Source organism: Conger conger, chromosome 5 (genome assembly GCF_963514075.1).
Source record: "Conger conger chromosome 5, fConCon1.1, whole genome shotgun sequence".
Classification (NCBI taxonomy): Eukaryota; Metazoa; Chordata; class Actinopteri; order Anguilliformes; family Congridae; genus Conger; species Conger conger.
Genome location: NC_083764.1, coordinates 55,575,689 through 55,836,118, shown reverse-complemented (window position 1 = coordinate 55,836,118; position 260,430 = coordinate 55,575,689). Strand labels below are relative to the sequence as shown.

The 260,430-nt window shown below is 42.8% G+C and overlaps 2 protein-coding genes across 2 annotated transcripts; both read right to left on the bottom strand.

Moving 5' to 3' along the window:
- Positions 1-3,393: 3,393 nt before the first annotated feature.
- On the bottom strand, positions 3,394-10,590 carry LOC133129071 (uncharacterized protein KIAA0040). The gene is made up of 2 exons (XM_061242895.1): positions 10,358-10,590; positions 3,394-6,531 (listed from the first exon to the last, which is right to left on the bottom strand). The coding sequence occupies exon 2, from the start codon at positions 5,962-5,964 to the stop codon at positions 5,638-5,640; it is 327 nt and encodes a 108-aa protein (XP_061098879.1). The 5' UTR covers positions 5,965-6,531; positions 10,358-10,590; the 3' UTR covers positions 3,394-5,637.
- A 27,515-nt stretch (positions 10,591-38,105) lies between these two features.
- Positions 38,106-223,311, bottom strand: tnr (tenascin R (restrictin, janusin)). The gene is made up of 25 exons (XM_061242726.1): positions 223,267-223,311; positions 222,721-222,778; positions 170,836-170,878; positions 113,802-113,860; positions 100,936-101,487; positions 98,090-98,566; positions 89,137-89,400; positions 85,507-85,622; positions 82,034-82,184; positions 77,535-77,804; positions 76,483-76,668; positions 74,718-74,807; positions 73,026-73,289; positions 70,463-70,729; positions 64,225-64,344; positions 63,029-63,172; positions 57,647-57,766; positions 56,325-56,468; positions 52,811-52,941; positions 50,702-50,834; positions 49,431-49,582; positions 48,556-48,652; positions 43,915-44,076; positions 42,591-42,754; positions 38,106-38,417 (listed from the first exon to the last, which is right to left on the bottom strand). Exons 1-25 carry the CDS (start codon positions 223,309-223,311, stop codon positions 38,298-38,300), a joined length of 4,329 nt encoding a protein of 1,442 aa, XP_061098710.1. The 3' UTR covers positions 38,106-38,297.
- Between the last annotated feature and the right edge of the window lie 37,119 nt (positions 223,312-260,430).

Genomic DNA, 260,430 nt, shown 5'->3' with positions numbered 1-260,430 from the left:
CCAGCTTATACCCAGCTAGACCAACTTCATGACCAACTTGGCCTTGCTGGTTGACCAGCTCATACCCAACTAAACCAGCTTATGACCAGCTCAATTCTCAGGCTGGTCAAGTTAACATAGCTGGATTTTACAGCAGGGTGGTGAAACCTGTCCTCGTGAGAACCCTTTGCTGTTAGAAAAGGCTCTGTCAATAGTTCTATGGAGACCTCTCTGGTAAAAGCATCATGGAGAACCTTCGAGCCTTTCATACAGGGTTCTACAGTACATAGCATCAAAAAGGTTCTCCTACAGGGAAGAAATACTCTTTAAGATTGTGTTCATACCCACTCTTTTCTCTACATTGGATTACAGGCATTTAGCAGGCACTGCATCCTGCAACTGTTTGACTCTCAGAACTTTCTCATGTTTAATTAGTATCTATTTAAACAGCTGGATATGCTAACGAAGAAACTCAGGCTATGAGCTTTGCTCAAATATACAATAGCAGTGTCCTACCTGAGAATCGAACCTGAAACCTTTCGGTTACAAGCCCTGGTCCATGACAGAGTACAGACACTTCCATTGTGGATTTGGGGATCCAGTCAGAACGCGTGGGCATTTTGTCTGTAAGTAAGACTTTGTGGAAACATTTTTGAGTGTTTAAAAAGGACCACAGTGTATATACTACAACATGTTATGCCAAATTTCGCACAGGAGACTATCCAATCATGAATTCTTGTCAGCAACAGAATATCGCTCTCCCATGCACGGGGAGATTTCAATATGTTCAGCGCAATAACATTTTGTGTATATGGGGCTGAAGAGACTTACTTGGGTATCAGAGGCACTGTACAGATAAGAGCAAAGGGTTTTTAGTTGAGTACGGTTCATCGTGACTATTGTACAGGATGTGTAAATATGTAAAAATACACAGATCATTGTAGGCATGATCATTTATTTCATAGTTTGCCTCTGTAGGCAATGTTTCTGTCACAATTCTTAGTCCACCAAAATGTTTGGAAGTTTGGTAGTTATTTATAGACCACTATGCTGTAATAGAACAGCACCATCATGTTGTCATGGTGTACATCATGCATTTCAGGGGTATTTGATAGAAAAGCATATTCATATCCAATACAAGGTATCAAAATCTATTTCATTATCATCCTTGATACAGGAATGAGTCAGTGTACCTCCAGAAATATGTTCTAGTTTTATTGTAAATTAACAGCTGCCTGGTTGATACTGATGTGGATCTGGTATCTCGACACCTTCAGTAGATATTTTCTACGATCTTTCATAGGATGGATATTCTTATGTAGATAAAGCCGTGGAAAATAAAAAGCGAAATATGTCTCAGTTTTTTGGCACCGAATGTATACTACGGTAAACAACTAATTAAGTTCAGAGAAGTACATCAAATGTAATGGACTGTTTTGAAAGAAATTCAATAAAATTGCGCTTTTATCAGTCCATTAACCTAAATGTGCCCCCAAAACCTCACTGCTTGAAGATTTACAGAAGATAAATTCTCCTCAATATAATTATTTGTCAATTAAAGGCATGATTAGACAAATATTTAGAGTTCATAACATTACAGTCAGTGTGCACATAACAGGATCAAGAGTAGTTCTGTGCCTTTGTCTTGTGACCATCTTATAATGGTGGTAAACAGATGCCCCTGCGAAACTTGGCCCAGCCTGTGCCAAGTCTTGTGAGTTTTGGGGCTCGGTTTAAAAAAAAAAAAATTTTTACTTCTGTTTTTCTAAAAGATTTGTGACTGAATTGAGAAAATAATTATGCAGCGCTAGGAGATCATAACAAACTCCATACAGAAAGCCCTTGGGTGCATCCCTGTACTCAAAATAATTATCCTCCTTACCTTCACTGGTCTCCTCCTCTAATTCAGAAGTTTGGCGGATGTTGACGAGTAGAGGAAAGGAGGATGTATTTTTGAGTTATAGATTGCACCCCTGATTTCTTCAGAACAGAGTGACGAAAACACTGCTTGCATGAAGCAACAACGTGTGGTTGGGAGAGTGTGGTGCACTAGCTGTGGTTTGCCTAAAGTTTGCTGCATTCTGTGTTAAGTTCTCCCTGTGGCATTGCAAAGGAAGTCATTTAGCAACAGCCTACATAATGACCTGTTCTTAGTCGTGCTGATTGCAAATAACATATTTCTAACGAGATGTCGGAGCCTGCAAAAACACTGGAGTGCCAATTGCCTCTAACAGTATACTGACTCTTAACGCGGATGGAAATGTTACGCAACCACCCACCCTCTCGAAAGTCGCCTGTTTGAAAAATCCACTGTTCAAAACATATATGAGTAGTACCTTGGTTATAGTGCTGTAGCTTCAACATAAAAAAAAAAAAAGCTGTCAACATTCATGTAATTAAGTCACATTTTAAATGGCTATTTTATTCAGCTAGCTGGAAACTGCAGTATATATCTATAATTATCCAAGAATTCGCATAACTATAGAAGATAGTCATAAGACATGGCAGAGGACCAAAGTTACATAGGAATACACGTGTTATGAGAGATCTGCGTTTGATGCTAAGCTCCCGTATAAACAGCCCCCTCTGTGTTGGCTTTGTACTGTACGACGCGACGCCTGACCACACCTCAGCTCTCCGTGTGGGAGCTAACAGGGGCTGTGTGTTTGGGGCGTTGGGCTGGGGCAGGGAGCGTGGGTGTGTCTCCGACGAGGCGATGCCGTCACGCAGGGAGGAATTTCCACTGCGAGTCACCGCCGCGCCGCTCGGCGTCTGGACCTGCCCATGCAGTGCAGCTGCGGGGTGGAGTCTCCACTGGCAGCTGCAGAGGTGTTATTAGACCCCTCATTAAAGGGTAACTACACTCTTTAGCTGTAAACGTGTTTGTATGCCTACTTTTCTGTTAAACCTTTTAACCACTGCCATTATTTAAACATTTATGAAATAATATTTTGGCATAAAAAGAACTGGTAGAAAAGCGTGTTCAGCTGCACTCATTTTTTCTTAAATGCTACCGGCAGTCCACCCCAATCGTGATGCCAGAGTACCATTTTCAGGGTACCCCTACATGATATACTGATGATGTCAATGACGATATTGAGTTTTGTTGACACCCACAAATTTGTCCATTTAGATTTAAGGCTTATTTGCAAAGCCAGCTGTTACGAATCAACACTTCATGGAACATTGACATTGCTAGCGCCTGATTGGTTGGAGAATAATATACGCAAATGAGATGGACATACCTATCCTACCCAGAATGCATAGGAATAGGGTTTTTTCTTTGGGGGGGCATTGAGGTTGATGTGACTGAAAAATCGCAATAAGCATCATGCTCTTTCTCTGAGCTTGGAGTCAGGATGATATTCTGTTGGACAGTTTGCTTTCATTTACCCAAATAGAGACAGACACATATTTCAGCAGTTCTTTACTTTTTTATTCTAAAGGTTCAAATAGATTAAATTAATGCGCCCACCCTCCCCCCAAAAAAATAAAAATACAAATAAAATAATAATAATAATTTAGAAAAATATCTTCCTTCCTTTTTTGTTAATTTCTCAGGTCTTCTGTACACAACTTTTACAAAAAAAGCTCATGAAAAACCAAGGGTTCATGCGGGAGTGTGGTTGAGGTTATTGACCTGGAATATGATTGTTTCACGCATTTGCTTTGGGACAAAGGACACTGAAGAAACTTTCTCAAGCATAATTTGGCCGGATGAAAATTCCTCGGACTTGGATGGTTGGAATATAACACATGGAATTTCACAGCTCTGCTGTTCAAACAAGTGTCTGACTGCCTTCCTCATCCCAGTGAAGTGCTGTGAGACCATCAAGGATTTTTCCACTGTCTCTGAGACAGCTATCAAAAACTATTTCAGTTCATTAGAATTTTCTGTGAATTTTTTACAATAGTAAATGTTGAATATTTACAGTGACTGAAAATACTTTTTTACCTGATTTGTTTTTGCAATTGGTTAACAAAAAAACAGACAGGGCGCTCTTTACTTAGAAATACTGCAAAATATGTAGATGTCAAAGAGAAACAGCATGAAGCAGCATTTGTCCAGTTGAGTCAGTCAGTGAAATCATTATATACAGGAAGAGGCTCAAAGGCATACTATGCAGGATTTTTACCTTGAAAATACTGTAAAATGCAATTTTAGACATTTGTAGAATCCATGCTCCTCTGCTTGTGTTTAGTTTCTGGGCGTGGCACTCTTTTCTATGTGAGGAGGGATGGGTGGGGGGGGTGGGTGGAGTGCAATGGCAGAGGTGAAGAGGGAAAAGTATAGCAAAGACACACGGCAAGCCAGCAGGATTCCTTCAAAAAGCAGTGTCAACCTTGAAATTGCTTTTCCTTAATGGCAACAACTGTATTGTTACATCTAGCCATTTAGCTAGCCATACTTGTTGCACCAAATGGCATTTCTAGCCCTCAGTGGAGGTGAGTGGGCAGGGTTCAGGACAGAAGAGGAGACTTCTTTGGTTGTAAACACAAGACCACAGCAAGGCTAAAAATCCTGCCTAGTGTGCCTTTAAAGTGGGATCAGTGCAGAAAATTGTTTTCTACTGTGATGCAGTTGAAGACAAACATTGGGGTGGGCGAACCAAGTAATAAAGGTCGGTCAGTGATGCAAATTTAACTTAATAAGGAAAAGGGAATGCCAAGTCGAATCACATTCCTGGCTCTGTGTAAAGGACATCTGGGACTGGCGGGCGAACAGACAAACAGAATCTCTTTTAGATTGACCTCCGAATGCTGTGCTTCTCTACGGTACATCTCAAGTAACAGTGAGCCTTTTGCAGGAGGATCACATACAAGCATCTGTGCTTAAACCGTTTGCCTAGCTGTGAAACCTCAAATGTCTCATGGAGCTGTTGGCTATTTCCGACTCTTGGTGCAGTGAGACTTATTAGTTTCTGTTCCATGCACCTCTCAGAACAATGCGTTTGAAAGTGCTCTAGATTAAAATGCGACACAGACATTGTTATGAAATTAACTCAAGTAGCTCTACTGTTAAGTTATTTTACATTCCCCACATTACATTTTTACTACAACAGGCTTACTTTGTCGATTGTTGAGTCCTGTGATAGCCACACATAAATACTGAATGTGACCATTAATACTGAGGACGACAAAAAAACATATGGCAATAACGATTTTGTCCCTTAAACACACATATTTCTCAGGATGGGTGTTACAAACACAAGTGCTGTGAGTGTGAAGTGTGGATGACCAGGCCTGATTGATCTGTTTTGAGTTGTATTTTAGCCCTAAGCACATAGCATTCCTTGAAGACTGGCCCTTCTACATACGAAGGAATTGCAGTCCAACATTATGTCCTCAAGCTGCCTTTTTCCCACATGTTGGTGCATATACCCATACACGCCCATGTGCGTGTCTCTCTCTCTCTCTGACACACATGCACACACACAGAGAAAGAAATGTGCATATTGCCCTGATCTAACTGAGCACTCCATATCCCAAAAAATTCCAGGTTGACTGTGTGGTGTTCCATTTCAAACTCCTTAGGGTCCCCTCCCTGAGGATAGTGTGCAAGCACAGGGGCTACAGGTCAGTACCCTCAAAAGTACCATGCAGTAAAAAAAGCTATAAATAGATGAAATACAACAGTCCCGATCCGGCCTTAGCCCGCTACACCATGGTCAAAGCCATTCTGTCCGGGGTCATGGGTCCAGGTTTGACCGAGATCCACAGGTCCTCATTCTGGGGGCCCTTATTCTTCTTCTTGTTGGGTTTGGTGCCGCCGGTGCTGCTGGGTTGGCCCCCGCAACAGCAGGAGCAGCAGCCTCCGCGACGGCAGCAGCAACAGTGGCAGCACACGATCAAGCAGGTCAAGAGTACCACCAGAGGCAGGGCCAGGAGCACCACCAGGCACACGGTGTTGTAAATGCCCTGGTCGTGCTTGGACAGGGCGATGCCCCACAGGTCAGTAAAGAAGCGCTGCACGTCCTCCCTCATGACTTAGCCTGACTGTGCACAGCTCCCTCTAGTGGTCATGTATAGACAGAGCTGGGACGCGTTCCGTGAACACAGAGCCTGCGGGCGTGGCACACGGGCGTTTCCAAGACAACAGAAGATGGTTCAATATACAAACAAATTGTTTTGCGGGTCACTTGACCGTACATGCAGAGTTCACACCTTTCTTTTTTAGACTGCTTCTTAGAATGTTGAGTCTTTTTTTGACAGGTTGTCTAGAAGGGTGGTATCTCATGCAGGAAAGGGTTGGGGCCTGGGTTTCTCGGTAAGCCCCTTGATACTTTAAGTATCTCTTAAGTACTTCAGCAAACACACGCCTGCCCCTCCCGGTGGTAGTTCTGAAGGGGCCTTTTTGTGGTCAGGCTTTCTTTGAGATCTGGGGCAGACGTTTCCGATCTCCAGGCCAGGCGGGTCAGGGGCACTGGTGAAGGCAGATGGTCGGCTTAGATGCGATGGACTCCCCTCAGGATCGCACTCTCTTGGGCCCCCCTGCTCTATTTTAATCCCTCGTCTTCAGACTCTGGGAAACCTGGTGGACTGAGGGCATTTCTGTGGAGAGAAAAAAAAGAAAAGGGGACAGAAATGAATTTCCAGTTGTTTTTCAGGCCCCTGGTGAGCCCTCCCTCCCACTCTCTCTTCCTCACTCTCTCAGTTAGATGTCTTATTTAGCTTGACTGTCATTAATGTTGGAGGACCGGGTCTTGTTTCTTCTACACGAGGGCCCATGGGGAGGGACTGTTCAGAGCACTGGACCCGGACTCCCTGATTAAATTTGTAGGTTAGGTTGTGGAGAGAGATGTTAATTCCAGGGCATCCAAGCCCTGCCAGTCTGGGGCCTGGGGGACGTTGCTTAATTTTACGGGGGTTCACTGCCCAATGCAGAACATTACTGCCCAGATTCAATTCAGCATAGTACAGATACTTTTCGAGATTTACAGAGAGAGAGGGAGGACCTGCTGAACAGTGGGTCAAAGGCTCGACACCTGTGGAATAGACATTACGTTGGGCCTTACATATGTTTGACCTACTGACAGGTAAGAGCTCCTATGAGGATGAAAAAAAAAAGCTGGAGAAAAAGTAATTTAGGGAGGCACACAGAAGTCAAAATACCCGAAAGTCTCAAGGGGGGCACATCAAAGTACGGTTTGAAGGATCAAATGAAAACCAGAATCACTTTGTTATCTGACGACTGCAGATCTTCAAAGCCCACTCAGAGCTCTCAACCAAAAGATACCAGCAGTGGAGAGGAAAATGTAAGCTGTGACTTGTTTAGGCCATGCCAACCACGTGTGAAATTGCTGGGCCTACTTTCGGCTTCTCTACCTGCCTGGTGTACACCGGTTCGTAGAACAAACAGGAAACCGTTAACTGCTGCTGCCATATTGAAAACAATGCAAGGTGCTGAAGATATAATAAGACACAAAGCTCTTCTGCGGAAGCTAACCTGGTAATGTGCACATGGTTTCCAGTAGAACGACATTTTGAATGGCACAGCTCATGACTTTTCATCGTTTTTAAAGAAGGGACTTATCAGAGATTTTCAACCATGGTTCATCACCATTGTGTTCTTCTTTTCACAGTAATAAAGAGTGACATTTATTTATAAATGTGCCGGGAAAAAAATAAATAAAGATAATAGAATATCCTAGGCATGAAATGTGCTATCATAGGTTTACAATTGTGATACAACTAACTGGATTTCCATCAATATATATATTTTTTCTTCCAGCTGAAATTATCATATGAGTATTTGCAAAGATTAGCTGATAAAACCTGGAACCAGCTCTTAAAATGTGTCTGATAGCGGCAGGGAAGCATTAGCATGAAACTGGTATCTTTGATGACCCAGAAACCCTCCTCGTTAAGAATGTGCTGAGTGTCATCGACACTCCCCTAAAACACCAGTCATTTTAATAACATGACGTTAAAAGACTCATACAGGTTTTTGCTCTCATGCATGCAGGCTCTAATGGCTCAATGTGATACAAGCTTTAATGGCTTGATCGATGAGAGGACAGCTTTTACCACTTTCTCAGATTTTAGTTTGTTAAAAAAAAAAAGAATTAAACCGTGAACACAATATCTAAAATGAACAGGCTAAAAAATTGTTACACTGAATGTTTTTTCAGTCATAGTGTTATATCCCTCATGATAAACGATAAACAGGAAGCCACTCTTGGCTAAAAACAAAGTCAGGATGTGAGTAGAATGACTGTCATGCTTCGCTATTTAGAGAATTTAAAGGACAAAACTTCAAAACCTTAACCTGTGGCAAAATAAAATGTGTATTGTATGGCTCAGGGGCAACTGAAAACTGACTCTTCCAGAGTGTCAACAAAACATCTGAAGACAACACAAGATTGTATCCGTCAGAGCCAATGCTCAGCGGGATTGCTGCCAAGTCATGCTTGGTTACAGGCGGGCATTGCTTCCAAAATATTTAGTTTACATTACATTATCATTGAAGTTCAGAAAAATGTCTGCTACAGCCTTTCCATGCTTCCACTGGGCCTATTCTTGAGCTGGAAGGTCATCGCTCTCTCATGGAAAGATTCAGCAAATGCACAACCATTCTGCAGTGCATTCATTCCTGCAACATTTCCGTTATATGGTAGCCTCATTTCCGTGCTGCTTGACCACCATGGGAATCCTGCAGGGTGGTTATTGTGTGTTAACCTGGCACCTGAATCTTGTAGAACATGACTATCTGCACATGATACAAGAGAGGACAATGTCAAGGGGTATTAGGAGGATTTTGGGCATCCATCAAGACTGGTAAAGAGAGGAGAGCAGATATGTGCAGAAGAGCACAAACTGAAGATGCTGCCACATAGATCTAAAACCAGTCTGCAGTTTTTCTTTTTTAAACTGACCTTCTAAAGATCCACCCTTCATCCACCATCAATGGTACAATCTGTTCATCTTGGTCAATTCTGATTTAAAAGAATGCCTCTTGGCATTTCAGATGCTCCTGTTCAACTTCACTACACCTGAATGAATTACGAGCAGGGACTGCAATTCCTCATCCCTGTTCTGAGTTGTTGAAATGAAACACTGCCACTGCCAGAGATGGTCTTCAAAGACACCATTTTCACAATCAGGACAAACAAGGATCCCACAAAAATACCCCAATTTTACATCTATTTGTAAGGTGCCTTATGATTGGAAATGTAAACAGCAGCACACATACAGTACCCTTGCTGAAGCTTCAGATAGCTGCTCTGTGTTGGAAGGCTGACAGTTTTATTTTATATTAACATAGAACTGGAATCCCATTCCCAACATATAATCACCAAGGGGGGAAAAAATCTTGGAAGCCGCTTAGCTCTGAGAACTTACACAAGGGAAAGAGAATGTGCTGAAATGTGAATTGGAACTACCTCCACTGAATGTGTAGTGGAACTGACGTCATAAAAAGGCACATAAGCTCTTCACGAGAACTAACCATAACAAGGGTAAACTATGCCAAACTTGCTTGAACATGATTCACCTTAGAAGGGATTATTCAAAGATCATGAATACTGATTATTCATAAAGAAATCATAGAAGGATAATCCTTCACTTTGATTGTCCCAGATATAATCTGTGCATGTTTCATGCCTACACAATAATAAGTAACAAGTAAGTAGCTTTTTATTTTCAGTAGCACCATTTCTTTTTTTTAAACTTCATTCCAGAGTTTTTCAAATAATCTTTCAGGAAGGTTTAGAGGCAAAAAAGATCTCAAGATGGAAAGTCAATATACTTCACTTCTCTATTTATGTTCTTTATCTCCCTCTGAAGTTGATGAACAACCATGGAAAGAAAACAGGTCATACATCGCCATTGCAAACGACAATCCGCCATGTCAGAAATAGCAGGATGTGTACAATGGAGTGTCAGTCCAGATGTCTATGAGGGAGTGTTTATCATTGGCAGGTAACCTGTGGTCTTTTCACACTCCCACAAGTATCTCAACCATAGGAAAAGACCTTGGATAATACATCATCCGTCTTAAAAGAGAAGAAAATATTTAGTGTAATGGAAGGGGGAAAGAAAGAAATGCCGGTTATGAAACCTCAACAAGTTTGAACTGAAAGAGAAACAAATGCTAGCTCTCCTCAAATTACCACATCCATTCCCTGTGAAACGCACTAGAACACCTCCTAAACGACTCAAAGTGCATTACCTGAAGCCATTTAAATTAAATTATGAGCAACCAGGTACCATGTTGTTACATTTGGTGCATATTCAGAATAAGTGTAGGTTTACATTGTATTGTAAAAGTTACTCCCACAAGTTACTCTACCGAAATACACAGATGCCCAAAGACCGTCAACCTCTTATTGAGACAGATATATATTAACATCACAAGTGAAAAAAATTACACCCTTACCAGCTTGTACTCTAAGTTCTTCCTAATTCTGGCTTAGCTCCGTTCCACTGCCTGAGAGAGTAGGTAGTGTTCTCTGTCTTCTCCATTTCACCTGGACTGCTTGCTTACTCTGCTACAGCCCTCTCCCCCTTTCTCTCTCTCTCTCTTTCTCCTTCGCTGTGTGTGACACTCCCCCCTTTCCTCTGTAAGAAAGGGCCTTCTGTTTGCGAGCGCACTCCCTTGCCTGACACCCTGCATTCTTGCGGCTAGTTTATACACACACAACTTCTCGGTGATGTCACAGAGTTGGCTTCCTGTAACTCTGGGAGAGAGAGAGAGAGAGAGAGAGAGAGAGAGAGAGAGAGAGAGAGATGGCATTTTTCCAATAATGACTGACTTTTGTATGCTGGCAGGCGAGATGATTTAAAAAAATAACAAAGTAAAAAGACAGAAAAGTTAATAAACCACTAATCCAACGACACAAGAACAGTGAACAGTTGTGGGCAGCATTGTCAACCACTGCTTGTTTCATATCCTATGGACATGATTCATGTACGACTGACCACCACAATGATCAGACTCTTTCATTATTATGGGACTAATTTATACAATATGTAAGTAAATATGTAATACAAACATATCAACTTCAGCTCATGTTCTTTTAAGTGAGGAAACGCCTGTTCTAAGACTTACAGGAAGTCTGGTGTGGAGATCAGGTGATCAGGACTTCTTTCATCTTCCTTGAAGCAATGAATTGTAAACATTCTGAGAGCACAGACTTTGCTATGTACCCCTGCTACCTCGTATCTGTATAATGCTGCCTACACAGTGCAGAATGGCCTATTTCCTGTTTCACTCACTTGTAAACAGAGCCTAGAAACATTGTGATTCATGTATTACTAGCGTTATTGATAATACATATATATGTTAAAACACTCAGTGAACAATTTATTAGGGGTTCATTAGACTTATTTTTTCAGACTTATTGGTCGACTGCTGCTGTAGCCTATCCACTTTGAGGTTTGACGCATTGTGTGTTCAGAGATAATCTTCTGCATACCACTGCTGTAATGTGTGATTATTTGCATCACTGTCACCTTCCTGTCAGCTTCTCCTATGACCTCTCTCATCAACAGTGTGTTTTTGTGCACAGAACTGCTGCTCATTGGATGTTTTTTGTTTTTCGCACCATTCTCTGCAAACTCTAGAGACTGTCGTCAGTGAAAATCCGAGGAGATCAACAATTTCTGAGATAGAAACAGGTGAGAACAGGTGTTCCTAATACAGTGCCCAGTGAGTGTAGATATAGCATGTGTGTGTACATATTGCAAGTGACAGTTACTTTCTCCTGAATCCCCATGTTCAGTGCCTTTGGACATACCCCTATTGCCCTTAGAGACATACTCACACTGAAATATGCATGATATCTCGCTGACATACCCAGTCATGGATCAGTGGCTAATCTAATCGAATCTACCAGGGGGTGAAATAACTAGCAGGGACTGGAGAGCACTGGGATTTTTAATTACCAGTCCCACCATAGATTTGATTTCTCTTCATAAAGCATTACCATCATTTCCTTGACAGACTTAAATGTTATAAAGGTCACATTACATCACTAGTGTGCTTTGCCAAAGTCTGGAACATAAAGCACAGTCATACAAGAAATTGTACTCAAATTTAAAATATGTTTTAGAATGCATTCTTCCAGTACACAACAAAAATCTTCCTGAAAGGCAAGATATCATTTATGTGTGCGTGTGCGCCCATGTGTGTGCGTGTGTCTGTGTGTGCGTGTGCATGTGTGTATGTGTGCGAGTGTGTGTGCGTGTGTCTGTGTGTGTTCAGGGTGGGGACCATGCAGGAAACCAGGTGGAGCGGAAAGAACCGCCGAGGCACAACGTGGGTCACATGACCACATCCTCCACACTATGCATGTCGCACTTTGGTGCCCATGGCAACCGATGTTTAGGGGGGCTGAGTGATGCGACCTTGACGGACGCCATTGTTTAGTCGTTCTTTTCATTCGCAGATAAAATAAAAACAATAAAAAAGTCAAGGACAGTGGCAAACTGTATGGGCTACATGCTGCAGCCATTTTCTCCAAAATACCACCTGCAAACGTTTCACCATATTTAACTCTTTTCTCAACGGTATCCAGGAGGGGATCTCCGGAGTGATTGGATAAACATAGATGATTGCGCTACCTCTTAGAGAAACTGGAAGAGAAAGATTAGCATTGAGAGTTGGATTTGGTGCAGAGTGGATTCCAAGCTAAGATTTCCACAGCGTTGTTTCTCTTTTGTAAGAGGATTTCCAATCATGGATAAACTGTACTTTACTACCGTATTAGCATGTGTATCTAGTGCATACCATACATGTGAACTTACTGGCACAATTCTTAATTGAACAGAAAGCCTTCAAGTGAAACAAAGTGACATATTTAAGATGTATCACTGTATATATCCCAGAGAAGATTCATTACATTACAATAATGGCATTTAGCAGACGCTCTTATCCAGAGCGATGTACAGTTGATTAGACTAAGCAGAAGACAACCCTCCCCTGGAGCAATGCAGGGTTAATGGCCTTGCTCAAGGGACCAATGGCTGTGCGGATCTTATTGTGGCTACACCAGGGATCAAACCACCAACCTTGCGGGTCCCAGTCATATAACTTAACCACTACGCTACAGGCTGCCTAGTGTACACTAATGTATCTGCTCAGTTCACCTTAACTGTGTTAGAGTCAGTACATGACAGGGGCCTACGGCACAGCTGTATATCAACTTAGTTCTACTTAGTTCAACTGAATAGCTTTAATGTGATAAAAATGCAAATTCTCAAATAAAAGAAGCAAACACATTTCCTCATTTCAAAGTTTCTAAATCAATGTAATGAATCGGGTGGTGAGACTGTCTTTTTGTCTTTTTGTTATGTGTGTGTATATGAAACTGCAAAGGTGCTGACACTGCAAAGTATGCTGCGACTTTCACTTCCGCATCATTAGAGGACTTAGCACTGGAAAATGAATGTAAGGAAATCTTTGGTGCGAAGCTTGTTGTTATCTCAATGTCCCAGCTCTTTTAGCTCCTGCTGTCAGATGAGGACGTAATGATTCTCCACAGTCCCTCACTAACTGGCTACAGATTCCTTTTGAGCGATGAAACACCCTAGTGAATGATTAAAATATACACTACAATATGATTAATGAAGCCAGGTGAATGATTCCACTCTTACCAGCGATGGATATGCCCTATCGGTTGGGAGAAAACCGAATGAAAAGAAAATTTTGTCATAAACATTTTCATAAATCTGATGTGGCCAACCCTGATCTTGGACAGTGTATAGGGAAATTTTCTAAATCCTGATTTTTGTATGTTTTATAAATCTTACAAAGTATAAGTATGTATAAAGTATACATTTAGACAGTGTGCCAAACTGCTGTGCTGAAATATTCAGACTGCAGCTTGTGACAAGTTGATAAGGGGAGGCTGGGTTTTGGGCAAAATACATTGGGCAATTGGTAATGTTGACTGAGGGACAGAGATATTCAAGTGGGAATAACATGTTTACGAGAAAAGATAAGGTTTGACATCAACCCTGGCTTCTTTGCATTTAATTTGTTCACACCAAGCCAGCCCCCCGATGAGCAATCAATATGATACACGTACCCTTTGGAAGTAAACATCTTTAGAAATCCTAAACATTGTACCTTGGACATTGCAAGACTGATGAATGTTTAGACCGCTTATAATTCTGTCATGTGTTTCGGGGAAAGTGTCGGTAAGCACATACCCCCATTCTTTATTGACTTGCAAGTACAAATAAAGTTAAAAAGTAAGAAAAAACAAAAAAAAAGTAAAAAAAACATATCAAGCTAGATTTTGAAACAGCTAGTCCCTGGTTGATCAGTTTAGACCAGTTCCCAGCTTGACATGGTTTGACCAGCTAAAGCTATGTTTTGAGACAGCTGTTAGCTGGTTGACCAGCTCAAATTTCAAGCTAGTCAAGCTGGTCATAGCTGGATTTTACAGCAGGGTCTATGGGTGAAGAAGAAGAAAAAACAAAATCAATGATAAAATGAAATTATGATCTTTGAGTGGAGCTCAGTATACCCTCTCCAGGCCTTAGCGGGCAGCTTCCTGTTTGTGACCTATCCACACACACTTCTTAATGTGGGATGGCAGCTGGAAAAGAGCAGCTGTCAGCTCAATAATCACAGCCTGCAGTCCAGGCTTCACACCTGTCACTTCTCCACCAGACCAGAAGGGGGTGCTATCACTTCCCAAAGACAGGATGTCCATCTGACGGAGACCATATTATCCTCAGTGGACACACCCTCTAGGGCTGCACTCTTCCTTCATTCCTTCCTTCCAGGTGACAGGAGAAAGCAGGTTGCCAAATGCTAAACCTAGTCAGTCATTACCCTCTTCAGATCAATGAAATGATGAGGGCAGGGAGGGAGAATGCTCCTTCAGACCCCGATTTCAAATGATGTCGGGTTGTTTGTTTTCTCTGAGTTGGGAAAACATCACCATTGGCCATTCTTTGTGGTTGGACAATTGAAAGAGAGGTTATGTGTGGCTGCTTGTTAGCTCCTGTCAGACTGTTTACATTCTAGACTAGCAATCGACTTAGTTCATGCTGCATCTAGAATCCCAATTTCATTGACTTGATCATTGGATATAACAAGGTATTCATGTGGGCCTTTTCGGGTGGGAAACTCATATTGACTGTAAATCTGACACTATGTGAAAGCGGGGAGAGTATTCAGGTGGGACCTTGGACAGCTGGGATTGACCTCTGACCTTCCATAGCTTTTCAATAATTGACAGCCTGCTAATACACACAGAGATGTAGCCAAAAACAGGATTTTCTTGGCAGTCAGTTTTGTAAACCCTTTTCTGCAGCCAATGAGAAGTTCGTATAAAATCTTAAATGGGAATTTCACTGTAATATTTAGTTTGGCAATGAGGATGAAGAGTTCCCAAAAATAGAGTTTGCCGTTGCTAACCAGCCTAAAAAACAAACCAGGCAATGAGTCACCCTTATAAAATGTTACTGGCCTGTGCTATGAAAACAGGGGTGGGATTTATGAGTACCCAGAGTGGATGTCACAGAGATTATACCCTTTATGGTAGCACTTTCTGCCTTTGATAGACTGGGGTTTTGCCTTTAATCAATTAATCTCAGGTTGAAGGGATTATAGATAATTTCAGTTAACATACACTCATTGAGGACTTCTTTTGGTAGACCTGTACACCAGCTTGTTAATGCAAATATTGAATCAGCCAATCATGTGGCAGCAACTAAATGCATAAAAGGATTGGTCAAGATGTTTTTCAGACCAAATATCATAATGGGGAAGAAATCTGATCTAAGTGACTTTGACTGTGGAATGATTGTTGGTACCAGACAGTGTGGTTTGAATATCTCAGAAACTGCTGATCTCCTCGGATTTTCACGCACAACAGTCTCTAGAGTTAGCAGAGAATGGTGCGAAAAACAAAAAACTTCTAGCAAGCAGCAGTTCTGTGGGCAAAAACGCCTTATTAATGAGAGAGGTCAGTGGGGAAGGGCCAGACTGGTCAAAGCTGACAGTAACACAAATAACCACACATTACAACAGTGGTATGCAGAAGAGCATCTGGATAGGCTACAGCAGCAGAAGACCAACACATCTAAAAAAATAAGTACAATGAATACTGAATAAAGTGCTCAGAGCTCACTGAGTGTATAATAACACATGGCATTCAATAAACATTCTCCATTCCATATTTTTTTCCCATTAAGATAAAAGCTGTGATGTTTATGTGTTTGAATGAGACATTTACAGGAAAGCACTGTAGAATTTGATGTAGATAGGGTAAAAGAGGGCACTTGAACGTACACGCTTACGGAAGGGAGTTTCCACGGTGACTCAGCACTTGCACAATCACTTCTGTCACCTCAGTTTAACCTTCACATTTTTAAAGCATGTGTAAACAAAAGTAAGTGGCCATCTGCCTGCACATAGATTAAGAGGGCCTTAAAACATTTTTTATTGTTCAATCCGTTTCAAGAGTCAGAAAAAAAGACTAACAAAAACTAAAGCTTGTTAAGTCATTTACTTTGACAGTAACCTTGTTCCAATGCAAACCTAGCAAGTAATAAAGGCTGATGGTAGATTTCAAGATGTTGTGTCTCCAAGATGCCACAAAACATTTTGTAGATCTGCAGCTGAACTCAAAAGATATTATTTTGCCACCCAAACCATCTGCATATAGGGGAAGATTCTCATGCATCCTCTACCAAGCAGTTTTACCTCTGATTCTTTCGTTTTAAACTTCTTAATGATTCACCTAATTGAGGGAAGTGGTATTTTTCAATTTATTTGTTTATAACCATCTCCTGACTTGAGAAGGTCATCAACCCTTTGTTTTGTTTCTGCTGGGAGTTCTTTGCCTTCACCCATGAATTAATGACATTTACTTTTAAAGAGACAGAGGCTCTGCAATGGGAAGACTGCTGTGTTGTTTGTGTTAATTTACAATCAAATTAGTGTGTGGTAAATAAGAACACTGAAATAATGGTAGGGACTTTCAACACCACACATTCACAGTGTACTGCAGGACATCACATTGATAAGCTTGTGTTGTAACTTTATTAACTTTATTAACTTTATTAGGTATTTATTAGAATTATTTTGCAGACGTATTGCTCTTCTGCTGCTGTAGCTTAGAGGTACTACTTAGAGGTTGGACGTGCTACATTACATTATAGTCATTTAGCAGATGCTCTTATCCAGAGGGAAGTACAATAAAGTGCAAATCAGAATCAGGGACAAATGCGTTGAAGACCTTAGAGGAAAGTACAGTTCCAAGTCTTAGAGTGAGTGTTGTGTGTTCAGAGATGCTCTTCCGCATCCCACTGTTGTAATGCCTGGTTATTTGCGTAACTGTCCCCTTCCTGTCCCCTTTGGCCAGTCTGGCCCTTCTCATCAAATCTGTCTCATTGACAATGCGTTTTTTAATACAGAACTGCGGCTCACTGGATGATTTAGTTTTTCACATCATTTTTTCACAACCCATTGAGTTGCTGCCACATGGTTGGCTGATTAAATATTTTTCATTAACAACCTGGTGTACAGGTCTACCTAATAAAGTGATCGCTGAGTGTACGTTCACTTCACTGGAAACAAATGTTATCTAAAACAGTATTAAAGGCACTTTAGGGCCTTTGATCTGGAACACCACTGCCAGATTAGCTGTGAAAGCTCCTGGAGTTCTTGGCAGGTTCTTGCAGGGTGCTCTGTTGTAGGAAATGGAGAATGACAGGGCATTGTTTTTATTGCTTTCAAGCAGTCAGTACACATCAGAATTATGATGGTGAAAACTACAGTGCACTTTAAGTTAAATTAGTGTTACATTTGTAAAGCTGAAGCTCAGGTTCAGGATAGCTAACTTCCCTGCTGAAAAAAACTAAACAGCTCAAGCCTTTGAAAGAGCTGGTAGGTGGTTGACCAGCTTTAAAATGCAAGTGTTCAATATAGGTGCATTGAGGCTGTAGTGTGAGCACTGATGCTAGAACATTTCACTGAAGTCATTTCCAACTTTAGGCAGAGTTGTCTTTTCCTTCCTCCTCCCTTAATTCCGTTCACGTTTCAGCAGCGCTCAACAACGCGGATGTGACTGGGTTAACGGCGCTGCGATAGGCCGGTCTCCAGGTCAGTTGCGCGGGGACGCAAAAGTTCACATCGTGTTGCTTCTGTACAGACATAGTCAACGCACAGCGGTGAGGATTAGGGAAAACAATATTTTAGTCTGGAATGCTGTTCAGTTCCGTTAATTTCACTGAGGAATTGTACTCTAGGGAATAGCTGCAGCGTCTGAGACCACTCGCACTGAGATTCCATCTCCCTTTGGTCACCGTGCTGCGAGCGCCCTAACCTGTTTTCCACACTGCTGCCAAATCACTTTCCGTTGCTGCGTTGAGACCGGGTGGCAAGAAACTTCCTCAGAATGTTAAGACCAGACTTCCTGTTTCTTTTTTTAGATCTTTTCCGTCAGCATCTTGCGTGCCTTCAGAACTCTGCGGCCGTCTCAAGGACAATGTTAAGGACGTGAAAATGCGTGGAACGGGAAACGCTGGAAACAAAAGAGAGTTCATTCTTCGCATGCCGAGCGAAATGCAATTTCACAGAATGCCGTGAAGAAAACAAATCGCCTCCTCCTGTTTCATTTCAAATAATGTGCCTCATACTCAATAAGCTGTCACATAATTACATTAAAAAAAAACTTACTAAATAAAATAAAAAAACAGTATGTTTAGACAAACGGTTTCATTTTGATTAATTGAAGCGTTTGTCCTCCGTGTAAATTTCCCTGCATTAAAGATCCTCTCGCCAGAATCCAATTATTAAGCTCATCCGTCTTCAAAAACCCAGCACATTGTTCTGTTGCTATTAATTCTTCCCTTCAGAAACTTCGACGATCGCATATCTGCTCTACATTATGCATAGTTTTTATACATTCATAATTCAAGCAACAGTCCACAGTCAAAGTCATCCAATCATATAGACCCATCCCTCATAATGGTCGCATTATCAGACAGGATCATTTAATTGTGAACTGTGACTGATGGGATTCTATGGACGAGGACCATGATCCCAAAAGCCATATTTGAACACTAACTATTGGATTCAGTCTCTGTCTTTTATTTTACCCTCAAAATCAATACAGTGCAAGTTTCCATTAGTTCATGTCACATATCACTGAGCTTGCCAAACACTGTAAAGCAAACGGTAAAACATGAAACTGTTTGTAAATCAGAAATAATTTTGTCTAGTTGCAATATCCTCATCTCATGGGCTATATATTTAGGCCTCCACATAAAAATTTACCTTCTATTCAAACAGTCATTAAAATAGAAACAATATACCAACCCTTAAAACGGCACCATTTCAAAATGAGAATATATTCAATGAATTTATATGTGCATTTATGCTGGGGACACAGAAAACAATAACATGAACTATAAATTAATGCAAAAGAACACATGCATGCACAGCCTGCCACCCCATTATACTGTATACATAAAGTATGAATGTTGCTACTTCCTGTCTATGATTGGATCATTTCCAAGTAATTCTGAGAACAGTACTGTGAACAATGTCAACAAGCGCTTGCTTCTCTGCAGGCAAAGTCAAGAACACATTATTCTGTGCAGTATGCTTCAGTGCGGCTCCCAACTACTGCTTTGTCTGCTGTAACATATAACATATTACCACTGTTAATATTCTATGAATTGTCCATTTTTAATACAGTCATGTTTATTAGAGCTGATAATTTATTAATAAGCTGCTGTCAAACACAGGGCATCAACTTAAGGTATATTCAATGAGAGCTTCGCGCTGCCATAGTTATACAGAGGATTGGTATGTGCTTCCACAGAGTATACAGACTGCTGTTCGTAGGAGCAGCAAAAACCCGGAGCTTGTTAAGGGAGTTCACAGAAGGTCCGCTAAGAATATCTGTCACTGAGCAGATCTCAGCTATGAGGAACACTGACATATGACGATCGACTCAATATGACAACTTGACTCCCACATTCAATTATTTGTGAAATACAGCATAAACGTCTTGTATAAGTATTTCTTTGGGCTTTAGAAAATAGATATTTTTCACAAAAAAACAAAACAAAAAAACAACAAAAAACAAACCACATTAAAACTGAGCCACATTAATTATTGTTTATAAAACTATGTTGTGTGTTTATTGAGATCTTTGCCGTCCTTGTAAGCCTTGAGATGCCTAGAGGCTATATTTTTATTCCAGTGTCAAAGTGAGTGCTAAAAACAATTACTTCAAGTTGTCTGTAAAACAACTTGTGAGACAGGTGCTCCAATGTGCTTGGAAAAGTCTTGTGGTGCTGGTGAATACAATAGCATGATTTCAGAGAAGCCAACATATTGCAGTTATCAACAATGCAAATGAATTTATTTACACATAGAGTTCTGATGGTTACAACATTGAATGAGCATGAACTCTCTCTCTCTCTCTCTCTCTCTCTCTCTCTCTCTCTCTCTCTCTCTCTCTCTCTCTATCTCTCCCCCCCTCTCTCTCTCTCTCTCTCTCTCTCTCTCTCTCTGACACACACTTCTCTACATTGAAGTTCAGGGCAGTAGCTTCACGAGTCAAATGGTCATACAGGGGCATTTCGCAGAGACTTCCATTACCTAGCGCGCGATAGCATCTTTCAGCTCAAAAGCAGACAGGGCCCTGTGGCTAACGCAGTGAACTGGCACTGAAATCCGCAGTACGGATAGAGATTGGACTGCTCCCAGGGCACACTCGACAGCAAAAAATAATAAATGGGAACAAAGCTCTCGGGATGAAACACCGCTCGTTTGGGGCTAGACAAGGGGACAGGGGGGGACGGGGGGCTGCATTAGCCACAGCGGAGAGGCGCGTAGCCTTAAGAGACACTTTTGTGTTCGCATGTGTGGTGACATCTCTGGGATTGCATGACAGGTACATCTAGGGACAGCCAGAGAGGGCCCTTTGAAAGCAGATGATGCCTCGGAGCAGGAATTACAACATGGCTGCGTGGTTATAAAAGGAGAAGGCTTTGAAGGGTTGCGTCTTGCTTCTGGTCATCTGATATTTCCATTTTCTGGCCAAGATGACCCCCCCCCCCCCCCCCCCTACCCCCACTCAAGCCTCCGCTGCATGCCAAAAATGTAATATATGGGGACAGCATTATACTTCTGTTCCCGTCATCATGTTCCATCTCCTGCTCAGTATTTCACGCAGAGCCTAAATTAAACAAAGACTTATATAAAGCAAGATTTGGTAATACTTTATTTCACAGCTCATTAATTACAGAGTATTTTACAAATATAGCTACTTATATATTTATCAGGTAACTATTGTGATTAAAGAGGTAAGTACTATGAAACAAAGTCAGTAAATACCATGAAACAAAGTCAGTAAATACCATGAAACAAACTTGAAAGTACATCTTCCAGCATGTTTCATCGTACTTACCTCAGAAATCTAAACAGTTACCTTATAAGTACACATAAGTTGCTGGCATTTACCCAGTAAATGCTAGGTAATTAATGCATTGTACAATAAAGGGTTACCATGACATTCTTCAACATTCTTCTTCTAAACTATATATAAATTAATTAAAATGTTCAAGCTTATTGCGATCCCTTGACAACCACAAACAATGCAAGACATGCTATGAGAGCTCCTTCCATTCTACATAAATAATTATTTCAAGTCCAAAAATAAATAAATAAAGAATCCATAGTTGTTTTGACTTCTCAGTGCATTGCTACTTTAGAGTATTCAGTGGTAATACTGTGCAATATTGCTTATTAGAGGTGTTCTGTGCTTGTCGCTAACAATAGGACAGTGAAGGATCGATGCACAGCAGGGGGGAAACCTGAATTCTGGGTGTGCCTTCTTAATTGAATTTACTGAAGGATACAATCAAATTGCTTTGATCTCAGATTACTTTTTGAGAGTCTGAGGAACAAAATGCTTTACTGCCCAGTAGTAAATAAGGCCCATCATTGGCTTATGGCTAAGATGGCTGGGGACAGTTGTTTCAAGTGGTAATTATGAAATATCATTCATTTTATTTTTTATCTTTTTGCATTGTAGAAGTAGAAATTTCTACAAGTACAAATGTGCCTCTTTTTTATCCAGTTAAGTTTGCCAATCTCTAATCCCATGTTTTTCCCAACAGGAAAGTCATCATTCAGCTTGTTGTTTCCTGGTAGGTCTTGGGTTTTTCATCATGGAAGGAAATGAATGCAAGATGTAACAACAGGTCTCTCGCATATTCCAAGATGGCTGAATGTCTTGATGAGCTTGCTCAGACTTCTGGGGACCAGTGATTGAAGTGAGTTGGAATAGTCAGGTACACCATGCCATATATTTAGCTATTTTGACTACTGCCACTTTTTCTAGCATTCTGCTACTACTTTCTAGCATTCGCTAGTTCTCACAAGTCCTACATACACTCACCACTCCCACTCCTTGTCCACAATCGCAATATCTCCCATACCCACGGGAATCTCATCTAGTCACCCTAGTTCCTGCACTTATTTTTCTCCACCACAAGCACTGTTAGGGCCAGTGAACATGGGAACATTAGGGCAAGTTTTGACAGTTATTTTAAGTCTTTCACTTGTGCAATGTTTGGCCCCACTTTTATTTCAAATTCTCTCTACATGGAATGGTACAAAGAGTACCACATTGTTTATCGTAACATCTATAAATAGTTTGTGCCACTCATTTATCTGTCATAATGTTGAAATAGTTACTGTTGTCAGTTTTTGCATGTTGGAATGTTAAGCCTTGAAATCTTCAATAGGAAAGAGAAAGCGTCTGATACATCCTGTCCAGTCAGTGGGTATAAAATATCTAGTGCTGCTAGACAATCCACCTTTAATGGGAAAAAAAATTAAGTTTGGAAACTTTGACAGTGGATTAATTATGATTGGATATGGATATTTTTTCATACAGTACATTACGTCAGTGCTAGGTCTGACATTGATTGCGGTCTGTTTTGTTAGCAAGACGAAGTGGAATTTCAAGCTGTGCTCCGACACACCCTCCTCCTCAGCAATATGAAATATGACTGGCAAAAGTACAGAGCTATATATAGTGACATGATTATGTATGTTCCATGATGTAAATCTGTCACTTACTCAGGGGAAAATGAGTGCCCTTCGGTGATGCCAAAGCAGGCGAGATCAATCTGCTGTCACACCTGTAGTGCTTTTCAAATACAACCCATTAGCTCAGCCGGCTGATTTCACTAATTATGTTCTATCTCCTGGCTGAAAAACGTTTGCTAATTACCAAATCCAGGTGACTGGAACAAAATCACTGGGAGGACTTTCACTTCCAAGAACTGTATCGCTCTAAAATCAGGTATGAACTATTGATCTTTTTTCTCATCCATTGTTTTGCATAAACTTTCTCTCCCTGGAAATGAATTAATATATTTTCTTTGTTTTTGTATTTAACATAATCATTTTTGATCATGCGGTGATAAATTATAAAATGATTTGTCCCTAATCAGACAGTACCCAGAAGGCACAGTCAATTTCCATCTCATTATTGACAGATTATAATAAAAAAATAAAAATAAATATTAATTGGTTTATGTCTGTCCATGAAAATGAAAACAGAAGGTCAACAGGACACCAGAACTACCAGACAGAATTTTAAGTATTTTAAACAAATCTGTTGTATGAATAACAGATTGCTGCAAACAAACAGTTAGCTATTTACTAGATACATAATCTATTTTACTAGACAAGTAGATTACAATATACTGTAGATTCTGTGTACAATAATATCCAACCAGAGATAAATAAATATTTTTAATTTCACCTGGGAAATTATAAGATATCATGGTGAACCTTTACGTATCCTTGGTCACACGTACTTTTCGAACAGATGCATAGAAATGGAAGGCTGTTGAATCTTAAAGATTGATACCAGATGTGCTTCCTCCCAGTGCCTAATGGCTGGGTGTTCTACCACAAAAAACAAATCTGTGAGAAAATAGACCATAGTGTAAACCAACAGAAATGGTGGCACACAAAATGTATCTCTATAAAAAAGAGACTTCACCTGTAGACTCCTTTTTTTTGTTTGTGCTGTGGCTACGTTTCTAGTAACTAGTAACTAAGGCTTCACACCAAAATGGATTAGCCATCGCCCAAAATAAAAATGTTTCGATGAGGTGACATCTCTTTTCTTACATATTTAAATTTTTCGACAGCCATTTCCGCGCAATCTGGAACCTATCTTGAGCTTTAACATTTGCAACGTGGTTCTCCATTTCAGAATTAAGCCGAACAAATGAAGTAAATACAGTTTCAGTTTCAAATGGCGTGAAGTACTTCCTTTGTTATGGCTTTAGCGTGATATGTCACAGTAAACAGTATTACACAGAGCTCAAATGAACAGACCCACACAGCCTGTAGTGTGAAATCACCCTAAGAAAAGATGCCTCATTGTAAATTTTTAATGAGACATATCAAATATGGGGTGCCAAATGCAACATAAACTGAAATAGCATTGAAATATGGTCCTAAAATCCTATGTATGGCATTCTCTGCACAGAGAGCATGTCTCTAGCAGAGGGACTGCTTATTCATTTCCTAATATCGACTTGGTCAGAATCTCATCATGGATTTCATTACTCTATATGACTTTTTTTCAGCACTTGTGATCCTAAATCATGTTTGTCACTGAGTTGTGGGTTGTCCTCCGTGTTACCTTTGTGCTGCACGGATGTGGTTGTTGTCTGCTTGCGTAGCAGTCAGCGGTTGCTTGGTCTGGCTCGCAGGGCCCAGAAGCAGGCCGTTTCCTTTATGAAGCTCAACGTGACTCAGGGTCTTTGCTAATGCACTTTCCATATCGCAAAGTTAAGTACATTATCAGAATATAAACTAAACGTACTTTGCACAGAAGTAAACTGCTCAGAATGCAAATCTCATGTGGTTCATTTGTGCAATTTCTAAATGTACTCTTCAACTTTATAAAAGTCAAACATGCTCCTCGAGGGTAGTAACACAGGTTAAAACTAATCTTTTTAAATTAATTTTTTCCCTTTTGGCAGACCAGATCTCTTGTGAGGGACTGCTTTTCCTGTATTTGTAGCTGGCTGTGCTCATTTAAAGTAACTTTTTCAGCGACTGTAGCCCAGCCCTTCGAGAAGCCTGTACAGTCCAGTGTTTACACCCATAGATTCCAGTACATTTAGGGGGCAGCCTGTAGCCTAGTGGCTAAGGTACATGAGTAGGACCTGGAAGGTTGGTTTACCCACGATAAAATCTGCATAGCTTTTGGGCCCTTGAGCAAGGCCCTCAGCCCCACATTGTGCAAGAGGGGATTGTCCCCTGCTTAGCCTAAAAAAACAATCAACTAAATAACAAATTATTACTTTCACACACAGTACATTAATGTACTTGTCAGTGTTTACACAATAGGTTGAAACAGTATTCTCTTTGGTGTCCTGTTAGAGAACATTAAATGCCCCTGTGTTTGACATTCTGCTTGAAGTGGGTACAGGACCATCCACACCAATAATTATAACTATAAATATGTTGTTTTAAAAATGGTTCTAATTCTAGTGGATGGAGTCTACACCACAACTACGTATAGAGACGACAGTGAGCAATAGTATTGTTGGGATCCCTTTCAGAGCATATCACTTTCAGAGCTTATCACTTTCAGTTATAGTTCTTGCTGTGGATGGGGCTTTATTCAACTTCATAAGTTGTGCCTTTTCCACATTTCAGTATGGAAACATGCATGCTGCCAGAGAATCGTGCCAACAGATTTCCAGATTTGTGTGAAAACTTTGCCATTGCATTGTGGGAGAGTCATGTTACTTCATAGTGCATCATTACTATTGCAACACAGCCATCTGCACAAATTTAGGATATTTCCTTTGACAGAATTTTGAAGCCATATCTCCAGAGCTCTGTAGAAAGAACTTCCTGACAGAAGATGGAAGTTTATTACAGGCCAAAGGCACATTGAGAGGAGCATTGCATCACACAGAAATGAGAGTAAAGAAAGAAGAATGAGGGATGTGGCTGCCCTCCCCATACGGACATTTCTGCAGTAATTTCCTTCATAGAGGAATCATCCATTAAACCACTTCACTTCAAGATCAATAACATATGTTCATTAATGATCAATTAAACCACTTAGCAGAGTTACTTAATCCTGCTGAGTGACTAGTTCTGATTATTGTAAGTACCTGAGAACCGTTATTGCGCTAAGAACTAGTGATCTTGATGGAGAATGAAGTGAAACCAAAAAAAAGAAGAGTGTTTACTGTACGTGTATGTTTGTGTGTTTGCTGGGTTTGTGTGTGTGTGTGTGTGTGTGTGTGTGACATGCATGCATCAGAACTGAAGAAATTGAGTTTGAGATTACATTAACTATGGTGCAGCTCAACTTAAGTGTAAATGTGTAAAATAGCTCTCTGGATTAGCTGGTTCATTTTAGGTTCAATTCTACTTCTCTCAATTCCATATTGGGCTCAGTTCCACTGATACTTCTCAAACTGAATTCAGTATCCCCTCAACATCAGTTGCAGAAAATTCAGTTCCCACTCTATATAAGTCCCCCTTGTTCAGTGTAAATTTCTCACAAATCCTTACGTAGAGCCTCCATTACAGCTTATTCAAAACCAGACTCATCAATGCCAGTTCCACCTCTGAATATATCAAAAGTTATCTTTGAAACCATCGCTAGTGTATGACATGTCATTTTGCTTTATGCTTTGTTAATCCTTTGAGGTGTCAAAACCCTTGGCACAAAATAAAGCAAGCTTTGTATCCAATTCCTATTGATACACCTTGCAAAAGCTCATACCCGCATCAAAACATAAAGGATTTGTGGAAAAAGTAAAATAAATTTATGCATTTATTCAAGGAGAAAAATATAATTACAGCATCACTGTCAAATAATATGATGATTAAATACATTCAGTGCAGACTGAGCCCTGTGGAAGTCTGAGAACCAGGGACTCTGCATCAATGAGACATGATTGGCTGATACCACCAATGTAGGCGGGTCTAAATCAAGCAGGATTCCATAGGTCACTGCTGCATGCAACCAATCACAGGACACCAGTTGTTGTGGGTGGGAGATGTGCCCCTCCCCGAAGCTTCCCCAGCTCAGGACCAGTTAGCTGTTCAGGGTGCAACGTGGTGAAATAGCGCCTACCTGACTACCCATCTGCGTGTGTTTCAGCTCCAGTGGGTGGGGCACTGGTGCCATGCCTGGACAGCGGTATTAAGCCAGTTTCTAAACTGGTGAAAAATGGTTAAAGTATCTACAGCAGAAAAATACTGGAGAATTTTCCTCTCTAAGGTCCGTCCTCTCAAAATGAGTCATGTAAAAACACAGGCACACACACACACGCACGCTCACACAGAACATATGCAGCCAGCAAATAAATGTCACCGGCATATTCACAAATATATGGTGACATGCAGGGTAAAATATGTTTACAGATCACTGCACCTCAAAAATACACTTCACAACCCAGATATTTCCACTTCACTGACCCTGCTCATTGACAATGGGTATCCTTCAGTTAGTCATGACTGTCCTGAATGTTGCTAGTTCTCCTGGAGTGTGGCAACATAGTGGCATAAGCCGCACATGCTCACATAAAGACTGTGCTGCAACTAGCACGATACTAGCTAAGGTGCGACATAGCTCAAGCAGTAAGAGCAGTTGTCTGGCAGTCAGAGGGTTGCCGGTTCGATCCCCTGCCTGGGCTGTGTCGAAGTGCCCCTGAGCAAGACACCTAACCCCCAAACGCTCCTGATGAGCTGGTCGGTGCCTTGTATGGCAGCCAATCGCCGTTGGTGTGTTGGTGTGTTGGTGTGTGAGTGTGTGTATGAATGGGTGAATGAGAAGCATCAATTGTACAGCGCTTTGGATAAAGGCGCTATATAAATGCCAACCATTTACCATTTACTTGCTCACAACTGATGAAGGATGATCCAATCACCTTCGAGAAGATGACTGGACTCCAAGCATCAAAGTGCTTTCACAACAGACAAATGACAGAATACAGGAGCGTGCTCTAAGCAGCTTGAGTGTTTATGTACGTATCTCCTGGCAGCAAACGGTGCGCAGCCAGCCCAAGAAGCAACTGTGGAGCTAGATAAGAGGCCACAATGGCAGAGAGTCTTTATCAGGCGAGCGCTGCCATTCTCAGGCTAAATGTCAGCTCCGCACAACCCACAACAACGAGCACACATGCCCTCTGTCTCCTTGCACAACGTGACAAGTGTCTATCTTGTATACAAGTATACCCTGCTGAAAAAACAGCTCAAGCTAGGTTTTGAAACAGCTGGTAGCTGGTTGACTAGCTCCAAACTCAACATGGTTTGACCAGCTCAAGCTATGTTTTGAAACAGCTGGTAGCTATTCATTTCCAGTTGGTTATAGCTGGATTTTACACCAGGATGAACAAATCACACACATTGCCTGCATCAATATTAAAGAAAGAAAAACCTATTTAGTTTGCCAGTAATGCAATGGTAAATTTAGAGGTGCACTGTATTGCATTAGCTAAATATTTGCATGTCCAGTGATGAACCGTTAAGGTCACCAGACAGCGAGCACTGTTCAAACACTGTTTGTCCAAAGTTTGAGAATGCAGTGCGACGCTCATGAAAAATGAATATCATCAAAATGCATATTAGCGAAATAGCGTATTAAACGCTTCGAAGTCGCAGTGCTTTGGACCATAGCTAATCGCGTTTCCTTGAGCTATGTTCTGCCGCGCATTTAATACATGGACCAATACCATGGCATGCAGCAGAGGAATTTCAGAGAGGAGCGCTCGTCAGTGGGAATCTGGCGGTGGAAAGGGAAACCTTACCTCCCGTTGCTTTGGCGACAGTCCTTCCTTCCCTGCAGCCCCTCCTCGCTGTCCTGCCAGCCGGATTTCGGCGCGGTCTTTGAGCGAGCAGGAACGCCGGCGCCGGTTTTCCGTGCGCATCACCGGGAGAGCTGCGATCACATGGCCCGTGTTTTTTTTCGGCTCGTAAAGGCCCTCTGAGGGCAGGCGGAGAGGAGTAGTGGGCGCCTATTGAGGTTGTCAGACGCAGTTTACTTCCAGGGCTCAGCCATCTGTGAAGCCGTTGAAACACGAAGGGTTTTTTTTCCTTTTTTCGGGGGGCCTGTTTGTCTTTCCGCCCTGCGTCGAGCCTGCCCCGGAGGGCTACGACGTGATTGGATGAGACAGCGGTGGGTGGGGGGCGGGGGGTGTTAGTGTGGCACGTACGCAGGGGCTTCTTGTGCCAACCTAAGTTTCGCCTATCCTCGAAAACGCTGGATAAACAGGGGACGACCCCTCGCTGGGTGCCATTAACCCCTCCGCTGTAAGTACCTGGAGTATCGTAATCTCGCCCAGGAGACACGCAGGCGTTATCAAGCTTTATTTCCGACCCTTCCACACAAGCTTTCGACCCGGCCTCTCTGCTTGGCAACGATTAGGCTGAGGATGGTTACCCATGCACTTCACCGTGGATCGAATGTGACACACACTATATATTCAAACCTCAAATGTGCGCTTCATCTCAGAAAGTTCCCGCTCGTAACTAAGAACGTATCCTGCAGGCATATTCCTGCCTGTCACAGTGAATGTTTGGAATTGTTTTCAAGTTGATGTGGTGAATACTGCACAGGGAGCCAAATTCTTCCCCACGTCCCAGGAAGGCATTTGATTGCAATCTCAAATGCAGAAAACTGTGGAAAAGGAGGAGAGAAAAGCAGAAGGATGTCCCCTGCACTCTGGTGACCTAATTCTTTAAGCAGACCAGACACCGAGCTTCACAGCCGTTTGAAAGTGAGAGATGTTGCAGTATCAGCAGTTTTACACAGCTACTGCCATTTCAGTTTTGGAATAACAGACTCTGAATTTCACAATAAGGTTTGAACTGGCTGGCCAAAATCGTGTCTATGTTGTACAGTAAAGGAGATGCATTAGCACGCTCCCTCAGTCTCTTACTCTCTCTCTCTCCTTCTCTGTCTCTCTCTCCATCCCTCTCTCTCTCTCCCTCTGTCTCTCTCTCCATCCATCTCTCTCTCCTTCTCTGTCTCTCTCTCCATCCCTCTCTCTCTCCATCTGTCTCTCTCCATCCATCTCTCCCTCCCACTCTCTGTCTCGCTCTCCCTGTCTCTCTCTCCCTCCCTCTCTCCCTCTGTCTCTCTCTCTCGCTCTCTCTAACTCCCTCGCTCTCTCCCTCTGTCTCTCTCTTGCTCTCTAACTCCCTCCCTCTCTCCCTCTCTCTCTGTCTCTCTCTCTCTCTCTCTCTCTCTCGCTCTCGCTCTCTCTAACTCCCTCCCGGCTCCTCTGTGCTCCTGTCACCTTTAATCTTGTCACACTCTCGTATTCTGGCTGGATGCTGTCCTGTCACTCATGTGTGCAGAAGCGGCCGCCTTTCATATTTAAAATCAAATAAAAAAATCAAGAACAATAAACAGAAATAATGCAAACACAGGTTATGAGAAAGAACACTGAATTGAATCATAAAATTCCATAAGTGCTTATTTAATATTGGCATTTAGATAAAGAATTCTATTGTGGATGTGCGTGTGTGTGTGTGTGTGCATGCGTGTGCGCATGCGTATGTGCGTGTGTGTGTGGGAGAGAGGGAAAGGGAGTGAGAGAGAACGTGGGAGGCTGTATGTATGCATTTCCTTTAAATGATAACACTCTCAAACACCAGCCACCTTGATATCCGTTGTAAAGAAGAATTGCTAATGAACGGTAATCACAGAATGGAGAAGGAGGGAAGTGTGCCATCCTACTTCTGTAAAGATCTTCAATAATGGATGGGCACTTCATTTACTGCACTTATGCCACTCTCGCATAGCTGTGGAAAGAGCCTGCACGTTGCTGTAGAGGACTGGAGTGTGGAACGCATTTGTGTAACCCTTTCTCAGCTTCCAAGGAGATCGACCAAAAAGTTCAGCAGGCGGACAAAGACGGAGAGAGAGAGAGAGAATACACTGAGCGAACCAGGGTGTGCATGGATGCAAGCTTTTATTGACAAAGCATTAATGTATTCCATTAAAGTAAACATGTGTTTGAATAGATTCATTATTCTTTTGAATGCAGTGGTTCACAAAAAGCATTTTCCTTTGTTGATGGTTTTTGCTGCATTGCCTGAGTGATGTGTTTTTATAGGATGCAGTGAATTGGAAGTCGGGTTTGATAGTCATGTCAAAAGCATGCATGTACGCACACACACAAAACGCACACAAAACACACATAAGCACACACACACAGAAATCACAAACGCAAAATGCACACACACACAATGCCACAATCTTTCCTTTAGAGAAATGGCATTAAACATAAAAAATAAATACATCTGTAAGAAAAAAAAACACGCGGAGATGTGATTAATCTGTTTTAATATTTTATTAATGTGTAGAAAATGTATTAAAAAAAGGGCCTATACAGTAGTACATGTGTTAATTCAAGCTAAAACTCAACTAATCTGATGGGTACATTAATATCCGAGATTATCCAACAGAATCCTTGTCTTTTGACGTTACTTAGAGCTTTCATGTTGCTCATACCATTCTTCACAGTTTCACTGAATAAGCACCTTCATGGCATGCAAGATTCAGATTATTTCAGACTCCCCTGAGCCATAGAGGGGAAGAATAATCCTTCACATAAACATTGCTCATCTCCTAACTGCATCTGCAGTGACCACTGACATGTCCCCATCACCAGAGATTGTTCAAAATAAGCCATCCATTAAAGAGAAGAAAACCCTGCACACATATGCATGCATCGAATGCATCCAATGAGTCAAAAAGACAAGAAGAAGAAAAGGTGGGGGGTTGCCACATGGCCATCATATTTCCCTTATCTTTTATATATTTTTAAATGGAGGTGATAGTTCTTCATAAACAGTTTGGCAAATTCAGGCATCACCAAATTTAACTGTGTTCATTTGTGTGTGTGACACTGCTATTTGTGGTTAAATTCTACCTTACTACCTAACAAATAAGTCACAACATGTCTGTGTCATAAAAATAGTAAGCTCTGTTTAAGAGGGTCTGCTGAGCAGGCTAATAATGATTATCTATCTAATGTACTATTATCGTTCTGAGCCTGCCATTTCTCAAGGCTGAAATCCATTTGCACAAACTCGTCTGTGGAGATAATCCTCAAACGATGAGTTCTGATCGCAACCAATAACCATAATCTCTCAGCTCCTCCCAGAACTGAGGAATGAAGCTTTTAGGACTATGGTGCAGAAGCAGCTAGTGCAGACACAACACAGACAAGAAAAAATAACTAAAACAAAATAATAGATGCCCTTTCTGTTCTTTCCTGTGTTTACAATGCAAGGTCAAAGCAGGGCTACAAAAACAAAAGCCAGTGTCAAAAGTCTACCCTTCAGCAACAAAAAAAGACCTTGGCAGAACTACCAAGGAAAGCACAGTGCCTCAGTATTGACTGAGTATATCCCTCCAAGACAAAAAAAATAAAAATCTGCTTGAAAGTGAACCCAAGCAGTGACCTTTGTTGCTTGGCTATTTTCACAGAAACGTCAACAGTCTAGCAGTGCAACTTAACATGGAGGGAAATCCGATTTGCGTGCGTTCTCCCTCATGGCGTCATTCCGCCCCAGACCCCGAGCCGGTTCTGCTGCAGAGAGACCTGGCTCTTTGCGTGACTCGCTGTGGATCAGACGGGCAGGAAAGAAAGACATCAGAACGCTGGCACACGGCCCCCAGCTCGTTAGGGAGGGTTCGTCAATTAACCGCAATTCACTGAACTGTGGCTGTGAAGGCTGCTGCTCTAACCGTAGCACACACACTACAGCATATGGGGAGAGCAGGACAATCTGCTCTTCGTCTCGATAGCAGAGCTCTCTGTGCAAACGGCAGTTGAGATTCTCTCAAAATTCAAATCGGTCTAAGAGCAGGCTCTTGCACTCTGGGGCTGGGCCAAAATACAGGTTTGTGCCCCCGCCATTTTCAGCGCCAATGGCTTTCTGCACCACTGGGCGTGAAAGGTATACTTCCTCTCTATGGCTCTCACAGTCAATTACATTGTTGCCGGTGACCACCTGAACTGCATTGCCAATGTGCAAAGCATTGTGGGATGTGGGAATGGGGTTGGGGAGGAGGGGGGGGGGGTTTGCAGATGTCTGCAGCTAGCAAGAAAAACAAACATTGCTGGGGTTTTTTTCTTCAAAGCTTTTTAATTGGGTTTGCAAGGCATTTATCTGGGTTGATTTCATACTAGATTGTGTTTTGTTCACACCGTCAACACAAAGGGGAAGGAATGGGCTTTATTTTTAAAGATTGTGTTCCTCTTTTTTAGCTCTGTGCTCTAAATTCCAGGCCTTGGGAGAGAGTGACACATTAACTCTGACCAAGGCCATTTAGCCGGAATTAAGTTCAATTAAAGTTAAAGTGAGACAGCGGTACGGGCCATGAGCATTACTGCAATGAATCAACATGTGACAGAGCATTAAGCCAATCCATTCTGTCCTTGTAAGTGGTGTTGGTAGCCTTGCAGGAAGTGTTACTTTAATCCATTTCCTTTTTCTTTTTTAGCACATAATGAGTGTATCTTGCCTGACAAGACCACAATGCTTTGCAAAAGCGCTCACCAGTACACTTGAACAGTCTATCGGAGGTTACACACACTTGTATAAAAGTCTGAGTGTTAACAGTAGAAAGGGAGTTCATATCTCTTGTACAGAGTTTTTTTTTATCATCATTATTGTAAATAAGACCAAAAAAAAAAAAAACTTTAAAATGTCCAGGCGGATGTTAAATGGCGTGAGGTCAGCTGAAATTATTCAGAAAAGCCTGCTGTAATTGTCAGTAGACATAACAAAGATGGCTCCTTTTGTTATAGAGTATACTGCAGATCCATCATTAGTCTGTGCATCATTCTCAAAATTGGGATCACCTACTTATTATTAAATATTGGGTGGGCATAAACAATGAAATAATAGTTACATAAATAAATCTAGTAAGAAGCTCTTGTGCCAGTGAAGTTATCTGCAAACAGTTTGAAAAATGCATTGTGTCCATAGCAAACTTTCATGTTGTCCTTCACACACTGCACTAGGAAGGTCAATATTAGGTCAGGTCTCAGGAGACAGATAAGCAGTTAAAGTACAGAGTTCCATATTACATTTTTTACACTGTAGTTGAGATCCTATGGGTAACATGCAATTATTTGACCTCTAGTGCTGGCTATTTCATAAGAAACCATAACAAGTAACAAAAACACATGGCCCAGAAATTATACCTATTTCTTGACCCTTAAGTATGGATTAATAATTTAAAGGATAAATTAACACAACAAGGATGGTCACGAGCAATTTCCACTCTAATGGTCAGTAAACGTTGAAATAATTACAAAGATGCCGCAGTTAAACTGCTATTTTGGGGATTTGACTTGTTTAGAGAACAGTTTAGTCGGAGTTATATTCAAAATTACTTCTGTAAATTCCAACCTGCAAGCTAAAATGTAATACAAATAAAATGAAAAAAGAAAACTGCAGCTATAACAGCAGAGCACCTGAATTAACTCAATAAATCAGCAGTAACTATAGAACAGTTGCTATAAGACGCCCCACCATGACCCCTGGACATACCATAACACGTCACCATTACGAAGGGAAACCAAACAGAAGCTGCTCAGAAGTGGCACAGATAATGTCTTACTATCTGCAGATAATGTCCTATAGAATCAATTTGGTTTGAAATATAATGCTTTTTTTCATTCTGTTCTGAAGGTGTTTCTTGTTATGTGCACAAGGTGGAAAATTCAAACAATAAATACGAATTTCATGCAGCCAAAGCGGTTATTGTTTTCTCTACTTATCCAGTTTTCCGAAAGCTGTGTTAAGAGTGTCATAAAAAGTATATGCACTGCAACAACGGATCGAGTGGAATTCGAATGGATTAATTTCAAAGAGACAATTGAAAATACCTCAGCAATTCTTTCATTACACACCTGCAATTCCTTCCAATTAATTACAAATGTGGTCTCTGCTCTTCCGAAAAAACACATTGCCCAAGTCATAACTGCCTGTGCCAAAAAGTCAAAACACAATTAAGGAATCAATTGTGCCCTATTGTGGGGAAGATCGGAGGCATGAGCCATAACCTCTGTCAGTTCATGAATATCATTGGTCTGATTATTAATTGACATACACAAACCTAGTTTGTCTCTGCTCATTACTGACCTCTGCTGGATGGGCAGCAGTAGTGATAATGTTTAGTTCAATAGGTCATTGTGTTGCCTGCCTCTCCTAGGCACCTGACATCAGAATCCAAGGATCAGGTGAACATATATGAAAATTCTAAACAGCATGACTACTAATAATTAAGTATGTCGTAATTTAAAATGTAATCTTGTACAATTAAGGTAACCTTAAAATAAACTGGTCTCTTAAATCCTTGATCTCCAAAATAGGTTCAAGTGTCAAGGCATTTTTTTTAATATGGTATCAAGGTGTTTAATTCCTTTTCATTTAAAAAGTCTCTTTAGTGTCAGAAAATGTATTTTACAGCACTGTGAAGTGTGTTAAGCATGTAGGATTTGGGCAAACTTAATGATGCAATCAATGCCTAGACTGTACATGTTTTTATTCATATAACAATCTTCATTCTACAAGCTCTAAAAACAATGTAAATATTGTATGTGCAAGTACCAACAGATGTACCTGTCATAAGGTTTGAAAATGCTACATGGGCTACTAGTACATTGTGCAGGTGCTGGTGTCGAGTGTTTGAGATTCAAATGGCTCAGACTATGATTAATCCACAAAGCCTCCTCTTCCTTATCACAGGCTACTGAAAATACTTTTTCTGAAGATCAAAGAGTGCTCTCGGCATTGCCAGAGGCCTCAGTGTGACTTCACTTAGTGATGGGAGACTAAGGCTACATGAGTCACAAGATGGCTGAAGTCGGCCTGTAACTGTCAATCACTGACCTTTGGCCTGCCGACAAGTGAGTTCTAAAACATTTGACTGGGCTTCTACAGAGCGATGAATATGTATGTACTCTCAAGCAGGTTATGGACTACTCCCAATGCTTTGCTCACCATGACACAGTATTGCAATTGGTTCTAGTCTGTGATCACACTTTAACTTGGCGAATAATGGCTGTGAATGAGCAAAGGTGGTTTAGGACGACACCCAGCGTCAATCATGCCAGGACTGTAAAACTGCCGCTATGATCACATTCATCACAAAAGCCAAGGCTCAACTTAACTGCCTGTGTTCCTAAATACAATATATGAGGGGGTTCCTTTTAAAAATGTGTGACATTCAGGAAGAGTCCTGTAAGATTCCAAATCCTGTGTATGCGTGCATGCACGTGTCTGTGTGTGTGTGTGTGTGTGTGCGCATATGCGTGTGTCTGTGTGCGTGTGTGTGCGTGTCCGCTGGTGTTACTGCATTTCACAAGTTAAAAGGTCATATTCTGCATGAAATCCCCCATAACAGTTACCATTAATTTCCATACAGAACTTAGCCTTTTTCTGAAAATCTTTGGTTTGACATCATGCAAACCGTAACAAAGCAATTACATAACAAGGGCAAAATGATGCTTAACAACCTACTCTGAAGCATTTATTCTGTAAAGTGCCTTGACTGGCCACCCTCGACCCATGTCAAACACTAAAGTAGTGTATCAGAGAAACACACAGACTTTTCATTTTAACTCCCTAAATATAACCACTGGATCTCGGGTAAAGACAAATAAATGCAGATACCAAATAAAACAAGAAAATATTGCAGTGTTGTTACAGCAGACAATTAGTTGGACAGCGCCTGGAACACAAAATGGTGATTTTCTAACAAGGGACAGTGTATAACGGCATGTGTATATTCATACTGTAGCGTCATAACCTTGACTGAGATGAAAGCCGGCACATTGCTTTTCAGAAAGGTAGCCCGCTTTTTAATTCAAATCCACCAAATTAATTTACACTCAGTTCCAGTAAAGGTAATGAGAGATAAACAAAATGCATACACAGTGAGTCTAATTAAACCCTAGCTGAAACTGAATCGAAAAAAAAACAACAAATTACTTTGATGTGCAACTATGCAAGACAGGTGAGCGAGCTAATAAAGGAAAAAGCAGCCATTGTTTCGACACGGCTACATTTGATTAGTGCAAATTAGCTGGCAGGGGAATGTCAAGTGGTTGAGGGTTGATGAAGGCAAGTGCCACCTATGATCGCTACCATTTCAAAAATCCGTACATATTCATTTTGCTCAGTTCAACATTCTTTAATGTATTTGCCAGAGTCAGATGTGCCTTTGTGAATATCTGATGCAAGTCAGCTACTCTGAATGCAAATAGCTGTTGAATTCTTTCATTATTTTTCAGAATTAAAGTTCAGAACTTAATGTATTAGTTATTATTCAGTTTTTGTGTGTTGTTTATTTAATATTATTCACACTTTGGCTGACGCAGAAGTGTGAATATCTTATCAATAAAGAGCTTGTGAATGACAATGCAAGTGCTAGCCCAGTATGTGGTTAGCACTCTCAATCATGATGATGGCAGATGTACTGGAATGTATACTCAAAGGTTCAGTGCATTCGGAAAATATTGACATTATTTTACGATCGTTACTTTTTGTGGTGGCACTCTGTTGACAACGTTCAAATCCTCAAATCTAAGTATGCAACAAATAAAAGGACACGCACAAATAAATAGATAAATAACACTATCTCATACTGTCACATAGCGGCTATGGTAACGGCCAGTCAGGAAATGCTAAGTCTAGGAGTTTTTAACATTGGACTCAGCCTATTAAGGAGATGGACACACTAACTCTCGATTAGCACTCAACACCCCTGACTGAATTGTCAATGCCATCTTTTCAGTCAAAAGAATAATTAATAAAAAAGAAAAAAAAAAGAAAAATGACACCAGACTCGTGAGAAAGAGGCCAACAATCACCTCATGAAAAAAGCAGGAATCGATTATACTTTTCGTTATAAAAATAGAAACATCTCACTTCTTTTAGGGCATATACCATTTTGTTAAAATTGTTTTTAAAAGGCAGGAGGGACGGGGAAAAAGCGAAAGGCTCTAAGCGGGTACTATACACTCAATGCAAGCTCATTCGACCTCCACCGAAAGCCCTGCCCCCGATCTCAGCCCTACTCCCCCCAACCCCCCCCCATCATTGCAATGGACGTATGACTCAAAAGATAGCGGTGTTGAAACTTGTCTCACTTCCCTGTCTCTGGTGGCTTTTCCAACAGTAAGGTCATCTCCGTACGCCTACCCTTTATTGGATAAATTACACAGCTCGGTACTTCCTCCTATGTCAAAATAGGAAAGGCTAGCGGAATGTGGGGGCAGAGGACAGGGCAGGGCGGGCAGGGTAATTATAGAACAGTGGACCTCCTCCGTTTGCCACTGATGCTGCGGTAGTTGAAAGGTCTCATCTTCATCTCCACGAAGGGGATGGAGAACTCGTGGCCTTTCCAGTGATACCAGTTGATACCCTGGAGAAACAAGAGGGGGAAGAGACATTAGAAATGTAGAATTGAGAAGGGAGACATTTTGTATCTCCCAGACACAACAATGAGCTGTCAATCACTGATTTGTTTGAACCAATCTAAAGGCTTTGCTCTACACAGTCACAATGGTTGTTTCAAAAGTGAGTCACTGAGAGAATGTTAGCCAAAACCAAAAAGGACAGACACAAGCCTTTCCGTTGTAAATTTGATATAAAATTTGATATCTAACTAAGTTTCTTGAAACAATGTTTTGTGCCCTTCCACACCTAAAGCACTGATGAGCAACTCAGAAGCACTAAATAATGAATACGGACTTAAATGAATGGAGGCTCTGACACACTTTAAGTGGAAAGGGATCAGATAGTAACCTTTTTAGCATAGCAAACAGCCGGCGTAAACATTCTGACATTCAAACATTTGAGCCCTCCTTGTGGAATAAAAGCAGACATTCAGGAAATAGAAAGTCGGGCAAAAGACTTAGCTAACTGTCCGTGTTCATTACTTTTACACGCTGTTCAGCTGAAGGCCGTCTATTGGAGCTGTTGACAGGTAGACGATTTTCTTTCACTTTTTACTTTAGTTTATTTAATGTGCAATTTAAGCACAATTACCCTGGAGAGTAGATTAATCTCATTGGCGGAACATGAGAAAATATATTTGGGCTTGCTTCGCACGCTGGTGACACTGCTATCAACATGCCATGGAGTTGCACATCAAATTATACTTCAATTTCCAAGAGTGCCACACAATCAATGGTAAAAAGGTATTAGTGTAGCACCTGTAGGCAATCGGAGAGGCTGGGGTGACGGATTTAATTCTGTACAATTTCTTAATCATTTCAGGCAATAGAAAAATCTGATTTTGTTCTTAAAATGATGTGAGCAGGTTGGGCTAACTTAATTTTGGCAGGTCATTCTTTCACAATCCAGGTCCAAGCTTTCAATATTCAGGGCCCTCGTGTAATTTTCATCTCCATCTGTCAATTAACCTGGCTGCTATAATCCCTTTATAAAGGAATATCCACAGCGCACGTTACATTATATGTCTGAGAACTGACACAGCAAAGGAACAATGCTTTTTTTTAAATATGCAGTTAATACGAATTTACAGATTAAAGCGTCAGAGGGCAGCTAATTGAAAATAGCTAATTTATACTCAAGATTGAATGGTGATATGTTGCCCAAAAGGATTCGCATTTCCCATAAACCCCAGTACGAGTTACAACAACTTCAATTAGGACGGTGACAGCAACCATGCATTACAACAGTGGTATGCAGAACAGCATCTCTGGGCACACAACGCGTCAAACCTCTAAGCGGATAGGTTACAGCAGCAGTAGACCAATAAGTATAATATAAGTATAATAAATACCTAAAAAAGTGCTCACTGAGTGTAGGCCTTCACCAGGAGCACACGTTGAGCTCAGCTGTTGTGGTTCGGGCCTTGGCTATGCCGTTAGTGGACAGCGAGCATGGGGCTACGCAGTTTTCCCAGGTTCTTTGGGTAACACCCACATCACAGTAGCTCATCTGAAAGTGATCACCAAAGATGTCCGCCTGCCACCAGACGTTTTCAGGGAGAGACACGCCACTCTGTGTGCCCTTTGAGTTTAAAATAGGCCCAGCACTCACACTGAAGGTGCACGTATGCTTTAGCAACAGCACTCCGGGTGTGTATGTATGTATGCTCAAGTGTGTGTGTGTGTGTGTGGGTGGCACAGAAGTAACTACAGAGGCTCAATTAGAATTTCCAAATTTGGTAGAAAACAGGTGGGGAAAAAACACTGCCTTTTGAGACGTTGACAGAATCCATGTGAGTGACGTGCTGAGATCTTCCTTTATTGATTTGACCCATTTGACCCTGTAAACCAATATTCTGCACCAAGCTGGACTCGGGTCAATAAAGTGCTTTTGAATCTCAAACCGAATACAAATCGCACCCGAGACCTGGCTGAACCAGCATCAACTAAGAAACGATTTTCTTTTTAAAAAGATTTCAAGCTTTATGTTGAATGAAATACTACCGTTTTCTCTATAAACTATCGCAGGATGGGCAATTTAATGTTTACGCAGATTAATGTTTCCACCAATTACCCAGGCTAACTGGCTGTACACACTAACACAGGTTCACTCACAGGTTAGATCATATTTCAGACAGGGACCCAAGTACAGTCTTTGGCTGTCATTAATGCGCTTATCAAGAAATTACATAAATTACATAAATGTTAGGGCTAGTTAAGTAATTAAGCAATTAAGACCAGAAGTTGGCATCAAAACCAGAAACAGATATAGCCCTCATTGCTGATCTGATCTAGAGTAGGGATCTCAAACTCCAGTCTTGGAGGACCAATGTAGGCCTTGGAAACAACATGGCCGCATGCTTTTATGCATTTAGTTGCTGAGTACATATCTGCATTAACACGCTGGTGTAGAGGTCTACCTAATAAAGTGATCACTGAGTGTATGTTGCCGTTAACCTCAATCAAATCCTGCTTATTCTCCTTTTGTTAAAGGGATAAAGGGCAGCGTAGCTGGCCTAAAACTGTGGTATCCTTCTCTCCAACCCCGTTACTGCCGCATGGTGGCTGGTCTTTGTTTTCACCATAAAATAAGACCTAAGCAAAAATAAGACCTAAGAACCCACAGGTGATGTAACTGGGCAACCAGTCGCTTTAACTCTTCGATTTAGTGCTGAGCAGCGACGAAAGCCGACAGCGCATCCTGTTTTCCTCCAAGGGCAAGTGTGAACACCCCTGGTGTAAATCATGTCAAGACTTGCCAGCGAGCTGACATTGACACGGTCTGGCCTCAGATAGTGCTTTATTAGATTTATATTTCAGGGGCAGCCGTGCCAAAGGGCGCCACAAATCCACTACCGGACCTTTCTGCCTCATTCCTGATGGCTCCCTCACAGTCATTACTCTACTTTACCTAAAAAAAACAAAAGATAAGTAAATCTCAACAAGTAAGTATTATTAGTCTAATGTTAAACTTAAACTAAACTAAAAATCTTATTTATATTAATTTTTTTTTTTTTTGCTATAATAATATTGCCAAGTTGGATTAGATAGTTCGACTCATTTCAAGATTTGGCAATGGGTTGAGAAATGTTCACTTGTCAAACTATCAGTAACTTAAAACAAGCTAACATTTTCTGAGAAAAGCTCAAGATATTAGTCTCATTACAAGACTGAAACACTTCTGAACTGAAAGACAGACTATTTTGCAGACTCTTTTGATGATTATACGGCTTTTCTACCTGTAGAAATGCCTACACTTGAATTTTTTCCAAAGCAATATTCTTTACTTATTTTGTATTTAATTAATCCATAATTTTGCACTGATTTGTAGAGTTATATATCCCTCCCCAGTGAAACTGGCTGATTTTAACTTGCCTGACCCCAGGCAAGACAAGCAATATGTGCTCAGTAAACTACAAAAACAAAGTTGCTAAATCGTTGGTAATGCATTTTTAATTTATTCATGAATTTATTTAATGTCCTTTCATTAATTATTCACCACTAAAAACCTACTTTTTTAAGATACCATAGTTTAGTAAATCATTTACTATGTTAATAGCTTTAAGTCTGTCAGTTGAGAAAGGAAATTCCCCGCTGCAGCGCTGCCTGAAAATGAGCCATCAGTCTGCATTAGTACAGAGTGCATTCAGTGCTGTGGGCTCCACGCAGGCCAAAAGACATCATTATCTCCGCTCATACTATGACACAATAACCATGCGGTGTCAAAGCACCGGCATTCAGAAATACTGCCTTTAATTACTCCGCTGATTAATAGTATTGACTTATTAATGGGTTTGCTCAGCCGGGGCTGAGGGATGTGTTTGGAGTTAAATGACAGAGGGTTAGATGGGGGTGGTGTAGTCTGGGGGGGGGGGCGGGGGCGGGAGAGGAAGGAAGGGGGGGGGGTTAGGGAGAAGCGGAGGAGGTAACAGGCCAGATCTTAGCCCAGGGCAAAGACTGTTCCCTAGCTCCAGTGTGCCACTCTGAGATGAGAAACTGGGACAACCCTCCGCCCTCCCCTCCCTTGCCAGTATGTCACACGGGCGCAGTGGGGAGGGAGGATTTGTGTTTCTAAAATTGCTCAGAAAGTTTTAATCGAACACACGTGGGCTTCCCCTTAACACACACCGGGGACTCACCTGACTGTGCCTGGACTCCCCGTATTTGCCGTTGAGGTTGGCTCGGTGGCAGTTCTTGTACCACCAGGCCCCTTTGTAGGAGAGGGCGCAGTTGGTGACGGCGATGTCGTTGTCCCTGTCCTTGGTGGAGAAGGGTCTGCCCTGATGGTAGCTCAGAGAGTCGCCTGTGGGGGGCGACAGAGAGGCGTGGATAGGAGTGAGAAGCGGGGCTCACTTTTAGTTCTCATGCATGACGTAAACACAAAAATCATGGCTGCAGCAAGGGGCGGCACCAAGGATATTGGGCCCCATAAAGAACATTTTACTTTGGGCCCGAGAAGCCCAGAAAAGCTCTAACATTTTCTAAAAGCCCCAGCCAGCCAGGGCCCAATCTTCCTAACAATCTTCCCTTTACAGCTCCCCTATCAACAGCAGAACCCAACACAAGCCAAGCCAACTCAGCCCAGCCCTGGGCCCCGTATCACAGAGCAGGATTACTGAGTCACCTGCACCGAACAAAACCATGAACAGCTCTTTTTACTTTTTACATCCATGTTCCAGATTTGGAATGGTTCCAGGTTTTACACAGAGCAGTTATCCATCTAACTCAGCTAACTGGTCCCAGTACAACACAAAACAAAACAACAAAAACACCACAAAACCAAACATACCAAATTAGCTCCATAAAAACCAGACACCAATACACAAAACAAAACAACAAAAACACCACAAAACCAAACATACCAAATTAGCTCCATAAAAACCAGACACCAATACACAAAACAAAACAACAAAAGACAGAAGAAACTAAACTAAACAAAAATGAACTAATGGAAATATAAGCAATAGCACGGCTGCTTCCAAAAAACTGAAGTACCCTTCTGTGTGTATGCAGGATACTGAACAGCATATTGCCAGAGGCCAGTCATTTCAGCTCTTTTATTCCTTTATTTAGAGAACCCCCTTTGTAGGCTTAGCGACTGTTCACTTAATCTAGTAATGAAGCTGTTTGTTGGATCATATATCACAGTTTTATGTCATTCAAGATTCTTGTACAAGGGTTTTGAGCCGTTTAATGAGATGCTGCTCGTCAGGGAAAAGACAAATAAAATAACACAAAGACCGTCAAAGTCACGGGAAGGGGACTGAACAGCACACTCCCTTAACTGGCAGAGACAGTAGGGAAATGGTTGCTATGGCGTTGTCTGCCGTTTTTACTGCCGTTGATAAAAGATTTACCAGGGATCAAAGCTGCTACACCTCTTTTTCCCACACACCCACACACACACATACACACGTACACATGCATGCACACACAGACACAAACTGAAAACTGTGTACTAACCCGCCGTGCCGTTGTACTCTCCTATTCTGAGTTTGTAGAGGTTCCTGGCATCTCCGATGGCGAACTTGTCGTAGGTGGCGTACACAGACTCCTGTCCGTCCCTCATGTCTATCCTGAGCTCGTAGCGGCCCTGTGTGGCGATCCTCTGGACATTGTCCAAGCCTAAGGAGAAAGAGAGAAGACGGGATTGATGCTCAATCTGACCCGCTGCCGACGAAACAGTCACTCTCGTTCAGCCGAAAACGCCTCATCGTTGCTCCACCGTGTAAAAGATGCAGGTAGCCAGACCCGCTGTCCGTTTTTCGAAGGCGACGAGGCCTCCCTCTGAACCTATTCTCAATTGTCCACTACTGATGGAATTGACCCTTCACTGAAATGAGTAAACAGAAGGTCCCATTACCTGGGTGTGAGAAGGTATCGAGCAGTGGTCCTTGGTGTAAAATTCAGCCATGACCAACTTGAAATACCCGTTCCCAACTGTTTCAAAACCTAGCTTGAGCTGATTCCTCTCAGTAGGGGGTCTTCATTCCTGGTCCTAGTGGACTGCAGCATGTGCTGGTTTCTGTTTTCACGTTAATATCAGCAACCAATTCAGACCCATGAAATCAAGCGAGGTGAGTTAACTATGTAATCGACTGCGTTAACTGAACAATTAAGCGCAGGGTAAAAACAAACCCCAGCAGACCCTGTGGATCACCAGAACCAGGTATCAAAACCTAATCTGGTATCAGCTTTTCCTCTTAAAAAAACAAACAAAAAAACTTGCCAGACAGTTTAACATTTCTGTCATTTTATTCGTCATTTTCATAAAATCTGTAACCTATTCATCAGGTGAAAGACATATCTGACATACAGCTCGATATTTCCCGAAGCAATTTTGTTTAAAACTTCGCTCAAGGATATGACAGCGAAGCCCCATCCTGTCTTCAAACCCACAGCTTTCTGGTGTTAGATGTCGAGTTCCCGCATCACCTCGCCCACCATGTTCCCAAGAGTGCAGTCCCCACACAATTAAAACCACTTTGATAAGAAATAACGCAATTAACAGGCTGAAACGAGATACAAGGTAAAGGGATCTTTAGGGTAAAGTTTGACTGGCTTTTCAGATAATTTCAATTAGACAATGAGCCATGTGTCAATCTAATCTGTGTCTCTACTACTCAGACAGCCCAACCTGACAAAAATAACTTCTTGTAGGGCTGGAGGTGCCGTACAAAATGACATCCTGGAGAAAACTTTGTGAGTGTGTGTGGGGGGTAGGGGGGGCGGGGGGTAGGTTCGGGAGAAGTAACCTTTCCAGAAAAGAAGAAACCAAGGTGATCTGTGATAGGGAAGTATTTTGGGAAGATTTCACATGCGGTAGCAGAGTCATAAGTACAGGAAACTCCCAAAATTCCAAGAATTATTTTGCTGTCGGCCTCTCTCACCTTTTGGTAGTCTCCCTGTGTGTCTGTGAACAACTGTGTGACTGTGAATGAGAATTTGGTGATGTTTTCTTGTGTCAGTTTCTTGTGAAGCAGTGCTGCTCGTTTCAAAGTTATAATTCAAACGAGAGCTCATTTCGTGCAAAATAATCAATACCCACTTCACTAGATCACACAAGGCGGCAGATCAAATCAAAAACATTAAATAAAAACCAGAGGGGTCGAACTCAATCAAAGACACACGATTCCTCTCATCCCAGGGAGACCTGTGTGCAATATGAAAGCAAGCGATGAAGCTAGCATTACAACAGCTAGCGCCATTGACAAGAAAACAGAAAATTAATTACTGTATAGCAACCTGTAAAACACCGACCTGCACTTTTCAGCATGCGATATAATGTCATCTGTTATTACAGACAAAACAAGAACTGCACACTAATAAATTCATATTCTGCTTGTATTGCATGCAGCTGGTCCTGATTCAATTCCATTGCCTTGTTCCTGTTATATTAGCTGTCCGCATGAATTTTCAACAGCCCATGGAGTCCATGGAATTATGAATCAACCACAATCTCACATTCTGAATTCTGCGCCCCCTTAATTGGAAATCACCGAGATTTAAAAAAATGTATTCAGAGTTGTTGTCATCATTCTCTTTATTACTTCTTCCATATAGCAATCTTGTATCATTACTGTACATTTCTGACATTTGCACTTTTGGTGCAGGAGAAATGGGAAAGGAAGTGAACAGGATAATGGCTTCGCACTGCAGACTAGCATGCCTTTGGTTTTATGGCACCTTTACAGCATACAGAGTTATAGCGCATTTACTGTAGTTTAGGCGATTAGACGAACACGAGTCTGAGCTGCAGTAATGGTGTTGTGTTTTAGGCTGCGACAGTGCCTTCTGGACAGGACGCCGGTGCACTGTGAGGTTATCTCCACCAACATGGCAGACAGGCAAAGATGGCAGGTGACAACTAGAAGGACAACTCTGTGGTAGGTCCACCCATGGATTCATCTGAGCAAAACACAGATGATGTGTAGATACCTCTTTGCAGGCAGTTTTTCTTTAATGTATTTTTTATCAAATCTATCTGTAGTTACATTGCTAAGCTAACTAGTGTGTCGTTATCAGTTCAGTATTTCGAAAAGCTGCTGCCATCCAATCGTAATAGAAGGAAGGAAATTACCATTGTACTTAAAACATTTTTTCTGTATGTGTTCACTAATAAAATTTCTTTACAGGACAGAGAATATGGCACAGTCAATAGGGTGACCGATTCACAACGCTTATACAAATCTCCTTATGTGGCTAGAGGATCAATTTCCCTACAATGTACTTTCGAGACATGATACCATCTCTGTATCTCTGCAATTGTCTCTCTGATTTTCCCCTTGTCTAACAAAAGTCTAATAATAATTCCTAAGTAGGATGAATTGTCTGGTATCCTAAAAAAATTTGTTCGTACTGTACTATACATCTTCATCTTAGGCAGTAAAGAGAAGTGTTAAAATGCTTTTAATTTACAGTAGGTTGCTAATAGGTTTGTTTTATGTCCATTACCGAAGGGGGGAGGGGGGGTGCATTGAGCTGACCACTAAATACTCAACACCTCTCGACTGCGGTTGTAGGGCATTGGCCTTGTCTCTGCGAATGGCTCGCTAATTGCTCGCTAATTGATACACGGTTGCTCATCAAAGACAAGGATGGGTGACTCCAGACCCCAGTCAGTCACATGGCCTGCTTGCACTTGCACTTGCCCTTGTCGTGTTTCAAGTCTTGAGCACTTCATTAGAGTGCTCGCTCACCTTGTGTCAGCCAACCTTATGTTCCTGTTGCAAGCCATTTGATAATTCAAATGCCATGTAACTTTAAGCCTGCTGTGCTTGTTTTCAGCGGAATTTCTGTTGGCCTTTTTCCAGTTTGCCATGGCAGAGCCAGGTGCATTGTCCCAGGGGCAGCTCCTGGTGAGGACAGACCATGAATCTCTGGACGTGGTGATGGCACAGACCTCGTAACCTACTTACAAACAGGCCAGGAGCAGGGCTAGGAACCAGCATACTCAAACACACCATAAGGAGATGGGGGGCTAGGATGATTCCAAGGGCCCTGACTGATAAAAAAACATTAGAGCTTGGGATTTTCTGGGGTGGTGGGACCCAATGTGAGATCTTTTCATGGGGCTGTAAATGCCCGGTGGTGCCAGAGTTGATGATCGCTGTCTTACAGTGTCTTGCAGTAGGCCAGGGATACTCAATCTTACCCAGAAATGTGGGAGCTGGCTTTTGTTCCAACCAAGCACTTACACATCTGATTCTACTAATCAAGATCCTTGACAAAGACTCGAATGTTTGATTAGAAGAATCAGGTGTGTAGCTGTTCATTTGGAACAAAAGCCAGCTCCGGCCATTTCTGGGTAAGATTGAGTATCTCTGCAGTAGGCTAACTTACGGATCTGACACACAGTTAGCTAATTGAATTGTTTAAAGCCTCTTGAACTTTTCTGCTTCATCTTTCAGCTTTGTGGCCGCAGTGGTGTGCGTTTGACCTTTTGTTTGACTGTGATGCCCCGGTAGAACAGAGGAGCCGTCTGTAGGCGGGTCCGGGGAGACTCACACAGCGGGGGAGGTGTCTCAGGACTGCCGCCACTTTCTAAATCCATTTTAAAATGGTAAAAAATTAATGGTAAAGAATTCATTCTCCTCAGCTGCAGACTTGAACCAAAGCCAAGACGTCCAGTAAATCCCATTTTGACACGCACACATCTCAAATGCCGTCGGCCAGCTTTGGGATATTGGGAGGACTAGTTGTCAAACTTAAGAATTCGGAAATGTAAAAAAGCATATATATTTAAAGGAGTGAAAAACATGACGTAATTCTATTTGCTGATTCAGCTGAAATTGTTAAAAGAAACCCCTTTTTTTGGCATTAAGAAGAGAATGCTTTGATCTGAAAAATTACAAAAGCTTGGGTTTTGTAAAGAGCCCGTATCTACACTATAAGATTAAGTTTTAGGTTAACCTTTGACCCTGCTGTGAATGGGTGGAAAAACTGAAAACACTTAAATTTTCATTTCAGGAGAGGAATTATTATTCCAATTATTGATCCAATATTTGTTTTGTGGTCTGAACAATAGCATCACCAGACTAAAGAGTCTTAATCTGGCAATAACCATCAGGTTTTGATGTTATATCATGCTATATCATGGCTTACCCAGCCAGAACTCATCTTCAAGGTTGCCAAAGCCAACTCTGTAGTCACTCCACTTCCTCGAGAAATCCGTCAAGCCATTCTGCCGTCTCTGGAAGACCTGCATTGTAGCAAATAAACAGGATTAGACTCATTTCATTGAGTGCTTACAGAGTTTGATGTGTTGGAACACTGAGGGAAAGGTGTGAGGGAGCTGGTGAGAAAAATGCCGAAACGTGTGACTGCTCACATCAACGTAACGCCGTATGGGAAAACGTTTCCATTTTCCGAAGTAAAACGTTGTGAATTAATGCTTTGACTGGCAGCTATTACACTTTCTCAATAATTCATAAATACATGAAATAAACACATCCGGATAAATAAATAAATGCTAATATTAGGTTAGCTTAGGTACACTCCTGCCATTGCCCTTGATCAAGGCACTGGCCTCAGAACTGGAATTACATTATACATTTACATTTTAGTCATTTGGCAGACGCTTTTAATCCAAAGCGATTTACAAGTGCATAGGTTCTTCCACAAGTTAAAGCAACACATCCATAACTAGTAAACTACACATGAAGTGCTGTTCTAAACATACAGTCATCATAAGTGCAAAGAGTTGGTCCCTGGGTACCGCACTGTAGCTGCCCACTGCTCCTAAGTAAAGAGGATGGGTCAAATGCAGAGGACAAATTACCCCACAGGGTGTAATGAAGTCTTTCTTACTTGTTTTCTTTATCATTTTGGGATTTTGCGGATTTGCTTTTTATTGCAAGTGAGGGATTGCAGTCCTCTGCTATGCCCGTGGTTTTCGATTGTGGTCACATGCCCTCCCCCCACATCAATCCTCAACCCCCCCCCATATGCTCCTCCATCTCGCCAAGAGAGACACTTACGATCCACCCCCCTCCATCTGTAGTCATGTCGCAGTACACCTGCACGCCCTGGCTGGGGTCCCTGTTGATGTAGATGGTGTAGACGCCACTGAGAGTCTCCCCGTTGAGGAGGTGCTGGGCGCAGTTCTGGGGTGTGGCGAAAAGGCGGTTTCCTGTTTGAGAAGAGGAACACACCTTTTGACCCGCAGAGGAAAGAGGAAGCGGTTGAATTTGGAGAACTGCACGATCCCACTTGTTTACCGTCTGGGGACGGCTGGTAGTTCTGAGGGAGGGGTGGGTGAATTAAACATTGTGAATGTTTTAACCTTTTGAAGAGTAGGGTTTTGGAATGTTTATAAGTCAGTGTTATACAACTCCCAGTGTTTTCAGTCACCAGTAGTGATTTTTACATCAGCATTACAATATTCACATCCTAATCACATATTTGTGATGTCACACCTAAAAGGGTTAAATGCTGATAAATCAGAAAGAAATAAGTTTTCTTGTGGTGACTGATACCTTCAGTGAAACCCCTGGAGACAGAGAAGTAGAGACCCATGAAACGCAGTGATATACACGCTGGGGTGTGAAACAGTGACAGTTAAACGAGGAGTGTCATCTAGGCTGGGCAAAGTTCCATAAACATCCTGAACTGCGAAACATTTTCTATTTTATTTCCAAGGAAGGGGCGTCTTGTAAAACTACCAGAGCACAAATATCAATGAACAAGAAATACCGGTACGCATCCCATGTCGTCAATCTCGGATCAAGTCTCAGCCGGCTTTGTTATGAGGAATTTAAACATCTGGGGGAAAATTGAACAGGTCATTTTACAGGGTGTCACCAATCTTTTGTCACTTAGAGGGATCTCGGTTTCATTTATCCTGAGCTAGCTATGAAAGTGTGGCCATGGCGACAGAGGCGGGTATACTGCAAAAAAAAAAGACTGTCTTAACAAGCATTTTAGTCTTGTAATTCCTTCTTTTTTTTCTCTCAAGTAGAGAATATTAACGTGTTGTAAGTTATAAGTGAAATTTTCTTAGCCCACTGGCAAACAAGATTTGCTAGACGAGTGAAATCTTCTTATTCCATTGGCAAATCACGAAATGAGCCAAACTGACTTACTAGCTTAGCAATATTTTTGTCTTATTTTGCAACAAAAAAAAAGAAGAAAAGAAATTCGATTTTAAGTCTCAACGTAACACTAAAATACTTGTCATTTTTTGGGGTTTTGCTGGATGGGCGGTAGATGCGGGCAGAGACAGAGGCCCCGCGGCCCCCTGGAAGCGTACCCGTGGAGAAGGAGGTGGAGACGATGGCGCTGGTCTCCAGGCCCCGGGCGGCCTGGAGCCTCACGGTGTACTCCGCGGTCTCCGCCAGGCCCTCCAGCCGGATCCAGGTGTCCTCGGCATCCAGGATCAGCTCCTGGGATGCGGGCGGGGAGGAAAATCCGATTAGAGTTTGGCAGAGTTATGAAAACCGGGCACAGTGACGCTCCCCAGAGCGAAAGAAAAAAAACCCAGCTGCATCTGTCTGACGTGTCCTCCCAGTTGCAGAGGGCGGCTGTTTCCTTTACTTTGACCAAACATTGGCCATTTTCACAGATTTTACTGCCAAAAACAGGATATGGGCAATCAAGAAACAATATTGCATCATTTTATGGGTGCAAAATTGTGTCGTAACAGAACAAATTCAGTTTTTCCAAATGCAAGTCCACAGGAATAATTAAATAAGTTCCCCCGTATCCCGGCGATCACCAAGAGGCTTATAACAATGTGTTTCAATGTTCATTTTCCCACATTTCCATCTGTGTACACCACATCATTGTTTTCTCATTTGACGAGTGGCATTACAATAAGCCTGAAAAGGCTTTCATCACACACAGGAGCTAAGAACCTGGCCGGCAGCCATTTTGAAAGACAGGGAGTCCTCTTCTGTCCCTTCTCAAATCCCAGACAGCTCCATTCGACTCACAGTGTTTCGGCAAATCCATTTCAATCAAACGCTGATCTCCTGGTGAGTGACGCATCGTTTTTGGGGAGGGCTAAGTCTGGGTTTTATTTGGGTGCGATAAGCAGGCCCTTGAGCCGACTCTCTGCCGGAGCCTGCGGTAAGTGGCAGCGCAGAGAGCTTCTGGCCGACTTATGAAATATGAAGGAAAATATGAAATATTCAACCTGTTTAAAAAAGAGTCATACATTTATAGCAATATGTTTCCTGAATTATGCAGAAAAGAAAGCTTCAATGAGGACAAGCGCAATATCGCCACTCTTGATAACGAGGGTTTGTTAGTGTGTTTGGTCCAATGGTGGCAACACAGTCAGCGTTGCGTCCGTTCTGCTACTGTACTGTACACGACCCCGGGAGGTTAGGAATAACATTAGTTATCTGAGGAGACAGTCGTATTTGAGATCCTGAGATGAGAGGACTACACAAACGAAGGCCATTAAGTAAATTGTGGTTCTAGCTGTCCTGTGTACACACATCCAATATGCAGTTCTGATGTAAATGAGCCCAGTACAGCGACACAGTCAGAAATGAGCTAATGCATCAGATGCACACAGATCCTATGAGAATGTAATGTCATGTACAGGTCATTGTGTGTGTGTGCGTGTGTGTAGGGGTGGGTTGGTGGGTGGGGGGGTGTTCATTTGAACAGTGCGACTGTTTGTGTCGAGAGAAAGATGTATCCTCTGTGCACTACTGCCACCCCCTGGACAAACACAAGGACAGGCAACTCATAGGGTCAAAAGTGCACCAATCCACAGGGATGCCTGTCCAATGAAACATGCAATTATTTCTATGTAGTTCCACACTTTATCAATAGCTACTGCGTGTGTCTGTGTGTTCATGCATATATGAATGAAATATATTCAATGTTTGACTGAGTTCTACATTACTATATTAATGTCGTAATGACATTGCAGCCACTCATTGAGTGAATATTCAATCAGAGGGAGATCACATGACAGAGGTGAAGAATGAAGAGACCGCCAGGGTCATGTGTGATGTAATGAGCTAAAAAAATCTTATTTGAGAAAAATGTCAGGGGAAATTATATCTGGGGGCTCATTAATAGACGTATTGCAATAGTTAATGGCTCTGTCAATTTACTTTATTAATACTACTGGCAAGAGCAAAAGTGCAATTAAATCAAATAAAATAAAGACGTTAGCCCCAGAAGGAAAATGATGAGATTTAAAGTGCTCGGCAGAATAGATATTTGTGGTGGAACTGCGCAGTGAAATTCTAAATATCACAGTAGGTCAACTCAGTCACAGTGGTGTGTGCGGTGTTGCATATCTGAGTGGCAAAATACGATAAAAACAGATTTTTTATTTAATTTTTTCCAGGCAGCTGGGGCTCAGCAGCATGTCAGAGAAGAAGAAAGCAGTGCCTACTTTGCGGTTGCCGTCTGAAGACTTGTACGTGAGCATGTAGTTATCGATGTCAGTGACGGGCGGCTGCCAGGAAATGAGGGCACTCCGGTGGTTCACCTCACTGGCCGTTAGGTTCTTTGGCGCGTCCATGGCTACGGGAGGAAGCAGAGAAGAAGACAATGGGGGTCAGGGGTCAAAGGTCACATTCACAGAGCTGATTGCATGAACGTTGATTACGATAATTACAACAAAAGCAGTGTCATGTGTGAAAACTGAGTGATTAGTTCTTTGATGATAATGGCTTGTTATTGCTTGCCATAATCAGTGAATCTCAATTACTATTATGTGAGCTATGAGTGTTTTTCTACTTAAGGAAAGTTCAAAATAAAGTTAAAAAGACATTCACTCCAGCGACAAAATAAGACCAAGGGGGAAAACCAAAACATTCAAGATAAATGTCGAAAAATAAATGTTGATTAAAATGTGAGATAAATTTGCATTTTATTGATACACAAGTGAGTTAAATCCAATTAAAACATTCAGAATAGTGTAAATATTTTAAATAATTCATATACTGTACGTTTAAAATAAATTAATCATTAACAGATTAAATTGAGAAACAAGAACTGCTCAAGGAAATCAAATGTCCATCAGTTTATCTTCACAGTAAGAAGAACTGGTAACACTTTACAATTCCATGTTCCATTAAGTAGCACGAACTTATTCTTAACTAACTGCTACTGAGAAGTTAATCTGTACAGCACTGTTAATGTATTTGTAGATCATTAATTCATGTTAACAACTACATTAGTTATTGGAATGCTTCATATTGGAATGAAAAAGTCAGTTAATGCATTTGTTAATGCTTAACTAAAAGTTAATCCTATGGTTTGCTAAATGTATAAATATTCATATAAATATTCATGTACCAAATATGTTAGTTAGTTGTTAACAAATTCCTGAGCTAATGAAAAGTTAATTGATGTATTTGTCCATCATTAACTCACGTTAACTACATTAGTTAATGCCAATTCATGAACCTTATTGTAAAGCGTGACAGAAGAACCAAATCACGGGTCTGAAAATGATAGAGAAAAGCAAATAGGAGATGCTGAATTAGGCGTGATGGATAGTATAAACTGTGGGAAGACAGAGGAAATTACAGCGTATCACACATTCACTGCATGAACATGGCATGCAGCACCCCTAGGGCAGCGAGTTGACTGTGAAACTGCGATGACAGACTCGCCAAAGTTAGAAGCAAAATTACACTCCGTGTAAGTATGGGTCTGTATTCCCGCTCAGGTTTATCTGACAGGCCGTCATTCTCTCAGAACCATCACCGGCATTTATCTCTGTGTTTCCTTTAAACTTTTCATCATGATGGATGCTAATTTAGCATTTGCATGTCAAAGAGCTACGGGTGACATTTTTTTTCCCCAGCATTCCCTGTGTTTTTAAGAGTATTTCTGTTGATTTTATGTCTGTCACAATTCTCACTGTTTCTCTCTCTCTCTGTATCTCTTAATTTCTCTCTCACCCTATTTCTCTCTATCTACATATTTCCTGTCTCTTTCCCTCAGTCGCTCTCTCTCTCGCTCTCTCTCTCTGACTCGGTTTCTCCTTGTCTCTCTCCATATCTCTCTAAATTTGTATTTCTCTCCATCTATGTATCTCTCTCTCACTCTCTCTGTCTCACTCTTTCTGTCTCTCTCCTCTCTCCCAATCTCTCTCACCTCTATCTCGCTCACTCTCTCTGTCTCACTCTTTCTGTCTCTCTCCTCTCTCCCAATCTCTCTCACCTCTATCTCGCTCACTCTCTCTCCCACGCACACACACATGTGTACACACGCACACACTCACTAATTGTCTGGGAGTATCTTTCTTCTAACTCATGAATGTGGCTTTATGGGGTCTGTCCAAGGGAGCTAACGGCCCCCTTCCGGTCACGGTCACAGCCCATCCCGACCGTTCTGCCACATTCAAATATCCCAGCGGTTATTTTCTCAAGAATCCACCTCGTTAAAGACCGCGTGAACAAAGAAACGAGCAAAGATGATGCAAATTGTGTGCAATCCAAGAAGCATAGGACATTAGGCTTTATTTCCTCATTTAAAACAGACAAACACACCTTGTCTTTATGCCAAGGTCTCCCCGAAACACTGAGTCAACAAAATTAATGAAGGGCTCCTGAGTTCTTTGTTTTAGTCCTCTTTGAACGCTGAGAGCGGTCGACGACGTTGCCTTTTATCAGAGAATAACAGAGTCAAAAAAGCAGTCGCGCTATTGGAGCCGAACGGCGGCGAAATGAAACAATCGCCGTCGAATTACAAACAAGCGGAGTCCGCCGTTGCGTGAACTCCACTGCCCGATCGAGTGATTGCTCGTCAACATCTAACGGGGAAGCTGGAGAGGAAGTGGCAGGCCAAATGGCCTGTGACACTTTGATTATGTACAAATTAATCTGTTTTCCATAACATGTCACATGATTAAACGTCCCGACCAGTCGGCAGTGTCCTAGTTCTCCACTGCGGCTCGCTGTCGCCGAATGAAAGACTGTCGGCTGGGCTGGCCGTGTGAACACACACTGCGCACACACACACAATTACAAGTGTGCATGCATATACATACATACAGACACAGTTCTTTACTTTAGTACACACAAGTACACACACACATGCACGCACACACACAAACACAATTGCATGTGCAAACACACAGGAACACACACAACCTTTACATTAGTATAGTCACACATGTACACGTGTACATGCACACACACACACAAACACACACACTTGTTAATGGTCTGAGAGCCTTGTTGCTGAGGAGACCTTGGTATTTCCACCACTTGTCTCCCTCAAGGGGCCTGATGCTCTGCTGACGATGCATTTTTTTGTTTAGAGTCTCCAAAAATATACTCCTGTACTCCCCATCCACTGAAAACAAGAGTCTTAAAGCGAGCGCTCCCCTGTCTGCTCACGGAACAGCCTAGAATCCAGCAGGCTTACTATCTGCCATCTAACATGGCCAAACCTCCGGCCAAAGCCTGGCCGGATCGATCAACGTAATCGACCGACTATTTAATCACCTCTCCCTTCGTTTCTGGGTGCCCCCCACCCACACCCCCTGATTTATGAACAAGCAAATCATGTGCTAGTTACAGTATATTTGGGTCATCCAGGAGTTTGCTTACACCAGATGCGTAGTGTTCACTGGGCGGAGCTCGCTTGCTTTTGCCGTATTACGCAGCCCGTGCAACAGCTATAATGCGTGAGCATGCGCTCTTAGAAATAAAGCGAGAGTGGAGGTACATTTCTGTTCTTCCAGGATCAAATTTCCCAAATGAACCCTGAAAGTACAGTAATGCTCTCTTTGGGTACAAATGAGCTTGTTTTCCAGGCAAAAAAGGAACAAATTAACTATATATTGCTGGCAAGTGGAACAATTTTCCAAACACTACACACCTGGTGCAATTCCAGCCCTAGAGTCTGGGGTTGTGAGACAGTCGTGCTAAGCGGGTTTGCATACTTACGCGTGGCGAAGTTGGCGATAACAGTCCCACTGGTGAGGGGCCCCTTGGTGGCGTACAGGGCCACAGAGTAGCTGGTGCAGGGTAGGAGCCGGCTCAGCTGGTGCTCCTGACGACTGCCCTCCACCAGGATGGTGTCGGCGGGAACTGCAGAGGAGGGTAAGGGAAAGGTCAGTCGAGGGTCGGCGGGACAAACCGGCACTGAGTCAGCAGCTCTACTCGTCCCGACAGTACATTCCGGAAAACCCGTCCCCACTTGTGAGCAAGCCTGGATCTGTCATCTTCGTGTTTTTTTCGTTTTTCTCCTCGCCCGCCTGGTGGCTGCCAAAAGCGCTGAGTGAAAACAGTGATGCGTTTACAACGGAGGAATTTACAATCCCCCTGAAATTGTGGCATGAAATCGTCCCCCAGGCGCAGTTACCCAGCAATCACTGCTGTCACGGGGACAAAGACAGGGGAAAATAAAGAGAGACGGGGACTTTTTAAAGTGTGACGGAGGAGCTGCGAGAGTTTTTCTGAAGTGGCGGAGCAACAGGGCTGTGAACAACCAACCTCCCCCCCCAACCCCTGACCTTGATGCAACACAATCTCCCACGGGCAGCCTATAGCCTAGCAGTTATGGTGATAATACACCAGCAGTTGGATGCCGTAAAATGAAACCAAGAAGTAGAAGAAGTAACATATTGGTTGACAGGGGCCCAGAGGTTTGGTGCTTCAAACCCCAGTGTGACCACAATAAGATCAGTGCAGCTGTGGGCCCTTGAGCCAGGCCCTTAACCCTGCATTGCTCCGGGGGGGGGGGGGGGGATTGGCCCCTGCTTAGTCTAATCAACTGCAAGTCGCTTTGGGTAAAAGCATCAGCTAAATAACTACTCTAATGTCCAAGAGGGGGTTTCATAACTACGTCTGCTGTATATGCACTGGGGCAAACGCTCACAGTTTCTCATTGTGTGTACTTTTCTCTTTAGCACAGTAGATGATGGTGATAAAATTGACTGTTAATTTTCGCACGCCTTCTTTGTGTTAATTCTAAGAATGGAATGAATGGATCCACGGATCCTGAATAGATCCACGGATGGTTGGATCTGCAAGAGCTGTTCTGAAGTGAAAACAAAAAAGTAAGTATTATAGTCTTAGTTGGACTTAAAACCTTTTTTCCTTTGACAATTTCTATTATTATTTTGCAAGACATATGAGACAAAAATACTACCCATGAGGTGGAACAGTTTCAACTCAATTCAAGAGTTACCAATTGGGCAAGAAACTAATCTAATCTTCTACTAGAGAGAAAAAAAGATGAAAAGAGAATAAGACCAGAATAAAACCTTGGTTGCGCGTGAGGGTGAGCACGTAGTTATCCACACTGGACAGAGGGGGTGTCCACCGCAGAAGGGCTCCCTGGGGGGTGATGTTCAGGGTCATCAGGTCCAAGGGCATGTCCATGGCTGCATGGGAGGAACAACACAACCGTGAGGGGAGACATTAACACGGCACAGCCGGAACCAAAGAATAAGTCAATCTTAACACATTTTTGTGTTCTAGTGTATTAAATATAAGTATTTTAGTCTTATATTTAGACTCAAAAATTACTTTTTTACTAAATGGGACAAAAAGTTTGCCAGTGAGGTGAGCCAGTTTTACTCATTTCAAGATTTGCCAATGGGGTAGCTAAGACAATTTCACTTCACATGCAAAAAGGAACTTAAAACAAGGTAATAATTTCTACTTGAGAGAGAAAAAAGTATGATTTCAAATCTCATTACAAGGCTAAAACATTTGATAAGACAGACTTTTTTTTGCAGTGTGACATGGTTTAAACCCCTCACATAAGACCAGCACATCTCCACCCCCCATTTTATCTTCCCACAAATCCCTAGCTGCACTCTTTTTAAGTTTCACACATCCAAAGTAATTGGCTTTGATCTTCCTGCCTTCCCTTCCAACCTTCATATGGTTATTATATTCAAACTGATATGAGAAAAAAAATCACAGTTTCTGGCAGCTAACCACGGAAATGCAAATTGGGAGCCGGGTCTTCATTACGTGTGATTTTTTTACAACCACAGTTCCAGATTGGAGATTTTATGAGAGAAGTACTATCTTATACTGCAGATTGTCTCCGAGCTACGTCTTTTATCTACAGAAATAGAATTCATAATACCTACTCAAAAAGTTACAGCTCAAAGGATTACTCGGAGCACTGCTGTTTTAACCTGGAATTTTATATGAAATGTACGTATCAAAATTATCTAGAGAATGACCAGCGAAGCCAATGTATATCAAAGCTACCAGCTCAGACAGGCTACCAGCACTAGCTGGTTGACCAGCTCATACCCAGCTAGTCCAGCTTCATGACCAGCTTGGCCAAGCTGGTTGACCAGCTTGTACACAGTTACACAGTTAATAGAAATTTCAAGCTGGTCAAGCTGGCATAGCTGAACTTTACAGCCCCGTTAGATGCACCTTAGAAAAGAGGGCTAAATGCAAACGGCATGACTTTAAACCCCTAGTCATCACACTGGAGCAGCATTTTTCGATTAACAAGGTTGTCCCCCCCCTCCCTCCCGCTTTCCTCATGTGCTGTTAGCAGGGGGGGGGGGGGGGGGGGGGCATTTATTCTTCTCAGCGCCAGATGCTGTGGCACATCTGAGCCCGGATTCAAGCCGCAGCTCCCGCTACCCGCTCTCCCATTAACGGAGTTGTCGACTCTGACCCGGCGAGGCCCCGGCCATTCATTAAATTCAGAACCGCGGAGCTCCGCTGCCCGGCAACCCGAGAACGCGGCTACGCACCAGCTATTAGCCTCTGCGCCGCGCGCCTAACCGCCTTCCCCTCATTCCCCATTCCCACGTCCTGGGGGCTCCTCAGAAGTCTTTATCAGCCTGTTTCATGTAACGAGCATCCTGACGAGTTGTGCGTCCTGACCTCGTCCAGGTCTTCTTCCGAACACCAAGGCCTGGTGTTAATGGTCAGAGATTTATAGGTTTAATGACTACTAGACTCCGGAGCAATGGAGCCACACAAGCGCTGACACTTCTATCATGTGCGCTGTATATGCACTGGGGTTAATGCTCACAATTTGTCATTGTGCTGTCTGTTCTCTTTAGCACGGTAGATGATGGTGATTGTTCATTTTCTTTTGTGTTAATTTTAAGAATGCCCTGAATGGTTCCACGAATGCTTGCCGCTGTTATAGGCTGTATAATTTAATCAAAAGCTGGCTCCTTCCACCAGTAAAAAAGTTTAAATGAGGCACAGCCCTGAACCGCTTGCATTAATTATCTTATATTAGTTATTTTGAAACAGCGGCAATTAAATCTTGTTCTGTCAGGGATGTACCGTACACGCCGGGTAATGATTTGCATATTCATGATTAATGAATATTTATTCAAGTGCTATTTTTAAAATTTGCATACTGACCCGCATGCAAGTTTGAGTGAGTATGTGTGTGTCCACGTGCATGCGCGTGTGTTTTTGTGTGTGTACGTGTGTATGCTACAAGAAGCATAAATACATAATAGTTATTGCATTTTTAAAACCAAACACACAAATCTATAATTATGTGTCCAGATAAATATTCAATTATGGTAGTGCACTTGAGCTTTTATTTTGACTGCACTTTGGGTTAAAAAAAGTATTTTTTAAACATTTTCATTTACCGCAGTTGAGCACTCGGTGGAATTTCAGGGCATGGTAATGGTGTGCAGAAACATTTTTACTTTAATTGCATTTTGTCCTGCTTGACTTCGTCATACCCACAGCTACATGGGAGCACGTTATCACCAATTTATTCAGCGTCTGGTCAGAAAAGCAAGCATACACTTGCGCTTTACATAATTTTGCTTAAGAAATAAATAAAGAGACATTTCCATTTTTCAAGGTTGTATGAAAATGGCTTCATTAATGTTAAATAAGGTGAAGAGTAAGACTCTTTTCAGTTGAAATTTGCTTGCTCTTCGTCCTGCAGCCCAATGTTGGAGTTGTACTTAATTGAAGCCAGGTATCGATTCTGTGTGTTCAAGAGTCTAGGACATTTACAGTGCCATAGGCAAAAAAAAAACATTTGAATGGAAGCTTTATTCAACATCACAATCTCACAATCGATCGAATCAAGACCCACCTGGACCGACCACGTCAAAGCTACACTAACGGGCGTTAACGGATGCTAACGGATGCTAACGGGCGCTAACGGACAGCGGCGGCAGTTCTCTGCCTGGGACAGAAGAGAGGCACGGGGGGGGGGGGGGGGTTTAATATTCGGGAGCACTGCAGCGGTGGCAGCAGGCCACGAGCGCGCCCTCCGCATGATCAAAGGGGAGATTAAAATCTCTTTTACTCCCAGTCAATATTTACAAAATAAGCTTTTTTCCATATGACTCCGCACCTAATGCCCTCATTTAGTCGCGAGCTGATATCGCGCTAGCGCTGGAGGGAGGCAGAGGCACAACACAGCGGAGGGCAGGCAAGCCATTATGCAAAAATGTTCCAGCAAGCAATAAAACCGTAATATCTCACACAGAGGGACACGGAGGTAGACCCGTCTTCTTCTTCTGCAGGACTTCACACGTATAATGACTCCGACACATTCTGTTCAAGCCAAGATGTGTTGGAAAGATAGGCCATCTTGTTATGTGGGCGTGTGTGTGTGTGTGTGTGTGTGTGTGTGCCTGCCTATACGCATGTGCATCCACATTATTTTTGGAGTCCAAATTACATGCATTCTGACAAATGTGTTAGTATCTCACAACCGAGATGCATTAGCCTACAGTAATTATCACACCTTGTGTAGATGTTAAGCAAAATATCATAAAACAAAGAAAGCCCTCAGGGAACAGGGACATATTCTAATTTTACTGACTTCAACTCCTTCATTGCTTAAGAGAATTAACATTAAATTCTTTAGCCGAGCGTAGACCTCGAGAAAGGAAGAAAAGCCAGAACAAAGAGAGAAGATAGAGCATGCACATTGCATTGTGGGAGATCAGCGTTCGCCATTTCCACCGGGGAACGCTTTCATTGTACAAAAGAAAATAGAAAATCCGATGATTAGTTCGAGGACGGGGAGCGCTTGTGTGTTTTGCGAAGTCGCTGTTCAGAGGCAGGTTCAGAGGCCCATAACCGTGTTGAGGAATCAGCAGAAGATTATGCATGCAGCGACAGGGCGGTTAAGTCTGGGTTAGCAGGCCTCGGCCCTGAGGAGAACTCAACTACTCTGCCGTATCTATTCACATTAAATTGTCCGGCAGCTCAATACGGGAGAGCCCGGGATAAATGACTGACCAACTCGTGGTGCTAGAGGAAGCAGGAGGAAGATGGTGATGAAAGCCTGAGCCTGGTGCAACTCAATATTTTAACAGAATACAGAAAAAAAGAAAATCATTCCTATTGAGGAAATGTTGGCCGGCGTGTAGTTCCTATATAAATTGACAGTGCAATCACAACGATTACATGGTACATGAAGCAAATTTGTCCAGATTGAAAGTGGGTTTGTTGGCACAGAATATACTGCAGGTTTACCAGATTGGGGATGCCAACGAAAGCAGAGTTTATGATTATGGGGAGAGGCTGATCATGAAATGGACAGCCCCATACATCTACAGTATGCAGGTAGCTGATTTAATTCAATAAAGGAACACACTGTAATTCCAGGCTGTGAATAAACATGATATACAGCATTTTTAAATATTCTGTAACTACTGCATGGCTTTAGGATTATAATTAAAGCAGGCAAAGCCAATATATTTTACATATGGGTTATTCACTTTTGTGGGCCGCAAGACCTGCAGTTAAGTAGTCTGTTCTACATATTCAGTAACAACGAGGTATCTTTACGCATGAACTAAAGCAGGGATACTGCTGGCCCTACAGTACAGACTCCAGGCCTGTTTTCTTTCCTCCCAGGTAATTAACTGAACAATTATATGCTACTGTTTGGTCAGACTGTCTTTGCACCTGACTCCCAGGTACGGGGAGGGTAGAAAACCAGAACTTTTCGGTCCATTGAGGACTGTGCATTGAGGGACATGGTTCTAAAATCTAGAACTGTACGGCATGAAACCGGAACTATGATGGAAATCCGGAATGTTCTACGTACTTAGTGAAAGTGACGTGTTCACATTCTACATTCTATAACTCTACTGCAGCCATCATCAAATCAGGACCATCCATCCATCCATCCATTATCTGAACCCGCTTATCCTGATCAGGGTCGCAGGGGGGCTGGAGCCTATCCCAGCATACATTGGGCGAAAGGCAGGAATACACCCTGGACAGGTCGCCAGTCCATCACAGGGCACACACACCATTCACTCACACACTCATGCCTACGGGCAATTTAGACTCTCCAATCGGCCTAACGTGCATGTCTTTGGACTGTGGGAGGAAACCGGAGTACCCGGAGGAAACCCACGCAGACACGGGGAGAACATGCAAACTCCGCACAGAGAGGCCCCGGCCGACGGGGATTCGAACCCAGGACCTCCTTGCTGTGAGGCGGCAGTGCTACCCACTGCACCATCAGGACCTTGAATCCTAATCCAGCCCCGATTTACCTTTTCCCCCGGGTAATCAACTGAACAATTAGAGCTGGCCACATGACTTCATACTTGACTCCCAGGTAAAGGGATAGGTGAAAGCCAGCAGTTCTGGAGGACCGTGACTTGATGATGGCCTGCTCGGCTGTGTGCTCCCAGAAGGGCAGGCCTGACCTGTAAAGACGCTGGTGCTGACGACCTCGCTCTCCTGGCTCCCTCGCACCGCGTTCAGGCTGATCGCATACTCGGTGGCGGGGTAGAGGCTGCTCAGCGTGTAGTTGGTCACATCGTTCTCGATCACCATGCCGTCCACCCTTCCTGTGGACCGGAGGAAAACAGCTGTTTTGTATTTGAATTGTATTTGAATTGAAAACAGCTGAATTGTATTTGAATTGTGTTTGAGTGGCCCGTGGTCTGACAGAAGTGCTGTACTTCATTCTCCAGAACCCATAAACTAAATGCTGTATATCTTACTTCAGGTAGTCATCAAATACAAATGATTGATACACAGGATGACTTCTATCTAAAAACTGTTAATTACTGTCCTCACGGCCCCCTAAAGTGGGGTTATGTATAAAAAGAGCTGTAATTCCTACACGGATCACCTGGTATGGATGTATCAACCTCAAATTAGAGCTGAGAGTCTACACTTCAACCTCATGTTCTTTGTTTAATTTTAAATCCAGTGTGCTGAAGTACAGAGCCAAAACAATAACAATTGTGACACTTTATTTTTAGGCACACTCTATATATACACAGCTAACATTACTGTAATGTAATGTATTCTTAAGCATACATTTCATGAAAAGAAGATTGTTATATCTATGGCCAAGATGCGCAAGTCACTGTCTGTATGTGAAAAAAGAATGGTTTGACCTCTTCAACCCAATTTGCTGCATCCAAAGAAATAAATGAAAGGAATGTGCCAAAGGCACGGTTTCAAGAGTGAATTGTATAATGTACATTCATCTCTAAATGTTTTCCCTTTGAGATTGTGAGAAATATGTTGCTTAGGGTGCATTGTATCTGGCATACACGTATGCACACACACACACACAAACACACACACAAGCAGTTCACTACACTCACACACTACGGCACATTATGAAGTGCCTAAAAATGGGTGTAAAATTGTGCACCCCACCAGCAATACAGTATATAATCAATGTGTACCTTTTTGCTTGGAAAACATACTCCTTCGTACTCAAAGAGAACATTACTGTACTTTCAGACTACCTTTGGGAAATGTGATCCTTCCATTGAACTTCCATTGTCACGTTCTTTCTGAGAGTGTACATGCGCACGCACTCAAGGCGATGAGTCAACACGGAGCGACCGTAGCTCACAGTAGAATAGGTAAGGGGACAGACCTCGTGCTGACTCATAAGACATCTTGTAGTAATCGAATCGGGCGATGGGGTGGCTCCATGAGATGGTAACAGAGTCTTCGGTGACGTAGGACACGATAACATCCCGAGGGGGGTCCATCCCTGCAGGAGGTGAGGGGTGAAGGGGTAGGGGAGGGGAGAGGTGGTAGAAAGAGGGGGGGGGGGGGGCAGAGGATTCAGAGAGGTCAGAGTGGACAACTCATATCACGATAGAAGCCATCTCTAACCAATCAGCTGCCAGCACCGACGCTACGCCTCTTAACCGGGGCGGGAGGAGAGACTCAGGGTGGTGGTGTCACTTTGGTATTCCCTGCTGCTGCTGCCGCACACTGTCGCACGATTGCAGTTGCTGCTTTGCGCAGATTTCCTATCAACCGCATTCAGTACCAGAGTAACAGCACAGCTAAGCTCGAGCAGATGTGGCTAACGCTGCACACACAGACTCAGGCAACACACACACACCCAAGCAAAACACACAGACTCAGACAATACACCGACACTCAGGTGATACACAGACACAGGCAATGCAAATAGACACACACACACACTTAGGCAACACTCACAGACTCAGGACGCACACACACACTCAGCCGACACACACACTCAGGCAATACACCCACACTTGAGCAACACACTCAGGAAACACACACAGAATCAGGTAACAGACACATACACTCAGGCAAAACACGCACACTCGGGCAACAGACACACACACACTCACTAAGGAAACACACACACAGTCAGGCAACAGACACACACACTCAGACTCTGGAAACACATACACAGTCAGGCAACAGACACACACACACTCAGATTCAGGAAACAAACACACACTCGGGCAACAGACACACACACACTCACTAAGGAAACACACACACAGTCAGGCAACAGACACACACACACTCAGATTCAGGAAACAAACACACACTCGGGCAACAGACACACACACTCAGAAAACACACACACAGGCACTGGCAAACAGCGTGCCAGGGACGGCCATTTGCATTGTTATCGAGCTCCACCGGCCACCAGGGAATACTTTTACGATTGGCTCATCTGTCCAAGATCTCCCATCGGCACAGCGGCGGAGGTGAGGGAGAGTCCCGGAGCGTGCGGATGCAAAACCGGAGCTGAGTTAATCAAGAGATATGAGCCGCGGACAAATTCGGCCCGTGCGGGAAGATGTAAAAAAACCGAAGCGGGACCGGCGAGACGGAATCCACAATTCTACAATCTACAATTCCAGCCTTCGCGGAAACAGCGGTTAAGCACAAAGCGCCAAGCGAATCCTCCTCCCGATGCGGCTCTCCTATTATGACGGATATAATTGACAAAGTGGGCTAGCAATTCGAGGTAATGTCTTCAGCCTTATTGAGATGCGACTGGAATTCGTGTATGCACATTTTCAATTATTCTCCACTCAACAGAGCTGTCAGTCACACTATTGGATTTAGCCTCGATATTTAAACTGTTATCGAATAAAAACGCGGGACAGGTGCCCAGAATATTTGCCCCTGTGAGCCCCTTTACCTCACATGGGATATAGGCTGACCTCCAGCTAGTTCTGGGAATAGTTTTCAGCAGAACGCATTTGGCACTGTCACTTATCTTTACTTAAGACGGAAGGTGAATGCAAAAAGCTCAGTTCTTTTTTAAGCCACAGCCCGGTAAGGAAGTGTGGGCAGCGAATGTAATGGGTGGAGAGCACGGCGTGGAGGAGGGGGGGGGGGGGGGGTTATACGGCCACATGCGGAGAGGACAGCAAGGTCACCAGCCACGGCCTTTCATTACATTTCATAGGAACTTAAATGGCTGCTGGAATCAGAATCTGGGTTGAGGCCTTAGTTGAGTTAAGGCACGGAGTATAGGGCAGTGCCCCCAATCACTGAGCTGGAACATTGGATTTAAATCAGACCGATGAGAACAGTGCCCCCTACTGGCTGACTAACACGACTTCTTACAGAAAGCTGTTTATTCCTATCCAATCTCATGGAGAAGATGACTATGGGCACTGTATTTGAGGAAGTGCAATCACATTCTCATAGGTACACTTTGCTGCAGCTTCAAAATTAAATGTCCACTGGAGGTGCTAAAGGTAAGTTTAGACATTAAATTACTGGAGAACAGGCACATAGGCTCAGGAGACGGTGTGTGTGGGTTGAAACCACATAATAACATATCAGACTGCCTGGCGTACAAACAAACAAATACAAACAAACAAAACTGAAACGAATCATGCTCGACGGTCCAAAGGGTTACTTATTTTCTATTTTAAAATGTTGTATTCATCAATCTTATGTTCTGTTTTTAAATTCGCACAACCATCAACTCTACCTGATACGTAAAAAGGAGGATTTAAAAATGCTCATAATTTCACATTCCTTAAAGTCTGAGCTTCTTCACCACCCCTAGTTGACATTTTGTTTTAAAACTACAGCAAAGTGTCCCTGTGAGAACGTAATTGAGAACTTACCCCATGAGACTGGGCTGGTTGTATTCTCAGGTCTCCTGTTCCAAGTCCCAATCAAGCCCAGCCCTGCTTAGCATCAGACGTTTGGCACTGCCAGACTCAATATGGAGTGGCTCCCAGCCATGTTTGAATCGCCACCCCCCTTCTGTCATCAACCGCCATATCATTTGACAAACAGACATGTTTTCAAGCATGGGTTCTGGCCCGTGTGAGATACAAATCCCCCTCAGGCCGCCCCCAAAAACCATAACCCCTGCGTCCGTTTTTAATTCTGACGAAGCAGTGATCGTTAGCGTTGATTTGGAAATTGGCTGGGACTGCATCAAGCCAGGAAGTGGCTTGCAGGTGCTTCTGCAGCGAAAGTTCACCCCTTTGTTTTGGGAAAGCGGTCCTGAGACAGCGCGCCTTCCCCTCGGCCTGGCAGCTGTAAATAACAGCTTGCCCGCGCGGCGGCTGAATATTTCAGTCGCTTCCACGTTCAAGCAGAGGTAATTAAGAGAGGATTACCCGCGGAAGCGTTCGTGAAGAAATAAAGCGCGGAGGGAGTCTGCAATGCAGCTGTGTGAGGGGAGAGCCTAATGAGTAAATATGTCAGGAAACGCTGAAATGCCGTTTCACACGCACAGATCTATTTATTTCCCTAAATTAGATAAATCAGTGTAGATGCCCTCTGTTTTGCCCTATTTCTTAATCACCATACAAATATTCAGGAAAGACACATACATATGTGGCAAATGTATGTCCACAAAAAGGCATTACTTCTATTAGGTGTGTGTAGAAAGTACTGTGTTTGCTATACGTAACTTCTTGATTAAAACAATACATAATAACAATGCATAATAACTGTGGTTGGCTGGGGAGATCAGAGCACGATTTCACAGCTGCACCAATCATGAAGTACATACTGTACGTAGAAAACAACAACTGCGAAGGTGATTGGTGGACACTGCTTACTACCAGGTTGCCGGGATGTGTATCCACCAATCACCAGGGGTGTTGTTCTATTGGTTGTTGTCAACATATTTTATGATTGCCCTAAATAAATATTGAGGACCAGTATTGTCTACAGTGTATAGCCCTTCTTATATCCTCTCAAACCCGGCAATATATACCACACAAGGGAGACGTCAATATGCAGCTTCAATCGGTCAAGCATTCAACTCTGCTTTGGGAGTCATAGTAATTCAGCTTATTTGTTTAGAGCAATGGATCCCCTCGGAGCTGTTTCGGATATTGAATTAATTCCAGCAGCACAGCTCCCAAACTTAGCAGCACAGTAAGTCTACAGCAGGTCGTGGGCTTCTTCATAAGTTTCAATGAGCTGACGTGACTTGTTTGAACCCATTAGAGTGGCAATTTTTTTCATATGAACACATACCGTATTTGAGACATGCCATTTCTCTAGCAATGACCATTGAGGACATTGGGGTTGTGTAATTTAATTTCTACACATCAGAATTTTAAGTTTTAAGTGGGTGGGCACACTATACCCACCCTGTATGGAAGTGTACGCATGAAAACCTATGAAAGAAATGAGCGTTGCGAAATGCAGAGATGTGTGATTCGCAAAATGACACTTCTGGCAGCGACGTGGGAGATTTTGAGCAGGATAAACTTGGAGGAGAGGCACAGCTGTCTTTGTTTGCAATAACTTTACAACAATGGATGAAAGTAGTGAAGTGACCGAAGGAAACCAATGTGGCAAACCATGCTGCTATGTTTTGGAGTGTGTTTTCATATTGCGGGGGAATGCCAGTGTGGGAGTTTAAATGTTGAATAAACCTGTTATGAGCATCGGTCACCATGGGTGGCACTGCCAAATCCATCAAAACCGAGGAAATCATAGATTTCCAATTTAAGGTGTAATTTCACAAATATGTGATTAGAATGCTTGGCCACACTTTACAAAAATATTCATGAATTCGCATTAACTAATGCAGTTATCAATCATGAATTAATTACCTACAAATGCATTAATTAGGCATCATTAGTTTTTGTATTTGTCAACTACTAATGTAACACGAATATTTATTAGCAAATCAAAGGATAAACACATAATTAGCTAACCATTAGCAAATACATTAACTGTTTTTTTAAATCCATTGGCATTCCTAATGTAGTTGTTAACATTAACTAAGGATGTACAAATACATTATCAGAGCTGTGCAGATTACTGAGCCATCAGAGCTGTCAGTTAGTTAACAACTACATACACTAGTTCATTCCAATTCATGTAACCTTATCAAGTCTTATATGAACATTCTAATGCTGATGTACAGTAGCAATCACTACTGGTAATTGAAAGCGATGGATTTTTCAAATACTGACTGACTGAAAAAAAAAAGAAACTACTCTTCAAAGGGTTAATGCAGACTGATGCCTTAATCATTGGACTGAAGACTTGTTTTTCTGTTGGATATAAACAAGTAGACAGTATGAAAGCAGCTTGGTTTCCCCAGGACTGGCGTCAGTCTCCATCTGCTCAACCAGAACTCCCTCTGCTTGCCCTGCAGAGCTCATTCTCATTTAAAAGCCATCAGACACCCTCATTAAATATTGATAAATATTATAGTATGGAAATAAAGCTGGGGACTTCGATGTCTGCCGCCGTAAAAGGGGGAAAAAAACTAGCCTCTTATTGCTTTGGAGATCTTCACAAATAGCTGATTCCAACGAAGCAGATTTGTGTAGAAGTCTTGGCATACGCTTATACAAGCCTGTCGGTTTACATTTACATTTATTCATGTAGCAGATGCGCTCATCCAGAGAGGCTCATAACAAAGTATATAAAACAAGGTGAGGTGAACATCAGCGTGCATACACATATTGACTGTAACAAACTCAAAACAAAGCGTCTTTGCAAAAAACAAGTAGAAAAATAATGCACCAATAAATATTCTGTCACTCATGAGTGCCATTCCGAAAATGGAACTGATAATACAGGTTAAAGCCGGTAAAACAGAGCTCTAAAATCTTTCTGTTGTTACGGTCCCCGTATTTCTAATTGAATTAAACCTAAGTTTAAAGAACCCTAGCCTCGCAGCTGAGGTGCTTGACTGGGGCCTGGAAGGATGGTGGCTCAAGCTTCAGTGTAGCCACAATAAAATACATGCAGCTGTTGGGCCTTTGAGCAGGGCTTAACCCCAAAATTGCTCCAGGGGGGAAATTGACACCTGTTTAGTCTAATCAACTGGAAGTTGCTCTGGATAAAAAGCATTAGCTACATAGTGTATGAGGTGTGTGATGGTGTGTGAAAATGTAGTGTGGACACTACTTAGAACCAGGGGTTCTAGGAAGTGTATCCATCAATCAGGCTCCTGTTGCTGGTGTGTGAGGTACATGGTGGTGTAACCTGAGGCTCCTGTCACTGGTGTGTGTGTGGTGGTGTACCTGAGGCTCCTGTCACTGGTGTGTGTGAGGTGCGTGGTGGTGTACCTGAGGATTTGACCACTGGTGTGTGTGAGGTGCGTGGTGGTGTACCTGAGGATTTGACCCCTGGTGTGTGTGAGGTACATGGTGGTGTAACCTGAGGCTCCTGTCGCTGGTGTGTGAGGTGTGTGGTGGTGTACCTGAGGCCTCGGCCCCTGGTGTGTGTGAGGTACATGGTGGTGTAACCTGAGGATTTGACCACTGGTGTGTGTGAGGTGCGTGGTGGTGTACCTGAGGATTTGACCCCTGGTGTGTGTGAGGTGTGTGGTGGTGTACCTGAGGATTCGACCCCTGGTGTGTGTGAGGTGCGCGGTGGTGTACCTGTGACGGCTGAGCCGGTGACAGGCTCGTAGGTCATGTCCCCCTGCACGGTGATGAGGGTGACCGTGTACAGGGTGGAGGGCAGCAGGCCGGTGAGGGTGGCCTGGGTCTTGGAGCCCTCCAGGGTCACCTCCAGGGTGTCCCCTCCATCCGCCGGGCTGTAGTTCAGGATGAACATGTCCGCCGGCGGCGCCGGGGCGCTCCACGCGGCCGTCAGAGAGTACGAGGTCACGTCCGAGAAGTAGAGCTGCGTGACCGGGCGGAACCCTGGAAGCCAAAGCCATCGGTCAGACGGGGAGAGGGGAACGAGGTGGCGCCACCTGCCAGGGTGGAGGACCCGGCACGTCCCTGGGGGAAGCCGTTGGCCAGAACTCTCGGGAGGTCGAGGCTGAGTGACTGGAAGCGGTGGATAATGACATGACACCCACTGGTGCAGCATCAGCAAGGTGAGTGGCAGCAGGGATTGAGAGATGATGAAATGATGATGGAAAGGATTGAGTTCCAGGATACTATGCTGTACAGTAGCAGGTACACTAGCAGGAGGCACTGTGGTTGGGAATAATTGTAACACCCCATCTATGACAGGTGAGAATGTGTGAGAGAGAGAGAGAGAGAGAAACCTCCTGGCTTTAATTCCAAGATGTTTCGGTCAAGCAGAGACTCCCATGATAGATTTTCCTTTCAGGGAAGAAAGGAGAGAGAGGGATCGCCTCTTTCGGCTGAACAGATGATGGACCCTTAAGCTGATGTGATGAGAAAAAGCATGGTTGCCATGGTAATAAATGTAATTTGCAATGCACACGCAGGGAACAACTAACTGAAAGCGAAATAAAGTAATGCTCATGTATATAACTCATCAGGCAGGGAATCAAGGCTAGGGGCAGCTCGCTTTAAATATATTTCCCAAAAGGGAAGGCTACTCCTTTACCGTTTTTCTGTGTTTTCTGGAATAATTCCCACTGCCCATGTTTCTTGAAATGAAAAAGTTAGACTACGTGATTTTATTTCTTCAGTTTCTTATTTATATTCATTTCCCACAGGATGCAAATGTATAGAAAGTGGGTTGAGCCACCTGCGTTGAATGCTTCAGCTGAGATCCTTAAGGACTAGCAGCACAGCCAGAAGGCACTCCTGCATCCAGAACCTTATTAATTACTGAAATGAACTACTGGGTGCTAAAAATGGAGGCATTGATCTATTTCCCGTTTGCACATTTGAAAAATGAACAGTGTTAAGACCCACATGTACATGTATACAACTGGCTGGACCGTGGACCTTCGGGACTATAATTGGGCAAACCACCTGAATTTAAATCAGTTGCGGCAAAGGTTTTCAAGCACTAAACGATTATGCAAATTCTGGCAGGTCTCTTTGACATGTCCAGTATGCAAATTTAGGCTGAAAGGCTTATTAAATTCAATACTCATGCTTCAAAGCTAGGTATTAGCCCAAGGTATAGGTTCAGTGATATTAGACCAGAGAATGTACAGTATGCAGTCAGTGCTTGATATTATTGATGTCATGTGTTTATGGGTGCATAATAACCCAGGTACACTGTTAGTATGGAATATTAGCACAGTTCCTTCTCCGTACTGGATATTAGCACAGGTATGAGTTTAGTTCTAGATATTAGCATGGGTACATTGTCATTGTTAGATATTAGCACAAGTACATTATTTATGTAAGATATTAGTACAGATATGCGTTCAGTGTTGGATATTAGCACAGGTACATATGCAGCACTTGAGTATTAGGCCAGGTGCACTACAATCTTGGACTTTACCACCAAAACACTTTTTGGTTTGAAAAATTTGTCTCAAATGTAAAAAATTGGCCTCAAACTACTGCTGACTCATGTTTAGAATTTTTCACAAAATGCTAACGCGCATACAAATGCATTGATGCTTCCAGCAAATGTAAAAATATTACAGACTAAGGTGAATCCTGGAGTCTTACAGAAGCCTGAAAGCCTAGGGAGTGGGGATTGAGTTAAAGCCCTCAAAGTTCTTTAAAGTTAGTAAGTTTTTAACTTACCCAAGAAAAACGGCATGACTTTCGAATTAAAAGAAAATGGCATATTAACTGAGGATGATTGGAGAGACCTATAAGTATATACGTAGGTATTTAACCCATGTACCTATTAAAGAGGTATGTGCCCCAGGTACCTGTCATTATATAGGCACATAGTCCTATGGTCCTTGAACCTTATTATATAGGTATATAGCTCAGGCACTGGTTATTATATGTGCATATATTCTTATAGTCCTTACACCTGTTATTACATTCGTTGTTTTCCTGGGCAGCTGTTATTATAAAGGTATATATATCCCGGGTAATTGTTATTATATAGGTGTATATATATCCCGGGTAATTGTTATTATAAAGGTATATATATCCCGGGTAATTGTTATTATATAGGTGTATATATATCCCGGGTAATTGTGATTATGTAGGTATATGGCCTGGGTAATTGTGATTATGTAGGTATATGGCCTGGGTAATTGTGATTATGTAGGTATATGGCCTGGGTAATTGTGATTATGTAGATATACGGCCTGGGTACCTGTGAAGGCATCGATGGTGGCGGCTGCACTCTGCTGCCTGCCACGCTGTGCTGCCACGGTGATGGTGTACTCCGTGCCGGGCTCCAGCTCGGTCAGGGTGATGGTGGAGCGGTCTTTGGGCACGGTCACCTCGGTGGTGACCCCCGTAGAGGAGGTGTAGGTGATCTTGTAGTGGTCGATGGGGCCCTGCACCAGGCCCCAGAGCAGGGAGATGGTGTCGTCTGTGGAGGCGGTCACCGTCAGGTCCATGGGAACGTCCAGACCTGCGGGTGACACCGGAAAAGGTCATGTAATGCGAGAGATACCAAACATGGCTGCCATGGGGCGGAGTTTCGCAGATTCCATCGACTGCTCTGATGGACACTTCCAGTTCCATTAACTAATTCATTCCATGGGAATTAACAGCATTATATTTTAGAACAGAACACTTTATTTTATAGTTCCATTATAAATGATCTGTAAACCATTACTAAATGATTGATAAACTACATAATAATAAACTGTTTGCTTGTCATTACTTATTATTTGCTAATATACTGAATGTTTTCACATTTATAAAGACATTTTGAACTTGTTGCGCATTGTATTTGTAAAATGGATGACACTGGTATGTTTTGGCTTTGGTTTTGATATTCTGTCATATAGTCCTACAACAAAATGTCCAAAAATGTTAAAAATACAGGGCAGGGTATCTGGTATGCATACATAATCTGGCAATAACCTGTATTAATTTTTGTCATGTCATACATTTGTCGTATCAACAGTGACAAATGGCTTTCAGTGGTAACAAACATGCAGTCTTTATCTAATGAGTGCCCTCTGCTCCACTACCTCAAATATATTCATTAGTCGCACTCAAGGTAAAGTTATACTGTATTACTTTTGTATCACAATCTGCTAACATGATGAAAACACTGTAAACATGGTGCTTGCTGCCACTGTTGACATTCTACAGAAACACAAACATCGTCATTATAATAAGAGAGATGTGGCATATGCTAGCATTAACAATTCATGAACAACAGAAGCTAGGCCGTGTTTACCTGCATTGCAATCAACACAGACGGACACATGGGTATTTTGGCCTACGCAGGTGCCCAAGTGCTGAAGTTATTTATAATTCCTTGTACATTCTCCTCTTTTATTTATATATATTTTTTGTATCATAGTTATCTAGCCTGTTGCTGTGAATCAAAAATGTGAAAGTCTTTGAATGTTAATTTTTTATTTAACGTTCAAAATTTTATTCCCCTTTTCCCACAATTGCTCAGACACAAAACATACACATCCACTGCAGCGCAAACCACCATTTAGTTTTCACTTTGGAATCCGTGATCTGAGATTTCCCGAACAGAAAGAAATCCAGCCACGTCTCTCACTCCTCGAGGAAAAAAAACGACCTTATAACTACACAGGAAAATAAATGTATCTGCACAGGGCAGCATTTACAAAAATATCATTCTAGCTAAAGACACTCCTCCTTAAACATTAAATCCATTACCTCCCTCCTCCATTTAACTTCTAATTACATCAAATTGCTTTTGAATGGGTCTCTAAGAACCCATGGTTTTTCTGCCTTTGTACATATTGTCCAAGGGATGGGTTAGATGTTGCTCTTTCTTCAGGTCAGCCTCCATTTTGTCCGTCAAATGTAATCACGCTGCTGCTGTACACGGGAGGAGGAGGCTCACCTGTCCTAGCGTTCATTGTTGCCGGGGAACTCTGGTTACCCCCCAGGAGGGCAGATATTCCGATCCCATACTCCGTCCCAGGCACCAGGTCTGTGGTTGAGAAAGGAAGGGAGGGATGGAGAGAGGGATGGATGGAGGGATGAATGTAAGGAGAGATGTGGTATGTTACAGCATGCATTTCCAGTTAATTGCAGTTTGAAATGTCACATGGGTCTTAGGATATTTTAAAAACAAAAGTTCAAGAAACACTGCAAAAACACAGTACACCTACACACAGAGATTTTTCTAACGAGTTGCCACGGTACCGGACACAGGATGAAAAAGGAATAATTAATGTAGCCTATGAAGAGAGGAACATTAAACATAGATGAGAGTCCGCGGAACGAAATTCACCTGTGCGTCTTCACATAATTAAAATAGTCCTTTTAGTATAACATGAAACCTAGGGACACTTTATTAGGTATCTATTAGACATATTTTTTTCTTCTGCTGCTGTAGCCTATCCACTTAGGTTGATGTGTTGTGTGTTCAGAGATGCTCTTCTGCATAGCACTAATGCACGCTTATTTGCATTACTGTCATTATTTCTGCACACAGATGTTTTTTAGTTTTTCGCACTATTCTCTGAAAAATCTAGAGACTGCTGTGCATGAAAATCACAGGAGATCAGCAGTTTCTTAGATACCCAAACCACCCTGTCTGGCACCAATAATCAAAGATCACCTTTTTTCCCCATTCTAACATTTGGTCTGAAAAACAACTGAACCACTTGACCATGTCTGCATGCTTCAATGCATTTTGTTGTCACATGATCGGCTGATTAAATATTTGCATTAACAAGCTGATGTACAGACCTACCTAATAAAGTGATCACTGAGTGTATATTCATGAGTGTGCAAAATAAGATTTGTAAATCGCATCCTTTTAAAGAATTATACCGGCTTGGGAAAATATGGTGTTCGTCAATATGTTTTCTCTGGGGTCTTTGCTAGCGACCTCTTTTAAAACCAATAATTATTCAGAGTAAAAATCAATTTGACAACTGGTGTGCTTATCAGTTAACAGAAAAGCAGAAAGCCCACATTGATTGCAGTGGCCCTTGACAAGGCCGTTCGCAAGCTGGACTATATCCAGCTGCGTGCTCTTAGACACCCGGCCACAAATAAAGGTGTGGAAGAAAGGGAATTAATCTCTCTCTCTCTCTCTCTCTCTCTCTCTCTCTCTCTCTCTCTCTCTCTCTCTCTCTCTCTCTCTCTCTCTCTCTCTCTCTCTCTCTCTCTCTCTCTCTCTCTCTCTCTCTCTCTCTCTCTCTCTCTCTCTCTCTCTCTCTCTCTCTCTCTCTCTCTCTCTCTCTCTCTCCCTCCCTCCCTCAGGATCAGCAGGTCTCTGCTCATGAACTCTTCTTATCTGTTATAACATGGCCGTTCTAAAGTACTCAATATAGAAAAGATTTTAAACTAAACATTGCACGGTGTATGGATACATGTGCTGTATGCATGTACGTATGTTTGTACGTATGCATGCAGAACCACCTGTCGAGGACCCGGCCCTAGGCCCCCCTGATGAGAGATTGACGGGGGATGGGTTAAGAAGGAATGCATTGTTAACCCCTCGCACACGCCATCGAGGTGGTAGTAAGAACGCCCGTAAGAAGAAAAATATGTGGTTCAGAGATAAAGAGCAGCCATACTTGTCACACCTTTGGAGCACCCTAAAGTAAAGCAGGATTAAGAGCGATGAAATGAACCCGCTGAACCCCCCTCACCCGTGAGCGTGGTCTTGGTGGTGGGGCCGTCGTTGCGCGGGACGATGATCTTGTCGTACTGGTCGCCGGCGAGCGTGCTGTAGACCACCTGGTAGAGCTCGGCTTCGGCCTCGCTGTTGTCCCACTCCACCTCCAGCGTGGAGGACGTCCGCGACAGCACCCGCAGGTTCTTGGGAGCGTCGATCTCTGAGAAAAACGACAGAACTAAAAACGGTTGGGAAACTGAGACCAGTGGCCAGAAGTCGCCCGCGTTTCCATCATGCACAAGCCCTGCTCTGACCGCTACACCAGCCGCCCTGCCGCAGGACGTGTGTAAATCCCCCAGAAAATCAATTAGCGGCACTTTGCACACAAAACAACTGGCCTGTCCACTCGAGACACACATACGTAAATCACGCGCTAAGACACTCAGCTGCACTTATTTGCATGCAGACATGGAGGATCTAAACACTGATAGAAAAGGCATGTGTTCAATACATTTCAATTACAATAACTGACCTTGACATAATAATGTTTCACTGTTATGTACTAAAATGCATATTTAGTTATTAAATTCTCAGTTTTTTATTAAAACGGTCAACTATTGCCAATGAGGTAAGACAGTTTGACTAATGTCAAGATGTGCCAATGGAATAAGAACATTTCACTAGTCAAGCAAACAGTTAATATGTTCTTCTTGATAGAAAAAGATCTTAAGTCTTATAAAAGATTAAGAAAGCTTGTTAAAGCTTTTTTGCAGTACAAAACAGCTGACCGCTGACACCAAACCAAACCAAAAATAAGTCAGTCTTAACAATTATTTTTGTCTCATATTTAGACTTCTATTTCTATAACTTTTCTGCTAAATGAGACGAAAATCTGCCAATGAGGTGATACCGTTTTTCACATTTCAAAATGTGCCAATGGAATAAGGACACTTCACTTGTCAAGTAAGAACAACCTAATATTTTCTACTTGATCAAAAAAATATGATCTTAAGTGTCGTCACGAGACTGAAAAGTGCTCGTTAAGAGAGCGGCTGGGGGCTGAGGCCGGGTCAGCTCGTGGCTCACCGGTGCTGAACTCGGTGGAGACGGAGTCGCTCTCGTTGCCCCGGCGGACCCCGCTGACCGACACCTCGTAGCGCGAGCCGGGCCGCAGCACCTGCAGAGAGTACTGGCTGAGGGTGGGCTGCAGCCGGAACGTGGTGCGGGGCCCGTCCGAGCCCAGCAGTCTGTAGCGCAGCACGATCTGGTCCACCTTGGCCTTGGGCGGGGCCCACTCCACGAACGCCACCGTGTCCGAGACGTCCCGCACGACCAGGTGGCTTGGGCCGTCGATCACTGCGGAGGACAGCGGCCATCTTAGGTCTGGTGACGCTTTGCGATAAGGTCACACGACTCGGCATTAACTAATGTAATGTAGTCGTTAACTGACTAACAACCTAAAGGTCAATCGGTGCAGCATTGTTTATGTATTAGTATTATCATTAATTCATGTTAACAACTACATTTCTTAATGCCAATTCATATTGGAATGAAAAAAATGTACTTTGTTGTTAATGATTAACTCATTATAGCATATGGTTTGCTAAAGTAAAAATGTAACCAATGCAAATACAAATGTAACCAATACAAATACATTGCCTAATGAACAATTAATTTCATGCCTAATTAATGCATTTATATGACTATTAATTACATTACATAGTCATACATTAGTTAATGCCAATTAATGAACTGCTGGAGCCTACCCAAGTATTCATAGGGAGAGAGGCAAGAATATACCCAGGACAGACCAGCTATCAAGCCCCGACACCATTCACTGACACAGACTCATACCTACAGGCAATTTAATGTATACAATTCACCAAACCTGCATATCTCTATGGCTCTGTGGGAGTACCTGTGGACACATTTACATGGGGAAATATGCAGACTCCACACAGAAAATCCCTGGCTGGGATTCAAACCTGGGACCTTCTTGCCCGGAGGCAGTGCTCCCCACTGCACTATCATGCTGCCCTGTATGACATTGTTATCACCAAATCAAATAAAATTGAATTTATATGTGCAATGCATATTCCAATATGCTTTTTATATCATGGCTAGCTGGCTAGCCCACCCTCACCCACGCGCAAAAGCAAACCTGGCATGGCAACAGTGAGGAAAAAAGTCACTCAATATTGTTCAGCAAGTTTTGTTTTGTACACAACGTCCCAGTACATAATTATTGTTACAAAAATAGCAATCAGCACATAGTAAAAAAAAACCCAGACAGGTGTGTAACACCGCATCCAGATAGCAGGGGTTATTTGTGGCATTGTCACAGCTACTGATTCTACAAATGAATAATTCATGCACTGTGCAGGAGAGAAACCATCACAAAATGGCAGCCCTTTGCAAACTGCTCAAAGGACATAACAAGTGCAAAAGTAATGATCACAAGAGCGCTTATCTGTCTAACACTCTCAGAGGGATTCTAAAAGATGCAAAGATGTAGTTCTTTAAAAAGAGTGTTTCTAAAAGCCCCCGTGTGAACAGGAGAAACCTCCGCCACTTAGACGGGAGTAGGGAGGAGTGTGGTGGTGGTTTGTTCAGACTACAGTAACTCAACCATGAGAGTTGAGAAAATTAAAATAAAAAGTTAATTTTAGCAGGGCCTTTACCGAGATCAATTACGTACAGTAAATTCACACCAGGGGCTCAAATAAAGCTACGGCTGTTAAAAGCTAATCTTTGCCCACGTTCTCTCAACCTCAAGGAACCGGCAATACCCTTCTGCTTCCAGGGAGGGCGATTGCAGCAGAAGATTCCGGAAAGAGAGGTTTCACTGCCAGGCGCCATTGTCAGCCAAAATACTGAGGCAGAAACAAGGAATTTCAGTGGGAAGGGAAGATTTAACACCGCGGGTGTGGGAGCAGAAGCAGGAGCAGGAGCGGGTGTCAGTGCTGTTTAAGGTCGCCTTTTATCTCCGCCAATATTTCTCCCTTTGCCTGACTTGGCAGCCAGGTTCTCAGAACTTTTTTGGACATCTGTAAGTGCCATATTTGTGTAGAAAATGCTCTCTTTATTCCAATGTGTAACTCAACTCGCCCAAGATGCCTTCTTCTCCGAGTAATAACTTCAGCAATCGTGACAGTGCTCTTGTGCTACACTTACATAAAGTAAACACATTTTTCGCCCCCAGGTGATATTATCACTAACTTTTAAACTTTAAATAGGTTGTTTATATGCACATTGCCGCATTCCGCAAGCTCCGCCATTTTAAAGCCGCCTCACATTCAAACTCCCAAAATAGAGACAGAGAGGCTAATCCCCGACAATCAGAGGGATCCATTTCTATCGCATTCCACCTGAGGTGCGTCTGATTAATAGATACAGGCGAAAGCTTTATTGAGCGTGGAGATGCTCAAATTATTACGGGCACAAATTACATCCTCTATTTCAGAAACACGCCTCTCAGGCAATCTCGCTGGGCTGAGTGCACAAGACGTATTCTCCCTGGTGAGAACATTGATTTGCTCACTCAAAAATTCCCCACATTACATGAAATCCAAACAACATGATCCTTTTTTAAAAAGATTTTTTTTAAATAGCAACTTGTCTCATGGTAGAATAATGCCATTCTGTAATTTTCACAAATTATTTTCACAAATCATAGTATTACTGACCTCTGTGTTGTATATATTTTCATTAGAGCCAGTACTGCCGCTAGTTTTTATAACCTATGGTTGAGAGGGAGCGATACAAACAGTATTTGAGCAGGTGAGGTCATTGCGGTATACCTATAAAACGCATTAGCGAACACTAGAGAGTTCTGTATTGAAGTCTAATCACTGTTCTGCTGATTTCCCAGGCAATAACACAGGCTGCTAACGGATCTTAGCCAACCTGGCTCAGCTAACGTCTATTTTAAGACACTCCCTGAAGAAAAATCATAATCTTAAGACAAATTCTTCAATGCTGCATGCGTTCATAGACACTGGGAGCATGGCTCAAATACCAATCTCAAGGGTCTGTAGGTGTCTGAGCTGGGAGAACATGCATGTTCAAATACCGGAATATTAAAATGAAACTCTCTAATTAAAAGCTTTCCAACCTTATCACGATTTGTTCCTTAGTTTTGAAATATATAAAGGTATACCAAGAAGAAGACTTGAAAGAGTCGTACACATTTACACACACACACAGAAACTCTTTCACTCACTGGCTTTCCCCGTCTCTGTCTCTCTTTTTCTCTTTCTCTCTCTCTCGCTCTCTCTTTCATTTCATCTCTCTTAATCCTGCTTTATTTTAGGGTGTTCCAAAGGTGGTTCTGCATGCATACGTACAAACACACACACACACACACAAACACACACACACAGACGCACACACACACACACACACACACACCAGACAAACAGTAAAATGTTTATTTTGCTTTCCTATGACTATGCACATTTTCACAATCGCTAATTTGCACATGACACACCGGACTCAACAACCATTTCCTAAAACTTTATTTTCCTTTCCTTGAATCGGTCATAAATCTTCACTTGCATAAATGATTCAGAAACTCCAAATCTGTCTTACTCTGACAAATAAGATATCTACAGCATGCATGAATTATTAATTATCGTTCATAAATAATCAATAGCACTTGAATTACTACCAGCAGTACCTCTTGTGGAAGTTAATGGGGTTTCCACTGCGGACATGCATTCTGAACTGTTATGGAAAAGTTTAATTGAATTTAATCCTTGTGTCTTTTGCTGTCAGTCTGAGGAATTTCTGGGTGAGGTTTACATTAAGAGCATAATTGCTGGCAGACTGACCCATTCATCAAAGTGACACTTCTCATTAGCCGCAGCTGTGTGTGACTCTTGAAATATGGGGGGACTTTAGCGCGGATTAATTACTCCTACAGTCGCTCGGATGGGGAGATGGTGGGAGAGACGCCGGGGGACGGACAGAGGGACAGATGGGTGTACGATCACTGACAATCTTAACACAGACACAGAGATGGGGCGTAAAAAACACGGTCACAGACAGACTCACAGACAGGGAAGAAGACACAGACAAGGGCACAGAGGGGAGAGGAGACTCGGGCACAGACCACTGACGAGCAGAGACAGACAGACGGATGGCCACAGCAATCACCATGACAGTGACAGTGACTGCTGAAAATTTGAGCTTGAACCAGCTAAAACTTTGTTTAAGATGGTCAATCAGCTTGTCACCGGCTGAGCAACCTATAGAGACATGTTAGTTATGTAATTGTGTTCATCAGCTTGACCGGCGGCTTACTATACCCGCTTAACCAGCTTTGTCCAGCCACAGACCAGCTAGAAGTGTCAAAAACAGCTTAAACCATCTTAAACCAGCTTAGAATCCCTACTGGTCCACGCTGGAATTTTCATCAGGGGAAGAAGCGGCCATTATTGAAGGACAGGAAATGACACACAGATACACACACGCAATCGCTTTATAGGCTGGCTAGAACACAGAAGGTCAGTCATCAGGCTTCACGTCATGCACAGAAACACAGACACAGCCCCTGGCATGGGAGGCTCATACGGGGGACTCACGTGTGGTGACGGTGGCCGTCACAGGCTGGCTCCGACCCTGGTCCTTCAGGGCCACCAGGTTGACGGTGTACTCCTCCCCTGGCCTGAGGCCAGTCTGGTTGAAGGTGGTTATGGTGCTAGGCAACTGGGCTGTCATACCTCCTTCATTATCCTGGGAAACCACATGAAGTACCCACCATCATTCCAGTAGCCCAGTGTACACAAAAAAAGTGGTAAGAAACAGTGCCTATCAAGGTACCCCTAACTCTAACCCTGATCACAGGGGTCCTACTTATAGGTACATACAATTCTCCCCCTAGCCAGGGCTTAATAATTCATGTGTACATTGTTTTGCTTGTAATGGGTACTTGTTAGTACTCAAAGAACATTACTGCAAAATGTGCTCCCTACAGAACATAAATGTACCTCCACAATACCTTTATTTCTGAGCGTGCCATCATGGAAGAATTGTTCTACTACCAGTAATACCACTACTTCTGCTACTGCCTCTACTGCTACTACTACTACTACTACTAATCCTACTACTACTATTAATAATAATAATAATAATAATAATAATAATAATAATAATCTTCATCATCATCATCATCATCCTCGTCATATGAGTGGTGAAGATGTCAGTGAGATCGGAAGGCCTTGTGCCCTCCTCACCGGTTCCTAAATCGTCTTTTTTGGCATTCGTCTGGGATTCTAACAGGGAATCAGAGATTCCTCTAATGTCCTCCAGGCCTGTCCCTGCTCTCCCGCATCCAACGACACCATTATTCTACACACATTCTGCCAGGACTCCTGCATTAAAAACAGGCACACAGGCACTGGCAGGTACCTGGAACTCATTAACCACTTGCCAAAAACGATCGTCATTATCCCAGTCACACTGCAGCCCACGCCGAAGTCATCAGTGCCAGGACGGCACAATATATCATCTGCTTCTTAATGTGCTTACCGACACAGGTCAACAGGTGCCATTTCTATCGCTCGGATATCGTGGCTTTATTTATCGGATTTTGTCACAAAACGCATTCATTATGAGCAAAATGGTTCATTCGGCCGGCTTTAGTGTCATTTTCATCCATCCTGTCCGCGTCAAAAACACACCGGAGAAAGATTTTCGTGAAAAGGGGAAAAGAAACACGGTGCCAAACTCCATTACTGCTAAATAAAAGAAAGCTGATGTTAAGTTTTATACGCCTGTTTGGACGCGGTACGACAGCCAGTCTCACAGATGTGCCTTTGAGTGTGGTGCTTAACCTCAGTTACCTGAACAGTCCTCCAGCTGAACACATTAAACGGAAAATACCGTGACATGTAGTTACACATGACCTAGTCAAACACGTTGACCGCACGGTCTGATGCCATATTGTGCTGTATTTGGAACCTTTTCTAACGATACATTTTGCAGTGATTTGTTTTCCCCATGACGTCTGTACCTGTACATAATGCCAGCCGTTTATCACAAGCTCCTCTAAATATCAAAAATGTCCTTAACTGCTCATTAAAACTGTCAGGCCCATTCAAAGAAGTACATTACAACTAAATAATGTGAAAAAGCTGAAATTGAACAACAGTATCCCTTCACAGGAAAGGTTGTTGGCAGAGCAGTTAAATATGATAATAGTTCATAAAAGTGAATCGAAAATGAATCTCCAACAGCAGAGACAGAAAATAAAACGTGTAATAAACAAAGGCATAAAAAAAGGAAAGTAAAAAGTAAAAAGGAAAATAAAAAAGCTGAAGTTTTCCTTCTTTATAGACTACTGAACGAAACTTACGCCACTGTCTGATAAGCCTAGGTCTCGATCAAAGGCTTTCTAATTTCCTCACAATCGAAGATAGTTGGTTTGAGGCACACGGTCGGGACTGGGATGGGGGTAATTTCGGGAGAGGAACGATTGTTTGTTTTTGTCGATGGCGGGCACTCAAGTCACCTCCGCCTCTGCTCTGACAGCCATTAGGAGATTGTCGGAATGGTGAGACGGCTGGGATTATATCCGGAGGGGGTTGAGGCTTCCGCTTTGGAACGTGATTTCCCAAGTGACAGGAGAGAATTTTGAACCCAGGTCTCGAGAGAGAGGAGCTTGCGCACAGGGAGACGCCACACACCCCTCCCTCCGCCCCGCCTGTTCCCAATCCTCTAGATTAAAGTCCACACTGACCCAGATGCACCTTGCACACTTTCGTATTCAGTACTAAGAGCTCTCTGCATTTGTATCGACGCAATTTATTTATTTCTCTCCTTCCTCCTTTCATCTACGGGCGAAGTATTAAAGCCTTGAGCCGCCCCAAGCCCTCCCCGCTTTAGGCGTACCTGGGGGAGAGAAAAATTAAATTAATGGTACCATGAAAGGACACGGTGTCTACTGAGCGAATGAAGGAAAAAAAAAACTTGGGAAACTTGGCAATTGCGATCATTGAGCTCTCAGAAGTCTCACAACAGTTCAAATCATTGATCCACCAAAGCGATAATAACCTTAAGACAATCCAAACATTGATCTGGCACAATAGCTCATTTCGTGTTGCTTGGAAAAAGAAAAAAGCCTTGGCACGTTCTCCTCAAATTATTTGCACCGCGTGTGCGCATGGTTAGTTTGCTTGTGCGAATAAACGTCTGGCGTCTGATTACATTTTGCGCGGCACCGATACCGACCGCTTTCTCTTGAGAATGTTCCAGAAGCAAGGTTTTTTTTCCGTGCGAGGTACATAAATAAGTGGCGGGTGCCGACTCCCTCGCTGTGCCGAAGATGGCGATTGGCTTTGTTGTGCAGAAGACTTGCTGTGCGACAAGATGGCCTCCGCCGTGCGGTCCATATCGAATGCGCTCCAACGGTGCTGCCTGAAAGCTTTCGCGCCCCAGTGAGAGGCCGCAGACGCCATTTGCGCGCGAGCTCCCACGCCCCTCCGCGCGTTCATTGACCTCGCGCCCCGTTGCTCGCCGCGAGAGATTTTGGATTGCCGCACGGAAAAATGGCCCGTATTAATTTAGCTCAGAGTGAATGCGCTACCTAAAAAGAGGAACCTAGATTTAAAGGTGGCTATTTTATTCTGTGGAGAGAATGTCAGAAAGTAAGCCTTGCTGCACTGGATAGAGATGCCTAGCAAACACTCAACAAGCAGTGAGTAATGCTTTGCCTATACCATTTTCGCTAACACAGATTAGTCATAGACTACATTGAGTTTTGTATGGAGAGCATGAACTAGGCTTAATCTGTGTCTGTGAAACCGGCCCCATATTTCCTTGGCAAAAGTATTGATTTGCACATGAGAAAGGCACACAAAACATGATGAGCAGTATCTCAAATAATGCTCTATCCACCATTTTGTATGGCTACCAAGTGTGAAAAGGTAACAGAGATGCACGTGCCCACGTTTGGGTCGAAATGATCCCCCTCGCACGTTTGGTCACAAACTGCCCCCCGACCCTCGTCGATGCCACATTTGAGACTTCGGGTGCGGCCTTCCGTAGGAACCCTTACCTTCGGAATGAAGCTAATTTCCCAGCCGTCAAAGGAGTAGGAGAAGGGCTCCCAGCGCACCTCCACGGACGTCTCCGTGATGGATTTGAAGAGTAAGCCATCGGGATTGGAGAGATCTATAAAGGAAAAGGGAGACGTATTAGTAGTCTCCATCGCCTATGCATTCAATCAATCACCCCACCACCACCCCACCCCGCTCCCTCTTCAGGAGCTCCCTGGGGGGGCGAGACCTTCCGCTTATGGCCTCCCTCACGAACAGGGCGTGGATGACGCCTCTCTGCGGAGGTGGTAATGTCACGGAGGCGTGGGAGAGATCGGGAGAGGGCAAAGGCCAGGGCGAGTTCAGAGGAGAGGAACGTCTGCGGCTAGCGATTCCGCCTCCCCGTTTCCGTGTCTCCATCACGTTCCAAAGTTGCAGTCAACTTGTGCGTGTGGGAGTTTTACAACCGGGACAAACCTCCCGGGAGGGATTGACCAATACACCCCCCCCCCCCCACCACCCCCTAACACCAACCCTCTGGCTGGAGGATGCTGTTTAATTCTAGTTCAAACAGCACTTAACTGATACCATTTTACTTTCCAGAGTAAACAACAGTGCCATTTCCATACAACTACCGGGTCCCTGGCCTTATTGTATCGCCGTATGGGCGCGTGCAACTGTAATAAAATCAGTCCGACGGTGCCCTTCACTGCTCGATTGCGCCGAATCCAAACGCGATTAGTGAGCTTAGATTTCCAATGCCAGCTTTCCTCCGAACAGCCCGTATATATGAAAAAAAAAAACGTCTCCCCCACGCATTTGGAGAAGATGTTTTGTGTCAGATTTGATCTGTTCTCGCTTTTCTTTGTTATTTCACAGTTAGCCACAGTCTGGGAAAGCAGAAGCTCGTAAATCTCACGGAATGGGCCCGGTCCATATGGAATAGTTAAGCATTCGCAGTAAATCCAGGGGTTTCTATTCCGCAGCTGTATCGCTGACGGCCAGCGTGCGGGGTGGTGCACCCGACGGAGCTGTGCCAGCCTGCCATTTTTACCCAGCAGGTGGTGGACAGCTAATCACCTCCCTGTTGGCATAAGTTGGGCCATTTCCCGGGAACGTCCTACGTATGTTCCGTCCCACACCCCCCCCCCCCCCCACCACCCACATAATGCGGTCAGGTGTGTGTTTGTTGTTGTAGCAATTTGTAAAGAAGAAGCACACCTTCTGATTCTCAGAAAAATTTCCGTACTGCCTCAACCAGTAAATGCCAAAAAGTATTTTTATATTTTATTGAGACTGAAATTTCTATTACCTTTTTGCTAAATGAGACAAAAAATTGTGCCAATGAGGTAAGACAGTTTGACCCATTCAAATACTTGCCCATGGGGTCAAAAAATTTTAACTTAAAACAAGCTAATATTTCCGACTAGAGAGAGAAAAAAGATCTTAATTCTTATTTTAAGACTAAAATGCTTGTTAAGTCATTTTTGCAGTGCATATCCATTGCGGACTCAAATAAACTCTGTTTGAGTTTAAACAGATTTGTAGTGTATTTGCTAAGCTAAGCTTTGCGCGTTAGGTTGATGTTTGTCCAGGGACTGAAGCATCGCCAGCGGTAAAGCTGACGCGTCGGAGGATTTAGTGTCCGCACTTTGCGGCCTGCAACGCAGAGGGAAGTCTTTTATAAAAGATGCTCCTTTGGAAACGCTGAGCTGCTCTGTTTTCAACGTGAGCGGCTGGCAAGGCGTACATATCCTGAAATGAACTATCCAGCTGCGTTCTTCACAAGCAATCAAACGCTTCTTCACAAACAAACACACCTCAATCTATATCTAGGGCACCCTACACAGCTCGATTCATGTGCACATCTACGCGCGCAGATAGTATACGTATTTGCTGAATCAATTCAGGGGCCGTGAGCCTCAAGCTGCGAGGATGCTACCATGCGTAGGATATTTAGGATCCGAGCCAAGATGGCTAACCCGCACTGCTGTGTCGTCGTATTGCATGGACTGGGTGACTCATTAGTTTCGCTCCAAATGAAAGGATGGCTTCCCTTTGAAGCGTTAGACTCTGGGGCTCTAAATAAGACTCTTTGCTAATAGTACTGAGGTCAGTTACTCGGCCCACACTCTTACATCCCGTTCCAATTTCAATTTCTCACAATGCACACTCACAATCACTTTCATTTCCAAAGGTGCATCTAATCGCGTTAGCGCTAATCCTGGGAGCTCTAATACAGGGATGGAAAATAGGGGGGGGGGGGGGGGGGGGGTCCTGCTATCCCTCTAGGGCCAGAGACCATCGCAATTCAGAGCAACCGTGGAATTAGCGTTTTGGGATCGTAGCGGAGGTGACTCCCTGGCCAAATAACGGATCCCTGGCTGGGTTAAATATTGAACTGCGGAGGTAGAGTAGAGCGAGAAGCAGTCTTACGTCCCCCGCGGCCCTCGCTGAGCAGAGCTTCCCATCTGATATTCTCCAAATGGAACTGACAATTGTATCCCAGAATTCAATTCCAGCAATTTGAGTAAACCCCCACACTCTGGCTCGCTGCTTATATTATCGAGCACAAGGAGTGCCGAAAATTACAGTTGGGAGTGGGAGACTTCACGGGCCTCATATTGAGTGGAGATGCTGAGTGCTCTCCAGCATGAACTGAAGTGTAAAAGTAACTTTTGTCACTGGGGCACGAACTCTGTGGTTCAAATCAGCGAGTCATTCATAGTGCACGGCCAGATAACTTTGAACTGAATCTTTCGGAGCTTTTGTTGAGCCACTGTCTCGTACTACTGTTGGAAAAAAGGACATTTTGCTGATTATGCCGGCGCAAGAACTATGTCTACGGTTGAAATCAGTCACTCATAGTACATAGCTCTGTTGAATTTTTTGGAGGTTTTTGTGAAGCCACAGTCTCATATTACCATTGGAAAAAAGGGAAGTTTGCTGATGTAAGAAATCTGTCTCTGATGGCAATATGTCTGCTGGCCACACATTCCCTGGATCTCATCAGTATTATAGTTGGTACAATTGTAGAATAACGGGCGAGAGGGAGAGATCAGGAGCTCCTTCAGTCAACGCTGACATGCTAGTTCAGTCACAGCAGGGTGGCCAGTACGAGACGGCCTGACTGATAGGGGTCACTAATGTGTCTGCATCCTCCTATAAGGTGTATTGAACATTCCTGATCAAAACACATCACAGCACAGGTTCTGGGTTCAGTCTGAATACATTTCATGTATCTCTGACAAGTGCCGTTCCGGTAAATAAACATAATTTTCATCAAGTTCGGAAGACCTTCCTGTTTTTTTCTTACATGCTAATTATACCTCGGCAAAAACTCTGATCGCTTCAGATACAGTCAGATAGTACATGGCAAGTTAACTTGTTTTTTTGGAGGTTTTGTGGAGCCTCATATTAAAATTGGCAAAAGAATGTTCCCCTGGTGTAAAATCATCAGCTTGAAATTACCAGGTACCAGCTGTTCCAAAACATAGCTTGAGCTGGTCAAACCATGTTGAGTGTTGAGCGTAGAGCTGGTGTGATCTGGTCAACCAGATACCAGCTGGTTCAAAACCTAGCTTGAGCTGTTTTTTTCCGCGGGGTGTGCTGTGTTTTTGAGGTTTCTGAGGCGAGAGTGGCCTACTCACAGGTAGAGACCTGCGTGCTGACGGGCGCACTGATGACCTTGTTGAGCACGGCGTAGACGTTGACGTTGTACTCGATGCCCGGCTCCAGTTCGCCGATGGTGCAGCTGGTGACGTTGCCGGGCATCCGGATGTCCAGCTGAACGCCCCCCGGGCTGGTGGGCGCGTAGGTGACCAGGTAGTCCGTCAGCACCGGCGAGCCCTCCCACTCCAGGTCGATGGTGCGTTCCGTAACCCCGCGAACCCGCAGGTTTGAGGGCAGGGCCACTGCAGGGAGAGAGTTGTGACAATGTTAAGGAAGCGGTCACTTTGCAGCATGCATTAACGCTTAATGCTTAACCCTTCGAGGTGTGAGATCGCATATACGTGATTAGAATGTTCTTAACCGCACTGGGAAAAAAATCTGTAGTCTTGTAATACAAATATTGGCTTAGTTAACAAGTGAAATGTTCTTATCCCATTGGCAAATCTTGATATGAATCAAACTGTCTTACCTCATTAGCAATATTTCTGTCTTATTTAACAATAAAGGAAAATAAATGAGATTATATCTCAATATAAGTACTACTAAATATGTGTTGAGATTGACTTATTTTTTGTTTTTTTCAGTACGAATATTCTAATGCTGATGTAACAATCACTGATGGAAACTGAAAGCAATAGAGTTCTAAAACACTGCCTTTTGAGTTTTGAAACATCTAAAAACACCCACACTTCAAAGGCTTAAAGATAGCTGCACTTCTCCCGTAGCACCGAGGCACTGAGCAAACGATCTGACTGCATAACTGACAGAAGGAATAATGATGAAGTTTTTAGGAGCAAAGCATAAGCAGACCTTTCTTTAATTCCCCTTAAGCGATTCATCTCATTTATGGCATAGGATAAATCATTCACAGACATTCAAATCTTCCCTTGGGCTAGTTCTCAAAATCAACCACTAAAAGAATATCTGTATGTGTGGAAAACATCTTAAAATGTTTTAACCATTACTGCAAGGCTCAGTCTTATTTGTAGAACACAGCAAGGGCCACCAGAGCATCATACCTGATTGACATGTTTTACCTGACCAAAAGGTAGGTAAATTACCCAGAGAACTGGCACATTTACTGGCTCCATTATGCACATACTGTACAGTACAGTAACTGCTTATAATCTGAAATCTTACAGTAAAGGGATTGCTCTGCGGTGAAACTTACAAGATGTGGGAGATAAATGTCTGCACTGCATTATAATGACAGCGGAGGTACATTTTTGTACTTCAAGGATCACATTTCCCAAATGTACCCTGAAAGCACACTAATGTTCTCTTTGGGTACAAATGAGTACATTTTCCAAGCAAAAGAGGTACAAATTAATTATACATTCTTAGTTATGGGTACAATTGTATGCACCAATAGGGTATCAGCGACAAGCATTTGTACCTTTGTAGACACTTTCCACACCTTTATTTTGGAGAGTATAGGTGACCTTGTTCTTCTGTGACAAAAAACCCACACATACAGTACAAAGACAACGAGACTACAAGGTGCTGAAAAGAATAAGTTCCACTCGCACGGCTACGAAATGCTAAATGTAACACCTCTTGTGTAAACACAGTCTTGGTATTTAGTACATGTCATGTTAAAAGAAGCCTCATTACTGCACATGGGAACAGGAAGCAAGAGGTTGCGGTGACTAGAAGGAACCATTCTCACTACATCGTTTTATTTCGTAAGGGTTTGACCTCATCTCTCTGTGCCATGACTAGCGGTATTGTTTCGCTCAGCTGGAAATTTAGCCGCTTATTATTTCACACTGGAAGCTTCTGTTATTTGACGGAATGGGATACCACTTCCCCCGGGATAACTGGGGGGTGGCGGAGCCAGGGAATAGCGGTTAGTGTAGAGGCTAAAACAAAGCTTGCGCTAGCAAGAACAGACGATATTAGCCCATCACCAGAATGATCCCGCAGCACCTTGAATCTGTGTGACTCCTTAGACCAGATTATAGGGCAGAATGGTCAAACCGCCCCCAGGAGGTGCCGAGACTCGACAAAGCGTCTTGTTTTCTCGGAGAACTAAGCGGGACAGCAGATGGGGCCGGGCCTACGCAGCCTGTTTTCTTCTCTCTCCGCCGAACCCGATGTAATGAAAGGCCCCGCGGCGCTCACTTAGCCAGGCCCGTAACAAAGGCCCTGATCTGATGAAGCCCTACTCAAGAAGAAAACAAAATGGAGGCTGTGGGGAGGGCAGCTACTCTCAACCCATGTATGAGTGCCTCTGTGTGGCTGGGGATCAGATTACAGGCCATGGCGCCTTCTGCCACTGTGATCCCATCTCCATCAGTAAATGGTCGGCATTTATACAGCACCTTTATCCAAAGCGCTGTACAATTGATGCTTCTCATTTCTCCATTCACACACACACACACACACACGCACAATGATTGGCTGACGTGCACCAACCAGCTTGTCAGGAGCAATTCGGGGTTAGGTGTCTTGCTCAGACAAACTTCGACACAGCCAGGGCGGGAACGAACCAGCAACCCTTCCGACTGCCAGACGACTGCTCTTACCTCCTGAGCCAATGGCGCCCCCAGTAATCCCCCCGGCCTAACTTCCTGAATGAAGAGGAGATACAATAGGAGGACAGAATGTCCACTCTCCTATGAAGAAACGAGAGAAACTGGAGTGGTCGCCAGGAAAATGGGGTTGGCCCGCTTGCGTGGGATGGAAAATTCATAGCTGTGGCTCTCCAAGCACAGTCACAGCTATCAATTCTCAGGTCCGGGACAAAATATATTTGAAGTCCCCAGCACACAATATATTGTACCAAATAAAAAATATTTACACCTCGTATCCGGGGCAAAGTGTCCCAGTGTCCCAGTTTAAGCCTTATCTGTAGCCCTGGATCCCACTGCTTCATTAATACGGAGATGGATCCGCAGGCACTCGCTCTGGGACCTGGGGCCAGGGGTCAACTGGGACCAGATCAGTCACAGCCTGATTCCATATGCGTGAGAGCCAAAAGATACAAACCAAGGACTGCATTTAAATCATTGCACCAACAGCCTCTGACCCCCTGACCTGAATTGTATTTGAATACACTTTTCCACTGGAAGAGCTCCTGTTTTTCCCAAAATTTCAGCTGCAGCTGTTACCCAATAAATTCCGCTCATGCATTCTGCAGGTAACTGGGTCTTTGCGCAGTTCCTGCGGCAACCAAGCGAGACAATGTCTACAACAGGCAGCTCTAACACGCTAACAGCTTTCCCAAGAGGACCCAGTTTGACTACAATGATTCCAAAACTGAATGAAAACAAAATGTAAAAATACACTTAACAATATCTGTTGATGGTAGATCACAACGGGTATGTCATTTTCCAGATTGAATAGTGTCTGTCTAAAAAAAACAAAAAGAAATATGGAGCAAAAATTACAACATTTTAAATGTAAACACCATGGAAAAGGCACACTAGCTTCTACCAGGGATAGTCTAGAATCCTCCAAGGTACAACACCATGATATACTGACCACTTTCAAAGGAGGAAAAAAGGGCTGCTTGGGTTGCTTTGGTGAGAATTTTACCCGCACTGCTGAAATTCACAGATGTCTAAAATAACATTTGAATGGTGCGGCGCTCTGATTCTCTGATCTAAATTTCAACCTGTTCAATTCCTGGCGGATCCGTGCAGTTTCTGCAAGGTCCAATAGGCGCAGTTGTCATTCGCGGCTGTTTCAGTTGCGGAGAGAAATCCGAGATGAAAACTGTCACAGGCGGCCAGCTAGCCTCTTATCGAGCGCGTCTCTTTATTTTTTCAAAGGCTCGCAATAAATGCAGTCGCCTTAGATACATCCCGTTACGGATCTTCCGCGATAGCCATTAGGGATAGCGCTGTCATGCACTGCTTATCAAATCCGGAAATCCAGGAAAACAAACTTCTTTCCTTTAGAAGTCTGTGCAGCTCTGATACTCAGTCGACCAGGTGCTATGTGCGCAGAACTGTCTCGTCTCGTAATTATCCGCAAACGACTTGTGACGGGAGGGAGAGGCTTCAGGAACTCCACAGTGAGAGGACTCTGTTATGTACAGTATTTATTTATTCTTCTGTAAGGTAACTATCACCGACTCTTTTACTCCAAGCAGCACCGATTACTTATTTACTTATTTACACTGGGCCTGCAAGGTTGTTGGTTGAAGCCGCAGTGTAGCCACATTAATATCCACACTGCTGCTGGTCCCTTGAGCAAGCCACGTATAGTAAACCCACATTGCTCCAGGGGGATTGTTCCCTGCTTAGCTGAATCAACTGTAGGCTGCTTTTGATAAATCATCAGCTGTAATAATTTTATTTATTTATTTATATATCAATATTTTTCTATCCACACTCTAGTTAGCCTTGCTGTGATGGGAGCCTTGCTCCATACACTCAGAAATAAAGGTACGAAAATTGCCTGAAAAGGTACAAATGCGTGTCAGCAAGGTGGTACCCTATATGTACATCACCCAATAGGATCGGGCAGGGCCAAGATTTAAACTGGGGCATCACACTGCACTGAGAGCTATTGCTTTGGCTGGACATAGCATCCAGAAGGTCCAAAGAATGGGATTTTTTATTTAGCTCAGAAGACAAGGCTCTATTATATTTTTACCGGTCATGCTTTACAATAAGATTCAATGAGTTGGCATGAGCTAATGTAGCTGTTAACTAACTACTACTAAGGTAATCTGTACAGCTCTGTACAGTATTTGGACATCATAAAGTCATATTAAAAACGACATTAGTTATTGCCCGTTCATATTAGCATGAAAAAGTGAGTTAATGTATTTTTGTAAGTTCATCCTATGGTTGGCTAATATATAAATGCATTCGCTAATGAAAAGTTAATTTCATGCTTAATTAATGTATTTGTCCATCATTAATTCATGTTAGCAACAACATTAGTTAATGTCAATTCATGAAAGTGTGACATTTTTACCTTTAAGTATTTAGCACACTCTTTTCCAGGTTACAGTTTTACACAGAATCCTTTACTACCACAGGAAGTTTTACTGAAGCAATTCAGGTTAAGCACTTGGCCCAAGGGTCCGGCAGCAAAGCTTCATCTCTGAGTCAAACAAACATTTCACCTGCAAGGCCAGTTTCCTCGCCACTACGCTACACTGCCGCACCACACCGAACACTGTTCTTGACATTCGAATCAACACTGTTCGACTGTCAAGACGGCTGAATTCGAAAAAAAAACATCAACTGGATATTACATTTTACAGAAAGCACAGCAGAGTTCTACAGAGGAAAGTTCAGAAAGAGTTTGAAAACCTTTCCCGTAAAATCTTTGCTCTGTAACTGTCGGAGTGAGACAGGCATCACTTCAAGCCTTCCTCCGCACAGACAGGGGCGGAGCGTCGGTGCTGATGCCGAGGCGGGAGCGAGAACTGCAGATGTGAGACCGGCAAACTGACAGCCTCATATGTAATTAAAATCATTTCCAGCAGACTTCTACGCTATTCCGTGATGCCTCTCCTCGTTTATTTTAAATGTCAAGCTCTCTACGCAGCGTGCAGTAAGACACTCCTTTGTTTCCAGAAGAATGTGATGGTAAATTGTGGAAGGGAAAAATAAAATACTTGAGGAAAATGTGATAACGTGGATAATGTGCTATTATCTTGGTATTCCCTTGGTGAACTCAAGAATTAAGTACACACTGCACTCCCGGGTGAAAGGAATACTGTACGGAGCATTTCCCTAACCTACTTCGATAAAGTTAATTAACATAATAGCGTTGTGCAGTTAATACAATTTGATAGTAATGCTGATCTGTACATCGTATGGATAGGCAGGAAAGGTTGTGTCGGTAACTCTCCCTTCATTACATTGTGCATAGCAGCTGCTGCATTTTGGAATTGATTTCTATAGCCACAGGTCATGAATGAATCGACAACACAGTGCAATTAGCTACTTAACCGCACCGTTAATTTAATTTGCCCCACTGAATGAAAACTGCCCCATGTGAAGACATATTTTATAATATATTCATACTGTATATTGACATCTAGTACAGTAGATGCATTTGTCAGACCTGGGTCAAATACGCTATTGTTTCAGATTCAAATACTTGTCTATGCCTTACTGAACTAGTCTGGTGTATATATTTAAAAAAACAAAAAAAAAAAACAACTCTTGGTTGGCTCAATTGCACCAGGCAAGATCAATCGAGTATAGCAGGGTTAGATTGGCTAGTTTGCTAGTCAGCACAGTGAGGTGCAGGAAAGCTAAAGCTCGTAGCAGGTTACCGCGATGACGCTCCCTGTTGATGTAACCCTGGAATTCAAAAGAACATCGTTGCCCTTGGCTAGAGGTAATCTTTAGCTGACTGGTAATGCGTTCATCCAACTAATATTTGGACGAGTGAGAGGTCGGGCTTCAAATTTCACCTCTTACTCGCTACACGAGCACAGAATCCAAATTTATTTGAATCCAAATAAAAGTATTCAGGTCTGGCCTCTATATCTATCTCATGTTCTGTCTGTTCACAGTAAAATGTACAGTGTTAATTCAACTCTAACAGAGTACATTCTGGACCAATTTGGACCATACTGTAACAGGTGATTTACCAAGTCTCATGTCATAGGTGTATCTGTACACATGTATTCAAATTGTCAGATTAAAGAAGTTAACTTTTTAATGAAATGCCATTTGAATGTCACAGCCATTTGTCTCCTGAATTCGCACGACTGGGACAATGTGGAGCTCCTCACAACGCCATTGTTCCCCACAGACCTCAGTGACACAATGGCGGATATTAATCACGTTAGAAATTGCCTGTTGTCAGCTGTAAAATTCTCCATTGTGTTCCACTGAATTCACTTAACCCTGGTGTACTCCTGTTGAGTGTATAAAATCACGCTAGGCCTCCAGACGTATTTAATTACGTGAAGTCTGTTAAATCGTCAGCACGTGCCGTTTCCTTTAACAGGCCGGTGTGTGTAATGGGTGAAAGAGAGTTCACACACACTGGTAACTCGTGAAAAATATTTTCATGAATAAAAATGCTAACAAAATTGTGTCTTGGAAACAATGTCAAAATATGCTGAAGTATGCAAGAGCAGCAGCCTAATTTCTTTCTGTCTCTCAGAAGGGCCATGAGTGTCCACTTGTCAATATGACAGGAAGTGCGTCTATTCAATAAAAAGCAGAGAAAAATGTGAAACTGGCAGGTCTATTTCACATTTTGCCATGACAAGGGGTTGGTTACCCTGCTGAAAATAACAGCTCAAGCTAGGTTTTGAAACAGCCGGTAGCTGGTTGACCAGTTCAGACCAGCTCCAGCTGACACTATTGACATCAGCTGACACTATTTTTTATTTTGCTGGTCCCGAGTTCTCTGAATGCCTAATTGTGTTTCCCAGTATTCATTATTCTAATGGCACGATAAAACAGAATGTTTTAACTGAAGGCAAAAGCACATCTGTGATATTTCGCAGTCTATATAAAACCCTTTCAATACAGAGAACCCTTGGAACTCTGTGTTCTGCCTAATCATTGAACAGCTTCTTTTTTTTGTATTCTGCAGTTTTGCAGCCTTACCCACACACTCCACTGCTATTTTACCTCTAATTACAATGAAATAAGCAATTCTGACTCCGCTAGCACCTGCTTAAAGTGACAGGGGGAGAGGGGCTGGTAATATGATTTGTGCCAACACCCCTCAGCCCCCTCCTTCCCTCCACCCTCTTCCTTTGAGTTGACAGTCATCTTCGGATGTTCGGGAGTTTTTTTTTTTCCTGGGAACTAGCGGTGAACCCAGCTATGCATGAATCAGAAATTGCCTGGGCTCGGCTAATGCCATGAATCTCGCCAGCGAATGTGACTTTTGACAAATGAATGCTGTTCCGCCGAGAGCCGTCGCCAATTTGGCAGTTACTGTTTGAAATGGAGTCAGCCGCTTGGGGTTTCCTGAGTCCTGTTGTGAGCGGCTCGAGCTACGGACACAAACAGACAAACGCTAGCACTCACACAGGAAATACGAGGATCCTGCAGGAACTGGGTGAGTGTTCGCGCGTGAATGCGCGTGTCCATGTTGCTAGTATATCAGTATATCCAAAAAACCCTGTGTTTTCATCTACCGCTTAATATTTATGGAGCTTTCTGCATAATGCAACGCTTAAAGCAACTTGCAACATTCCGAGGCCAAAGTCAGTAACACGCATTAACCCTCCATCTCAATATTTCAGAGCATAATGGAGCATCCCAGACTACCACTTCTGCTCTCAACTTGCAGCACTGTAGTCTGAAAAGCTTTTGACAAAAAAAAAAAAAAACAGCATTGCACATTGCTTAATTAGCCACCGCAGTATCCATCCACAATCAAAAGCAGCAATTCCCATGTTAATGTTAATTTTTAATTAACTGCAGACAGGAGAGCGCTGTTCAATGAAAGCATCATCGTGTTGTAAGTGACTCCCTGTTGTGAAACAATGGTTGAGATTTACTATGGAGACAGAAGTGTTCTGATGCTACTCAGTGACAAGGCATTTGTGTTTCACAAAGCCTTGCTCTCCCAACATGATTGTTTTGGATGCTAATAATTTTATATGCTTTACTGAGCTTGCATGGTGTATTGGAACCTATGAAATGCTCTCAAAAAGTGCAAACCCAGCATTCTGGTCCTCTTGGTTGGCTCACTTGCACCAGGCAAGATAAATCAAGCACACAAAAGTATTTAAATCCAAAACAATTAGATATTTTATCCGAGTCTGTCCAGGAGATCTACCATCCTGTAGGTTTTCATTTGACCCCTAATGTGGCAGGCCTGAATCTACTAATGAAGCTGAAGGGGCTATCCGGCTGTTGAATAAGGCGAGCTTTGTTAGGGTTAGAGCAAAAGCCTACAGGACCGTAGATATCCAGGAACAGAGCTGGGCTGCCCTAGATTGAGGAACCGATGAGGGCGTCCCCTAGTGGCCCCGGTGCTCACCGGAAGAGCAGTCGTCTCCCCCGAACCCTTCCTGGCAGACGCACATGCCCCTCCTGCAGGTGCCCTTCTGGCTGCAGTTGTTGGCGCAGGTGGCGAAGGAGCAGTCTTCGCCGGCGTAACCCGGGCGACACTGGCAGGTGCCGTTGACGCAGAAGCCCTGGTCGGAGCAGTCGTTCAGGCAGCGGCCGGACGAGCAGTCCTCGCCCGCGTAGGCCTCCTCGCAGACGCACTCGCCGTCGATGCACAGGCCACGCCCCGAGCAGTCGCCGGGGCAACGGGGCTCCGAGCAGTTGTCGCCGCCGAAGTCGCGGTCGCACACGCACTCGCCCTCCACGCACACGCCCTGGCCCGAGCAGTCGCCGGGGCAACGGGGCTCCGAGCAGTTCTTGCCCGTCCAGTTCTCCTCGCACACGCAGCCGCACACGTCCATGTTGAAGGCGCCGTGGCCGCTGCAGTGGGGCAAGAAGTCCAGCCGGCCTGCGGGGGGAGGGGGGGGCAGAGTTAAACAACGTTAATGCACCTTATAACATGACATAACGTCACATAAAGATGAGAACAGGCCAATCAGCCCAACAATGCTCACCTTTTCCTATCACTAACGTTTGCCTGAAAGCTAAATAGTATCTAATTTCACGATGTATTCAATTCCATCAACCACCAATATCCATGGTTGACTGTGGACACAACAAAAGAGTCTGCGCACTGTACTGTAGCTAATGGAAAATGCTCCCATTTAATAATCAAAACATAAATTGTATGACTTACTGTCCTGATAATGATAATGTCCTGATTATCATTTTTATTCTGTTTCTTCCTATTGATTGTGTAAGATTATTAAATTATTAATATCTGGCATTATCACTCAGGGCTGGTCAGCTTGCTGGCTTCCTCTGATATTGTGGCAAAATGTGGCTGTAAAGTAATTTAACCCAGGAGCATGCACCATTAACCCCCACTGTCTCCGCACCTATACGGGCAGGAGCCTGTGGGGGAAGACTCAGGCCTCCAGCCGTAAAACTCGTTACGACGGGGCAACATCCTTTACGGCACGGGAAGGTTTCAGAGGGCACAGCCTGTTGGGCCCATTATTCCCTTCGAACCCCCCTTTATTGCTCTCTCCCTCTTCACTCAGTCACTAAATGATGTGTACAGCATTGGATGTTTCATGACAAAGTCAGTTTAGATAATATTCATGTTTGGTATTATTCTGATTGTTTCAATGCGACTTGTGCAATGGTTTTATTTCTGCAACAGCAAACCCTGGACATCATAACCAACCAGGAGCCAGGGAAAACTGTGTGGAGCTCTGCCCCAGTGAAAGCCATGTGCCTCAACCCCCCTGTGCTTCCTGGGGAGGCGTGGCTCCAAATTACAGATGGGTGACCCATTTCTAGGGTTAACATCAAAGGCCAGATTTTGGATTTAAGGACAGCAAACTAAGCAATCTGGGAGAATGCAATCAGCCTCCCGTGCACACAGTGCACGTAATTTCTACGTACAGGGTGTCTGTCGCCAGACTCCCGTATGTAGCTTTTATTACCAGGTATGACTTTTAAGACTAATTTGGTTTCCGTTGTAATGTGTTTTTGATTTGGAACTAGTATGTAATTACGTGTATGTAACCTGCCTGGTAAAATAAATTGTTAAAACTTGATCTGTGTGGTTTCGCTTACTGACACTCAAAGTTATACAGTGAATGCTTGGTTTGCCCCCTCGAACTGGTCTAGGGAGGATGAATATTTACGCTTAATGTATCACGGCGTATAGCACCCGTAGACCTATGATGGTAAATCCCTCGCCTCCGCGTGGTAGTTCATTCATGTCGAGCACAGCCGTAGCTAGGTTGGTCTGCTTGGGTCCCTAGGCTGTAAACAGATATACCCAAGAGTAGCTATTCCTGCGACCTCTGTGATGACTACAGATAGCTAGTCAGTTTGTGAGACGTGCACATAACGCGCGATGTGACATGCGGCGGTACCAGTAGAGGACTGTTCGGAGAGTAAATCTCAGTACAGGATTCCTGTAGCGATCAAGTCAAAATTATCAATAAGAAATCCACCTAATGTGGATAACTAATCTAAATTATTATTCTAAAATGGAGTCAGATAAACGAAGGTGAATCTATTGGCCCTATTGTGGAGATTCTTGGTCAGCCCGGACCAGTAAAGAGCGGAAGGCAGAGTGGTACTCCTGTCTTTGTATCGTGGTTTATTTATTGGATGATCTAGAATCTCCGCATAGGGGCCACAAATTTTTAACCCTATTAGTATTCTTTCGGCAACACTAGAAGGACGAGCACGCTGATACCTTCAGCCCTCGCTAAATTCCGTCGTTGGGTTAGCGTGGGGTTTTACAATTGGGATTCTGCCCAGCAACTGTACCTAAAGTATATTGAGTGTGTGTGTATTAACTTTCCTGTATGTGGATTATATCCCACTTTAATACCTTAATTGCTTCAATTTTGTTTATATATAGATTCATTCCAGGTACTGTAGAAATCACTCACCAGATAATAACAAGAGGCTATTTGGTTGAAGTAAAAAAAAAAAATCACTTTTAGTTAAAAAAAGCGCAAGGCTTACTCAGCACAATGTTATCCAGACCTAGTAACTCCCTACAGCGTTCTTTCATACGGTAAAATTCAATCCCAGGTGTGCCAAATTGTTTGAGAACATGGATCACAGCCATTTTGCTGGAACCTCAGCACTTGAATAGGATTCATATTCAAGCTGAAATTACATATATCCAGTGAGTTCCCCGAAGCAGCCCGAATGTAAAAAATGAATTGACCCAATTTCAGGTTGTGACGTTATTATGCATAAGTGGGCGGGGCCTGACTCACTCACCAATGGCGGCGCTCTCTCCACAGCAGCCGGTCCCGCATTGGGCCCTGAGCAGAGACACCTCCCTCTCCAGCATCTCGATTCGATTGGCCAGCTGCTGCACAGTGGTGGCGGCCGGGCAGGCACAGGCCTGCTTGGGGATGTTGATTCGGTGGGTGAAGGTGACCTGGCTGTCCAGGTCGGACGTCTGCTCCACGTACTCCGAGGCCGGGGCCCCTGTCTCGGCCGGGGCCGCGCGCCCGGGGCCGGACTCCAGGTCCACAGAGCACAGCGACTCCAGGGGCACGTTGATGTTGTAGACGTGATTGAAGACCATCGGCTGGTCCTTCGCCGTCTCGTTGCCCGCGGCGATGTCCCCGTCCAGGGCCTGCCGTCTGATGCGGGTGGTCCTCACAAGCCCCTCCCCCCGCACTGTGGTGCAGAGGACGCCGAGGGCAACCAAGGCCAGGCCAGCCAATGAGCTCCTCAGTGCCATGGTGTTCCCACAATGCATCGGTGCTTGGTTGCTATGTGACCAGCTGAGGGTTCGACCCAAGAACAAGCTCAGGACAGGTTCTGTTGGAAAAGAGAGACGGGTTCATTAGCGATAAGTGACATTTCAGCCAAATCCATCAAATACAACCAGCCATGTTAGCGATAACAGCATGAAAAGGCACTATCTAGCAAACATTGCCAATTTAAATGGGATGTTTCAGTGGGCAAGTTCACAACATTTATCTCTCCTCGGGGAGAGAATCATTACAATTTTATACACTTGTACAATCACAACATTGGTAAAGAAAGGGTTTCTTTTAGGTATTACTGTAACAGACTCAATTTAAAGGGACTCATAAAAAATAAAAAAAAACACTATAAAATTAATTACAGAGAGAAGATGAGTTCAGATAATAGACTGCTTTGTACAGCCCCTGGTCAGGGAGTGATAATCTACAGTGACATTTTACATCTGTGTTAGCCTGGAAGATCATTTTGGGAGTATAAACCCTGGATCAACACAGAATCTGTGGAATACAGATGGGGGACTCACTGCCGGTAAATGGCATGCCCTTCGATTCAGGAAAAAAAGAAAACAGGGCTTTTCCCTGGACTTTTCTGGAGTCAGTGGCAACACGCATCGATACTAAGGAGCACAAACGCTGGTGTACCAAATAGGCTCGGCAGACTTCCAGTTTTGGAACAGAATGTCTGTTTAAAAAAATATTTGTACAGGTCTGTTTTGTGGTCCCCACCAGGCAGTATAAATGCCCAGTCTGAGGAGTCGATTGAAATCTGACTGGTAGTTTGTAATGAATTCCATCTCCCATTAGCAACGTTACATTTTGTCCCTCCTTGAGGTCAGTGATTGGTGTCCAATAGCAATCCCATAGCTTCACGATCGAGCTCTAAGCTGCCCTAGGTCGCCCTATGCATGTGGGTGCGTGTGCAAGTTCTAAATCCGGCAACCCCACTCCCAAATAAGGACGAGAGGGTCTGCATTTCTGTCACAGAGAACATTGCTGCTTGGCCTTCTCCATTACATTACAGAAGCACCTGCGATCAATCTCTTATGTTGTCGTCCATTTTGTGTGTTTTTTTTGTCATTGGCAATGGTCCAGACCCTCCCCCTCCATCCAGAAATCAGCTCCTGCACGCTACCTGCTGTTTTAATGGCTTCCTTACTCAGACACGACCCCCTTCAGGTTATAACGCCTGTCACATCCTTGACAAATTGCACTCTGAGGCACAATCTTCCGGGGGTCGGACATAATGAAAGGTACGTATGGAGCGTAGAGTGTGTCAGTCAGCCTGTAGGATCCATACGGAAGGCGATGCCTTTAAATAAACGGACCGGCACGTTTAGGCGTGCCGCCCGCCCTCGGCAGCTGATTTACGATCGTGGCCTTGCAAGCGAGAGCACAGTTACCGCCACGCGCCCGCCCTTCTCCGTGCGCCCGCTAGATCCAGCCCGGCTCATCCATCGAACGTCAACGCCAGAGACAGAACACGGGCCGGGATGCAGAAACGCATCTGTCCCCAGCCTCGGTGTAGCTTTGCTTTATGGTGGGGGGGTAACTCAAGTCAGTTTTTTTTTTCCAGGAAACTGTCACAAAGATGCTTTACAGAGTAACAGAAGGGCATAGACCAGGCTTCAACACCCAAATAGAAAGAACATGAGGTCAAAAACTCCCCAGTGGAAAAACGTGATGAGAACACGCTGCCTGATGGGTAGAAATCTCTGGAGGATCCTGGCTATAGATGGGGAGCCCATCCTCCGCTGGCTGGCATGGGTTCAAAATAAAGGTTTAGAATAACTGCAGGTTGGGTGAGTTCAGCAATTGCAAATGTTTACCAATCTGTGTTTGTGAGGGGGAAAAGATTTAAGCTATAAATCAAAGATGAGTACAACTGTCAATTGAATCTGGGACCTAAACTCAAACTCCAAACACAGTAGGAATGTTATTTCATACATTCTACAGCCACCATTGTGCATCAAGAATGTATGGTCTGTGCGCTATGTTAATGCTACAAAGAAATTGGACGTACTTGCACTTGAGCATAAAATTGACATTTCAATGGCTAAGGGTCTTGCACCAACCACAGAAGGAGGGTGACAGCTTAAGATGGGGTCACTGCATAAACTAAGATGCAGTAAAATGAAACGAGGTGACATTGCAATGTTATGCTGTAATTATCCATCAGAATGAATTAAATTGAAATGGAATGCTACTGTACCACCACGGCACTGTACTACCATAGCGCATCTTAATGGGTGCAATCACACAGTCGCTGCACAGTAAAATGTCCAGTGTAATTCAACTCAAACAGAGTTCATTTGAGTCCAATAAAGATCACATGGCTCCCACAGTAGATTCTCCAGTCCTCTTCTCACGCTTTAACTCCATACCATATGAAGATGGATAGATGAATGGATAGATATATGGATAGATAGCTTTTAAATGAGCACTATTCTACACACTCAAGGCACAGTATAGTGATATCAAACCGTGATGCATCCTCACGGTCATGCGGGTTTGAACTGTAAACGTTAATGTAAATGTTCAGTGTTAAATCTACTCTTCCAGAGGATGCCGATTGAAGTAACACTGAACATTTTAATGTGCAGGTCATTGGCCTCTCTGAGTGCCTGGAAGGCAGTGAGTTGAGCTTCCCTCTTGGCTAACCAGGCCAAGATGGCGGCAGGTATTACTTGGCACCGGACAGGTTCTGCAGTGGGAGAGCACAATGGGAGTCTCATTGGTCTGATTGCTCAATTAGGACCGCTGGCACACTGACCGTAGAGGTGCTGGGACCCATAGCTCTGAGGTATGGCATCTCCTATACCGCCCGTATGAACTCTCAAGATAGGATATTAGCCCTGCGTCCAGACAGTTTTTATCCCTTGGTTGGGTAAGTGTAGTTGACAGTACCAAGTGCAGAGACTCTGCATGTTTTTGCACGTTTCCTACATCACATAATAGTGTGTTATGCCAAAAGATGCTCTAGAAGCCAGTCAAAGCACAATATTAATGGTGCTGTTTTCAATATTTCTAGCAATGTAAATGCCACAAAGCAGTATGAGGGGAAATATAATGGTTATTATTAGAATTTATATATTAATTTTAAAGTCTGATATTTCACAGCTTATACTGCAGCGGCTCTTGTATTTAATTTTAAGATAATATACATAACAACCAAGCTTAGCATAATAATGTAGGGATATTTGTGTGCAACTGAACATTTTCAAGTAACAAATTTGATATCTAAAGTAATAAAAAAAAGTTTAATCCTGTTTTTACTTATATCCAAAAGCATTTTTTAGACACGCTGAAGCACTGGAGAAATGAGGCTTCAAACTTTTTAGATTTTAATGTAATTTTGCAAGAGGAGCCAGAAGAAAGTGTGGATAGTTTCTTTGATTATCTGACACCAAATTTTATCTGAAAGCTTTTCACCACACAGACAGATGAAGGTAGAATAGAAGAGGCTAGAAGTCATTTTTCCACCTCCAACAGCTCTGAAATATGCATGAGATGCACTGCCTTTCTGTCTAATGATTTTCTAATGATTTCCCAGCATTCAGTAGGTGCTGGAACGAATGAACATAACTTCCTATTGAATTCCTGATAGGAAAATAATATACAAGCTTGAGGAGAATGTCGAGATGCAAAGACCAGATATACGCCATCTCTATATGCACATACGCAAGCAGACGCGTTGTTTGGCACCACATATCAAAGATGAACAAGGCAATAATGCCTGGGAATGGGAATTTAGTGTGGTTTCACACAGTCATTCCCAGTAACAAATCTACCGCACCCTTTACAAATCCTGTGCATCTGTTCTCACCTTGGCAGGGACGTAATATTGCCATCAAGCCAAGATAATTCAATATATCTCAGACGTCGACAGCTATCGCTGTGTTCACCTTCTTCCTCCGGACGCTGACGGATGTAGGCCCGTTTTATTGAAACGCCGGCGTAGGTCGCGCGCGCGCGTGTCAACAAACCCCGGAGAAACAACAGCACTCCGCTGCGAGTCCCTGTTGCCGTCTCCCTTCAGCCTTTCACGAGTAGGCTATTAACTCGCTAGCTAAACTTCCCGCGCTTATCGCTGGAACACATCGCCCAGCGTTGACCTTAATCACGGGTTACGCCACCTCAACAGCCAGAGCCGACAGGCCGAGTGGAGCGAGGAGTTATCACTGGATCCTAGCTCGGCAACGCCACGGTGACATTTGATGGAGTTGTTAGATATAGTGAGCAAGAAAACACACAGTGTGCGCTACCGTGCTTAGCAGGCCCCCCGTATTTTCGAAACCAATTACAGCCGAGGCCAAGGTTAGCTGGGCGTATTTTAGCATGAACATGCAACCTTGTTTTCCGGTTCCTTTGGTAGAAACGGGATGAAACCATATCGGAAATACAATAGATAAATAAATAAATCTTCAGTAGGTCCTTGCTTGTTCAAATCCGACATACTCATCTTCAAAGAGACGTCTGAACTGCTGCTGATGTTTTCAGTCAATCTCACGGCGGTGACAATCGATGGGACTGAGGAACCGAAGAATAACAAATCGCACCTTGCCTCAATCAGCGGTGACATTTACAGGTCAATTTTTGTTGTGGTTTTGTAGGACTTAAAATTTTGTAATAAAAAATAAAAAAATAAAATAATAATAATAATGTAGCCTGGCCATTTGGAACGTGCAGTGACATTTCGCTCATACCAGCTGTTAAAATGACTTAGGTCGACTTAATGCTGCTTTAGGATGACTATCTATGCAAAACTTTAATTAATTTGTTTTGTATGTGTTGCATTTGAATATTAATTACAGGAATAAATTACCGGCTGATGATGTTTACAACTGCCCTGTTAAATGACCAGTCCATCACCTTCATTCTTTGTTTATTAATATTGCTATTATTTTGCCTTTTAAGCACTCCTTTAGCCGGAAGATAAAGGTTTACCTCGGGCTACCAGGCCAGTTCGATCACACTGGCCCAGTTCTCCCGGAGGATCGAGGTCCCAGCTGTGAGACCGAACTGAAATGTGTTCTCTGCCAGTGATTCCACTTCAGAGGCAGGCTACAGGCTTTCCAATCGTGAAATTGGCCGAGCTCTTCCCATTGAACACTGAGCGAAGCTGGAGAGGGTGAGAAAGTTGTGTGGGTTATATTCCCCCTCCTCCTGGACTGCTTTGATAAAGATAAAACAGCCGTAGAAGCCTTTGGCTCCTGTGCTTTCAGTCCCTATTCCTGCCCAGCATTGTGCAGCAGTGGAAATGTGTGTGTGCACATTTTTTATTTTTTATTTTATTCACCAGGAACAGTGCACATTAATCAACATTTTCAGTTTCCATATCAATGATAATGTAGCTAATGAGCTCATTTTCATCTGTAGTCCCTAACCTGCATGTCTTTGGACATGTGTGTGTGTGTGAGTGTACTGAAGGTGAGTTCATACAGAAATTTTCTGATGGTTGGTGCAAAGACTTTGATTGTGAATCAATCTCACTCTCTCTTTCTCTCTGTCTCTCCGTCTCCCTCCCTCTCTCTCTGTCTCTCTCTCTCCCTGTCCCTCCCTCTGTCTCTCTATCTCCCTACTTCTCCCCCCTCTTTCTTGCTCCCCCTTCCCCTTCTCTCTCTCCCTGTCTCTCTACCTCCTTACTTCCCCCCTCTCTCTCAGCCTCTCTCTCCCTCCATCACTCTGTCTCTCACTGTCTCTCCTCTCTCTCTGTCCCTCTCTCCCAGCCTCTCTCTCCCTCAGTTTTTCTCTCTCTCCCTCTCTCTCTCTTTAACACATTCTCTCTCTTCCCCCTCTCTCTCTCCCCTCCTCACTCTCTCGCTCCCTCTCCCCTCTCTCTCTCCCCTCTCCCCCCTCTCTCTCTCTTCCCCCCCCTCTCTCCCCTCTCCCCCCTCTCTCTCTCTCGCCCCTCTCTCTCTCTCTTCCCCCCCCTCTCTCTCTCTCTCTCTCTCTCTCTCCCTCTCCCCCCTCTCTCTCTCTCCCTCCCTCCACCCTCCCTCCCCCGCTCGCTCGCCCGTCGGAGCAGGTGGATGAAGACGTATCCGCGGCGGATCGGTGACGGCGACGCGGCCGGCTCCCGGACGCTCAGCCGCCGCGCTATCTGCAGACAGGCGTCGGGACGAGGCAGCGAATCGGTGACCCCTATTTGTGCGGGTTAATGCGCGAGCACCTCAGCAAGCGCGCGGCGCCATTACCCAGACTCCTCTGACGCACCCGCCCCCCGTGTAAATCTCACACGCGCAACATTATGATTCTATTCTCATTACCTCGCTAGCGCTCGCCAAATTGCCTTGTCTTTCAGGATCACTGGACGCCACTTCCTTTCCTGCACCTGCGACCCAGTAGTTTAAAGTATCCCCCCCCCCCCCCGCACACACACACACACACACACCACCTCCAGCTCCCCCACACCCACCTCTGCCCTACAGTGTCCTGGACTTCAGGAGTCGGTACAAAGACACGCCACAGACACAAGCAGCCAGCAGACAGCATTTGAAAATGAAGAACTCTGAAGTGGGAAAACAGATGGGCAGCAGCTCTCGTGTCTATGACGCTCCCGCGAATGGAGATGCCAGCTTCAGTTCTTGGCGATGTGTTTCTACTCCCATTTACATTTAAATGAATTGGCGCTGCGTGTTATAGACGCATGCGGCAGCCAGGCAGGTACACATGGCCAGCTCCAGAATTCATTTAAAACTTCCTAAAAAGAAAATATTGCAGGCCTTGCGAATTTCAGTCAGAGGGGAAGTGGCATCTGACGTGGGAAAGTGAACTTTATTTACTATTCTACCTGCACATCTGAGGACGTCTGTCAGGATAGCGGACTCTCGGCAGGCTATCTGATAAACTGTTGTTTTTTTGTTTGTCATATACTGTAGTTTTATTTATTTATTTATGTATTTATTTATTTATGCAGCCATTCAGCCATTCACTCACTCACTCACTCACACACTCATTCACTCACACACTCACTCACTCACTCACTCACACACTCACACTCACTCACTCACACTCATTCACTCACTCACACACACACTCACTCACTCACTCACTCACTCACTCACTCACTCATTCACTCACTCACTCACACTCACTCACTCACTCACTCACTCACTCACTCACTCACTCACACACTCATACACACACTCACTCACTAAGCCTGAATAGCCTGTAGCATAGTGCTTAGTGGTCTGGCCACTATGAGATCTGTACAGCTGGATCATGTAAAATAACTTGTAATATAATTAATTCAGGCCCCAGGATAGGCAAGTTCAGTAGATGTGACGAAATAAATAAAACTAATATGTCTGGATTCAGTGACTTACCAGGGCTTTGATCATGCAGGTCTACAGAGATTCATAGGGAGAACGAACCTTTACTCGCTGGACTTATGTTTCATTACTCAATTTACAATTTACAGTCGAGCCTGCAAGTTGTTGATACGTAATATCAAATAAAATGCATGATCACAGCTCTCAGAACATGTTATCAAAGCAACATCCTGAAATTCTGGGCTGTGGTCCAATGTCTGCCCCAAAGTCCTGAGACACAGGATTAAGGATTTAAGAAAATGTGTTTTTCTCCTTTTTGTGTTGCACACTGACATGCATTTAAAATAGACAGAGGAATTGGTCATGCGTTTTTAGCATTCATCTCAGTGGCTTTGCACCGTCAGGCTTTTCAACATGTGTAGCTGCTTTGACATATAGCGAAATATTAAAAAGCCATTGAATTCAAAACAGGTATTTTGACAAATGTAGGCACATTTTGTGTTATAAATGTATAACCGGTGCTGTGAATAAATATAAGTGTTTATCAGCGGTGAATTGCAGGAGGCATACTAGCTCTTTAGAAAGATTAACTATGGTTAGGGAAAGGTTGTGAACTTCCAGATTAGACGATAGAAATGATTTGCAGGCGCATGTGCTCAAACAAACTTTGGTTTTGTAACTAATTTCTTTCTACTCATTCAGTACAAGAAAAAATATATGTACTTTTTCGCGTTGCTATTTTTCAGCTCAGACTCCCGGTGTATAAACGATATTCTACTAGGACAGCCAAGGGATAAATTACACAGCCGGCTTGCTGTGTAAAATTAATTTTCGAACTAACCTCCACCGAAACCGTTATAGAAATTACTTTAGAAGATAAAGTGGTTTTGTTTCTTCTCGCTGATCTGTTTTCTCAAGTCATTTCCAGCAGCATAAGGTGAACCCGATGTGTGAGAGCCGAGGTCCTCCTCGATGCTAACACGTGGCTTAGGAACATTTAGGTGAGATATTTGTTGCGAACATTTCTGTTTCTGTCTCTTGCTCACATTGTTCCCGAATGCTGAAATGAGGAAGCATCCATCTTGTGAGCAGGTACGCTAACCCCCGGCAGGTTCGGGGGGGAATAATGGCTAGCCCCGCTAATGGAGAACCTGGGAAGCGAATCCTCATTTGAATGCAGCAGCCTCGGTCGCTTCGACTCCGTGCCCGCACGAATGCTGCGGGATTGGATTTTGTATTGTTCCCCATCAAGGGCACTCATTCCTCTTTCAAAATAATCATACTCGGGCAATTCCAATCCACACAATACTTTGCTTTGAGCTAACTACTTCCCTTTTAGACATTTTTCCTTTGCTTGTGCATACTTATTTTGGGGTAGCATTGAAGCAGCATATTTTCGAGTATCTCTCAGAAGGCCTCAAATCCAAGGCCTGAAATCCAATTTACAAGTAAATTTTTACTTGTGAAGCCGCTAAAATCATGTCTATGCATTCAGGCTAATAAAGCTAATGTCCTGCTTAGTCTAATCAACGGTAAGTTCCTTTGGATCAAAGTGTCAGCGAAATATTTAAACTCGATAGCATCATAGGCCGAACATTAAAATGAAAACACTTATTTTCGTTTAATATATTATATCTGCTTAATTCTTGAGGTAAAGCTGGAGGTAATTCACAAATCATAATCACTGTTGACAAGCCCTTGGTTAGCGGTGGAAAGCTTAACCAGGTTAATACGGAATCACAAGCAAAGTTAAGCAGCGGTGACCTGATTTTTTAGCCTGATGCCTGATATAATAGTGCTGATCTTTGGAATTTATATTCTCAAACAGTGCTCTATAATTACCGCCAGGATGACGGGAAATGGAGGACGAGTAGAGAGACGTCTCCAGCCTGACACGAAAGGGAAGGAGCTTGTTGACTTTATAAGCTGAAAATTACTTTTTGTTCAATACTGATGGGTCGACTTGATTTACAGAGTGCATGCATCTCTATGGATCCGAAATAAACTATTGTGGGGCCGGAATTTCATCCGATTGGCTCTGCCAGTTGGCAGTGTTACAACTTTAGAGTTTGAAGCCTGCTGTGCAAAGGTTGTGATTTCATTACCCAGTGTCCTTGAATGACTGATTCCTAGAAGACTAATATGCTCCACAACTGTAGCTGTAGAACTTCTACGAGTGAGACAAACTTGGAGACCATAGCTGGAAGACTATGGAGACCATGATTCCATACAGAACCAAACAGGCAGAATCACCGGTGCCCTATTTTTCAGTTTTTAATTTAAAAAATAAAAATAAAACAAATAATAAGGTTTTCAACCAACCAGAGAATATAGAAGTTCTCACCGCATGCAAAATCCACTTGAAAAGGTTTCATATGGCCTGTAACTAAATATCACAAAATAGGTTTATATTCGATGACATAGACTCACTCCTAGTCCTACTGCACTCCTTCTGAACAGCTGCACCATAGGAAACCGAAGTTATATTGGAATCCCGTATTGTAATGAAAACAGAAAGTGTAGGCCTATTGAAGGCAGATGTGCAAAGGTTACATTGGCCTGCCGGTTATCATATTGCCTTTGGAGGCATATTGAAACACCATTCTTTTATAAAAGTGCAATGCTTTTCCACAAAGACAGACTTATGATGGACAGCACTTATCAATAATTTACCATATACCATAATTTGTATATCAGTTTATTGCCGCATTAATATAGGCAGGCAAAAGTATTCCTTCAGGGAAAAACTAATTCCACAGAATACAAAATCTCTAACAGCTTTCAGAACCAAACAAGTAGTGGTGTCTTTCTGTAGCATCTGTCAGCGTAGCCCATTTAACCCTTGTCCTAAAATGACCTGCCCCTAAAATAAAGCAGCTTAATTGAACTTTTAAACCTTTTTCACACAAAGAAACAACCTGTCACTCATCACTCACTTTGTCATCAAGTTTAAAAAAAGATAATTTTGGGGGTTTAAACATAGTGACGGGTCATTTTTGACCCTTAAACACAAGAGTTAAACAAAACAGCATGGGCCTGATTTACTAAGACCTAAATCCTTTAGCCCATTCTAAACTAATATTGATTGGTACAAGTCAAATACCATGACCAATCATTGGTCATGTAATTGTTTTTTGTGTGTACCAAGGTTTTGCACATGCAAGGCAAGGTCTTAGCACAAGAAAAGCAAAATCTTGATGGTTTCAAACGGCCATGGCCATAAGAGTGATACACCGCAACAAGACCCCCCCCCCCCCCCCCACTTGATGCTGTCTCTTTCTCCTCAAACAAACTCCCAATGCCCACTGTGTTATTGTATTGTAAGCCCTTCTCTTGCTTTATCTTGCGGGAAGCTGTATCTTTGTGGGCTAAGATCGACAGTCATTGTTCGGCTTTTTTGTGAGGATGCAAGAAATGTCTCAGTTTCGCCTTGGTGCCACAAAAGCAGTGGAAACTGGGGATGTGTGGGAGGGGGGAAGGGGGGGGGGGTTGTTTGAAAGGAAGCTGACAGAACATGACACAATACCGCACGGTGTCACGGGAACAGCGTAATAGCTATCACAGCCACCGCCACGTGTTGTGTAGCGTGCCAGCTCAGCTGCCAAAACAGAGAGAGATATCCCTTTCGCCTTCGTGAATATTTCATCCGCCGCGTTCACAGGGAGCGGGGCGCGTGGCAGCCCCAGACTTCAGCCTCATTTCGGATTAAACACTTCGAGGAATCCCGCGGCGCGAAGCGGTCGGGAACCACGCTTTCCGTATTCGAGGTTGAAGTCAACGGACCTCCAACCGCGTCAGCTCTGTTTGTCAGTGATTGCCGGCCAGGGGACCGTCACGACCTTTGTCACAACCCCTCTCAGGAGGCGTCCTTTACACCTTTCATCTCCCACTCCCGTAAACGTGATTCAGCTGGTCGAAGCTTGCGTCGGCCTTTTGAAAGCCGCTGCAAATGCATTTCCTTTGAAGCATGAGCCAGGAGCGAGTTTCACGTGGCGCAGGAAAATGAAGCTGCATGTGGACCGCACCTTCCCTCCCACGAGTCTGAATATACACTGCAACAACGAGGGCCAGGAAGTCAGGTCGAGCCCACAGACAAACCTTCCTCCAGCACGCCCACAACTGATTAGCTGCAGTAGCAATCACCCAGAATCCCGCTGCTCATTCCGGTCTTCAAAATGCTATCATTTTCCTGAAAGGCCTTATCGGGAAATGGCACGGGACCCCCGGTCATTAGCATGCAGACGGGCGCCAGTGCCCGCTAGGCCTGCTTTCCCTGCGTTCGGGCCGAAATGGCTCATCGGTGCGAGGGCCGTTTCTTAGCGCCCTAATCATGCGTGGCGGTGGCTCACGGACACTAATCCCCCCGCTGATTGGAGATCCAAGATCAAACGCTTCCCCGACTGTCACTTGGCATTCGTGGCCCTTCGCCACTTATCGCCCGCAATTAAGACTCCCTTCAAAGTGTTCCATTAAGATGTTAAGGATGCGACCGTCCCTCCGGGCTCCTCTGGAAGGGCTCTGTCGCTCCTCCGTCGCCGTATCCTCGTGTATCCCCGCGTAAGCCCGGCGGCAGAAAATAACAATCGCGGGGGGGTGTTTTCGGCAGTCAGCACCACCCGTGTGTGTGTGTGACCGCACAAGCAGGAAAAGATTCTGTTTCCCCCCTCCGGGTCCGAATGGTTCCGAGGCAGCGAGGCGAAGGAGCCATTACCACGGTGGATTTGGAAGGAGCCGGTCACTAATTGAAACCGTGCCCGCACTCAGATTGACCAGAGGAGCATTAATGCGCGCTAGCGCGCCGCCGTAATTAGCGACAACTGTAACTAAAGAACGCAGAGCGACGAAAGACATGCACAGAGCGGTGAGCTGTCCCTCTTAACTTACGGGCTCCACTACCGAGAGCTCTGAGCACGTAGGCGGAAAACAGAAGACGAGAAAACAATTGGCACACAGGCAGGTGGCACTAGCACTTGAACCAAAAAAACAACAAAAACTCATCTCTCCGGTATCAGCAGCTAGGCCTAAAACAGCATTGAAAACAAGCACCAGGAGATGTCTGTTCACAAGACATCAGGTGGGATTTCTGTTTTCTTACCTTGCGCGAGAGAAATTATCCCTTCCTCTTTCCCTCCAAAGTGATGAGTCGTGCTGCACCTGTCGAGGAGGAAAGGAGAGGAGAGGCGTCAGCGGCGTGGATTTCAGCGCTCACTCGCTCGCTCGGTCCTTCTCTCGTGCCACCCGATCAGGGGACAGTCGTCCCACGCGCGCTCCTATCCCAGAGGTTCGTCCAATGGGACGGACCCGCGGCGCTACCGTGAAAGCGAGAGACGCACTAATCGCGCGGGGCCAGAAGCGCTAAGCGGGCTACTCCCCGCTCAGGCAGCTGTGTCCGCAGACCCCGTCAGCCGTGAAGTGCTATTAACGCAGCCCAGTTCAATTTCCCTCGTACCCCGCTGTGACCTTCCCATGTTTGAGCACCGCTGCTGAAATGATGAAACCAGCAGTATAGATTATACGGTGGGGGATGTGAAATAGGGGTGCCAGAAGCCCGCTTTTCCACCAGAATCATTTGTACAGGACGATATAATGTCTGTGTCACTGATTGAAAAATAAATTACTATAAGTTTGTAATGAAATCTCATCTTAACCACCCTCGGATCCATGATCCATTCTGATAGTGGTACAGATAATATGGTGGGGGACTCAAATGTGGTTATAGTATCATGCCTACTTCCATTCATATCTCAAGAATGCATTTTCCACATGAGATAAAGCATATAAATTGTAACTGGGGTGGTAAAAAAGCCACCTCACACAATGAGATTAAGTTATGGTAACATGAATATTAGCCTGCAACCTCTGGGTTTCAGAAGTTAAAAAAACAGAACCAGAAAAAAACAATTGCCAGGACAAAAATTAAGCTCCAGTGGTTTGTATCAGAATGCACAGGTCTGGATGTACAGTATGTACAAAATTAAGTAGGTCATTTTTTTGTGTTCATTTATAAAAAAAGCTAAGAGGTACTTTTAAACATTTATAGAAAAAAGGCCATGTTGTATTCTACTGATATACTCTACAGCATAGTGCACACAGTACATAGCTTACTTGGCACTATAGATAGTTCTGTGAAAATCTCTTCATAAACCCTCAGTTATAGTTTGAGGCTTACCCAAAGTAATACCCTCCAAATTTTTAATTTACTTTTATTATTCCTTCCCTAAATTGACTTGGCATGTGCATTACCATGTCCTTGAGGATAATAAAAACCAGTGTGTGAACGATTATAAATCGAGTGTAAGGTCTAACAAGGGGGTTGAACCATGTCACTGTAACAGATTATAGTAGACCTGCATGGGCAACAGTGAGCTTGACTACAGCTATGTCCTGAAAGCTATTCATTAACACAGCATGTAGGCTCACTTACAGTGCAGGGCTATTAGATACCTGGTATGGGTTATTGAAATTCAGGGTGGGTAGGGATATCACATGGCACACTATATATACAACTAATGATACCCCCTCCTCAAAACAGATAATACAAACCTAATACACTATTTATACAACTAACGATACCCCCTCCCCAAAACACATAATACAAACATGGTACACTATTTTTACAACTAACGATACCCCCTCCCCAAAACACATAATACAAACATGGTACACTATTTTTACAACTAACGATACCCCCTCCTCAAAACACACAATACAAATATGGTACACTACACGCTTGAACATTGACAAAAGGGTTTTGAAAGGGTTCTTTGGCTTGATTCCACATGTGAACCCTTTTCAGTTCTTTGTGTCAGAGGTGTGAAGTGTGAAAACTCCCGGACAAAGAACCATTTTCCCCGACAAAAAACATTTTCTGTAACTAGACACGGTTCTTCTCAGGAATCACAGGGTTCCTATTCGATCCATTTTCATGGAGTGTATTTAAAAAACTGTAATGCACTGGAAATGCCACATGGTGAAAGATGATGTGCAATTGCTGCACAGCCAAAAATAAATGCAGTAAATGAGATGTAAAAGGTTTTCACCCACTTACAAGGACCCCATGTGTTAAAGACACTGCCATAGTCTGGGCTTGTGAGAAAGCAATGGGCCGTAGACAAGCCATGTACCAGGAAAGTTTCTTCATCTTAAAGAGTGGGAACAGTGTTATTCTCACTGCTGGTCCGTGTGAATCATTGCTCCCTTCCTGTAATTCCTTATCTTTCGGAGATCCCATTTCCGATTTGTTGATGCCACAGATGGATTCCCTCACTGTGGCCATTTATTGCCTGTCAGAAGGAACGCTTTTCATCGTTTCTCTTTTTTTTGCTAGCGCAACGGGCCTTTGAGAAATGCACCCGGAGAAAAGACAGTCTGGGGGTACGAGCGGTGAGAAGCAGCGCACGCCTGGGCTTTGATGTTCGCTACACTGATCCGCCGTTACCTTTCCGACGGTTATCCTTCAACAGCTACAGCTTGTCAAACTTTCTCCCGCCGTGCTGCTACGGCAACACGCGAGGACCTGATGGACACAGCGCGTGTACGGAGAGCCTGCAGGCCAAACCGACTTTGGTCTGGAGAAGAGAAATGTGTTTTGGATGAGGCTGGATTTGGAGGGGGAGGATTTAACCCAAACATATATTTTCGCCATGTTCAGACACACAGACACAGACTCTTGCATGCAATGTTTCTACTTCTTCTTGTCATTGGGAGTTGGATATCCAGAGAGAGGATATTCTGTTTGGAAAGTTTGGAAACTTGTTGCTATACCTGTTTTGAGATGCCTGACAGGAGGCATGAGAATTTAGAGAACTTAGCGTGATTATATAACTTTCAATTTGTGTGGTTAAACAAATGAGAAGATACGCTTCCCTTCAAACTGTTTGAAGAGCAGGTTTTTTGGAATGCATTTTTTCAGTCATTGTTCCGGAATTAGAAATGGAGAGTAAACACTGCCTGTCTATGGGAGCATCGGAATGTGTGGACATGAATTTTTGAATAACGTTGGCACCCCTATAATGAAGGGAAGATGAGGATTCACAAACCCCACCATTGGTCGAGCAACAATTAACTGTCAGTCAGTGACAGATGACGGCACTTGGTAGTTTTTTCAGCTTTTGTCATAATGAAACCTCATTCTCCCATCCATTCCATTATCTCAACCCGCTTATCCTGAACTGGGAGCCTATCCCAGCATACATTGGGCGAAAGGCAGGAATGCACCCGGGACAGGTCTCCCGTCCATCGCAGGGCACACACACCATTCACTCACACACTCATACCTACGGGCAATTTGGACTCTCCAATCAGCCTGACCTGCATGTCTTTGGACTGTGGGAGGAAACCGGAGTACCCGGAGGAAACCCACACAGAGAGGCCCCGGCCGACGGGGATTCGAACCCAGGACCTCCTTGCGGTGAGGCGGCAGTGCTACCCACTGCACCATCCGCGCCGCCATACACCTCATTCTCCCCTCTTGGTGAAATCCCACCTCTTTGGTCAAGGTGTGTTGTCTGTACCTATTTATTGTATTTAAAATACTTCCCTGTATAATAAATGCTACGTACTGTTGTTATGATCCTGATTTCTATCAGTTAGTTTCCTCTGTATTCTTTATTAGCTTTCTTAGTATTCTGTGTTTTTGTACATTATTATTTTTCATATTCATGTCTGGCTTTCTGTTTACATCCATTAGTCTTTGTGCTCATCTTTGCACCCATGTGATGTCTGTGTCCTTTGGTTGTTCTGAGCCCGAGTCACTTCCCTGTCTTCGTGACTCACTATTCGGGTGGTTTCAGAATTTTCTGGCTTCCCACGATTCCTTCTCAGTCTCGCCTTTCTTACTTCCTGCTTTCTCTCCATTTCATGTTTGTAGATAGCACTAATTTACTAATCCCAACTAACATAGAATTTGTACAGTAGTAATTATATTAACACACTAAATAACAAACTAACATTTGTAATTTAATCACGTAACAGACTAACTCTACCTCTACTTCAATACTACTCTGCCTCCCTGCTCTATCCCTAAATCACTTGCCTCGATTGAGCTAAATGTTTGCACCTGCTCTCCACTGTCAGTACGTTCCTTAATTCTGTGCAATTGTTTACTCCCTAGTCCGGAGCCGTCTGTATTACATGTGTGTCTTTGTGAATCCAGTCCGTGTTTTCGTTTCGTTTCTAGTCTCCTTGTTCCCGAGCATTTGCCCTTGTGGCATTCTGACCTGGTTTTTTTTTTTCTTAGTTTTTGTTTTCTGGATTTCTTGTTTATGACCCCCTGCCTGCTCTTTGGACTCTTCTCTTTGGATCATGCTTTTGGACCTCTGCCTTGTTTGGACTGACCTCCCGGTTTTACAACTTTGCCTGTTTTTGATTACGCTTTGTCTGCCCCTTCATCTGTCTTAATTAAACCTGCCATTTTTTCAACACCCCTGAATCTGCTATTGGTTGCTCTGCCCCGCCGTTATGACAACTGTATACTGAAAGGCAAGCATTGCTGGGCTGAATGGCCTGTTCTTGGCATTACATTATGTTATATTATGTTATGTCATTTCTAAGCCTGGGAATATTCTAAAAAGGAAAAGGGTGGACATACTGTATAACCAACTGTCAGCAGATGGAAAAAAACATCTCCATCTTATCTAATTAAAATGCATATGCCTCCGTTTATAAATGACTTGAACATGCTTGCATGCATGTGTGCGTATTGAACATTAGCATGCCACGCAGTTGGATATATTAAATGAAGACAAATTACCCGGCCTGAAAACAAAGGAAGGTGGGTTTTTGGCTGATGGGCCAATCACAAGAGGCTCCTTTGGAGACAGGAAATATTCTCTGGTGTTCAGGGAATGCTAATTTCCTTAGCTTTTAGATAAGTGCTCCCCTTCGGGCAGGGCTAATGTGCCCATTGTGTTCTGGATCTCAGTTAGCTGGAGCATCTCGAGAGGTTACAATTAAAATGTCCCATCTGCATATAGTTCTGAGATATTAGGCTATAAAAGACCCATATTGCAACATTGCTGTGCATCACAGCAAAGTAAGTTTAACACGCTTCAAAAACATAATTTCAGGTATTCAATCTGCATTAAATGAAAAAAAAGACTTAAAAATGAGCTCCATCATTGTACATCCAGTAATTCCAAGATCTCAATTTGTCTCACTGCTATCTTAATTCATAAACATATTCTTCTATAAACTGGAATTAAACTGTTATAAAGTGTAGCACTGTAGCTTGTTTTTTTGGTAGTGAACACTGCCGAAAGTGGAAACATATCAAGTATATGTATATGTATATGCATATTTTAATCAAACATGGAATTTAATTCATGCACAATCTTCTCTAAGGCGGCAGGTATTTCAAATTATAATGAATTCAGAAGAAGACTTGCATGTAACCTCTGACTGAATAATCAGTTGGATGGATTGCTCATTCTCTAATTCTCATCTGCAACAGATTTGCAAATTGTTTATGTATTTCCCAAGTCAAGTACCACTTCCCAGGTCAGCTTGGTTGTTTATAACCACACCTGGAAAGCCAGGGAGCCAAAATGGACATCAGCAGCACTAACAAGCCTAAAAATATACTCCGCCAGGCCTTCAATAACGTTAGTTATCCTGTTCTGTCACAACACTCTTGATGGGAAACTTTGGTAATAAAATAGCAAATATTGTGCCCAAAGAGAGATGAATCCAGGAGCATTCATATCTAAAAAAACACATTTCTTTTAATAAAACACAAACGGGCATTTGTTGAGAAAGTCCGGCACTCCTTGAATCCGGCCCTAATCGGAATGCTTCCCGCAAACCCAGGTCCAGGTAGGATTAGCCCAAAACCACTGGAGCAGAGGCCTTTTCCACAGCTATTAATTTTGACTGCTCCGGGCTCCCAGCAGGCCGCGCAGAAGAATTGGCAGCTTCTATCTATGACTATCTGACATTCCAGCATGCAAGATAAGACAGCTGATTAAAATCCATAAATCAATCCGTTAGCCAAGGCCACCGCAAATTAAAAGCCCTGGAGTTACTATCCACAGATAAACCGGGGTGGGGGGGGGGGGGGTCTGTCAAATTGTGGGATGTGGGGTGAAAAAAAGGCCATCATTTGACACAGATTCCCACACCTTCAAAAGGACACATATACACATGCAAACATGCACACAAAGATACACACACACATACACGAACACATGCACACTGGAAACAAATACACACACGCATGCATATCCAAACACAAATACATGCACAACAGAAACAGACACATGCACATACATGCACATACATGCACAAACACACACACACACACACACACATACGTACACATAAACAAGCACACAGAGAGACGGAAACAGAAACAACAAATCTATATTTGTAGGAGAGTAGAAAGGACATGTTGTTTTTTCCACGTTCCAGCTTTGAAAGGGGCTTTGACCTCAGGAGCTTAGATCATTCTTTCCTTGTTCCTTGCCTTCCTTCCAGACCTGGTGATATTTGCTCTGCTTTTATTGGAGGCCTCTCACAGGACACTGGCCTGTACAATGAACAGAACCCCTCAGGTAAAAACCCAAACAACAACAGCGCCAGCAACCCAAAGACCATTCTCTGTTCCGTCTTTACAGTTCATCAATCTCAAACAACAAAAAAGTTAAAAGTTGGTTGCCGCAAAGTAAACAATGTTTTTCCCAAATTATTAAATGAATCAAACGCCGTCCTCTTTATCGAGAGCTGTGCTTTCAAAGAGGGGAAAGTACCCATTAAAAGGTGTATAACAGACCTGGCGGCTCAAGTAATGTACTTTGGGGATGCCACGTGTGATTAAGAGCTTTTTAATGGTTTTAGTGCTTGTGGCTAGCTACAGAGTCCCACTGATGCTGAATAATGGGCTGACTCACGCACTGCATTCTGGGTACATGTGTCGGAGCAGAACAAAAGACGGAGAAGATGCGGCCACTCCAATTTTCCGGCCTGCGAATCCGGAGAAGGTTGCTTTTATCGTCTCACCCTACGCAGTCCGTGAGATTGCTGTTGTGACGGCAATATGACTGGACGCTGGAGTTCACTCAGACACTTTCAGCAGTACTAAATTGAAAAGACCTTGATGTCAGCCAGCAGAAGAAAAGGCCTTCATTTGATTTATGTTTTAAGTCTGAAAAAAGGGCAAGACCTTTCTTTCCACTGGTGAACCTGGTCCTTTGTTTGACCCTTAGAAAATATAAAGAGCCAGAGAGGAAGCACGTTGATTGAGATGTAGTATTTGTGTATTTCATATGGATCTGTAGCTAAATGAAAAGGCCAGTAATTAACGTTCAGTAACCATTTGGAGCATGTTTTACCCTCACTTGTAGAGTCACCTCAACCTGGCACTCTACCTGCCAGTCTCCACGTCATGGTGGTGTTCAGTAAGCCAGCTACTATTTTTATTTGCAAATATAAAGGTAAAAGACATGCTGAGAAGAGTCAGAGATATGTAGAGAAGATATCACTCAGTCAATCTGTTTGACCCTCTGCACAATACAAGCACAAGTGAAAAATGTTTTTTTGAGTATGTATTTTTGGAAACGCTTTTTTGAAGGGTCCTACATAAGAGCTATCTAACTCTGTCATAACCACTACATAGCACATTCATAAGCACGACATAAGCATCCATAAGCACTTTTGTCAATAACCGCAAATTGACATATGACATATGACATATAACACTGATGCAGCAAATTACATTCCCATGACATAGCAAGTGAAAGTGAACTGACACAAGATTCTTATGTTGGTTATTGACATAAGTGCTTGGCATGCTTATATAGTGATTATGAATGTGCTATGCAGTGCTTATTAATGAGTTATATAGTAGCTCTTATCGTAATTTTCTTTGCATGCGGTAAAAATGTTCAAACAAAAGACCAAAACAAAACAAAAAATCACAAAAATACAAGATTTTCCCTCCTGTTCTTCAGGTCAAAACCAATCACTACACCTGCTGATTTCACTAATTAACACACTTTCAACCAGAGACGAGGGAGCTAGTTACTGATCAGCTGAATCAGCTGCTGGTTGATTGGTTGGAATGCGTACTCTCGGACATGATTGGGCACCCCTGATCTAAAAGATGAACAGATGCCTTGGACCTATAACACAACATATTTACAAATAAACACATTCAAATTAATGTATTGACTCCCCAGAAAATAAATAGCGAATGGAACTGTTGTCTCGTTCGCAATGTCAAGTTACACCTCACCGTGGAGCGTGTCTAGGTACGGTATGTTCAAATAACCTCGGCCTTGGTGATGAAGACGGATTAGAAAAGCAGCTTTGACACAACCCAACGCTGTACGCGTCCTGTCGTAAAGCAATCACCATTAGCCTTCAAGAGGCTCCGCGGGGCTGTAATGCCACTTTTGTCCGGCCATTACGAAGAAATGACGAGAGCTACAGTGAGCGATGATCAAAAGGTACGACTCAATCAATAAAAGCACTCTCGGCCTTGGGAGCCGAGGACAGAGAGCCAAGCTTTGATTTGTTTGATTACCTCCCTCTATTGTCTTATCTACTTATACGTCAGTCCGCTCCTGTGTGCAAAACCAGCTTGTGTTTTTTGATGGAGTGCTCAGAATGTCATCAGACCCCCCCACCTTCCTTTTTGATGTGGAACGGTCCTGCCAAATGGTACACTTTGGATTCGGTCCAAAGTTTTTCTGGGCTGCAGCTTTGGATTTATATCACTGGGTTTCGAGGGAAACACAGTGTGGAATGCTGTATTTATGCTGATTCCTAAAGCATCGGCTGTTCCTTGTATACATATTAATCAAGGAGGGATTTTATTTATTAGTTTTTTTTTTGGTGGGGGCAGGGGGTCTCAAATAGTGTGCATATGATAGTTAATTTATTAATGCCTCCTAATTCTTGGGATTTTATTGTCGTTCCTGAGTGTATCAGTCCTAATATTATCAGTGTCAATGCAATAATGTAACTGTATTAAAACTAATAGGGCTGAACCCTATAACTTTGAATTTGACAAGAATGCAACAAGATATTATTGTACAGGGTTAGATATAATTTCCCAGCGGCAAATAGATTTTGCACGGAACATGAAATGCTTTCGTAATGAAGGTACCTCTTTTATTACAATCATAAAAAACTTAACAATGAGATACACACCTCTTTTACTTTATTGATGTTCAACCTACAGTACACTTACCATTATTGAAAGTGACACAACAGTCTATCAAATATATGTATTATTTATTACTGCATTTATAAAATACATAAATAAAACATCACTTATAGCATGGCGGTCCTGTGTTTCAGATCATTAACTAAATAAAGTGTATTATGATGTATGTGCTATTATGTAGGCAAAGAGTGTGGCTGGTATTGCCTAGAGCATTTTATGCATATGCATTTTTTTATTGCAATAGCCTTAGTTGACCTGTTTCTGAACAGCTCAAGGAAAAATTATGAGAATAAATAATCAAAGCTATAAATGTATCATATGAAGAACACAAAAATCTACAATGTGTGCCTTTGTAAAAAGAACATGGTGTACATTCTTTGTAATACTACCTGTCATAGAATTATATAGCAATTAGTACATTCACCCACAACTGTAGAAAAAAGTGTTTCTGTGATAGCTAAGTGTGATCCGAAACAACGTGTACTCATATTTTCTTCACAAAATAATATCCTCTCTCATAAATAATGTACAAAGCTAGCAGATTCTGTCTTGAAATTAGCATAATTGCAACACTTATAAAATCTGCATTTCCCATAAATTATCAACGTGGCACAAGAACATTAAACTTAAATTGACTAATTCACCTCCCAAGGGGGAAAGAAGAAAAAAAAAAAGTGCTTGTCTCTGGTTTAATTTGATGGCAAAGTTAGAGAGCGTACAGGGGCAATGAAAATTCGCTGAAGCCCTTGACCATATGGTGGTCAGGGGAAATGAGAGAGTGTGGATGGGGGCCGGGGAGCGGGGCTGTCCGTATCGGTCTGGAAGCTGTCTCGGTGAGCTGTGATCGTTGAGCTGCGAAGGGTTGACGGGCGTGAGCCTGCCCCCTGCGGTCGGCAGCTGACTCCACCCTCCGGCCGGCTTCACGGCTGGCTCCACAGAGGTGGGGAAGGATTGGTGACGGGGCCCTGTCACAGCTGCCACGTTCGCCTGCTTGAACACGGCTGACCTCCCTGTGCTGAGAGAGAGCACCCCCCTTCTTCCCCAAAGATGTGATTATGGCGGGCTAACACCACCACTGTCACTGGCTCTCTGGGCTGGCTTTCTCCACATGGCTCCCAGCAGTCAGTGGGCTCCTGGGAGCTCATTTCCTCCCATTTCTATGACAGGGCCTCTGAGGACACCCCTGAGGGGTGGGTTTTATGGCCATACCATTACACCCCCAGTACACCCCCTCCCCTTGGCTGCAATTATATAGCACCTTTATCCAAAGCACTGTACAATTCGTACTTCTTATTCATGCAAGGCACCGACCAGCTCATCAGGAGCATTTGGGGGTTAAAAAGGTGTCTTGCTCAGGGACACTTCGACACACCCAGGGCGGGATCGAACCAGCAACCCTCCGACTGCCAGAAGACTGCCCCTACCGCCTGAACCAATGTTACCCCATACACAGATCCTTAGCACACCTCAGCTGGGAACTGAATGCATAACATGCCAGTATTCAGGATAACCTCAGCACTAAGAGTATGGCCAGGGAAAGAACCAAACCTAAGGGCCACCAACAGCTCTGGATTAGGCGGGATGCCCAATCCAATGTTTCAGCCAAAAATGGTGAGTTGCTTGCTGGCATACTGGAAGCCCACTGTTCAGTTCAGAGACGCTGCCATCCTGGATTCCGTATAGGTCCTTGCATATTGGACCACCTTTCTCCATATTATAGAACTTGGGACACCCTTTGTCTGTTTATAGAACATATACTTTAGCAAATTTAGGTTGTTCATGTGGATATCATGCTATGGATTCTCTAAATGACCATCATTAAGTCTTAAGTAGTATCAAACGAATATCACTACATATAACCCCCTACCTTCAGTCACCCGTTTCATCAGCACACCACATTCACCTCTGCATTAACAACATGGGGCCTGGTTCACTGGGCTGGCCCCGCTGGGCTGGGTCCCCTGTGAATCCAGCCGTGGAATGCAGGCAGCCCTGAGCCTGACCCACCGGCAGCATCTCCACAGGGAGACTGCTGACTATTCAAGCATGGCCGTTTAAAATGGCCGCCGGACACCCGTCGCTTCCGGTCAGAAAGCGTCTCCTCTGGGACCGGGGTGTGAACCCGGCCGCCAGGGAGGTTGTCCGCAGGGATGGGAGGAGGGGCGGAGGGAGGGGGAGGAGAGAGGGATCAGCAGAATGCAGAGTGATGGAGGAGCGTTAGTCTCTTTGAGCCTGTTGCTCTGCTCTCAGTGCCCTCTTAGAAAACAATATGCCACAGCCCAGCATGCGACAAACTGCAAGGAGGAGCCTTTGGCCTGACAAATCGAAAGCCGATACCCTTTTCAATCGTGTGCCCTTGTGAACATATTTACTTTCCCAAAGAGTGATTCAACAACAGACACATGCCTAACATTAGAAACACTATACATTTGGACAATATACATTCGGCCATAAAATTATCGATTGTGTCTTCCATACAATCCATTTCGGTTTTCAAGGAAGCTTGTGAAAAGGAAATTTTATTTTACTCCAGATAAGGTAACATTACTACTGTGAGCTTCCCTATTTGATCTTAATATGGTCACAGGCTTAATATGTTCATTTATGTTAGTACAGCAAATGTGATGCTGAAGTCACATGCACTTTATTTATTAACATAATCATATACACATTTTTTTAATTGACAGCAAAGACCTCGAAAATCCCCTGTGGCAGTACATTTTATTTTTAATATTATTATCTTGTTTGCCAAGTCAGTGGTTTGTTGCCCAGAAATAAAACATCAGTATTCTGGTACAGTAAGTAGGGCAGCTGGATGCAGAAGATTCCAGAGTCTGTATATCCAAGGTCCATCATTTAATGATGTCATTCCACAAAGCCTGTCTTTTCTGCTTATCTGAGTAGTAACCTGCAATATCCAAACTCTAGAGTATTGCCGGGTAAAAGATAATGCTGTCTTAAAACCGGGAAGATGATATTTAATAGACCATTTTGTCAAAACTGCTGTTCATTAGACCTTTAATTTGTGTCAAAGCGCTAATGAGATTTTATTAACATTTTTATATTAAAGTAACTTTTCATAATATTCAAATAAGACTGCACTTTTGTCTTTTCACAGCTGAAGAGACAGGAAGATGTCTGAGTTTACCTTCCCATTATACAATGTTTATAACCAATATTAATCATAATGGGATTTGTCACACCAACATTATGCTGAAAAGTGAGCTATTAAAAAAAAAGTGAAACGAATGATTGAAACTTAGATAGTGGTTTGAAATCGATTGGTATGAAGCGTAAAGCAATCTGACAGCCATTTTTACCCAAGGAGGTCATCCATAACACACATGGGACACGTGGGAAGCATCTATAGTGTTTTAAGAAATTTACATGAGCAAGCTACTTTGTCATCCTGCCGCCAAATGTGTTGGCACAGTCGATTTTCAAGGCAGTAGATTACTCCACCGGGGAGTTGTGCACTGCCAAGGTCAGAAGTAATCGAAAGCCATTTCTACCAGAGGCTGCTTTCCCATGTGTGAAATATTGCCTACACAAGTTGGGCCAGTGGTGACCACTCACCCAAATCGCCATGGAAACATGACCTATTGGGAGTTAACGGACCATCTGGACTAAGTTTGCATGACCAGCTTTGTTTTGGCTGGTACCTTTGAATTCAATGCTTATATTTCTTTTTCTTCTTCTTCTTCTCCTTCCCTTTTCTCAATACTACTACTACTACTACTACTACTGCTACAACAAATAATAATAATGCTCATGCTAATAAAAATACTACTACTACTACTACTACTACTACTACTACTACTACTACTACTACAACAACTAATAATAATAATAGGGCTCATTGAGGTCTCTGGGTTTAACTTCTGGCTCTCCTCTGACACTGCATCTCTTCAGTCAGTGTGACTCAGCAATGTCCTCAATGCCCGGGCATCTTTTTCTCACTTCCCTTTTCGAGCACCTCATCCCCCCTGCCCCTCCCTTCCCCGTCCCCCCCCCCGTGGAGAACAATGCTGTTTGGGTCAGAGAACAGAGGGGAGGAAATGCCTGGGAAACGGGCCATGTTCACGGGCCGTCTCTCCTCACTGCAAAGGGGATTTACGGCGGGCGAGGAGGCCGACGCCAGCCACGGCCATGCATCTCCAGCTCGGTTATTGTGCATCTGACAGTATTCCTCCAGCAGCGCTTAAACAGCACAGCGGCTCTCATTACAGAAACGCATTGTGTTTTGTAAACACAGTGTGCGGCCGTTTGGGAGTTTAGCTTTTTTTTGTTTTTAAGTATAGTGCTGCTGGGATTTTTTTTTAGCATGTCCATTAGAGCCGTTTGCTTGTACAACAGACCTTTCTCAGTGGTGGCTTGCGTGTTAACAGAAATATGGATTGAGAATGCATCCTCGTCAACTTGCGTAGGCCCTCCCATTCAATTTAATGTCATATAGGCTGCCATGCAAATGTTCTTCAAATCATTAGGAAACAAAGCAAGGAGCCTGTTATCAGCCCATGAAAATGGCTTACAAAAGCAACAGAAGCACCCCCTCTGTTTAACCTTGTGTAGTCTTAACATTCTGTATACTCTCCTTGTCCTAAGGGTAAAAAAATGACCCGCCTTCACTAAACCCCTAAAATAAAGCACCTTAATTGAATTTTAAACCCCAAATCTATTTTGCATGAAGAAACAACCTGTCCCTCATCACAAACTTAATCAAATTTCAAGTTGAAAAAAGGTAATTTAGGGGGTGTTCTCTGCTGCTAAACATAGTGGCGGGTCATTTTTTACCCTTCAGACGACACAAGGGTTAAAACAGAGATCAGCATATATTGACAGCATCAGCAGCATTTGCAAAACGTGAGAAATAAGCATAATTCCTCTCTAGTTCTGCAGCTTTCCTATGTCCTATGTTCCTATTTCCAGACCCTGCGGAAATGACCAGCTACCAGCTGTTTGAAAACATACTAGCTTGAGTTGGTCAAACCATGCTGGTCAGAACTGGTCAACCAGCTACCAGCTGTTTCAAAACTTACTGTAGCTTGACCTTTAGATTTTTTTCTTTTCAGCAGCGGAGGTTTCAAAAGCAGAGGTAGCTCACTCCTTTACTGTATGTGAATAAATAAATGCAGAGTACTTCAGAGATTTTCTGCTGGTTTATCCTTTATATCTCTGCCCTGCCAAGCACTGAGGAGCAGTGGACTTGATATGTAGTTCCAAACCCATAGGGCTCTCCTGCATATTTTGACTTTGCACCAACTCGGCTGAGGGATTCAGGTTTCATGAGCCAGTAGCTGAATACTGATAAGGAATTTTATATCTCTCTATGACAGTTATTTGATAAATGTCTTTTGTAAAATGAATGTGTTGTTCTTCCACTTAATTTAGCTTCCAACAAATTACCAAATGATGGTAGCATTCACCATAATATTAATTTTTTGCATTTGCTGTATTTTTAATTAGTTGTTATGGGTCCTGGTAGACTTAATTAAATGAGCGGTGTAGCTTTACAGAGGGAGAGAATCCACAGTTTTAGGAGACTGTAACAAAATGTTGAAAGAAACCAGTTATGCTTTGCATCCTTAACGTGGGCAGACCTCAATTTATTCTTTGTCACATTTTTTTTTAATCAAAGGACTAGGATGATAAACAACTGTCAATCAATTCAAATTTCAGACCCGTGTTCATTTTGCCACCTAATGAAGCCATTCCCGTTAAATTATCATTTTTTTCCAAACCTGCGAACAAGGTTGACCCAGAGGACCAGACTGTGGCTAATAGAGCTCTCTGGAATACAGATCAGTTTGAAGAGAAAGTGTCTGTTTACCCCTCCAGTATTAGCATAGGGGGATGGGGGGTGGGTTTGGGGTGTAGAAGTCATTGTCTCCAGCAGAGGGAGTGTTCACATAATTCAGCACACACACAAAATCACACACGGAATTACTAGTGTGAACTGGACATTATAATAAAGCGTGTCCCATGTCGGACATGAGCTAATCCCAGATAGGAGTTGGTTCTTCATCCGAGGGGAGCATGGTGCACAAGGATCTTCTTTGCATCTCCATATAATGCCAAAGGGGCACTCCTTTATGGGGAGTGTCTGGTTGTATCAATAGGACTATACAGTGACCTCCATCACATGCACTCAGTCAATGAACAGCCTATCCTCAACACTAGTGCCCACTCACCTGCTACTTCACCTCACACCTGTGCCTAATCCAGGGGTCCTCAATCTCACACAGAAAGCGCCGGTGTGGGGGCTGGCTTGTGTTTCGACCAAGCAGTTACACACCTGATTCAACTAATCGAGGTCCTTAGTGAAGACGCTGGTGGTTGATTAATAGGATCAGGCACGTAACTGCCTGGTTGTTGTGAAAGTCTGCAGCCAGACCAACCCTTTCTGGATAAGATTGATGGTCCTTAGCCTAAGCATTACCTCACCCCTCACCAGCACTAACTCAACATCTCACTTCAACCTTTCCGCCCCCAGTCTGTCTCCAGCCAGTAACAGGTGATTGTCTGACACACTGACCCACAGTCACAACATTGCTCAAAGACGTAACTGCGTCTCACAGACAGGATATGAACCCAAAACCTCTCAGATACTGATCTTCTTCCTTAAGTCTTAATTTTATAGTGGTGTTCCCCTCACCCAGAAAGATCAACCCTGTGCCCAGCATTTGTTCAGCTGGTCTTCTGTTCTGGTGCAAAGTTACTACGCACAGCAATTATCTGCATGACTAACATGACTGTGTACCGTGTACTGGCTGAAATTTGAACCTCCATTCTCTTGCTTCACTGCATTTACAAAAGTAGTTATGATATCAAGGATATACTACAGTTTGTTAAAAATACTGACAGTGTTATTTCAATACTGTCCAATCATTAGTGCACCATTTGTAGAGTGCATGTAGGAATTTGTGTTCCTCTAAAGAGCATCAGCTTGTAAAGCACAGCTACTGTTTATGAGTATGAAGCTGTGATACATACAACACAAGGAATGAGAACAAATTACAATTAATATGCAACATACAGTACATATTTGCGATCCTTTTGGCTAGCAAACTAGGTGGCTGTACAAGATTGACACCCATGATTTGAATGCCAAACATATACAGTATGTGGCAGAATGTGGCAACTTGTTGGCTTTACACAATATAGTAAATTCAGTAATCTGCTGATGATGGCAATGAAAGGCAACACTTCAAATTGGTGTGCATGTTAACAGGTTTCTCAGCCCCCTCAGCTTCTGCAACAGCAAAATAAAGATGCTAAAGAATTTGAAATAAGTATTATTGTGAAACAGCAATGTGTCTGGGAACTGTAGTGCTAGTGGCGTGACAACATCCTTTGCGATGAATTATCACGTGAAGCATGTCATCAGTAAGACCTGCTCTGACAATGGTTCTGCAGTAATATAGCTGCCAACTCTCACGCTTTCGGCGTGAGACACGCATTTGCACGTGCGTGTGAAAACAGGCAAATGCGTGTGTCTCACGCCGAAAGCGGGGGCGGCCTGTAGCGTAGTGGTTAAGGCAAAGGACTGGGACCCGCAAGGTCGGTGGTTCTAATCCCGGTGTAGCCACAATAAGATCCGCACAGCCGTTGGGCCCTTGAGCGAGGCCCTTAACCCTGCATTGCTCCACGGGAGGATTGTCTCCTGCTTAGTCTAATCAACTGTACGTCGCTCTGGATAAGAGCGTCTGCCAAATGCCAATAAAGTAAAAAAAAAGTAAAGAAAGCGTGAGAGTTGGCAGCTATGCAGTAATGGAGGCGGGTAACAGGTGTGTCTCTTGCTCACCCATCCAAATGTAGTTATAAGAATGGCAGGCCTTAATGGCAGATGAGTCCATTATATTCAAAGCAAATACTGTTTGCAGTTTCATACATGTCAATGCATGATAACAGTACTGTCACATTCCTATATAGCCCATTCGCCTTTTGCAAATACCTGACGTATATCAACCGTGATAAAGGCACAGGAAAAGAACCAGCTGAAAATATGGACAGCAGGAGCCCTGTTAAATGTGACATCGTATCACACCATTGTTATTCTTTGAACCAAGTCAGCCGAATGCAGTTAATTATTTGCATTTCACAACGATAGGAATTCTCATTTCTCCAAGGCCGTATGGTAAAATTCCCTGAATGTTGTTTGAGGCAACACTGGCCATGTGCACTTGGTTTTGAACTCTGTCTTGATAACATCTGGTATTACATTTTGAAATGGAAATGTGAACTCTAGCATGTATATAGTGTGCATGCAGGGTAGCAGCATGCAGATAAGGGGAAACCTTGTCAGGTTGCAAGATTCACGTATGCAGAGAGAAAGAGAAAGAGAGAAAGGGAGAGAAGCCTGCTATTTTTTTCTGCAGTATTCTGCTTTGCACCTCATCAAAAAACAGTTTGATTTCAGACAGCGTTTGAGAATCAATTTTGATTTTCATTATTGCAACTTGTTTTATATTTGGGGTAAGTTGGGGTAATTTGCATAATGCTCAGTATTATCATATATAAAGTATATAAAAACATCCTCAAACATGAACAGAGTTTTTGTATTAAAAATACAATTGTATTAAAAACACAATTCAGTGCCACAGTCAATATTATGCTCCTCGACTTTGCTTATAAAAGACCGTCTCTTGCATCTTCATTTACTATAGCAATGCTACTCCAGAAAACAGGGGACTGTCATCACAGTATAATCCAGTGTGCACACAGATATTAAAAGGCTATGTAAACAGAAATAAATTTGCTTAAATCTCTATTAGAGAGAAAATCGTGACAGATTGAAAGGCAACAGAAATACTATAAAAACACAGGGAATGCAGCAATGTGTTTAGTCCCCTTTTAAGTGTCCTATTGTTCAGTAGAACCTCATCAAAATGCATCCTGGATATAATTCCCTTTTATCCTCATATAATTTCTCAAAAGGGAAACCCGGATAGATCTAAAAAGTAAATACAGTATGTGAATATTTTTTTAAATCAGACTACTTGATGAAGCTGATGAATGACCCTATTTCATCGTACATTTTTAGCATCCACCAACCTTGTTCTCCCTGTGTGGTATTTTAAAGTATAGCCAGACATTTAGTGTTTGAATTTAGCACAGGTGGAACATCCAGGTTCAGGAAGTATAAAAATGACCCCAGTATGACCTTTATTTGCTAATTAGCACAATTTTTCAGCCAGGAGTTAGAACTAATTAGTGGAGTCCATGGGTGGAAGGACTTTTACATTCTGACCCCTGGACTTTCCACCTCTGGAATTTAGATTCCTCTCACAACATTATTATGAAAGCAAAACAGACTAAACACTCGATGAAATTGGTCTAATCACAGAAATCAGCACAGTAGCACACTTATTTCTAATTTCCATCATTGTGTTCTCCATTTCATTTCTGAGAATGAGAACCAAAAAAATGGAAAAACTCAATAACATTTTTTTTTTCTATGGCTGTTCATTGCCTGGCAGCAACTGTGATGATGCATACAAATAAATGCATAGTTGAGTGGAGTGAATTGATTTGGAATGAATTGATTTGAGTATTTTTCTGGAAACAAATTCTTGGAAGCAAACCTCTGTGACTAAAGTTCTCACTCATTCCTCAAAGCTGCATTGCACCAACCTGGCACAGCTGGAACCCCATACAAAACAACAATACGCCAGAGCTACTGGTACAACCCAGCGTCAAAAATGGCAGTTGACCGGGTGACGTCATCTCCCCCATTTCCTGTGTGCCTCACCAACTTCAATGTGGAGGCTAACGAGAATGTCCATTTGACCTCCTTCTTTGAAGTAGATTAGCCGTATGGCCGTTTAATGTTGTCATCTAATATCCATGGCTGAGATAGGTTAATTAAAGTAAGGATTTTCCCTTGGCTTCCCTTTTTTCTATTTAACACTTCCAGTCTTAGTTCCCTTTGGTGAATTTATGGAATGTATCATACTAACTTCTCCGAGTTTGAGTGGATTGAAATAGTTTTTCAGGAAAGAGAAAAGCTGTGAAGTGTGAACATGAGTTTTGCCCAAAAGGCATGTAGCTACTCCAGCTGTCCTGTAATTGTATGTTAATTACAGCTGATTGTAATGGTAAACATATGCTAATCGTAAACTAATTACAAAAATTAAGTACTTTAATTAATTATATTGGTTTTTCATATTGGTGTGCGAGTGGGCGAGTAAATGCTCGTTGTGTGTGCATGGGTCTGTGTGTGTGTGTGTGAGTGTGTGTGAGTGTGTGTATGCATGTGCGTGTGCGCATGTGTGTGTGTGTGTGTGTGTGTGCATGTGTGTGTGTGCATGTGTGTGTGCGCATGTGTGTGTGTGTGTGTGTGTGTGTATGCATGTGTGTGTGCGCCTGTGTGTGTGTGTGTGTGTGTGTGTGTGTGTGTGCATGTGAGTGCCATTTACAATATTGGCATCATCACATTATTAGTTCATGGTACTTCATGTACTGCCAAGCGACCTTAAGCCTATAAGTCCAGGTACTGCAAAGGTGTAATGAGACTGAGCCAGAAGATAAATCACAAGGCAGCCCTTCTTAACAGGCATCTGTGTACAGTGTATGTAAGCCTGTCAATGAGAAGGGAATTGGAAAAGGCATACCATAAAGCGGAAATGTCTACGTTCACAGAGGGTTAGTCTCAAGCACTGTTAGGGAGTGTTGCCTTAAATGTCACCTCATATAAATTCATATTTGGAAGGACAACGGTCAAGCATGATTGGTGTGCTCGCATGCTACCGCCTGACAATTTTCTACTTCTGTCTGCCGCTACCGGAGTAAGGTTAAGCAGTGGAGTGGCATTTTCCCTTGAAACCCTGCCAGCTCCACAGCGCAGATTGCAGATGCGGTCAATATGTTACTACATATTATGTACGAATAGCAAAACGCCTGATAAATTAACTCCACCTGGCACATATACTGTATATTTTTTACAGTTAAAATATGTTTGTAGTACCCTGGATATCGTGCTATTTGCAGATGTTATATTTCAGGCTAAATCCAATTCTAATTGATTCATAAGCATTTGCCATTAAATCAATGATGAGGTTAATCAGTGGAATGAGTTCCTGCTTGAATGACCTTCCTCATCTAGGTGCAATCATAATGAAAATCTATTTATTCTAAAGGCAATTGGCATAACCGAAAAATTCCCTTTGAGGGAAAATAGTCTCCCTGTCAGTAGTTTCAGCTCTGAGTTTGTTAGCTCGAAAGGCGAATGTAACTTAATTACGAAAATTAGCATCTGTGCTGAGGGAGTTGGAGTCCATTCCTGAAGGAACGCGGACTCTGATGGTTTCTTAGCTTGTTTTAGCACCAGTGATTCATTTCAATTGTTCATTAGGTAAAGAATCCATACACCTTGTTCTTGCTTAACCGGCCGCTGCTGGAAAGCGAACACAAATAGACACTGAAGCCCTCCAGGATATGAGTTTGACACCCCTGAAGTGCATGCTTGCATTGCGCTTATCTAAGAAATTCCGTATATAGAGAACTAGGGAAAAGTGGAACTACTGATATTTCATATTTTACATTATGTGGACGTAATGTACTGTATCAAAGCGCAATCAATTTATAGAATAGTTGGATACTACAGTATTCATATTATTGTGATGAAACAATATTCAGTTGCAATAATACATCATGTGGTCTTAGTATGGGTGTGTGGTGATGTACTGGTCGTCAGTGCTTTGATGTGCCCCACCTACTGGTGTCAGCCATCACTGCCCCAGTGCCGGTGACTGTGATTGGCAGCCCCCAACGAGTGAGGCTTGACTGACTGACCTGTAACCTGTTCTTGTTTGCGAGGATGCCCAGGACAAAATGGATGTAAGTGGGGTGACAGATTGAAAGAGAGAACCGGGGTGAAGGCAGTTTTTAGGTTGATGGCCTTTAGGTTGAAGAGCCCAACAGCAGCATTTGTTTCATGTAGGGAAACTTCACCTCTCCAGATGCAGGTCAGCATCCCATTATGCCCACTGGGAGGCTCAGACCAGCAACTCCCCAGTCAAACCCCCCTATCACTAGGGTTACCCCACAGCCCCTGTATGCCTTCCCCTGCGTTGTTATGCAGCTAAGATGGTGGCACAGTGTGACGCATTCCGAAGCTGGGGCAAATACTCAATTCTCACATCGCCTGTATTTAGTTACATCAACTAAAATGACCAAAAACATATCAATCCACAGTGTAGATAATTCCGACAGGAATAGTCAGATTCACATTTAGGGGTTAAAGAGTGACCATAGCTTATGTATATATAGCTTATATATATAGCTTATATATATATTGATATGTTTTTGGCCATTTTAGTTGATGTAACTAATATATATATATAGGGCTCTGCCATGGTTATCCTTGAGGAAGGTGCTTAACCTAAATAAAAAAAATAAAAAAATATATATATTTTATATACACAGCCTATTTAGGTTAAGCACCTTCCTCAAGGATAACCATGGCAGAGCCCTACCAGGGATTCATACACATAACCTGAGTAAGAAGCCTAGGTCCCTCCCCAGTGTGTCACTCTACTTGCAGTACAGTAGCAAAATTAAATTTCATGGTTCAGAAATACTGTTACACACCGCTTAAGGAAATGGAATATTGAAAATAAACAGAAATAAAATATACTGTCAACATCACAGACTACCCATCACATCTTTAGAGCATATTACTGCCACTTTCCTGAACTGCAATATTTTTTTTTTTATGCAATGCAGTGGGGAAAAAAAAGCATCTACAGGTATTTTCATTCTTAAGCTTCTTTCCTGTTAACATGAAAGCCAGGGAAGTTAACATCACCTGTCAAGATGATCTCTCAGGACACAGACTGTGTCAAGACCTCTTTTCAACCATTCATGTATTTATTTCACTCTGTGTGTAAAGGTACATGTTCCTGCATTAATAATTACTTTGATTTAAATGTGTTTCATTTTCCACAAACAAGTAATTGGAACAAGTAAATGTACAATGTTAATCAATCATCAATCAATATTTTAAAAAATCTATCAATCAATCAATCAAAAAAAAAAAACTATCAATCAGTCCATCAGACAGTCAGTCAGTCAATCATTCAATCAATCACCAATGCTCCAGCGGTAACGATCGCATGCTTGTGTAAACCAGTAGGCAATCGCTATCGGAATATTGTGTTACTTTAACAATTCTCTGGAATTTTGAGACTTGACTGATTTGATTTACAGAGCCAGGCTTTTCAATGAATATCTTCTCCCTAATGCCTGTGAGCCAAGAAGAACAAGACTGAAAATCAATAAAAGTTGTCAAATAAAAGACGGCAATCACCCTGCTTTTGAGTCTAGCTTGCAGAATGTCTGAGAGTAGGCATCAGAAAGTGTAATTCCCCTCAGTCTCATCATCCCTACAGGTTTGCACCTGAAATAGAGGTCTTTGGAAATGAACGTCTCCAAACAAAAATATGAGAGCATCACAGAAACCTGCGGGACCGTCTTCACAACTATTAATCCCAAGACTGTGCTTCACTCAAACCTGGGATCAAATACTATTTGTTTTGGATTCAAATATGTTTCTGTGCTCTATTGATCTTGCCTGGTGCATTTGAGTCCGCAAAGAGGAGCAGATGGGTGGAGTTTGTACTCAGTCAAACGCAGTAAAGTATTTGAATCCAAAACAAATATTATTTAAACCGAAGTCTGGACCCTATTTCATATAGTCAAGTCAGCAATTAATAGAAGTCCACCTTGCAAAGCGGAGTAAACCCTGCAGATACTGCATTAGGTTCTTGCACTGGCACGTTTTAAGTGCTGAAAATACAACAATAAACTTTATTTGTCCTCTCATTTCATGCATAAATGCAACATAGGTTACAGTGCATAATCAAACAAATAAATAAACATAGCGTTCCCAAATGTCCTGTGAGGTTAACCACTAGTCCATTACGATGTACAAGTTAATGGTTACGAATTTACGATTTTAGTGTACTTCCATTTACTTTACTTCAAAAAAAAACCCAACACACTTCAGCTGTCTCCGCCTCCCAACTCCTTATATGGACTTTCTTCCAGTCATTTCTGCCATTTCTCTCACCTGTTTAGTTCTGTTTTTTTTTTACTTCGCTTTTTTTTTATTTTTACCTATGCTTTTCTGTCTCCTCGGTTTTTGAACTCTGCCTGTCTCACGATTACGCTCTGCCTGCCCCACATGTACCTGTTTGCCTGGTTCTCGACCATTTGTTTGTGGACTATGTTTTGGATCTGCCCCTTGTCAATAAAGCCTGCTGTTATCTTATCCCTGAGTCTGCGATTGGTTCCCCTTGCCTGATTCCCGACACCTGGATTCATTGCATCTGACTCTTTAGTGTCAACAAAACAGACATTATCATAATGTCTGTTTATTTTTAACCTAATGCAAAACCTAAGAGATAATATGACACAAGGGACCTTCTGTACACAAAACTGATTTGATATCAGAAGGGACTTTTATGGGTTGAGATTAAAACCGGACATCAAAACGTACTCAAAATCAAGTAAAGAAATTACTCACTCATATCAAGTAAAAAAAAGATGTCTTTTCCATTAAGTTTAGAAACTGATTTCCCCTATGCAAGGTTTTTTTTATTTGCAAACTCAGCCGGTACTCAGACACTAATACAATTTGAGCTGAAGTGCTTGAAAGGATTTATATCAGCCACAAACCCTGAACACTGGGTGAGTGTTTTCCCGTCAAAGCACATCAAGGCCATAGGCGTTAAAAACACATGCTTGCTGACTCCCTGTCATACCTCTGAAACAAAGCCTGTGCATTCCACAACTGCAAAGCAGTACCTGGCCAAAATTGCCATTGTCTCATGTCTCATGAATGCCAAGGGAAACCTGGCAACAACAAAAAAAAAAAGTTATACCAAGAAACTCCACCTTGTTATTCCGGGAAAGCTGTCTCTGTTATTGGGCTCAGGATAAAAGGCACACTCCCATACAAGATGCAAGTTTCAAACTTTTTCAAACAATTCAGCACCTTTAAAAACTATAGGTATATACTTATAGTTTACCCAATTTATTCAAAGTATCCCCCATCACCTCAAAGACCAGATTGTTTGAGGCTTATGAATGTATATTTCTATGTTGCTAGCTCATAAACCCAATTAAGTTTTTTATTTGTTATGTTTTTGTTTTAACAGTTGGCAAGCTGTAATTGTCTGTTACTGTAGGCAGTAATTGTGAGCGGAGACAGCCTGCATCTGTATCTGTTCAATAAACGTGTCAAGTCAAATCATCATTTATTTAAAGTGCATTCCACAGAAGTCTCAGCACACTGCACAGTGAAAAACATAAGATTGTAAAAGATACATAATACATAATGATTGGGCAACAGCATAACCACAATAACAGAACATCAAAAACAGCAAAACCATAACAACAATAAGAGGGTGCAAAAGAAATGGGTTTTTAATTTGCTTTTAATAAAGTGCTCAGTGAGTGTATATGCAATGCATTATCGGTTTGCTCCCAAAGATTTGAGCTCCATAAAATCAAATGGAATGAATAGAGAAAAAAAGGAACAAATGACTATAATTCACAATCAAATCAGAAAACGTCTGAAACATTAATTTCTACAGTTCATTCAGCACACCTAGTTTTATAGATGACTTTCACAATAAGAGCCCACAGGGCGGTGGTAAATGGTATATATTCAGCATTAGAAACCTTTCAGAGATTCCATAAACTGATTGGCTGCTTGAGATACAAGGAGGATCTGGCTTTAATAAGCTATTATTAGGACATCAGCGTTGCCTGGATACTCCGTCAGCAGACTCTTCATTCGGGCAACATTGGTCATCCCAAAAAAGCATCTTCTGGTAGTTATCTGTATTATTTATTTGGTTACACTTTATAATAAAGTTCATGAATTTGCATTAAATTTAAGTGATATCCTTACTGAGTGTCAGTTAGGTACTCTATATAAATGGATAGATCAGATGATACATTTCATTTTATTTTTGTTTCATTCAGAAGGTTGTGCAGGCATATGTGATACTTTGGGTCCTTGTTTTTATTCACTCTCAGATCATTGCAATGATCAATCAAAACATTTCCACTGACCGGAGCACCTAGACCATGAACAATCGGCAGATGATTAGTCTAGATGATTTAGAAAAGTAATTTCACATAGAAAGAGCAAAATGGCCAATTAAGACAAAAATTTGGCAGCTCATTTACCCATTTACCATGTCCTTCTGGAGATTAGAAAAGGGTCTTGTGTTCAGAGCAATGAAGCGTGGGCGGAGAGACGTGGGAGATGCTGTTTGCTTAGGTGATCCAACGTATGCTACGAGGGAAGTCTGGCAACCTTTGAGCCCAAAGTGACCAGAAATCAGCATCCAGTTTAATTACGAGCTCTCAGGTGTGGTGAAAGTGCCCATTATGACACGTTGGCAGAAACAACCTAAAATCCCTTCCAAGAAACATAACTATTACATAAAATAGTTTTCATGTCTTTTTTTGTTCTTTTTTAGGAAGGGGTGTGGGTGATTAAGATCAGTACCAGGAAATATGTGTACTTTGAGACAATCACAGTATTTCTCTTGTGATTATACTCAGGTCATTTAATTAACCTCTACTGTCTTCGGCTATTTATATTTCTAGCACAAATGCCCTAAAATGCTGTTATACTGTTATAACATGCACAGTGGGGAAGCAGCGAGAAGATGACTCATCACAGACGCGATTTCTTGTTATCACATAACGCAAAGCAATCTCATTTCTCCTAACGATCTCGGTTTCAAACTTGGCACTTCATTTCTGTTTTAAATTGTGTTTTATAGCTTGCAGTGATGACCCTCTTGTTGATTTTGTGGAAACTGTCTCATCTCATTACAGACTCAACTCCCCCCGTGATGATGCACAGTATTTGATCCAATTCAAGCAAACTATTTCTGAAGTGGGTATTACTTAAAATAATGAGACAGCAGAAAGTTTTATTTCCAATTCCTCCTGAAAGCAAATAAACACAGCTATTGAACCTATCACTATTACGCTATATTATTAAGCCGGTATTGAAACTGAAATTGTCCACTTCACTTGGGCCTCACCCTTCGGCTTGGGCAGGCACAACACAGTCATAAACATGACATAATATCTGTCACAAGATGGCAGAAGAGATGATGTCAGCTTATGACAAATGACTGACTGGCACTGTCTGAGATACTAAAAGGCCGAAAGTCACTTAGATCACATTTCTTCCCCATTCTGACATTTGTTCTGAAAAACAGCTGAACCTCTTGCCTGCGTCTGCATGCTTTCATGCATTTAGTTGCTGCCACATGATTGGCTGATTAAATATTTGGATCAACCAGCTGGTGTACAGGTCCATTTAATAAAGTGGTCACTGAGTGTATAATTGTCCAGTTTCCCATTTCTTGGATGTGAAATATATTAGTCAGAGTGATGTCTTCCAGAAAAAGAAGAACCTTGCTTGAAATATCAAACCTGTTCAATTGTCTGTCAAAAACAAACCGAAAAAGGTGTTTTGCCCTCAGCTGTTTTGAATGGCATTGTCCAGAGGTAAGGAGGTAAGACAGGTAAGGAGAGAAAAATAAATGTCATTTTTAGGAAATCTTTCCAGCCTGCACAAGCCTATATTGATTCCCCACCGGTGGGCACTTCGCTCTCTTTCCTTCTCATCTCAGAGATTAAATTCCACTTGAATCGCAAGCGCTGGCAAATGTTGAGCCATATCAGCGATTCGGCCCTTACAAGCTCACATTTCACTGACTGTGTAATCAATGGTGACTGAAAAAAAGGTCAAAAGTCAAAGCTTCTCCATCACTGGCGTTACTCTTCCTAACAGATCCTTTGCCTGTCCTCACACCCAACATAGCAACAAAGTGACTCTTATTTCAGAAGAAAAACACAAATTGTGTACTTAAACAAAAACAAGCAGATAAAAAATGATAATCAAAAGGATATCGCAATATGAGAAAACATCTGTACCATAGGCTTGCATTGCTTCCAGACCCTATTCCTATACAAACACATTTTGTCAAAAAGACATATAATATGTTTTTATGAGCTGCAGCTGCAGAGAATAGGCTGGGCAGGGTTTTTTAATGTATTTATTTTTCTGGAAGGGAGAACCCTTGACCTCGTGTGCACCCTCTGCTGAGAGCTGGCCTCCTTCTGCCTCCCTCCCCATCGCCTCCCCTCCACCCTGCTTCCAGTCCTCCTACATTAGCAGAATCTATCAACTGGACAGAAACGCTGAGCTGGCAAAGCTCCCCGGCTGCTCCTATAAAAGCAGGAAATTACATGCGAGCGGCCTTCTCCTCTCTCTCCCCCGTCTTTAAAAACAGAGACCCTCGGCGGTCACTTTCCAGATAAAACCGCGGACGGGAGATTAAAGTCTTCGTCCGTTACGGCGAAATCACTGCGGACAGAGCGTGCCACTAATACCCAGCTGGAGTAGAGGATGCTGGGAAAAAGTCCAGCCTCAGCGGTTCGGTGTCAAAATAAAGGCGCGTCGGTGTGGCTCGTAATAAGCTATCCACCTGCATACATAAACCATGGTTATGCCTTAAGGCCACGTTAAACAGAATAGCAATTTTAATGTTGTTTTTACACTGCCATATGCACATTCGTCATGCTATATTACAGGCATTTACCAGGCATTTATCACACTTTCACATTTTTACAAAGTATCTATTTACACAGCTGGATGCATATCGAAGCAATGCACATTAACTACCTTGCTCAAGGGTACAATGGTAGTGGCTTACCTGAATCGAACCCGCAACCTTTAGGTTACAAGGCAAGCTCCCTAACCATTATACTGTGCTGCCAGGTTCATTTCTAAGTAATTTGTTTGTAAGTAGTGAATCATGCAAAATGAAGGTTTCCCAGCTGAAACAGCTGGTAGCTGGTTGACCAGTTCAGACCAGCTCCATACTAAACATGGTTTGAACAGGTCAAGCTCATGTTTTGAAACATGCTACAGCTGGTAGCTGGTAGCTGGTAATTTCAAGATGGTCAAACCATGTTGAGTATGGAGCTGGTCTGAACTGGTCAACCAGCTACCAGCTGTTTCAACATGATTTGACCAGCTCTAGCTCATGTTTGAAACAGCTGGTAGCTGGTATAATAATTTCCAACTGGTCATACAGTAGACGGATTTTACACCAAAATCCATGGTTGTGCTACTCACTGGGTGCAGAGTGCTTCAGTTACAGTATATGGAGCTGTGATGTAATCAGTAAGCCAGGTGTTCTCTGTCATTTCACCTGCCCTTCTAATGTAGCGAGAAGTAGGCCAGGTATGAAGGAAGAAGCTGAGAAGCATACTGGATATTCTTTTCATTATTGAATATTCTTCAGTGGGAAAAGGCAGGGAAAACTAGACATACAGAATTGCCTTTCAGTAATCAGCAATGGTGAAGAGGGGCATTAAACCAACAGAGAGCACTGAAAATGCGTTAAAACGGGAGAGATGAATCACACTTTGAGATTTTGTTTAAGAACTGCCTCAGCTTTTAAAAAAAGAAGCATTGTTCATTAGTACGGATTTAAGTCTGGAACTTTTCACTACCCTTTGGGGAGGCACAATAGTTTTACAAGAATGAGACTAAATACTGCACAAAAAAAAACAAAGACAAAAACTCAGCCGAAGGGGGGTGAAACAATTTCTGATTTTCACCAGGGAGACAATGAGCAGCGTGTGTGTGTGTGTGCGTGTGTCGAGTTCATGTTTCACTGCTGTTCTGTGAAGTCTCCCAGGATGTACTTTGTATGGGAAATTGTACTGTGTGAAAATAGAGATTAAAGCAAATGTGCTTCTGTTTACATAGCTTTTTAATATCTGTGTGCACACTGGATTATACTGTGATGACAGTCCCCTGTTTTCTAAGGTAGCATTGCTATAGTAAATGAAGATGCAAGAGAGGGAGTCTTTTATAAGCAAAGTCGAGGAGCATAATATTGACTGCGGCACTGAATTGTAGTTTTAATAATTCTTTCTGTTCATGTTTGAGCATGATTTTATATGCTTTATATATAATTATAATATTGACCATTATGCAAATTACACAACTTACCCCAAGCATAAAACAAGTTGCAATAATGAAAATCAAAATGGATTCTCAAACACTGTCTCAAATCAAACTTTATTTTGATGAGCTGCAAAGCAGAATACTGCAGAAGACAAACCACACTTAAAAGGGAAGTAAATATCTATCTTGCCCCCCCCCTCTCTCTCTCTTTCTCTCTCCCTTCCCCATGCTTTTGTGTTATTTGTATTACAGATAAAGGTTTAAATACCACAAGGATAGAAGGTCAACCCATAAAAGGAAAATTACATTTAGGTTCCATGCAGTAGATACTTAAGCCGGAGTAGCCAGAGTTGGTCAAATTAAACCAACTCCTCCAGGTGCTTTTCACTTGTTCCCAGATTAAATCAGATGGACTTGATAAAATTCAAGTGAGCTAATAGGACAGAGTCCTATCTCACAGACAGAGTCATCCTGGACAAGGAGGCACTACTCATAATCTAGGACTCAAAACAGGAGAATAAAAACCACATAGAGGTTATTTATTATTGCTTGGACCTAGGGGATGCAGAGAGAAAGAACTGTCTGAAAATGCTGCCTACTCCTCGGCTGAGTCCACCCCTGTCACTTCCCGAAAACGGTCCCATTCGTTAAAGTCCACCCCATTGTTCTCAGTCATCTAAAAATAAAGCACATATCAAGCAGAGATGTAGGTACACAATGCAGCAAACCGTGACAGGAGCAAAAAAAAAATTACAAATGGCTTCTCATTAGCCGGAGGGGTTGTATTTGAACACTTCTGAAAGGCTCTCCTGACCCTGTGGAGCAGCATTTGAACAGTAGGAGCCACAGGCAGTTCTGTTTGAATACAAAACCCACAAAACCCAGAGGGCGTTTCGCCCCTCTGACATGCGTTTGCTTCTAGAATAGAGACCTTGCTCTTCAAGGCTAGCCATAACTACAATATTGCCTGAGGGGGATGAAATATATCCTAAAAACTCATTTGGGTCAAAAAAACATTTTTTGGTTTCTTCGTCAGAGACTGTGGTTTTTAATAAAGTTATATGATTTCCTCCAGCAAGTTTCACTCTTGACCAGTGAGCTGGCTTCAACCTGGTCTCTTGACTATGGCATTACCTTTATAATATGAAGGTTTGCCTTTGAGACAGACTTGGGTTCAAATCACATTTGTTTTGGATTCAGATACTTTTCTGCACTTGACTAAGCTTGCCTGGTGTATGGTAACAAATGAAATGATCCCAAATGTGTAAACCTGCCCATTTTCACCTCCTTGCAAAGGCTCAAATGCACCAGACAAAATCAATAGAGCACAGAAAAGTATTTGAATCCAAAAAAAAAACTATTTTAACCCAGGTCTGTTTTACATTCTCTCCTCTTCTGATGTCATATCACCAGGAACACAGTAGCTTGTGGAAAACAATCTCTGTCTTACAAGAAGCTTCTTACTGGAGTTTTCCTACATCCGATCTAACATCTTTTACTTGTCAAATTTGGGCTGAATTAATTCAAAATGCCCAAAAGGGGTGATGATATTTTCTAATGAGAGACTAGCGCCCAAGGAAAGATTGAATAGGAGATAAGCTGTGGCAGTTCTACTGTGAATGGTGCTAATCCAAATTAAATTTGATTTACAGCATGATTGACTGATTGCTAATGACAAATTAATTAAGATGCAAGGCATCTGTATGCATACCAAATATACATTTGGTAATAAAAATGCTATTAGGCAATACAAAGTTGTTATGATATGTGGTTGCCTTGTTTTAGAAAGGCAAGGTTTACTGAAAATACTGAAACATAAATGCATTGCCTGTTTGTGTTATGATACATGCAAATATCTCCTGAAGTATAACCAGGGGTTGAAAAAGTATGCAGAAATTATACTGAAGTTAAAATATTGGTTCTGTGTATAAATCTCACCCAATTAAAAGGCAGAGTATCTAGCTAAAAAAATACGTGAGTGAAAGTAAAAGAGTCTCAACTGTACTAAGTATTAAAAAGGAAAAACTAAACTTTCTTTAATGGCTTACTATTTTTTGCATTGAAATGACTTCAATGTTATTTTAGATTACATCAGTTAAACATTAGTTAATGGGTTTTTACTCTTTACCATGTACAACAATTACTGATAATTATTGGAATCGGACTGGAATGTAATGGAGCAGATAACGTGTTCAGTTTCTTCGGTTTTAACTTTCAAGTCCTGACAACATCAAACACTAAATTGTGGAGTTTAAACACACTAATGCAAAATACATCACAAAATTTCAGCAATATGCTACTATTAGCTGGCTAACATGGGCAAGAACAACTAATGTTAAGGCTTCTTCACCAGCTGCAGTGATTCAATTAAATATAATGTACTTCGGGTATTGCACAATGAGCAATCAGAATGGGTGTGGGCGTGTCCATTAATCATTGATATTGAGTATGATTGGCTGTTTTAAATAAAAACAGAACAGTATTTTGGCCTGAGGACAAAAAAAGTTTGTACTGGACTAGTGAAATTTGTCAGTGTTTTGAAGGTGTAAATTTAATATGAAAGGAGTAAATAGTATGATATTTTTCTCTGAAATGTAATTACAAATATACAGGTGAAAGTTGAAAAATTTGAATATCATGCAAAAGTTCATTTATTTCAGTAATTCAACTAAAAAGGTGAAACTAATATATCATATAGACTCATTACATGCAAAGTGAGATATTCCAAGCCTTTATTTCTTATATTTTTGATGATTATGGCTTAAAGCTTATGAAAACCCCAAATTCAAAATCTCAGAAAATTAGAATATTGTGGAAAGGTTCAATATTGTAGGCTCAAAGTGTCACACTCTAATCAGCTAATTAATCCAAAACACCTGCAAAGGGTTCCTGAGCCTTTAAATTGTCTCTCAGTCATGGTTCAGTAGAATTCACAATCATGGTGAAGACTGCTGACCTGACTGAAAACCATCATCGACACCCTCCACAAGGAGGGAAAGCCTCAAAAGGTAATTGCAAGAGAAGTTGGATGTTCTCAAAGTGCTATATCAAAGCACATTAATAGAAAGTTAAGTGGAAGGAAAAAGTGTGGAAGAAAAAGGTGCACAAGCAGTGGGGATGACCGCATCCTGGAGAGGATTGTCAGGAAATTCAAAAGTGTGGGAGAGCTTCACAAGGAGTGGACTGGGGCTGGAGTTGATGCATCAAGAGCCACCACACACAGACGGATCCTGGACATGGGCTTCAGATGTCGTATTCCTCTTGTGAAGCTGCTCCTGAATAACAAACAACGCCAGAAGCGTCTTACCTGGGCTAAAGAAAAAAAGAACTGGTCTGTTGCTCAGTGGTCCAAAGTCCTCTTCTCTGATGAGAGCAAATTTTGCATCTCATTTGGAAACCAAGGTCCCAGAGTCTGGAGGAAGAATGGAGAGGCACACAATCCAAGATGCTTAAAGTCCAGTGTGAAGTTTCCACAGTCAGTGTTGATTTGGGGAGCCATGTCATCTGCTGGTGTTGGTCCACTGTGCTTTATTAAGTCCAGGGTCAACGCAACCGTCTACCAGGACATTTTAGAGCACTTCATGGTTCCTTCAGCAGACAAGCTTTATGGAGACGCTGACTTTATTTTCCAGCAGGACTTAGCACCTGCCCAGACTGCCAAAAGTACCAAAACCTGGTTCAATGACTATGGGATTACTGTACTTGATTGGCCAGCAAACTCACCTGACCTGAACCCCATAGAGAATCTATGGGGCATTGCCAAGAGAAAGATGAGAGACATGAGACCGAACAATGCAGAAGAGCTGAAGGCTGCTATTGAAGCATCCTGGTCTTCCATAACACCTCAGCAGTGCCACAGGCTGATCGCATCCATGCCACGCTGCATTGAGGCAGTAATTTGTGCAAAAGGGGCCCAAACCAAGTACTGAGTACATATGCATGATTATACTTTTCAGAGGGCTGACATTTCTGTATTTAAAATCCGTTTTTGATTGATTTCATGTAATATTCTAATTTTCTGAGATTTTGAATTTGAGATTTTCATAAGCTGTAAGCCATAATCATCAAAATTATAACAAATAAATGCTTTAAATATCTGGCTTTGCATGTCATTTGTCTATGTAATATATTAGTTTCATATTCATATTTCATATATTGAGTTATTGAAATAAATGAACTTTTGCACGATATTCTAATTTTTCGAGTTTCACTTGTACAAACTTAAAAATTCAGTACAAAGCCCCCAAAATAGTACTAGAATAGTAAAATAGTACGAAGTGCAAATACCCAAGTACTTTTCACTCCTGAGTATATCTTTCAGTCAAAAAAGAATACAATATTTAAAAGCATGATGTATGAATTTATCAACATAATCACAGGAATGCATTACATACATAATGTTAATTGGATGATGTCATGTATTATAAAATTTAACTGACCCATTTGGGGGATTTATTCCTGAGCCATTTACTAGGTAGAAGTTGGCAGTGGAAAACAGTCATAAAAACATCAGCAGAACAGGATAATGTTGTAAGCATTTTTGGTATCAATCATAAAGCACATCATTATTACATACACCATAAATAATTCACAAACTCTTATGAATAATAAACATAAGTCATTATGAATTTCAGAGATTCTTCCATCATTAAATGTATGACATTGGGTGCTTAAATAATGGCATTTGAATGATCTTTTTATTATTTAGGATGTTAATAAGTGTCAATGGCAGGGTTAGTGCTGTAGTGTACTGAACTTCTGACACACAGATTAATAAATGTGTTAATTTCTCATCCACAACACAGACATGAAATCGGCAAAGAATACGAGCACCAGAAATCACTTCTATATGAAAGTTTAGGGCAGCCACGACAACAGAGAGATTGACACCGGCCAGATTTTTTTTTTTGGTGTTTGGTAGCTGGGCCATTTTGGGTCCGTAACTGCTCCCAAACACTTGTGATCACAAATAGACCCTGTCCTCCATAGCAGACACCAATGTGGGTGCAGGTTTTTGTTTTAGCCCAGCACTAAATCACTTGATTGTTCTTATCAAGGTATTGATTGAATACCACTAGTTAATTAGTTGTAATTAAGAGTAACCCCTGTTTTAGGGCAATTGTGGATTGAATCCATGTCTAAAAACCACCTAACAGTTTCAGACAAGTAAGGCAAGCAACAGTCTGCTTTGACAGGAAATACTTCACGTGCGAGTGTGAACCGCAGGGGTGAGCTCAGAGCAAAGCCTTATGGGTAAGAAGGCAAAGGAAGCCGAGCCGTTCACCCTTACATAACTTTACAGAGCAGAAGAGCAAGCCGTTCACCCTTACAGCACACCACCGTCGGCTTCACTGGCAGTCCAACAGTCCATTAACTGTACACAAGCTTCAAAGGCTATGCCTCTCGAGCACGGCGGGAACCTTCTGGAAAATCTTTACGACCCTTGAGCAGCACGCCGGGCAGACTGGAGACGCTCGATCGCACGAAAACAAACCCCTGCCCCCGAGCGGCACGCCATCTCGCCGCCGCCGCCTACGCACTTTCATCTTTTCACCGGCTCTTCGCCGAGCGACTGCCACCCGTTAACGCATCACCCCCGGTACGGGAAACCTCCCGGCCGTAACACGCCGCCCTCCCGCCGTCCGTGAAATGCTACTTTCGCGCGGGCAAGCCGGCGGCACGCACCCGGTTTGGGATGGAGGGTGAAGAGCGGCGTTCGGCCACCGTAGTGCTCCTGAGAAATGAACCCTCTAGCCTTCCACTGAAGTGCAAATCAATAAGGGCCCCTGTGAAGAGTAATTAGAGAGCCCGGTGGCATCCACTCGAGTGGCTGCCCTGAGATGCCAGAGGAGCCAGAAACTCAAGCCTTCCCGCAGTCGCACACACACATACACACACATACACACACACACACATTCATACACATACACACACATACACACATACACACACATACACACACATTCATACACATACACACACATACACACATACACACACATACACACACATTCATACACATACACACACATACACACATACACACACATACACACACATTCATACACATACACACACATACACACATACACACACATACACACACATTCATACACATACACACACACGCACACACACACACACATACACACACATTCATACACATACACACACATTCATACACATGCACACACATACACACGCATTCATACACATACACACACATTCATACACATACACACACATTCATACACATACACACACATACACATACACACACACACACACACACACATACATACACATACGCACACATACACATACACACACATACATACACATACACACACATACACACACATTCATACACATACACACACACACACATACACACACATACACACACATTCATACACATACACACACATACATACACATACACACACATACACACACATTCATACACATACACACACATATACACATACATACACATACACACACATACACATACGCACACACACACACATATAAACACATACACATACACACAAATATACACATGCATATACGCACACATATACACACACACACACACACACGCACATACACACACCCGTGCAGATTTCCGTGGATCTAAAATGATTATTATTCCAGAGAAACATTGGACACTGCATTTCTCACTGCTTTCAACAGGTACTACAAATTAAGTCATGAGTGGAAGGTGTGATGCATCCATAAGTCATAACATGATCGCAGAGTTCTCAAGAAGATGCAGCTGTTTCACAACCTAGCCAATTGCATGACACGGCAGTTGCAAACAATAGTCAACTGCTTCCAGGCCTAACAACCCACTCTTTAAACTGAGAATAATTACATCAGTGATAATAATTACACATGTGATAACAATAAACACAGTCATGCTATGCACAGTGTCATATTGCAGTAGGAAGACCACAAGAAACAAAGAAAGAGCTTACTGTGAAGCGATAAAACAATGGTCTGTCAGACGAGAAAGCTTATCTTAATCAACACAGCGCAAGCCATCTCTCTCAGAGACCATTGTCTCTGGCTGTCTGAATAACAGCGATGCCCAGACAAAGCCATCGCTTAACACAAGCGAGATTTAGATTACTGAGCGGACCGCTCATTATAAACACAACTATAAATTAGAACACTTTCCCCCATTAAAAAGTAAAAAAAGAGATTGAATGAAGGCAGGCACTGCGAGAGAATAATGCGATTATTATCTATTCTTTCACCAGCTCCAAATATGTACCAGCCACTGGTTTATACTAGTAAATATAGCAACCATAAATGTATATATAGAGTGCGTTTTACTAATGGAAACCCAGTCTGTTATATATTGCATAATTCAGATTTCAGATTGCAGTGACATTGAAATATTTCTACCAGAGATAGCAGTTCTCATGTTAGAGTAATTGCATAGTAGTACTTCATATCCTGATATTGTATTCACAAACATTCCATATTACACCATACACATAGGACATATTTCTCAGAGTGTCCTTCTCCTTCGCCCATAGTATGTGTTTTACCATCTGACCATCTGAATGTTGACCATCTGAATAGCCTAGCCCTAAATCGCTTAACAAACACAAGGGCTCAACTGTAATATCATACACACCCGTAAATCGACAATGCCAATGCGGACACAGTTGTGAGATACACTCTCTTTCAGGCAAAACGGGTGAACCTGGGAGGTTTCTAACTTTTCACACTTACCATAGAGTGCTCCATAAACATCTACAAAGTTTTCCCCCATGGAGACAGGCCAAAGAAGCGTGTTTTTTTTTCTGCGAGTGTACAAGGAGTGCCAATCTGCACTGAAACCTTTTGGGCTACACAGTTCAGTGCACCAGCCAAGACGAGGCGGGCAGTGTAATTCCACGGAAGAGTCTAGAGTCATGTCGATAGCAGAGCATCTTTAAAACTAGTGCTTGGGCAGCAGAGCAACAATCAAACCTCTATAGATTTCCAATGCAGAAGCGCTGAGGTGAGGAGTATTAATAATCTCTACAAATGGCAACCTGATAATTACAGGGAGATATATTGAGTGCGTTCCGCATCTGCATACGCGGTTGATATTTAATTCATTACACGCAATCTGTCGGACGCTTCCAGCACCGTGATGGCACGTAGGCAGAAGGCCGGCAACGAGGTTGAGCGTTTCGAGACAACGAGGCGTTCCTGTGGGGGGCACACTCCAAATGATGAAACCTTAAGCAATGGATAGGGCCGTCACATGACTGAGCATGACCAATGGGGATACAGACCTCACATCATGGTCCCTGACCTCTGCCAATCTTTCCCAGTGAGTAGTTCAGCAAATAGAAAATGTTCATTTTCTTTCATTCATTCATTTTTTTTTCTCTTTTTCGTGGGTACCTGGCCAAACACTGGTAAAATGCACAGTGCTACTTCAGAGCCATAGGGGCCACATTTACTCTATGAAAGAAAAAGTGCTCTGAAAATTTGACTGTGTGGAGCACTACTGTTGCAGTTGGCACTGAAGTGATTTGTTAGGTGGACTTTTCTCAGAAGATCAATAGCACTGCATTAATGAGTCCAGCATGGCATAAATGCAGTCAATGCAAATAAATATATAGCTTCATAAAATTAAGGGTGGAATCTATTCATTTATAGGCATCCTGTAAATCTGTGTGTTGAGCAACCGTTTTTTTTTTACTGCGCTGTCATTTCCATACAATATACAGCACCTGATGCAACTCAGCTTGCTGAATGTGCACGGATGTAAAAAAATATAGGGCAGGAGAATTAGAGCATAAACACAAGTAATAAAATCTGCTTTCTAAAACATCGCACCATACAGCATTCCAGAAAGTTTAAACTATAATTGAGTCCTGGTTCTGAAAAAAAAAAAACCAGGATGATTTTTCTTCTTCTTCTTTTTCTTGTAGGGAAATTACTTTAAGTAATTAAAAACTAGGCAGTGAATTTTAATCAAACTTGAAACATCATTAGGAGATGATGAGAGCGAATGCACTCCTTACTCAAACAGGTAAGACAACAATATTGCTCAGGGCGACGGCATTACACGCACAGCGAGAAGATGTAATTCTAACTTTCGCTTCTCCCGCTGGCTGGCCACAGCTGGGATGTGAAATAAACTCTCCGTGCCAGGTGTGTAGGCACTTCAAAAGACAAGCACCATTAGAGGTGCAGTTGGATGTGGGGGGAAAAAGGGTTCTGTATTTTCACCTGGGACCCGCTGCAGTCGCTGACAACAGATCATAACCACTGCCCGACCAAGTACGACTAATGGCGGGGGGGAAACGGGAGCGCCGCATCACGGAGGAAGAAATTTGGGGTGGCAATTTCATGGAATTTACCGCCGGCGGCATCTGCAACCCTAAACTTTGCAGGCATGAAGCGTTGTCACGCCGGACCAGGCCGTTCGTCACGGCCCGGCTGAACCGCCACCCGTGAATTTCCGGGCGCTTCCGCCCCAACTTTGGGGCGAGCGGCAATTTGTCTCTGGTGAGCGCCGCTGCATTGATGAGCCTTACCGGCTGATAATGGCCTTCATAATTCTGAAACAAAGACAGGCAGAGAAGGAATGTATTCATGGCTTTAGCTCTCTGGCAGGATAAGACGAAGTAACTCACGTTTATACGGATATCCGGCAGCAGGTCTGCAAATAGAACTAGCAGGAGTGGCGGAGGGCCATTGTTATGTAAATGGGAAAATAATTGGAAAGTAATGGAAAGAGTGTTTTCTTTAAACACTCTGACCATCTTGCTTTATCTGATATTCTTCTGAAATAGGTATACGGACCTATAATTTCACAGGTCGTTTTCTGAATGCTGGAAGATACTATTTTCATTTTGGAAATGCAAAGTCAAAAAAATTAATTTGCTTGTATGATAGCTGTGCTGTCCTTGTGCTATGAACAAGGGAGAAAATTGTTTTTTTATATGATATTCAGATGTAGTTCAGATGAGATACTGTTTAAACATGTAACACATTCTAAAATAATGTCATTGTTGAGTTGGGTGAATTTCTCTATAGCAATAATAACTGAATAATACTTGAAGTAAACATGCAATAGGCCATTTGCTTCTGAGTTCTTCACTCTGAGGAACAATAGCACTACAGAGAATGTATCTGGGAACCTGCAACCCCCCCCCCCCCCCCCCCCCCGTTACTGGCATTGTGTTGCTAATCCCCCAGAGTGCTCCTCCGTGATGCCATTTTTTAAATGCAGTACACTGCCTCAACAGAGTGTATTAAGTTTGTACAGGACCCCAGTTCAGCGTCTCAGCCTACAGTGACTGTAGGGAGCGCTGATGTATTTCTTGCGCCTGTATGTTTTTTCACAAGGTCAGTATTCAGCTAGAATGAAAGATTTCTTTTATGATATGAAAAACAACTCAGAGTGTCTATGGCTGAACGTTTCAGTGTTTAGAGAAGAACAAAGGTGAGTCAGATCACAGGGTACGGATTCAGCGTAAGTGCCCTTCAGGTTCCTATGACAAAAAATAAATAAAATTCTAAAGGCAACTTACTGTGAAAAGGAAGTAATACAAAATTGCAATTGTACTGCTAAGAAGATGCCGCTAAGTATGCTTTTTCAGCTGTGCTATGAGGACTGTCTGTCTGTCTACAATGTGACGTTTTGTTGAAGGAAAGCTTTGGAATCGACTGTTTATGTAATCTTTTTTTGGATCATTTCTGTGGTTCATAGGTGACTGCCGTGGAGGAGGGAATATGCATCAACAGAAGTGCCCCTTGCTTGGGATGTGGGTGGAACAATGACGAATCACGAGGTACAAGTGAGGATACTAAAACCAGTGAGGAAATTGATTAAAAAAAACATTACTTCTAAAGCCCAGTCTCCACCAACCAGCCGAGACGAGATGAGAGAAGACTAGAAAAATCTCGGAACATCCACGTCCAAATCTCAAAAACATCCGTGAGTATGGACTAGGCCATCTACCCCGAAACTCAAAGTAAACAAATAAACGACTGTTTCCATGACGACCCAAGTTAACTGCAACGTTAAATCACTAACGTTAAAACTCCGGGCTTAAGACTTGACATGTTCAGTTTTCAAAATGGCAGCCACCAAGAGCCGATGTTCTAAAACTGGACAGTTAACACCGGTAAAACTTTCTTCCAAAGACGTTCTCAAACCATCTCATCTTGTCTTGGTTGTTTGGTGGAGACTGGGCTTTAATGTGATTATGAATGAGTTTCACACCCTTTTTTTCCCAGAATGTTCCATTATGCACTCTTCCATCACAGAAACAGATACACTTAAAATGTTAACGGTGCTGAAAAAGGTAGAGCATCTAGCAGCTTGCTGAGGAAATTAAGAATCAATACTGTAAGAGAACCAGTAAGGCTGTATACCTTCAGGAAAACAATAAAACAATAAACTATTGAGCCAAGACTTAATTAACATAGAATTCCATTTGTGTTCTTAAATGTTTCATGTTACTATCTGTGTTTAGTGGAAATATTGCACTTTGGTAAAAGCACCATTCCCTCTTTAACTTTCACTCCTAAACACACATTACTGATTGACCTGTGGGCAAATTAATTGGCTCGGAATGTGCCCTTTAGCACAGAAGTCTTAGCCCCAGTAGAATAGGAGTGAAATCCTTTCACTGAGTGTTGTATACATGGCTAAGCACTACATGGGTGTTTATGCTCATTCCCCTACACTGCCTGTTATCTTTGTGAAGGACACACACTACTCTTCATGAACAAATTACCTACTATCTATAGTGCTGCTATCTATTTAACCCCAACAATAAATAAATAAATATGCATTTTTCCAGATTCTGGGATTAATATTGAAGTTAAACTGGACAGCATATTATCCAGAAAAAACGTTGATCTGCTTCTGAATAGGTTATGATCACATGTGCATTGTATGAAAACTCACAAAATTGCAATCTGCCATATGCTGGGTTGTGACTTGCGCCACTGACCTAGTCTGAGCAGGCAGATGGTTAGGATGCCCGTCATAGACTAGACTGGGGTGGAACTAATCTGTGGCTTGGAAATAATATGTAATAATCAACAGTAAAATTGCAGTGTGTGGCTCATTCCTGACAGACACTCGCCCAGCAGTGACACCTCTCCCACTTCAGTGAACAGTGAGTCACGACATTACCTAAATTCTCAGGTGTGTCAAAATCCATGGTGAAAATACCACTTTGCCAGTGCGACATCTTGCAACACGCCATGCACCTGTTGGAAAATAAAGCCAAATGAGTCTCCTCTCTCCTTGACCTCCTTTCTCCTTGTTCCATGCCTGACCCGGAAATTGATCAAGGTCCACCATCTTTAAGGAATCCGTTCCTTCTGAGAACTAGAAGCTGATGTTCCTGATGTTGATGCTGAGGCTCCCAAAATTTTCTTGAGCAGAGAAACATGAGCGCATCCTTTGCAGGAGTATTTTTTGGTAAGTAAAAATGATCGACCTGCGTATCCACCTTTCCCTATCTGCCACGCATACGCCACATCTGGAAGTGACATGACTTGGAATTGACATTTGAACGACTCCTCCAGTGTTTGGAGCTAGGAGCAATAAAAGGAGCAAGGAAAGGAATAAACGATTGGAAAGAGCCCCAAGTGCATTCAAAATTAGATGCCATTTTCAGTTTTCTTTGTCTGCCTATGGGAGTTCTTTTGAAATCTGCAATTTTAAAGAAATACTCAGACCATTAAGAGGGAGGGTTGTGCTTTTCATGTTTTTCTCAGCATCTTCAGCTTTCATATGCCTTTCCCGGCACATCAAATCAAGTAGTTTTTCATTTCAGTATGTGCCGCAGACAGTACAGATGGACTCTTAGGGCCTGATTTACTTAGAGATTTAGCATGTACAAAACCTTTGAGCACACACAAAACCAATTACGCGACAAATGATAGGTCATGGTATTGGTTTTGCACCAATCATTGGTTGTGGTATTAATTTTGTGTGCACTAAAAGACTTTGCACGGGGCTTAGTAAATTGGACCCTTAGTGCACTGGGGATTGCCATTTTCCTGAAAAAACGTAACACCACTTTCTCATCTCCCGGAGCTGAAGACTCAAACCATCCATTTATATTTAAGCAGGCGTTCAATAAATTGACCCGTGATGGAGGGGGGAAAAGACTATTGTTATTCAATAGCACACAGTTCTTCCTGCTAGGTTCTGAAGAATGAACCACGCTGCGAGAAAGAGTGTAGAAAACCTGAGTTCACGTTTTCCTACCCAACCATTTCCCCCCTTCTGACTCAAAGCCATATTGCAGAGTGAAAACGATTGTAAAGATGTGTGATCAGAAGAGATTGATCAATGTGGTCATTCAGCTCCCAGATCAATCCGGATTTGTACTTTATCTTCATGCTCAAATAAATGTGCATATTAGTTTCTTATTCACGAACATACTGTAGTTTCAGAGCATATTCAAGAGAGCCATAAACAGAAACGGGATTGAACATCAGCTGGAGTGGTTGTGGAACGTTACAGGTATGGCGACTGAGCGGGCGACTGAGTGTAAAAAGTTGTACTCATTGCAATACATTTCTCCACAATCAATCTAGTGGAGCCAACAGATTTATAGAATGTGGCAAACCATTCGAAGTGAAGTTTAAGTTCAATAGCTGGATACGGAACACTCTTCAGTTACTACTCAGACTCAATTATGGGCTTCTCAGTCTACACTGGGAGCAGAACAGGGGTGACAAAATGATATTTTATCTCCTAGGTATCTCCTCCAGACAGAACATTGGTCTCCACAGCACCTGGTGTGGCATGGCAGCACCATGTTTTTGTTAGTTAGCAGCGATGGCCAACAAAGGCGCTGAACTGTGCAGAAGCTCAGTTTCTCGGTTTCGTTGCCCTCCATATTTTGTTGCCGTGTTCTGTTCACACCAGCAGGGAGGTGGTGTTGCTGCTGCCATCTGCTTAATTCCCTCTTGGCGATGGAGAGGCCTTGTTTTTGGGTCGCGGTAGCCGAGGCAGCGCCAAAGAGGTCTCCTAACACCGCCGCCGTCCTCGCGCGCGTAATCTCCGAGCCGCACGTCCCACCCCGCAGAGCCACGGACAGCCATGAAAGGACGTTATTAATAATTCCCCCGAAAAAACACAAACAACAAGCTGTTTCCAGATACCAATCGCCTGAACTGGAGTCTTGTCTGTCAGAGAAGAGACAACAGCGCCGGTAATCCTTTCAGAAAATCAATTTAACTTCTCTTTAAAGCCCAGACAGCGATCTTCATCCTGCAGCACGCTTGGTAAAACACACGAGTGAAAATGGTCGGATGCATTTTTAAGGCCTTTCTATCGTCTCTTCGTTGTATCATCTCTACTAGCGCGGTAGTTTCCCCACAGCCACGGATGACTGGCTTGCCAGCGTGTTCACAATGCTCAGTGCCCCAGTAAAACTGTGCCCGGTGCCCCCTACCTGTGAATTGGCAGGGTAAAGAGGGCATCAATATGGTCACTGCTGCCCGCCTCACAATGGCCCTGTGAAGGCGAACAGCTACATTTCCCACAGTCAAAAGTCTGTGGCAAGAAATGCTGGTGATGAAGGAGATGCAGCAGCAAAGCTGGAAATGAAAAGTTACAAATGGAATGCCGATTGGCTTGTTTGCACTTGTTAGCTCGCAGCGGTTGACGAGTTCTACGCGCTCGCAGATCTGAGCGGTGTGACGCTACATGGGTCGAACAGCTGTGTGGGTGGAAACCAAGGCACCACCATGCCGATTACAGTTTGTGGGGGAGAATTTGAACAAAGCCAAGAGTTACTATAGTGCGTAGGCTGTTGGAGCCTTACGTGTGCCTTACATCCTTTATGCTATACTGAGTGGACTCATAACATCATCAACAAAGTACATGCACGTCATGGTGTCCATCTGAAAGATATCTACTCCTTATGTGCCACTTTCTCACTTGCCTAACTCCATATACTGTAAGACTCAGCAGTATACTGCCATAAGAGCCTAATAAGCAGTCTCAGCCATATCTTCTGTTGTTTACCTCACGCTTGCTATTTGGGGGTTCAGGCCTGGTGTGTGTCGTTCTGCTACTCTGCAAAGTGTGTTTGTGACAGTCTTCTGTAAAAATTACTGTACAAATAAAATGTCATCGAATTAAATTTAACTGCACTAAGGCTAGGCCCTGTTTCCCACAGAATTACATACTGTAAATACATCTACAGTATTTGCTATTATTTCATTCTACCCTACTACAGAAACGATAATATACGTATAATTATTTTTAAAATGGTATTTTGTAATTAATTTAATGCTAATGTAATATAATATGGGGAAATAGAAGGGATACAAATTATTGTATTTTATTTAAGGAAATTATGAAAATGACACTGGGTTTAAATAATAAGAGTCTAGATGTCATCTTTACATTAATCAGATATTTTGTAATAGGTATGTCTCTTGGATCTTGCTAACAAAACTGTTATTCTTTCTACAAAGATCTGGGTCTGTTTCAATGTGTGATTATTATGCCTACAGCTGGAAGATGTTTTGCAGAGTTAGGCCAGATCACTAGGGAATGGCAGTTGCATGAGGTGGGCAGCTTTATCTATCAGCTATATCTCGTTAGTTAGATTGGTGTCTTGTACAGCTTGCCTGAGACTAGCATCCATCGATCATGTTTGCTACTGATATGTATCAGTAACCTGAGCAGCAAGGTTGAATAAATCCTTTCCTCATTGCACAATGAGGTCAAATAGTTTCCAGGCCTCCTTTCCATCAAAATGTCTCATGAATTTTAACCTAAACCTGCAAGTGTTCAGAATATTCCTCGGATTGTTTTGCAAGTTAAATTTAGAGAACTGCTGAACTCATCAAACAATTAAATAAAGAGGATTAACGATCAATACTGGCATTTAACTGTGAGTGAAATGCTGATGGCATGGCTCCAGGCACCAGTGCCTTCATACTTGTCCCTTGTCATTATAACACGCAGTAACATGAACACTCCCCTCGGCTTGAAGTGTGCAGCAACACCGCTGTCACACGCTGTTGAGAACAAGCAAAAAAAGGGCTTGTAGTGTTCTGCACGCGGGGCTACGCTCTTGTCATGGATAGCAGTAACACCACGGAAAGAAAACAAAGAGTTGCCAAAGAAGCAGCAGCAGCTCATCCGCTCAACATCGATTTTCCCTGTTCCCACCCGCTGGCTGTTTGAGGAAGGGGGAAGGACCCGGGAGGCCCGGCATCGGAGGGTTGAGCCAAATCAGCTCCTTCGAAAGCCTTTCCCATTCCTGTTCTCGTTTGTTTGCCCCAAGGCAAAGACCTGAGGTCTGAGGTAGCGGGGAACTCACACTCCCCATACCAATGGCAGGGTGCAAAGTCTATCGGCCATCCCGCCTTTGGCACTTGGTATGGCGGGTGGAAAGGTGCGAAGGAGTGAGTGGACCACTGCCGGGGGCCCAGCCACCCTGGCTCATGCCTGGCGGCCATTTTGTGCCAGAGCACTCGATGAGGGGGAGATATAATTAAGTAAAGACTTTAATGGCTTTACTCTGGAAGTGTACTTCCATTATTACTGGGTTGTCCTTCCTCAAACAGAAGATAGTTTACTTAGTCTATAGTTTAAGTTGAATTTGGTGCAACTAACCACAGATTTTTTGCATAAATCATTGATGTTTCAATCAGAGCTGCCCAACTTTGTTTCATACTGTAAGTTTTCATTTTAAACCCTAATTCAGCACACCTGATTCTACTAATTAGCAGTCCAACAAGCTCTCTGGCTGTTGAATGGGGTGTGCTGTGTTCGAATTGGAGTGAAAACAAACAGGACAGTATATTTCTGGAAACATGGGTGTGCCTTCTCCACCAACTTGGCTTTCACAGTGATTGGGTCCTCTGCTCTTGACAAGATCGATCAGCCCTGAACGTCCACAAACATATTTTGATATGAAGTGTAATCCAGGAGAGGCACCTATAGTTTGCTCTAACTCCTCTTGTATGCCAGTTTAGCTGTGTGCCAACGGAGGACGATATGTGAGACAGTGTTTGCTCCAAGGGGGGAGAAGGAAGAAGGGGGTTTCCGCAGGGTCTGCCGTGGTATACTTCACTCGGAGGCATCGCCGCTCTATCCTCCAGTTCAACCAAGGCAAGATGAGTAATTGGGATGGAGAGATCACAGCTGATATATCACTGCATGAAGAATTAATTTGATAGTGTGGACAGCTCTGAAAAACAAAAACACCCATGAGAGTAGTTTCAGGCTTTAATATCGCTTCCAATACAACAGCTGCGTCATATTGATCCTGCTTTACCGACTAATTTCTCTTATTTCTCTTTTTTTAAATATTAAATCTGTGTTTTACCAAGGACCTGCCAACAGAATAATGGCTAACCCAGTAATATTAGATTTTAGCTTTGGATTCAAATTTCCATTCTCCATTTAGTCATTTAACAGCCACTTATCCACCGTGACAAACAATGGTATTAGGCATCTATTTAAAAAAATAGTGGTTGTTGTGGCTATATAAATAGACTTGAGTTAATGAATAAAATCTCCATTAAGTTTTAATGAAGACTCACTTGTCTAAACTCCATATGGAAGTGTTTGTGTCTATCACGTGGATACTGCTCAACACAAATGATCATGTCTAATATTCATCATAATAATGCTAAGCTTGTGAAATGAGTAAAAATAATGTACTTTTCAAATTGAAAAGTTTTCCTATTTAAGAAAGGTTGTTTTAAAACAGTAAGAATGCTAATCTTTGCTTAATCAGTACTGTTACAGTTGCACTTTGGTCACTGCTAATTCACGGTGTAGTTGAGAAGCATATGTTTACATATTATAGTTCTTTAAAAGTTAACACCGTAGATCATTATGTTGTTGTTTGACTCTCGGCATTTATTTCTATTTTGTCTCATCAGTATGTGCTTGTTTCTTTTGAAACAGATCCAACAGTTTATTTTTCAAAGAAGCTTTGGAGCATATGGGCTTCTCAAAGCAAAATTCAGGCACATCTGTTGCAGTGATTTTGCTTACACAGCCAATTGTTTAGAGGCTAGGGCACTGTTGACAGAGAAAGGCTACAAATTATAAGCAACAGCACCTGTTTTGTAGTTGTTTTATGTGTTGACAGTAAACTGGACATTGATAATCATATACTCTTGGGTAAAATAAAGTTAAAGCAAAATAAACACATCTGTCACAAGGGACGCTAAGCTGTGACATTTACGTTCACGCAAAAAAAAAAAAATTGTAAAAAGTGCAGTTGAACTGTATAAACACTATCCAGCATTAACACTCACCCTCAGACTCAGGCATAAAACATCTAGTTAAGTAAAAGGAAGAGCTGGCAGAAAATAGTCTTGGATGGATGACAAAAACATATTTTAGTGAACATATTTAAATTTTGTTTTTATTGCATGATCTTTGTCGTGTTTCAGCATAGTTGCATGTATGGCTCTTGAGATTAAAACCATTGACTTATTTACCCCTTACAGGGGACAGAAATTATTTGCTGATGATAAATTTTTTACCCACAAACCACCACTACCACCCTGTTTAATCCCCAATTTGGAATTGTAGCATTATAATTCTGCATCTCAGACAAGCATGTTTGCGCCATCTTAGACCACTGCAGCAGTGTGTGAATGTGGCTAATTTCCAAACTGAAATACACACAGTGCTACACATGTCTGACTGACAACCAGAAACCTGCGGGTGCCTGGAGAATGATTGAGAGCAAATGCAGGGATGTCCTGAGGAACCAGGTGGACATAATCACACTTGAAGCCAATTGTGTCCAGCAGCATTTGATATCCAGTCTCGGTCAGTTATTAACTTATACCATTATTGAACTGCCAATATCTAAGATTAAGGGTTTAACTTTGGCAGCAAAGCCCTCAGGTGTTAGCAACATAGCAATTCTGGATGTTGTATGTCATTGCATTTCACTAACACGTGTTGGAGATTTGCATGCACTCTAACACATAATGATTATACAGTAATTCAATTAAATTTCATAATTGAGATGTCATTCCACTGCCATAACCATAGAAACAAAAGGTAATAACGATATTGTGCTTTTAACACGCATGTTGGTTCACATGGCAACAAGATAAATGTAAGGGGTTTGCTGCTTGGAACCATATAAACTCTATTAGCACCTCGTGCATTTGATAGAGGGCTCAAGCACAGAAAGTGAAATGTGAAAAGGCTTTTTTCTCAGTCCTGAAGGGGAGTTCTGTCATGTCCTTTTCACCGCCGTGGCCAGGCTGAGGGGCGGCTGACACCAGCCCAGGGAGCGATCTCGGACTGCGCTCAACGCCCTTTCCCGCTCCCGCTCTCCCCCTCTCCCGCTCCTCCTCTCCCGCTCCTCCTCTCTCGCTCCCCCTCTCCCGCTCCTCCTCTCTCGCTCCCCCTCTCCCGCTCCTCCTCTCTCGCTCCCCCTCTCCCGCTCCTCCTCTCCCGCTCCCCCTCTCCTGCTCCCCCTCTCCCGCTCCTCCTCTCCCACTGCCCCTCTCCCGCTCCCCCTCCCCCGCTCCCCCTCTCCCGCTCCTCCTCTCCCGCTCCCCCTCTCCTGCTCCCCCTCTCCCGCTCCCCCTCTCTCCGCCAGTGGCTGTGGAATAGCACCTCCGCTCCGCGGGACTGACAGCTCTCAAACGCCTTCAGTCGGCAGCACCACTTGACATTTGGTACTCTTATCCCCCCCTCCCCCAATTAGAGCCTTCGCTGGCCGCGGCCTGTCACCGATGCCTGGGCAATTATTCACCGAACACGGAAGGAATCAAAGAAGGGTACGCCGGGTTTTTCCCTGACAAGCGTGCATTCCTCCCATCTGACCTGGCATGCCTGGGGATCTGCACTGACAGCACGGGGTGGGGGGGATTTTTATATATATATATATATATGTTTTTTAAGACTTTCTCACACACCATCTTTGTGCTGAAGAAGATGCGCCTTCTCTTCTCTTCTCTTCTCTTCTCTTCTCTTCTCTGTGTCCTCTAGCAACCGGGGATATGTCTTCAGTGCTTCAGTGACTCCGAAAAAAGGCACACAAAAGCGCAGAAAAGACAAAGAAATCCGGTCAAGGCTTGGATGAGAGCACACAGTGCGGACGAGGGCATTCGAGGATAACGAATGTCAGTCGCTCCGGACATTTTCGAGAGCTGGGGGGGGGGGGGGGGAGGCTTGAATGGTCACCCCGCCTGTTTTATTCACGCCCCGAGGAACATGTCGGACGGCGCTTAATTTGCGGGGCGCGGTGGAGAGCGGCCATCTTGGCTCGGGCCCCGCGGACCGCCCCGGCGCTCCGGCCGTCCGTCAGGGCCAAACGCCCCGGCGCTATTTTTCCTCATTACCGTGCGGCCTCGCCACGCCACCGCTCATTTCTCCCACAATCCCTCAGAGGGGTCTTCTGCGAGCGGGAGCGGGACCGGGGCGCGGCATCCGTCATTTTTAGCGGCCGCGTTCCGTCCTCGGCCGGGCCGCCGCCCGCAACGCCTCCCTCCCCTCCCGCCGACTGTAAATCTGCCGGCGTTAATTAAAACGCCGTCTCGCCCCCTTCGTCCCGCGTGACATAGCGGTCCCCCCCCCCCCCCCCCCAAACCTCCGTGGAGCTGATGTAATGGACCGACCCTGGGAAAAAAATGCTGCCGCTTTGTCCAACGGCTTTGTCCCGGTATTAAAAAAAAGACATGGATCTAAAGTGGACCCCAAAGGGTGAACATAATAACCGGTTCATTCTCTCCTCTCAAGGAATTGCATTATTTATGTTTTTCGAAATAATAATCTGCAATAAATCAATAAAACTTATAAATAAACAACAGCTAAAACATAAATAATGTGCCATGTGCTTCCATATGAATGGCATTATGAAAGATCAGGAGGGCACACACACACACCACCATAGCTAATGGTAAGACAGTTAGCCAGAGAAAGCGCATAAGGTATCAGCCTTTGAAAGAAAACGTCCACAACAGACCGATTCATGGCACCAGAAGAAGATCATTATTGTAATCCCAGGCTGATGCTCACCCTGGCCACACAACTCAAAACACAATCCCCACCTCTCCATCTTCACCGTGTACCGAACATGTTATAGCCTGTGCCTAGATGGGTCCTCCTTGCCCATCCACCTGCTGGCTACTTGCAATCAAATATATACGACTGCCATCCATTAAATGTCACAGTTTCATGGAAAGTCGTATTGTTAAGGTCACCTGAAGGTCATGGTTACAGACCGGCACTGCAAACAAAATAAGGACACAAATCACTTTGTCCCTGACAACGGCATTATTTTTGAGAGGCAAAGGGCCAGACATGCACATCTTGGTTTCAGATGCACATCTTGGCGTAATTAAATGTAGTGTTTGGGGCAGGTTGAATAAGTTTGACAGGGCGAGACAGTTTGAATGAGCAGGCTTCATCCCTGTCTGAGAAAGACTGCTACCCTCAAGGTCTGGAAAGCATTCAGTACAGCTGGGAGAGAGAGATGCTTGAAAAGACCTTTGTGACTGAGTAGGGATCCAGAGACAGCCTGTCAGTTCCCTGGTCACCAATCAGCAAGTACGCTCAATCTGCTCCAGACATTCAACACTAAGTTAAACCCCGATTTTAAGTAATGGAAAACTATCAGGACACCTTGAGCACAAGCTGTTCCAATAAGGTGCTATCATTGTTAATGCCAATTCAGTTTTATGGGCCTGACAAATATAATTACCAATGTCAGACCAAACGAATTCAGTTATAACTGACAAGCTTAATGCAAAAAATAATAATAAAAATAGGAATTGGGAATTGGGAATACACATTTTCATTTGTTTTGTAAGGGACAATGTATGTAATTGCTATTTGGATATGTAGTTTGCCTACCATCCACATTTCCACTATTTATTTGACCAAATATAACAGTATATATGTTAGAAAATATGTGTTTTGAGAAATATATTGCCAAGAACAGCAATACTGCATGAATCATATTAACCCAGCATTAAGCTTCACAATAATAATGACACTCTACTGCATTTGTTTTAATGATATAAGTAATGTTTTATACACATTTAAAGAAATTGCAGGGGTTTGACTAAACCTAGCCATTCCGATGTGTCTTATTCTGAGGAAAAGAAAGATTGTGTCAAAGTCATCCAAACCAATTTATCATCTTATTATCCTCGAAGCACGACACCTGTCATGGTTAATGTCTTCAAAATCCGCAATAATTCTCCTCTCCTTTTACAGCGACAGCAAGGAAGAGAAACATGTTACACAACGAAAGCAATATTATCCCCGCTTCACTCCTTCACCTGCGAGACCTTTATGCGAGTCTGAGGTACACACAGAAATGTGCCTTTGAGCCAATCAGCAGTTCCGTTAGTTTATCTTGGAGCTGCAGATTGAGATTGAGAGCTGCTGGAGACATCTGCTTTCATAAAGATAGTCGAAAGACTTTGCCCTCCACCATAGCACAAGGGTTTGTAATGCAATTTCCATCAGTATAGCTTCCCATATCAGTAACTTCCAAAATGGAGGCAAGTGAACACAACACAGATACAGGACACAGCAGTATTCAAATGACATTTTCACGATACATGAACATTTAATTTTGTCAGAGGTCCTTCTGCGTTGCATAGGAGGCAGAGAAAGACGTGAACGCAGTAATTTCAAAGAGCAAAGGAAACATATCCTGCTCCTCCACCCCTAACCACTGAATTGTTTTATGTCTGGATAGAAACCTTGAAACTACCTCTTTGGGACTGAAACATTTGGCTGCTGGCAGAAAATTAAAATAGTAAATCTAACTGACTGGCTTTGACGATCATGGCGACACTATCAGCACTGCACGGTCACGGTAAATGGCTGAGAATGATCAACCTTGATACCTGCTGTGCGCACAACAGAAGGATCGACATGATGGTTATGAAGAGTTTCCCTTTGCTGTGGGCATCAAATAGCTTCCATTTTTTCTAAAGCGCATACTGTACATGCTCTTAGAGGGTAAGCAGTCCAACAAAACATTAACTCACTGAGCATAGAATACCATATAAATTGCATGGAAGTGAAACAGTTTTCAATCACTAATTGCTAATTAAACATGTCAGTCAGTATCAATACGGTTATGAAGATGCGGACATTCCGTTCTGTACTTCACTAGAGGCAAACACAAAATGTATTGCTGGCTTTTGGATTCTGTTCTTTCTTCATCTCTTTTCACCCACTATTTTGCCACAGTCTATCAGGCACAAAGTGGGCTCTCCAGAATCTCATTCTGTACTGCTAGGAAACGTTGCCTTTGAGACAGAAGACTTATGCAGATACACTTTGTGTTTGCTACCAGATACTTTTCATTTTAATTAGGCTGATTTAGATCCAGGCTCAAACAGCTGAAGGAATCGCTCATCTTCACAGGAAACCATAATTGGGTGTTCTGTTCATTCAAAGTTTAGAAACATCAAATAAAGTAGGTTAATAATGACTTAGAGCACTGATATATGTATGTAGGCTATATGGTTTACATCTTGCGGAGGCTAGGCTCGGTTTGCGGGAAGGAAGCAGGGTAATCCGAGGACCACGCCTACTGGTTAAGTTGGCACACGTGGATAGCACTACCAATCAGTCCAGGAGTTAGAATAGAACATGTGCTTCTTTCCACAGTAGGTGGGTGAGACTGTGGAAACATAGCCACCAAGAAGGAGCTGAGCGCCCGGTAGAGTGAGCTTAAAAGCTGTTCGATTTGTGTTATATTTCAGTTATTTTCTATCCGGATCCCATGAGGGTGACGGACAATGCCCTTCTGTTGGTTTTGTTTGCGCACTCATATTTTCTCTCTCTCTCTGTACACAATCAAAATAAACGTCAGTGTAAACGGCGTTTTCCATATCTCCCTGGGTCCTCCCAGTGTGACAACACCTTTCTTACATCTTAGATCTCAGTACATATCTGAGCTTAACTGGTGAATGGTCCTTAAATAATACCAACAAAGCTTGAATATATTGTGCTTATTCATCAACCGTTATTGTGCCTGTATCAGCAGGTTCACAATGCCAGGGACTGTATTCCCACATCGGATACAGTTTTGTTGTAGTAGTGCTCTCATCAGTCCCATAATAGTGTATTCTATTTCTTCACGCATGAATGATACTGATAAGATAACTGATACCGTGGGCTGCGTGTTGAACCTGATGCATCCAAATCGTTGTGGAGCACCAGCGTATTGTCTATCTCACTGGATACACATTTTCAATGACCAGCTGTGGGGAATTATACCTCCCCTCTATTTTAGTCAAGGGGGAAAGTGCCCAGAGCTATCCTGCTGGCAGCATGCACCATTTCCCATTTCTCAGTGAATGCATTGCCATGAACTAGGACGTGTGTGTGAGTGTGTGTGTGTGTGTGTGTGTGTGTGTGCTCCTCTTCTGTTTGCGCACTCTGTTTCCTTTTCTCTCAGAAAAAGAGAACATTTCCACCAATCACAGAGCATGTTGGTAACAAGAAATCGAATAATGGCAATTCTGATTGGTCGATACATTACAGCGGCAGTCTTTAACATCTCGGCTCTCGGAAACATAGCCAGAAAGTACGCCGAAAGCGACGACCCTAATCTCCCATCTCTGCTTTATTATCCCAGTTCCCTCCCACCATCTGAGAGAGCTGCAGGACCCACACCAGGCATGCAGAGCTGAGGCTGATCAGTAATCAGCTCAGGCCGTGCCTTTGTGTTTAGCTGGGTCTGTTCTGGAGGTATAGCCCACCGTGACCCGGGTGGGAGAGACCTCCGTGAACACCACTGTCGGGCGTTTGCTCCTCCTCAACCCTCCGTAGCTCCTGAGGCCTGTCTTCCCAGATTCTGTGGGAGGCTCTCTGCCTGAGAGCTCCCACACTGGGAGGAGGGGGGGTGTTTTCAGGTTAATATGCGGTTTTTCACGCTTTTCGTTTCATCTGGATTTAAAATGGCCAGAGGCGGTTATTTCCCACAATGCAGCGGCTCTACGCCATGACTCTCACTGACACCCCGCCACAAGGTCTTTTGCAGCTGACATCAGTACTAGCCTTCTTTCTTGTTTATACATGGTCTGCGGACCTACATTTTAGGAATCTCACTTGGGTGGATGCTTTCAGTCCCAGAAATAAATAAATGTTTGAGAAAATAGAATGTCTGGTTGGTCGACTATTTTTCAGCAGTAAAGTGTGCCCTGAAATTAGGAATGGTTTTGCTAACCGGCTCCATTGCAAGAAAAGATCAGATCAGTTTCCGGGAGATTAGGTGAAAAAGGAAACAAAAGTCATGCTTTTTTTATTTTTTTATTTCTTTACTCTACATTTTAATCATTTTGTTTTCAGCCTTAAAGATATTATAGTAATTCAACAACAGAAACTGCCATAACAACTTTTCTGTGAAAAAAAAAAGCTCACATAAAACACCTATTTTATACAGTACATAAATCATAATTTAAATGAAAGTTATGGCATGGTTTTGACTGACAGCACAATAAAATGGGAGGAAGGGCATGGCTGCTATTTCTCATCCATCACTAAAGAACAAAAGGTGGGCAGGTGTTTTTAATGGGCCATTTTTAGCTGGACACACTCGGAAAAACAAATGTGATAATTATATTCTTTCACACTTTCTGTAAATAAAATGTTTTGACAGGTCCTTGACGTGTTTATTTGCTGTGATTCGAAAAGGAACAATCATGAACTGTCGAACGATAAATGTTGTTTAAACAATATGTTTATATCCAGAACAGACACAGTACTTCTAGAAGTATTTATTAGACATTATTTATTTATTTATTTACTGACTTACTTTATTTACTCATTTACATACTTACTTGTTTGTTTATTTTGTTAGTTAGTTGTTTATTTGTTTATTTGTTTATTTGTTTCTTTCTTTATTTGCGTATTTGTTTGTGTATAGCATTGTGAGGACAGTGCTTCGTTTTCCATCTCAGCCGAGGTGAACAAGTGGTACCACTGCAAGACGGACGCTCCATGCCCGGGGACAAAAGGTGCTTCGCGGTCCCCTCGAGACGAGGGCCCCGGGAACGAGCCTCTCTTCGCATGACTCAATCTGCCCCGACACCCCTCGCATCGATGCGACGGAGCCATTATGACAGCATGACAAAGGGCCTGAATGCAGCCTTGTCAGGATAATAAACCTCCTCTATCACCCGACGTGTACTCGTAGGAGGCAGGACCGGCAGAGGCCCATTGATTTCACGCACACTGCGCAGTGTTTACACTTCCTCTGTCTATTATCGTAACAGGGGACCGCTTGTTTTCTGCTATGAATAGCGCACATTATGAAGCTTGTTCTTTGAGAGACGTCCCATTGATCGACCCTGACATAAGCGGTGGCTGGGTTTTCACTTGGAGTTCATCCTCCACACTCTCGCTCTGTGTTCGCCTCTCTTTCTCTGTCTATCCTTTCTGCTCTCTCTCTCACTCTCTCTGTCTCTCTTCAGCTGACAGATTGAGCACGTAGAGAGGGATTGGTCTTTTAGAGAGGCAGAGATGGAGAGTGTTGGCACTCCAGGATTCTGTAGTGCTGATGCGGGATTTTTTGCTGGTGTCGGTGACACCGGTTGACCCAAGTCCCCGAATGCCACTGCCGAGACCCCCTCTGAGGGGTGACCTCGTCTGTGACAGAGCTGCATAACGATCTTCCAAAAAAAAGTGTAAAAGGCACCATAAATTCCCTCACTTATCCTTCACTTCACTTTTCATTTAAAACAGAACGTGTTGGCATCTTTAAGGACACGCAATCTCTATTTATCTCTCTCTCTCTCTCTCACAAACACACAAAAACAGAGAGAGAGATGCACAATTGATCTATATTTTACCTTTCTTGATAAAAGAGCTAAGCGTATGTCTCAATTATTCTCAGAAGATATGTTGATAACTCAGACAGCAGCCCACAGACTGCTCTCTCCTTCACAATCAGAAGCCCTATCTCTCCCGGGCTGGAGAAGTGCGGAGTGTGTCAGCGCTGCAGCCTGTGGTTTGGTGGGGTGTAATAGCAGACTCTCCAGATTGATATCTCTCTGATAGCACGCCCGGCTCGGCGACCCCACTCCTCGACGGCGGTTGGCTGTAATCAGCGATCCAGGAGGGCGGCCTTCATTACCAGCCGCTTCTGCCTTCACCTCGCCTCATTGCACAGCCCCATCGACTGCCGGAGAGAAGTGGGGGACACGGCCCTCAACCTGCGGCCTACACCCGTCCTTAACTTTCGTTTACCAAGAAATACAGTCGCTAATGTTCCCCCTCAGAAACACGGGCCCGGAATCAATCTACACCTGTCCTTTAACTTTCATTTACAAATAAATACAATCGCTTCTCTTCCACCTCAGAAACATGGGCCTAGAGTCAATCTAAACCTGTCCTTAACTTTCATTTACAAATAAATACAATTGCTACTGTTCCCCTTCAGAAACATGGGTCAGGAATCAATCTACACCTGTCCCTAACTTTCATTTACAAATAAATACAATCGCTACTGTTTCCCCTCAGGAACATGGGCCTGGAATCAATCTACATCTGTCACTAACTTCCACTACAAATCAATACAATCACTAGTTTTCCCCCTCAAAAACATGGGCCTGGAGTCAAACTACTTAACTTGGTCCTTAACTTTCATTTACAAATAAATGCAATCACAAGTTTTTCAAAGAACATATGCTTGGGTTCAATCAATGTTTGCCCTTAATGTTGGTTTACAATTTTAAATTTTTTAACAAAGGTAAAGCTTTTCTTAAATTTGCTAGTCAATACAGGCCACAGTTCTGAATGTGTTTGCTTGATGATTTTTGAACTCGTGAGTGTATGAAAAAAGAAACACTGCCGTTTGTTTCCGAATCAAAGAAGCATAATGTTTCTGGAGCCTGATCCTTGGCCATTCCCTCTGTGACCGGCCATGTTTGAACACAGGCATTTTAACCGGAAAATTATTTTTAAGCACAGCTCACCTCTCAGTCGCTTGGAGGAGTATCCTGGACCGAGTGAAACTTCCTGGAAGACAGAAAGATGAAATAAACAACCTGATATAAAGTACAGATACAAACATAACTCTGATAATACTGACAAAGTAGTAAATAGGGTGAATTTAGGACTTCTTTGTCAATTCAGTTGCTGAGTCTGCCCTCACCACCAGTTTGGTGTCTCAAATTACCTGAATTCACCCTACTGTCTGTTATAATAGGACTAAGCATTTGTATAAACAGCAAGAATGGCATTGCACACAAAAGTGTTTTTCCATCATTTCAGTGCCGGTCGTTGCAAAACTACATTAGTTAATGACAGAGCAATATAATAATTTCCGAGAAGCGCGCATGCAGTGAGTTTCGGTGAGATGTGGGCAGAGCTAAGAGGCCACAGCAGCACCAGCCATCATTACAGAAATGACTGCTCATTTATCTGTGCTGCCACATCATTGTTTTTCATATTCAAATAGTACTTTCCCAGATCATTAAGGCCTATAATAGTCATCTACTCCTTGAGCGTGAGATACTCCCATTCCCATGAGAATCTGAGAGACTTAGATATGCTGTATAATTACCGCATAAAAATATTCAACAGCTTGAAGAAATTTAGAGATTTTGTATAAAAATCATTTTTAAAAAATGATTCCATTGCTGGAACTGGCACCCTAAAAAAAGAATAAATAAAGTGACCCGTTCTGACTGTGACAGATCAAACAAGGTCTGACAGAGCAAATACTGTTTTATCAGCGTACAAATACTGACCAAACCTCAACTTCAGACTCCAGCGATAAATAAGGTGAAACTCTCTGGTAAATAACAATCATCACTGCTCAAATATCTACTCCTGGCCATACCTATCTGAGCAAATAGCCATTACCGGTCATCAAATAAATGTCACTACCTCTCAAATAACAATCTCTCCCATTCAAATAAAACAAAAAAGAAAAACTTGCAAAGTTACAAAAGACAAACTAATGCGATGTGATTCTGACAAGTAAAGCTTTACTTTGTACAAAAAACAAAATGCATCCCTTATAAATCCATTAAATCTTTTCAACAAGATACTGTATGGGAAATTGAAGAAACTGTTATCTCTCCATTCCTTCTTCCATAATTAGATAGGAGATGTTTCTGTCAGAGAGCAAATTAGCATCTCGGGTTTTTATGTGTGCCACCTTAGGTTTAGACCCCAGAAATCTCAGCTCAGATAATGTCACCAAAGATGGCAGTGGGCATTAATTAACCATTGGGTAGATGTGTGCAGAGTGGTGTGTGTGTATGTGTGTGTGTGTGTGAGTGTGTGTGCCTGCATGCATGCTTGTATACGTATTTTTGTTTTGTGTTTGTTTATGTGTGTGCGCGTGCATGCATGTGGGCGTGACTGTGCTTTTACACTTGTGCGTGGGTTTGTATGTGTGTATCCATGCGTGCGTGTGTGTGTATGTGCATGTGTGTGTATACGTGTGTGTGCGTGTGTGGAGTACAATGTCCTGTCATTTCACTGCTGCAAACATTTGCCACCCCAAGCCTGTGTCGTACATAGCGAGGAGAACAATACCGGTTCCTGCATTAGCGTTAGCATAGATTTCACAGAGTGTGTAGTATCCAGCGGAGTCGCTCCCGTTCCTAATGGAACCTGTGACATAAATAGCTGTGGAAATGTGTTTCACCTCAGGGGCTTTTATGAAAGAAAACAGCAGGTGAAATCATTTCTCTTATTTAGCCGAGCGGCCTACTCCGGTTCGGCAATGCGCATTTTCACATCACAAACTCGATCAGAAAGAAAGGAATTGCGAAAAAACGAATACTGGAATTACTGAGAAGATCTCTTTTGAATGCGAAACATCCCCCACGACAGGTCGTCGTGTAGAATACTTCACTCCATAGTTTAAATACATGCTATCTGCTGTGCCATCTATGTGTGTTGGCCTTAGACACGAGAATAGGTTTTGTATGGTTGGAGTGGTTTGAGCACAAACACATCATGGATTTCATTCCTGTTTATTACTCTACTGCTTTGCCATTGGACAAGGTCACATGGAACTGGTCAACGGGAAGTCAGGGTCGACAAGGGTACGTGTTAAACAAGACACCGATGCGCTTTTACACCTGACTGCTTGAAGCCACAGGAGTTGGATTAGCGCTTAGCCTGTGCACCACCCAGGTTCCGGTGCTCCTTCTGGTTTAAAAGTCTCAGCCGGGTCTGGCTCAAGCATGGACTTGTTGGGGTAAAGCAAACGGAAGCCAGCAGACAGCCACCCAGCCCCTGGAAAAGCAACACTCATTTTCGCCCCGGGAAAGCAATTTAGCAGCTTGTCAGATTTTCTCCTACACATCTTTTTCCTATCGCGGCTTTGTATTGCTGGGATTTGATTATTGTCGAGTTGCCCCAGCATCCACGCGATATTGTTTGCTTCCAGTGGGCAGGCTATCGCTGGCTACACGCCGGGCTCACTGTATCATCTTGGCAGGACTCCATTTTAGTGCGCTGATGACCCAAAGTTTGAAAGGCCTGCATGTGTGGAGAGCCACGTTTCAGTGTTAAAATCAAACTTTCAGCCAGCAATAACTTCCAAACGACTGCACAGGCGTGGTTGGGTTATCTCCCAAAGGAAAGGTTACGCATGCCGAGCAAACAAAGCCAGCAAAACTTACTGTATCAGTTCAGGAAGTAATGTAGCCTGCTATGTACAAGAGAACTATGGTATGAGACAAATGAAGTTACTTTTCTGGGTAAAAAAATATATATATTTCTGGCAGACATTGCCAGCATTGAATTCTGGGACATCCGCAGAGACTCATTCATAATCCCTTTGTGAAAGCAACAAAAGCAACACCTGAATGTTTCACAAATGTAATTATTTTTTTACAACACGCTATTTATTCAACAGTAATAAGAAAAATACATTTCAAAAGCTGTTCTGTCCTGTTCAATGCAAATGAGCTGGGTGAAGAAATTAAGATCAATTTGGTATTTATTACACAGGATGGATAAAATTCAAAGTCAGTTCTCTTCTTTGAATTTGAAATGAATTATGGGGGAAATTAATGACTTATTGTGATGCTACAACACTGGGACAAAATAAATATGCAAAAAAACCCAAAAAAACAGAAATGTCTCTTTTGTTTGGGAACATAAAATTATAATATATTAAAAGCACATTATACTTTTATTAATGCCATATTTTCATTTTTCCACAATACCCAGAAATTGGAGTTTATTATGAATGGCCACAATAACGTTCTGAGCAAAAAATGAAATAAGCTATCCCATATTACACATCATACTTTAGATAATTTTTAATAACGAAAGTGCACTGAAGTACCTCCACCACTGTGTGCACCATAGCAGAATGAAGGGACAAAGGAGTTCATTGGGAGCATTAAAATGTCACCTTACAGCATGTTATAGCTGGATGTGTACATAATGCTGAATGGAACATGATCTTAAAGCATTGTGTGATCGGCTAGAAGCAGCCAAGGTCCCTCCCCTGAGTCCTCTCTCTAAATACCACCGCTGCATTACAATGTTGCCAGTTGTCAGCTCAGCTCTCAACTCCTGTGTCCACTAGAGCAAGAAAGTATTTCCGAAACAGGTGTGTGTGTGTTTGTGCGTGTGTGCATGCTTGTGTGTGTATATATCCATGAATGCGCATGCTTGTTTTACAGATTTACCATGCTTCTGAGTAATAGCAGACTGGAAGCTGTGGCCTCCTCGCAGTAGCTAGCAAAGGTGTCCCAGTGCCTAACTTTGCACCAATACAGGCAAGCAAAGACTACAGCGAGACCAAATTAAATTTTTACTTTATTACACCTGCTTACTCGTGCAATTATCTAATCAGCCAATTGTGCAGCAGCAGTGCCATGCATACAATCATGTAGATATGGGTCAGGAGCTTCAGCTATTGTTCACATCAACCCTCAAAATGTGATCTAAGTGACTTTAACCGTGGAATTATTGTTGGTTTGAGTATCTCAGAAACTGATTTTCATCCACACTGATCTCTAGAGTTTGTAAAGAATGGTGCAAAATAAAAATAAAATAAAATCGAGTGAGCAGCAGACAGAAACGCCTTGGTAATGAGAGACATCAGAGGTGAATGTCCAGATTGGTCAAAGCTGACAGGAAGGTGACAGTAACACAAATAACCACACATTACAACAGTGGTATGCAGATGAGCATCTCTGAACTCATAACGCATCATAACTCTAAGTGAATAGGCTACAGCAGTAGAAGTCGAAAAAATAAGTCTAATAAATACCTAATAGAGTATACTGGTGCAATGGAGCAGCACATCACCGTTCTGCTGTGTGTGAGTCCCACGTTCCCTTCCTCCAGAGCCCACAAGGTAAGGTATCAACTTTTCACTTGAACTTTGATTCAGAATTAAATGTCAGCTCGGCCTCCACATACATCCTAGAAAACAGTTTCAACAATCCACCATTAACCTAGAATACTGTGTTTGTGAGGGAAAGCATTAAGTTTAATCACCGAGTTGAGTCAAATTGAAGGCCACCATTTTTTATAAGGCAGACCAGAACTTTGTGTACATGCGCACACTTCACAATTCACAACACTTTAGCCACTGAGTAATTGTCTAAGGGGCTATCGTGGATTTGCCTCTTACACAAATCTTAAATAAAGGAATATCCTTCTCAGCCATGGCCTTGATTGAATGACAGGCACATCCGCCAAGATTTTCAAAACGATGTTCAAGGTTGGAATTTAGGGTCTTGATTCTTCTCAGCAAGAATGGAAAACTTAAGGATATGTTTTTCAGTACGGGTTTGTCATGAATGTTTCTATATGTAATGTATATCTGAGGGGAATAAAAGTTGTGGAAATGAATAAAGTCTTTATATGTTTTTGACAAATAAAAAGGTGAAGGTAATAAGCCTTTTCTGGACCTATTTTATAATAATTTGTATTTTATTATTTGACCCATTCATAGTTTAATTAACACATAATCTCATCTGATCTCCCATGATTCCATACCCAAGTCCTTCACTAAGTATCACAGCCAAAGTACAATTCATGACTGAATTTACACACCCTCAAAAAGAGCTTCTCAAAGCGAATAATGAGCAATTAGCAGAAAAGATTAAAGTTTTGATGTAATTCCATTCCATATTGTTACTATCAGCTTTTTGCTGAATAAAATATGGCTTATTTCTTATTAGATGTCGGAAAATGAGCTGTTTTGTAGTAGTATTTCTCAGTCGTCTTTTTTAAAAGCTATTATAGATCGAATCCGTCTCTTCTAATTTCAAAGCACAAGGACCTCATTCTGCAAAGTCCCCCCCCCCCTGACCTAACCCCCTAAATTCACCCACCGGTGAGCACATTAGCAAACCCACAGACAGGGGCCAATACATCACTGTTAAATATCGCCGGCCAGCTTAGCTTACTCAGCACTGGCTCTTAAGCTGCATCATCAGGGAAAGTCAATGGAGATCCTGACGGGAGAGAAGCTTCCGGCCCGGATAAGGATAAGGATTCTGGATGAGATGCATATCCGATCCGCCCTCCAGTGCTTTGACGGAGACACAGCACCCTTTAGATTTCCCACTGTATTTCATCATCCCTCTAATCCTGCTCGTCGGGGAGTTTGGAGAAGTCAGGGAGATCCAGGAAGATGGTAGGTAATGAAAAAGGGAAAATGGTTCACACTCAATAAAAGGACTACAGAGCCTCGAAAAAGTTTAATTCTTTTTTTTTTCTTGAAAAAAAAATGCAATAATGAATAATATGAATAATTTTTTAAGCTCTGTAGCTGTTTTATTGAGTGTCAAACATTTTAAGTTCAGTTGATGATATGTCACTGATTTCAACACACCACAAAAATTTAACCAGGGGGAGTGCGATGATTTCTCTTGTTCAGGTAATGACAAAGGGAAGCCGGGAATGCTGGGGCATAGCCGCATCATACGACGTCGCTTCACGTTGTGTTTGTGAGCAAAAGCATTAAGTTTAATCACCAAGTTGAGTCAAAATGAAGGTTTTTTTTGGAAGGTTGCCAGTTCGATCCCGCCCTGGACGTGTCGAGGTGTCCCTAACCCCCAACTGCTCCTGACGAGCTGATTGGTGCCTTGCATGGCAACCAATCACTGTTGGTGTGTGAGTGTGTGTGTGAATGGGTGAATGAGAAGCACCAATTGTACAGCACTTTGGATAAAGGCGCTATACAAATGCAGACCATTTACTATTTACCATTTACCATCATGGCAATGTTTATTTGTGCAACAAACATGTCTCTTTCTTCAGCATCACTGGAGTGCAGTTCCAATATACCATGGTTTTAAATAGATAGAAGAATACGCTGTGGTCTTGTCAGTCAGTCAAGGATAGACGAATTCTAGAACATGACAACATTCTTAGTTGAAAAAATAGGACAGGTATACAGTATTGTTTATTGTCTCTTTTAGATTGAAATTGACTTTCCATCACAAAGCTTGCTCTTTGACACTGATTGACACTGAAAAAACGAATTACAAAAAAAACCCCAAAATAAATAGGAACGCATAACAATAGCTAATAAGAACAACAGAAATGGGTCAGGATTATGTCACATTAGTAAATAAATCCACTGTTCCTCTTATTCTCCACAAATAATAGAGCAGGAAACACAGCATTTTACTAGTATTAACTGAATTGAAAAAATGTCAAATAACATTTATTTAAATTATCCAGCATGCAACATAAATCAACAGTCCTTCAAATCACGAAAGAAGGAATAATTATGATCTGTACAATTCAGTACAGAAACTTCATTAATAAGATAACTTGTATACTGTGCAATAATTGTATAAACCTGTGTTCTAAATCTACAATGACACAAAACACCTCCAACCATATGAAATGCCTCTGTGGTTAAACATCACACTGGAAGCCTATGCTTTTATATCAACACTATTTTTCTAAATGAAAAGCCCATTAATTTCCAGTTAAATAAATATCAACTCTAAAATGTCACGTAGTAGCTATTGCGTTTGTACATTTGTGAGTAAAACAAGAGATGAAGGAGTTGGCTGTTTGCTCTGAATGACCTCTTCGGAAACCTCCTACTGCATATTGTTGCAAATCTATTTGACGTGTTTTTATTTCCATTCTAATATGCCTTTAAAGTTCAAACATAAATATGCTGTATATTATTTACTGGTGGAGTACTGGCTCTGCTGCTTGCCATTTTCTGCTGAAAAGATTGTGCTTTTCAAACAATATACATTTATGCATTTTGAGTAGGAGCTTCAGTTAATGTTCACATCAACCACCAGAATGTAGATAGAATGTGATCTCAGTGTTTTGGACCCTGGCATGATTGTTGGTGCCAGACTGCTGATCTCCTGGGATTTTCAGGTACAACAGTCTCTAGAGTTTACTCAGAATGGTGCGAAAAACAAAAAAACATTAATTGAGCAGCAGTTCTGCGGGCAGAAAGGCCTTGTTGATGAGGGAAGGTGACAGTAAAAGCAAATAACCACACATTACAACAGTGGTGTGCAGAAGAGCATATCTGAACACAATGTGTCAAACCTCTGAGTGGACAGGCTACCGCAGCAGAAGAATAATACTTTTTTAGAATTAGAATAATTCTCAAAAATAAGTCTAATAAATACACAATAAAGTGCTCACTGAGTGTATATTTCCTGCACTATTGATGTCTGTTTTAAAACCATTCATCAATAACATTTTTTCCAAGAAGGGTGAAACCAACCCCGCAAGATGATTGGACTGGACTGGAAGATCTATGGAAAGCTCATTATGTTCCTGAGCTGGAGAATAGGTGTTCTAATGATGAATGAACAGCAGTTGGAATAAAGGGTTATTGACATGACCTTTGAAGCTCCCCCTAGTCTGAAGCTAATGGGCTGGGAAATTTTACAGAACGGAGTGGCACTTCTCCTCCGTGACATTTACATTAGCAACAAGGGTGCCCTTTGCACGCGTATAATGCACCTTTAGTCAGAAAGAATTATGTCTGTCTTTTCAGGCTTTCCAGCTATTTCCAATGAGAAGCTGAAAATCTATCAAATTCTGCTTCCTATAGGGTCATTTCATATAGAATTATAGGACGGTTTAAAGCAGAGAAGGGGTTTAATGGTATTCACATTTTTTCTCATTATGTCTTTTCATCTGACACCCTGATGACTAACCAAGACACCAATCAAGTATGTAGGAAGTCTTCACTATGCAACAAGTTTTCTACTGGGCAGCTGCTGTAGTCTCAAGACATTTCCATTTTACAGGAGATTCAACATGTCAGATCTTTAGTCCAGAACTAAAGACCAAATCATAGATTCAACTGTGTTGTTTTTACTTGATAATGTTTGAAGTAGTTTTCTGAGCACTACAAATCATGAAGTAGTGTGCTGTCACATTTCTCAGTAGTGGTTCACAACTTCATTAGTTTATGCCAATTCATGGAACCTTATTGCAAAGTGTTTCCAGTTGTTTTAATGAACGCTCCACATTATGGACTTGTTTGCTGTCGCAGTTTTTATCTTAAAGACACGATAGGTCATTTCAGACTTCTAACAGTCAAGGGAAGAATTGCCGCAACAAATACGCTCAAACCACAAAACTGTTTATCCCACCCCTTCTCTGTGAACACGCTGAAGTTGAAACACCATTGGCTGTGGTAATTAGAACCAATTTTCAATTATTGTACAGCTATACTATGTTTTGGTACAGAGTGCCGGCCCGTCAACTGTATATTTTGAAACCCGAATTTAAGGACTAAAACACAGGTAGAGGGTGAGTCAACATGTCAGTGAGCCTTTTTCAATGATAGGAATGGATTTACAATGGTCTTGTAACAATATTTTAACACAATAATCTTACCTATTGTACCTTTAACTGGGCTTAAGACTTTGGAACTGAAAGGAGTTTTAAAATTGGATCAGGATGCCTTTAAACAGGATGTTCTGTAGATTTCAGGGGACCTCACCACCATCCCTCCTCATGTCTGTGCTGGGACATGATAGATGGAGTCTTAAGGTGAGCCCACCTCTTGCTCCCAAGCAGACATTACCATCTCCCTCGACAATCGTCCGTTTCCCACTGCTGACAATTAGCTCCCCCCACTTCAGTCCCCAAGGAGGGGTGTCAGTGCACCCTAATGCGTACAGACAGAAACATCTGCGTAGCTGTCATCTCATAAGCAGCCGGGTTAGTTGTCTGCACAGACTAAAGGCCCCCGTCACACAGAAATGGGACTCAACCTAAGCACAACATATTTCCTGTTACTGTGCATTCTATCACAGTGCATAAAATAAGTGGGAAAATAAGTTCTGCTGGATTTAAGCACTTACCTGATTAGAATAGAAGTAAGTGATAATTTGATACTCAATGGTGCACTAGTATTAGTTCTCTTTGTATATTTTTTGACAGTTATTGTTTCCCAAAAGTACAGTAAGCCAGCAAACACAGGTAGACTTATATGATTATTATAAACCATTATGGAAATCAAATAAATGCAATCAGTAATGTTGCTTGCCTTCATTACATTACATTAATAGCATTTGGCAGACGCTCTTATCCAGAGCGACGTACAGTTGATTAGACTAAGCAGGGGACAATCCTCCCCTGGAGCAATGCAGGGTTAAGGGCCTTGCTCAAGGGCCCAACGGCTGTGCGGATCTTATTGTGGCTACACCGGGGATCAAACCGCCGACCTTGCAGGTCCCAGTCGTGTACCCTAACCACGCTACAGGCCAGCCTACATATTATGTACATATTACATACATGTATTATGGATGAATATTATGTAACCTATATAGCCTATTGAGACTGTGATGAAGAGCAGCACATCTGTGCTTTGTCCCTTACACTACTCTTGATTGACAGTTTTAAGCATACACTTAGTTGAATTGCCATGGCAATATGCATTACTTTTGCAGCAAAAACATATATAGATCTCAAACATATACAGATCGCAAACATACACAGGACCTTCAATAATCCAGCATTCTGAAACAGATTTTTGAAAATGTTTTAAAGAAATGTTAAAAGAACCGTCAGGGGAGACCAAACCTTCAGCTGTGAAGTTTGCAGCTGACTGAAATCCATGTTATCATCTTGTTTCTTTATTATAAAATCTCAGCTCAGTTATATGAGATTTTCTGCAGATAGTGCTGAACTAACTCTTTGTGCTCATGGGAGTATCAATGTGTGTTCGGAGTATTTTCAAACTCTTGGCCAGGGGAAGATTTTGAGCAGTTGCGTTCCCAGGACACTTGTTAAGCTATATCATTTATATTGTATCTATCACAACACATCATAAGGCAACATCCCTTACCAAAATCGACATAGCACTCCTCAGTTTCTTTTGATTGATTGTCCATGACTGTGGGCATTTTCTTTGCGTCTATCTATAGAATATAAATGTGAAAATGAGAACACAGTCTGTTCTCCATCCTCCTCTGGTCACATGATCACCCAGTGTGTGTTCCTATAGGCTTAAATAACACCAGAACACTAGAGAGGCGGTGGTCACGGTCTGTTGCATATGCTGAACAGACTAACACACAGATACTACTACAGTGACACTATCCAACATGTCAAAACAGATAACGATGGTAAGATGAATGGTGCAGTCCTTAGTCAGCAGACTGTTCAGCCATACACAACTCCCTCACACAGGTTAGATCCCCAACATGGCACCTTTTGAGCTGTGGTCCTTCTCTATTTGTCTCTATTTATACATGATTGAATAAAGTGCAAAATACCAAAGTGGTGGATTGTCCCCTTTTGCACTCTTAAAAAAACCCACATTATCATAATACAGTGGTTCTCAATCCTGTTCCTGGAGTTCTACCATCCCGTAGGCTTTCACTCAAACCCTAACAAAGCACATCGCAATCAAGAGTAGATCTTGTTGAGCTACTAATTAATAGAACCACACGTGCCAAATTAGGATTGAAATGAACACCTTGAAGCCAGCGGATATCCATCGAACAGGTTTGGGAACTGTTGTCATAATAAAACTTCTCATATCGGAGTACATATTCAGAAAACCATGACATGTGGTGTGACAATCCATCCAACTAACCGACTCAGCCCCCATTCATGATGAGACCCTCGTGACAGGGTATACCAGATAATACTGGCAACATTAAACATCCCTTTATATAGCATATGCACTGCATCTTTTGGCTTGGACACAGCAATGCACACATTTCCAATGTGATCTAGCAAAATAAGTACAAGGCAAGTGTTTCTCTGTGCGAAAAGGCATTCGTTCATACGTAACTAACGTAATTACTGTTGCTTCGAATCTAAATTGTGCGAGGAAGCAGAACTTTAGGCAGGCGCCTCAAAGACACCTGTGGTCACCATGGCTCCAGTTTCGGGTCGCACCGTACACTAGAGACCACAAAGGACGTCACAGACTTATTAATAAACAAACATCTGTCGTGCCACCAGATAATTAATTATCCATGCCACAGAGATCAATCATGTCATTGTTGTCCTGTCGGCATACGTTCGCAGCCACGGGCTGACCTCGCTCAAGAGGTCACCCAGGAGAAGAGATGCGATGTGAGCCTCTGCAGCCTCGCAAACAAAAGAATACTCACTTGCCATAATGCCAAAACAAAATCGTTAAAACAGCCAGAGTCTGTATTTTAAACCCGTGAGCCATGTCACACAAGCCACCCTCTCCGAAGCATAAGGGGTTTCCGAGATCTGCAACAGTTGACAGTTGTGAAACAAATTTTTCTTTCCGACTTTGAAAAGGTGAACACGGCCATTTCCACGGACCACGGGGGGTTTAATTCAATCGATATTCAGATAGATTTTTGTTGAAGACTGTTGCATAACAGCAACTATCGGCAATTATTCTGGATCGCCTCCTGCCCTCGTCATCTGTCATCGGCACTGACCGCTCGGAAGGCGCGCTGACGGGCCGTGATCCCAACGTGGGCGGCTGCAACGTGCCAATCACAATAAATTATGCACACAGACAGCATGCTCAATACTACCTAAGACTAAACATATTCCAGTGCCCATTAGTGCTGTACTGTGTAATTACACAAACCCAAGGCTTGCTGACATTTTAGGTACGCTAAAATTAGGCCCTGCATGGGTACAGCCCTGTGTAAATATAAATAACTGCTCATGCTTGTTCTGAGATAAATAAAAAAAAACTATTTTAAAAACTCTAAACTGATGAAACTGTAGAAACGGCAGTAATAAACAATGGCGTCGGTTGATGGTTGATTCTTCATAGTTCATAAGAAGCGAACGTGTTGTTTATGTTTTTTAGGAGTACTCCGGAATGCTGGCAGCATAGCCACAAGCGGAGAGGAGACAGCCAGGTGATTAGTGATGCATTGTAGGATGCCATATATTTGCATATATTCGCAAATATATTTCAGCTCACTTCCCTGCTGTGGCACCTAAAACCCAGAGGTGCGCCTGAAAGTGGAGATAAGCCCTCCGGCAAAGAGTAACCGGCAAGCTTTTCCTTGACTGCTTACTCCGGGTCACTCCCAGTACTTTCACCATGGGATGGAGGGGGTCTGGGGGTCAAAGTCATTGACTGAAAGATCAGTGCATAATATGCCAAAGTGATGCTTTGGTCTTTGTTTATATGTCGAAACAACTTCTTAAACATTTGTTGATTCATGCAGTGAAAGCCAGTGCAAATTCCACGATATCCCAGAAGGATCTTCCTCACTAAGAAACTCTTGTTCATAGTCATTGGAAAAACAATAATGTATGCATTTACATAACTTAACCTTTGAAAAAATGAATAAATAAAGCTTTGTTGGGTCAGGTAGGGAATTGCTTTCCTCTGTTTTAATGACGCATGAATAAAGAGGTTGTCCTGAAACTCGGTGGTACTACTCTGATTTCGTTCAACACCAAACAGAGGTGTACAGATACAAATAGTTATTCATTTTTACCTTTGTATCCAAATATGTTAAGTGCAATTGATGCTTCTCATTCACCCATTCACACATCATACTCACACACCAACAGCGATTGGCTGCCATGCAAGGTTCCAACCAGCTTGTCAGGAACATTTGGGTGTTTAGGTGTCTTGCTCAGGGACACTTTGACACACCCAGGGTAGGATCAAACCAGCAACCCTCAGAAGACCGTTCTTACCTCTGGAGCCAATGTCGCCCTGAAATATTGTAATTATAGTTCTATATTCACCATTGCTGAACTTAACTGTGGTGAGGGGAATACATTTGCATTTAATTGAGAATTATGTAAAAATGACAAATATCCTATTTCTGATCTCTCTCTCTCTCTCTCTCTCTCTCTCTCTATCTCTCTCTCTCGCTCTCATACACACACACACACACACACACACACACACACACACAAGCCCTGTTGCCCTTTAGAGACTCTCTGACTTTGATTAATTATTCTCCTGGATCAATTCCACTCAATTTGCCTGGGTTTGCATTCCGCTGAAGCCCTCGGCTAGGCGTTCAGAAAAGTCAATTCTACACGCACACGTGGCACAGCAATATCGATAGCACCATATCCTGTTTCCAAACTGCTAAATGAACACGTGTCATTTCATAACAGAGATGATTTCAGACAGTTACCATCCGATCTGTATATCCTGAACAGCCAAGATGCTAATTCATGATGCAGGGTGATTATTACATATACATTCCATAATATTGGGGCAGACATTTCATAAAAAACATCTAGCATGCCTTTTTACAAGCCTATTACAAAATGAATCAGGATCTATGGAAGATGTATAGCATATGTAGGATGCAAATAACATATATCCAGTACTTAAAGATGCATTTATTTTCAAAACTGGAACTAAATATGATCACTTTTCTTTCTATTTGCTTGTTGCTTTCTGCCTCCAGCTAGTGTCCCAGGCTGCTACTTTTCAGTCAAGGCTTGTATTATATATACATTGCAGAAGTGAATGGTGGCTGTAAGAGTAATCATCTGGACTGATGGGACTTTAACAATCAGGTACCTATCTGTCCCATTATATCCCCACGAGAGACAAGCCAGCCATCACAAGATGTCACAGTGATATGTGTGTACATATGTGTGCATGTATGTATATATGTGTATGTGTATCTGTGTGTGTGGGTATGTGTATCTGCGCTTATGTGTGTTCATGTACGTGTATATGTGTATGTGTGTGTATGTGTGTATCTGTGCATGAGTGTGCGTGTATCTGTGCGTGTGGGAGTGTGTATCTGTGCTTATGTGTGTTCATGGATGTGTATATGTGTGTGTGTGTATCTGTGCATGAGTGTCTGTGTGTATCTGTGAGTGTGTGTGTGTATCTGCGCTTGTGTGTGTGCATTTACATGTATATGTGTGTGTCTGTGTGTGCATATACGTGTATATAAGTGTGTGTGTGAGTGTATGTCTGTCTGTGTGTGTGTGTGTGTGTGTGTGCATGTGCATGTACGTGTATATGTGTGTGTGTGTGTGTGTGTGTATCTGTGCATGTGGTGCATATGGCAAGGAGTGTGTAACTGGTTATAGAGGCTATAGGGTGGAAAGGTGGAGTCGGACAGCAGCCAAAACAAACCCCCAACCCCCACCCCCTCCCCCTTTCCCCCCGGCCCTCCAACTCATTTATTTCTCCAGCCAGGCTTTCTTCCAGTGTGCAGAGTTTTGTTCCCCCGAGTTCACCGTCTCTCCTCTCTCAGAGCAGGGATGGGCTATCGATCGTGCGCCCCCGGTCCATCCATCTAACCTCCCCCCCCCCCCCACCCCTCTCCGGCCAATCAGAAGAGCTGGACACGGGAGCTGCATGGCTATTGATCCACACTGCCATGCCCATCTCTTCACAAGAGGAGCAGATATTTTTAGCAGGTCGATGCTACCCTTCACTGAGGAAATGATTAGGACCTTTTCAAGTGCTACAATAACGTAAACAAAACGCTTTTCCTGCGGTGGCGTTCAGACCAGGCCACCCGCTGTTTCTTTAATTGCTCTGCGTGAGCTCGCGGACTTCATGCCCAACCGACGCGTGGGGCCGACTCAAGTGGTAACCGGTAAAACAATAAAACAATGTCGCTTCGCTACTGTCACACACACAAGCACACACACACACACACACACACACATATACACGTTAGGTAGATTAGGTAGAGATGTTCACCAGCTGTACACCAGCTAATGTTGCCCAGACCAAACATAAGATTGAGGAAAAAATGTGATCAACTGTAAGTGACTTTGACCATGGAATGATTGTTGGCACTAGATGGGATGTTACACACGCGCAACAGTCTCTAGAGTTGAAACAAAAAACATCCAGTGAGCGGCAGTTCTGTGGGTGAAAATGCGTTGTTAATGAGAGACGTCAGAGGAGAAGGACCAGACTGGTTCTGGCCCTCAGGAAGGTGACAGTAATGCAAATAACAGTGGTATGCAGAAGAGCATCTCCGAACAACATCGCACACTGAAGTGGATGGGCTACAGCAGCATAAGACCAATAAGTTAAAAAGGTCTAAGAAATTCTCAATAAAGTGGTCACTGAGTGTATATGCACTGTAGTATTCGTGGTTTTAATGCCATTAGTATTGATAAACATAGACCTTTGAGAGAGACATTGACTATTCTTAATGCTTTCCCTGCTATCATCATTTAAATATTGAACCAAAAACACAGCTAGCTATAGAGCTGTGAGCTAGCAATGCTCAGCTCAGGCAGATGGACTGTTTTGGTCAGAATCATGTTAACCACAACAGATGGGCTGTCAATAGAAATATTAACAAATGTTTTTCAATCTCAGGCCCTTTCATGAGGGGGTAAGGGATAAAATTTCAACCAGATGGATTCTCGGCAGAAAAAAAAAAAGAAATCTGACAGTCTGTCTGATGGCGCAGTCAAAATGTGTCTTTAGCATTGACTGTCAATTACGTAAGTGTTGCGGTTTTTCTTGACAAATATAATTTGGCAAGCTGAATTTGCCGATCCCTTAATCCGTCAAGCAGCATTTGTCAAGAAAAGGTAACAAACAATTTAATTTATATCATGACTCAAAGCTCAGGACAACTGCTCACTGAATGCAGACAGATGTGTTGTGGAAACGTTTCCGCTATTAGTTTAAACACAGAGTAGCCACGGAACTTTCCTAGTGTTAAAAAGGAAGTTCATTTAGTCTCACTAAGTTTCATACAAGCAAAGGCAGCCATTAAAATAAGGAGAATAAATACAGACATTTGCAAATCAATGCAGAGAGGTAAATAGAGTACTACATCAATTAATTAACTGCAGCACTAATTGCTACCACACCTCCCATGGAAATCTCTCAGAAAAAAAAAAAACAGTCTAATGATAGTGCTGCATTTACTTCATTCTCAGGCGTATTAAGAGAAAATGTGTAAAATATGACATCAAAGTTTAATTTTTGACCCACCGGAGGGGTGGGGAGCTAAGGTTATACGGTTTGAATGAAGTGCTAACTAAGCTTCCCAGCGAACAGAACACACCACCATCTGCTTGTTCACTAAGAATAACTCTAAGACTGCAGTTGCCACAGAAGGATCTACTGCGAATAATCCCCTGTTGGCAATGAGAAATACGGTCTGCCCCCATCCTCGCTGGCATATGGAGCTGCTCCAAACAGGTAGGCAGGAAGGAGAAGATTGTTTATATCAACTGCAGGGTATAATACGACACCTGGGATCAGTCTGTTTTTAAAAAGCACTACAAGCCTCCATACAGGCAATTCGACAGACAGACTGCATTTCTGAAAACATTTTCTGTCTCCCGGTAGGCTATAAAGATGGACTCAGGGGAAAGGTAGATTCAAATAACATTTGTACTGACATTTCACTTGAAGTATTTTTCACTAAATAATTGATTTTTTTTTTCTTAAACAAATGCCATGTAATGGCAGATAAAATGCAGATTGAAGTTGTTAACTTATTGTAATTAGTGAAATAGCGCTTGAAGGTTTGAGTTGGGAGCTAAGTTGTCCAGTCCTGCACCACCCTGCTGAGGCAGCACACACACAGATCTGTATTATATCTTCCAGTCCCTGCATAAACATGAATGAAGAGCTTCAGATACATAGCCTTGCCTGACATTAATACATTACGATTATCTATGTGAGTCAAGCTGTACTTTTACTATACCTCAGTTAAACTCCCTTCCTTTCAGACACAGTAAGTTCAGTGACCATCAAAACGAATGAACAAAAAAACGTGTTTGGTATATTCAAAAAGAACGAGGAGAAATGTTGAATCCAATCCACGAGGGCAGACTATTCATTTTATGCTGGTTTGATTTTCACTGCCTGGGATTGAAATATATTTTAATGATGGTAACAGGCAGGAGGCCTGGGAGGGGGAACATCCTCACAGTGCATTCTGGGCCACGGACGGGACTATGGGCAGGAGCAGAAGCCATTTCAACCCTAAAGAAACATTAACGATAGAGAGTAATTGCTTTAATCATCCACATATTGCCATCTGTGCGCATGGTATAATTGGAGGACAGACGAAAGTATAAAAGCCGATTGTTTCTGGAAGTTATTAATCAGTAGCTCATTCATTTGTTCGCACACAAACACACGCACAGAAGCATACATATTTATACTACTGCTGCAGTATACACTCAGTGAGCCACGATTGTAATGTAATATTTGCATTTCTGTCACCTTCCTGTCAGCTTTGACCAGTCTGGCCCGTCTCTTCTGACCTCTCTCATTAACAACGCGTTTCTGCAAGCAGAACTACTGCTCACTGGATGTTTTTCACACCATTCTCTGAAAACTCTTGAGACTGTTGTGCATGAAAATCCCAGGAGATCTGCAGTTTCTGAGATACTCAAACCACCCTGTCTGGCACAGACAATCATTCCACGGTCAAAGTCACTTATATTTATATTTATATTTCTTCCACATTCTAACATTTGGTCTGAAAAACAGGTGAACCTCTTGACCACCTCTTGCATGCTTTCATGCATTTAGTTGCTGCCACATGATTGGCTGATTAAATATTTGCATTAACAAGCTGGTGTACGGGTCTATGTAAAAAAGTGCTCAGTGAGTGTATCGACAGTATATCATTGTCATCAGGAGATAGTCATTGCTGAACTGATACAAAATACATATAAATAGATCACTGTTGATAGCAGTAGAAAGCAAACAGCAGTTTGGAATTGTCTATATTGTTGGTACTATACTTTTTAATCTGTTAACACACGGTTTACTCTGGTAGATGAATAAACAAATCAGTCTGGGACCAAGCGTGGTTATTCTTTGTTTCACTCAACAATTACTCCTTGTCAAAGTAAAAGAAAAAAAAGAAAAAATGTGACTCATTTCTGCAACGCAGAGTCTGTGGAAATGGATAAACAAATTCTAATTTGATAGTGACAAACATTTAATAAGTAAAACCAATCTTCCGCAAATAATTAAGGAGAGGAACACATACTTCATTAATCCCAGTCAAATGGAGGAATGGAGAAAAAACCGGGGCTCAATGGCCGTGTTATTAGTTTTCTTCCCAAGTAATCTTTAAAAAAAAAAAACACATCCAAAAAAAAATAATAACCTTGGATGCCAAGGTTTCCAGAGTACAGTAAACATGTGCGATAGGAGATGCAGCATCGTTTCTTTGTGAGAGGCACGAGGTGATCTACGGTAAAGCCATAAACCAGAATCCATGAGGGAAGACAGGAAAAGAAGGGATAATTTTATGGACCGCCTTCTCGTTTACAGCCGCCAGTGCGTCGTCTTTATCCGAACGCAGTGGCACAGAGACGCCCGTGCCTTATCGGAGGGAGGCGAGGTTAGAGGGGCACGGGTGGTTTATCGCCCCCTCCTCATCCTGAAGGCACTGACGGACATATTGCCCGGAATGCGCCAGGGGGCCGTGGAGAATGCAGCCCTCGAAAGGAGAAGTTAAGATGCCTAATTCACTTTTTTTTTTTTGCGAAAAAAAACCCCCAGCGGAATCCGCCGTCTCACAAGCGCGTATCAGATTTTTTATTTCTTATTTCTTTGAAAACGGGAGAGAGCCGTCACTCTTCATACACTTCAGGGCTCCCAGGAGTTTAGGGAAGAAAGATTTTCACCTCTTTCATCAACAGGATAAATGCACGCCGGGGAAAAAAAAAGAAGAAAAAAAAGAAAAAAAGCGTCTCGCTGATTTTCTTACAAAACTGACTGTATCTGGTCAACAATCAGCACACTGTGGGCTGAGAGGGAAGCGCTCGCCAGCACTTGGCGGTGCTTACAAACATTTCCAAAAAAAAAAAGTCTAGATCCATGGCGAGATAATCACGGTGTTACACATGAGCAGAATAGCGTTTGTGTTCAGAGTCAGCCCAAGCTCACGTCTCTCTGTGGGCGGCCGGCTGCGCGGTGAGTCTACCGCAGGATTCATGCACTGTGCGAAAGAAGATTATTATCCCATTAACTAGAGATCTGCTGTCCTGTAGGTTTTCACTCCGACCCTAACAAAGTGCACCTCATTCAACAGCCATAGTAGGGCTGCCCAACCCTGTTCCTGGAGATCTACTGTCCTGTAGGTTTTAACTCCAAACCTAACATTCCACAGCTAGTGCAGGGCAGCCCAACCCTGTTCCTGGAGATATGCTATCCTGTAGGTTTTCACTCCGACCCAAACAAAGTGCACCTCATTCAACTTGAAATCTTGTTGGACTGCTAATTAGTAGAATCAAGAGTGCCAAATTATGGAAAACAAACAGGATGATAGATCTCCAGGAACAGCGTTTTGGTAGCCCTGAACTAGAGGAATCATCAAAGTCTTGTACTATCTTCAAGATATTAGCCCAGATTTCGACCTTTTTTGAGTAATTTCCTCCAGAATATGAAAACTTTCTTTCCACAAAGAAATGAAAATATGTCAAGCTACAATTTACACAGCCAGGTGTTCTGCCTGAACCAGAAAAGACTGGGAAACAAAACACAGGCAGAAAATGCTCAGTTCCAAACTGTTCAGGAACAGAATCAAATACATGTCATATATTTGGATCTGGAATGTACAAAATGCCACGCAAACCAGGATGCGATGATGGATTGATGGCTTTCCTTTGAAAATGTCAAAAGTCAAACTTAGGATACCAGAAGAAATGAGACATAATACGTTTCCTGACTGAGTGCATACATATAAGTGCATTCTCTGCTCCCACAGAAAGATTAAAATGTCAGTCTGTCAAAACCAAAATGGTGCAATCAAAAAATATGGTCTCATTTAAATTCTAATATTGAATGTTTATAGCTTCTTCTTGCCAAGAATATAATATCTAAATCGGAATCGGAAAAGTTGCTTTGGTGTCTCATTACATTTTGATGTTTATCACCAAGTTTTTAAAACATAACCTGAACATATGAATTGGATACTGCTATGTCTGCAGTAATTATAATGGAAAATGATTAGACAGAGCACTTTTTTGTCTGAATTCAATGAACAAATACTAACAGCTATTTAACAAATACAAGTTATTTTAGCTTATGATCTGACTCAGTTCTCTTTCTTTCTCAACCATTTGGCTTCTTGGCAGAAATATACTGACAGCTTCTCATATACAAGCCCCAACACCTACACACGCACAAGCACACACACACATTGCTTATATAATATTATATAATAATAATAATAATAATAATAATAATGACAATAATATTATGTTATCACTGTGAAAAGGTTATCACTTCACAACATCAAAGAAGTGGGCAATGTACTCAGACTGTTCGTGCAATGGCGAGTGTTTGTTGTCAGTGTGTACAGCTGTCCTCGGTGCAGTTCTCTCTGAAGACTGCAAGCCCAGCTTCCATTATCCCCACAGTCTGGGCTCTGTCCGCTGGTTCCCTCCTAACCTCACTTCCAATTCAGCCGGCCTCCTTACGCGCGTGTCCTGGCTGAGTTCACTATGTTTCAGCTAAGCACAGCCCAGACTTGATCATCTTGCCAGATATTCCAGGAAAGAAAACCGCAAAGCATGCTACACAGAAACGCTTGTTCGGCCTTTTGCATGACCCAGCCCTTGACGACTGCAAAGTCCTTAGAAGAAGAGAGTTTTTCATCAGTTCTCAACAATTCACCATTCTACGAATACATTCACACTACAGTTCTCAAGGGAAAGCCTTACATAATATCCAGATAGTGTACCAGCTTGCGAACGTGAAGACGCCTTGTCTGCTACCAAATTAGCATAATCGCATTAGTGAAACTAGGTCTGTTTTATTTTGTGTAACCAATACGAAAACCCTTGGAGAAGTCATGTTATGTACACGCAACAGCACAATAATCTCGCGCCTGCAATCTAATTTTCTCAGTATCTGTGCTGGCTTGTATCTATGCCCAATTCCAAATCAGCCGAATAACTCCAACCATTCAAAGCCCTTCTGTTAATTATGAATTTTGGAAACGGACTATATCCTCAGTATAATCAACTCTACTGAGGGCAAGGAAAGCAAGAGTTTCATTTCTGCTAATGTTGCCATGGAAACCACCGTTTCCCACCACTCACGGAGAGAAATCTGACATCAGGTTCTTTAGCTAAAAATAACTCACCTGGTTGCTCTTTTTTAGTACTCCTTCAAATTTTCTGTGATAGAGCAAGTTTGGCATAGAAGTAAAAATCCAGACAGCATCAGCTTGGATAGTGAAACAAGCATGGAAAGTGAGACTTTGACTACATTCAATACTTTGACTTGTATATTCATGAAAGTCTTATTATTTTCTTTGAGTATCGTTTCACTTGGTAACATTTGAACTGTCAAACTGTGGGTATGAATAAAATCACTTGCATATAATTTTGATTAAAGGATAAAAACACTCTTATTTACTGAATTAAGGCTGAAATATGGCTTTAAATGTACAGGAATAAACATATGGAGGCGGCACACTGACCTTTTCAAAATCCTCCAAAACCAGAGTGTCTCTTGAAAAGTTCTAAATGCCTACAGCTATAAGTTATTAATTACAACACAAATAACTTCTATGTCTATATTCACACCCCAAACTTCCTATTTCCTAACAGTGGCTATTTCCACTGCTACTGGATATACTCATATGAGAGGTGCTGGCAAGATGAAAACTGAATGAAGCAAAGGGCAAGAGATGATTTTGAGTGACATTTATCATTCAGGTTTTTTTACAGTCAGTGACATACGTATATTGATACGCTACAATATATGAAGGAAACAAAGCTGCCCGCTTTCATTAAATAAATAAATACATTACTCCAGGATAAACACTGCCTCTCATATTTAGCATTGGACCATGCCCAGTACAGACGGGAAAAGGAAAGAATCAGCATATTAATGGCGGTGTTGTGGCACGCGTCTTTAAGCTGGAGTCCATTACATTAATTGCAAGGCTTCGCCCGGCAGTGAAAGAGCCTGTGATAAATGAAAGGCTACAGTATGAACAAAGATGGCCAATGAGCACACGGCAACAACTGCTCCTTCTTGTTGACGGTGACCTTGCAATGAATCACCGCGGCTTGAAGAAGGTGATGTTTATGCAGCCAAATGTCACAGAGTACTTTAGGGTACAGGTTTTAGTTCTACTACGATGGTAACTGGAAGCTCTTACCAAAAAAGAAATATTTTTAAAATCTAGCCATGGGCTCCTTCTGTACTGTTAATAAAAGTGAAATATAACTTCTTTTCCTGCTATGCCTTGAATAATCATCTTGGAGCATTATTTGATTAAAAAATATATATTTCATGTTTTTAAGCACTGGACTTCTAGTTTTGCCTAACTTTTCAGGCATTGAAGACTTGAGGCGTTCCAGATTTGTACCACGAACCACTATGTGCACCTTGATATATAGCACTACAATCAGAGTGCACTTATCTTCAGGCAACAGATGAATATTAATCAGCTCTGAATATTTGGAATTATTCTGCACTCCCCAGTTCTCTGAATATTTGGACTTATGATGCACTCACAAGTTTTTCCCTATTTTGGGAGAATTTCCCACCTGAAATTTAAAAACATGAAGAAAAAAACTGGAATCACATAATTTTTCGAAACCTATCCATCCATCCACTAATCTGTTTCTAGTTTTCTTTGAAACTCATGGAACTTATGATCATGGAAATGATCATCAAAACCACGATACCTATAATTAACTCTGACTTCTGATTATTGGTCACTGTGATGACTAATATTTCCCAGCTAGCGCTATTACGCATGCATTGTTGCCTTGGTGAAACAGCTCATTTGGATATTCCCAGATCTTTGACTCGGCTACAGCTAAGGTATCTGTCATGGCCAACTCAGTAATTTGTACTGGCTGGTTGCTCAATAATTATCAGACCTAGGCTGCATAATTACATCCCAAGCTCCATGAAGTCTGGATTTCTTAAGGGAGTCTGTTGATAAATGGAGCATTTAAATTGTGTTCATCCAAAGCTTACCTTACTTTTCAAGTTATTATCTTTATCTCTTTCTAAGTTATTATGCCTATCCCTGTCTCTAAGTTAATGTCTCTATCTCTGTCTCTAAGTTATTATCTCTATCTCTGTCCCTAAGTTATTATGTCTATCTCTAAGTTATTATCTATCTCTGTCTCAAAGTTATTATCTCTATCTCTGTCTCTAAGTTATCTCTATCTCTGTCTCTAAGTTAGTATGTCTATCTCTGTCTCTAAGTTATTTTCTATCTCTGTCTTTAAGTTATTATCTATCTCTGTCTCATAGTTATTAATTATATCTCTGTCTCTAAGTTATTATCTATCTCTGTCTCAAAGTTATTATCTCTATCTCTGTCTCTAAGTTATCTCTATCTCTGTCTCTAAGTTATTATCTCTATCTCTGTCTCTAAGTTATTATCTCTATCTCTCTCTCTAAGTTATTATCTATCTCTCTCTCTCTAAGTTATTATCTATCTCTGTCTCAAAGTTATTAATTCTATCTCTGTCTCTAAGTTATTATCTATCTCTGTCTCAAAGTTATTATATATCTCTGTCACTATGTTATTATGTCTATCCCTGTGTCTGTTGTTGTCTTACGCTGGCTCATGCCAAGTTGCTGTTGTGTTAGCTTTGTCCCAATGCATTGTGGTAAGTAGAGTTCATTAGGTCTCTACATGTGCACTTGGTAATTTTGGTAAATCTGTTTACGTTTACTGTCACTTTTAAAACAATGTTTAATGTCTATAAAAGATTATCTTGCAAGTGAAGGTTTTATACTGTACATTTGCTGTATTGCTTTTCTCATTAATAAGAAAACGGCTATACAATACTGTTTAGATAATAATATAATGATAAAGCTGACAATCTATGTCAAAATAATTATAGACAATTTTTGGGTATTCATTCAGGGCTAAAACCCACAGGACATACACAGTCATGAATTCAGAAATGACTATTTGTACAGACATTAGTATTACCAGATAGCAACAAGAAATTATGTTTAATAACTTGACATATCCACTTCAGATACTTCATCTCAGAAGGAAATATTTTCAAAATACTGGAGACCAATTTTAAATGAAGTGTTTGAAAACCTGTACTCTGGAATCAAAAATGATGTCACGTCTGAGAATATATTTTAAAGAAATGGTACATGTCTATCTGGATACCAGCAAACGAGAATTAGATTTTTCCCCCCGGAATCAGGAATCACTCTCAAAATACTCTCAACAGGACATTTAGAACAATGAAATATCGCACTGACAAAGGTTTTTATAGATTTAAATCTCTGGTTTATTCCACTTGTTGTGACTACAACCGGGATTCAGGGGAAATTCAGGAGACAGAAAAAGCCTGACACACACACACATACATGCGTACGCAGACGCACACACACCCACACACACATACAAGCATATATACATACACATACACATACACATACACACACACGTGCACACATGCAAACAAACACATACACACGCACACACACGCACATGTGCACGCACACATATACACGCATATATACATACAGATACACATACACACATGTGCACGCACACACACAAACACATATACACACATACACATGCACATATACACACACTCCTGCACATGTCAAATTCCTGACAAAAACATACTGGCAGTTTTGACAGGCTATAACTCCATGAACAGGATCAACAAGCCATACTCTTTCATCAGTATTCTCCCAGGCAGGCACTCCACCTTATATAGCACTGCTCACAGTTTTTACTGTACATTTTAGACGATTCACACGTGTTTAAATATTGAGCTGGAAAAAAAGGGAAGAAAGTTTGCTGTTATCATTTCGGTTTTAAGTTGGAGGAAGGGAGAAATATCGACGAACTGAACTCTGCGCAGCATAATCTCCCCGAGTCTCTCCCGCATCAGTACGCGGTGATTTATTTCACAGCCGGAGGGGGGTATTAGCCTTAATTACAAGCTGTTCCGCATAAAGCACAACGTGCGATCCGAGGACTTGCTCCGACGGCTGTCAGACGTCCTCTTCCTGCCCCCCCCCCCCATAACACACCATTAATCAAGTCATTTTCCCCGCTGTCCCCAATGCCGTTCATTGTTATACACACTCTTCCATCATAACAGTATCTACGGCCCGCGTGTCAGACCGCACTCCAGAAGCAGGTGAGTTTGTCTGTGTGTGTGCGTGTGTCGGGAGGGCGTATGGATACTTTTCAGCACCTTCTCGTCAAAACAGAGCCTTGAAATGATTTTGCCAGAGTAGAATATTTCTTTTCTTCCTCGCTCCGTACCCTGGTGCCTTCTCTGTAGGTTGTACAGCCTTGGAAAGAAGCAGCATCAGAGTACAAAGTGATTGGCCCATTATATAAGCTTTCAGAGCAGGGAGAGAGGAGACTGTGTGAGCCACAATGACTGAGTTTCAGAGTAAAAAAGGGTGCAGGGCCCTGATGCAGGAGATGAAAGAGGTGGGGGTGGGGGAGGGGGGGGGGGGGTTGGGGGGGACAAGCCAGCTGCTCCTACCACCCCCCACCAACCCCCCACTGGAACGCACTGATGTGCCTGTGTCAGCTAGGGCTTTTGGCACAGAGAGCACCACGGCCCCCATGGCCATTGGGCACACGCCCCTGTGACATCGCTGAGCCAAATGCCATTGAAACCAGATGGGGGCCACCAAACTTCCCTGTCCAAACACGGGGGTTTGGTGGGTGGGTTATAGCCTTGGGAGGGACTCTGATGGAAACAGGGGTCTGGATGTCCAGTTTGGGCTGGAGTCTGGGTTTGGACGAGGCAGCAGCCAGACCTTCTGGGTCTCAGGTGGTGTGGAGCTCTAGGTGGTTGGCACAAAGGATGTTCGAGGGAGAGAATTGAGCACCGGTTCTGCACTGCCATTAATGCCAAGCCAGGAACAGTCTCCATTCAGTTTCTCTCACTTTCAAAAGCCTATTTCCTCGCTTATTTATAAGAAAAGCCTGGTTGGACATCAATCCTTGACATATACTGTCAAGAAATGTAACCTTGAGTGTTTGAGAACATCTTTGCTTTAAATTACCAGTAGTGATGGTTACATCAGCATTAGAATGTTCAGTTACCTTTCACTAACCCTAACCCTTCACTAACACTAACCTGCTACTAACCCTGCGCTAACTCTAACCTGCTACTAACTCTTTACTAACCCTTACCCTTCACTAGACATTCTAATCACATATTTGTGACCTCACTCCTTAAAGGGTTAAAGACAAAATAAATATTCTTTACTTCATTAAAGTGCGACTGCTACAAGGAGCTACTGATATAATTGTCTGAGAAAATATGCAGCTCACTTGTTGCAAGGCTAAAAGTTATAAATGTGTCTGTTGGTAGTTAGCGATGCTCATTAAAATTCTTTCTAAGAAGTTTAAATGCTATGTTTCTGTCTGCTCCCTATTTGCTCAATTACCTGATTGTGTTCATTTAAATTTTTACTGCGGTTTGCTATTACATGTTTTCCAATTAAAGTTTAATAAATAATGAAATTACAGCCACAATAAAATTAGACTCATTTGCAGAGAGCTGAAATCATTTTTCTGAATTAAATTTTAATCTCTGATAGTCTCTGGCCTCATGGCACTGTGCTGGCTAAAGTAAGGTGGCCATTTCTGAAAATCACATATTCAAGCATGAAACAGCCATGTTCGGAGCCAAGATGGCTCTGCATGTAATGTTTACTGAAAATAAGAATTGTTGAATTGTAACATGGATCATAACCAGGGGCTTCATGTGAGTTTCATTAGTTTTTAATGTTTTGCATTTGAAAATGGCTACAATTTCTCTAATGTGTGTATGTGTGTGTGTTTGTGTGTGTTTCAAGTATTTCTTCATTCATTCATTATGTGGCCCTTTAAATTTGAGCACGAACACCTGCCTCCACAAGTCTCACAACCAATCAGCTCTGACATGTTGTCCAATCACAGCACCCCTCACTGCTCACCGCTAAGAGCTCATAGGCCAGAACAAGGAGGAGCGAGGTGCGATGATTTACCCGTTGAACAGGAGTACACTGTAAGTGCCCTCGTTCGTCTCTCCGGAGGTGCATCATCTGCTGAACGACCATAAAGGAGAGGAGGAGGGGGGGGGGGATTCTTCATCTCTGTTTCCCTCCCCTGTCCCTGTCTCTGTCGCCAGGACAACGCACCGCTCACCCCTCTAATACGCGAGGTCGCCATCTTTCAACCGTCCCGGCGCTGACTGCACCCCGGGTCTGGAGGAAGACGGACGCTGAAGCCATTGACATACGGGAGAAGGGATGGATTATGTGGCTGGACTGGGTGGAGGAGGGGGGGAGCGGGGGGTTTGACCAGACAGCCCAGGAGCTCCAGGGTGGTCTGGAGCTCCCACCAGCCCCAGATGCCGTGCGCGGAGCAGGTGTCTGGCCCGGGTCGCCCAGCCCGGCACACGGTGCCAGCGTTGTTCGGGGGCCAGGACGGCTCAGCTGCCCACTCCGCGTGCGCCCCTGTGAGGAGAGGGCACTTGGCCGGGGTGCGACCGTGGCACACGATCCGGTTCGTTCACCTCAGGTGCACTCACACTCACGTCACCGGCTACAGAAGGCATACTGAGCCTCCACGTCTTCCTCAAGGACATAACGAGCCAGCTTCCCAGCCAGGACTGCCAATACCATGCCAGGCCCTCTTAGTTTTGTGAGCCGGACCAGCGCTCTGTAGCTCCAAACCTGGGGGGCCTTCTATTCACCCACTGCGCTTTTCTATCCAGGCTGAGGCCGCTTCCCATGGTTACCGAGGTTACCAAGTCAGGGGTCAAGACGTCAAAATACTTGAGCCGGAAAAACAGAAACGGCTAAAGTGGCGGGTCTCACCCCAGATAAATTGATTCATTACATTGCGTACGTTACATTTTATTTAGCCAACGCTTTTATCCAAAGCCGTGTTCAAAAGGTCATACAACAAACAACTGAACTGGTCAGACAAGGTACAATTCATATACGATTGGTTGAACATGAACATCAGTCTAGTACACAAGGTAGATAGGCCAAGTAACTCCCATTTGAGCTGCATCTCAACATGGTCGCTCCTAAAGCATAACTCAAAAATAGTAAGTTATTAAAAACAGGCAAACAAAATAAAAAAGCTTGCAATTATAATTTTTCAACCCCATGTCCCTTGCCTGCGATGACAGTCACTAATTACATCCCATCAAACATAATTTCTGCAAATCGCTCCAGGTCATTTTAATCCTCCAAATAAAGTGATGAAAAAATCATAAAATATTTTCCATACAAATTATTATAAGGAATTGAAATTGTGTTATTAATCTAATTCATTACATGCCACAGCATTTGTATTAATGCAAATTACCGAGTACTGGCTATGAAATGAAAGAATGCAAGAGACCTCACCAGTCAAATTATAATTAAATTGTGCACTGAGTGATAAAACCAGTCTAAACAATAACAAATGAACATTTCACTTTGGGCCCAGACATTTGTATACACCAGTTCTATCTGAATAATAGCAATGCAAATAAATCAATCTCTGTTTATTAGCTGGTAAGAGAATTAGCATTTTTATAAAAGGTTGTTATGCTAAATTTCTCCTCCTCTTTATACGCTTTGACAAGATGACTTAACTCTTCAATGTCTACTTTATAAGGGTACAATTTCAGCATATCAACAGCCTTGTGGTCGTGAAGTCAAGTCCAAGTCTCCTCATCTCGAGTCCAAGCTCCGAGTCCAAAGCCGCCAGCACTCAACACGAGACCAAGTCCAAGTCTCCCAATCACAAGTCTAAATCCCTTTCCAAGTTCTATCTAGGGTACTCATTTAGTTGTTAACCCTTATTCATGCACGGTCATTCTTTCACAGCAATGTCTGGAATGTCCCCTCCAAGTAGTCTAACTTGTGCGTGTTTGTACTGCGGGAGGAAACCGGAGTACCCGGAGGAAACCTACAAAGGCACGTGGAGAACATGCAAAGTCCACACAGAAAGGCCCCGCCCTGGAATATAACCCAGCACTTTCATGGTGTGAGGTCAGAGTACTCACTACGCATTACACCACTGTGCCATCGCATATTAAAGTCCTGACTAACAACAAAATAATCACTTTAAGCTAAACAGAGCCATTGAATCCCCCTTCATATTTAAGCAGCACAAATAGCCCATTATATGGTAACTACTCCACAAAATATTGCAGTCCAAATCCAAGTCAAAGTCACAAGTCAAGTTAAGTCACAAGTCAAGTTATTTTCACTCAAATCTTGTACTTCAGTACTTCAGTACTAGAAAACTGATCGACAGTGGGCTTGAAAATCATTTACACTGCAGTGCCGTCAACAATGAACTGCTTCAACTATTCACGCTTTTGAATGCCAGCATATTCATAGCATATGACTCATTACTGTAAACTAAACAAGTACTTAACTTTGAAAAGGGAGCATTTTGTTTACTGTTGGTATATTTCAATAATGTCAGTCACAGCATCTCCCAAGGTTTTTTGTTCTTTTTCTTTGTTTTTTTTCCCCTTTTATGTTCATTCCCATAAATGTCTCGGCCCTGCTGTACAATTTACTGCTGTTTTGCTGTTAATTAAATAAATCAAAAGCAAAGCTTTATGTCTCTCTCCCTCCTACTTGCTTTCTTTCTCCCTCCCTCTCCCTTTTTATCTGCCTCTCTCTCCCTCTCTCTCTCCCCCTCCCCCTCTCTTTCTCCCTTTCTCTCTCTATCTCCCCCCCCTCTTTCTCTCTCTCTCTCTCCCCCTCCTCTCCCTTCCCTCTCTCTCCCCCTCCCCTCCCTTCTCTCTTCTCTCTCTCTCTCTCTCTCTCTCTCTCTCTCTCTCTCTCTCTCTCTCTCCCCTCCCCCCCCTCTCTCTCTCTCTCTCTCTCTTTCTTGCTGGAATATGCTGACGTGTCTGTAAGCCCGTACGATCGGACGGGTCACGTCTACCGGCCCCAAAGGGAGGTGTGTGTGAAACCCGTAGCAGAATGCTAATCCATTCCTCCACCACCTGCTGCCTGTTTTTGGTGGGGCTGTGTAAGCAGAGGATGCTGTGATGACGTTACCGCTGTAATCACCCCCCCCCCCCCACACACACACACACACACACACACACACACACAAGCAAACGCTGACAGATGCTGGGAAAGGTCACACACAGCGGAGTGAGGAAACACTACGGCAGAAGGGAGGTAGGATTGGGGGAGGTGGCTGGCAGGGGCAGTCACTCCTCTGATTATTTTTACTTTTTCCACCTCAAAGGGTAAATTGCTTAATGGGGCCAGCTGATTGGATAAAGGAGCCAGGGGGTGGTTGTGGAAAGGATACTGGCATTTTATTAATTCAATTCAATTCAATTCAATTCAATTCAATTCAATTCAATTCAATTCAATTCAATTCAATTCAATTCAATTCAATTCAATTCAATTAACGCAATTCAATTCAATTCAATTCAATTCACGCAATTCAATTCAATTCACGCAACGCAATTCAATTCAGCTGAGTTTGGCAGAGCCCTTAAATCAGAAGGAGACAAACAGCCCTTGTCCAAAACAAAGACAAACTCAACGACAATTTTATCATCCAAGGTTTGATGAATGACGGGGCAATGATGGCACTGGCCACCAGGGGGCCCTAAGCTGCCTCTGAGTAACGTTGTGCGACATGTAGAAAGCGACCCGAGTAAGGTTACACAATGTAAAGGCCACGCCGTCGAGTGTAGATATTATGTCCTTGTGGACTAGTTCTCTTTTGAGATACTGTGCCCTGACTTGTTGAGTTTCTCTGTTGTTTACTCAATTCTCAAAGGGAAAGAGCCACAAGTATGAGTCAAAGTAAAGGCTTGGAACTGGATTTATTTATCTATTAACACATATACATAACATTTGCTATTGATGTTAAGTTTTGGGCATGATATTCCATAAGTACTTGTACATTGCACAGTTTTTCTAGAGTCATGCCTTCAATGTGTCATGCCATGTCCTTGGCAATAAGCTGTCTGGGGTAATGGGAAATACTGTTTACCTCAATCTTGCTGAGTGTATATGGAATATTAATGCGGTGGGTCCTTTAAGTAGTCATGCGCTATGCAATTCAAATTAAAAATTCAGATTGCATATCCATAGTGCCTTCCCGATCTTTGATTAAACTAAAAATATGATGAGGTCATACAAAACCATTGGAAGTACAAGAATACAACGGTCAGACTGAGATTTAGATTTTAAGTTTTACAATAGCGTGATTAATGGCATCCCATTTGTATTCAGGCTGCCGTGACGGCCAACAACTGTAGCACATTATTATGATAAATAAGATGTTTTTGCTAACTCTGCCATTTTAAGCCAATGAATGGAGTCATAATGCTGTGAAATGACGCATTAGTATTCCTCCCCGCGCTCGCTCACTTGCCTTTTCCCCTTTCTCCCAAAAAGCGTTTAGTCGTCTGAGCGAGACGGGGCGGGCAAGCAAGGCCACACGAGCAGCATTAACCCTTTCTAATTTACGTCAAAAGGCACTCGCTTTAATCTCTGTCAAATAACGCTTATTTCTGAAGGTTATGATTATTTTCTCTTTTTTTATGCACGGGAGACTTTCAAATGTGTCAGATTGATGGACAGTAAAAGCAGTATCATGAAAAAGAAGACTCTGCTGATATTTCTATATATTATAAAGCACTGGCGTGTCCTATTGACGTGGCGGTATGAAGTGGTTAATCCATACAACCTATTCTCGTAATGTAGGATAATATACCTGAACTGGCACTTTTGATTTTGGAGATATACTCAAGTTAATACAGCAGGTTCGGTGGGAAACACAAACCCTGTCTTCTACAGAGCAAATAAAAGGCGAAGATTGAGCCGGTAAGAACATTACAAGTGGTCATAAAGGCCAGCCCCCTGGGCTTCGCTGCATTTGCGTAAGCGCAAAATGGCCGTTTTGTGCTGTCAGGGACGGACCCGCGCTTGTATACGGTGGCCCGGAGGAGTTGATCGATCGCCAGCGCAGTTTTGAGCGCGTCACAGTCAGATAATAAGTGGGGCGCAACCAGCAGCGCCGGGCTTGTTCCTAAAAGATTGTATTTCCCCCCCCCCTTCCGGCAGGTTGGCGTAGCGTAATCGACCGAAGGGAACAGGGGGCTTGTTGTTTGCCGTTGTTTTCAGGATACGGTTGGCGAGGTTCGGCAAAGAACCGGGGACCCGACACGGTCGGGAGGGCTGAGTCGAACAAGGAGGGTAGAAAGGCGCTGGAGTCCTCAAAGGTGGGGTCTGAATCGAGGGGCTGGGAGCGGAAGCGGATCGGGAACACAACGCGGCGATGGGGGGGGGGGGGGGGGCTGACTCGGCCGCCCAGACGGGGTCCAGATGCTGATTGGTAGCGTGGGTTCGGGCCGAGCCTGAGGCCTTGGGCCTGAGGGCACGGCCGTTCCCGTAAACAGCCCCCGCTGTCTGGTGCCCACAGACGCTCAGCTACAAACAGAAGCCAGCCGAAATAGTACAAAGAGCAAGGGTATTAGCATTCAAAAGCCAGCGAAGGAATTATTCTGCCGGTCTTTAGTAACTCTTTGGAGTGTACAGACGCCTCATAGGCCCTCAGAGGGATGTAAACACGTGCTGGCGTAATACCAACCTCAGTCGTAAACAGCATCAAGAGATAAATATTTCAGTTACTTGGTCTGTAATCAGTCGTGCTCCCTGACTGATCTTTTGCTCATTTTTCAGCAAATGTTAAACTGTTAAAATACAGTATATATGTCATTTATGAGCTTGTATCTAAACCAGAATGTTTGAACTGCACAATCCACTCTTTACAGCGCAATCAGAAAATGAAATCCACACTGGATAAGAAACCCATTACCAACTGTAAAAAATAAACCACTTGGCTATAATTAGAAATGTGTAGACCATTTCACAGTAGTAAGATATTTCTTTCAGTTGCTAGTACACACACTATAGTTCAGTTTTGGTGTAAAAACAGCCAAAGGTAGAGGCATTCACTAGAACTTTGTCAGTCAGTTGCTGTTGCTTTTTTAAAGATGAAGGTTATTTCATTTTTGTGATTTCCAAGATATCATACAAAGTTGCGCACTACTGTCTTGAAAGAGGAGAGCAAACTGGTTCTAACCAGGAAGAAAAGACCTCTTCACCTCTTTCAAACGTAGACTGAAGACTCATCTCTTCAGGCTGCACCACTCCAGGATATGTCTTATATGTAGGTCTTAGACCGTACAAAATCGTTTGCCCATTTTAGCCATTTCTTCCAGTTTGCCATACATCCATAGGCACATAAAATAGTTTTGTCCTTAAAAAATTGTCAGACAGTAAATCCTATAATATAACATCATTTTCCATATCCCTATTCAGTCTGTTCTAATGGCTGGGCTCTATAAGCATGAAAGCAATAATTCCATTTCCCCTTTAGCCTATAACCCACTTTGCATTTTCAATGGATCCCGCACAATGTATGCGTCAATCAATCAATCACTTGGCAGTCAGTTCCCTTTCATTTCAATCAGCCCTGTATATTATGCATTTACATTAAAAAAAAAACTTGCCGTAAAACATTATATGCACAATTTAAAGAAATAAATCGAAAAAGCAAAATTTGTATTGTCCAGTCTTTTTGCAGCATTGTATATACTACAGTATGTTCTTTCAGTAAGAAAAGATGTTCCCTATAGGTAGTCAATGAAAAGCAATAGGAACCCAAAATCATATAAAAATGAGGTTAAAGTCACCACCATGTGTGGACAGTACAGCCTGTGTGTTCTGCGACATGGGATAAACCAATCTTTAATAATAATAATAAACTCAGGTGCCTTTGCTGGAGAGGATACTACAGACACGCACATCTCTCTGCTTTATATGGTGTTAAGATGATCACTCAGGACATTCAAGTTATGACCCAAAATGTTTTTGTCTACTAAGGGTATGGATGAGCAGAAACCATGCCAGGAAAATGTGTGCTTCTTTCCTTTTCTACACTATCTGCTGTATTCAATCGTAGGTGGCATATTTTAGCAGGCATTTTCATGATAAAATCCATTACATCACCGCAAATAATTATTTTATATCCCCATGTCAAACGTCTCTGAAACCAATATCTTACTACTCAATCTCTGTTCAAACTACTCGCATTTCTAAAATGCATATTAAATTATAATAACCTCACTCGAAGGAGAAAGGCTGTGTGATTTTGGTGTATTACTGGAAAGGAAATTGATTTAAGGCATTACTTCCATTCTTTCAGACTGAAAAGTGTAATTTGCATTCTGCTATAGAGCTCTGTAATAGTGTGGTGATATTTCCACAGATGCCAAATCCTAACCACTGATCCAGAGATGCAGTAGCAATTCACACACACCTACTTCATGACTTTTAGACAATGCTTTTTTGTTATTTTCTCAGAGGGATTCATGTGGCAACAACTCAATGCATGAAAGCATTCAGACATGTTTAAGAGGTTCAGCTGTTTTTCAGACAAACTGTTAGAATAGGGAAGACATGGGCAGCCTGCAGTGTAGTGGTTAAGGTACATGACTGGGACCCGCAAGGTCGGTGGTTCGATCCCTAGTGTAGCCACGATAAGATAAGGCACAGCCGTTGGGCCCTTGAGCAAGGCCCTTAACCCTGTATTACTCCAGGGGAGGATTGTCTCCTGCTTAGTCTAATCAACTGTATGTCGCTCTGAATAAGAGTGTCTGCCAAATGCCATTAATGTAATGTAAAATGAGATCTAAGTGACACTGACCGTGAAATGATTGTTGGTGCCGGACAGGGTGGTTTGAGTATCCCAGAAACTGTTGATCTCTTGGGATTTTCAAGCGAACACTCTCTAGAGTTTGCAGAGAATGGTGCAAAAAACTAAACCATCCAGTGAGCTCATAAATACCTAATAAAGTGCTGACTGCGTGTACGTAGCAATTATTCCATAAAAGATACGTACATAATGAATATGCCTTTGAACCTTTTTGTATCATGTTTTAAATTATTGAAACTGTTAATGAGAGACACATCTCTCTTTAACAACAGCCGGCAACTTTTAAGTGTCTGGCACACCATTAAATTATCTTTTTTATGACTTTTGAAATAATATATGAAGTAATTTGTAAAGTGGCAAACGTCTGGGGAAGATATCCCACCTTCTGCCACTAACCCCTCATCACCACTCCTCATGCTGCAAAACCGATACGCCTTCCTGTAGCGTAGCTCTTTTATTTAGCTAATGCTTTTGAAATCGCTTCAAACTATGTGCCTTGCCACATTAATAAAAAATCACTTTCAAATCTATTAAATTAGTATCACACTGAAAGCAAAAAATCCTTGATTTTTATGATACTTTTTATTTAACTGAAACCGGCTATGGACGCATTGACAACTTTCACTAACATGAGGAGTGTGCCTTCCAAGCATATGAAACAAGACGTTCATAACAGAGCACGCTAATGTTCTTACGCATTAAAATAGACAAATGCTGTACTGTACAATGGAGAGATGCCTGTTTGAATCGTCCCTGAACTTGAGTATTCGGAGTGCCAGGCAAATTAGTTGGATGAAGAGAGGTCTTGAAGCATACTACCGATTCTGAACAGCATTTGAATTCATGTTACCCACCCCCTCTCAGTATATACTGTACGTTAGGCTTCTAGATCCTGGGGATGCACTGTGACTGCTGATTTCTGTCCCTGCCATACTCGCATAGTAATCAGCTGTTAATTGTTCTTAATTGGACATTTAATGTCTACTGAAGGACGATTTACTCACTTGAGGTCACATTATGTCAGATGTTGCTACGTATGCTATGCAGAAGAAATATTCCCCATTCACAACTGAGGCCAGGTAATCAGATCAAACTAATGTGTTCATTTTTCTCTAACAGGCTGCGTGACCATAGATTCTTTTAGAAAGGGGTTACCATTCCAAGCAATTCAATTATAGAGTGACAGGTTAAATAACTGTGGTTCTAATTGCTAAAAGTGTGGTCATTTGGCCACTGAAACTAAGTGAAATGTAAGCAGGGAGGGTTAATTGCATTGTGCTTAGCCACAAGTTTCCACCCCCTAGACCACATAAATGCATTACAAGGGGAACAGCTAATCCTTATTTCACAGGTTTCGATAGCCGTAACAGTTGTAATGCAGCGCGGTCTAGGGGGTTTAAATGCCTGCTCAGAACACTGAAATTAATTCAAAGAGTTCAAAGGCAGTGCAAATGGCAACAAGCCAAACTTTCATTATGTTGGAGTACAACAGCACAAAATTATTTTACAGCTTAAACAAGTTTTCAACAACTTAAATTGCTCAAGGTATTGGCCATAAAAAAAAGAATACAGGGCCGAGTTTGAAAATAACTGCCGCAGTTAAAAGGCGACTTGGCTTAATGAGCAGGAACCCTATGGTGCCTCGTTTCTAGTGCGGGGACTATGTGATGCCGGAACATTCTGCAGTTTGCAGGGTCATTATGAAATAAAAGCTGCTGTTCTTTTGTTTTCAGCCAACACCTTCAACATCACACGCCTCCTCCATTAACTGCTAACGGCACCTGTTTTCAGTGTAGCAATGTTATGAGAGCTTCTATTTATCTCAGAGAAATCAAACAATATTCAGTGAAGAGAGCCACACACACTGGCAGGCAGCACAACCTCCCACCACCAGGTAGAGCTGTGGGATGGAGAAAGCCGCAACATGTAAGATACATCCACCAGACGGAGCAGCGTGTACAACTTTGTACAACATAGTGAGCGTACAACGCAGTCAGCATACAATGCAGTGAGTACACTCGTATATATACTGCCCAACGCTGTTCCTGGAGATCTACCGTCCCGTCGGTTTTTATTTCAACACTAACAAAACACACGTCATTCAACAGCTAGAGATCTCCTTGAACACTTTAAGTAGTCTTAAAGTATTTTAAGATTTAAAAAATGTATTTTTTACTTTTTGTATTTCCATTTCCTATTTTTCCATTATCCTAATTTTTGAAAATAGTCATTAGACGCTAGAAGGAAAGGAATGGATTGAAGATGCTGGATATAGCCTCAGTGCTTAAGGCCTTTACCGCGTCCCTCTCCCCTGCACTCTGTTAGGCCTTAATGGCCTCTTTACCAGCGCACACAAACACAACATAGATCTACAGCACAGCTACAGAACCACTGACCTTCACTGTGCCTCAGGACGCCCACATATAAGGAGGCGTCCTCTCTAAATGCTGATGTTTTAGGAGGGGGGGGGGGTGTCGCCACGACTGTCTAAGACCCTACGCGTCCTCCGGAATGTGCGATCGCACCCAATTTCAAGCCTGACTGACCCAGTGAGATTTGTGCGTTCCTTTGAAATATTTCCTGAAAACATTTATCTAATCTGCTGTACGGCTCCTTGGCCCTAGGTCTGCTGGAACGTTCCGCCGAGTCAGGGGCGAACGGGAGGGGAGGGGCGGGGGGAAGCTTCACCGGTGAGCGACGGCAGTAAGGGGCCCAATGAAAAGATCGCACTGGAGAGTACACGCCCATCGTGTTCTGTGGAGGGAATGGCTTACGGACTAGCGGTGCATTGCTTCTGTCCGTCTGTAACTGACGAGGCTTCGAAGTGACGTTTGAAGGAGCAAGGACAACATCACGTTTTCTCAACTTCCCCGTCTTTACTTCTTTTTCAACGGGTGGAGCCAGGGGCAAGAAACTGAGAAAAGAAAAGAAGAGAAGAAGATAAAAAAGCAGAGGAACGAGTCCGCTGCGAGTGAGGAAGGCCGATCAGCCTCAGGTGTGAGCGCCTGGCCCATTAACGCTCAGCGTTAGATACACATACGGATACGGACGGAGTCTCCGGCTTTCGTTTCATCCGGATTTGTGCAGGTTTTCCGAAAGCTTACGGAGACGGATGAAATGGAGCAGTATCACTGGAAATTGTGGGAGCAGTGTAGCCAATAGCTGAAGCGAGACACGACCAGAGGAATGACGAATGGTGGAACTTCATGAATAGTAGTCTAAATAATTATCCGTCCCCATGTCACGATGTATTTAATGGCCTCACAGACCACCGCCGTCTGCAACGCTGCCTCCGCTTCCTCCTCTTTCTTAAGAGGTACGTTCAAAGTTGCCATCTTTGTTGTTGTCAGTTGGGAACTTTTGACGCTGCCCTCTAGTGGACGTATTGCTTAACATCCATGCCAACGTAAAGGGCGGATTGAAGTATGTGGCCAGTGGCGGTCAGAATGCTTGAAATGGACGTATCTATTTTCATACGTAAGGCCTCCTGCTGCTGTCCGAGGTCCTGTAGGCCTCCCCGTCTGTGAGAGGGAACAGGCACTGCTGCTGTCCGAGGTTCTGTAGGCCTCCCCGTCTGTGGGAGGGAACAGGCCCTGCTGCTGTCCGAGGTCCTGTAGGCCTCCCCGTCTGTGGGAGGGAACAGGCACTGCTGCTGTCCGAGGTCCTGTAGGCCTCCCCGTCTGTGGGAGGGAACAGGCACTGCTGCTGTCCGAGGTCCTGTAGGCCTCCCCGTCTGTGGAAGGGAACAGGCACCGCTGCTGTCCGAGGTCCTGTAGGCCTCCTCCGTCTGTGGGAGGGAACAGGCACTGCTGCTGTCCGAGGTCCTGTAGGCCTCCCCGTCTGTGGGAGGGAACAGGCACTGCTGCTGTCCAAGGTCCTGTAGGCCTCCCCGTCTGTGGGAGGGAACAGGCACTGCTGCTGTCCGAGGTCCTGTAGGCCTCCCCGTCTGTGGGAGGGAACAGGCACTGCTGCTGTCCGAGGTCCTGTAGGCCTCCCCGTCTGTGGGAGGGAACAGGCACTGCTGCTGTCCGAGGTCCTGTAGACCTCTCTTGTTGTGAGAGGGAACAGGCACTGCTGCTGTCCGAGGTCCTGTAGACCTCTCTTGTTGTGAGAGGGAACATATATAGTTGCTGTCCGAGGTCCTGTAGACCTCTCTCGTTGTGAGAGGGAACATATATAGCCATAAGGGTGTGTGTGGACTCTTTAGATAATTTGTTTCTTTTCAAGTTATTATTTTATACCGCATTCTGCCACCATTATCAATACAATAAAAGTATTTGGTCACATAAAATAAAATATGAGTCATATTGGTTCTGAGAATGTCTTTTTTAAAACACTTTTTTGTTTTGTTGTTCTTATTTATTTTGCTGTTGTTGTTTTGCTTGACTGCTTGTTTGTGTTTTATCGTTTAAGTTTAATGGCTCCCGGGCCTAAAAGGACCCGTTTTTTTAAATGTGCCCCAGGTCTAGTATAAAAAGGCATTTTTTCAATTTTGCTTTTTTGTTGAATGCACCAGGGCCCCCTTAAATTGTTCATAATTCCTATACATCGTTTGGTTGTGCCGTTTCAATGATGTGTTTGTTGCCAGACAACATTTCCAGAGTGTTTTGATTTAATGTCTGAAGCCGGGGAAAATGGTCTAAGAATGGGAGTGCTAAAATTGCCTCATACAGGTCCGGGTGGTCAATTCCGGAAACGAATATAAACATGACTGACAGAGCAAAACTACCTCTGACAAGAAAAATGCATCCAAATTGGGGTTCCTAATATACATTCTCAAACCTTCTTTGTGTTTTAGAACATTTGAGGCTGCAAGAGATTTTGTTATGAAACAGATTTAAAAAAAAAAAATAATAATAATAATAATAATAATAATTGGAGAATTAGCTGACACGTTTATACAAAGTGACTTACAGTTGATTCGACTAAGCAGGGGAAATTCCCCCCTGGAGCGATGTGGGGTTATGGGCCCAACAGCTGTGCGGATCTTATCATGACAACAACAGGGCTTCCGGGTCACAGTCACATACCTTAGCCACTAGGCTACAGTCTCCTAATAACCCTTGTGTTTGGTTCAGGTCTGTTTTAAAGTGACAGAGGTCATTCCTAACCACTGTGCATTTGGTTCTTGCCTATATGGTTAGTTTCTCAGCTTCATGGTATATCTCTGGACTTCGTGTTGACAAACACCAATAACAGCCTTGAAAGGCGTTCAGAAATATTTGGACTGTTTGAATTGAAAGATTATTTAATTTAAATGAAGTATTATAATATAATATTTCCGTATGTGTTAGCCCGGGTGTATTTGACCCAGGCTAACAGATTCGCGGTGCACATAAGTGCACAGGACACAGGGGTTAAATACATATACTTTATTCATCATCTATACTTCTGACCCTACCCATGTGATGCACCTATACCCTCAGGTTGATCAATATATGAAATATTCAAGAGTAAAAAAATCTAAACCGGCACAGCAAAAGGTCACTGCTTTTCAGCTATCTGATTATTTTCAGCACAAACCTCGCCTGGCTCCACTACACAAAGTCAATACAAACTTGGATCAAGCGAACATCAAGTGTGAGGTGAAGAAATGCGATTTTATTTCAGCGAGAAATTAATTATTCATTTCATATATATTTTAGACACGCGGAGTAAATGTGATTCGGTAGTCACTGTTATCAGGGTCGGGCCCAGCGACGGACTGACCGTCGTGGAGTTTCTTTAAACATCCTGACGGGGACAGGACCCCGATGTCCTCTCGTTAATAAGACTCGCGGAGCGAGGCGGAGGACATCAGCAGTCTGACGGAGCCGGCTCTGGTAATGAGGGATGTGCATGCGGAGCGGAGGGCTGGGTGTTTAATGCTGATGAGATTCGGGGTTTCTGGGAGACGCTCGGCCTGGCCCCCCCGTTGTCAGGGACCCCGCTGTTCCGGCGCCGCCGGGCGCCCGGTCTCCCGCGGTAACGGAACGCCGAACCGCTGCGATCAAACGCCCGCCCCTCGGCCCTCTCCCTCGCCCCCCCGCCCCGGCCCATCGATCTCCAACACCCCCCCCCCCCCCCCCCCCGGTGGGCCGCCACCCTCCCATCACATCTTACAGGAGGAGGGGGGGGTCAAATGCAGGGCTAACGATGCTCCTAGCGGTCATTTGAACAAGAACCTGCAGAAATCCCCCACTATGACTCTGCGGCCGCTATAGCCTGAGAAAAGCTCGCGTCAGTAGTGTGAGAGACGCTAAAGCGGAGGACCGCTGTTGACAGATAACGGTGCACCTTTGCTCCTAGCGCTAGCGTCGATAGCAGTCTTGTGCCCGGTCCCCAGACAAACGCACTGCTGTTTCCTATTGCTCTAGACCACCGTGGCCCCTGACACGCGTACGCTCACAGGAGAGGAGTGAGGGATGCTTCTGCAGGGGACTGCCGTTGACAGCTCATCATGTACTTTTGCTCTTAGCGCTACACTCTCAGGAAAACAGGCAGGGAAAGTGCAGAAAATGGCACAAAAGCTTGTCGCTGGTGTGGTAAAAAATTGTACTTCATGTCATTGGATTACTGATTAATTAGCACCTCTTTTTGTCTGTAAATGGTACCTTTTTCTACCCCCCAAAAAAACACAAAATTGTATCTTTCAGGGTACTTTTGGGAAATTTGTTCCTTAAAGACCAAAAATGCACCGCCACTGTACCCTTATATCTGAGAGAGTAGCATCAACACCAGTCATGTGCAGAACACCCCAGTCATGTACAGAACACCCCAGTCATGTGCAGAATGCCCCAGTCATGTGCAGAATGCCCCAGTCATATGCAGAATGCCCCAGTCATGTGCAGAATGCCCCAGTCATGTGCAGAATGCCCCAGTCATGTGCAGAATGCCCCAGCCATGTGCAGAATGCCCCAGTCATGTGCAAAACACCCCAGTCATGTGCAGAATGCCCCAGTCATGTGCACAACACCCCAGTCATGAGCAAAACACCCCAGTAATGTGCAGAATGCCCCAGTCATGTGCACAACACCCCAGCCATGTGCAGAATGCCCCAGCCATGTGCAGAATGCCCCAGTCATGTGCAGAATGCCCCAGTCATGTGCAGAATGCCCCAGTCATGTGCACAACACCCCAGCCATGTGCAGAATGCCCCAGTCATGTGCAGAATGCCCCAGTCATGTGCAGAATGCCCCAGTCATGTGCAGAATGCCTCAGTCATGTGCACTGCTGAGACCTACAGCTCTGGGTCCACCACAGTGAGCCTCACACACCTCAGTAGAGTGTAAGAAAACCTTCCTGGAGTGTCCTTTCAGCAGGGCGAGTACAGACAAGCCTTCACTCCAGATTTATGTCCTTTAATCTCACACAATGCACAGGCGAGGTCCCCCCCCCAGCCAGCGTACAGGAACACAGCGCAACCGTTTTCACGGAAAAGGCTGGAAAGCTTCCCGCCAGCGAGGCGCGGGGTGAAGGTGAACCGGAGTGCGCGTATGGACCCCGCGGGCGCGGAAGGAGGCTGGTGCCCCGCGGAGAGACGTCTGGCGCTCAGATCCCCCACCACCGGCGCTGGGTTCACCACGCGTCCAATCAACTCCGCGCATCGCACCTCACCACGCCCAATCACGCTTCTGGGTCAACGAAGAGCGAGCGGCCGGGCTTGGAACATCAGGCCTTTTCTTCACCCAAAGCCGGGTGGGAGTTCGGGTGTGACGCACGCTGTCTCCCCGTTAAGTACGAAGCGGGTTGGACGGGAGCTCGCAGCCGGAGCCTGGCTAGGCGGGGGCCGGTCCTCCATCTGCTCCCGCAGATGGCCACCGCTAACCGCTAGTCGCTAACCGCTAACCGCTAGCCGCTAACGCCGCCGGAGAGCCCGCCCAGCGCACGGAACGAGAAAAAACCGGTGCGAGAAAGCGGAAAAGGCCGACCGCTCCGCCGGTTCCCCGAGCGGCCGTGTGTTATCCGCACTCCCCGTGATTCTGAAATCAATTAACGACCGAGAGGAGGGGAAAAGCTGGGGGGGTGGGGGTGAGAGAGGACGCGCGGAATACCGATGCATCCGCACGGCGCCTAACCGGAATCGACTGCTGCTCATCTCTCGCAAATGATGTTTATCTGACCGCCCTACCGCCGCGGGGGGAGGCAGGAAGCGGCAGACCGCAGTCGGGCGATACGGGAGGGGGGGTGCCGGGGAAATCGATGATGTTTGTTTAATTATTGGGTGGATTTAATCAGCGGGGCAGCTGTAATTACTTCCACTGTCCAGCTGCTATTAAAAACTAACTTCAAGCCGTTCGCCGGCCGACTATAATTAATACGGGCCGTCGTTAGCCGCTGGCCGCTGTTTACCCGACCTGCGGCGGAGGCAAACCTGTTCTCCCGCCCTCTTCATCCTGAAGGGTCGCATGTTCGCGGCGACTCGTGAGTCATACGCCCGTTATAGACTGTGTCTTTTGGATCTGGATCTGATGTTCTGTCAATGGTCCCCTCTGACAGGGGTGACAGAAGTAAGTGCACTGTGGCAGTGAAGGCTTTTAAGGGGGCCTGTACCGGCTCTATCTGAAATCCATACAGCGCGCTTTAATCAGTGGTGTGGAATGGACTGGAAGGGGATGTCCGAAAACAACTTCCTGTGATTGAAAGGATCGAAAATATTATTATTTATTTTCGTACACTCAGTGAGCACTTTATTAGGTATTTATTAGACGTACTGGTCTGCTGCTGCAGCCTACTCACTTAAGAGTTTTGACACGTCGGGTGTTCGGAGATGCTCTCCTGCACACCACTGTTGTGATGTGTGGTTATTTGCATTACTGTCACCTTCCACTGAGCACTCTTATTAACAAGGCATTTCTGTCTGCAAAACTGCTGCTCAATAGTTTTTTTTTCACACCATTCCTGTAGTAGTAACTATGCAAACTGTACAGAATATGAAAATCCCAGGAGATCAGCAGTTTCTGAGATACTCAAACCACCCTGCCTGGCACTAACAATCATTCCACCGTCAAAGTCACTTATATCACATGTCTTCCCCATTCTGACGTTTGGTCTGAAAAACAGCTCAACCTCTTGACCATGTCTGAAAGCATTTAGTTGCTGCAACATGATTGGCTGATTAAATGTTTGCATTAGCAAGCTGGTGTACAGGTCAACCTAATGAAGTGCTCAGTGAGTGTACACATTTGTCAATATGTACAGAGTGTAGAGGTTGTTTTGTATTGTGGTGTATAAAATGCATTTCTTATTTAAGACAACTCTCGATTAAAGGTCAGGTAATATTAAAAGATATTACGGTATGTGTTTACATACCCCATCTTCCCATTTTTAATTTTTTCCTATAAATTGGAGAAAAATATTTTTTGGCACACCTACTGTAACATACAGGCGTGTCAGATGAGTAAATGTATATTAAATATAAGCGGAGTCCTACACAATACCTAATAATTTTCTATGTGAGAGGACTCCACTAATATATAGTATAAAAAGTACTGACAAGCTTGGGTTGAGAAATTCTCAAAAAATACAAAGAAAGAAAGCTTTCTGTATGGCACTCAGTCTTGGCCATTGAGAGCAGCAGAATCAGTCTGTTTTCATTCATAATCAGCACTTAATTGACCAATTAAAGCAATCGGTTACACAGTTAAGCACCTCAGCTGCTTTCTTAGGTCAGGATTAGCTGCTAATTGTGTTGTTAAAAACAAAAGCTGGAGCCCTGCGACTCTCCAGGTCCAAGGTTGAGAAAATAATTTGTTTTGTTCCCATCAGACACGGCGGAGCGCTGTACGAACGGCTTCATAGACACAACCTACACATGCTCGTGAACAGCATTTGAAAATGAAAAATGAATAATGAATGAATGAACCAGACGTAATGATGGAGGCCAGGCTATTTGGAGAGCGTGGGAAGGGGAGGGACCAAACCTCACCCGCACAATCAGGGCACAGTTGTGCAGCGCATACGCTAAGAAACCACTCGTGCAAATGAGATATCGTTCAATCCGGTCGGGCACAGATGGGATTTTCGCTGGAGCACTCATTCATTTTGCTCTTTAATCACTTGTCAATCAACGGGGAGCCCCCACCGCCGTCTCTGTTGTCGAAGGCGCATGCTAATGAAGAGCAGGTGCTTCGCCGGTGACAGAAAGAGAGAGCGTGTTTTCGAAAAACAGAGTCTAATGTGAATCCGAAGTCTAATGTGAATGCAGGAGCCTGCAAATCCTACTTCTGGAGAGCTGCAGGTTCTGCTGGTTTCTGTCGGTTTTGCCTTCTGTAGCTGTCCTCACTCCTGGTCCTGGTGAGGCGTAGGGTGTGCTGGCTTTTGTTGTTACTCAGCACTTAATTGATCAATTAAAGCAGTTAATTACAGAGTTAACTCACCTCACCTGGTTTCTTGGGTCAGAATTGGTCCCAGATATTCAAAAACAAAGACACAAAAACAAAAACCAGCGCACCCTGCGGCTCTCCAGGACCGGGAAAGAGGACCATTTCCGTGAAGCATCTTTGTGAGTTTTCAATAAAAGATTGCTATACAAAGAAAATTGACTTGACTTGTCTTTACTTTGTTTTTCTGGACTTAACTGAACATCTCAGTCAGTTGATGACACTTGGTTGTCTGATTTTAAGGTGAGGAGCCACCGGTAAACCCTGCAGCTCTCCAGATGTAGATCCCCGCTTGAGACAGTCTGACAGACTGATAGTCCACTCGCCCGACCGCGGTGTGGAGGGGAAGGGGGGCGATAAGGCTGAAATGGCTGAAAGCTTCCATGGCGTATAAGAGCCCAGCACTTCTGATTTCCTGATTAGAAGACAAGACCTCCAGATTGAGTACCATTAGACTGAGGGCCCTGAACCGACCGGCATTACCAGCCCCGCCGCGAAGATAAGGAGTGCCCAGAATCAGTGGCTAGTGGAGCAGTGCCGGAAAACATCTTCTCTCCCCGCGCAGGTAAAATCTCTCGGACAGAGATCGCAATCAGTTAACACCTTCCCGGGCAGCCTTGGGGCCCTGGAGGTATACAGGACGACCCCGGACCCCGTCTCCATCTCTCCCCTCACCCTGGGAGGTTTGGGGGTGTGGGGGTGGGGGTGGGGGGGTTAGATAAGGCGGGCAGGATTTCGCACATCTCCCTCGGTCTGGCATTTAAATCTTTACACATGCGGAGGGCCGCTGGGGAACGTGGAGACCTTTCAGCCGATGTCTCAAGCCCACACTGAGTGGAAAAGGGACGGCGTACCAGCATACTGATTACCTCTGAAAAGGCGAAGCTGTCTCCGCCAGGGCTCTCCGTAACACACGGCGCGCATAAAGCGCGGGTTCTATTTCACCTGTGAAATCAGCATCATTTGTACGGAGCATTAACGGACCAGGCTCATCTCAGAGACATATCAGAGACACAGCTGACAACACAATCCTCGGTGCTAAAGAGTTCTGCACAGAGAAAAGGTCACGGTATTAGTCATAATCTAATGAAGAAACACATCGTGCATGAGGGGCGATAATGCCGATAATGCAATTTAAAGACATTTTCAGTCTTCGTTTTTCTTTCGACAGTCTCCGGCCCCCCCACCAGCTGAAGCGGACGCGCCCTTCTTAGCGCTTGTCCGTAAGTCAGCAGCCTTCGTCCACACGAATGGCTACGGAGCAAACCCACGGTGGTTCAGAGGTACGATGTATTTCAGACTTAAGGCTGTAGGCACCTGCCATATTGTCAGGAGTTAATGCAACCCAAGGAACCCTGACCGACTTAATCCCACAAAACTGCATGATGGGACTTCCATCCACAGCCTGGGCACAGAGCTACACTCTCAGACATAAAAGTACAGTGGAGGTACATTTCTGTTCTTTAAGGAACACATTTCCCAAAGGTGCCCGGAAGGTACAATAATGTTCTATTTAGGAGCTTAGAAAGCTAAAAAAAATGACTGAATTATGTATTGCTGGGTTGGAGTAAAATATTGTATACTGTACTATAGGGTACCACCCCAGGGACAAGCCTTTGTACCTTTTTAGGATTGTTTCGTACTTTTTTCTGCAAGTGTATAATATATACACCATGAAGGTCTGGTTGTGTGAGGGACAAGTTCTTCTTCATAGTTAACACACAGCAATTTGACTTGTTCACAGCTGGAGAGATGCTGTGTGTTTGGATTTAGGGGAAAAATCAGCAACCTGAGCTATTATCACAGTAAGGAGAGCAAAACCACACTCGCACTTTCTCCTCGCCCTCCCGCCTTTAGGGCAAATGTTCCGCAGTCAGCCGCGAGTGACAGCTGTCAGTCATCCAGAAGGGCAGTGCATGAGGTCTTTCATCAGCCAGGATCCCCCAGGCTCTCCGAAATCGAACGGTCGACAGGCAAAGGAGAAACACGAGGGGTGGAGTGTGTGCGTGTGTGTGTGTGTGTGTTTAGGGGGGTTAGGGGGGCGGGGGGTGGGCAGGCTGCTGTTGCCTGTCTCAGCAAATATGCCTGCAAATCGCTCTTTTCTCAAGGTGACTAATGACTTCCTATTAGGAGGCCCTTCCTCTTACGACAGTGGCAAAGTGGAGGGAAAATGTGTTTAAAGCAAGGAGGGAGGGGGAGGGGGGACAGGCATTCATCCCTTCGGCTAGAGAGAGGAAATCATAAATTGGGGAAAGAAAAAAACCCAGGGAAAGAGGGAGAGAAAACACAGACGAAATAGCTGGAGGGGAAAAACGTGTGCTTGTATACGCTGCTCGACTCAATGTCGCACCTGTTCGAATGAAAGGCGAACGGTTTTGAGGACTTCCTGTTTGTTTTCCGAAAACAAATTAGCCTGGGCTTGTCTGCCGTCATATCTGGCGACGCCTCTCTGAGTTCAGTCGTGGTCGGCCGGCAGGGGTGGGACCGGTCGCCGGCCGGGCGGGGGGTTGGGTGGGGGGGGGGCGCGTTCGCCGTTCCTCACTGCGCGTAATTACTGAAGACCTCGTCCTTTTGGGCGGCCGAGCGTCCCCCCCGACTCCTCGCTGATGAGGTTGTTTTCGCGGACCGTAACTCACGCCGATCAACCCGAGAGGTTTTAATCCCGAACCAAGGCTGTTGTCGGGGCTACTGTAAATCAGCATACAGTTCCTGTTGATTTATGGGTGCATTCTACTTCCTGTGGGTTCGCGGCGCGATAAATTGCCCGGTTAGTTTGGGGCATGATGAAACACGGCTGACAAGACGAATGCACTTCGTCATTCAGTGCTTTATAACTGCGCTTTTTTACCCCGCCATCGATTGGTGATTCCTACTGCTCAGCGCTGCCGTATACAAGCTAGGGCACTTATAATCTGTAATCTTGTCAAATTCCTGACCGCCGAACCTCCGACTTGTTGCTCTCCTTCCACCATCTCGCACCCTAGGCCCACAGTTCTGCAGACAGGGGTGTAGATGAAGTTTAGTGCCAATTCGGCCAGCTGTAATTAAGAGCTTTTTAGAGCTCTGTTGCTTCTTGTTGCTCTGTAACACTGTAATTGCATGACAGTCAATCATGTGCACTACAGCACCCCCTACTGGTGGTGAAAAGTATGGCTAGAAAGTTACATTATTTTATCACCACTCACCACCACTGGAGCAGGGGTGGGGGGGTGGGGGTTGTTGGAGCAGAGTAGGACCGGGGGGGTTGTGGGTTGGGGGTGGGGGACAAAATCTAAAGGTTCCGGCTTAAAATTATGCTAGGAAATTTCTAGAATTTTCAAACCTATTACAGCATTAAAATTGGACCAGTGGCACATTTATCAAACAGATTGAGCCACTGACAGGATGGATAAAGGCCAACTTAACTTGACCAGACAGTCATTCATACGAGGGCATTTGTGTCACCTTGAAAAATACTGCAAATAAGCCTTTTCTTATTCAGAAGACCACATTTCAAGATTATACTGATTATTGCAAAACTTTATAGTTCAGGCACTCACAACCATTACTTAGTTATTATATTTGAGGCAGTATACTATTTATAATAATATTTCATGAGTAGACGTTCAATAGCACAGCAAATATTAATAATCCTAATCAATTCAACATATTGTTTAAGATTAAAAAGTCAGACAAAAACTCAAATCATTGTCATTCAGTTACCCAGCAAAATGTTTAGTGCTGAATAAACTCCAACACTGGACTCACATGCACTCTGTTAGAGTTGAATTAACACTGGACATTTTACTGTGTATGAACACTAGAAATGAAATGAAATCTCCAGATTATTATTTTTTATTTTTATTTTTTTTTGTTTCATATCTTGTGAATATAAATGTGTCCCTCAGACATAATGAGTACACACTTCACAAATGCAATCATTTCTTGGCCTTGCTGAAGAACAAGTAATTCCCGGGATTTAAATATTATGTAAAGTATTCAATTCCGCATAGATCAACATAATTTTGTTGTTTGGCTACCCATTGGCACTCAGGTAAATATTAATAATTCACAGGGTAAAATGCCTCTGTGCTTGGGAATAATGAATCGAATAATAACAACTAAAAGAAAAAATGAAAACAAATTCCTGCTGCCTCGTCAGTTTATGTCCCTGGGACTATTGTAAGGACTTTATTGAGCCTCCTAAGACCAAACCCAATTGGGGACACGAACAATGTGTGAAGAAGAATGTATTCTAATGTGCTGACATACAAAATAAATGCTATTATTGAAAATATTTTAACTGCAACATGTTTCTGTCCTCCAAGGAAATCCTGAAATATCTTTTGGAGAGGAGGAGGACACAGATACAGACAGCATTCAGACGTTACCGGCACACAATCAGTCCGGCCCACCACTTTCACAAAAGTCAACCGAGCGGGAAAATAACCTTCTGTACACATTTGCTTGCGCACTACCGGCTCATAATAATGCATTTTTTAATTCATTTATTTTTCCATCTCTGCGGAAGAACATTTGCTTTTGATCTTTTGACTGCCACCCACCTAATGATTCCGCCTTTATTTAAAATGGACGCTTTTGTTGGGTTAGCCCAGCTTCAGTAGCAGAGTCAGGTTTAATGGACAGGAGGTGGCTAGGAGCAGAGACAGTGCTGTCAGTAGTGTATTCAGTCACGCGGGGAGCTCTGAATGCCGACCTGAACAGACGCACGGAGCAGCCTGATGCTCGGGAACAGAACGCATACATGAGAGCCATTACATTTTACAGCCTAGATTGGTATTATTTTTAATGACGGGATGCTACTGTTTCCCAAAGACTGCCCGGCTCAGCACTATTTCCTCAAATGGTTGCTTTGTACCGAAGCTGCCAGACTCACCAGAGTAATGATATACTTGCACATCTGATGGTTATGTACCCTATGCGTGTGTGTGTGTGTGTGTGTGTGTGTGTGTGTGTGTACATGAGTGTGTGTACAACTGTGTGTACATGTGTGGGTGGATGTGTGCTTGTGTGCCTGCGTGAACGTGTGTGTCCGTGCGTGTTTTTGTGCGTGAGCGTATGTGCATGCATTAGTATTTGTGCACGCGTGTGAGTCCCTGCGTATCTGTGTATTAATTTATACAGCCACAGCAGAAAATAATCTGATATATTGAAGATGTCAAAGGACACTCCCATTGACTCACTTTTAATCTTATAAAAAATAATCTCTAGCTGCCAACCCCCAGCTGCCAGCTTACAGGCAACTGACTCGCTGACTTTGACAAATTAGACACTTACTGTAGGAAAAATGACAATATCCCCTCAAGAGTGACACTGCAGCACAAAACAGCAGCCATGCAGACATGGCATCAACTGAAAATACTCTACATATAACACATCCGTCACGCAACTGAAGGACACCTGACTGCACCCATTTTCAATTTCAAGATATAAAGTAAAGAATGTTCTTCCCAACCAGCAGACAACATTCCATTTCAATCTGCACAATGTACATCTGATGTCTAGCTTGCATTTGACAAAATATGTACTATATGTCCATTTTATCAGGCAGTAAGATGTATCGCACCGTACAGCTTTGCTGGAATTACACCGAGTGAAACTTTTCCCATTGCGCACTGAACTGAAATGAAGAGGGCTTGGTTTGGCCGGTTGCTTTAGTTGCCTTAGACAACTTGGACCAATCTTTTTTAACAGTAACACTAATGTTGACTCTGGCTTAACCCCCGTTGAGCTGCTGGGCTTGTGTTGTTCTTATAACCGCCTATTTGGATATTGTTTGCAACTGATCCCATCCAAGTTTCAGTTTCTCATGATCAACCTGTGGTCTGACATCGGCTTAAACAGCATGCATCTCGAGTCAACTTTCAGCAGCCTATGTATAATTGAAATGCAAGGAGTCAATACCCTCAACTACTTGCCTCTGCACCTCTGGTGAAATTTGCTTCTCAGCAATAAGTATGGCCAGGGCAGACTCAGCAAGTTACGACCGCGATATGTCCTGAGACCTTGCGTTGCAATGGTCAGATTATCACCAGAACTCTCCAGGTGCACACAGCAAAAACCACTGGCCAAAGGGCACGATCGGTGATTGGTAAAGGGCAGACAAAAAACTACAAAACACACAGCCACAGAGCTTCCCATTTCTCTTTAAACCCCAAATCTGGCACGACTCAAGGGTCCAGGTCGACCCTCTCAGCACCTCAATCCCCGCCAATAATTGGGTGCGTGCAAGTTTCACTTTCGCGCTCCCGATAACAACCTCAAAGCAAAAAGTGTGTCCCAGCTGTGTCGTACACAGCCCGCGGCAGAACAGAAGGGAGATTTATGCGTTTCCGTCCAGGTAGCACCCGGCTCCTCATCAGTCTGTGTCAGTTACGCGTTTAATTAGCACGGCCGAAGGCGCGCGGGTCTAACTTACGCGGTCTGCCGGCGGTCTGCGGACCCGTGAGGTGATTCCGGCGCTGCTCTGGCTCTCTCTGTGTTTTCCGCGGTCAGCTGTGGGCAGGTCTGCAGGTCTCTCTCCCCGCTCCTCTCTCCTCTCCCCCTGTCGGAGTGTGCGCCGGGTCTCTCCCGGGCGCCGGTCTGCGAGCGCGTGTCGATCAGTCAGTCAGTCAGCCGCGGGGATGGCGAGCCCACGTCATTACCCTCCCCTGCACCCGATCCGCGCTCCTCTCTCTCTGCCCGTCTCGGCTGCAATGGGGAAGCTGAGCCGCGCGCGCTCCTCCGATCTCTCTCCGTCTCTCCCTCCCTCTCCCTCTCCCTCTCTCTCTCTCTCTCTCCGCTCCCTCTCTCTCTCCCGTTCTGTCACTGTATCGATCCTCCTCAGCGCCGCGCTGTGCCTTGCTGTGCCTAGTGCAGCCTCTAGTGGGCATTCTCACGCTCGGCTCCGGTGAACCCAGCCGGCCGGATCCTTTTGCGGATCGCCGCTCGGCTCCGGGGGAGGGTGAGGGAAAACCTGGGTTACCGCCAGCGATGCGAGGCGGCGGGAATCGCGCTGCGGAGGAAACATCACGCGGCTGACAGATGTGTGTGTGTTCACACCCGCTGGCTGCTCCCAGGGCTGCTAAACAGCCACACTTAAGATGTTTGTTTCCACGGTACACTTCAGTTTGCCTTTAGGGAGGAAGACGGGTCAGGCAAGCCTGGCGGTAAACCTTTAACCCTTTAAAGGATCGAGGTAAAAGTGTGATTAGTATGTTCTTACCTGAATTGAAATGATGCATATGCAATTCAAAGCAATGAGGTTCTATAACACTTAAACCATAAAAATGTTCAGGTTAGCCTGCAGTGCATTTAAGCATTTTAGTTTGCTTTAAATGTTGATGCTAATTACGTATTTAGCAATTTTAGCAGGTGAGCATTGCTTATACTGAGACTCATTAGCAGATATCATCTCGGTAACTGCGGCTTGGTGATTCTCAGTGAATTTGAAGCTATTTTAAAGAGTTTGGAAACAGTTCCTATTGGAAATTGCTAATGTTTTTAGTTTTAATTGATTTCATAGATTTTAGCACTTGATTGCATTTGTACTTCTTGCTTGTCCTTGCACCTTTTGTATGCTTCCATTACATTACATTATAGTCATTTAGCAGACGCTCCCAGTAAAGGAAATTAGATTACATGTTTGTGTGAGGTTTTATTGCTGTGATTTAATCTCCTGCACATTCCCCCTCTGTGCAGCACATCACCGTATGTCCGGGTGCTGGGTATAATCTGGATACCAGGTCCCAACCCCTGCCCGTATGTCTGGGTGCTGGGTATAATCTGGATACCAGGTCCCAACCCCTGCCCGTATGTCTGGGTGCTGGGTATAATCTGGATACCAGGTCCCAACCCCTGCCCGTATGTCTGGGTGCTGGGTATAATCTGGATACCAGGTCCCAACCCCTGCCCGTATGTCTGGGTGCTGGGTATAATCTGGATACCAGGTCCCAACCCCTGCCCGTATGTCTGGGTGCTGGGTATAATCTGGATACCAGGTCCCAACCCCTGCCCGTATGTCCGGGTGCTGGGTATTTGTAGTGCTTTGTATCGGCAGACTTAAATCTACTTGAAGAAGTCCAGGATCCGTATGAACCCTCCTGGCTCTGCACTCATGTGTCCAGGGGCTTGTATTCGGGCCTGGGACTCGAGGGTTTGAGACATGTACTCAGCTCAGAGACGCGTACAGATATCCGGGACCCAGATCCTCCGTGGAACCCACATAAGACACTATCAGGGTCCTGTCCCTCCTTAGAGCTTACACATCGGTTGCTGCGGGGCCACACGCAAAGAAAAGGACATATTATGGAGCTGTGGGTCGGAGGCAAAGACAGTGTGAATCATCGCGGTTCTGAGATATCACTCATTCACAGTACCATGGAATCACATATTCACAGAAATACACACCCCCCGAAGTTCCGGAAAGGACTATGGCTGCCAGGAGTTTGTTAAGCAGGACTCCCCTAATGTACCACTGGACTTAAACCCAATCCTGAGGACCCCTCTCACAGTCCGCACTTCCCTCAGGTCATCCAAAGGGACTTTGCCAGAACAGCTCTGCAACCCTCTTCCCTGAGACCTCAAATATGTTCTCTATAATGGAAATAATGCGAGAGAAGTCTGAGAAGTGGCAATAGCTCAGCTAGAGACTTCCTTACAATCGTATCTGCCGATCTCACACACATTCTTTCCCTCATTCATCTGGATGGAGTAATCTCAGGGGTTAAGTGTAATTGCATACATTTCCTGTGTGTACAAAAACATACATGTGAACTCATACCCTCTTGATGTCACACATATGAATATACACCCTGAGAAAAATCTATATTCAGTCGACAGCATTAACAGTGTACATGTATTAACAGTCCACAATACTAACAGTCCAGAATGTCCTTTATAACCATTGAAGTCGTGCTGTCTTTTCATACACCCTTAAATGCCTTCCCTCCAAAGACAGCAATTTGTGCTGAAATTAATCTAATTAATGATACACACATTGAATGTTGTCATTTCATTGGGTTCATACAATACTCAGTAAATATAATTAATCTAATGTGGACCAAACTTCATCTTGATAATTTTTCAGACATGAGGAATCCGAATAAATAAAACCCTTATCCATAGCGAAGTACAATAACGTGCACAAAAAAGTCAGGGGCAAGTGCACTGAAATAATTCTGAGTGCAAGAGTGAGCTTTGCTTTCATACTGTATGCAGTGTCTACAATAAAATGTCATGTCCTTCTTAGCCAGGTCTCTCTTGTAAAATAAAATTTATTCTGAATGGGTCTAACCAGGTAAGATAAAGATTGAAGAAAAAAAAGCTCAGTAACTGCATTTAGTGTTTGCATGCACCTGTTTGCACAGATGTTTGTGCAATTCTTATTTCCAAACCTTAACCCCTGAAATGAACGCCTACAGTACGCTTAAGGGGATGTTATTATTGTTTGTTTTAAGGGTTATCTAAAATTGAATTCCCTAGAGTTTAATTTAGCGAACCTAATGATATTTCCTGAGCAATGGGAAAAGCCTTGAGAAATGTTTGTTGATTGGGTTTAGACGTCGAGCGCAAAATGTCAGGCAAATTAGAAATGCACATAAACATTTAAAAGGTGTCCTAGACAATTGTTGAGCACTTTTTATGATAATCCTAATAAGATTGCATTTTTGTTGAGTAAATACACATGCCATCCCACCTCATTGTATGTACAATTTCATATTAATCTATGGATTGTCCTTAATCACGTGACAAATTCCTTGACAATAACGTTTATGGAGGACAAGAGGCCATAGCAACCCATAGCACCCCATTCATTGAACTTGAAACATTTCATTTCAAACAAGAAAATATTTTCGTTTTCAAAGAAATGTACATATTACTGTCCATACATATTAACAGAGAAGTTATTCCTCATTTCTTATTCCTCATTTTTTTGAGTGTATCATTACACTAATAACCACAACCAAATTGACAGAGCGTAGAGCCAAGATGTCTTTTTGTCCAACTGTTACTGTAGTTTTTGTGCTAATTGCTGTACTTGCACTGTACTGTAAACATTGCAGTCGCCAAAATGAAACTCACTTTTTGTACTTCGCTTTGGATAAAAAAAATTACAAATTAAAAATAAAATGTCAAATATGCCAGTGTCTTACCTCTCTACCTGTATCCCTCCCTGGATCCCAGTGCTCAGCTGCTTCGTCAAGATGGTGGCTCCACACTGTAGGTTACAGGCCAGCCAGGGTCAGCCAGGGCAGCCAGGGTCAGCCAGGGCCAGCCTGGGTCAACCAGGGTCAGCCAGGGTCAGCCAGGGAAGCCAGGGAAGCATTGCTTCCTTCTGTCACACTCCTGCACAAACTCCTTCCTCAGCAACCTCTGCTGTGTGCTCATCCTTGGGAGACGTCAGATCATTGTCCTGTGCCACCTCAGCACTGGTTAAAGGACATGGCGTGGTTTGTAGGGCATATGGTGTAGGATATAAGGTATTGGACTAGGGTGTAGGGCGGGGGTCACCGACCCTGTTCCTGGAGATATACTGTCCTGTTGGCTTTCACTCCAACTTCAGCAAAGCACATCTCATTCAACAGCTAACTGTTGAGCTGTTAATTAGTAGAATCAGGTGTGCCAAATATGGGTTGCAATGAACACCTTGGGTTGGTGACCACTGGTGTAGGGCATAGGGTATAGAACATAGGGTTTTTGGCCTAGGGTGTTGAATGTAGGGCATATGATGTAGGATGTAGGGCACAAGGCATAGAGCATTGGGCAGGATAGGGTGTAGGATAGGGTATAGGGCATAGATCCTAAAGTATGGGGGGCATGTGGTGTATGGTATAGGGGACAGGGTGTAGGGCATAGTGCATAGGGTACAAGGTGTAGGGCCTAAGGTGTAGGGCATAGGTGAAATGTATGTGGCTTTAAATGTATTTAGGGCTGTTTGTCCAAGGAGAAATTATATATCGGACAGGTCAGTGAGAGGATATAATGCGGTCCTACACTTATGTGTCTTCTGTTGTTTACTGTCCAGCCTCAAGTCAGCACTTTTTTCAGATGGGCCCTGACAGACTGTGAGATTTATATTGTAAATAAAACAACACCCCATTGAAGTTTGGACACAGAGAAGGAGGATAAAGAAAATGTATTTACAAACTGGACGGGTACTGTAAAAAGGTGAAAGCTTTCTGTCTTGGAGTTTGAATAATACATATTAAAGGCCCGCAAAAAGCTCCTATATCCATCTACGGGTCAAGCCTTAGCTATGTTACTGCATATATATTTGAAAACCATAATATTTATGCAGTAACATATCCAAGGCTTGACCCATAGATGAATATAGGAGCTTTCTGACTTGGAGTTTGAATAATACATATTAAAGGCCCCATATTACACATATTAAAAAGCTCCTATGTCCGTCCTTGGGTCAAGCCTTGGCTATGTTACTGCATAATTATTATGGTTTTCAAATCTATAAACAACAGCAAAAGTATGTGATTTCTACCCAAAGGAACTTGAGGTCTGTCGTGGCATATCTGTTCTGATTGGATTAGCACTTGATTGACAGCCCACTGTACAGTCATGCTGATGGTGTGGTGGGTGCACTGGATTGGGGTAAAGAGGTGATTTTGCAAAGCTGTCCTCCAAAATAGAGAGAGACAAAAAATCCAGAAAGATACTTCTAATCCTAGAGGAGACCTTCCTTTCAAACTATTCCACTGGACCAATTAGCTAATTAGCCAAATACACAAATGCCCAGATTTAAATACAGAAAATAATTAAATTAAATTAAAATTAAAACAAAAATAAATTGGATCTTGAACACAGGGAACAGTCATTTGTGAACTCATAAAGAAATTTGGCCAACATATCCATTACTAAATAACCAGGCTCGATAAATAATTACGAGCGTGATTTGGCATGAAATCCGGAAACAGATCCAAGTGCGTCCGTTCCCACCCTTGTTATGAGGCAGCGCAGAATAACATGCCTAGTGTCCGGGACCCTTTTCCCCTCTGAAGGGGTCTGACACTTTATCGATCTCCTTAAATAATTAAACCAAGCCTGAGTAGCGTGATGCCAGGGTTATATTGATGTGAAGGATTGATTTCCCTCTTTGGGACGAGGAATTAATTAGTTTTTGACACAGTATATACATGTTTATTATAACTTTCATCTCACTTGCTGTGCTCTACTTACAATGTTTTCACACATATTTGTAATTCTTATAATAATAATAATAATAATAATAATAATAATAATTATTATTATTATTATTATTATTAAGCAACACATTGCTTAAGATATTTACACATATAACCCCATATTACCTTATTTGTCATGCATTGTTGTAAACAGAGCATTTAAGATAAAGTAAAATATGTGTAAAATATTTCATCAGATAATTTGTTTTTCCCAAACCATTTTACACAATGCTGTTGTGATAATGATGCCTCCTCAGCAACTTTACCCTTGTAAAGTATTCTGGTATTAATGGCAGACATTGCATTTGCATGGCAATCAAAGTTTTATACTCCAGCCATTTAACGGCATTAAAATAATACCGCAGACCACATTAACAGCATCTGTCCACATTTGCCAAATAAATTGTACACCCCCTTGTCAGATCCGCTAAATGTAAGTGCCGAGAAATGCAATGAGAAAAATAACAGCTGCTCAACTATCATCTTTCGCCATCTGTCCCAGTCCAATATCCCGATATTTCCTTACCGACTGAGTTTGATCATTGCCATGTCTCTTCTGCGCCCCCGTAATAGCACAGTTAATGCTGCCTTCCTTTTCCCCTTCACAGGATGACTCAAATATTTGCATGCATGCTAAGTATTCCATGAACTCTTTAAGCATGGTAAACACAATTAAGCCGTTACCTCGGGGTTGAGAATATAAAATATTTAAAAGGTTTTGTTTTGTTAGCCGTGGTTTAGACAAGAGGAAAATCTACCATGCACTGCTGTCACACGCTAATTTGCAAACTGATAAATTAGCGCTTGATGAAGTTTCGAGACGAATTTGTGACATCCCTTCACCCTACCATATAAACTGCACAGGGTAAAAACACAAGCACAACCGCTATCCATCAGGATACACTCAAAATCCACTGTTTTGAATGTCATTAAACTTGCGACATTTCCATGTACGCTAGCATTTGCTCAACTGTGGTTGAAACAAGTCATGAAAATCCATTCAAATGATGAATGAATAGATTAACATTATGGAGAGTAACATACACTTTCATACATAAATATGTGGAAGAGTAGCAGACATACACACCTTCAGAATTGTGTTGCTGTTCTCACATTCTGTGACTTTCTGGTTCGAGACTTTGTAGACTCATAGTGCGAGATTTGGGGTTCTGAATGGGTAATAAAAAGTAATATTACTGACAGCTGCTCTGGTTGATACCCGAGGCTCTGCTATTAACTAACATACTGCTCACAGAGTATTCAGAACATTTACATAGGTTGCTTTACACTCACACACACACACACACACACACACAGACACACACAGACACAAAGATTTATAACCAGAATGTACTTTCATTTATTTGGGTGAAATAAACAATAAAAAAAAAAAACACCATATAGAAACTTTCAATGTTCCACATTCCAGTAATGCCAGGGGTTTAGGTAAACCCCAAGCCAATGTTCACCTAAATGGTAAATGTCTGCACTTATATAGCACCTTTAGCGCTGTACAATTGATGCTTCTCATTTACCCATTCACACACACACTCACACACCAACGGCGATTGTCTGCCATGCAAGGCACCAACCAGCTCGTCAGGAGCAATTGGGGGTTAGGTGTCTCGCTCAGGGACACTTCAACCTACCCAGGGCGGGATCGAGGGTGACAGAGGCAAAGAAAAAAGTCGGCTTGGTAGGCTGCAGCAGCAGAAGAACAATCAGTCAAAGAAATAAGTTCTCAGTGAGCGTTTTTATCCAGGCGAGTGGGGCTTGCCCCAGCAGGAGGTGCGATGTCACCAGGGTGCTATCCAACATCACCACGGTAACGAGGTGCCTTTGGGGTGCTTGCTGCGGTGTTTGAATTTGGGGCCAACGGCCAAAATTATGAATGGAAACAGCTCACAGACAAAATGTAATGAAGGGCAAGATAATCAGTCTTTGAAGTGCAGCCTCTTGCATACATAGTTCTGAAACGGTCTACATTATGTTTCATGATAAGATTTGAAATATTGCATCAGAATACGTATAAATAAACATAAAATCTCCAATGGTATTTTCAGTTGCCCGAACAGCCTCTCGTGCTTCTAAATGTATATTTTGACCTTTTCCTTCCCATTGTGTTTTTGAAACAAAAGCTATTACTGAATCTGACATTATTTATCTTTTCACATATTCGACTTTAATAATGTGCCAGCATTAATCTCAATGTATTTTCTGTTTTCTTATTTAGAGTAAAGAAGAGTAAAGTTCACGCCGCTTCAAACGGAAAGCGCTCAGTATTCTTTATCCGTGCCATTCTCCGCCAGCTTTCACCAGAGAAAGGGCTTTAAAAATTTAGATGGGTTACAGTTGAATCCCGCAGTCGAGCCCTCGATAGCAATCTCACGCAGGGATTTCATTTCATTTTGTCCAAGCTGTCCACCTTCCAGCACCGGCAATGCGATTCTCCCACACGCAAAGTGAAAAAAAAAATGCTTCAGATATGAGGAATGCATGTCGGGATAATTCATAAAAGGCTTTGGGCACTGAATTGCCACGGAGCATTACATGATGAGAAAGAGTATTGCTTTCAGACCGGAGAACAGATGATCTGTTTCCTGGTGAGGTGCTTTAGCGCTGGATGTGAGACGTAAGGGCCTACTCCTCTTGGATACCAGTTGGGAACCTTCATAATACTGGCCTATCATGCAACAGTATTCATTGCTGATGTGCAGCTACTGTAGCCAATGAAAATAAAAAAGAATAAAATGGCAATTCTCCGATCATCACAAATAATCATCCAATTGCTCGTACAACACTCGAAAAAATCTCATTCATTGTACCGGATACTCTAATCTCCAGTCTGTCCCTCTGTGCAGTCCTGTGGGTACCAATGACACAATCAAAGAGGAGGGAGATTACATATTGACTACCGCTGATGCAAACGTTCGCATGTCATTTTAACATTTCAGATGGTTCATTCACACACATCTCCCCACAGAGGAGGCTGAATGCGTGACTGGGTCTTAACCTGAAATGGCCATCGGCTCATTTTGTATCGGCGGACATGTTAAACCGGTGGAACCTCAATTACTGGGTCTCCAAGGTCATTGTTGCCTTATTAGGATGTATTGGTTTGGCATTTTACTACTCAACACAATTTTTTTTTAAAAAGAAAGAAAAAAATCAATAAGTCTCTATAATCCCATTAACCAGTGGAATTTCTTTTTGTTTTGAATGTAGAACATTTTGTTTTGAACCACCCGCATTTTGTTCTGTGTTCGGCACATAACAACCGGCAGCCAGTCTGCTTGTATATGAAGCTCAGGGAAATTCCATCCCACGGTGCAGTTTGCTGAATTCAATAATGGACAGCCCGCTTCAGATGAGCCCTGATAGCCCACAGCAAACCCCGCTTTCTCTTCCTCTCCAAACAGACGCGCTGGGTGTCACCGCAGATGAACAAAAGCGTCACGACAAAAGGGTCAATAAAAATAATGTAACATCAGAAAAGAAGGGCGGCGATATTTATGTATTTCATTTCGCTGCATGAATGGAAATGCGCTCGTGCCTTTATGGAGGCGGAAACAAAGACACGCCGGAACAATGGCAGCAAAGCGGACCGTCCTGCGAGTTTTATTGAAGCCTGCTTTCCGAGGCCGGGTTAAAATTAGCTTTAGTGTCACGCCGGGCGGTGATAAAACACAGCCTCCATCAATAAGGTTATTGTTTCCCATTCAGACTTGAGAATGCCAATAATCCAATTATGTTCCCGCGCTGTGGATGTACTGCGGCCTGGAAAAAGCCGCTCGCATCGGCACGGCATTAGGGAAGAGAGAGGACGCTGATAAGGTCGTATTTTTCAGAGCCGCGCGCGCACGCGTTTTTACGACCCTTGCCTCTCAATGCGGAGGCGCGGTGGAGCAGACAGTGAGGGAGAGGAGCTCGTTCTGAGCTGTCACACGCCGCCGGGGGAGAGCACATCACGGACGCGTGGTCTAAATAACGCTCCGCCGTCGAGTGGAGGAAATATCCCCGCCAAGACCCGCCCTGATGAGGTTCCTTAATCAGTGTGTCCCCGTGACGCCAACGCCCGGAGCCCAGACTCAAATCTGTCTCTGAGACATTTATTACGAAAGAGGCTGAGACTTCAATGGATGCTAGCACGGTTTTCTTTAAGGGAATTGTTTAATGCAATTGTTCACTCAAAGAATTTCCAGGGATGATGTCCTTAGCTTGCTATTCTTCCCTAAGGAAATAGAACATGCTACAACATATTGTAAAAATGTAAATTTTCTGAACAGATAACAATACTGTTTTCATAGCTTTCAGACAGTCTACAATAATGCGTTCCACTACATATTATTGTAGACTATTATCTGGAAGCGGAAATAATCTGTATATTGCCCATGCATTGTAAAGTGTTTCAATATTTTTCATGCTATGTTTCATGTAAATACATTTTCAGGTAATTCCATTTCTACAGCGGTTCTATACTGGAAAGTATAGATGCTGTATTTGTGTTATAAACTATATGGATATATCCAAAGGTGGCAAATGCAGGTTCAGAAAGTAAAAGTATTTTGTTCCAATCACCTGGATTTGCTAATTAGCCCAATTCTTCAGCCAGGAGGTAGACCTAATTAGTGAAATCAGCTGGCTGAGTTCATGAGGGGGTGGAAACACAGGAATTTAGTAATTTTACTTTCTGACCTCTGGACTTTTTGCCTCTGGCCATACATCATTAATTGGGTTGGGTAACCTGTCCCAGTCAAAAGGAAACTCACACAAAACCCAGAGTGCATTGCTCCATCTATACTCCTTTTTGTGCAAATCACATTCGCAAATCGCATCGTCATTACCGGGGTTTATGAATATGTCCTTGATCATTTACATATAAACACAGACTGCAAATGCTTAGCTGAGCTGCAGATATAATCTGATGTTAGTCGCCAAAGCTGGCTTGTGTCTTACAGCATGGAATTTGTGAGTGCACACTGGGAACTGTAGTTGTAGCACAGAAGTGAGCGAGCCGCATATTTTAATGCTTTATCTCATATCTTCGATAAAGTGCATTATTGTTTATTTATTCATTTTTGTGAAGGCTTGTGTGGAGATTTTAGAAAGCTGAACTGTCACTGGTAGTTATTAAACCCATATCAACATCACTGTCAAAGCTCAGGGTTCTGAGAGGGGATATCATGTGCTGATGTCAGATCATGATATTTTTTGGTGGTTTTTCTATCCTGTGAAGCTTACAATATTGCTTTCCGATATGTTAATCGTCTGAAAATAGCTGTCCTGTAAGCTATTATCAATGAGACGGCTAACTACACTTTACGACATTATAATAATAATAATCATCAAAAATTACTGGTAATAGTACAATGTCATTGGGAAATTGGCACAGGTGGAATGAGAACCACAAATAAGTGTCATTCAGGATTAGTGCATCTGCCGGGTGACTGTGATGAACAGTACAATGTAATCTTTTCAGCCGTTCAAAAACAGTCAATAGAAACAGTAAATAAAAGTAGTAAGTAAAATCTCCTCCGCATTCTTAGCCCCTGCTAAACCCCTGCTGAGCTATCACACACAGATTGTCTCTCACTTGCTCATTTAAAACAGCAGTGTGGAAAATACAAATAACAAAGACATATAAATAAATAAGTAGCTCAGAGGTAATCATTGAAAAGTAACATGGGGGACTTGAAGGTGCATTGTTTTTAGGCTTTACTAAACTATATATCTGGGTTGAGCTTGAGAGGCAGGTGTTTGCTGAATACGAGTACAATGGGATGGAAGGTTTGGCTGAACTCGTGTAAATTGTAACACAGTAAGTCATTGTAATTACAAATAATTGTAAATTTTGGCTTATGTTTTGTTTCTCTTTGCAAATTATCTCATAATATATGTAGAACGAACAGATGGCATATTCTTCATTATAACAATGAGTACAAATGTTTCCCCTCAAAGTTAATCAAGGGGAAATTGTAATAATGGTAGTATGTCTTCTGAAACTTCTGTATAGAGTAAGATGGGCCAAACTGCCTGGAATTTCAAATACTTCAAGACCTGAATCCAAAATAAGGACAAACATTTAATTATGACTTTGTCCCATATGTGGGTTGCCTAGGAGATAGTCATTAAAATATCGCCACTAACTCCAGACTTTCCGTTGAACATGCAAAGGAGACTTTGCCAAAAAAAAATGGTAATTGCAATGCAAATCAGCAACTGTTTCGGGTCATTTAAATTAAAATCTGACAGCTAATAGCCTGCAATAGCCTTTCAGGTCGAAATGGGGCTGTGTGCAAGGTGATGATAGACTGCAGATGTGCATCAGTGTGTACCTTTGCACCATAACCCCGCACAGTGTGAGGCTTCAGGAATTTCACTTCTATTAAAATGATAGCTTATGGCAGTTATCAACATGTTCTGGAAAGCCATGCAATTCCCAATTCAACTGGCTGCCCACCGTTCAACTAGCAGTTTTAAGACAAAATAAATTCTGTTTTGGCACAGACAGTTAAAAAAACTGGGCTATAATTGTCTGTGATGATAAATGATTATTTAAAAGAGAGATAGGGACTGCGTAATTAAATGAATGTGCTTTAAAATGGTCTCTGACCTCATTAATCACATTTATTATCTTGTCTCATATTAAGTGTACAGTATGTGTATGCTTGGGTTTGTTTGGTGGGTTGTTTTACTGTAACCCACTGCTGTGACATAATCGACCATATCCATTCATAAGCATCCGTGTGTCCCATTTAATCGTGGTTGGTTAATTATATATCAAGGGCGCCCAATCGTGTGCCATGGAGGGCCGAGAATATGCATATTCGTATTCTAACCAATCAATACGCCAGCTTCAACAAGAGAGGAGGGGACTAATGAGTGAAATCAGCTTGTGTAGTGTTTGGTTGGAATGAAAATATGTGACCCGTTCTATCATAATCGGTTCAAGTCGCGACAGCCAATTTAACATGAATTGCGGTTTATGTTCATTTTTGGCTGTTTTTTTGTTTTAGGCCTTCATCTTCATTTTGTAGAACAATAGCTTGGCTTTCATAGTATGCAGGTCTTAATGCCAAACTCAGAGTAACAATTCAGATGTCAAAGTGAAAGTAACAGTTGTGCATTGTTCGGAGGCTAGCCAGTCGTCATTCACCAGTCACTAACAACCACATCAATACCAATCACAGCTGCATGTTAATGTATTTAATATGCTATAGCCCCAGAGTTTCGTTAGCTCAGAGTTTGGTTGCCCTCCCAGCCTCATGTGACTCTCAAGATGAAACTTTGAAACGGGACACAACTCCCTTGATACCTGGAGTAGACAGGTAACTTTGGTATCGTTAGAAAGTTATACAATATAATCCATGGTGTCGTGGAAAAACTGGTTTCTCAGGTATTCAGGCAAATTAATGCCATGTCCACAATAACACGGATATATTTAAAAATTTACTTTTGTTTTCCAATCTACGTTTTCTACAGCTATGAACATATGCATTGTATTCGTTGTTTTTTTGTTGTTGTGTGTTTTAAAATCTTTTTTAGTTCATTATATTTTGGACAGATTTGATGTTTGACAGTATTAGTAAATTAACGAGCAGAACAGGTATTGTTTCTATGGAAATGGTGTAAAAACATAGCAGTTAATTTTTGAAATTTACCCGTGTGGTCATGCCCTTAGGTTGCTTGTAGCTGCCAATTTGAATGCGAGACCAAAGGAGATGGTAATATTTGTCTGCTCAGTGTTTACAAGAGCACTGAAATGAACAATGACTCTGTGGCATTATGCACCAAATTGAGATCGCTTTCATAGCATGACTAATAAGAAAAGCATTGAGAATGTGATTGGTTTTATGTCAAGGGGAACAAGTCAAATATTCTCAAATGAAGCAAAACAATATGTTTTCAAAAAGAAACAAATGTCCTTGCTGAGTCAATGCTAAAATAGCACAATTATTTTCTTGTGGGCTTTTCTTTTCAAAGTATGGGGTCAAAAAAACATGGGGCGATCATGTTTTTAATACAATAGGTAATACAAGCATTTTCTGGTTTATAATATGAACTCATAAACCAGAGTGCAGTTGGGAGAACTGGACAGAATCACAAAGAAAAATGCTGACTGTGTGATAACTGAGGATGTAGTCAGTAACTGAGAAAACAGTGGATGACTACAGCATTTTCCATAAATTTGCTCAGCAAAAATCTCTGTACAGGGTTACAGGTCAGTCTATATGTACAATAACTATGGGGTTATTATTCTCTCATAAATCATTCAATATAATGTGCAGTTGTGTATATACACAAATAAAATATATTAATATTTTTGTCGCCTCACAGCAAGGAGGTCCTGGGTTTGAATCCCCGTCGGCCGGGGCCTCTCTGTGCGGAGTTTGCGTGTTCTCCCTGTGTTTGCGTGGGTTTCCTCCGGGTACTCCGGTGTCCTCCCACAGTCCAAAGACATGCAGGTTAGGCTGATTGGAGAGTCTAAATTGGTCGTAGGTATGAGTGTGTGAGTGAATGGTGTGTGTGCCCTGCGATGGACTGCCGACCTGTCCAGGGTGTATTCCTGCCTTTCGCCCAATGTATGCTGGGATAGGCTCCAGCCCCCCTGCGACCCTGTTCAGAATAAGCGGGTTAAGATAATGGATGGATGGATGGAATATTTTTGCTCAATATATGTATGTTATCACACTCACAAACAAATCTCTCCCGAACAGCAAATGCAATACAGTAATACATTTTGATTTCTTGACCCTTTTATTTAGTTTGCAATGATTTACCAATTAACCATTAATTTGTCAATGAGTCGATGTGCATTTAGACTTCATCTGGTAAGTGCGGAATTGCCTGCACTTATTTGTGGATTCCTATCACATTCTTCACAGCAAGATGTGCACATTTGTCCCAAAATCTACACCCGGCAGTTCAATTTGCAGACATCCCAGACAACTCTCTAACCAATCACAACACATATGTGCTTACATGGCATACTCCAAAAGATGTATAATAAACAAATAGAAGAACTTAAATCCTGAAGCCATTCATTTACAAATATGAATGAACATCTCTCCAGATCTGGAAGGTTCAATCACTCAAATATCAAACCACATGCGATAAATATTCATATTAAAGCTTTTCCTTAGTTTTTTGCTCCATGTTGATTTTTAAAGACATGTAAATTCTTATTAGTGTTGCACAGTTGAGTCTACAACAGGGATCGGCGACTCACAGTTCTCGAGGGCTGCCAAGAACTGCTGGTTGCCCACCCTCTCTTTGTGAAGACAGACTGGCCAATCAATAGCACTAATGAGAAAACTAGGGCTATATTTGGATTCGAGGGGTCAGAGTTGATGAACCCTGGTCTCCAAAAATGAAGGCATTAAGCTAAGGATAGTCTTACTGATCTCCAATTCCAAATAACCATTCAAGGTAATGAACAGGTAGAGACAATCAGTAAGATATTGTATACATGATGTATTCAGCCCAAAAATGTATACATGATAAGTTATGTTCTAACTTTGCTATTTGTTTTCCATTCTGTCCTCTTTGACTCCACAGGTTTCTCAGCTGAGCGCTTCTGCACCTGGCAGGCTATCATTGCACTGGATCACGTTTAAATTAATAAGGAGATGGTGGCTTTCTTTCTTCCAGCCGCGAGCAGAGTGCGGTCCTCAGGGCTAGCGTTCCGCCTTCGGCCATATTGACCATCTGTAGCAGCCGACAGATGGGTCAGCTCTCCTCTATTCAGTCTCCTCTGTAAGCAGCATTGGTAGTCAGTTGCTGACTCCTTCACTATCTCGAGTGCATCAGAAAAATGCACCTGCCACAGGGCTCTCTCCGCCATCTGCCTTTTGAAGGCAACAGGTCCCGGTTAGCAATTCAAATGAGCCCAAACCCTCATCTCACATCACTCGACTGCTAGCTTGTAAACAGCAGGTCCTTGCCACAAGGGGCTTTCAACGTTTCTGTGCGCAAGTCGACAGGCTACAGCTGGCAACCCGGTCCAGTGCCCCTCTGGCTCATAGTCGCTTTGTTTGCGGTTGTCTGTATCTAGTAGTGCCCACTTCAGTTTGCCTAAACTCTCAGAAATAAAGTGACGGTGGACGTACATTTTTGTTCTTCAAGGATCAAATTTCCCATAACAGTACTGAAAGTCGGCGGCACGGATGGTGCAGTGGGTAGCACTGCCGCCTCACAGCAAGGAGGTCCTGGGTTCGAATCCCGGTCGACCAGGGGCCTCTCTGTGTGGAGTTTGCATGTTCTCCCCGTGTTTGCGTGGGTTTCTTCCGGGTACTCCGGTTTCCTCCCACAGTCCAAAGACATGCAGGTTAGGCTGATTGGAGAGTCTAAATTGGTCGTAGGTATGAGTGTGTGAGTGAATGGTGTGTGTGCCCTGCAATAGACTGCCGACCCGTCCAGGGTGTATTCCTGCCTTTCGCCCAATGTATGCTGGGATAGGCTCCAGCCCCCCTGCGACCCTGTTCAGGATAAGCGGGTTAGGATAATGAATGAATGAATGAATGAGTACTGAAAGTACAGTAATGTTCCCTTTGGGTACAAAGGAGTATGTTTTCCAAGCAAAAAAATTACGAATTAATTATTCAATATTGCTGGCTAGGGGTATGATTTGTTGTACCTATAGGGTAATTTTTGTACCTTTATTTCTGAGTGTAGCTTACTTTCTGCTCAGTTTGTGTTTTACCGTGTTAGTTCTGATAAAGGTTCAAGAGTCAGAGTTGTATGATGTGCAGTATTCTTGCACCCAAACACCATCAAACCCAGTTTTTTTTTTTTTTCGGCCAGAACATCCCTCAGGCAGGGGCATGATGTATTGAACCTTCCCTGGTTTCATCAGAGGTCTCTTCTAGCTTTGATCACGCATGTTCTACATCCCTGCTATCCGTGCCCTAATCCTACCATGCTCCACTATCGAGACGTGCCGCTAATGATCTCTCGCCGATCCTCAGGATTATGCTCCGCACAGCTCCTTATCATTAAATTTTGACCTGCCACCCTTGAAATCATGAGCCGGGGACCAGGGAGAACCCAGAGGTACAGTGCATGACAACTTCACTCTTGGGGGTTGCACAACAGAGAGAGGGAGCCCGTACTAATTGGGTTCAGGTTGACGTGAAAGGCTCATGAGGAGACCTCGGGGTAGAGCTTTACATGGACACTCAGCCGGGCCTGCCTCCTGTTCCAAGGCCGAGTTTGCATTATTGGCCGGATACCGAAGGTACAGTGAGTCCCTGAACAGTCAGTTCACTCGTTCCCCAGAGGGACTGAAAGCCCAACGAGATTTGTTATTCCCCTCCTAATTTCAAAAATAGAATCCCCAACATAGCCAGGATCTTGCTCAGAGCTACTGTGAATTCAAAATCTCAGAGTGCTAAAAGTGCCGGCTCACCCATACAGACAGAGCAACAAATACACTCAGTGAGAACCTTATTTGGTATTTATTCGATTTATTGGTCTTCTGCTGCTGTAGCCTGTCCGCTGGGAAGTTTTACAGATTGTGTGTTCAGAGATGCTCTTCAGAATACCACTGTTGTAATGTGTGGTTATTTGCATTACTGTCACATTCCTGTCAGCTGTGACCAGCCTGGCCCTTCTCCACTGACCTCTCTCATTAACAAGGCATTTTTGTCCACAGAACTGCTTCTCACTGGATGTTTCTTGTTTTTCGCACCATTCTCTGCAAACTCTAGGGATCAGTTCCAAAGATATTCAAACCACCCTGTCTGGCACCGACAATCCTTCCATGGTCAAAATCACTTTTCTTCCCCATTCTGACATTTGGTCTGAAAAACAGCTGAACCTCTTGACCATGCCGGCATGCTTTAAGGCATTTAGTTGCTGCCACATGATTGGCTGATTAAGTATTTGCATTAATACGTTGGTGCACAGGTCTACCTAATAAAGTGCTCACTGAGTGTACTTGGCAGTTGTGCTGCTGTCCTTTTGGAACATATCCAAGAGACACCATCTCTTCTAGGGCCTTCTGTGGCATCCAGATTTTCCAAATTAAAACTAAACTAAAAGTTCTTGCCCCCCATACAGACCAGCAGTGGAAAGTGCTGGGGCCAGAAAGTAAAAGTCCTGCCAAGTGTTTCTTCCAGCAATGGACTTCCATTGTAAGCCAGCTGCTTTCACTAATTAGTCCTACCTCCTGGCTGAAGAATTGTGCTAATTAGCAAATCCAGGTAAATTAGAACAAAGATTTTCACCTGGAAATTGTAAATTGGAACCTGGATTTTCGAACTGGCATATGAGGCAGTTGTACCCACTGCCCGTCCTCTCTGTACCTTATGAAATGTTCACAAGGTACATAGAAGCCATTTTGGGGCTTATACTCTATGGCACCTAGATTTTAAAATCATGGTAAAGGGGCTTATATCACCCCTCAGCTGTCTGTCCATGACACATCACTGGCTGAGGTGCGTTTGCTTGAGCCTGTTTTATCCAGAGCCTAATAAAAGGCTGCTTTTCAGCAGACCACCTTTATTGAAGCCTGCCTGCATTTGATTGCTATGGAAGCTTATCTCCCCCAGACAAGGTGAAGTCATTGTAGTTGACCTGCGAGTCGTACACCGATGTTTCTTCCTAACTGTTGTAGTAAACAGGGCTGTTGATTGTACTTCTACAGAGATAGCACCTGTAATTTAGTCTCTTCCTGTAAACTGATATCCCCGACGTCTGTTGTTGGCTGGACCACAATCAGCGGTGACATTTGGAGTCGTCTATCACAGTCTCAAACGTCTATTGATACCTGTAGATCAGTAGATAGCCTAGCTATAAAGGTAGGCTGCAATGCACTCTGGCAAGAGAAACAGGGGAATCTGATGGCCACTAATGAATATACAGTAACTATTACAATAACTCAACCCTAACTGATGCTGATGAATGCTTATTATTTGCATTCTAGAGCTGATAGACTGCAGTGTTTGACAAGACAAAAACACAGTCACATCGAAAAGTATTAATGAAAGGCATCGTTCAAAAATGAAATATGTGCATACCTAACTACCATTAGAATGCAATATATTTATTATCTCTATTTTATTACATTAGTGTAATATCAAACTCCCAAACGCAATAATAGTTCTGTTTAGCTAGATAGGGAATCCTACATTGATTTAGATTACCTCATGACGTCATATATATATATATATATATATATATATATATATATATATATAAATATATCATTTTTATTTTTTTCTCATTTCGACTGGGGTACCTGTCAGAGAAAATAACCTTCTTCAGAACATCGCTTCTCAGTAGAGAGTTAGCGTGCCAGGTGAAGTCAGTGCAGCTTCACCCCACATAGGCCGTTCTTGGTGCAAACGGTACTTTTAAAGCCGTCAGCCCACGTCAGTTTCCTTCCAGGTGTTGTTTGTGACGGAAAAGATGTGTTCCACTGAAGTGTTATTTTAAGACAGGTGCATCTCAGGCTGTAGGCCGAATAAGGGTGAGCGCAGACTGTGATGTGTAACCGAGCCACACCGTGTGCGGAAGACATTACTGTTTGATGTGCGCGATCAAAAAACTTCCGTGGACATTTTTTTAATAATGTGACATTCTTGGAAAAACAACATGGACGGCTCCTGTTTCTTTTTATGGAATATTATACTTTCACAGAAATATGCCAATTCAGATTTTCTTTTTTTTTAATTAAATTAGAATTTGATAAATCAGCTTTGTTAAACTCAAGAATCTCATTCAAAACCTGACTCGGTAGATTATCCTGCGGCTACAGTAGAAAATACCTTTCTCAAAGTATTTACAGTTAAAAGTATTACAGCTTTCAATTTATTACACAGAAACAGAAGACAGAAACCTTTGATAAACAGCTGAACACGGTGGCTGACCGTGCCAGCTGACAGGGTACAGAGAGCGTTTTTTAGAGTGGGTGTGAGGTACCGGCTGTGGCTCTGTATTGGTGATAAATGGCTGTGGGCCTAAGCCCCAAGGTGAGCCCTTGATGTTTTTAGCCTTCAGTAGGGTGTCGACTCAGTGCACAACACCCTATCAGTGACCAATGAAACTGGCAGAACAACTCTATTAGTCTGCGTCACTGTGCGCCTCCTTACTGCTATTTGTCTTCCTAACCAACCTGTCAATTAGTGCACCCCCCTTTCCCACCCCTTGGTGATTACTTCACACCTCTAATAGCTTAGAGGAGGAAGATCACCGAGCTCCTAATTAACGCTGTTATTCTGAACGAAAATTAGATGTGTGTAATTTAGACGACAGGCAGTTAGAGCAACACCAGGAGGAGACGCAAATGCGCAGGTGAGAGCGCACACTGAAAAGCGGTTTGGGCGGGAAGCCTGTGTACTGGCTAAGGTACACGACTGGGACCCGGAAGGTTGGTGGCTCAAGCCCCGGTGTAGCCATGATACGATCCACACAGCTGTCGGGCCCTTGAGCAATGCCCGCAACCCTGCATTGCTAACACCTCTCTGCGCTGCGTTGCGTTGTATTATTGTTAAAGCAAAGGTTTCTTTGGTTTTGGTTGGGGTTTTTGGTGCACAAAGAAACAGCATATATATAACAGATGTAATTGGTCTGGGAAATGGGTATCATATGAGTTTGTTGGACAGGGAGAGCACCAGTCCGGAATATTCCAGAAGGCTCATACCTGCACTTCCACTTAGGAGTCACTAATAGTGGGTACGGGCTTGGAACAGGTGATTTGCTGTTATTTTAGACCAGGTGTGCACGACAACGGCTCAATCATTCAGTGATCTGACATTTGTATAAGCACCAGCCACAGCTGCAGTCTCTATAGACTGTGAATCTTAAAGATTTTAGTGTGGTCAACTACAGGAGTGAAGTAGCACAGGTAAATGGTTGGAATAAAAACCAGTGACCAGGCTGACCCTTCAGGACTAGAGAGAATTGCGCACCCTTGTTTTACATCTGTGGCTGCACCTTCTGTCAAATAAACATATTATTCTGTTGTTACTAATAACAGTAATGCTAATGCATTAATCCGATTGGATTTTTTTACGGGTGAGAAATTATAACTACTACCACAGGATCTAATATGCATGAGAGAATGTGTTTATGTGTATGGTTTAATTACATAACATCACTATTGGCCTGTCGAATTATGGAACTACTGATGTTCTTTACGGTGCTCAGTTAAACTGTAATGATACGTGGAGCCTACGGAAAGATGGAAAACGATGTAATGCATTTGAAATACTGAAATATTTCTGTGCAAGCATGAGGCTCACACATGATATTGGCTTCAGCAGATTCAGTGGAATACTTAATGGACTCAATTTGCAAAATGCGCCTTCCTCTGCCACTCCCCCTCCCCCCCACCGGCTTTTCCATCCCAGTCATATATATACTCATATAAAAACCGTCTTTGCATCATAGCTCTTAGAAATAGGTCGTAATTGCGAATCCAGCCACGGTGACTGGTTAGTAAATCTGAAACATGCCTCCACATGCCTTTCCCACTTACACTGGAAATGCAGTTGTTAAGTAAATCGCGCGTCTCAGAGACAGGCATAATAGTGTGTTTTTTCTGATGGTTACGATATATCTTGGCGTGAGAATTCATTTCTGAGACGCGCCGGCGTGTGAAACGGACGGGCGGTCGGAATTTATGTAATCTGGAGATCCAGCCGAGATCCCGATGCCACAGAAATGGCCATCTCGACTCGTCTATTTTAGCATGCAGCCTCTCACCCGGTCCGAGCCGAATACTTAAAGATTTTCACAGTCTATTAACACTCACTCTCCTCATTTTCCCCCCGTATCGATCTTCGGCATTTCATGAGAAGGGATGCTATTACAAGTTAATGGCCGGCACTTTATTACTGATCATTCGGCGGAGAAATAAGTGCCATGTTTACAGAATTAGAATGCCACACCACAAAAGACAAATGAAGGGAGACTTTGGTTTTTGTTGTTGCTTCTTAATTAAATCCATAACTTTAAGTATTTCTTTGTGCTCCTGACTAATAGAGTGGGACAGCAGGAGGCGATTGCTTTTTTTTTCTTTCTTTTTTTTACCATTTTTTCTTGGTGGTTTAAAATCTATACCTAAAGCATATCTACACTTAATACCACCGTGACAAAGGAAGGGGGGGTGGGGGGGGTGGGGAGGGTAATGTGCCATCCCAAGCGTTACTGGGAACAATTTAGAGCCGTTTTTTTAAAAAGCATGCGACATGCAAATGGCTACAATTAAAGAGCAGTTCAACGGGAAATTATGCATTACAAATGTAATAGCTATGTGCTTATCTGTGATTGATGTCCATTGTTTCTCACTTTTTGCATATCTTACCCATTTCATATGCTTCTGAATTACTTTCTGGCCTGGTCCCATTGTTCAATAGCAAAATATTTCACCCTTCGATTCTTCTGTATGGCCACCACACTTTAGGCCTATAGCTCTTATATTTATGGTATATTGGTATATGGTATATATTTATTGATGCCAAGAAACACTTGAAGAAGGCAAGTATTTTGTTAAAACGTCTGTCTGACCCCCAAAATCAGTCAGTAATGTTTTTATATAAAGATTTTTTTTTTTTTGGGGGGTGGGGCATTTGTCAAGGCATTATTATGCAACACGAAGCTTGACTTATGTCACAAGTTCTCCAAACACACAAACCTGATCTGAGCACAGGAAAAAAATCTGATTTTAAAAACAGATCTGAAGATTTTATGTTTAAGGTTTTCAGTTTAAGGCTTACAGACCAAACACACGTACTGTAGGTACTCTGGCTAATAGCAAGCTTTTGCCTTAGTTCACCCTGCCTCTACCATGTACATATCACCATGCTGCAGTTTAAAAAAATGTGATGAAATTAGCTCTCATAATTGAATGCAGTGAAGTTTTATCTCTGGATCTGAGCTGACTGTCCAAAGTGCCTCAGTAAATTTCACAGTAGCTGCGGGATTCTGCAGCTTGTGTTTTTTCCTAATGCCTTCATCATCTCAAGCCTCCCCCTGCACGTCCCCTAAATAAGGGACTGAGATGAGATTTATCTTGGCTTTAAAGCTATGCTCTCTAATGCCAGCGTTAAAACGCTCTTGGAAAAATTTCATGGAGGAAATCCATCTGGATCGGTCACAAGTTGAACAAAACTTTATTTCCTGGAACAGATGGACGACTCGATTGATAAGCTTCAGTTATTCTGCAGAGGAGGTGTAAAACATTGTTGGGCTTCTTGTCCAATCGCTGATAAAGCTCACCTCCGCGGCCGTACAGCTTGTGTTATTCAGCAGCGACAGTAGTGTTTGCATAATTACTGAACCCATCTTCGCCTTGGAGCTCACCAAAATGATGCAAGATATTAACTTTAGTTTAGACTTGCCATCTGAGATTCGATTCCATAATTCATAATTCCTTCTGGTTTCTTGTTCCGTTTTTTTTCTTCTTTCGGAGTAAGTACATTGTTGATGTTTTGTTCATACAGGGAAACACTGCCAGGGCTCTGGGAGAGAAAGCAAACGACCCAAGTCTGATAGTCCTGGGGAGAGAAGCAAAACAAATACCAAAACAAAAAATGACATTTGTTATGGATGGTTCTATTATGTTCCATTACGAATGCTTATCATTTTTATTCGAGCAGTTTAAAATGAGTGACTGTATAGCGTTGTACTTGAGAAAAGATTTTGATTATTTACCGGGCAGGCTCTTGCTGGAATTCACTCCCCAGGTTTGTAATTTGTTTGTCGCGCTCATTTACATGGCAGAGGTTGCAGGAATAGCTGGGAGCTGCTTAGGCTTGCTGTGTGACACCTGCTGAAGTTAGCAATTCACCCTTTTTCACAGCGTGACTGACCCCCAAGTCCCAAGGAGACTATGCAGTCCGAAACATAATAATTACTTCTCAAATGTGCAGCATTAAACATATCTCCCTCATGGCAGAAGTAGATTTTGGAAAATTGAAGGGTTCCTCCCCCAATAAAAATAAAAAGGACACTATGGATTTTGTGATAACCATTGCATTTTACAATTTAATAGCAATATACTTGGAAGGATTCTACCCCTTCATTTTGAGCACAATTGTATAATTTATTCTGAAAATAAAATATTCCACAGCCTATTTCCCCAGACAATGCATGTTCATCATTGCCATTTTTTTCTTTTTTCTTTTTCTTTTTGTCTTCTAATCTTTTCTAATCACACTTTTCATTGTTAAAGTCTTACTGGCACAGCAGTGATGTTTGCATCTCTTACTTCTGATGAGAATGAATAAATAAGGCATTGCCCAGTAAGTAATAAGTAAGGCATTGCCCAGTGGTTTCCCCTCCTGTATCCTCTTGCCTGCAGAGAGCGGTTTCTTGGTTCTGGCTAAAGCCCTCCACCTGCCTCCCAGTGAGGAGAAGGTGGAATCTAGACATCAAGAGGAGTGGAAATCTGGAAATGAGAAGTTTTGACATAAACAGACTAATTTAACCCCAATTTAGCTCAGGCTTCACCTCAATATAACCTGGGTACGTCCTAGGGGGCTAAAAACCTGGTTTTCACCTGAATAACTAGACCTTGATTGACCCAGTTGAAAACCTGGCTATATCTGGTTGAAAAGTAGCCCTCTAGGATGCATCCAGGCTATATGCAGGTTAAACCAGGTTAAATTAGTCTGTTTATGTGAAAATGTCTCTCAGTCCCAGATTTCCAGGTGTCCAGATTCCCGCTTTTCCTTGCTGGGTTTGGACTGTGCGTGCTCTGCTCTCTGGCATCAGCTGCACCCGTGCCATGGTCACGTGACTCATTAGCGTCCCCCCTCGTTAGGAGCACTGTTCCATTACCGCCATCGCGCGCGGCTCACCAGCGTGGCGTGAGCACGGCGGCCAGCATCGGCCTTTCCATTTAGCAGAGCGGACACTGCGGCCGATAAAGTTTCCATACAAAATCGATGCCCCGCGGAAACAGGCTTTCGTGACTCCCGTTTCAGGCTGCTGTGCTGTAGGTGTGCGGGGTGGTGGCTGCAGAGAGAGAGGAACCGAGAATAAAATGGCGGACACAGGCAATCATGGGAAATAATTGTTGTTTAAAGGTATTGACATACAAGGATATTGACATACAACACCTTGTGTGTGTGTGTGTGGGTATACACATACACAGTGTCTGGCAGATATTCACCCCTTACAATGATGTGCACAGTGTATACATGAGCCATATAGTGGATATCTATGCATAATACTTTAGTGTTTAAGGTTTCATGGATCAAAGAAACTAAACTTCAATAAAATGACAAAGAAAAATGATCCAGCATGGGATTCATTTATTCATTCATATATATATATATATATATATATATATATTTATTTATATATATATATATATTGTCTGGCTTCAATAAATGTTTTGTCCACAACATCTCCTGACACTCATGAAGGAGAAATCAAGATCATATCCAAACATGTTGTGATGTTGTGGCATCCAATGATCATTTACAAGTATACTGGTTTCATTATATATTGACAAGTATTTTGTAAGTCAAATCAAACATTTCTCTCCCTTTCATTTTTTGCAGACATTAACATGGTGACAAATTATCATTACAATTTTGTGTGTCATTTGCCAAAATAGATATTACATAATGCATTTCCTTGGGATTTAACATTAAGCAAATGACAGAGAATTAGGCTGAATAATATATACAGTTTCTGTCTTCATAGTGGGCTTGGAACATCCTTAAAAAGATTCTCTGAGCCAAGGCACAATTTAATAACTCAATCTATGATGGTAGGATTTATTATGCAAATATCAGAAGTGTACAGGCTCGGTAATAATTAAAAATGTCTTGCGCTGCAGTCCGAGAACACAGTATCTCTGGTGTTAGGATCTTCTTAAGCAGTGATAGCAGCTGGCACTTTGTAGGCTGTGTGTTTGAAGCTGGGCTTTTCCCGTGCGTTTCGTCCCTTGATAAGTCCACTTGCCATGCAGGAAGCAGAGGGTAGCCTGCAGCCATTCCTAACGGAATGCTTTCGCAATGCCTGCCAGCCGATCTCGCAGTCAACGTCCATTAAAATTTACGCAAGGACTAGGAAGACTGACAGACGCAAAACGTCAAGAATAATTCCCCTTTTCTGTACAGATTAATCCCAGCCCCCTCTCCTAAGAACCTGGAAAGAGAAACTGTTTTCCTTTGGCTGCCCCTAAGGGAAGAACGTTGTATCGCTCGGTATCGGAATCGGTAGAGTGGAGGATCAGAAGAGCGGAGATGGTGTGAATCCATGCATGGGGTGAAAGTTTGATCGGGCAAGCTGTCAGTCACACTGCTCTGGAGCGAATTTCACCTTCATGAGCTCATGTCCCATTCTCCATAAAAAAATGGGATGTTATAACATCCCTCAGGATGACTTTGTCCTCACTTTACTTCACCCCTCTAGCCACCGGCTAGCACATCCTACCTGACAGTAGCTGTCAAGAAAACCTAATTTCCACCTCAGGAGGATGGAGGTGGAGAGGGAAAGGGAGGTGGGGGGGGGGAGGTCGTTCCAGCCCCCCCCCTGCCCCCAAAGGGCCCGGAATCAGGGACTCAAAACTTGATGAGCAAAGATTAATAAGTGCTGTTGTATTACAAGAGTTTCCTAGCTGAAAAAGCTGTGCTGCTTTTTGCTTGGGGGACTTTTAGCTGCGTGGTCCCACTTCACAGGCCTGGGCGATGTCATCGTTGCTCAGCCATGCAATAAAAATCCTGCGCCAGAGGCAGTGGGAGGCGGGGGGCGGGGGGGTTCACAAACCACTGGTTGGATGTCACTTCCCTGGAATGGCTTCTGCCTTTCAACCAAATAAATATATACCCACTGCTCCGTGATGCCTGCCAAAAAGCAACTCACAGCCAGAGGCTAGAGTAGAAGTTGGGGAATTGCAAGGGGTGCAAGCCACTGCCAAATTGCCAATAAAGAAAAACCCGGGTTCGGGATAAGAATGAGGTGATTAATTCCTCCAAGGAGGCAGCAGCTATCTGGCACGGATGCCGACGGATTTTGAGCCTAAGTGCCATCTTCTATCGGCCGATGGGCGCGGGGGTTCTGCAGATCGACGGGTCAAACGATCCGCCGTCGGTCGCCCGGGTCGCTCTTAAGAGGAACCTGCGTGTCGGTTTTTGTGTGGCGTCCGGAAGTTTCCGGTGAGAAGCGTAAGCCGGGCCTCTGCGCGTGGCCGAAATAACAGGAAATCAAAGGTAAAGACGATTCGCCGGGGCTCGAGGGGAAGCAGAAAGCACAGCTCCGAGGAAATAATTGGATTTTGTTTTGTCACTGGAATAAGGGACGTGGACACAGGCTGCCTTTCTGAGCCGCGACGCACGTACCAGCTACAGCAATCCCCCTACGCTCCTGCTAGGAGTCCTATTTACTCTGCTAATATAAAACTCAGTGGGAATAAAATCCTTTCAGGCTTTCAGTGACTCAGCTCAAGGAATGAGGCCCCTCCAACGATTTTGCTAACCTCTAACTTAAATCCTTGTGTGGGATATGTGTGTACATTTGTAAAGAACTGAGCAGTCGTGTACACAATTGAAGCATTCCTTTTTTTTTACATTATAGATATGTATACCAAAGAGCAAGTCGGTTTAGCACTGGTGTGTTGTGCATTTAATCTGAGCTGATGGGGAATTTGTTATAGAGAAACCTTTCATGCAATGAATAAAACAACAGAGGAATCAAAGCAGGATGGCATTGCATCTTCTTCCACAAAGTCACTAATCCCATGGTATGAAAAATAAGCTGTTCACATTGCAGTGCTATTCAGTATTAAGTTCTAAACTACTCTTAAAAGTAAAATTCATACATGGAACATAAGCATGAACAATATACTATTTGTACAATATTTGTCATCACAGATTACCGCCTGTAGAAACTAAGATGGTGCTTGTAGAAACTAATGGAGTCACTGGTCTGCAGTATAATGGGGAGATTGGATCATAAGATTGTATATCATCCCAAGACATATACTACTATGCTGAACCCTGCACAAATAAGGGACATTCAATAAATTAATGAATATTTTGGAAAATGTTTTAACTGCAACACGTTTTTGTCACAAAAGGCACTTTTATTATGGTGCATAGAAAACTTTACATACTTAAACTTTTTCTTCTGGGTCTTAGGAGGATACGTTGGAGGAAAATAAGGATCCCGAATATATTTCAAAATGATCTACACTCGCGTTCAAAAATCATTTTTTGTTATACTCTGAATGTCATCTAACTTTTCACAAGCGTACGGCGTGAAACGGTTTTAAAAAGGAAATAAAGCCGTCAGTTGCCATACAGGGAAGTTTTATGAGCCCTGTCGGTTTTATAGTTGATGAGGAATAAAGGTGGAGAACTGAAAAATCAAGAAAAAGAGGAGGAAAAGGAACTCCACAGGCCTAGGAATAAATAAATATCTGCAAAATAATGAAAACCGAGAAAATTATGTTCTCAAAGACGATGAAAGAATGAAAAGATGAGTATACTGGGATAAAGGAAAACATCCTGCAAGATTGATCCCCACGTAGCAAAATGTTTAGTGTTAAATGAAGCCTGAAGGTACCTGTGTATCCAGGGACACTCCTGAGCTTTTGGGGGGCTCTACGCGGAAGCTTTTGGGACCCTTTTTGTTTTTTGGGGAGTGGGATTGCTTGCAGTTGCAGGCGTGGGGGTGGGGGCGGATTTTATATATTGGACATTGCTTATCAGCTAAGGCAGGGCCATTACTAATCTTAGAATGGTAACAAAATGAGCAATGTGTTGTACCAACTATCTTAAAAGACTACAATTATATTTAAAGCAATGATATGCAACATGCGAAACTGTACCGGTGCCAGACATGTATTCAATTTAAAAAAGCCAGCAGCATGAGAGATGTGTGATACCACCTATCTTAAAACAGTGAAAATGTGCATACTAAAAGTAGTAAAACAGTACTGGTGCCAGACATGTATTCATCTATAAGCTCTCATTTGTTATTTATAACTTAGCGCATAATTCTTTAGCTGTTATAGATTTGTTAGGGCCACGCACAATCATACTTTGGCACAATTCCAAACTGTGTTTAGAGCCCAAGTTCATTTATATCACCAGTCAAATATTGACATTATAATCTGCATGTCATATTCTTGAAATAATATACTACATAACATCAATAACAGACTTTCATTCTCCATAAAATGTATAAAGAGGAAGTATGTCAGGGCATAAGGGCCAGAAGAAATCTTTCTGAAGTCTCTTTTTTGAGAAAGAATTCAGCAGATGATAAATTCGGAGAACCAGCACACACATTACTGACATCAAAGGCCATTTTCAAGGGATCTTCAAATTGTAAATTGTCAGGCATGAAGCAGGGCAAGACTCCTCCAGATGAGTTTGGTCTTCCCTGAAGTGTCCTGACACCTACGACCACTCAGAAGCCACAGCGAGCATTGCCACCACCTCAGACAAAAATAGCATTACACCCACTGTAAAAACCAGCCATGCTGAGAAATCCCATACACTTCTGAATCTGTCGGACAGCTCTGGGGACACAAAAGCTGTCTTTTTCTAATTCTTTCCTACAGTTGTTTCCTGGACCCTATATTTTCTCAAACTCAAAGCTCGCTATGTTCTCTGTGTGCAAGGTTGGGCTACGGCACTATTTCAAAAAGTTTCCCCGTTCTGATATACGCGCTGAACCTCTGAGGCACTTAAACGTTGACAGGTCGTCAATTTGCCATAAGCTTAAGAATTTCTGTGATCTGGTTTATCAATCGCTGAGTTTTTTGATGGATTCGTCTTTGCGCAAAAACAGCACAAATCATGACGTACGGCATCGTAGGTCACCCCAACCTATGTCAGAAAGAGGAAGAGGGTGGCATGGTGCTGTCAATACCCATTTCGTACAGTCTGTAAAATGGATCAATTCAATCACGGCAGTTATTCATCCAAGGAAAAAGGTCGGGCTCCTGCACCAAGCTGACGACTCGGGCACAGTCAATCAATCTCGCACTCTGTCACGTCTTTATTAGATTTATTTGACACCTATAAGCTTGGAGATATACCTATATTGTACTCACTAGGTCTGGGCTCTGATATGCCACATTTGTAATATACGTACACCCTTCTTATGTGAACTATTACAGGTTATGAGAACACTCGTGATGCTAATGTTCCCTGACAGGTAGAACATTACCGAGCTCAATATCTTGGCACAGGAGATCTGCTTGGTTCAGTACTAGGAAGTTCCATCTTCTGACTTTCCATCTACAGTCTTCATTATCATGCTGCTCATTTGTTTAAAGTTTTAGATTTACACCTATACCAATACCAGTATTGCTCAGGTGATGTCTCAGGCCACTGGTCTTTGGCGTATTTCATTTGTAAATGGTATCATTATATCAGTTATTTTTTTAAGGCGGGACTTTTTAAACATTTATTTAAAAGCTGCTCAACAGTGGCGCCTTAGAAAGAGAACATCTTGAATTTTACCCTGGGGCTGAAAAAAGAGGATTCGGACAGAATGAGAATCTTAGCCATCTGGATCTTATCATTGATGAGATTGATAAGATCCAGATGGCAAGTCACTGATTTTACCACCATGAAAATGATTAAAAATCCAGGTTCAGAAAGTAAAAGTCCTGCCAGTATTTTGTTCCAATTTCCTGGATTTGAAAATTACTCCTCAGCCAGGAGGTAGAAGTAATGAGTGATATCAGTTGGCTGAGTTCATGGGTGAAAGATCCACATGGCAGGACTTTTACATTCTGATCCCTGGACTTTCCACTTCTGTTACTTCAAAATCACAACATAACCTTGATTGTACAGATGTATGTATAAGCTCCTGTCTCAAACAGCATGCTACTGATACCATAAGACAATATAGGGCTACATGCAATTCAAGTGGGAGTAGATTAAATTTCTTTACATTCCTTTATATTTACCTTGATTGCTTTGCTTTAAAGCCCATTTATCTAGGCCACAGGTGTCAAACTCCAGTCCTGGAGGGCCTGGTTTTTGGGATGTTATCGGCACCTATGGTTCATTGATTGGCTAAAGAATCCACAAACCTTGTTCTCAAGGCTTTCATTGACAGCTGATTGGAAGGAAATCTGCAGATACTGCGGCCCCCTGGGAATTGAGTTTGACACCACTGAACTAGGCTAATACCTAAAACAAAAATTCTATCATAGAGACCAAGAGTAACTGAATTAATAGCCATGCTTTTTCTGTTGCGCCTACTGTCGGTGCTGTAATAACAACGTGACCAGGTAACGGCACCAAGCTAGTTTCCCTCCCTGTTGCTAATTGCAGATCGCTTACTGTAAAATCAAATTTTATAAGTCATTTTTTTTTATGCTATATTGTTGCGGCTTTCATGGCTATCATGTGTTAAAATAGCTATGGGTTCTCCTGGGGGGGTCTCTGCACGTCTAAAATGATTTCTGCATCCCTGACGTGAGCCAATCTCGTTTCGAGCATGCGGTACAGCTCCATTCCATAAGCTTGTCCTTGCCACTGTGCCCAGCACCTGCCTGAGGGAACAAGCTATCACCAAAACCCATTGGAGCTGCCTTTAACATGTCACAGTGAGGATGATGTCATGGAAAGACTCTGCGAATAAATCATCTATAGCAAAGACCGTTTTTAATGGGATATTATGCTTACTTAGTGACATGACTAATATAAGATATTTACTGGCCCACAAGGCATTGTCTTAACTTTCAAATGTTTATTTATTTATTATAGCTTATTGGGAGATTACTGTCCTGCAGTATATTATACACTTTATTTCCTGCTAAATCCCAAAATATCAAAATGGACAAGAAATATAAATCCAAATCTGTTATGAAGACAATCTGTCTTAATCATATTTAGGCCTAGCCGCAGGTCATTATAATTGTTTCCCCCTGCTCAAACGATACCCTAATGGCAAGTTGAAGTAGCCTTACTAAAACAGCCCAATTATTGAATCACATTATGAAGGTTCAGTTTCGACGGCTTAAAGTCATTAGAAGAGAAAAGCCTGAACGACAGATCCAGGCCGTCCGTTTTAATGATCACATTGAAATGACATTGTTCCTCTAGTACCCGCCCGCATGAATATCAAATGAAGTGGGAATTATTAGCAAGGACATTAGAGCCAATCTACTTGTATGCAATGCTCCGGGGGAACCCTGTTCTGAGTGCATTACATAGAACCCATGCAAACCTATAACAAAAGCAGCATTGTACATAATGGACAGAGACAGCAGAAAATACAATATCTAATGAAATCCTGGATATTCAAATGCATATACATATATGCAGGACACACTTTTTAAAAGCCAAACATATTCCAATTCTGCTTGGTAGGGTATGTAGACATGTAGACTGGCATAGTTTGGTCATTTAAAATGTAGGCATAACATATGGGTAGCCTTTTATAATGCATAATGGCTTCATAATGTATTCACATTGTCCTGTCCAATGTATTCCTTCCAAGACCCCTTCTTAGATTGCCCCAAGCAAACATGCCAATGAAGAAAAATAAAAGCTTTTGAGAGAGAAGCAATAAATTAATAGTGATGGACAGAACTACCATATTCTGTCAATCATGAATTTCCATGAACCTCAATCATATTTGCTACCACAGAATACTTTTACATTATTTCTGTGCTTAAAATAAGTGAGGCAATGACAGCAGACAATATGGCTATAGCCACTTTTTTCCTTTCCCTGTTCCTCACGCAGAAATCGATTGAGTTCCATCATCTTTGCTTTGAGCAAGAAAACATCAGCACATCTTTTGCGGAAATGCAAAGCCTGACGTATAAATGATCGACCTTTGGGTCCACCTCCCCCTATCTACAACGCATCTGCCATGAATGTAACTGATGTGGCTTCGAACTGACGTTTGGAGAACCAAGGATATTCTATTTACCTAATTCATGTTTATTCGACTTCCCCGTCTTTACTTCTTTTTATTCAATCTTTTCCTACCCTCTCCCAATGGGTGGAGCTAGGGGTAAGAAAAGGGGAAAAGAAAAGGAGAAAAAGGAGAAGAATAAGGGGTTGGAATGAGCCCATCGACTCACCAGGAATGCACCTTTCTCCATATCGTTGCTCAGACAATTTTAAATTCACACTTCTGTGGCGAGCCAGGGCCCATGTCTCATTTAATCTTGAGCCGTTAATAATCATCTGCAGCATTACAAAGTTTCAATTTGGAGGATGAGATAGAGTGTTTTTAAGATACGGTAGAAATGAGAAGCACTGCCATTATAATCTAACTCAAAGAAAGCAGGGAAAAACCTAATTGTTAATTTCCTTTTATTTAATCTACAATTTGCTGCAGACATTTGTCTCCTGCAGGTTCAATAGGATTTGCATATCATTTGATAGCAGTTTAACTTGACTTAACTGGACTGTAAATCAGAGTAAGCTTCAGTTAAGCGGTGTACGATAAGACTGTGGACTGTTTTCATGCCAGAAGTTCTATCATCTGTAATGGATTGGCAACCTGTCCAGGGTTTATTACTGCCTCTTGCCCTAAGCATGCTGGGACAGGCTCCAGCACCCCCTGTGACCCTGACCATGAATAAGTGGGTAAGATAATGGATGGATAGTTCATCCACCTTTTAAAAAACATTCCAAATAAACACTGTGGAGAGTAATCCTCTCTGTCTCTGCAGATGCGTGTTCGTGTGAAGGGACATTACAGTTTCTGACGTCTGAAGTTTGGCCTCAAGTTTGGTCGTATGTCACGTTAAATAGTTTACAGCAGTGCTCTCCAACCCTGGTCCTGGAGAGCTACAGGGTCTGCTGGTTTTTTGTTTTCATCTTAAAATCAGCACCCTGTTGAGACCCTGTGAGGTGAGTTAACTGTGCAAACAAATGCTGGTGAGGCAAAACCAGTTAGGAAGATGAAAAGCAGGACTCAATATGTCCCTTTCTTCACAGCACCAAAGCTCCATGGAAACCCTGAGTCAGCCCACCAAAGTGGTGTCCCTTTTCTGGGTCCACCACGGCATTACCAGGGGCTGCGTAACTAATAAGGCCAGGCAGACGGACCCTCTGTCTGGAGTAGACAGAGAATAACGGGACCATGTCGGATTCCACTGCGGTTCACGAAATTAGGAGAAAAGGTGTGTGTGTGTGTATGTGTTTGTGTGTGGGTTGGGCGTTGGGTGTTGGGCGTTGGGTGTTGGGCGTTGACAACGAGGGACTAATGAGGGGTGTCGGGGCTTCTGAGGTTCTGGAAAAGTGGAGCAGGATGAACCACTCAATGGAAAAATTGGGAAGCAGGCCAGAGAGTTTTGTTGATGTTTTTCTGCAAGGGAACAAAAAATCCCTCCACCTAAAACGAGGCAGTAGTCTAATAAGGGCTATACGGCTGAGGTACTATTTGCCAAAAAAAAAAAAGAAATGGAGAGACTAGTGCAATGAAATCATATTTAATCTGAGAATAATTAAAGCATTCATGGCATCCTCATATCCTCATTACACACAAATGAAGTCTGGTGCCATTTCAAGATCTGTTCTCGCACTGTTATTTTCTCATCTCTCAGACTGAGAGGAATTAATGGAAGAGATGAATAATACAGAATGGCCTTTCCTGTCAAAAATATTTCTTAGATGTTTTTTTTTTCAGTCAACAAAAAAGGATGTAGTGGCTAATTTCTTGAGCCGATTTTATACAGTGCCGTGGAAGAGTATTTGCCACTATCCTGATTTCCTCTATTATTGCATATTTGTCACAATAGTTTCAGATCTGTAGACAAACTGTCATATCAGACAAATGGAAACTGTGAAGACACATTCTTTATGTCATTATTTAATTTATTTAATGAAAAAAGTTATCAAACACCCATATCACCAATCTGGAAAAGCAATTGCCCTCTTAATAACTGGTTGTACAATTTTAGTAGCAATAACCGCAACCAAACGCTTCCTTTAATTTGGTATCAGTCTGTCTTCTTAACAATGTTCTCTTTCTTCTTAATGATGTTCGGAACAGGTTATTTTGGTAAGCCTATTGTTTGGACTATGTCTCTGACAGTTTTTCTCTTATTTGTCAGCCTCATAATGACTTCCTTGACCTTCATTAGCACAGTTCAGGTCCTCATGTTGACAAATGCCAATAGCAGACACCGAAGGCAATCAAAAGCCTAGAATAAAGACCAGATACTGAAAGTTTTCTTGTACCTGCACTAGGGTAGCGATTGATGACACATGACTAATCAGAAACACCTGAGAAGCCATTAGTCAAAAATATTAGTACCCTGAAATAGGGGTACAATTTAAATAGCAGGCACATAATGTAAAAAACATAATAATTGGGTAGACCTCCAGCCATAGGTTTAATTGTAATTAAAGCCAATGACGGCTATTTTGAGGAAAGTGTTGCCAAAGATTCTTTTTTAAGTAAAACTCAGCTTTATGTGTTTTTTTTGGGCAGAAATTGAATGATACTGTTTCTACGTTGGTCTGCTCTTCTCAAAATGTGCTTAAATTAATTGAATTCTTTTCTACCTTTGTTTTATAAAACCACAAGTGACCTACTTACTTTTGGTTTATATATGTATATAGTGAATGGCCAGGCCAAAGAGCCCACTCACAAATGAGAGGGAGAGAGGTCACTTGGGGGAAAGCAGGAAGAGAAAAAAGGGGGTCAGGGCCGCCTGCTCTAATTTCAGCCATGGGGAGATGTTAATTAATGTGGACACTGGGACACTGGGTGGTGTGAAAGCTGACAACTCTCCACTCACACGCTGTACAGTACACCGCCCTTGAGAGGCCATTTGCATTCGCGTTCTAGACATGCCCTGCACTCTCTGGAGCGGCTGTAGCCACGGTGTGGGCAGTGGGAGGGGTTGAGGGTGTGGGGGGTTGACCTTGCATGTGAACACTGTCTGGTAGTATTCCGTTGTAGCGGTGAAATTAACGCATTGGTGTCGGTGGCCGTTCAAAATTAAGACACGCCGTGTAAGGGCGGGTCCCTGCCTTCTGAAACACAGTTTTGGAGTGACAGCACTTGGTTTTATTAGCGCGGTGTGAATTGTTTTTACAATGGCAATGATAATGAGTCCTGATTCACCTACCTGCTCACAGTGCCCCCTGCTGGCCAACTGCAAACACTCTGGCACCGCCAAGTCAGTTTAATATGTATGGTCCTAGGCTCCTGTTTGCACAATTACACCTAATTCATTTGGTACTGCAGCAACGGGATTGTTAAAATGGAGTGTGAGTTATATAGCCTTGAAAAGAGTTACAATATGTGCAAGCCAAAGGAATAGAACTGAATCATTCATTATTACCAAATAAAGTTAATTATGTGCCACCATTTTGGTGTTTCTTAAAGCTTTTTCAGTGTAGTTCAATTAAGAGCAAAAATAAAAGTAATCCAATACATGAACAACTGTTCTTTTTTTTTTTATAGGCACAAAATGGCCTCCATGTCCACCTTCAGGCAAAAGGGCAGAGTTGCTAGGCCTACGGAAGCTGTCCTACATAATGGAGGTGGTTCGTGATCAGCGCTTTGACAGCTGAAGTGCTAATTACCTCCCTGGATATCAGGACAGTGACACCAGGCCTGCCTCCGGGCCATTTCAGGGCCTGTCGATGTTCCGCCCTTGATCAAAGGTCTCAAGGTCACGCAAGTTAATGAGGGCCGGATCGCTCTTTCAGACAAATATTGATTAGCGGCGAGGCTAGGCTGACAACCATCCTGTCCATTCAAACATGAGAAATATTGTATGTCTCTGTTCATCGCCGCCCAAGCTTAACGTTTCTGAGATGACGTTGCGGTCTATAGGTGGCTGTGACGTGTGGCGCAAGTGAAGCTGGACCGTGACACGGTTGAACGGAGAAATAGATTTCCCCTTTGCCACGCACGTAACCATTAGAGCGAATGGGCAAACTGTCTGCGTCGATGTTGGACCTTTGACATTAGCTTGTCAAGCCATTTCATCCCTTGCTTTGCGTGACCTCGGCTGCCTTGAAACAAAGCATTTAACCGTGTCGACAATCCATGTTGCATCTACTGTAGCATCTGCCAATGTGTTTCTACACAGGACTGCTACTAAACCATTAAATGGCCACTTTCCTGTGTTAATTCTCAATTCCTACAGAGTTTATACAAGTCTAATAGGCACCCTGTGTAGACTGAAATAATTAATTTAACTCTGAGCTTCTAACTATGCCCTTAATAAACCATGGAATGTCCGGTCGAGCCCACAGATATGTGAGTATAGTGTGAGAATTTCAAAATTTGTCTTTAACAAATAAAAAATGAATTATACCTGCTTAGCTCCTGCCATTTGGGCGCATGATGGCATGGATGCTTGGCGATGAGGACACTAAAAACTAGACACTTCGACAAACATTAGATACCAAACGCAAGCCGTACTTAAGGTTGGAATTAAGCACCATTTGGAGTTATTGAGTATAATTTTGGGAATCACAAGCAGAGCCTTCCTCAGAGGAAGATAATTAAGAAGGCCACTGAGGCAGCAGTACTATATTACAACCAGACCTCTGAATACAGCTGTGACCCACTATCTTTCATTGAGTCATCAGCCATCTTGTTATGCCGCATTCCTTCCTTCAAATGCGCTAACTCGATTAAGTTTTATTACCTCATAGCTGGTTACTATTTTATATACTCAGCACAAGGTTAATTGATTCATTCTCCTTATTAAGAAAATAATGAATGCAATCAGCAGTCATAGTTCAATAAAAAACTGAATATAATGCTGATTGTAGGTCTTGGCTCAGAATGAGAAAATTGTCCATTAAGAATACAATCAAATACAGTAGTTATTGGTTTAATGGAAATGCCACCCATAATCTCTCACTGGTGGCTGGTGACTACTTCTGCAGACTCGTCTTCAAAGGTTAAACACTTATTTGCATATACTGCAAATCACCCAGTCAGCCATCCGTTATCTTGTGTACAGGTTCACTGAGGGTCAGAGGTTACTGGAAACTACATGTGAGAAAGCAAATGACAAGATATATTTAGGAACG

Bases quoted from the DNA above. Each gene is read 5' to 3' on its own strand.
- LOC133129071 (XM_061242895.1), bottom strand. From the start codon at position 5,964: ATGAGGGAGGACGTGCAGCGCTTCTTTACTGACCTGTGGGGCATCGCC.
- tnr (XM_061242726.1), bottom strand. From the start codon at position 223,311: ATGTTTCCTCCGCAGCGCGATTCCCGCCGCCTCGCATCGCTGGCG. The intron at 56,469-57,646 runs GTTTTATTCTGG...CCTCCTCTGCAG, and splicing joins CACCCTCACGCGCAACCAAG to TTCCCGCCGACACCATCCTG. The intron at 52,942-56,324 runs GTAAGTATGCAA...TTCCTCCCGTAG, and splicing joins TATCGCCAACTTCGCCACGC to CCATGGACGCGCCAAAGAAC.